This window comes from Rhopalosiphum maidis, chromosome 2 (genome assembly GCF_003676215.2).
Source record: "Rhopalosiphum maidis isolate BTI-1 chromosome 2, ASM367621v3, whole genome shotgun sequence".
NCBI lineage: Eukaryota > Metazoa > Arthropoda > Insecta > Hemiptera > Aphididae > Rhopalosiphum > Rhopalosiphum maidis.
In genome coordinates, this window is record NC_040878.1 from 59,268,606 (window position 1) to 59,556,963 (window position 288,358).

At 26.1% G+C, this 288,358-nt stretch overlaps 11 protein-coding genes and 1 non-coding gene across 23 annotated transcripts in view; 7 read left to right on the top strand and 5 right to left on the bottom strand.

Moving 5' to 3' along the window:
• Window positions 1–659: 659 nt before the first annotated feature.
• Window positions 660–169,057, top strand: LOC113551596 (octopamine receptor beta-3R-like). The gene is made up of 5 exons (XM_026953928.1): window positions 660–905; window positions 51,582–52,662; window positions 75,591–75,736; window positions 155,829–155,943; window positions 168,559–169,057. The coding sequence occupies exons 2-5, from the start codon at window positions 51,749–51,751 to the stop codon at window positions 168,782–168,784; spliced, it is 1,401 nt and encodes a 466-aa protein (XP_026809729.1). The 5' UTR covers window positions 660–905; window positions 51,582–51,748; the 3' UTR covers window positions 168,785–169,057.
• On the top strand, window positions 81,049–81,187 carry LOC113555333. The gene has a single exon (XR_003405357.1). It is a non-coding gene; the product is annotated as a U4 spliceosomal RNA (small nuclear RNA).
• Window positions 169,058–178,408: 9,351 nt separating the features above from the next.
• LOC113552365 lies at window positions 178,409–181,035 on the bottom strand. 2 transcript variants are annotated; one of them, XM_026955232.1, is made up of 6 exons: window positions 180,889–181,017; window positions 180,200–180,793; window positions 179,986–180,115; window positions 179,797–179,891; window positions 179,496–179,732; window positions 178,409–179,436 (listed from the first exon to the last, which is right to left on the bottom strand). In XM_026955232.1, exons 2-6 carry the CDS (start codon window positions 180,404–180,406, stop codon window positions 179,338–179,340), a joined length of 768 nt encoding a protein of 255 aa, XP_026811033.1. In that variant the 5' UTR covers window positions 180,407–180,793; window positions 180,889–181,017; the 3' UTR covers window positions 178,409–179,337. The 2 variants fall into 2 exon arrangements, with proteins under 2 accessions (XP_026811033.1, XP_026811032.1); XM_026955231.1 differs by having other exon boundaries at window positions 180,200–181,035.
• Window positions 181,036–182,562: 1,527 nt separating this feature from the next.
• Window positions 182,563–184,276, top strand: LOC113551248 (CXXC motif containing zinc binding protein). 2 transcript variants are annotated; one of them, XM_026953377.1, is made up of 5 exons: window positions 182,563–183,019; window positions 183,259–183,332; window positions 183,614–183,670; window positions 183,728–183,809; window positions 183,879–184,276. In XM_026953377.1, the coding sequence occupies exons 2-5, from the start codon at window positions 183,330–183,332 to the stop codon at window positions 184,133–184,135; spliced, it is 399 nt and encodes a 132-aa protein (XP_026809178.1). In that variant the 5' UTR covers window positions 182,563–183,019; window positions 183,259–183,329; the 3' UTR covers window positions 184,136–184,276. The 2 variants fall into 2 exon arrangements, with proteins under 2 accessions (XP_026809178.1, XP_026809177.1); XM_026953376.1 differs by having other exon boundaries at window positions 182,578–183,019; window positions 183,259–183,342; window positions 183,879–184,272.
• LOC113551247 (metaxin-1) lies at window positions 184,186–185,760 on the bottom strand. Its single transcript, XM_026953374.1, has 6 exons — window positions 185,524–185,760; window positions 185,282–185,428; window positions 185,113–185,216; window positions 184,854–185,019; window positions 184,391–184,780; window positions 184,186–184,327 (listed from the first exon to the last, which is right to left on the bottom strand). Exons 1-6 carry the CDS (start codon window positions 185,608–185,610, stop codon window positions 184,292–184,294), a joined length of 930 nt encoding a protein of 309 aa, XP_026809175.1. The 5' UTR covers window positions 185,611–185,760; the 3' UTR covers window positions 184,186–184,291.
• Window positions 185,761–185,914: 154 nt separating this feature from the next.
• LOC113551249 (40S ribosomal protein S15) lies at window positions 185,915–187,262 on the top strand. Its single transcript, XM_026953378.1, has 4 exons — window positions 185,915–186,071; window positions 186,611–186,696; window positions 186,756–186,993; window positions 187,103–187,262. Exons 1-4 carry the CDS (start codon window positions 186,057–186,059, stop codon window positions 187,214–187,216), a joined length of 453 nt encoding a protein of 150 aa, XP_026809179.1. The 5' UTR covers window positions 185,915–186,056; the 3' UTR covers window positions 187,217–187,262.
• Window positions 187,263–209,554: 22,292 nt separating this feature from the next.
• LOC113554960 (activated Cdc42 kinase-like) lies at window positions 209,555–226,302 on the top strand. 7 transcript variants are annotated; one of them, XM_026959127.1, is made up of 21 exons: window positions 209,555–209,578; window positions 216,501–216,613; window positions 216,682–216,819; window positions 216,895–217,101; window positions 217,167–217,316; window positions 217,397–217,545; window positions 217,601–217,741; window positions 217,826–217,985; window positions 218,048–218,164; window positions 218,241–218,341; window positions 218,421–218,551; window positions 218,614–218,756; window positions 218,842–218,986; window positions 219,046–219,155; window positions 219,336–219,542; window positions 219,646–219,894; window positions 222,178–222,335; window positions 222,889–222,941; window positions 223,019–223,226; window positions 225,474–225,735; window positions 225,829–226,302. In XM_026959127.1, exons 2-21 carry the CDS (start codon window positions 216,530–216,532, stop codon window positions 226,057–226,059), a joined length of 3,144 nt encoding a protein of 1,047 aa, XP_026814928.1. In that variant the 5' UTR covers window positions 209,555–209,578; window positions 216,501–216,529; the 3' UTR covers window positions 226,060–226,302. The 7 variants fall into 7 exon arrangements, with proteins under 7 accessions (XP_026814928.1, XP_026814926.1, XP_026814930.1 ...); XM_026959125.1 differs by lacking the exon at window positions 209,555–209,578 and adding an exon at window positions 209,848–209,868; XM_026959122.1 differs by lacking the exon at window positions 209,555–209,578 and adding an exon at window positions 215,540–216,041.
• Window positions 226,303–226,389: 87 nt separating this feature from the next.
• LOC113554961 (protein-S-isoprenylcysteine O-methyltransferase) lies at window positions 226,390–229,298 on the bottom strand. Of its 2 annotated transcripts, none has more exons than XM_026959131.1 (5): window positions 229,113–229,298; window positions 228,651–228,742; window positions 227,413–227,582; window positions 226,962–227,179; window positions 226,390–226,886 (listed from the first exon to the last, which is right to left on the bottom strand). In XM_026959131.1, the coding sequence occupies exons 1-5, from the start codon at window positions 229,161–229,163 to the stop codon at window positions 226,695–226,697; spliced, it is 723 nt and encodes a 240-aa protein (XP_026814932.1). In that variant the 5' UTR covers window positions 229,164–229,298; the 3' UTR covers window positions 226,390–226,694. The 2 variants fall into 2 exon arrangements, with proteins under 2 accessions (XP_026814932.1, XP_026814931.1); XM_026959130.1 differs by having other exon boundaries at window positions 228,840–229,268.
• Window positions 229,299–229,379: 81 nt separating this feature from the next.
• LOC113554962 (cysteine-rich DPF motif domain-containing protein 1) lies at window positions 229,380–231,341 on the top strand. Of its 2 annotated transcripts, none has more exons than XM_026959132.1 (3): window positions 229,380–229,536; window positions 230,390–230,535; window positions 230,982–231,338. In XM_026959132.1, the coding sequence occupies exons 2-3, from the start codon at window positions 230,399–230,401 to the stop codon at window positions 231,313–231,315; spliced, it is 471 nt and encodes a 156-aa protein (XP_026814933.1). In that variant the 5' UTR covers window positions 229,380–229,536; window positions 230,390–230,398; the 3' UTR covers window positions 231,316–231,338. The 2 variants fall into 2 exon arrangements, with proteins under 2 accessions (XP_026814933.1, XP_026814934.1); XM_026959133.1 differs by lacking the exon at window positions 229,380–229,536 and adding an exon at window positions 229,554–229,867 and having other exon boundaries at window positions 230,982–231,341.
• Window positions 231,342–237,704: 6,363 nt separating this feature from the next.
• Window positions 237,705–239,666, top strand: LOC113553197 (TAR DNA-binding protein 43-like). The gene is made up of 2 exons (XM_026956393.1): window positions 237,705–238,030; window positions 238,123–239,666. The coding sequence occupies exon 2, from the start codon at window positions 238,125–238,127 to the stop codon at window positions 239,220–239,222; it is 1,098 nt and encodes a 365-aa protein (XP_026812194.1). The 5' UTR covers window positions 237,705–238,030; window positions 238,123–238,124; the 3' UTR covers window positions 239,223–239,666.
• A 1,987-nt stretch (window positions 239,667–241,653) lies between these two features.
• Window positions 241,654–265,834, bottom strand: LOC113551254 (liprin-alpha-1). Of its 2 annotated transcripts, none has more exons than XM_026953385.1 (23): window positions 265,510–265,834; window positions 264,458–264,781; window positions 252,028–252,129; window positions 251,788–251,964; window positions 251,581–251,655; window positions 251,391–251,498; window positions 249,437–249,544; window positions 249,190–249,351; window positions 249,006–249,125; window positions 248,820–248,945; window positions 246,953–247,109; window positions 246,768–246,889; window positions 246,592–246,704; window positions 246,400–246,535; window positions 245,699–246,091; window positions 244,605–244,744; window positions 244,458–244,523; window positions 243,833–244,079; window positions 243,590–243,744; window positions 243,064–243,525; window positions 242,822–242,978; window positions 242,625–242,741; window positions 241,654–242,542 (listed from the first exon to the last, which is right to left on the bottom strand). In XM_026953385.1, the coding sequence occupies exons 2-23, from the start codon at window positions 264,704–264,706 to the stop codon at window positions 242,447–242,449; spliced, it is 3,588 nt and encodes a 1,195-aa protein (XP_026809186.1). In that variant the 5' UTR covers window positions 264,707–264,781; window positions 265,510–265,834; the 3' UTR covers window positions 241,654–242,446. The 2 variants fall into 2 exon arrangements, with proteins under 2 accessions (XP_026809186.1, XP_026809185.1); XM_026953384.1 differs by having other exon boundaries at window positions 248,808–248,945.
• An 8,364-nt stretch (window positions 265,835–274,198) lies between these two features.
• Window positions 274,199–288,358, bottom strand: part of LOC113552006 (IDLSRF-like peptide) — a 19,370-nt gene continuing 5,210 nt past the window's right edge. The window contains exons 2-4 of the mRNA XM_026954645.1: window positions 282,609–282,740; window positions 280,546–280,698; window positions 274,199–275,773 (exon numbers count right to left, since the gene is read on the bottom strand). Coding sequence (XP_026810446.1) covers window positions 275,580–275,773; window positions 280,546–280,698; window positions 282,609–282,740 — 479 coding nt within the window. The 3' untranslated portion in view covers window positions 274,199–275,579. The remainder of the gene's footprint in view (window positions 275,774–280,545; window positions 280,699–282,608; window positions 282,741–288,358) is intronic.

Here is a 288,358-nt window from a genome sequence, read left to right on the forward strand (position 1 = left end):
AATTCGACGCGGGCGCGTGCTTTTAAAGTAATATTATATTATTGGGGTAGGTGTAATCCCGGAAAAAAAGTATTCGCTGATACGTCACCGTCCGTGTACAACGTGTGAATGGTGTAAAGTCACGGCGCTTGTGATTCACTTAAAACCCGTCTGTTCCCAACTTCGCGGTCGCTGGAAAGTGTCTGAAGTATATCTCCTCCTAACCCTCCCCTCGATCATCGAGCAATATAACTTTTTCACCCCGTGACGAAAACGACAACGGCGAAGAGAGGTCGTCATTGTTTTCAACGCGGACCGCGTCGACCGATTTCATTCATCATCAAGTCTACTCAGCGAGTAGCAAACCTACGACAATACTGGTAGAGGTGTATAATATATTATACTTAGTACTCGCCGCAAGCATAATAGGTGTTTGCACTTAAAAACCGGCAAAAAAGATTGAAAGACGAAAAGGATAGGGAAAAAAAAACCTCAAGGAATAATAATAAAAGCTTACTGTCCGACCGAATGAAGAACAAAAATAAAATACACAACACACACACACACGTATATATATATGACCGAAAATCTCACGTTTTCAACAGATGGCGCGGGAATCCACCGACAAAGTGCTCACGCGTCGTTTCGACCTAGGATACGGTCGCTCAGTAACGTTCGGATAACGGTAAATGCCGCAACGGTCGTCGGACGACTACGTTCAATCGTGCGCTAGTACGTGGCTTTCGGTCATATATATATTTCCGTAGGTACGCCGTTTTCGTATTTTTAATTTTATTTCGTTTCGTCAACCATTTGACACTGTACAACTAAACTTTACGCCAAGCATTATTCCGGTCAATCGGCTCTGCAGTCACCGCATCGTTGCAACTCGCACAATCACATCGTCTCTCTCTATTGCTCCACACGTAAGTTACTCGAAATAAAATATTATTATAATATCGTACTATGTTGTACTATATGTGTTTTATTAATTATATATTGCGCGTAAATCGTAAAGGAATATAATAATAATACCAGTTGCAACACTTGTGATGACCGCCGTTGAAGTGGTTTTGGATGTTAATCCTTTCTTACTACAGACAGATCTGCGTTTAAAAAAATAAATTATTTTTTTGGAAATGAGTAAATTAAATAATAAAATCATTTATTTCACGATGACCACGGTCGTGTAAATAATACAATAATATCGCTTGCTATAACGGTTTCGATAATTTCAGAATTGTATGATATTGTGTGCTGGGAAACGGGACAATGCAGCTTAGCATTACTAAAACATTACTAAGTACTACGCCGAATGAATGGTGTACATTTTTAGAGGTCCAACTTCCTCTTTAGCATTAAATTGTATATAATAATAAATTCAAGTGACTCACTGGAGACAACCACATCGTTTGGCAAGAATAAAACAATAATAAATAATTATGATAACGATGAAAATAGGAATACTAATTATTATATATTAATACATGTATATAGGTGTATTATAATCATGGAGCGTCATGCACACCCTTAATAAGATGACATTTCCAAAATATGGTCATCATGGTTATTAATTATTATAATTATTTTCCCTCATACAGAAATGTAATTGTTTTACTCGAATATTTAATATATTTTTTATTATTTAATTCACATATTACTCATGGTTAGTTAGGTAATAAAACACCAATACCGATAGAAGTCAAAACGTTACTGTAGCTATCAGTTTTAACGACATATTGTAAAATGTATATTATAAAAATATATTAAGCCATGAAAATGTTAAATTATTTCAAAATATTGTGATGATCTGCATAGGTATTTATTATTGTTTTAAAAAATGAAAGAAAATATTTATTGTTTATTTGAATATTAGGTACTTCTGATTGAGATATTTAAATTGCACATACTATAAAGCAATTTTCATACAGAATATTACAAAATTCGAAATGCGGGTAAATAGGGAAATAATTCTTTGTGTTTTGTACACTATGTATAAAACTCAGTCGGTTCGTTGATTAACGAATAAGATACTAAAAACACTGTTTTAACATAGGTAAAAATAAAAATGAGAACTCATACACAGCAATTGTTTTAGAAAATAAGTAATTTAAAGTTAGTAAAATAGAATGCATAATATTTAGTATTTATAAAACTACAAAAAAAAAAAAAATATTTTATGTATTATTTATCAGCAATACAGTTACACATAAATATTATATTTGGTTTTGTGTTAAACTATAGTTATTTTCTATTTTAATGTTAAAGTTAGATTAATTTTAATATTTTTGTACGGTAACACGGCCATTTTATGTCAAATACGCTAAAATAATTCTATTAAAAATATAATAAAATATCATGGAAATTCCCAATGACAACAATTTATTAGCCTGTAATTTTATAAAAATTTAACTTGTATTAAAAAAACAAATTTAATCGTGTATATTGTATATCAAATATATATATATATATATATATATATATAAATGCACAATTTAGATAAATACTATTTGTTTTTATAATATATACCTATAATTTTCAAATAGTATGATTACTATTTACATCCATATGTTAATTGATTTTAATGTAATAGACTCATAAGTTCTTACAAACCTAAACTAGTAAGAATTATAATACTTGAAGACATTTTTTCTTTTATAAATTGTCGCAAAACTTAAAAATATAAATTTCTGAATTACAAATTTTTATAATTTATAATTAATATGAATTTTAAATTTACGGAAATACGTAGTTTGAAATAAAAGTGCTTGATATATTTATTGAATTAATAATAAAAATTATTAAAATTGTCTGCATACTAGCTTATGTTTAAATTTAAATAAAAAACAGTTAATTTAATAAAAATGTATAATTTAAACACTGGTTTTTATACACATATTGATATTTAAAAATTATATGGTAACTATATTTATTTTATAGTGCCGAATTTTCAAAATCTTGAGATACTAATCAAAAACCATTCAATATTATTTTAACTTATGTATTATATAATATATATATATATATATATTATGATATTATGATATAATATGTAAAAACAGTTTAAATTATTATTATTCATATTTAATTGAAAATATTTTGGAATGGTGGAAAACAAAATTATTTATTCACAACTAAAATGAAGTGTGATTTTCGTCCAAACATAATTGTTAAAAATGTACAGTATTTACACAATTTCGTGAAAATGTATTATTCTCTTTTTAAACAATTTGCACGAATTACAATTCAAGTAATACCAATGCATAAAATATACGAACTAAATATACGTACACGAAACGTTATTGTTATTATATTTTCTAAAATATCAAGTATAATTATTACAACTCAACAACACAACTGATCTTCAAATAACATTTTCTCTCCAGATCTAGATATTTATATTGTTTATTAAATATCACAATATTGATACTTTAAAATTTAAATAGTTTGCATTTCATAGATAGCAGACTCTGTTTGATTATTTACAATTATTAAACATAAAATCGTTTAATAAGATTTTAAACCCAATAATTTTGAAAAATATTTATAATATTGTTTATTATATGGTCATGAAAACGAACATTGTATAAAATATTAAAAAATAAATTACCTTTTTAGATATTGATGTAAAATATATCGAAAACACACTGTTAATTAAAAAAAAATACATTAAAATTAATACATAGATGAAGCCAATGAATTTGTATCGAATATTTTATATTTTTCTTTTTACGTTTTATTTTAATAACCGCATACAGTAAAATTGATAAGTCTTAGTATACGTCATTAAAATAATATTTTTCGTTTCCATCTTGTTATTTTTGGTACGTAGTTAATATTGAAAGCCATATAAATTGCACATAAAATAAATCTAATATATGACCGATTCCAGTAATTCATAATATGCTGATACGTATCATGTGTGTTTGTGTCTTAAGAATTTTTGCGAGCGCAATGCAGAGTAATGATTATATTAAGAAGCTATTTAGACGGAGTGTACTAAAGGCGATTTTGACGGAGTTTTACATAATATTATCATATTGAAAATATCATGATATACATTACCTATTCACTTATAAAATGATGAAAAAAAGAAGTCAATATAATTATACCGGAAATTATTGAAAAAAAAGTTTTAAGAGATGAATGATTGTCAAAATAGAATTACCTGTACGTGAAACCAAGTTATACGATTAATTTCCGTTATAAGATTTCATACTTTTGAACTTTTCTTTTTGTTTAATCGGATGCTCCCAAGGCTCAAATACAGCAATAATGTATAGATACCTATCAAATTTATAATTTTGTATGTGCATTATATGAAAAAGAAATTGTTTTGAATTTTTTTTTCATTTTTTACACCTACCTTTAAAAGAGAGTTTTTAAATTCAAGATAAATAGTATATAAACTAATGATAATGATTTTATGAACTTAATAATAATAATGTTTTCTAAGTATAAATTGTTTAAACATTTCTTCATTAGAACTGAAAAGTTAAACTTTCGTAATAATTCTTATAAATACCATTTTTATTTTCCTTATTTAATTCTGAGAGATTTGAGAAACATAATGTTTTATTGAATTATGAATTATTGTTAAATTGATATAAGGTTAATTAATATGATGAACATATGGTTTACAATAATGTATATGTGTTTTTGTTTTTTATCGATCATCACGTTTTTTAAATGAAATTTGCAACTAATTTGTTTACATTTTACAATTAGAAAAAAATATGGTGAAGAAATCTGACAAGTTTCGGTTTAACCAAATTACTCTGGTTATAATATTTTTTTAACAAATCTAATGAATCGTAATTGATTTAAAATTAATAATATTACACCACCATTCTGTGCCGAGATAAGCCGCTATGTTTTGCTTTGTCTCGTTTTAGATGACTAGATACTCAATACCTAGCTGCTACATTATGAAAAACCGTATTCCCGTTTTTATAATTTACTTAAATTTTCTTTTCAAACATAATAATATTATTATATAATTATTATAAAATAATAAATTAGAAATATTTATTTTATTTTTATAGAAAAAAAAAAATCCATAAGAAGTGTTGAGTAAGATTTATAGTCTTAATAATTGTATTTCAATACACTGTTATTCCAATCCAAGTATTATATATTCTTTGTTTATATTTTGATTCTAAACAGAACGATATTTACATTCATTTTGTAAAATACACGTCAATACGTACATGGTTAGTAGTAAAAAAAAAGAATCTTTAATAATAAACTTTGAGAGCAGTTTCTGGTATCATAATATCGAATCTAGTCGGTACTTAAAGTGATAACCAAAGTGAACAATTTTTAATATAACTAAATAACTTTATTTAGTTTTAGTAATAATTTCAAATCTAATTTTATATGTAAACGTATTTTAAAATATAATTTTTTTCGCAAAACTATTCATCATTATTGCATACGAATTAACAATGTGTTAATAGATGACCAGAAGTAAGTTAAATCACATTGTTGATTTCTTTAATTCACAAATATATAATTATATTTATCATGTATCTACGATTGAAAATGTATTAGAATAAGATTCAAATTCAAATAAATTGATCATTTATATATATATATATATTATTTTATCTATGTATACAAATTACTCGTGTATTGTGAAAAAGGTTTGATCCCATTATTAAAACTGTTTATTTTTTATGCCTAAATAATTTTTATATAATATCCTTCTAAAATAAATTATTGTTTATTTCTTAGTTTCTGCGAAGAATTTATTTTTTTTATAAACATAAGTAAAAAAAATTGCTTAAAAATAGAATGAATCACTGGTATTTTTTCTCCGAAGTATTTCCACCTCAAATATAAATGTTCATCAAACACGTAAAAATATGTAAATAAAATCCCTTTTTAAATATTATGATTTTTGTTTTTTTAATAACTAATAACAAAAATATTAGTTTAAAGATGTATTATGAGGTAATTAGATTCATTTTGTTAACAAATAATTGTATTTTATCAAGTTTAATTATTATGAACTGTTATTTTATAACTTATTTTTTTACAATACATATTATTTATTCAATAATATTTCAAAATGTCATAAACATAAAATAAACAAGTTATCACAAAAAAAAAAACACACTTTATTACGAAATCAATATGTCTTTAGCTACGCTCGGAATCTAAAAAATCCCAAACAAATAACGCATAATATCCTCTAAATAATAGTATATAAAGTTGTGGTTTAAGATAATGTCGCATCATATTTCTAGTATTCACATAAAATTTTTTCTCAAACATACGAATATTTTGTTCAAAAATGTTGAATATTAGTCCAAAAATTTACGTTAAATATTTCATAAATATTAATGATATACAATACATCAATTTTCAATATATAAGCTTTAGAAATCCTACTAAAATACATTCCTAAAAGCGCATTAATCAATCATAACTACTATACGTAAAATTTGTAAATATTATTGCACTTCACAAATAATGGTTTATCCAGAATATCGATTTAAATTGGGTTAGCATAAATGGTAATATAAAAACAATTTATTCTGGGATTATTACTACTATGAAATGCATCATAGATAATTTATTAAAATCAATACTTTTTATGCGTTTAAGCAGATATAGAACTTCTCTAAGAAGTTACGTGTAATTGAATAATTATTTATATATGTACAAGGAATCAAATTATCAAAGATTAAGTTTTCAAAAGTTTACTGTAAAATAATAATATCATCATAAGCTTTTACCTTCATTCCACAAATCGTAAAAGTATATACAATTTCTATTGAAATTTGAGAACACGACTTGTGGAGAAACATATTTTGTTCTACTTACAATTATTCAAGATGTATGGTTTTTTTCACTTAATTTTCCATCAAAATTTATAAATTTAAAAAACTTAAAAAAATTATCAATTCAATTTTTATTTATTGTATATACATCATAACTGTACAACAATTGATACTATGATATTATTTTGAATAGAAATATCAAATGCTACCATGTATGGGAATTATATTGCTTCTGGCAATAACTCCCAAAAAAAACTGTGAATCTACCCTATTCTATAGTATATTTTGAGTATATCTCAGCATGGAGTAGTTCCCCGAAACGATGAGTGTCATAGATATATTACATTTAAGTACAACAATAAATTATTATTTACAAAAAATAATTCAAAGTAGTGACATTGTATCAGCTTCTATTTCTAAGAATATTTTATAATTTTTCTTTTAGTAATTTATTTTTTTATTATTAATATATTAGGAACTTCAAAAATGCTTGTAGTCTTAAATATTGGAATTTTATCAAGCTTTAAGTGTACCTAAAATAAAGCTTTGTCAGTGAATTAGCAATATAGCAGAAAAACTACTACAGTTAAACAGTATAATAGTAAAAAATACGAGTACTTTATTCGACCTTACTCGAAATATACATGAGTTAAGTGAAGTACCTGATTACTATTGTAAAAGCATAATTGTGACCATACCAAAATATGCATAAACAGAAACGTTTGAGTAGCTTAAAACTGAGTTGATATACATGTGATTCAAAAGTCCTTACGCAAATTATCAACTAGCGGATAAAATGGATAGTGGAAAATTATTTAATAAATAGGTAACAGCTAATGTAAAGATAAAAAAAAGAGTCCAAAAAGGGTAATTTAAACTTAATAATCTAATCTCTAGTGAATAAATAATAAAAAATAATAAATTATAAATAATAAAACATTTATTGAAATAAAAATTAGGGAATACATACCGTTAAACAGAAAAAGATAACCGCAAAAATATTAGTATGTTCCAACATCACAAAAAAAAAAAATAAAAAAAAAATAGATAATGTATATTAAAGTTACGAGATAAACTAGATATAGTTGTTGAATAATTTTAATATTTATGGAGCAAGGTTACGTCAGATGATAAAGACGTCTAATATATCAAATAACGCATTGAATTGTAATATCTGCTATCAAAAAAAAAAGTCATACTATTAACGTTAAGGAAATTAAACCCTATATCAAAAAAAACTCATCAAACTTACATTTGAGAAGCATACAATAAACTTTGGTTATAAACGAAACTCAAAAAAAATTTTCAATTTTCTTAAAATCATAACATATAAAGTAATTGAGCGTCGTGTAAAATATAAACTAGTAGACAAACGCCCAAAAAAGATGTACTAAAAATAGTCTGTGAAATATATCCTTTGATGGACTCTATTATTAAACTCTATTAAGATGAGAATAAAGAAGATATACTTATCAAACGTAAGAAGGTATAATAGAAAGGAAATCGTCACCAAGAAGGTTAACCTCACAATCATGTATTGAACAAATCAAGTACAATTTGACAGTCAGAAAATAAAACAATAATTAATAATCGTTTAAAATGAAAAAGAGATGTAAGCCAATCCAAGGGTTGAAAATGGTTTGTATGAACTAATTGGTTGCATAATATTATTATAGTTCTATCACTAGAATACCATATTATGTATTATAGTTATTATTATAAACATAATAAACTAAATTATATACATATATTACATTTTTATACGATTTTTCAGAAATATTATTATTTTTAATTTAATTATAATACAGTTTTATTAAATTTTAAGACTAAAAATCAATATAACTATAATAAGTTATCCATCATTATTTCATTGAACAAAAGTGTCCAAACTCTACTCGTCTAAACAAATATTGTGTGCAGTATAAATAAAAAAGTTCTGTTAGATTAGAATAGGTACATAAAAGACAAAATGTATTACTATGACTAATAACATCTATATTAATACATTAAAAAGTACCAGACTGACTAATTCAATCATATTTAAAATAGTAATTTTAGATTTTGTATGGTATTTTTCCAAGTCCTTTCAAAAAAATAAAATAAAAATTAAGAAAAAGAAGAATTATATTAGCAAAACGTCAGTTTTTGATAAGTGGATCTGGTTGGTACTTTGGGTGATCAAAAGTGGAAAATTCCCATTAATTTGTAAACAAATCGGTTAAAAACGGGTGTTTGACATCTGTTTCTGATCAAAAAAATATTTTTTGAAATAAAAAAAGTAAAAAATAATGATATACTCAGTATTTATATACTTAAAATATTAATTATATATATTTTATATATTATAGTTTTCTAGACATTATTTAATTTTAAAAATTGTTTGCGTTCTTTTGTAGTATTTATAAACATTTAAAACTTCTTAATTTTTATTTTATTTTATTATTATTATTATTCATTAATGCTGAAGACATTTTTTTCTCCATTAAAAAGCTTGAAATTGCAGATTCTTCATCTTTTTCTTACAAAACGTTTAAAAATATTGAAAATAAATAGCTCCGACGTATAATTATAAATATTTTAAATTCAGATTACTATGAAACTATGCAATCCAACCTAAAAGAACGGTTTATCCTCAAACTATTTTCTTTATGTTATTGTAAATAAAAAATATGTTAATCGTATAAACTTTAAACTTTTAATATTTTGTTGTCATATTATTATTTGAATACACAAAGAAATTTCCAAAATATTTTGACTAGTTTTAAGTTATATTTTATGTTATACGAATATATATTTAATTCGTTCTACCGTACATCAATATTAACTTTAATCGTTTTTATCATTAACTTACTTTAATTTTTAAGTTTACAAAAATAATATTATATTATATTTTAACTATTAATCATATAATAAATTCGATATTATTTTTCAAAAAAAAAAAAAAAAATCAATTTACAGTAGTATTATCTATAGAAACCCCAATAGCTATAAATTAAATAAGACAGATAATAGATATATACCATTTGTTTCGTTAAGTGAAGGCTGAAATTCGTTTCTGTGTGAAATTTTTATCATCGAATTAAAGTTTAACACGCCTAATAACCTACCAATTTAATAATAAGGTTAAAACGAAAGCATTTATACAGCAGAGCGATATCCTCTGTCTTGATATCTATGATATGTACATACATAATAAATTGATAGAAATGTGTACTTAATAAAAGTATTATTTTGATTATTAACTTTAAAAATTACAATAATTTTAGGGTATTATATCATTTTAGATTTATAATTAAAAAAATCTACTAAACTATATTACTTTGTACTACTATTCACTCATTTTAAATTGAAAACAAAAAAGATTGAAGTAGAGATATTTATCAATATGATTTACTTAGTGAAACATTTTACAGAAGAACAACATTTTATATCATCTAGTTATCTGTTTATAACTAATATTGTTCGTTTCATATGTCATACATAAGACGATAGTATTAATTCGAATGATGAGTACAAGATTTTTTTATTAACTATGCCATTCTGATGAATTTAATAAAGATTGAAAAATCGCATTGAATAATAATTGTGAATGAAAAGGGTATTTTTTATTTAAGCTTGTTATAGGGTGAATTTGGAATTACATGGTTACATATTACTGTTGGTTCTTTAAAACGAATTTAGTATAAATATAAATCGATGAACTTAAAGACAATATTAAATAATATGACATTATTTTAGTATAGCCTCTTTAGGGTATAGTCATGGCTTATAATATTATTAGTACCTATTTCAAAAATATTTATACATGTAAAACTTGAATTCAAAATACTAATAGACTTTTTGATACATTTTCAATTCATATTTTAATTTGTTTAGTTAAAATAAATTAGTTTTTTAATTTAATAATTAATTTAAGCAATTAATAGAAAAGTACCTATACCATCAAACGCAAAATAGGTATTCATTCGATGTTTTTAGTATATTTTAATTTTTTAAGGTTTAGTTAATTTTTTTTATTTATTAATTTAAATATAATTGCTTTTATTATTTGTTAATTAATACTTTATTTTAATAAATAATCATCAATATAAAAAATCAATATGCTAAAAATGTATTTAATATTTATATTATATTTATTTTATAGAACATAATATTCTAAATATGTTGTGTAATTCTGAATAATTCGTAAAATATATAAGTTAATATATTTTTAATTTGTTTATTTTTTTTTTCGTAATAATAGTATGTCCATAAAAAATTATAGACTGTATATTAATTGTTTAATTTGAAATCTGTATTATTGTAGAGAAGGACGCTGTTTCTGGTTTAAAAGTTTACTTTCTTAGTTCATAAATATTAATGTAACCCGTAAGAATTATTGTTCACACACGTTTAATTTAAAAACACAGTAAGTAATTTATTATATGTCAGCAACATCTTATAAGATTAAACGTGCTGTTTTATAACACATATTACACTGAGATTGTATTAAGCTAATCAACTTATTATTTTCTTTAACTTAGTATAATATATAATAGAAATATTTATTTTTTTATAATTTTTTTCACCAATGTAATTAAATTAATTGAAATCATTAATTTGTGAAAACAAGGATTAAAGTGAGATGGTAAGTGAAATCTTCCAAATCAAATCAAAAAATGAGGTTAAAGCGATTCCTTATAGTATATTCATGAATTCTATAAACAAATTTTGAAGTTAAGATTGAAGTAAAGACATGATATTTTAATATTGGGCGCCTGAGAGATTGCATATATTTATTTAGTTTGTCTGATAATTCTTAAATAGCTATTTATTTATCCATAAAAAGTAAATTTCTATATTTATTTCTGAGAATATAAGATAAATTTAATTTTTATTATGACATAATAAGTTAGTATATTAAAACATAAACGGTGAAGGCAATAATATAAATATATGGCTATAAGAAACGTACATTATGATAATGAAGATATAATTAAAAAAGCTTCGATTTTGTTGTTAGTTTGTGATTATTAGAAAAATAAATATTTAACTCAAGGGAGGTAAAATAAGAATCAAAATAAATGATGAAAAATAACTTTATTGATAAAAATAAGGAATGAGTTATAGATAAAATCTAGAAAAATACTTTTGAAATTAACGGGAGATGAAAATTTAAAAAATTTGTGTAGAAACTTAATACTAATTGCATGTTAAATATTGTTTACTCAAGGTAGATACATTGTTATTAATTGACATAATGTAGATGGCGTTACTTTTACGCCGACCATTATTAATTAATATAAAATTGAAAAATTAATACGAATATTTCATCAATAACTTGTCTTTATTTTGTTATTATTGTATCAGGCCATGAATGACCTAACAAGAAGCAATGATTTTGATGCTACTTATAACAAATAATTCTAATTCAAACTCATCATCCATATTACTGGATAGTTATAATGGCTCCGATATTATAATTTCTGTTGATAATAAAGTAAAAATAAAACAAATATTCAATCGAAACTATAGTAATATGTATTTATATTTAATCAGAATTTTTGTCACTTGAAATACCAATTATTACAATAAACAACCCTAAATGTCGAGAGAAGATACTTTTTTTCAAATCATACCTACAGACACAAATAAATATAGTAAAATATGAAAAAAATAAAATGTACAACTTGATCAAGACTTTGACACGTATAATTACATGTTTAGTATTATTTATGTATTCACAGAAATAATTAAATCGTTTGCTATTATTTTAACTCATTTTATTAATCATTAGTACTTTTTTACTAACTTAATTGATTTCATTTACTTTTATCAGTCACTAATCAATTATAACTTATAAATTAAAAACTATTTGTTATAATAACATTTTAATTTATAAACAAAAGTTATTTTAAAATATATTTTCTTATTTTTCGAATTCTCGTGTAAAAACTCACAAATAATAATTTGTTAATCTGTATATGTGTGTATCTAGTTACACAAATAAAGCAAAATATTGTCAACTTAAGTATAGTACATTTTAAGGAGTTTAAATATAAAAAAAATTATGATTTATTTTATACTTTTATTTTATATCTATGTTTATAATTAAACAAATTACAGTGTAATAAACTTCTACAATAAAGTATAAAAGTACAATTTTTTTCTGATTAAAGTTTTAATCTCTCGGCAAAAATGTTTAATTTTAGTTATAATATGTAACTATAAATTATAATTATAATTATTAATTTTATGATTCTATGGATACATATAATTTTAACTATTGTTTTATCAAATAACTATGTTTGCAATATTGAAAATGAACAGTCTAGAATATAGATAGCTATCATTCATTGTATAATATTATGTCACTTTTTTTTAACTATTGGCAACGAACTTAAGTACATTTTGTTTTTCCTCGTTGCATTTAAAAATATTGAATAGTTAATTATATAAGGTTGCAAAGTAATCCTATTTCTCCTGCTGTAGTTATTAATATTACAATGATATACAAATAAAACATCAAAGATTACATTTTACTAAGAAAAACGATTTAAAAAAATCACTCTAAAATTTATAAAATGTGAAATTTTGTAAATAGTATATAATATTATATTTTCTACATTCTGAGCTTAATCGTGCGTTCATGCATATCTAGATTTCATTTAATAAACAAATGAAAATGATTATTTCAGATAAAACAATTAGAACGCTGCCTGTGTAAATACGTGACATTTAAATTAAATTTACAAGTTACGGAATATTTGTCGTAGTGAATTGAATACCTAGCAGTTAAATTATTGTTGTTGTACACTTGTAATATTTCATTATTACGTTATTCCCTATGTTATTTTGATCAAATAAAATAAATATGTAATGTCTCACTCTCTGTACGAAACATAGATATCTAATTTATTAAAGCATGCAGCATGGTGACATAATATGATACTCGTTGATGTGATATAATATTGTATGGTACCCTGTATGCTGTACCGATATAATTGGATCACATAAAAGTTAGGTTTCGCCCCTATCATATTTCATAATAATTGTAATGCATTCATAATAACACAATGCTTTAGTTAACCTTGTACAAATATTTTAACTTTCTGTTGTTATTATTATTATAATAGCAGCGTGTGGTGTCATCTTTATGGTAAAAATGAACTGTCAATAAACTTACTTAAAATAATGACTAAAAAATGAAAATAAGTTTGTACACCTTATATGTGTATATTATGATATAGTAATAACAATGCGTTTATGTTTGCACAACTTAAGAATACGACCACTACGCGCAATGTTTCACGATTTATTGTATTATCGTCTTATTAACCGATAGGCATAAAACACATAATATCAAATTTAATTATTTAATAATTCTATTTTTACTAAATGCAATTTAAATAAAGTCTGAATTAAAATTCATCTATAATATATATATATATATTTTAAATTCTTATAATTAATCTCGTTTGTCTTAATTTTTTTATTTTATTGTTATGTATTCAAAGTTATACAGATTTATAGATTTGGAGCATTTTAACTATTCTAAAACATGATAACAGACAAAAAAAGCATATACACGTTAATTTAAAATTAAAACACTCATTGATCCTTCAGAAATTAAACAATTCATAAAATATATTTTTATAGTTAATAAAACATTGGATAGCTTCATTCAATAGTTACATAAATTGAAATAAAACCAAAAAAACTTGGAAATTAAAAACTGTTATTTTTTTTAACTGCTGATAACAATATTATTTGTATACACATCAAAATAATATAATTTATTGCAATACTTTGACATTTTACTTAGAGAAATAAATTCAATTACTTTATTATATAATTTATAACAACTACCTACAAGTTTAATGGTAAGTAAAACTTATCATTTGACAAAATTATTTATGTTTTTTTTTACTTTTATATTTTCAGTTTATTTAAATTAACGTTGACATGATTTCATTTTAAGTCAACCAAAAAAGTACAGATATAAATATTAAATTTTTTCTCAATGAAAAAAAAGATAAACGTAAATAAATTTATTCCCAATTTATCATCCATATATTTTGTGTAGCTATATTTTATAATTTATAGAACCACAAACAATTTTGACAAATTGTTGTATGATATATAGTTTGTTATGAAAAATTATAGTAAATAATAGTAGTTAAACAAAACAATAATAAAACAAATTAACAATAATAAATTACAAATCATTTATCACGAAGGTTAACTAATCAAGTAAGATTATGAGTTAAATATTTTACTCCAAAATTAACAAATATAATAAAACATTTTAGGAAATAATTAAATAATAACGAATAAAATTATAAGTATATTAGTATGTAAAAATGCAATAATTATAGTCATTGATACCTATAATTTTGTATCATCTGTAATCAGTAAGGTTTGAAAACGGTTAATGCGTCTCATTGAAGTCACTAATAATATTATCGAATTTGAGACTCTACTGAATCAATCGCTGAACTCACTATTTTAATTCAATGCAGTTAATATGACCTGATAAAAATGTCTATATATTGACCTGGTTACGGCGAAAAAATATACTGAACACTGAACACTTTTAATTAAATTATGTTACAAAAAAAAAAAAATAAACTTACCCTTTACTGTACAAAAAATAAATAAATAAATAATGATAGTGAACAACTTACACAGGAATGATGTTTAACAAAACATTCAAATTAATGTGTACAGTCTTAGGTACATTATGTAATATAAATTACGTCCAATCTGTCAAATCCGGAGATGCATAAAAATTTAGAATCTAGTATTCGTAATATTATTATTATCGTTATTATTTATAACATCAGTTATTCAATTCAATCGACATAACTTTGGCAGCGGGAATAAAGCTATTTCAATAGTGAATGTTTATGGCAATACATTAAACACGACACTCGTCTGTATCCTATACATATTATTATTATTTATCATTATTATTATAATGAACCGTTTGAATAAAATCCACATTAAACCATTAACGGTTTTACTATCGTGTTTTACATTCGCCAATCAATCAAGAAGCCATAGAATATATGGAAATATAACACATGAATAGTATCTAGAAATATCATCCATTACAGCGTTCTAGCATCTATATATTGCTATATACATAAAATTTGAATTGAATTGATTAAACACACGGCGATGGATTTAAGGAAAAGGAACAGTTATGAAACAATACAAAAGGCCAAATAAAATAATTACTTGGAGTAAGGGCATAATATCTTTTTTAATAAATATTTTTATCTTAATTATCCAATACAGATTATCTACAAAATTCACAGTCAACATTTTAACCAAGTTTTTTTTTATTTTAAATAAAAGAGAACTAACTATTAAAAATCAATATTTAAAATGAATAAAATAAATTGATTAATAATAACATTGATTATAAATAATATTTATAATCAATGATTCTACTAATGGTCGTACATTTTGTAATGCTGTTACATTCTCGTTGTAAATTATCATATGTTGTAATATTTACTATAATAAACGTAATTTACAATACAAATTGATATATACATCAAGATAGTTAATATGTAGGAACGTGCTTGAAATATAGGTATGTTATTATTAATAATCGTCCTTTTCATTTTTAATAATATAGTTGAAATAAAATTGAAAATTATGAAGGGCTGAGTCCGGGGACAGGCGATAGCTCAGTCAGCGAGCATCCATGTTTAGTCCATTAAACCTGCCACCATAAGCACGAAGTACCTATTTTATGGTCGAGCATAATGCAGCATAAAATTGATCCAATATCAAGTTCAAGTACAATAGTACATTATAATGTAGTTTAAATCTGCCAGGGCAATATTCAATTTGTATTTTATTGTAAAAACACGGCAGTCATTGAAAGGTACTAAACATGCACCAAAAAACATATAGATACCAGTTATTTACCAGTAAATAATAATAATAATTTAAAGTATAATTAATTTTTAATTTAACCCTACGTTTTTTTTATGCGTTATCGCGTTGATTCTAAGTATTAAAATTGATTTAAAGTTAACCAACGATAGCGTACATTTCGAAGGAGGGAAGCGAACACTTCAAAAGTAGATAAATTTGAAAAATCATCGATTTTATGAAATAAAATTATCTTCGGTGGTTGGGTCCAACCGTTCTAATATGTAAAAATGATCGTGAACGCGAACATATTCTATAAACCATCCTATCTTTTGATCCGGATAATTCAGCACGACACGATGGCTACGTTTGCGTAAACTCAAACGCGGAAATGTGTATCGCATCTTAAAATAGTTTTTATAGAAAACTAGGTCGTCTTATCTTTGTTTTGTTCGTTTGACGCAATATAATTCTAGTCGACATTTCCACTTCTGATTCGGTACTGTGTATACAGTATACGCCTTGAAATCCTATCCTCGACTTCCGTCTTATTTTTTTTTTTTTTTTGCTATCATTTTTATTATTATTATTGCACCATCGAGTCAAAGAAACGATTTACATCGATATGAAATGACTGGTACAAAAGGCGATACTTTTATTCAGTAAATGCAGCTACATTGTGTATTATTGTACAAAAAGATAATTTTTTATACGCTTATAAACTAAATGTATAGAATTTGAGTTGTTAAGACCAATTTACCCGTAAATTATAGGGTTTAGATTGCAATAGTCGACCAGTAGATATTATATAGCAGATACCTATACGCGTTTCTCATTATTCCTGTTATTGTCATAAACTATTTCAATTTCTTCGTCGTAGATAATGGATAACCAATGATTCGACACGAATATAATACGAATAATTAATTAATTACGAACAATATGTTCACGCCGGTACATAATTTCGGTGACGGATTTCAAATAAGTATTGTCACGGCTATTGCTCAATAGTTGTCTAGGTACAATATCATATATTTTGAGTTGGTATATGTTCTCACTAAGTAAAAGCTATGTGCTTTAAGCATTCCCATTTATACGATTCCGTGACTAGGTTTAAGTTGAAATGGACAGATATAATATATATACTAAAAAACAAAAAATACGTCTTTACTGGGGTTTATGGCTTGAAAGATACTGGACCAATCCATTGACATTGACAGGCGTTGTATCTTATCTCTTCTTCAGACCTTCAATTGACGGAAAATCATCTTTCTCGAATTTCTATAGGATTTCAGAATGACGTATACAATATAACACTGTAACACTGTACACGCACACTTCTGTTTTTGAAAAATTTATCTTGAACGTAATACGTCATGTTTATAAAATATAACAGTGCAAACGATTAAAAAAAAATAAGCATAATTCGATTTACTCAATTTCTATATGTTTTTTATTTAGTCATACACCCATAGGTATACATAAATCGAATAAAATTCATAAATTCGACTATGATAAGGTAACCCATTTCACTAAACTGAATGTAAAATTTTAATCTCTGATAATATTGTTACGATATTGGTTATTTGTTTGTTTTTCTCCGTGTATCTACGTCTCTAATGAAATTTGTCCACAAATTTATGTTAGTTGATATTTATTTTGTAAGATAGTAGTTAGTCTCATCTGTTTAACCTGTAAATAAAAATTCAAATTTAAAATATATTCCGTTGTTATGAAAATACAATGAATTATTTTATTTATCGATTAACTAATAGTAGCACACATTAGCCATACTTACCAAATGAGCACTACAGTTTTAAAGTAATCGGATAATCAAATAATTTTGGCTGTCAAAACTTCAGGTGGTTTTCAACAAAAGTACCCTCCCAGCTGCCATAGTGCATCAACACATTAAACTGTTCAACCGTTCCTGCCCGCACAGTACGCTCGGCTGACGTCTACAAATATATAGATACTTAATTATAATACATGTTACATTGATGATTAACGTCGTGCCGTTATTTTATTTTTCGTTTCGAATTTGTTTTAGAGCTATTTGAGAACGCTCGGCCATACAAATCTCTAAAACAATAATGATTAACAAACAAACAAACAACAACAACAACAACAACAACAATAATAATATTATTATATAACTATATAATATTTACTCGCTTTATTTAGATTTATAAACACCGGTAATGACGACCCTTTTGCTCGCCGTGACTCGTAGCGTGTATATATGATCAATAAATGTAGGTACGTTTCCTCCAAATGCAAATATACGTACAACCCTTTTAAATTAATATACAAACTAATTATATATTCGTATAAAAATCGGGACAATGCGTTTCGCGTATTACGATCTCAATCGCATTATTATATGATTAATCGTATTGAACGACTTGAATTAATTTTATGATAAACCAAAATTCTTAATGAGTTGATGAGTTTTGAAAATGCTGCACGGAATCTGTACAAATAGCAATTAGATATTTATAAGTACTATATTATTAGATTGTTAAAACCTATGTGATTACGTATCCTAAATATTTTAGTTTGATTTATTTTATTTAAATTTAATTTGAGTGTAGTGTCTATGAAGATATTTATCAAGTCTTATAAATTATTGCAAATACGAAAAAAATATATTGAATTAGGGTATATTCAATTTTAATTTATTTTTATTTTTGTGGAGACTAGTAAAAATAATGTATACGATTTGTACTCACCGCAAGGAACAAACTACTTTAGTAAAACTAATATAAGATAATTGATAAGTGCATGATGTCAGCAACGCAATCATACTATATTGATATTATATATATTATATATCACGTATATTTAACATAAAGATTTTCGGTTCTCAATTTTTTTAAATCATCATATAATTACATTTTTATTTGTTTGTCTAATTACACATTTAACACAAAACTCCAGCATTCTATGGCACATAAGATAGTTTTCATTTATAGAACCCTAATGGTGTTACAATTGTTAGATAGATAATAGATAATTCTGATTTCGTAAAAAAAAAAAAAACATCATTAGCAGTTACATACAGTTTTTTACTAAATCGTTTATTGATATTTGTTTCCTTATATTGAGAGTTCAAAAAAAAAAAAATGAATTATATTTTGTTTTTATTATATTATATTAGTTTAATTTAAACGAATAGATGTGTCGTTTATTATTTATTTTACCATGATTAAATTTTAGGAAATGTCAATTGAAAATCAAAAAACTTAATAATTCTTAATTTTTGAGGTTAAAAAACATTTTATATTTCATAATTTATCGTGAACATTCATTATTTTACATATTTATCTTTTTATTCTATTCATCTTAATAAATTACAATTGCAGTTTATATGTGACATTATAGTTACATTTTTTTACAAATTTTTCTTAAGAAATTGATTGGTGTTACTAAAGTTAACGGTATTATGTTGTCTTATATTTATGTTATAGTCAAATAAACTGTAGGTAATTTGATAAAACAACAAAAAATATTAATTTACCACGTAATAACCATGTTTTCATTATTATATTCATACTATTAGTTATACACGCATATGGTCGCGAGTTCATGCAAAAATCCCATCATAAAAAGCACTTAGTTTTTCCTACATTTTTCATTTTACAATTTTCTTTCCGTAAAAACCTTATTTAAAAAAAATGAGCTCAATCGGTTCATCCATTATATATATATACAGAAAGAGAGAGAGAGAGAGTACATTATATTTAAATTTTGGTAATTTAATATATCCTTAATTGTATTTTATATTAACAAACAAAAAACTTTAATTATTGCAAGATGCTAACTGATAAATAAGTTTTTAATATCGGTGCATCCGAACTGCGTGCCAAGAAAATAAACATAAATTGGAATGTCCTAATTGCATGCCGTTTCTTAGAGAGGTCTGTCCGAATTGCATGTCCATCTCTTAGAGAAATCCGTCCGAATTGCATGCCGTGTACCTATTACCACCTACAAGTTTATCTTTATTTATCATGCACTTACGTGCACAACTTAAACTTGATTTTTCTATTTTTTTTAAAAAAAAATTTATTATAAAATTTGGTGAACTTTTTTTGACAATATACAATATACTGCAAGTATATATATAACTAGCTGTCCCGTGCACTTTGTTGCCCGTACAAAATTTATCCATGTTAATTTTGGTTGCCTTATGCTAACATTGAGCGTGAGGATAAACACTATTTTTGGTTTTCTGATTTGGTGTATAGATAATATTTCCGACATATCAACTTTATATCAAATATGCACTTAAAAATGTCTGTTTTTTTTATTGATATTTTTAGTATCCTAGCAACAAAAAATCTTTAATAATAAATATGCCAAATTTGCAAGTAAATATTTCTATGTTATTTTTTTATTCCTATAACCTAACCTACGGCCACCTTCAAGTGAAATGCGGCAGCCGAAGCAGACAAACGGGAGCCTATACGGATACTTCGTGCGTAGCTCTAATACATTTTTTATCTTAATAATATTTCATATTAATATAATAATGTTTAAAAAATATTTCATTCTAGAAACTAATTAGTTATAACAACCATATCATAAAGTGTTTCTATTCATGATTTAAAAAAAAAAAAAAATAGAAAAATCAAAAATAAAGTTTAAGTTGTGCACGTAAGTGCATGATGAATAAAGATAAACCTGTAGGTGGTAATAGGTAGGTACACGGCATGCAATTCGGACAAACCTCTCTAAGAGATGACGTGCAACTAAGACATTTTTTTTTTTTTTTGGCATGCAATTCGGATGCAGCCTTTAATATCAGGCCTTTAAATTCGTGAATCATTATATAGATAAAATAAATCCTATATTAACCTATAAAAACCATAAGTCAGTAAGAAGATCAATACGATAGTAATACATAATTGTAAGAGTATAGCAACCTGTAACTTGTACTTATACAAATTAGGTTAGAATTGATATTTATAAAAGAAAGTCTTTCCTTTCTTACTCTACGTAACCGAACAATAAAGTCTATTATACATATCAACACACAAACACGAAGCTTTATAACACAAATTATTACCTATCATGATATAATGGTGTTTTTCATAAATTGATAAATTATAATGACCATAGTAATATTATTAAAATATATTTATAAAAACATTTCATTAACAATTTTTTTTCAATTGGGTACCTTATATTTTTAGCTTATCTAAATATTGATCTTACATTTCATTTTCAAAAATAAAATGCATTTAAACGATTAAAAACAATTCCGTTTACAACGAGCATGTCGTTCTCAATAAAAACTAATACCTTTATTTTATTGTCAAAGTTACACATACATATATATATATATATATATATATACACACACTTTATAGGTTTGCATAATTATATAACACACGATAATAATATACTCATTTACATATTTTATAACTTATTGCATTCTGTCGCCGTATAATATCGTTCGATTACAAACATTAAAAATGGAAATTGGTGTAGGTATGCATATTTTAACAAAAAATATGTATTTTGTTTAAAACTGTCTGTCGTAGAGTTCAATAGTTATTTTTATACATACTAGAGTTGCATCAACTCCATAAATCGTTAACTTATGCTATGATATTTAATATTGGCCCACTTTTTATTTATTTAAAAAATAATCATCATAATATTATACTTAGACGGTTTCAAAGGTTCAAATATTTGATTTTCTTCTCAACTTTAGTTACACTAATATGAATATAATTTTAATTAATAGTATATAATAATTATTAAGTAACTATTGCCAATATCTTTTAATTTATTTCAATTCTGCTATATTATGTAAGTATTATAATGCAGTAACATTCATAAACAGAAAAAAAAAATAATATTTTGTAAAAACATGATATTTAAAAATAATATACATTTACTAGGTACGTAATAAAAATGTATATAGGTACAACCTTTGCAACTTTTTCAATAAAATTATAAAAATTGTATGCACTTTTTTTGACTAATGGTAAGTTGGCAAATACTTTAAAACAACTAAATTCTGTCCAACAAAACAGCTTTAAAAAAAAAAAAAACTTATAGTCTGAATAAGTTTGAAAGAAATTTCGAATTACCTACATTATAGTACTAAAGTGTGTGTAATAACAATTTTAAAACATATTGTTTATGGTAATTCAGTAATTCTATATGTTATTACAATTTCTATACTCTACATTGATGAAAACCGCTACAAGCTTTGAACACATATTCTTCAATTATGTAAAACATCATCGATAACCATGATGCGTATGCAAATAAAAGTAAGAGGGAGGTAGATTGGCTTGACAGATTCGTTGGTAATCGACAAAATAATATATTATTATTAAATAAGTACATCAAATTATGTGAATCTCGATTTTGTACGTCTATCAAGAAGATACTGCAATGTGATTTCTTGTCAATATCTGTTAAACTTCTTGTTTTTTAAAGCGTACATCCTAATAATAATAAATACAGGTTTTATCACTGATTAGTAATATTAAAACATTGTTATATTATGATTTTTATAAGTAAACTTCAATGTTTATATTCTTATAATATAATCTTATCGACATGTTTCAGAACTTTTATACATTTTATTTTTACCTGTCTGTGTATTTTTTCATAAATTTGATCATTAAAATAATAATATGTATACATAAACAAGTAATTAAAAATTAATATATATATATATATATATGTATATGTAATACTATAATGAAAAACGTCAAGTATACTATAAATGATTAAATATTAAAATATAAATTATTACATTATTCCTACTAAAATTCAGGAAATCTCAACTCATTAATGTTTTATAGTCCTAAGCATCTTAAGTGAAATGTATTTTCTTTTAAATAAACATAAAACAATTTCAAATTCATTGTTTGAAAAACAGTTATTATTCTTATAATTTAAAATGTATAAAAGTTTCTATTTTAAATTTCTTATTAACCAGAACGGTTAAAAATGTTGTGTATAATTATTGTAATGAATGTTTGAATTAAAAAAAAAAATATAAGATTATTCATTATAAGTACAAAATATGTTTAAATCTATCCTCTACAAATAATTTTAATATATATTTATTTATTTATATTATTATGTATATTTCAATATAGATACTAGATTATGTGTATATTGTATTTTTTTTTTTATAATAATTTCTATCAAATTAATATTTATTTAAAACTAGTATACTTTTCTTTCGTTGTCTACATCTAATAAAAAATTATATAATGATATATTTTGTTCATTAACAATATTTATAGATTAACAATTTAATTTCGTTAATCTAGTTTTTTAATTGTCAATAAATAACCGCACAATTAGAAACAAAATGATATTATTTCCCCAATCATAGCGCTCTGCTATTTTATAAATATACATAAAAAAAATACGAGTAATGATTTTCTCAATACTTTAAAAAATTAGATTTTATTTGGTAAAACCTACACTAAATCAATTTTTAATCAGTTTCTCAAAATTAGGTATGCAAATATAATATACTAATATTTGTATATTTTTTTTTTTAAACTACGATGTTGAAAAGGGGTGGTTAAGGACATTGTAAAACACGTACGTTTCTATCACAGCTGACCATTAACTAGTAGGAATACCCGAAGCCCTGACACTTTACTGGGACCTGACCACACTTCCACTCGTCAACCCAGACGTGTACCAAAGTGACACAATCACGTTCGGAATATGTCCCAGAACAATGGGAATAGAGTTATATAGATATACCTTAAGAATACAAAAAAAAAGTGGATTAAATGGGATTGTTTTTATATAAAACATATATTATGGTACTATATATTCGTATATACGTACGCTATATATTATAGGGAATTTCATAAGATTAATTATTAGTAATACATAGTATAATACTTATACTTATTTATTTGCGTGGTAGATATTTTCTACTTATATACAATATATAGGTATATATTACTAGATGACTTAGTTGACCATTTTTTATAAAATTAAAAGATAAAACCGTCTAAAACAATATTTATTTGCTTTTTAATGATAACGAAACGTAATATTATTATCGTATTGAAATATTAAAACAGGATTTAAACAAGACACTTTTTATTTATAATCAATTGCATAATAATTATTAAATTTTATTTTATTCTTAATTAACAATTAGTTACATATAATATTGATTTTTAGAATAAAATCAATTATTTTTTTAAAAGAACATCATTATGCATACGCATGTGTGCATAAAATGGTATAAAATAATCTTATAAATAACTTATAATAAACATATATTTGAATGCTATGAATTTTTTATGAAATCGTCTATTTTTTTTAAATATTACTTAAAGAAGATTATAATATGTAGGTATTTACACGAAAAAAGTTTATTTTTTTAGTTTACAAACATAAATAACTAAATTTTTAGTAAAAAACAAAATATCTTAGATCAGTTTTACTACTATCGTATTTTATTTTTAATTTATATATTTTTCATATTCAATATTGTTGTGTTTTATAAATATAAACAAAAAATAAAAAAAAACCATTCATCATATTGTAATGTACGTGCATTTCAAAAATGTTTTTTTTAAATAAATCAATACATTTTTTTATTATTTTAATGTTATTTACTTTAAACATGTTTATTCAACATTTTTTTAAATTTAAATTTCATAAATAAAATGTATAATTTAATAGTCTGATAAAACAAAATGTATTTTGTTGAAGAAAAATGTTATTATTGGCATTATTGATTTAGTCATTAGTATTAATATCTTATTAAATCATTTATGTGCATAAAATAATTTTTTAATAGAAAAATTGATTAATTTTAACTTTTATTTTTTTTTGTGATATATTTTTTTTTAATTAATATAAATTATCAATATTATCAGTTTTATTTTATTCTATTTCATAAACATCGATATTAAATGTATCAAATGTATATTTCACTGAATAATCTATATCTGCAGCCTGTTTTAATATATTAATATTATATAATAGTTTTAGAAAATATTGTTGATTGAGAAATGCCCTAATTAGAAAAACTCGTTGTTTATTCCTGCATAAAACATTCACTTAACTAAAAAGTATAATTCTAACTGTTTGCATGTACTGTGTGAAACTACATTAATACATTTAATACTTATACGATCAAAAATCAACTTTCTTTTCTAATTATCGTTCGGTAAAATTATCCAATTATGTGATTTTTGAAGATAAATTTCATATAAATTAAATATTTAATCATTATTTTATAGTAACATATTATTGAAAAATGTTATAAGTATAAACAATAAAATATGTTTCATGACGTCCATCGAATGTACAGTGCGTTTTCCGAGTTCTCCGATTATTTCGTATTATAACCGTGAGTAGAAATTTCACACTAACCTTTTAAAACTTCCATAAGAATCTACTGTAACTAATAAATGGTTGGTTGGAGTAGATGGTGGTTTTTTTCAGTGCAAAATAAATTGCGATGAGTATAGCATTAAGAAAAAACAATACTGTATCCCTTGTACTGTAGTAATTACAGGCAATAAATTTCAGTCGAAAATGAGGAGTGGCACAGTTAAGCGGAAAACTCTTAACAAATTAGCAAAATACATGGGAAAGAAACTGTTGTAAAGATGGCGACTACAAACTAGACTGAAACGTCAGTTTTCAAAAACATGGCACGATTGAAAGTTTATACAGTAGTAAATCAATGCCCTCACGAAAACTCTTGAATTTTAACTATACTCAATTATTTAAAAAAGTGTTTATATAATATTATGTGTGCCGTTATAATCAGTTAAATATACTTTAACTGTTTTAAGCCATTGACTAACATTTCAATATTTTAAGACTTAATAACTAATTAATGATGATTATATTGACATTTAGATGGTTATAAACTATTTGGGACAGTACCAATGATTTATGATATATATTTATAAAGGAATTCATTTTCTTAAAAAATATCACGTGCGTTTTAATTATCTCCAATAAAATAAAATAAGTTCATATTTTAAAAATATTTGTTTATGCTTTCAGATTCATTTAGTTGATTTGTAACACGCTTTAAGCTTAACGACGGAAAGTGATGTTATAAAATATGCGTTGGTAATATAATTTTAAGTATGAGTTTCTACCGACTAAACTTCATAAACACCTAGATTAAATTGTTTAAACTCCCATAAATATCACCCGGATAACTACAAAAAATAAGTGTCTTAGACTTTTTAATTTATTGCACATAAACTATAATGTTTGTATTTAATTTAATTAAACTTAAGTAATTCCAATATAGTCATGTCCTCGAAATAATTAATACGATAACTTATTTAAAGATGTATAATGTATAAAGACTGTATAATGTAATTATTATTAAATAAAATAATAAAGATCATGTGTGTTAAATAAATTATATTAATTGTATGTGTAATAGTTATTTCCTTGATTTAATGTACAAAACTATTGTTGATTTAATTCCCAATTTAAAATAATTAATAATCATACTAAATGTATATTAATATATTTAATACGGTTTTTAAATATAATATTTGGAAAGTCTATAAATTTATCTTTTCAATTTTTACTTTCAATCTACAAATTACAATTCGTTTATTCAAAAATTAAAATTTAAAAATTATGCTCTGATAAATATAATAATAGTTATTTTATTTAACTTTTTTTAGTAAAATTATGAATTACAAAACTATTTCAATCTTTTTTTCTGAAATTCCATTTTATTAATCCATTTTAGAATAAATAAAAATTATATACAATTACAAATTTAGGAATAAACTAAAACTTAAATTATGTTTCGACTTTTGTAGGTAAATCGCGTCACTCGTAGTTTGATGAGTCATTGTATAATAGGTGTATTTAAAATTTTAATTCAATGATAGACGTATCACTATTATTGAATTTTTAAAAAAAAATCAATGTACTCTGTTTCTACGGATATTTTATGATACATTATATATGTATATTTTTGATGTATTTTTTTTTTAAATATAGTATATATTTAACTATTTTTTTTTCCAAAAACCATTTTATATTCTTATTTATTGTATTTTATTGCTATTACTTTAAAAAAAAGTACAACGTACAGTAGAATGATGGGAATAGGTTCGTGGCCTAATTTATTTTAAGTTTAAATTATTTTTGAACTTTAACTCTATAAAGAAATTAATAACAGTATAATGAATAGCAAAAAGTTTCATGTCACAACCGTAATCACGAAACATACTCGAAATCTACTACAAAGCAAGATCCCCATTTTTTAAAAAAGTTAATTGGGTTAAAGTTATTCATAACTTAGCTACTTTTGCAATTTACATATAATTATATTTAGATTTGTTTTAGCTACAAATTAAATAAGTATTGTATAAAGAACTACATTTTATTAATATAATAGTTTCAATGAAGCTATGCATAATATTTTGTTGTTATACCTAATCTGTAAACTATATTAACTACATTCTATACAAGAGAAGTTAACACAATAATATGTTCATAATAACAATAGATTTAATTCTTAAAAATCAGTTTTTATATCACATTATCACATGAATATATCCAATTTCATCAACAGATTGATTAGATGTTGTATAGTGTGATTTATTTATGTCTGTTGTTATCGATTGGAGGAATAAAAATACTTTAAACTTCAAATTTGACTGTGGATTCTCGTAAATAATCGATTCTAGTCGGTATTTTAAGGAGAAAAGTAGAAAACTTGTATAAGTTGGAAGTATACCTTCTTTTTAAAATAATCACCAAAAACAAAAAAATTAAAATGCGTTTTACATTTTTTTTAATAAAACCACTTTCTGGAGCATTAAATAAACTTATAAAGTTTTAACCTAAGTTGGAAATTGAACATACATTGTACTTTTAATAAGTTATTGTTTTCTGATCATAGTATTCTCTATAAACATGAAGAATATAAGAAAACAAAGAAAGTATGGTAAATAAATTTATGAACACACCAACTTTTTAGTAAATCTTGCTCCATTCAAATGGTTTTGTACCTATTTCAATTGTTTTTATTTTCAAATTAAAATTAATTTAACACAATGTAACTATCTTAAAAAAATATGTGCTATCTGTTTGTATAATTTGAATTTTTAACTTATATTGTAAAAAACTTACTTAAAATTAAATTAAATACTAATATAAAGTATAATAGATTGATGTTTTGTATAGAACCATAATATAATATGTTATATTGTATAAATATATCGTTGTTAAATCATCAATAAATCTTCTAGGACATATTTTAAATAACATTATTGAAATTCTTCATAATATTATATTATTATGTAATTAAATACTTGTGCATAATATATGGTCTATAGTTTAAAGTGAATTTTGACTTAGTACACTATATTTTCTGTATTAATATACATTATACCTCACGTTTATGTCCGTGATCCATTGTGATATTCACACAAAATCCTTGTTTATCAAAAACTATAACGCATAGTATGGTACATTATAATTATCAAAACTATATTTTAATACTATACTCAGTTACAAATTAAATTAAGGGGGAAAAAATGTTCAACAATTATTAAATAAAAATAGAATTGTAATAACATCACTCATAAAGTTAACATATATTATTGTGATAAAATATCGTTTAGTGTTATCGCCATCAATTCATCTTTAACAAAATAAAATATACAAAGCTCACACTTTTGTGTACAGCTATGTAAGTGCAGATAGGTGAAAGATAATGTACCGAAAAGTTAACTGCAAATAATTTTATTCAAGTTAAATCCCTTCAGATATAGGTAACTACACTGTTCACTAGAAAGTTGTATTGACTTTATTTCCAGCGTTGTGGCTTATGCATAACAACGCATTATAATGCGTACAACTATGTTTAGGTAGCAATAAATGATTTTAAAGATATATTTACTCGTATATATATATATATATATATATATATAATATATATATGTATTTATTCACCAACGTTATTATAATATAAATTGCATTGAAAAGCCATTAAGGTCTGATCCTTTTAATTGGACAAAACTCATTACATGCTATTTTTTTTTTGGATTATACGCAATATTAAAATTCTTTTACACAGGAATAATTATAAAGTCACACAATTAGAACAATAATACTACTCATAAAAATACTCACATTAATAGTTATTCACACCATAAGGATAAAAAGAAAAATGTTATACATCGGACGAGATAAAATATGGAGGTTTATTGATCGTCATCGTCGTCGTATTTTTAAATTATCGGGGTTTCAACTTTTTTAACTCGATAGGGGTTTCACTCGAATCACTGATCGTTAAAACTAAAATGTAGCAATAAGTCTTAAGTTATGACTCATAACTTATCTATTATTATATTGATGAATACATTATTGCTTTTAAAATGAAGTATGTTATTTTATTATTTGTGTGTGTGTGTGTTTAAGTGTACACTTTTATGATAGTAGAAAAAAAATATGTAGAAAATTGAATATAGTTGTTAAGGGAAACAAAAAACATCTTCTGATTATCTTTTTTCAAATACTAAGATTTTAAGCAATTTGTTCTATATTTATACGAACTATGATATTATTTAATAATATTATATTAATAAATATAAATGTTGGTATAATAAAAAAAAATATAAAAAGAAGAAAAATGGAAATTTTACACTAAACTAATTTTCAACAAAATTGAAATTGTTTATTTGTTGTGATTCAAGAATCCAGAACATTAAAGACTTTAAATATTCATCAAATATTTATTAATTTCATTAATTAGATATTTCGATATTAGATATTATAGTTTTTTAAATATATGTTATTATGTATACTGTATAGGTATTTGAAAATTTCACTTTTTTAATTTAAAACTCATAAAAAATATGTATGTATTATATACAACAATTTTTCATGTTAAACATTTTTATTAAAACCAAAAAAAATAGTTTTATAGATATATATTATGTATAGGGAACGGATTTAAATACAAATTGCATTTTTTTCTGAATGTTCGAAAACATTGCATTTCAAGGACAACGTTTATTAATTCATCAAGGAATTATAAAATTTAACTTTTTTTTACATTTTTTTTATATCTTTAGTGCATTTTTATGTTTTCAAGTCATTTTTATATAGGATTGATAAGAATTAAGCAGCACCTGATTATACAGTGATATTATGAAACACAAAATAAAAGTATAACAAATGTGTCTATCTAAATTGTATATTTATCTTTTGGAAATAATATTCAGAGCAAAAGTACAAAAGAGACTAAAGAATGAAGAAAATGATACGAATAATTAATACCTAAAAATGAAAATCTATATAATTAAACACATTTTTTTTAATGTTATAAATAATTTTAAGAACATTTTTTTAATGCATTTTTGAAAAAAATTCTGTTATAAGTGCATTAAATCATATTTTTTTAAGGCATTATTTTTATTTTTTAGAGCATTTAAATCCGTTCTTTAATTGTATATGTATACGTTATAAAAATAATAACTAAAAGCAGAACAAAATTACACGATTTTTTATGTTAATAGGTATTTTGAAATCAAATTTAATTAAAATTGGATAACGTGAAGTTTTCACACTATAAATATCTTATTATTTGCTTTACACTACTTTTTGGAAGAGTTATTAATTTTCAAAATTTTTTTTTTAGTAATTTTACATAATATCATATGTATAAAACACATGCATAATAAATTAAAACTTTCTAGCATTAATCTTAGTTCAAAAATACTAATTATACACTAAATACGGGTAATTTATTAAGTTCTTAGTATATTATTATATCCTTATCAATTGTATACAAAAACTGTGTAGGTATATGAATAATAATACACATATGATTATTGGAGGTGGAACATCACACATATTCTAATCGTTTTTTTTCAAAATATGTATAATTATTATAATATAAAAGCAGAAAACAAAACATATTACAGTAAAACTTCCATACAACGAAGTCGAATAAGAAACAAAAAAAAATTCGTAATATGGAGGAATTTGTTAAATACAATTACGTATTCATTAACAATGAAGGTAATAGTTCTTAAAAATATTTCGTTAAATAAAAAAATTCGTAAAATGGAAAATTCATTATATGAGAGTTTCACTGTATTATAAATTTTGTTTTTTATTTTAGTAGATTTTTATTTTTCTCTATTTTTGTTGTTGACTTTTATTTAACGTAATACAAAACATATGACTTTTATTCTGTTATAAGTGAGCTGCTGTAGACAATAATTTTGAATTAAATAAAAACATATAAACACAATTATAATAAGCTGGTTAAAAATCAAAATCAATTGTAGTACCACAACCGAAAATGCATGCACGAAGAATAAAATATTACATTTTATTGCTGAATGAAATTTAAACCAATACAAGCTTCATAAAATATACAAATAAGCCACCTTAAATCCATATAACAACTATAAAGGAATGGTAAGATTTAGAAAAAAAGAAGATGCAACTTATAAAAAAGATAATATACCTAATATATCTGTTGCTCTACAAATGTCAACAACACCATCAGCAATTATATTATATGATATAATTAGAATAGAAAAACATTAATGTACAAATTATTTAAAGCATAAGTATAAGATGGTTTAAATTACTGAAATTTGTAAGAAATAATTGAAATACTATGAGACAAAGTTGACAGAAAATAAAAGTTTATTCAAGCATTATTTAACACAATAATAGACACTCTGTTACTTACGAGCACTTTGAAAAGAATTGGAACGATAATACATGCTGTTCTAGTATCACATATTTACAGCTTAGACGACTTAATTATATAATTTACTTAGTGAAATAAGTTACTGAATCGATTCAACAATTGTTGGGATATTGATGACAGAGAAATGGCTGGATCGTGTATGGCGTATGTTGAGAATTAGGTAGTAAATGTAATGGTGCGTTTGATATTATTTTAAAATATTATAAATAAAAACATAAATATAAAATCCAATCAATCAAACATTAATTTAAATTATGAAAGATAAATAAGAGAAGAGAGTTATATAATTATTTGACTAAAATGATAAAAAAAAGTCGTTATTCCATTTGAATTAAACTGAAGTCGATCGAAGACGTGAGATATTCGCGGATTTAATAATTTTGCATTGATTAAATAACAATATTACAGTAATTAAATTATAATATGATATATTATTATATATAAATAATTGTCTTAATGAAGAAGTATTATGCACTCATTTTTTTACATATAATACATAAACATTTAAAATATAATAATATCCCTTTTATTAAATATGTGATATTAATTTATTAATATAAATCGAATTAGACTATTAGTCATCAGTCAATAATGTGTTGTGATAAAAGCAATCACAATAAAAGTGTAAAAACATATATTATACACAATATACATTAAAATAAACCACATATACCACGAGGGACATCTAACACGTATCAACTTATACACGATTCCGAGAATTACCTACTGAAAATGTTCTGAGGATTCTAAAATCTACTTGCCTTATAACCGAAGAATACTATAATCCTGTAGGGAGCAGTTTCGGGTGTGAATCTACTGAGCTTGTAAGAGGACTTTCTTTCTCTAGTTTATACTCTATACCTAATAAAATTAATTATTTGCACTTAGAATAATTTGATTATTTTATTTTAATGAAGACACGGCATTCTATTTGAGTTTTTTAATTGAAATTATTTGAATTTTAATAATGAACTACGTCCATGTAGATGGAAATGGAAATGGCACACATAACTATATGGTTATTATTATTATTATTATAGTCCTCTGATATAGTTCGTTTGTCGAATGATGCAAGGTTACACTAAAAAACCGAGCTCGTCCAAAATACGTCTACAAGTATATGCAAATACGGATTTACTCGTTCGATGGTAAAAGGGTTCGTGAGCAGTGTGGGAGGTCACTAAATGCTAATAGTATTTCATATGCAAATTCGAGGCTCTAATGATCGTTCCCATAAGCATATATAGATTAGTTCACTGTCTGTGTTCATGTTTATACCATATATTTTTTTCTTTAATTATTGCCACGGTAGTTCACTTATTTTTTCGAGAGTGCTATGTGAATATCATTATTAGTAAAGAAGATATTATTCAGAAACGTTTATCGGCGATAAATTTTTTTCCAGTTACACCACAAATCGACGTGGTTTTATTTTGTTCTATGATAAATTAATAATATATAATAATATGGTTATTTTTTTGATCATAACGTTTTGGTGTTCATCGTATCACCGTTTTATAAGATTCAACGTATGTGTATACTATACTTACACCGATATCCTATTCGACTGCCCGAAAAAGAAATAATATAACCAGATACGAAGACGTAGTTTTCACTAAGACTCGCGTGACACATTCCTGTTTAATACACCGATACATCATAACCAAAGAAAACTCTCTATACGCGAATAATGTGTCAATCAGCTGACTATCAAACGTTTTACACTAAAATGTCCAAAGTACACCTACTTTAGACACATTTTCAACATGCACTTGAAGAGGAAAATATCAAAAATATTTTTTTTTTTTTTTTTTTTTTTTTTTAAAAAAAAACATAATCTTTACAAAATCAATTTTATATATACTGTGTAACTCCCATAACTGTTCAACATAATGTATTCTCATATCAATAAGATTAATATATATATATAACTTGCAGACTAATAAAATCATTTTATATTTTAAAGCCTATATTCGCAATAAAATAATATATGTGTATAGAGTGAGTACACGTTTTGAGTGTTTACAAGATGTAAATTTTTAAACCTTTAATCATATTATTTTATATATATACTACATATTACATATATATAATATATTTTTAAATAGATATTTACAATCTGTTTACTTCACTTAAACAATAAGTACATTTTTGCATGCGGTAGACGAAAAGATTCACATAAATGGTTAGGGGAGGAAGCAGTAAAAAAATTCAACATATTTTTAACGTTCAAATGTACGCAAATATTAATATACAATTTTAACGATAAGTAGGTGGTGAAAATAACTCAAAATTCTTTTACAGAATTCAAAGTAATTAGCTCAACGTGATTTATATTATAATTTATAAATAATTGATTCGTAATAAACATAAGTATTATTACCTAGTAACATTCTCTTATTACCATAATATATCAATAGACATAGGTAACTATACAATACACATATTATACCTAAACCTAATTACATTATAAACTATAAAGTAATGCATCTTAAAATAATTCTATAGAATATTAATTGATTTAAAAATAAATACATTTAATCTTCTTATTAAAATCATTGATTTTGATTATATAACTAAATTATCGTAATCATTATGATTAATAATTTGGGTGTATGATTTCGTTCAATAAAATTATTGAAAATAAAATAAATGTCTTAAAAAAAAACCAATTGTAATTATGCTTTGCATAAGTATACACAAAAAAATAGTTGATTCTTTAAAATTGACTTGAAAGTTTTTAAGCTATGTCAAGTTTTTGTATACCTTCTTTAATTCTTTATTTCTTTATGATATGATATAAAATTATAATATTTTATATATTAATATAATAATAATAAAATAATAATAATAAATACTATTATTTAATGACAGTACCTACTTATTATATTGTTTATAGATACTTGATATTTTGAAAATTTTTTTTATTTTAAGTATTGATATAAATGTTACGTTACAATATAATATATTAAAAAACTTGAAAATTGAATACAAGGTCTCTCATTATTTTTCTTATCAAGAATAATAAATATTTATATATCAAAAATATAATATAATTTACACAATTTTTTCTTATAAAATTTTCAACTATAGAACAAACAAGTTCACAAAAAAGAGTTATCAGATAAGAGATTCTAAATAAAATGTAAAAGTTACGTATTAAAAGCCCTAATGTTTGAAGAGGCTTCTCTATAAAGTATAAGCCGTATATGTATATGCAATTTTAAGGATAGATAAGTAACTTGTTAAAATAATAATACCAAATCCTTCTTTTACTTAGGTAGTTAAAAATTAATAACAGTACATACTAGAAATGAAAATTAAAGATTCTTAAGGTGCGTGAAATAAATTCGAAAACATTTTTAAGCGTTATTTATAGCATAGAATAATCTAAACTGTATTAATCTACACTTCTGTTTTAACTATTTTAAGTTCCCGACTTTATATTTATAATATAATATAATATATATATATATATATATATATTATTATTATTGTATAATTATTAATTTTAATCAAGGAATATAATTTAAGAATATCAGTAAATAAAAAATATTATTAAAAGCGAAAAATATTTCTTGTATCATTATTATTGAATATTAACTATTTTTTTCGCATGGTTACTTCTTATTTTCTTGTTAGGAATAAGTCAAAACAAAAAATTTAATTTTCATATTTTTTATTTCAAATACACTTTATTAAGGATTGAATTCCGCGAAAAAAAAGTAACTTATGATATTCCACGAGTCCCAATTACTCTATTGATTTAACTCTTATTGAAATTATTGCACACTTCTAAAGAATATACAAGCATACATACAAAAATGTATTTATAATATATTAAATAAACTAAGAATAAATTCAAAAATCTAAAAAACATTAAAAAACCAATTATAAAAATAATTTTTTGTTTATGGTTGAAAAATTATTACAAGCTGAACGTCATTAAATCATTCACATTTAAATTATTGTGCTTATTATTTATTGCATAGTAATTAGCATTTTTATAGAACAAAACAACAACGAGTATAATATGTATTATATTTTAGCTTTCGAATTACGTTTAGTTTGATTCTACTGCATTTATTCAAGTTGAAGGAATTCGTTGTTTAACTTTTTTTCTGCTACTGACTACTGGGGTAGCTTGGAATACACCCGGTTATCTTTAGTAATTACTTGTTCCACAATAAACACTTTCGAGGAAAATTCAATTATTTTCTTTTCCGAATTAAAAACAATTATATAATCTCTATATAGTAATATAATTATAATCTATAGATTATTAGATAGATACATTATATTTATTTTGTGCAAAATATTTTTTTTTTTTTAAATATTTTTTTAAATATATTTATATATATTACGATAAAACATGTTTCTATGTTTGTCCTCTATATACTTGAAAACTATACTAGATCGTTTCCAATAACAGTTATATGACAAATGTCAAAGAATATTTTGTAGGGAGTCACCATGAGATAACTGAAATCGGCTATAGATCCAAGATTATATCTATCAAAATAAATAAAAAAAAATAAATGAATGATTAATGATAAGCATAATAATAAATGATTATTGTATATCCCAAGCGGCCGCTATTAATTGAAATTTAAATGTTGGTGGGGATGCCCCTTGATGTACGATGTCATAATATTTTTTAAATACTACAATTCCACTATATCCACATGAGTTTAGTTTCAACTGACATAATTTTTAGTTTTTTTTTATCAATGATTAAAATTGGTTACAGAGTATAATATAAGTAAAAATATGTACATAACCAAGTTAACAAATATATATCAAACAATTTTTTTTTTAAATACTTTATTTTACTTAATTCTGAATATATTTTTTATGTTATTATATAAAGACGAATCTGTAAGCTTGAAGATATTGGATTTAACTATTTTAATCAGATTTTAAGAATCATTTCAATTTTCATCCAGTTTTTTTCTATTTACATTACAACTACTCCCAAAATTAAAAAGTGGAAAATCAAAAAATTAATCACTTTAATTGTGTTTGTTTTATAATTTTAACTGAAGTCAAATATAAAACGACAAAAAGATAGAGTAATTTTGACCTACGTAAAGTCGAGTAATAGATAACGTGACCATACATTCCGCTTTGGACAGGACAGTCCCACTTTCCAGTAAGTTTCTCATTATACTTAAACAATGGAAAAATATCTCGTTTTGAAAAAAAAGTTGGGAATCTGTATTGCATTCTATTAAAAAAGAGCACGCATTTAATTATCACCACAAACACTGGTATATACTATAACACATTTACACTATTTCCAATTATTATTACTAAACATTATTTCACTTATTTAAAATAATTTGTCTTATTCTATTCGATGTTTTACTGCAATTATTATACTGTTGTAAATTGACACAAAAAGTTATAAAAAATCATGTTTCCTGTTAAAATGTATGGGTATCACACTCTAAGAGAAAACAATATAGTCATGTCACTAATACAGCTAGTCTTAAAAATAAATAAATTTAACCATGTCTGCAATATTATTTTTAATAACTTTTCTAACGTTATCTGAATTCTTAGATAGTGAATGAATTGTGTTCATTTCGCTGTTGTACATAAAACCATTTTATTTTTTTTTTGTTAAAATTAATATTTTGTTCTTGCGAAGATAATGTTTTCGTACAGGTATGATTTGAAAGTAAAAATTCCTATGTCATATTTAATTGGATTAAACTATCTCTCCATCATTAATAACACCCATCATTTTCCAGGAACTTGATTTTGATCTTTTAAACCCATTGGAATTGTTAGTTGTGCATACTCAACCAAGTGTCTCATTTGGTGATAACGATAGTTTACGAAAATGGCTCGAGGGCGAGTGTAGTGAAAGATGTTCCTTAGGCATTCAATTTTTATCAACTGGGATTCTATACTATCGTTTAAAAAAACAAAGGATCATTCTTATTCAAAACCATTTTGCAGTTAATGTATACCAATCTAAAATAAATTCTAGAATTAATAAAATTCGTGTTTGGGGGTTCTTTATTTAATAAATTAAATTTGATACCCTGGTTCAAAATATATAGAAAGGCATATTTTCCAAAAATGTGGTCTTAGGCTTAATTAATTACTAGTTGAAAACTATAAATCTCTTCCCCAATAAAATAAACATATCAGTCTACATCATTATCCACTAATTTATTTTTTTTTATTTGCAGTATGCTTTTAAATAAAAGTAATACAATTTGAGATAGATATAAAGTTTGATGAAATATTCAAGTACGTTGAAGGTGGAAAAATCACTGTAACAACAAAAATTAAATATAAGTATAAAACACTATTAAACTTTTAGTTATTTTTAGGTTTTAAATGAAGCAATGAATTTTATATAGATTTAAAAATAATATTATATGCTTACCCAAATGGAAGGAAATCATAATAGAATTATCAACAAAAAGTTAAGATAAGTTTCATTTGTGTGTAGTATTATTTCGGGTGTAAGAATGTTGTAGAAAGTTAAGGGATTTATGTGCTTCCTTGTGATAACATGCAGTAATATGATGAATAATCGATATTTCGTTCGCATATCACACGGCTAGGTGTATTATTTTTATCTGCACTTTAAAATAAAACCGTTGAGATGTGTTTTAATCGATTGGTGAATGAACTAAACATCGTAATAAATTTGTAGCGATTTGAGGTAAAAAAAAAAAGAAACAAAATAATAAATAATAAAATCAATTTGTATTTTCAATGAAGCTGCAGTTTTTTTACGTTTTACACTATGTTTTAGTGTGCGCCTACTTTCTGCCTATTCGAGTCTTGGATTCAAAATAATTAATTTAGTCAATTGTTATTTGAAAATATTGTGTTTGTTTAAATAACAGGTTAGTTTTATAAAGTGTGCATAAGGTGTGAGGCATGAAGGTGCCTTGGACTCAACGGCTCTGGTACACCTGATTATTCTGTGCTGAGTGCTTCCTTATATGTGGATATGCACTGGCCCTCTTTTCCTTTATCTGAGGTCTATAAGTTATAACTCAACCATGGTTTCGCCTTCGCAGTTACATCCTTCCAAAGTCGTTATTGCCTATCCAGCGCAAATTGTCATAGTTTGCACACATGCCATTATAGTTGAGGCTACTATTATATATGTCTATTGAACTAAGCCGGTTTACACTATATGTTGTACTTCATATTATTTGTGATACAACTTTTGGCAAGACCTTGGTCCGATCCTTGGGTGTCATATTTATTATAAAATATATCTAACGAGTTTCTAGAATTGTGAGCTCGTTAAAATATCTATGAAAACGTACCATTCCTTTAGCGTACATAGATTTATTTCATAATAGGTAGAGTGAACATTGTGTTTTAAGAACATGATCCATTTTTATAAAAACAAAACTTGTTGTTCGGAGGTTTATTAGTTTTTTAAACGTCATAATTGTTTTGAGTATTTTATAATAATGCGAAAATTCAACAATGTAATGTGTGTGGGACGATATAAACGTGTTTTAATTATTATAAAATTTCATATTACAAATAATTGATTTTATTGATAAATAATGAATGAATAAAAAAAAAGATATATTTTATCATATTAAGATACTAATACTGACAATACACGTATTAATTTTTCTATATTTTGTATACATATTTAGATACATTTCATAAAATATTTTAAAATCTAATGTTAAAAATGTACATAAATCAAATAAATATACAATCGAAGTATAGTTTTATAAGAACTACCTAACTAAAAGAACATATTTACTTATAACTAGGACTGGGATTTCTATGTAAATTCATATTTTTAGTAAAACATGATGAATTAAGTATTGCAAATGATAAATTCATTTCACATGATTTGCAATAAAATAAAACATATTTTATTTTACATGTTTTTACATATTTTGTCATAAATACATAGTTTAACATTATTTGTAAAATGTCTGCATTTTTTTTTTTTTAAATATTTCGTTAATTTTGACAATTTTGGTGGTTTAGTAGTATTATACATTTATACTTCGATAATAGTACTCGTAAAAATTGTAAGTGCATAATACATATAGGAAATAAGCATATGAAAGTATTAGTTAAATATTAATAACTTGTTTCTAGTTTATCTGAATAGTATTTCTGTTCGATAACTATACGTTAACGATCTTAGATTATACTTTATATTCAACAATTATTAGACAAAATATATTTACGAATTTCCAACAGTATCAATACTTGCGTTCGCGTAGTTGTAAAAATATCTTTATATATACTTTATAATTTTTAAATTAAATTGATTAGATATTAGAAACAATTAATTGTATATTATTCAGTTATAAGTTATAACTAAGGCTCGGATTTATGTGTAAATACATATTTTTACTGTGAATTGAAAAATTAATTTACGGGAGTGATAAATTCGTTACAAGGATTTAACAACGAAATTAATTATATTTTATTTTACATATTTTGCCATAAGTACATGTTATTACATATTTCTCAATAATTCCATTTTTTCCTACATATATTGAAAATTTGTTTATTTACGATTTTTTAATAATTGTTAATTATGTACGATTGTATTTTTCAATACAAACAATTTCCCTTATTTCCAAAAGTACAAAATAGTAACAAAATAATACCAATTATTGAACTTAATCTACGGTAAATATAACTTACTCCTTCAGACATAGTCAAAATGCAATACTGTCCATTAACATCAGTGGAAACCGAAAAATCATTTAGTCGGTATAATGCAATTTTACGACCAAATCGAAGAGCTTTTGCATTTCAAAATTTCAAAATGGCTGTTATTATAAATTGTAATCAAGATAATTAAATTTTTTATTTTTTTTTAGCTTTTTTATTTATAATTTATAACTTGTAACACATTTTTTTAATAATTGTACTATTTAAAATATAATTTGTTTCATTAGAAACTCATATGGATATATTATATAATTAAATATTAATAAATAAATCATATTAGTAAATTACATATTTTAATTTATTTGGCACATATTTATGTACATATTTTGCTAACGTAAATATATATTTTGGTTTCATAAATACATATAAATCCGAGGCCTAGTTATAACTATAGGAAATGGTTTTTACAATAAATAATATGTATAACGGAATGAGATATTTTTAATCCGATAAATGTGTATGATTTAGATTATTCTAACTTAAATAAACCCATTTTTTTTTTTGCATACTTGAGTGTAAATAAATACTTTGTAAATATTTTATTTATTTTTCGATTTTTTCATCATATTATATGTATTATTATTACCTATTTAAATTCCATTCATGTACAAATATACTAATATGAAATTTTACAACTCCATTACATCGTCGATGAGGGACGTTCATTCAGTTAGTATAAAAACATGATGTGAACAAATCGTTACCACTTAAGAGAACCCCCTTTTTACTATAATTATTTAGTGGATAGTTTTATTGAACATTTCGATGTACGTGTATATATTTTAAAATACAAATGAATGGTTTTTCAGTTACTTAAATTTTTAGTTAAACTATGATTAATATAGTTCTTAGAAATGATATTGCAATATTAACTAATATATTATATAGTATTTAATCTAGTAAATACTTTACTTTGACCATTTTTATGTATAAAAAACATTGATAGATTAAAATTTATCATTAATATTTTCAAGAACAATTGTTTCAAAACAATTTTATCTCAAAAATGTGAAAATATTATGGTCCTTAGAGTATTTTTTAAATTTATAAAACCAAACTTTGAATACATTAAATATATGTTTAAATGAAAAATATGGGCGATTAATGAGGAATGAGTATTTTTGGTGAAATTACACTGTATATAAGCGCGAAAATGTAATTAATTTCTTAGTCTTTTAATAAAATATAATTGTACATAGTCGATATTATGTATTGTTTGTAAGCTATTAGTAAGTATAACTTATTGCAATAATTATTATCTAATGCACCTACGATTCCACGTATAACTGTTTTGTTCACAGTTCAAATCACACAAGTTTAATCGCAAAATACACGTAATGCCATTGTTCTTATTATTATAAGGTATTATAATATTCACACGACAAAATAATGCATTTGCGGTGGATTGTTTCTTTCGTACCGAGAAGTGCGAAAGTCCTAGTGCTAAAGTTATACCACCGAGCACACAATATTGTATTCATATTGCATCCTACACTCGACAGTTATACACTAAATTATTACTTGCTCACACGCGAGGTCTGTTGTTCATTCGGATATCTGAATAATCTAAAGTGATATATATATATATATATATATATATACATAGTTATATATTATATACTTAGTATATAATATGTGTGGATGTTGTGTATACAGTTATACGAATGTGGTGTCTATACGTATTATACATTATTACAGCGTGCCACAGTCATACCTATACATCTATACCGAATAAAATAACCTACATAACCACGTCGGTGTAATTTACGTAAATTCCCTCAAGAGACGCGTAATATGTTACATTAATAAGTGCCAAAACAAATACCTACTTGCTGCACTGCTGCAATGACTCGTGGAAAACTTTAATCGGCTACCGACACGCTGTCATGAAGTGGTTTCTATCGTAAATCAAACACACGTATACATGCGCGCGTGCAACAAATTAATATTCAAAAAAGTAATATTATACCCGACAAGGTAGCAAGTGTCAACAATATTATAATAAATAATATGTATAATAATATGTATCTATAGTGTACGTAAAATATTATTATTGTGGATAGACATATTCATCACGTTGTAATTTTTTTTTTTTGTCGTAAAAATGACTTAATGATCGATCAAACGTCATTTCGAATAAAGGACGAATCGTTATGATATGAAAATCCAATTGAAATGAATTATTATTGCCTTCTGTTATCAATCAGACATCACGGGTACTTGATTTGTAATAAAATTAAAACTTGAAAAAACGATTTATGTTATATATTAATTAAAAAATTAATTATATACGGAAATATTGTTATTTGCAACATTAAAAAAAATGTTACATGTCACAGGAATGTTTTTACGGACAATTTTCGATCAGGATAACTATTCATACGTGTATTACGAGTTTTCTGTCACTATAACTGATTTGTTGTGAAAATTTTCGAATTTTTGTTGTTTGATTGAAAAAGTTACAACGTTTCACGTTAGGATTAACTTTTGTTAACTATTCAATACGTATATTACATATTACATATAATATTTCACACACACACACACACACACGCATACAACGATTGCGTGAAACACTTAGATGCAAAATATATACGGTCTGCGATAAATGATAGGAACATCCGAACATAAATATATAAATAGAATAAATGTATAATTAATAAACGTAATAATATGTAGAAAGTCATGGTTAATGTGTCACGGTACTTTATATAGACTCCCTGGTTTCTAGTCCCTACCAAACTGTATGCGATTTTGGCAATGGAAACCAACGAAGAATTTGTCGCGAAGTATTACGGCTGAATAATTTCAATTCACACCAACGTGGTATGTGTCAGCAATAAATTATGTACGCGCTGCCGCTGTGGCTTTTATTATTTGCACGTCCAGACTGTGTCACGGCATCGGCCGAATGCACACCAAGAACGATAAATTATTATTTATTATCCGCCGTCCACTGTACTATAATGATCACTAATTATTATTATAACGTACATTATCGTATATTATATAAATGCGAAAAATGTAATTCATAATAATATTGTATAAAGATTAATTTTAACGTCGTGTTATACTATAAACATTATTATTATTATTATTATTATTATGTACACAAGTATACAGAATAATGTAACGGAAACGAAATCGACAAAATTGTTTTTGAATTCGTTGATGATCGTCAAAATCGATATCGTCGTATATGCTTCGAAACTGTAGATGATTATTATAATAATATATTAATATGATATTTGTGTGATCAGTAAAGCTGACTTTACCCTAGAGCTACCGTAAACGTTTTATAATTATTAATTAATATCATTATATTGTCATACTATATTAAAATAAATTGACTAAAAAAAATTTCTGTTGCTCAAATTTGTTATTTATTTTATCATATATACCTGTAATATTATGAAAAGTACAAGGAAAATGTGGCCAAAGAACTTGGTAAAAACGATAATACCATATCATATTGAAATCAAAATATGATAGCTAACCGAAAACCGACAATGGAAATAACTCAAAAGTATAAGTATAACACGAGTATAAGTAATATTATGTCCACTCGATGGTAGTGACCTTTTTAATTATAATAAAATAACTATAATTTGAGGAAAAATGAATATTATAGGTATTAATATCCATTTTTTTTAATATTTGATCTTCAAACTCTTATAAAAAAAAAAAAAAAAAGTTGAATGTAAATTCTACATGTCTTAACTTCTATTAGAACAACTTAAAAATAACCTAATAATATAAATATTAAACTTGAAAGATTTTTGACTAAAAACAAAAAAAAACTACATAAAAATTACATTACAAAATCTACATAATTTAAAAAAATAAAATCAAAATTGACAATTTCAAACGTTCATAATTAGTTCGAAATGAGCCAAACTATTTTTAAAATAATATTGTTTACAAAAAAAAAAATACTAATTTGAAAATTTTTTTAATGTTTCGTTTTTCTACGATCGTTTTTTTTTGTTAAAAACTTCTATTATAGTTTTTACCATTTGCTTAGAAAAGTGCTCGCTACTTTTTATTGTTGACCATACAAATAGGTTCAATTTTAATCACACACATACATTATATTTTTATTTATTTTTAACCTACTTAATAAAATTTCATTTATAGCTTAACCCATAATTAATTCTTATTTTATCCATATTTTATTCTGAGTAAGACAAGTAATGTTTATAGGTCTTACAAAGAGGCGTTTTCGGGTTTTTAGTTTGATGATGTATTTTACAGCAGTCAAAATGCTTCAATATCCAATTTGAATGTTTTTTCTGGCAACAAATCTTTATTTAATGATTACTTTGTGATGGATGTGGTGGGAGGCCGTCAAAATCAAGTAATTCTAATTATTACTATAAATAATTCATTTTTCTATAAGCATTCAGTAATACAGTTGGTTGAATAAATATTTTCAACAAAAACATCGCATTCGTATACGAATTAAATGATTAAAAACTATATAATTTATCATTGTTATTAATTTATAATTCAATACTAACTTACCGAAGAATTGCTTGAATAGGTTCGAGGAATAAATAGATTAAGATTAGTACAAACATTTTTAACATTTCACCGTACATACAAAAATAAGTGTAATATTAAAAATGGTGAAAAGTTTTAAGTGTTTACGATTCATATTTTTGAAACTGAAGCCTAATAATTAAAATTGTTAATTATTTAATTTTGTCGAAATTTAATTTGAATACTTGAAATATTTTTTTTTTTGCATTTTCTGTATTTTTGATTTATTTCAATAACTATAAAAACGTCTAATTAGGAACCTTTTATTAAACTCCTAAACTTGGGTATTATAATTGAAAGTTTTTATAAATTATTACTATAAAATTATTTCTCAATTTTTATGATTTAGATGAATTTTGTCAAAAATAGAACTTAAAATGTTAAAAAAAATACATTTCTTTTTAATATTCTTAAATTGCAATAAAAACAACTATTGCGAAAATTGTAAATAATTTTAAATTTTTTTTTACCAAACATTGGCTTGACAATTTAAATGCTTATAAATTGCTTAAAATTGATTTAATACCACACAAATTGTATCTAAAGTATATTATATAAATAAAATTATAATTTAAATTGATAGAGCACTGGGATATTTCAAAATGTTATTTAAATAACTAAAACTTATAAGGTAAAAAATCGTTTTATTCATATACATATCCAATGACCTACATACAAATTTGATTTTCTAATTCATAAAAATTTAAAAGGTTTGACTCTACATTTATTTTTAACTGTTCTTAGAAATACTAAAATTTTACCTTTCAAAAACAAAGAATACATATATATTTTAAACTAAAAACAAATTTTAAAATATTCATTATATATATATATGGTGTAACAAGTCTATTTGATAAACTGCCATTACAAATATTACTATATTTGTTAAATAGTCCTGTTACACTCTGTATATATATATTTATGTATATTTAATTTAATCTCTTCAAATTTGAAATTTTAAACGTTGATAATATTATGTATAAAAAAAATTGTGACTACCTGTTTTCGATATATTTTAAATATTGCGAGAAATTTTATTTAAGTTTTATTATCAGTAATTTATTATCAATATAAAATAATAATAAAAAAATAAAGATCTCAAAGTTCTCAAAAATTTATGTAAAAATCTCAACAAGTAAATTATACTTAGAAAATTACGTCACGTATAGAAAAGAGTAATTTAAACATATTTGATGAACATTTCAAGTCTGCGGTTATCAAATTTGAATTGGATCAAAAAAACAACACAACATTTTTTAAGTGCTTCAAACATTTTTTAAGAATTTAAAAATATTATAAAGTTTACCTAATATTTAAATTTTCCAAAAATTAGAATTATATTTAATTCAACGAGCTAAATAAAATATAAGATAATTGAAAAATCTATCAACTGAATAAGTTTTTTTGACAAAAGAATTGCACGAATATTATATATTTTGTATAGAACCTACGCTTTCGAAAAATAAAACCATAACCCTAAAACTTGCAAAATTTAAATTTTTAGGTAAAAATAAGACATTATTTATTACATATTATAAACTTCTAAAAAAAAAAACGAATAATGTTATTGGAAATTCAATACGCATACGTTCTGAATATGATAATATATAAATTATTAATTGACATTTTTTTATTAATATAACTGAATTTGAAATATTAAACGAATTGTATCTGTTTATTTTCCAGTGATACTAAAAAAAAAGTATATTTTAGTGATCGTTATAATATTAAAACTGAATATGGTATTATACTAAGTAATAATAAAAAAGATATCAAGTATTCATTCAAGTTTCACAGGATTAAGTGTAAGCGATATTGTATTTATTTTGAGGTTTTCAACATTCAAATATAAAATTTTGAATTACATAAAATGTTTTTAAAATGATTATAATAAATTGTTAATAGGACTAACTATATGACTATACTTGTATAATCGTAATAAATTTACAAACTAAAACTTATTTCTCTTGGTAATACAACTTTGAGTGTATTGCAGTTGTGTCGATGAAGTACGTCGAAAAAATATCACAAAGAAATATTGTTGCTAGTAAGATATCGTATTGACAAAATGCATATTTCAAAAAAAAAAAAATACGTCATCATTCACATTATATGATTTATATAATATATAAATTGCTCCGCTAGCTTTTGTACTACCTTCAGATGACTTGAGATAACATGCAGTAATATGATGAATAATCGATATTTCGTTCACATATCAATTTGTATTTTCAATGAAGCTGCAGTTTTTTTACGTTTTACACTATGTTTTAGTTTGCGCCTACTTTCTGCCTATTAGAGTATTGGATTCGAAATAACTGATTAGTCAATTGTTATTTGAAAATATTTTGTTTGTTTAAATAACACAGGTTAGTTTTATAAAGTGTGCATAAGGTGTGAGGCATCAAAGTACCTCACACCATTATTTCACACGTCATTATTCACATTATATGATTTATACATATAATATATAAGTTGATCCGCTAGCTTTTGTACTACCTTCAAATGTTAGTGAAGTTATGAACAAATATTGAAATTATATTATTTTTTTTTGACCAAAATATTCAGATTCTCTCACCCTTCCTAAACTATTCGGAAGAGATATGAACAGAAACTAAAAAACGAATTAAACACTTTATATGTACTGTTTTTTTTTTTATATTTCATATGAAAAAAATTACAGTAGTATACAATCAAGTATAAGAAATATTTGACAAATCTAATATGTTTTTCTGATTAATATTATTATTATTTTTATGTATATATATAATAAAAAAACCATAGTTATCGTGAATTTATAGTAAGTATCTAAATTATTATTTTCTTTATTTGATAAGAATACAAGTTATCAGTAGTGTTAGTTGATAATATTGGTAAATTATTATTGTCACACACTGTACGAAGAAAGCAAATTGATTGTGGTTTATTTATTTATATATATATATATTTTTTGTATCAGATATTATTCTCTTTTAATTTAATTTTAAACTTTAAAGTAATTTGTATTACATTTTAATTCTCTAGTGACTAATGATTAGTTTTTCAATTCCATTTAATTTATGTATTTTTAGTAGTGTTATATTATTATTCATATTTTTTTTTTCATTATTTTTATTTGTATTATTATTGGATACAACCGATTTGTTTTTGATTCATCAATCATAAAATCTATTCAACGATCGTTTGATATATGATATTGTACATAATACATTCTATCAGATAGATACCTCTTTAGTTGATGACCTGTCAACGTCGAATAAAAATAAATCAGAATTTATATTATAAACTTAAATGTACAACATATAATCATCCTTTACTCTTTAGTTCGTCTAATGTATATTTCTTTAGTAAGTTTAATATAATCGAAAATATAGATTAGATTTTAAATTTATAACACTTGCTTTGTACTAAAATATAACTATTGAATTTATGATAAAGTCATTATATTTTATTAATTTACCAAATGGTTCCTTTAATTAAAACTAATGGCAAGACGACACTAATATATAGTCTCGTGTATACATGATAAAAATCCTTATAGTTTTTGAAAAATATCTGTTTGCTCAACCTTTTAGATCTAACCACCCATATTCCTGTACCTTAATAAATTCATCTTTAAAAGATAAAACTTTTGGTTTATTTATTTTTGTAACACACTTTTTAAAACAACATAGGAGCTAAAAGAAATGGCAAAAGCCAAGATTTCATCTAAAGATCTAACAAACATCTTCGTAGTTTAGACACAAATAAATCTTTTTTCAAATATATCTGATTCCAGTTTATTTAGGAATGTTTTCCGTTGATACTTATAAAGGCATAATAGCTCTACAATGCATATAGCATTCAAGTTTATAATAATAATAATTCACTGACCATGACAATTGTATCAAAACAATATCGTGCAGTGCACTACAGTATAATTTAGAGATCATTGGATAGATAATGACAGCTTTTAATCATTCCATAACATTGTAGTTATTTTGTTTGATCAATTTTTCTTCTGATGTTGAAAACAACAATTTAAAACTAACACACTACCTACTCAGGAATCACGGAACCACAATTTGCCACGACAATAATCACAAGACAACTCCGTAATTCTCTCTTGTACCAATTAGCAGTCAAGTTATAATTGTGAACTCAGAACAGCTGCCGCCACACTACATGTCCGACACAAGTCAGTCCGTATCCAACAAATTTAATTTTACTTAAATGCCTGCGTGGTGAAATAGAGTCACTGACATATTATTAAACATTTAGTAAGGGACATCATGTGGGTTATACCTACGTCATGTATATAATTAAAGTCGTATAGTTATAACTTCTAATAAATTACACAAAGTGCGTCCGATTTTATTTCTATTTTAATCTTAATCCAAGAGAACATATTAACTAAAGTACAAATGAAGTTGTTAGGACACGTCATACAATAAATATTATATGATACATAACGATCACTTTCTATAGCCTTAGAGTCGTAAAAACATATAATAACAAAATAGATATATGTGGTTCAAATATACAATAAAACAACTTGTCTTTGTGGTACCACCGACATACATAGCTATTTTCGTATGTTTTTATCTTATATTGATATAATTGAATTAGGTACGTGTTTCACGGACATTTTTATTGGTAGCAATCGTAAATCCATTATGATTTACGAGGAAGTATAAAGAAAACTTAAATAAATTTGATTCTGTATCGAAGATCTTAGGCAGACCATTAATTATGTCTCTCCTGAACTTAATGGCGTTCCTTAAAGTATGTCGAAATCTTCGATATGAATTATTTTAATATTAAAAGTGTACAACTAAAATACTCATATTGATAGAATTTTGGTAGAATACTGAAAATACTGAAAATCAAATAAGAACTTATTTTATTTTTGAAATAGCCAATGACTAACCTACACTGTATATAACTGAGACATTTCTGTGATTACATCTATTTATGTATAACATTCATTATATAAAACGGAAGACAATATTATTGCTTTGAGTAAAAATAAAAAAACAAATGATAGACTTATAGACTTAGTGGTGCGCTGAAGGCTATTTTTTGAGGCATGTTCCTAACCAAAACCAACCAAAACCGGTAAGTAGGTCGGATTCGTAAGACTGTAGATCGGTGAATTTGAGATAATCAACTAATAAAAATGTATTACATTTAAAAAATACCGTACAATCTATATTTGTTATAATGTACTATGTACAACTAGATATTTTACGCCACTGCCCATAATGTAATTAAAAATGGTGAGTTATATTATGCTGCCAAGTTCTAGCCTGTGAATCTTATACCTGTATTTAGTATCTACTAACAATATATAATTTGTTTAGTTTACGTTTGACACGTTCTATGGTTTAACATGTTTAGAAGCATGACAATATTGACGTTGTTATAATGTTTAAGTCTTATGCAATTTCTATGTTAATGCGACCGATTGAATGGTGCAACGGAGTATTAAAACAAATTATGAAAAATAATAACTGTATTATTACTTTACTAGCTACAACTATAAGGGCATTTATTCAGACTATTCAATTGTTTGTACATATAAATATATATCGTATAATATATCAATTGCTGTGAGTAGAAAAAAGACTAAAATAAGTAGGTATTATCATTTAAACATAAGGAAAGGATGGTAGTAGGTTTAGAAAATGTCTGACCCTCCTCACTCAAAACAAATGTTTTACGCCCCACTGCTTACAGTGAGCGGAGAAGGACGGTTGACTATCGATTCTGATAGTTGATGTCATTATGTTATCGGTTTACGGTAAATCGTATAGTGCACTCGACGAAAACACAAGTTTAAAAAAAAAAAAAAAAACACTGTAATAGTATTATCGTTGAGCGGTAACATTCGATCTGTTCGGCGATAAGGTGTTGTCGTTGACACGACAATATTATTATACATTTTCGTTTATACTAAAACGTTGCGTTTTGCGTTTCAGGAGCAAACGGGCGCCACCCGCGAGCAGCGTTCGCCGCCCCGTACGCGGAACAGCACCACCCACACCACCCGCAGCACCGGCGACAACACGACCGGCCGGAATAGCAGCCGCCGACGGGATAACCACCAAGCGCGATGTGACCGCCGTTCAGTGGGTGGACGGCCACCATGGACCCGCAGATGTGGTGGTACGACACGGGACTTGTACCGGGAGGTGTGCAGTTAGCTGCAGTTGTCGGTAACGGCACGGGCGGCGGAGGCATCGGCGGCGGTGTCGGTGTCGACGGAGACGGCGGCGGCGGCGGCGGCGGCGGCGGAGGCGGTGGGTGCAACAATAATAGCAGCGGCGGCGGCGTCGGCGCAGTAGCGGCCGGTGCAGTCGGTTGCGCAATCGGACCGGACAACAAAACGACGCACACGGTGGCCGGAAACGGCGGGACGGCCGCTATCGGCGGCGGCGACGTCATAGACGCCGGTGCGACGGCGGGCGACGTCGTGGCCGGTGCCGTGGGCCCGGTGCTCATCATCAAGACGGTGGCCATGTGCTCGATAATACTGTGCGCGGTGCTGGGCAACGCGCTAGTGGTGATCAGCGTGGTGCGGCACCGGAAGCTCCGCATACTCACCAACTACTACGTCGTGTCGCTGGCGTTCGCCGACTTCCTGGTCGCGCTGTGCGCCATGTCGTTCAACGCCAGCGTCGAGATTACCGGCAAGTGGATGTTCGGGTACGTCATGTGCGACGTGTGGAACAGCCTGGACGTGTACTTCTCCACCGCGTCCATACTGCACCTGTGCTGCATAAGCGTGGACCGGTACTACGCCATCGTCAGCCCGCTGCAGTACCCGATCACCATGACGCAGCGCACCGTACTGTACATGCTGCTCAACGTGTGGACACTACCGGCGCTTATATCGTTCTTGCCGATATTCTTTGGTTGGTACACGACCGCCGAGCACCAGGCGTTCCGCCGCAAAAACCCGATGTCGTGCGTTTTCGTCGTCAACCGGTACTACGCAATCATATCGTCGTCCGTATCGTTTTGGATACCCGGCGTCGTCATGATCGTCATGTACTACAGGTACGTGATTGTTGTTGTGGGGTGAACGGGTTCGAGTACAATCGGTACCGGCAATACGGAAGAAAGTGTTTTTCGAGGACGACATCGGAAATAAGTTGACCTATGTGTTTTTGTGTGACGGTATATGACACAGTTGAGAGGCCAAATCAGAATATTGGCAGTGTGCCAGTGATGACAAAGCTATTGATTAGGTTACTCTGTGAGGGGCGACTAGAGTAGATAGAACAAAGAATTAAGAAAAATAAGATAATTCGTTGGTTCGGTAATATTGTGAGGAGAGGAGACTCGGGGTAGGTGTGTGGCTATGAATAAATCTAAATCTAGGAAATAGAATAAATAATGACACAAAAATAGTTGATGTGTGTGAATGTGAAGTGGTGAAGTAGGTTGAAGGTGTAAAACAAGGATGACCGACAGCAGAATAACTATAAAATGTTCACTGGTTATACCTATATATTTTTTTTCTATTCAACGTATAAAAACTCTTTTTGTACAACGAACATCAAATAGGTTTACTATTGTTCCATTGCTAATGTAAGGTGTTACATAATGAATAAACACAATTATTTAGAACAGCGGTATAGATATACGAGGGAAAAGAACGTAAGTGTACAAGCGGCCACTTGAATACAAGAGCTTACCGCTGTCCAAGCTTAAATCTGGCTAGATAGCTACACACATATTAGCGAAATGAGCAATGGGTACATATTTTGATTAGGTAATAAATCGTATTTAAGAAGAAAATCATTAGTTTATACAAGCATTGGCAAAGGAAACACAAATACAAAGGAAAGTATGCCATCAGAAAGTGTAGAACAAAGGCGTAATAACAACGTCGAAGCATAAAAAGAAGATGAATAAATAAAAATCTTGGCTAAAAATTATTACACAAAAGGAATTAGTAACAATAAAATAAAAAAATGGCAACTAAAAAGAAATTAAGCAATTTAAAGATTTATGAAAGTATATACAATTGAACATATTTCAATGAAAATTAAATCGAACCGTTTCTTATGTGTACACCAGTCTTTATTTATAATGTATAAAATGTATAAGGTGTATGCTCAAGAGTGTAGTCTAAGTTTATTCAAGTAACCTATATATACCTATATCTGTTTTCTAAGCTTTTATTTCATTATTTTTGTTTACATAATTATTATTTGTAGGTACCTAGAATAGAACAATAATAGTGATATTATTAAATTTTAAAATTATGTTTTATTTTTTCCTGGTACATAAAACGAGTCTTATGCGTTATATATTTACAGTAGAAAAATACCTTTGAAATATAACTTTCTATTTGTTCAAAGAAAATCCTAAAAACTAATACAACGAATAAATTTGATTCAACTAAATAATATAGTTAGAAAAAAAAAGTTGACCGGAAATCCGAATGGATTAGTCATCCATGCGATGTGGGTATGTTGTTAAATAAATAAATGATTTGAACATAATGTGACTCAAAAATTTGGATATTAGTAAATTGTTTAATGTATATATTATAATATACATAATACAAGTCATGTTATAAATAAAAATTAGAGGTATTTTTAAATTATTATTTTAAAATATATTAAACTGAGATCTAGATCGGAATTTTCTTTATATAATTACAAAATAAAGGATCTAAAATAATTAACAACAATGAATTCTAGTTTGGTGGTATAAAACTAGAACTTCCACACTACAATCGTTTTATAATGTTAGTTTGTAAATTATATACACCCAAAACGTGAATTTATTTAAAAAAGTATGAATTAATATTTTTCAAATAATTTATGTTAACTTTGCATGGCTATCAACAACACATTTCATGATTTCAATTTAGATATTTTTTTTTATAGTTTAGTTTGGATTTTAAGCTACCAATTTGGGAAATATGGTTAAATATTTTTATTTTAATCTTAAAGTTCAAACAATAACTACTACCACTAATTTTTTATATTATGTAGAACAAATAAAAAACGAGCCTATAGTCTGAAAATATATAACACTTTAATAACAGTAACATATTTTAAGTACCTATAGTGTTTCGGTCAACGTAATAGCAATATACATTGACCAGCCTCTTTGGGACTCGAATATTTTGTTTGCTTAAAAATGTATTATAATTATAAGCTAAACAATTTATAATTTGTATTATAATACACTTGTATTACAATATCAGTTAAAATTTCAGGTATTGAAATAATCCCTGTAATAGGATATTACAATAAAATACAATTTTTTAATGAATACTGAGATATTTACAAGACAAATCCATAGGTCAATAATATATCGACGACATAATATTATGCACCATTATGCATGTTGAAAATAATTTATTTTATTATTTATGTATTCATGTGTATCTATTATATTTGTACAAACTGTTATTTACATTTTTACGATTACTTATAATATATTAGTATCATGTTTCTGTGAATTGTATTCAAAGACTGGTATCAAACTCAACTTCCGCTATCGATCCTTAAAAAATACAAATAACAATATGTTTATAAACATCGCTTGCGTAAAATGCACTCAATATACCTATTCAAAGTTCCATTCTACTATTTATGTATAGAGCACCATCTTATATAGTATTCAGGATAATATAATAAATCATTAATGGTTTGCATTAATGGAAATAACTTAAACGGGATTGTCTATTTTTGTATTTTTATAATCTCCCGTTCTAATTGGCAGTACATCCTTCAGTGTGAATTGAAAGTTAAACGTAGCTTAGCATAATATTGACATAGCATATTATTTAGTAGAACATTTCCTATTGAACTGCGGTTTTGAATAAAATGTTTTCAATATAACATTTTCGGTAAAATAAAGTGGCTTTACGGACGCACTAAACCTCGTACAAATAATAATAACATGTCATCCCGTAATCGTACTGCAAACATAACGACCAAGCTCACGTGAGCTGTTTAATCGTAAACTATTTTATAATCAACTATTGAAACAATTCGGATAATTAAATGTGTGCACGTAATGGCTATAATATATTATAAGTTTTAGCATATACATATTCGTGAATAATAATATAATATATTATGTGGAAGGAATTGTACCGTAATTAACAAATAATTTCTACTATTGGATTGTATTTGTTACTTGTTCCGTTTTCGCCAGAAAGTTTTTTTCAATACACCAATTATCTAATGCAGCGGTTCCAAACCTTTTTTGTTGTGCGGATCACCAATTTTGTAGAAAATATTTTGAGTCCCGCTTACTTAATAAACATGCAAAGAAACAGTTATATCAAATTGTCGAACGCTTGGCTTAGGCCATAGACCAACTTCTGCGGCACAGTGCCAATTTGCTCTCGGCCCGGTCCATTAGTTGGGAACCGCTTATTTAATGTATCATCGAGTATGAAGTAACTATTGGTTAAGAGAAATCATGGTATGTAGATTTTGTGGTGGGCTTCTGGAAAACCTAAAAGTGACGTGATATTGGAGAAATTTTATCAAACTAATGCACCTTAAATAGTGTCTACTATACAATGTAAATACACTGTATAAAAGAAAAATTGTCATCAGGCTCGTAGCGTCTTCTGTGGATTTAGTACTGATCCAATCCAATACAGTATCGAAAACGAAAATTTTAAAATGATTTAAACTAACTTACTAATGTTTAAAACAATCAATCATTATTATACTTTCGTTGTCTGTGGACTGGACATAATAAATACCTCCAATTTTATTACATAGTCTTACGCGATAAGAGTTGTTTTGCTCGATCTTAACGCACCATTTAACCGTAATTTAACAATTGAACTACTAATATCGAATTCAGCGAAGCAGCTGGTGAAAAACTTGAAATTGTAGTTCTTTTCTGGGTCCCAGCAGACTCGTTTGTTGTCGATCTCTTACTTTGTAACATTATGGCACTTATGAGTGCCAAAGGACACCAGTGTAATTGGGTTTTTGCATGAAAGAAAATGTCATAGAAAATGTTGAATTTAGTAGACGGATGGCTATTCAAGAATACATTTACAAAGCATGTTATACATGGCACAGAGGTAAACTGAAAGAAGTATACAGTATACGTTTATAACATAATATAGATTAATTATTATGATGTGAATCAAATGCTAAATTTGAAGAATAAAATACTTTTTGTTATACATTTTATTTTAAAAAGGTCTTCAATATCAGCTGTATGTAGTGTATTGTATTTCAATAAATTATACTAGTGCTCCCAGTATTAATCGATACCTCCGAGAATGAGTCCAGAGAACTCTATTTTGTTCGAATAAAAAATATTGGCTCACCGTTAATTGCCATACACTTTGTTGTGGAAATAAAAATATTTTTTAAACATCACCATAGTTAGGAATAAAATTACATGATTAATAACTGAATTATTTTTTAATTGATTTAAAAAAAATAGGTAACTTTAGCTTAAGTTAGCTGAAATATTTTTTCAATTGATTAAAAAAACAAATTTAAGATATCTCTTGACTATATAGTAGTTTTCAATTATACCTCATTATATGAATTAGCCACTGAACGCATGTATTAAATTTAAATTGAACAATAAATTGTTAAATTCTGGAAACAGTCCTGAGAAGATACATTTAATTTAAATTGTCAACTTTATAATATTTTGTAATTAATTAATTTTCTTTAGTGATACGGTACATCAGTTTTTTTTTTTCAAGACATCGAATATTTATAATATTATACATTATTATTTATTGATTTATAAATAAAATACAAATACTGGCGTATCATAGATTATTGTTTACTAAAATAACTTAAAATTTGTCCAAATATTTAAAAAATATATCATGTATAAATAATGACAATATACGTAATGTAAAAGGTTTCAAGTGCCAACAGTTAATATATATATATATATATATTTTAATACAACAAAATAACTAAAATAAATATAAAAACATAATACATATATATAGATAGAAATTTGTTTTTAACAATTTATAAAAGAAATAGTTAACTACGTACTGCCTGATTCAAATTATAATTAGTAAGTAAATAATAAGTGATTTGGACTACTTTACAGATTTAACATTTTTGATTATGTTATATTATAGTATTATATTATAACCTTTTTACTGCTAAGTCTAAAAATAACATATGTATAATATATTATCGGACAACTAATCATTGATAACTTATAAATAATATTCGAATTCTGAATACGAAGTATTAAATTATTATTTCTTATTCAAAAATACTAAAAATATATTTATAAACAGTATTATTTAGACATAATACTTATATTATACATAATAGGTATTGTTTACTAGAACAGTATTTAATTTTTTGTTCAATATAATTTTATTCCACTCTAAACTTAATCTTAATCTTTAATCTTAATTAGAAAAATTTAATTTTTTAAATATGATTTTATTTTTAAAAATGTTAATAGTTTTTGATTAATGTATTTTTCTGTAAAAGAATCAGCTACTATTTTTTTTTTTTACTCAGATTTTAAGTAGGGTGGAATAATTATTTATTATTTTATTTAAACTATTTAACATTAAATTAATGTTTTTGTTTCATTTAAATCTGCCACTGTTAAGCCTAAGTATATAATGTACATGCAACAATAAACTTTAGATTAATAGAAACATTTATAAGGGGTAAAAATATTCATGACAACCTTGTAAATTAATTATAATGTAGGTGTCCTATTTTAATTTTCAACAATGTTTAAATTTATAAATCTTCGTGATTTTGATGGATGTTATTACAATTTTAAATTCAAGCATTCATAAAAAAAAATTGTGACCCTAGATGTCTTTACTCGTATTTTCTTTCATAGCCATTAGCCATCACACAAACATCATATTATATCCATGGTAACTGGTTTTTAAATAAAACATTTTATCTAAAAATAAAACAAACCTATAAATTATAAAATAGTTTTTATTAACTCGCACTATTAATTATTATTGTGCTTTATATAAAACTTTTCTTGATATATTCTCAATGTATCTAATTAAAAGTTGCCTGTTATATTCATCAATTAATTTTATGTAACAATATATAATATTTACTATTATATTGTATTGTTAAAGTACATCGTAATTTAACAGGTCATTTTTTATTTCAGATAAGTAATAGTTGGTACAATATCACGTTTAATACGATTTAATATTTTTTCTAAATTTAAAACAGGGCATATAAATTTTAAATAAAATAGTACCTATAGTAGCTATCTCTACACAATCATTACGACATTCAAATAAATAATAATGGCTTAAAGCACGATTGGCATACTCGTCACATGTGCCTAACCTAGATTATATATTAGTATTATCAGTTTATGATTAATATTAACAATATTAAAGGTGACTAGCGAGTACGTGCTGTTATGACAATTGAAGGCGGATGTGATAAAAATAAACAAGTGGTTTGGTGTTCGTATTTGTTGAGCGATATTAATATTAGAATAAAGGGTTAAATTTATTGGACCATTATTTCGTCAAAATAATATTATGGAAAAAACAGGAAATAAATTCGAGATTCGGCTATGGCGACGACGGACGGACAATCGTGATGATGACAGTTCCAACCACAGCACTATGTGTTAGCTGTTGTGGTTGAGATGTTTGAAGTTGAAGTGTACCCATTTCCTTTTAACATTTTTTTTTTATAGTAGCCTACGGTATAGAGTACCGCCATTGCTGTCATCGTTTAAAAACATTACCCCACTACGTGCAAAGGTTTGATATAGGTAAAAATGTCACAAGTTTTAATTACACTGTTGACCAATATTCAAACTAGATTGGCGTCTACATTCAATAAAATATAAAATATCCTTTATATATAATTTTATAAACGTAAAATTCGTTTTTTATATGACATTAAATATTGTTGATACATCACAAGTAGAAATGTTATATAATATACTAAAATATAAAAATCATCATTTCAGATTCTCCTGATAAATAATTTATCACTATTTTGCTCTTTTTTATAGTTTATTCGCACAATTAACAAACTATAAAACTTTAGATCACGTCTTGTATATAGACATATTACCCCAGTATTTCAAACTGTTATTGAGTTTTTTTTATTGAATTCAGCTATATATACTTATTATTCGTAAAAAAAAGCTGAAAGACATAAAAACAAAAACGACAACGATGATTAAGTTGGAGAACGTTGATGATCATTTTACTCATAAAAATAAAAAAATAACTGTTCAATATGTGTTTATTTTCACTATTTTTTTTATATAATAATATTTAGTATACGAACTTGCCTGTTTCATACATAAAAAAATACATTTTCAAAGTGATTTTTCAACATAAAATAATTTGTCACCATATTTAGTTATTTTATTCAAAGTAATAAAAATAAAAGACTTATGATATTTTTTCAGTATAAAATATAATCAATTCGAATAAAAAGTTTATTTTTTTAATGTAAAATAACATATATTAAAAATATATTTTTTATAAAATAGTGAAAAATGAATTCATTATTTTCTTACTCGTGGGTATTCCAATTTCATGGAAACCTTTACTGTAACTTGCAAATTGCTATTATAACCGGTAAAATTCAAAAATTAAATTTATGTGTTTTAATAAACAAATTTAAACATTAAGTAACCATTTTAAACTTCATATAACATTTGCTTAATTAACTGATAATTGAAGATGTTAATACAATTATATATTAGCAATAATATATTCAGAATTTTAAAATTCAACAAAAAAATTTAAATTACTCACACAGACCACAGTCTTCTTATATTATATTAAAAAAAAAAAACTGAATTATTCAATTGTATTCAGTATCCATGCACAGTAGGTACTTGTATTTTTAAACATAGTGGTCACCATAAAACTGAAACTTACTCGTGACCCCCAAAAATAAGTATGTAAATGTGAATTCTTCCCTGCTACTGCGAAAAGCAGTAACTTCAAAAATATCAAAAACGAGGTTTTGATGTCTTATTGTTAATGAGATTATTCTGCGTATAATTTTATTAAGGTTGAATACACGAAAATTGACATCTAGTGGCTTAAAATGCAACTAAAAAAAGTCGTAACTAAATACATTTACAAAAATCGTACATTTCCTAGAGTAAAACGCAGTAATTAACAATGCCCACAATTAAAAACAGTATGTGCATTACTGCGTTTACCGTTAGGATTAAAATATTAAATGTTTTTACTGCGTTTTCTTCTAATAATACAACAACTTTATTATCATCATTTGCCGCGCAACTATCGTAACTTGTTTTGTCTATCTAATGATAACTTGGCATAATATTACGAAAGTAAAAGTATTAAAATTAATATGATTCAGAAGTATCTTTTTTATTTCTGTAAATTGATTATTGTTGTAGTTACTGGCTTACTGTATTTTCTATTAGCAGTGTTTTATAATATTGATAATACTGCGTTTCATACAATGCACCAATATATGATATAATGTGAGTAATGCTAAAGAGAAACGCAGTACCTGTAATATTATGTGAAAATTTTCAAAAATAATTTCTTAATCACAAAACTAATAGCATTTTTGAATTTTTAGCATAAACTTCTATCTATTTCAGTATAAAAATGTACTTAAAGTTTTCAATTAATTAAAAAAATTACGAAAACACAAAAGTTTAATTTCCCATAAATTTGATTTTTGTAGTTACTGCTTTTCGAAGTAGCAAAATTGATAATACTAAGCGACAGTATTAATATTGCACATCAGTTTCAAAATTTACAAATTATCAATATTTTATATGAAAATTTGACTATAAGTTATACATAATAATAAAATAAATATCGCATATGACTTATTATATATACTACACATATTCCATATCTATTATGTCACACATTTTTCTTCGATTATTTCCCTTTGTTTATATTGAGCTAAAATGAAAAATTGTAGGCGAAAATAACAGAAGATATTAAATCATGATTAATGCAAAAATAATTAAATATCATAAAAATATTACAATACAAATGTTAAATTGTATATATATTTTAAAATATTTTAAGCTGAAAAGAGGAAACTAGAACGAAAATGCAGCACTTTAAAACGTGTCTTTGATTTATCGGGTGTCATTGAAAAATGAGATTAAGCTCAAAAATATTTGCGCTCAAGTAGAATTTATAATGAAACTCTTGATAATATTCATGAAGTGTAAGATTATGTTATTGAAAAATACGTTACCAATTTTTCAATTTCCCGAAAATACTCTACTCTGTATTTAAATTTAACGCACGAAACATGAATCACAACGAACCGCCCAGAGTTATCTTAGGATATGTCATTCATCTCGTTTGATAATCCTATGGAACGTATACGTTAAATAATATAATACAAATACACGACACTGCTTATAAACCTATATTCCAATAATACATGTATTATATATTTTATATTTTTATCAAAAATTAGTTATGATTTATTTTATTTCCGATATGTATTGAATAATATCAGAAGTGTTAAATAAACTATAAAACTATTACAAAAACAAATGAACAGTTAGTAGTACCAACTACTAATACCATCAATTTTCTATTATACACTCAAATCAGACGTTTAAAGATTATCAAAAAATCTTATTGAAATATAAACGAAACGAATTTTTGAGCAAAAATAGAAAAAAAAATTGTTTTTATAGATAACACAATAATATACGTCGTACAAATAACATTTGCACTTGTTTAACACTACAAATTATTTTAGATTTGGAGCCAGGCGAAGAATATTGATTTTCAATTTATTTGATAATACATATTGTGTTTTATTTTTTATTATTAATAATATTTGTATAATATGTCATCATATTTTTCTATTCGAAAAGTAATAATTCAAAAATTTATTTTGATGATGGTTTATAAAGCGAATTAGATCAAGTTAATACTTTGAGAGTGAAAAGTAGAAAATTTCCAGTACTTTTTAAAATAATCAGGGAAAATGGAAATATTTACGCAACACTAGTTTTCAACAAAATCAATTTTGTTTCATATAACGATTTTTCATCCAACGATTTGAGTTATTATGTAGTACTTTAAAGAATATTAATCATAATAGGAAAATGAAACTTTTCACTGTTACATTAAAGCAGTATTAATATTTTCTATACACAATACAATTTTCAAAATATCTAAACTAATCTTAAGCTGTTTATCATGTACAGCATTAGACAGCACACCAGTATTGACTAGTAACTTTTCAGCTTATAACAATAATATACTGCATATTGATTACTAAATAATATAATAAAATATATTTTGTTGTGATTTGATCGTAAAAACATAAGACATTTTACTTATTACTATTTTTTATACGTATAATCAAAACAACTATCATAGAAATACTTTTATTATAAGATTGTTCTACTAGATCTTTGTGTAAAAAATATTGTTATTGAATTATTATAAACAAAAAACTCGTGATAGTAATAAATAATCTTTATATAATACACCTTGCTTAATTCTCTTGATAAAAAAAAAATATATAATAAAATCTTTAATTAAGTAACAATTAAAGCTTTTGGACATAAACTAATTCATCTGTAATTTAATGAATCTTTAGATTATGGTCAATGAACACGAATGATTACTTTTTTTAGTTTATATTTGAATTTTTACAATGCGAATTATGAGTGTACTTTGAGCTAATATCATAAATATTTTATTTTTAAAGACGTATTCTGAATAATATTTAAGATTAAAATATATGGAATTGGAAAATGAAAAAGTAGTACCTATTCTTTAGAAGTCTGGATATCTCTCATGGAATTTCTGATGTTATATCTTTTTATACTTCTCATGTCAGTTTTTACATGCATAAAACAGTGTTCCTTTTTTATAATAATATATTGTATTGTTGCTATTCAAATAATAAAACGAAACTTAACACCCCTAAAGATATATCTTGTGTTTTGTTGAGTTTTTGAACAACAATATTATGTAAAGAAAAAACGTTATTAATCATTTTATAATTTCTTTTTATATTTGAAAGATGAGTTGGAATTTTTTAACTTCACTATATAAATACATTTCAACTAGGACTTTGATCAAATAATTGATTAATTAATTTTATGTATACCATATGAATAAATGAATAATAAATCAGTTTCACTTACCGATCAGTTATACATTATTTTTTATTATATATTCTGACATTATAAAAGAATATGATAAACGTATTAGAAGATCAATATTAAATATTATATAGCGTTATACAAAGATTTTAATACGCCTATTAATCAATGTCGAATATACCGTATAGTGATACCTACATAGTAGACTGTAGTTGTGATGACATATTTTATACCGAGGTGACCACCATCCATATAGTTTACATAACTTATTACCTGCTAGTGAGTTACTATCATATTTCCGTTGGCCGGTCTTAGGAAAAATGTGACCACTCACCAATTAATCCACGTCCATCATTACATTCGAATCCTCCGAACGACCGTGTGAATTAAATAGTGATAAACAGTGTGACAACATTTTGGAGAATTGTTTACGTATTTTTCTAAACCCATCAATCCCAGTTAGGTTGGAATCGTCTATTTTCCGAGGATTATTAGTGGAGTGTGTCAAATTAAACCGGATATCACTCATCTAAGTATATTATTTACGGATTCGTTTTATTAGAACGCCTCTGCCACCATTATTTAGAATTTATATTGTAGTTGCACACAATGTTCTGTTATAAAATTAAAATAAAAACTACAAAGTAATCAAAGTAAATAACAAAGTAATCGTTAAATCTTTGAATTCTTTACAAAATAATATTTTTTAAATTGGTCTCTAGATAATTAACTAATATATTGTACATATATTATATATATATATATATATATATATATATACTTATTTTAGATAATAAAGAAAGAGCGTTTGACCTGGTAGACATTTTTTTGTATGGGAATATTTGTTTTTATAATTTTTAGTAACAAAATATATTTTTATCTTGTTGAGAAACTTTTTTTAATTTAATTTATGTATGTCTCAGTATGTTGAATGTATGTATACTATATAGGTACACATATTGAATTACAATTGCTAGTAAAACATAGGAATTTGAAAAAGAAACTGACCTAAACTTATTTTGTTATAATCGGAGAGGAGATTGTGCGAATGTTTATAACAAAATAAAAGAATACTTTTGTACTATCCATCACATGTACGCTCCACCAACATTCAGTTCGTTGCTATATAAAATGATTACGTGCGTAAAGTTTGTATAAGCCAAATTTTAATATATTTTTCCGTCTAGAAATTGGTCAATTTTATTAAACTAAATCCCGTTTAAAAAATATAATATACATAAAGTATAGACACAATGGATAGATAAAGAAGGTTCATTTTTGTGGAGATATTTCAATAAACATAATATTATATGATCTTTGTACTCCAATATTTTATATTTTTCATTTAACTATTAACCTAATATTTTGTAGACGTTTCTAATGTACGTAGGAACAAGTGTCGTTAATACCTAAATTAATTGTAATTTTTAAATAGAATATATTATATTAGTTCTCATCGATTTTTCTATAATGGGCAAAACCACATAATAGGTATACAAGTTATTAATAAAGGTAATAATTTAGCAGTTTTAAAATATATTGATATTTTTTAAGTATAGCAGACTATAGCTATATAACCAGACTTCGCTTGAGAAAAAAATGTATAAATATAAAATACAGCGCTATACATAAAATTGTAGCATTTTGGTTTTAATGTATTACCTCAGGTGACAAAAAAATTGGCGTCGATGTACCAAGTTATGTATTAACTGTGACCGATATGGACAATCCGTCTGCCGAATACTATATTTTAATTTCTTATCTGTTGTTATCATTTGACAATTAATGGCAGTCGCGGCATTCAGATACCCAATGTACCTGGTTAGGTACACTATACACCACCAGTGTATGGTTTTAGTTCTCGTCCAGATCGATTGGTAATAATAATATTATATTATTTTTAATGTAGTTTTTGAATAGAACGTTCCGTTAAAAAGTCACATATTTTTATCTCGTCTCATCCTCTTATAATTATTTCATTAAAATGAAATAGTCAAATTATAAAAATGATGCTTAGCATTACCTAAGTTTTGATTTCCAATAAAATTAACGTTACTGCGAGAATTTTACACAAAAATATAGCATGCGTCATTTAAAATTATTTTTTTTATATACACGAATAAACATAATTATTTTATTCATTGTTTACATTGTTGAAATTATTTAGATTTTAAATTTTTGAAAAAATTTTATTTATTATTCACTTTAACTAAACACGTGGTAGTTTGTTAATACACTATCTTTCTTTTGTGGTGTAATATATTCTATTTTATTAATTCGGTGTGTCCTAACTTGGTCGGAAAAACAGATATTTTAATTTTCAGCTGGCCATATGGCTTGAGAACTACACACTTAAAGCACCTCCTCGGTAATATGTATATGGTAATATATTTTACATTTTATTTTTGAAAAAACAATACGCACAAACATTTTTAATAAAAATAAAATTTATCTTTAATGTATAGGTTTAACAGGTTTATACGATTATGCATAGTCGTATTCACGACACTTTACTTTCTAATATTTCAACGTGAGCTTAAAGGCACCATATTTTGCGCCCACCTAAACGGAAAACTGGTACGGTATTTATAAATGCGGAATAATACTGGTACAATGTTCAACAATAAAAGTTTTCTAAACAATAAAAATAAAATAAACTCATACTATGTAAAACCAGACCAACCTTATATAGTATAAAAATGAAAAAGAATAAAATATCTATTTTTATAATATTTTAATTTTTTACCGGCAACCGATGGGAAACGACGAGTGACTTGATGAGTGAACATAATCGCTATAATTTATGATCAAACACCTCCCAATATGAAATTTTGATACGATAAGATTGCGATAAGTATCTTTTAATCAAAAAAAGTCATAAACTTTCTTTTTTTCCTCATTGACCTACAGCAGAGAATACTGTGAACAATGCTAATCCTTTGCTGCTATCGTTTATTAAATATACAAATTCTGTACAAATATAATACATGAAATATACATAATACATAATACGAACAAGTAATAACACATCAGGCGATTGGAGGTTGTGCTGCATCACATTACAAAACAAAAAATAATAAAATACAGTAAAATTCTATGGACCGTACCAATTTTCCGACAATCATTTACGCAATGGCTTCTCCGCGTCTATTAAACAATCGAACGATTCACGTGGTCCATGTTTTTTTTTTCATGAAAAATGTATGTATAAAAATAAGTACTTATTACTTTCTATAATTGAAATTAATTTAATACCAACAAATTGTAAAAAGTTTTGGTCGTTTCAATATTGGATTCGATTTCCACGTAACGTTTCATTTTATCGATAACCAATAATCGTTAAACTCCGTCCGTCTATTTATCGGAACCACATGTAATATTAATCGTCGAGACGAAATTTTTATATTCGTGTAACTGAAATTGGAATAAAATGCATATATTAATTTTTAGTTTCCTATATTATCAGCCAATACAATGTCAAAATATATATTTTGTTAAATAACATAAATCTCTAGACTGTTGTTTTTCTCTACCGAGTTCGCTAATTTTTATACCATAATGATTGTATTTTCAAAATTCAAACGCAATATACAAATACGGTATCCAATCATAATATTACAAAACAATTACCTTTTGTATATATTTATAATATAGTGTCTTCAATTTTTTTTCTAAAATATTGTTTTTACTTCATCGCGATAAACTGTTCCGCAAATATCCTCCCCTTAAACATACAAATAACACACATTAGTCTAAAGTATATCACATAATATTATACTACTTTTGTGTTTTATTCAAGCCAATAATATAATACTATACAGTATTTATAATGTATTCTTATTCACATCTGCAATATCATCATTATCCGAAATATACTTCCGTAAAATACATTAAGACGGAACAATCTAGTTCCAAGATAATTTCACTTTATTACAATAACATCAGTAAAAAAACATAAGATAAAGACATATTTTCAATACTTAATTTTTACGATATTGATTCGATAACTGTTGAACGAAAAATGAAAGAAAATACGTTTATTTATAAGCAAAACAAACACATTTCAATATGATATATTTTCAAATATTGCGTACAGATACGTATACTTGTTTTTTATTCAAATCAGAAAACAAAACAAAAATGATTTTTTTATTTATGAAATATCTTATAAGTTATAATTCTCACAAAGAATAAATTATAATAATATAAATAATTATATAATAACATGTTTATTGAGTTGCACAAGTAAAATAATCAGTTACTATTGAATATTTATTCCACATTAATCATTAATAGTATTTACTATTTACTATTTTGATCTTATTTTACAGTTATTATTCATTTATACATATATTAATGCATAACTATAAGTACTTAAAAATATGTGTTCATAATAATTTTTTTATTATTTACTATGTGCATTATAACTTAAATTTATCCGTGAAAAATGAAATGCGGTGAAATCTTGGTTTTAGTTTACCTATCAGTTCACTTGCAAATTGGCGTCGGTGTACTTCGCTTTGTGAACTAATTCAACCGAGGTGAGCAATCTGCCTGTGGCGGATTGCATATAGCACTTAGTATATTTCGAACGTAGTTTAAACTACTCTCTAAACTTCCCTGATATCTCTAAAAACAATTTAAATTTTCGTAAAAATCTATCGAGTAGATTTAAAGTATATAAATAACAAACATACATTCATTTATAATATATACATTGTATTATAGAGAAGGATTGTATAAAAGCCACTTTTATTTCTGTAACTATGTATAATCCAGTAAATCAATAATAAAATATTCAATTTTTGATGGCAGCTAGAGGAGTTAAAAAAATGAAGCTATGTATCATTTCCCGAATTTCAAAGAATATTGTGTACAAAATATAATGCCAGTTGGTTTAGTAGTTTTCTAGTAATCAAAACTATAAACCCCCTACAAATATAATATATTCATTTTTAATTATTATAATCTTTACAAATCTATTATAGCTGATCTTCCACAACATATTGTTCCCTTCTTAAACACTATTAAATGTAAAATGTATAAATTGTTAATACAATTATTTTGTCTGTATTTACCAAATATAAAATAAAGGTAAAACATTATATCCATTATCCATTATATCACATCATAATAATTATTTTATTTTCTATAACAAGTAGCAAAAATATAAAAATGTAAAAAAATGGAAGTTATTTTGCTATTTATTAGTGATGCACAACGATGTCGTATTTCGATATCGATATCGGACTAATTTTACGATATAGATATGACAAATTGATATCGTTTCAATATGAAATTTCTATTTTTTATTTATATAAGTTTTGACAGTGAACCAACAATCAAATCTATTGACGATTAACACTAACAATAAGCAATACGATAAGGTTCCTACAATAAACATAATACGTATATAGCTGTGACTGAAGTTAATACTAAATAATGTACCTGTAATTTTAATTTAATTTTTAATTTTTGTTTATAATAAATAATAATATAATATGGAACCTGTTTTTAATGTAAGAAATATATATTCCAAAATTCCAAAAAAAAAAAAAAAACGATATCAATATATCGACAAACGATATCGATATAGTGATATGATATGATATCCATTAACTGATATCGATAACTGAAAATATACCGTTGTACATCACTACTATATTTATGGATTGAATATCAAAAATACGTAATAAAAGTAGCTCAATTTTATAAAAATCAGTCGAATCTATCTTTAAAATTTAAATTGTTTTGAATCCTTTCTTATGTCACCTCAACACCATTAGAGATATATACACTAAAATAACAAGTCTCTAGTTCCAGTGATTTAGTCTGGGAATTTATAAGTGAAGGAATATATTGAACATCGAACATATTTATTTAAACATCCTTATACGTAAAAATGTGTTATACGACGGGTATTTCCGCGGAGCGCTCCGAAACTACTCAAGTGATTTTAATTAAATCATGATCAATGTGTGTGATTTGATCGAGGAATCGTAAGTTCCTACACGATAGTAGCGGATAAAAAAGTACATACGTTGATTCCTACATATGTGATGTTGATGTGTAACTTTCTACATGATATAAAAAAAGGTACGTATGTATAGTCCCTACTCAGCGAAAGACAGATACGTATGTAAAAAAATAAAAATATCATAATACAATTCATTTTCATACATTTTAGTATTATATTTCAATAGTAGTTATTGAAATTCTCAAATTATTTCAAGTAAGTACATACATAAAAATAAAAACTACAGATAGTCACACAAACACAAGAATCAGCCGAAAAAGAAAATTTTATAAACGAAAAAATTGTAGATCAACTACTCAACAAACAAAATTAATCAATACAATTATGGTTTAAGTTAACAAAATACACCACAGTAAATAAAAATTTTTTATTTTTATTATTAGGGCTCGGATTTATATGTAAATAAATATTTTTACTGTGACTTGATAAATTAATTTAAGTGAGTGATAAATTCGTTTCAAGGGATTTCCAATGAAATTAACTATATTTTATTTTACATATTTTTACATATTTTGTCATAAGTACATGTTTTTACATATTTCTCAATAATTCCATTTTTTCTTACATATTTTGACAATTTGTTCATTTACGACTTTTTCAATAATTTTTAATTATGCACGATTGTATTTTTCAATACAAACAATTTCCCAAATTTCCAAAAGTACAACATAGTAATAAAATAATACCAATTATTGAACTTAATCTACGGTAGATATAACAATCCTTCAGACATAGTCAAAATGCAATACAATCCAATAACATCAGTGGAAACCGAAAGATCATTTAATCAGTATAAGGCAATTTTACGACCAAATCGAAGATCTTTTGAAATCAAGATAATTAAAATTTTTATTTTTATTTTATAATTTGTAACACCTTTTTTTAAATAATTTTACTTTTTAAAATATAATTTGTTTCATTAGAAACTCTCAAACTCATATGGATATATTATATAATTAAATATTAATAAATAAATCATATTAGTAAAATACATATTTTGATTTTTTTAGCACATATTTTGCTAACGTAACTACATATAAATCCGAGCCCTAATTATTATTATATTAAAAATGTATAACAGTATCACCAGATTGGTAACTTATAAATTATAACAGTATATAAAATACAGTAATTTTACAATTATTGAATAATTATATAATATAATAATATATGTAATGTAGGAACTTACATTCGTACCTTTTTTTAACGTGTAGGAACTTACATAATATTATGTACCTTATTCTATCGTGTAGGAGGTCACATGTAAACTCCGCCACGATTACCTTTTTTTACTAGTATGAACTCCGCCAAAAAAAAAGATAAAATTGAGTTCATGTAAACTCCGTCAAAAATAAAATCAGGTCACAGTATAAAATTTTAAATTAGTACCTATAATATATTATTATTAAAAATAAAATGTATAATTTTTATAATAATAATTGTTTACATTACATAATAATGAAGAACGCATAATATGCTAAAAAGTAAACAAAACTTAAAAATGAAAATAATTATTGTCTGAACAAATGAATGAAACATATTATATTATAATGTATTTTAATGTGTATATTAATCATAATAAATAATCGTAATAATCATTAAATGTGTAACATAATATTATTCTTACGCTAAATGTTAACATTAGGCAATCAAATTTAACACAAATAACATTTTATACGGGGAACGAAGTGCACAGGGTTTAGCTGGTATATAATAATACATAAAATAAAGTATAGGTATGATGTATATTGTATATATATATATATAAACACTGTAGTAGAATTTTATATAAGACTAAAAAAATTAAAAATCTAAGACATATTATACTGAATAATAAAATTCTATCATATACTTGTATTATATGGTTTTAGTAACAATATACAAATAAAAGGCAGCGGGAATATAACTTTAGTGTGTTAATTTTTAATTCGCTGTTACTTGATTATGTATCATTTGTTATTTATTTAAATAATTTAATGTTTTGTTTTTTTACAATTTTTGACACGTGATTTTTACACAACTAATTTTTATTGGATTTTTATTAAAACTACATAAAATGTTGGTTATGTTAAAAAATGTATGTGTAACCTGGAATTTTGGGACAAATTATCTAGATAATTATTTAATTATGTTACTTCATCCAAGAGTACAAAACGTAAAAATAACAAATCGTATTGTGCCTTATGGCTTTATCCAAAATCAAAATGAACGTATTTTATTAGACCGTAATAAATAATGTTTAACGTTAGGTATATACTGTCTTCTAGACTGAGTATTTTATTTTTTTCTCACAATTATTAAATTTAGTTTTTTTTTTATTTTGTTCAACGATCCATCAAATTTTGTTACTCGATTATTATGTTTTTTTTTTATATAAACGATAATTTTTATAGTCACTATTCATCCTTTGTCATAACACTAATGGCACTGGTATCAGAGTAGTAGGGGAATATTTATTATATACTAAAACCAACAATAATATAAAATTAATTATTTTTGTTTATTTCACTATTCAAATTGGGATTCTTTACATGTTATCTATGGTACATAGATTCTAGACGTATTTATTTTCCTCACGTAATACATAATAAACTGCAAAAAACATTGATTTTTTTATAATCGATAGATGAAATTTAAATTTATTGCGTTTACAAACACCAACTAATGTGATGTATTAATGAACTATACTTATACTGGTGCGTTGTAATTACCCCGACTTATGAGTCCCTTTGGCTTTTTCTCCCGTTAAGGTCCTAATTATGAGGCAGAATTGCAAAGCTATTGGATTTTACGTTAGTACACAATTTTTTTTTCTTATTATTTTTTTGTCCTATTGAAAGCACTTTTAGCACGTTATTAATGTGTTTGCCCGATTCTTTCATTTATATCCCATACGTGTATAAAAGCAGTCAATCGGAAATTACGCGTAGATTGGACGCGTATTATTAGAATTCCGAATTCCCCATTATTTCTCAAGAAGATCATTAGAGACTACAACGAAAGCATTCTGAATCAATGATAGGAAAAAAATATACGAATACAAGGTCCTATATACATTTAATAAAATCTGACAAAACAGGTGTAAATTGAAGAAAATAAATATTTCCGACATTCATTGTATGACGGTTAAAATAATATCTTTATTAACCAATCAAGAAATAATATACACAACTAATTATGCATATTATATTTATTTAATTTTATATACATATAAATTGAATTACTAAAAATCCTATATTGTGATTCAGAATATTATAATATTATATATCCATTATGTTTGTATGATGAAATGTTGTTATACGTAATTCGAGTATAAAAATTATTTGTACTATTGAATAAAATTATTACAAACATAATAATATAATGTAGTAAGTAAATTATAATCAAAACATCAAAAACCATTTTTAATTGTTAATTAATTATTATTCACTTAATTGTTCTTACACATTAATGTTATAAAATGAAAAGTCTATTATAAAATTGTTTTTCTTCAAACATTAATTCATTAGTCATTATTTACTCATTACTCATGATCATAATTGAATCATGGTGCTGAAAGTACTCCATTTTCAGAGTGAGTTATTGAAATGTTATTATTTTGATCGCCTTTAAAACTTGAATTTGCTGGTTCTGATTAATATTTATAACAATTAATTAATTGTTTATGATTTAACTTAATGCAACATCTATTTTTCCAAACAGTGTTTCCTATCTCACAAGTTTAGGTAATAATAAATACAGTTGTATCTTGCGTAGCACATAGTATACAATATACTAATAAAATAAAAATAAAAGTAAGCAACTAAATAAAAACAATTAACTCAACTGAAGTTAAGTTTAGTGGATACAAGATCGTAACTAGTTAAGTAAAACAGTAAAAAAAATAAATTTTTAAGTACTTTATGGCCCACCTTTGGTTTAAATTTATCCTAATTAAATGTGTATTCCCCATAAATATATAATCTAAATTCAACTTGTCTTTCTAGTTTCTAATGAATCTATCTAATCTAGCAGTTTCTTTGTATTTTTAATTAAAATGTTGATGCTATTCAGATCATTTAATTTCTATTAAGTTCAATTATTAAATACATTTTATAAATAGATAGTTTTGCCAAGCATGATCACCCCCGCCACTACTCTTGATGTGTTTATTTAATCTAATCAATAATATGTAAATATCCGCAAATACCATTATTCTTAAATACTTTATAAGTTAATACTTAGTAAATTATTGTAACAGTATATTGCAATATAATGTGTATATACAAAAAAAAAATCGTTTTAATTTTAAATTTTTAACAATTTTTAAACTTGTTTAAAATACTTAAAAATAATATGCCAGATCCTACATCAGTAGTTCTTACGTACAATAATTCAAAATAAATAATACATATAGGTACAATTTTTTTAACCGTCTGTAATCACAAAAAAAATTGAAAATTATTTTTAAGATAAAAATGTATACCATTTTTAATTTTATTAGCTACAGAAATCTAAAAAATCTCAACATTTTATATTATGCTTGGATTTTTTTATATAAACATTTTAAGTTAAAATCTCGATAAAATGAGATATTTGAATGAAAAATAACGTCAAAAAAAATATTATTCGTAGGTATTTGAAACTTCTCGCTACATAATATTAATATACATATGTTATACATGATGCAATTTTCAAAATATTTTAGCTATTTTTACTATGCATGTATTTACACCATTCTATAGTAAGTCGGTATTGACTTAAAAGTTAATTACAAGTACTAATAGTATAACATGATATAATATTACAATAATTACTAATCATTATTCAATACATTGTTTTTGACAAAAATCTATTATTTTACTAATAAAAAAATTAATATGTTATTGGCTGACACACCAATAATATTTTGTTTCCAAGATTATCATTTATCCATAAAAAGATTTTAGTTGGAAAATGTGTAATGAATATGGACGTGAGAGCGGTGGACAGCGCAGCATATCTGCAATTAGTGCTACGGTGTGGCGTGACTAAAGAAAATGGTGGTGAAATGATGCTGGTAGAACTGATGGTTAGATATCTGATAACCAAAATACTGAGACAAAATTATATAACATAGCAGTTGTGATAATAACAAAAATAATATTAATTATATTATAAAAAGTGGGGATATTTAAGTTAAAAAGTGTTTTCATGTTATTGTGAGGGAAAGTAATAAAAGTTTCAAATTATAAGAGATATCGAAATTCTATGACGTACTAAGTTACTCACCCCCTTTTTTCTCCAATAATGTAATCATTCAAAAATTTCAATTTTTAAAACAATATTTTTAAATTTTTTAAGAATTTTTTAATACTTAATGTTTCTTGTGGAGATCCAAAGTTTTGTTTTCAAATAAGTTCCCGAGTTTTCTCCCTTTTTATATTATAAATTATTTAACAAATATTTTTTCTGAAAAATTTAATGTATCAAAATTCGACCGGGTAGTTATTACGTTACAGGTATATTACATTATAATATGATAGGTTTAACAATAAATATCAATATATCGTTTAGAAAGTTTAAACGTTTGTTTAAGTATAATAAAATCTTTATTTATATTTTAAATACTTCAGCATAAATATTTTAATAACTAAGAAACTTCGTACACAGAACAATACATTATGAAACACATACACTGCTATATACTTATAATAGTGTTAAATATTTATTTTGTTATTAAAATGTTATAATTGATTTGCAATTATCCTACTTAAATTTTTATTTATACAACAACTTAAGACCCATTATCAATAAATGCCAAAATCATTTTAATTTCACTTTAAAATTGTTATCGTTGTTATAGTCAATAACTAATTTACGAATTATTTTTTAGGATCTATAAAGAAGCCGTTCGACAACGACAAGCCCTGTCCCGAACGTCCAGTAATATAATTTTGAACAGCATACATCAACACAGGATTCAACATTATAGTCATAGATTACGACCTCCAGATAGCGAAAACACATCAAATGGAAATGGTTAGTTCATTTTATTTATGGATTTTTTTTCGAAATAATATAATAATAATAGCACGTTGATTCAAATAATTATTTTATGGTACTTTAAATTTCAAAAATACATCCTTTTATGATATAAAAGTGAAATAAAACTAATTATTATTAACCTTCCAGAATATTTTTAATACATTGTTAAAATAATAAAACAAATTCGAATGATAGATACTACCTATGAGAAAAATGTTTGATATTTTAGCTAGGTAACTGTATAACATAATATAATATACAGCGCAAGCGTGCCATATAGACAGATCGATTAAATGCTAACCAAAATAAAATATATCTGTTTGATTTTATACATAGTGAGAGCTGTATTGGAAAGGGGACCAAGGGGGTGCCTACTCGCAGGTGCAAGTTTAATAAAAGTGCGTAAATTTATACAGCATTACAAATAATATATTTTAATGTTTATACTATTACAAATAACTTATATTATTCAAAAATATTAGTTTTGTACCTAAAATATATTTTATTAGCAATATTATTGCGTATATCTATAAAGTTGTATTACTATAAAATAATCTAAGAATTTAGAAATAATTATATTGTTTTTAAAATTAATATTTTATAATCTGCTGTCGTAGAACATTACATTTACAACATTATTTTGAAAAGAAATTTAGTTCATTCGCCATCAGAACCTATTAGTATTTATACTTATATTATTGTGTGTATCTATTGAATATAAATAATCATAATCATTTATATTTTAAAGCGGAAAAATACCTACCATAAGTTGAAAAAATGTCTGAATCCGATCTTATATTCAAGAGTATTGCACAGTTAAAATTACAATGTTTATTATCAAGCATCAGCTGCTGTTCCGTATAATATAGTATATATCCTATCATATAATATTATGAAATATATTAATAACATTCACCCTTGTAATTTTCAATTAATAAATACAAGTTTTTAATAATTTACGTATATTTTAATGTGGCTTACTTTTAAAATACAATATTAAGATTTATAAAAATTGGCATTTAAATATTTTTCGAAAACACAGCTTTCCAAAATGCGTACATCCAATTTATTACGGTCGTGATCCGATTAATACGACATTTTAACATGTATGTTTTTCCATCACATCACTGCAAATCTGTGTTGACATTGGCTAGTAGCTTTTATGAAATTTCAAAATCCTACAATTTTATATCCGATGAGTAGCGATTAACAGTGTATTATTGACAAACAAAGACGGTAGTACTATATTTAGTGTTAACAGTTTTATTGGTATATACTTCACTTTGGACAAAATAATTTATAAGCCACACGTGTATTGATTGTTCTTAAACACGATATTGTCCAGGTCAATTCATACTCATATAATATATATATATACAATATACATAGTATGACTTATACATCTAATATATCGTACCCAAAGGAATAATCAATTAAATATTAACGTTTGTCATGCGCACACATACACACTATAGACGCGTATAATAATTAGTCTGACAGTCAGTAAGACTAGTATGTACAATTATATATTTATGTCGTGGAAACGCGTGCAGTCAAATAAAATATGATTATTTGTGATCCGGAAAAAATTAAGTTATCTTAGTGAAACTATAAAACGGTGTTTGGCCTTATTCCCGCTGTTCTATAAACATAATGCATATTATTATTATAAGCCATGCGTGTGACATAGGCGCGATTTGAGTTTTAAATTTGGGAGGCTATTATAATTTGCATGTATATACTGGATATATGCTCCTTGAGATATATAAAGGTAGAAAGGGATATATACAAACCATTTTGAGGGCTATGATTGATTTTGAAGGGGCTTAGCCCTCCTAATACCCCCTTAAATTGCGCTTATAGCGTGTGACAAATATACCACGACGCGCGACGGGTAAACATAACAAATTTCGCATTTATTGGGTCTGTATTGTTCACATCTGATCCTGCGTATAGCTATTATTTATCGGTGAAAACTCTACTAGGGCGAGTTATTCTATTATTCTATTCTTCGAATATTATACAGAGTGGTTCACCGAGCATGCTCCACCTAATTTTTTTTTTTTTTTTAAATAATGGTTTATTCAAATTTTGATTTTTGGAGTATTTAAATATATTTTAAGGCTTTATTTTGTACATATTGTATATATTTACTTAAAAAATATCTAATGGTGGTACAAATTTATTATTTTCTAATAAAAATACACTTGTTTATTGTATACTATTAAGTAGATAATTATTTTGAAAATTTTAATGTACCCTAATAGTCTTTAAAAATGATTTTATAAAAATACAAAATAGATGTAATATTGGATTTAGTAAGTACTTATTTATTATACTTGAACAATTTTTAAAAATTATAAACGTTGTTAGAATAATATCAATAGCCCTATATCATTTTAACCCATTATAGAAGACCTGTGGATATTAGGTATAATTAGTAGGTATGCAAAGTTAAATAACTCAAAAACTACTCGTTCAAATTTTGACATTAATACGTCGACATTTTCAAAAAAAAAATCTTATACCTCCACAGAACACGTCTTATTAAGTAACACAAAAAAATCTCAATAATTTTAAAATAATATGGTTTTAAGTATGTATAAAAATATTAAATATCAGATTTTGAATAGTTGTAGATTGGTGAACTACCCTGTATATTACGAATCCCTTATAAATGTATATAATATAATATTATCATAAATAATAACAATTATATGCAGACCGAGCCTATTGTACGCTGATAAAAACCTGCGTCGCGCGTTATCATCATAATATAATATCGACCGTTGTCGTTCACTTAATCTATCTTCGTTTGTCGTTTAATGAACTATTTTACAATGGAACGTTGTGCAGCCGGTTATCGTAATCGCATTGTTGTTATAGTGTTCGAGTATGCCAAGAATATATATATACGCACGTACTTGCAACTACCCGTCGAATCTCACGTCGTCCACAAAGCCCCTTTTCGTGTACTTACTAAAACACACGCATTGCGCGTATGGCGTTACAATCGTATTGTCTTCCACAGTCCTATCGAATTAAATACACCAAGAGCGGATCGAAGGTATAGTAGACTACAGGTCCAGGCAGATTAGACGTAGGTAGACAAATACGGTAATATTAGTTTTTTATGATAGAGTGAGAAGAGCGATTTTATTAATTAAGTGTTTTTACTTTATACATTAACCACGGTAGTGTTAAAATCATTAATACTAGATCGTGAATCCAGCAGTAGAAATACTTAATAATAAATAATTTAAAAAAATATATATACCTATATTATTATATAAAATATATGAAATTTATAATTTTATTAATATGCGTTATTAATTGTTTTTTTATAATGGAGTCTTTAAAAAACTATATTTTAAGGTACATTAATTTATTTAAAAAAAAAAATAACACGTTTTAAGACATTCAGTAAAAAAAAACATCGACATAGACCTTTCTGATGGGACAAGAAGCGCGATCTGGTGTCAGTACAGCTGTAGCAATAATTTTATTCAAGTTAGTGTACATATTCTCTACACCTGCGGTTCACAATCTTTTTATATCCGAGTACCACATACGCATTTCGAAAAAATTTACGTTCCACTTGACCTAATTTTATTTTTTGCTAAGCTATCAAAAAATATATACTTTTTTTCTACAAAGTGAGATCTATACGCAAGTTTAAAAACGCTGTTCTTTACGTATCCAGAATGATGAGACCTTATCATGCAGGGACGTATGCAGAAAAAAATGTTTTTTTGGGGGATGGGGTGTTTTTGAAAATCAGTTATTGAAAAGTAAAATTTGTTTTTAATAAACATACGAAATTTTTTTATGAAAATTAACTATACTTACAATACTTTTCTTTAAATATAAACATTGATGTAACAAAATTAACATTAAAATTGAATAAGTAAATAACTATAAAAAAACCAAATACTTCAGTGGGTGTTTGAACACCTATAACACCCCTCTGTGTACATGCCTGTTATCATGACGTATTGATACATCTTGATATTTACACGAAACGAAATGGCTAAATGTCTATTTACGTCACACTGTAAAAAAACACAGTAAATCGTCATCAAATGTATACGTACTACGTAGGTAATATTTTTGTTATTATTATAATTATTATTCAATTATTGTTTAATAACAATATAAGGTACCTACATATATTATAATGGTAATAATAATGAGATGTACTAATATGGCCCAAATGAACAAGTCGTTGACTCATAGGATTTGAATAAAGCCAAACAAATGGTTAAGTATTTGAAATTTTATTATCAAAAATATTCTAAATCCAAATGACCGAATACATTGTAGCAGCGAATACGATTTAAGTTCAAACTATACAAACGCATATACTACGTTTTCTATGTATTATATGTTATTATTATTTAAATAATATAATATAGTAATATATTAATATTACAATACTTACACGGTGGAACCGATTCTATTTAACGAAATTCTTTATGTGAATTTTTATGGAATCATGAAATTGTCATTCAAAAACGTTACTATTTAAAAAAAAATTAAAAATATCACCCCCCCCCCCCCCCATCAACAACTTCAAAATTAAAATGAATGAACAATGTGTATACGATAGTGATAAAAAAAAAAATGGCATTATCGTCAAATTATTCTTAAACGGCTTTTACAAAAGTATCAGACAGTTTCTCGACAACAAAGAATAGACATAATATTATGTTATTTTATTATTACAAAATTTTTATTTAACAGAATGTTTTCAAAAAAACCATTAAGTATGTTATACATAGAGGTTCCATTGTTTAAATAGATACATAAATGTATATCATAAAAATATTTAGAATACCACAGTGCTTTACAATAAGCAACAACAACAATTATCATAACAAATTAATAATGGAATAATTGTTGTGAGTGAATGTGAAAACTGATCGTTTCGGCGGACGGTTGCGGTAACGAGCGCAGTCGACCGTGGTGTCGACGGTGGCGGTGGCGGTGGTGACGACAACTACGACGACGGCCGTCCCGAACGATTTCGCGCCGAATTATGCCGCTAGATGTCGTGGCCGGGCAACTTGTTTTTGGACATCGAGCGGAACGCGCGAAACGCTGACCTCCGGCCGCCCACGAACGCCGCCCGACGACACGGGCCGCCGACTCGCCAACTGGGCGACCGGTTTCCGGTGTGCTGTTCGCCTGGCGGCCGAGAGGGTCTCAAGCCGCGCTACGATTTTTGTGTCCGGACGACCGGACGTCCGCAATCCGCACTCGGGTCCCGCACCACAGATATATGCGTTGCAGTGTCGGGAATCGTTAGCTTTGCGCAGTGGCGATATCGTAACCAATGAGGTTCATCCGAGGTGCGATTATTGCTAGTTGAAAACTTTACCAATACCCCGCCATGTGGACATGAAACACTGTCCGCGTAGGCAATTTTTGGAGGCCCTAACGGGCACATTTCGGCATCAGCCTTTGATCATTAATTATATCCCACTGTTATTCTCCCAGGTAAGTCGAATTACTTGTTATTTCGTCGTATTGCCTACTGGAGTCCTAATCGTATTCTCTACGTTTTCTTCATCTCATACCCAAGAAATTATGACTACAATGAACTGTTCTCCAAAGAAAATCCATTCAATTCTCACGATTAAGTAATCCTCGTACGTGCAATGGTTAAATATTATTTAACCGCGATTTATCATTATAAATTATTACATGGATAAACATTTTAAATACTACGAAACACGGTATAAAATGCACTGTTTGCGTGTATATCTAAATATATATCACGTGTAATATATTTTTAATCAAATTCGTATTGTATTATGTTTAAGATTATATTGTTAATTGAGTAAGACGTGTAGAAAATTTAATATAATTCATAAACTATATTTTTCGCATTTAATTAAAATGATGAATTTTCTACAAATTTACAGCTCTTATTACTATTAGAGCACTACATAGATACTCGATCAATAGTTCTCAGTTTTGGCTATTTTATTGAATCATTAATATAGTAGGCATTATTTATTTGTATTTACCACCCAGTACTGATTCTAAGAGTAGATATGCATGGACTAAGTTCGGTTTTCTGGTTGTCTTGTCGCTTTTTGCAAAAGTAAATAAACGGTGTTGTTTATTTTAATAGAAAGGCTAGGTATCTATTTAAAATGTCAAAATATAATCATTTTTATTTCTGATAACGAAAAAAAAATTATTTATTTTACTCATATTATTGACGAAACGATAAAATCACCAGTGCAACTTTGAAAAAATGTACATCAATTTACAATTAATAATCGGCTACGTAGCGAAATCCTTGTAGGTAAGTCAATTTTATCAAACCGTGGTCTGTTTAATATTAATTGTCAACAAGACATTTTTTCACTTTGTTTTTTTTATACTTATTATCTCTTATAGGGATGTGGATTATTATTATCTAACCTTATGGTGATAAATTATCATAAAAAATACAAAAATTTAACATTAGTATTTTAATTTTAGTCTTTTAGACTTACGAGGTCTTAATTTTGCGATAGTATAAATACCAGCATTTTTGTATTTACGCAATATTTTATAAAAATACCGGTAAATATTATATCTAAATGTACACAAAAATACAATAAAATATAAAAATAAAAGCAAAAACAAGATTGGAAATACCGATTAAGAGATTTTGCTTTTGCTACGTTTAGCCAATAAATAAAATGTATAGTTTTGGTACAAATGTTACAGATTTACCTTTTAAACAAATTTTAACAAAATAAAACTAGGACAATAATAATATTTATTAATTATTATTATACAGCTATAAAATGTCAAATACCATTTTGGCTAATAGGACTGCTCACCTGCCCATAAAAAGTCATATAGTGGACGATCGGATTGATAAAAAGTTCCTCTCATGCGATATTATCCAAGTTTTAAGTTATTCTGTATAATTATTAACTATCGTTACTTGTGTGATATTATCTCTATTTTTTCTTAGTCAGTGCCAAATACTGGATTTATTTAACCGGTGAATTTAAAAGTTTTAACCGAAAACTTTTTGAAATTTTCATTTTTGAATTTTGAGATTGAACAATATTGTTTTTCTCACCAAAAGGTATAGATATTCCTAATAAATCTACATCAATCATGTTTCGTTCACCGGAGAAGTCGTTGGAAGGCGAACATGACGTATGAAGACTATTGTGTCTACGTTGATGTTGAACATTTATGTTTTGTGCAAGCAAGACTGATGGATAATACACCTAATAAGGAAAACGTCTAAGCACGTCAAGTAAAAAAAAAGCAAAAACACAGTATAGTGATTTTATACTTTTAGTCTACGGGTCGTACAAAAATATCTACAATACATTTACTGTTGTTAGGTACTAAAAATATAGCATATATTGTCAACATGGTGATTTGAAACGATTTTGACTTTATTCTTAGTTTTCTGAGTTAAAAATGAGCTTTAAAAATCTACAAAAATGTATTAGGTATATTCATTGTTTCTAAAATGGGTCCTCCCATTATTTTTAATTAAAACTGTTCAAATAGTCAGATTGATATAATGAATTGTAAGTAACAATAATAATAAAATTTCATTGTTATTCACCTCGATTTTTTGTATAGTTTGAAACAACGTTTGATCAAACAAACTAATCTTTGTTAAACATCGTGCCCTTAATGAGTCATTTCTATATAATAATAATATACTAATATAATCCATATATCAATACTCTAACAATATAATTTTACATTTAAAAATATTTTATGCGTTATTTTTTAATATTATTACAATTAGAACACGGAAAATAAATGATAATATATCGTAATAGTATATTATATTGTACTTACGTTTTTTAATTTTTTTTACATTTTATAGCACCTGTTTATTATAAAGGAAAAATCAAGTGTTATTAAAATATTCCAATCTAAAAAATTATCATTTAAGTTTAGAGAAAATGTTTTACTTATTGAAACGTTTGATGTATTATTTTTGGAAGACGTGCTAAGATCGATGAACGTAAGAATGGTACATGCGATATTTTGTAATCTATGCTTTATTATAACACCATTCTCCGTACGTAAGCAGACAGAGAATTGGCTGCCTCCACCAAAACAGCAAAGGCAGATGACAAATTATCTTCATTTCCTAGGGCTTAAAGATATCCCTTTTGATTTTGGAATGTTTCCAGCCTAAGATAAAACGACTAACTGGTCTACAAACGTGTGGATGTTACTGTCAATATTTGATAGAACGTATTTAAATGGCATTTTAATAAAAACGATCAGTTACAAGTTCGTATAGTTCTTTATTTTTAGAACGACCGCATAATATTAGTTTGTCAAGTATTAAACCCGTTTCGGTTAGGTGGTTTTGTTAACTATACCAAACTATAAAAACTTATTACACAAAGTGTAAGATAATTTTTTTTTAGATTTTGCGTTTAAAAAAAGTTTTAATGCTTAGCATTTAATGCATAAATAATCTATCTTTTAACGTTTAAATATTTAATACGTAAAAACGAAATAATTATATACTTAAATAAAAGCACTTTTCTAATAAAATAATCGTAAGGAATATTAAAATGTGTGATGTGTTTTATATATGTATACTATACGAGTATACGAGTATGTATACATACCGTGTTTTAGTAAACGGCGATTATTGTTGTTGTTGTTGTGATTATTATTATTATAAAAATAATCATTTTTCTATAAATTATATTTTTCTTGATCTGAGTTTTATGCATTTCGGCTTTTTAATTTAATTATTCAATCTATTCCAATGAATTAATTCCAATAATTAGGTTGTATTTTTTCTTTCTTTTTCTTATACATTTCGCATAAAAAACAAATTCACGATATTCCTTCTCTATGAGGCTTCGATTAGTTATTGGTGACCCGATTCGAAAAGTATGATCAACTATTAATCGTCGAGAAATTCAATACATTGTGAAGCATCTAACACCGTTTAAACACGAAATAATACGCTGTAATGTTGTTTGACGTTGAGAAAAATCCGAACGCACGCTAACATTATAGTCACGACAGTAGGTAATATTATATGCATTTTCGAAATTACGAATTGAGCTAATAACGCGATATTTTTGCGAAAAATAGCATAAACCATATTTGAATATATGATAAAGCGTTTACATGCATAAGTCTATGTTTTTTGAACTGAAACGTACACGATCATATATGTGCTAACATACGCACTCAGCCGTATCGTCGTATAAATTGCCCATAAATATTAAAGTATATCACTCGGGAATTCGTCTTTTACGAGTCACGTTTGTATGGCTTTGGAGGTTTTTCGTGGCCATAAATTCGCATAGGACTTGAAGTGGATTGGATCCAACGAATTTTCACGGAAATATACTCTATAATCTATGTATATATATAGCACGAACACCTTAGTTCTGATTTTTGTCCATTGGCACCCTGAAGCTAATTCTGCCTGCATCTGTTACAGAAAATGTCACTATTAGTCACGTATAGTGCCTCGTATAATATAATATATACACTTATACACTTATTCACAATATGTGTCCACAGTATGATATTTATGTGCCTATAGTACATTATGTAACGTATAGGTACATAAATTATTATAATATACGTATATTATACGTAGTATATGCCGCCCACGTGTTAATATTATAATATTTCCGTATACAACCATATTATTATGTGAGAAACAAATATTGCAGTTTGCGTGGCCAGAAACTTGAACGATAACAAAAGCAATTTGTTGATGAAATAATGTTATGAAATATCAATTTCGGCAGCGTATTAAAAAAATCTTAAGACGTATATAAACACCGTTATACATACTCATGTTAAACAATTATTATATTTTTATATTTTTATTATATAATATATATTATTAAATATTACAAACATTTTTATAAGTGTATGCGTTTAGTGTTTACGAGTATTTTGATGATGTAAGTACGCATGGCCTATTAGTGAGTCGTGACTCCCGATCCCTGCTTCAGCTGCATTCCACTCACTCCGGAAACGCTCAAAAATATTATCGTTTCAAACGCTACCGCCACAGTAATTAGTTTACGCAGCCGCAACATTACTCCACGACATTGATTACAAGTTTAAACCACGACAAAGAGTGGTATAATATGCTAATACCGCCGTTGTACGCGCGTCTAGGATTCTCATAATATATTATCATCGAGTATAGTGTTCAATATTATTTAGTAATAAGTATGGAGAAACCCGAGAAATCGCATCTATAAACTGAGACCTTAATACGAATACGTGTCAAAATTATCTTCTTGAAAATCATGTGATTGGATTGTGTTTAGCTTGTCATTTGGTCGTTAAATAATTCACTGTTATAGATTTATTAAATTTGAATTTAATGATAAATCGTTGCATGAAAAAAAAAAAACGATTCGGAGTAAAGGAGAATAGGTTTTTATCTTAAATAAACGTTTGTTCACTCTTCTCGTTAAGTTTTTTTTATTTTGTTTCTCTTTTATTCTTTTTCCTCGTCTTCAAAATAATAATAAAAAAAAAAAAACTGTAGACTATAACTACCGTCCAGATTTGAATAGACATAGTTTCTTAAGTATCTATACATTAACGCTCATTTGTGGTCATCGAAGTCGACAAACGACAATATTGTAAAGGACAACCCGGGTGGTCACGCGTACTAATGGGATATTGAAAATTAGTATCCAAGTTTCACAATGTGCGTTGCGATTCGCGATTATATAACGCAGTAGTGCCGAATTACAAAAAAATCATTATAAAAAATACTAAATTTTACTAATCTTCGACACTATTACGGCTTGTATCCGCGTAATCGGTGTATAACAATTGTTGTGTTTTTATGTTCAATACTTTCATATTTTTTAATATTTACATATGGGTTATGGGTACCAAACTGTGTGACACCCACCCATTCATCCACCACATAATTCACTATAACAGCCACAATAATCGGGTATAGGGAGCAGCGTCATTCACATGACGCAGCTAACTGTGGATCGGGAAAAAAATATATTTAATTTCAAACTATTTGGCTGTAAATGGAAACGTTCGTTTATAACTCAATTTTTATTGAAGACATAAGTTACGTTGAGGTGTGGACGCTCGAATGCACGAGGAAATATGATAATTATAATATAGATATTTTAATAATTATGATTATTATTTTCATATATCAATATGACACTGTGCGCGCTTTGTTGACAGTTACGGTAAATTACTAAACTATAATTAATAATGTATCATGATATTAATATTATGAACACATTAGCAAGTTGATCTGTCTATAAATCTATCTATATATACTCAATGATATCGGGTACTTATATAATAATATATATTATATTATACGCCGCCAGTGTAATTTATTAATTCTATAGACTACCAATAACCACATCATAATTTTCATTCATTGGCTTATTCGAAATACATGTGTATTATTCGTATGTAAAATGTATAATATTAACATGTATATAATATAGGTATATATCGCATGCTGTTCCTACACGGATATATTATAAACCTTTACGTCTCTCTGCCACGCCAAAAACATAATATGACTAAGTAATACACCATAATAATGTGTAACGCTCGCCATTCCGGTAAGTCATCGGGTTTTATATTACGTAAAATCCTTCAAAATTCCGTAATTTCAATAATGTTCAATGTTCATTATCATATTAGCTATGGGTTAAATATTGTAGAATATTGATTACTGCACGTTAGTTATGATAATTAAGCGCGCGTGGATTATACTATGTATAATTATAATAATAGGTATTATATTATTCAGGTCGTTGATAAATATACAAGCGCGGGGTGTTTTTCACTGTCTTCTTTGGATAATATTGTGACGTGTCAATAATTCTGATTTTTGCATAATATTTATAAGGTACCCAATTATTATAGAAAAGTGCCAATTATTTTGATTTTTAAATAACAACCAAAATTGTATTATTATTATTAAAAAATAATAATAATGCTACTACAAATAGTTGCTGATATTTTAATTTTGTATGCGACAATCTTTCTTTAACCTTTTTTTTTCGTTGAATTTACATTTGTATACGAAGTTGTACACTTGTATTGTTATCAAAATAAATACCAAACATGGACTTTTGAATTCGCACAGCACAATTAACATTAATGCAAAAATCAGAATACAAAAATATTCATAAGCTTTTTGGTCGGATACCAGTCAGCCATTCCCATATTTATTGAGCACTCTGTATAAATAATTCCATTATAATACGCACACATTCAAATAGAATTAAACCCGAGGGATAAAGGTTAGATGTCCTGTTTTAATAAATCGTTTGTGTTTAACGCATAAATATTTTTATGGTGCTTTTAAATTAATACAATTTTCTGTTTTTTTCTTTTTTTTTACCTAAATATACTTTTTTGCATAATGTATTTCTGATTGCGCCAGCACATTGTACTCGAACAATAACAGTGTTTTACATATTTTTCCAAATGATTTCATAATAATATATATTTTAAGCCTTTAACCATTTTTTCATCTTTACGTCTCTGTTTTAGCCAATCGTTTGTAATTGTTTTGTGTTGCTCTAGAACAATTTATGATACAAGACACTCTGGAGAATAGAAAACAATAGAATATTTTAAGTTTTGAAACTTTGACTAACTCATTGAAAAACCTTATCAAACTGTCATAGATTAAATACAACTCGAAAAACTAAGTGATCATATTGTTGAAAGTTTTAGAAGTACTCTAAAGTATTCTTTTTCATTACTGAGACCATGAAATTTCAAAACATACTCGTTCTCGATGATCTTAAATCAATGTATGAATTATAATAATATAATAATAAGTATACTGTATTATATATTTTAGCATAGTTGATTTTCAAGTGTTTTTTAATGGACTCATTTTAAAGTACATATTGAAGTTAAAATCACAATGTTATCTTATTCCAAGTTCGAAGTGTTCTTCACAAAAATCTGTTGTACTTTTCATATCCCATACCTAAGAAAAACTGACCATTTAGAAAAGGATATTTTTAGACGAAAATGTTTTATTTATGACTTTTCTATTTTGGTTGTCAGCATGATAAATTGATTATACGAGATCTTTTCTTAAGAGTTATAAAATAGTAATACAAAGATATTTGTACAATTCATGCGGTCATTTTAGAAAATCGCCTTTAAATTTAAATCACTATCAGAAATTATAGAATATATATATACAACATAATATTATATACATATATTTACAACAACAAAATGTTAAATAAATAAATAATAATGCTAAATCTAAAAAACTCTGTTAAGATTCGAAATAAGATAACATCACGTACATTTTTTTTTTTCATTATCCGCATAATATTATTTTTATTAAACTGTTATATTTTTCATATTTCATGTATCTATAAATACTAACGTCAGGCTCGTGTAAAGGCGAAGGACTAGCTATTATGATTCTTTCGAAAATTTTTAATTAGTAAACTAACGATTACAAAGAACCAACTGGAGTACTTTTTTAAACAATTACATTGTTACATGTACTTATTGTACTTATTATTTTTACTATAGTCTAACGCTTACTATAGTCTTAGTTTTTACTAACGCTCAGAATTAAATTGTAAACATTAAAAGTATTGCAATTTGTTTGGTATTCACATGTGGACTTTCATATTATAAAACTCAATTACAATGCGATCGACAGCGTTTCCAATAAAGTAACTCTTTTTGCACCGCGATAATATTGCTAATGAACGAATCACAACGAGGCTATGTATATGGCTGGGTTGCGTCCTACAATATTCATAATATATACAACAACCTATTCTATATAATGCGAATGACGTTGGCAAACATTCAGTGGGTATATAAAGTCCAAGTAGAAAATCGATTTCACACGAACTTTTGTAACGCAAAAAGTGTAATTACGCGCTTGCTATAGGACCTGTGCTATAAGTTGAACTTTGCAGAAATACCTCTCGTTTTTTATAAAAAAAATTTTCACCTTTTTCTACACCTCTCTGCACCCGCGCGAAAGAAGAAAACGAGTACGTGGCAATAATGGTATATATTAATATATTATAATATATATTATACTTTGTACATACGTCGTTTATTCATATATTCATATGATATATATAATTTGTGTGTATTTACATTTTCAATAAACAGTTATATTATATAAAATTTTTCACACACGAAATTATTAGTTACACAAAGCAAAATTCTTATGTTCCTGTACATAAATCAACAGATTTTTACCTACATTCTACATCATTAAATTATAATATTAAAAATACCATTTTATTTCTGCCAAATTATTTGAAGTGTAATGGAAATTATCGTTTAATGATTAATTATTGATTTTTCGTACATTTCAGTATTTAGTATAAACAAGATCATACAGGACATAGGTAAACTATTTAATTTAAAACGATATTCCATGTAAATTTATCGGAATAACGATACTATTAAGTACCTGTATACTGAATAGAGTACCTTACTACGCTTCATAATGTAAAATGGAAAAATAAATTCCCTAAAATAAATTTATGTATAGAAAATATAATAAGAAATTATTAAAAGGATTAATTTTTAATTAGAAATAAATAGCTATTTACAAAGTTATTATTCAATAATATCTTTATTAAAATCAGCCACTTTTTAACATTTAAATATAAAACTACCTAGATAACTATGAACCTTAACCGGTCTTGTAACCGAGAGGAGGTAGATTGTCACCTTCCTCTTTTTGTAAACCTTGGCTATGCCACTCAAATTATCTATTTCTTTTTGGATGATGTACTATAATTACTATTATTGATAGTACACATAAAACAAAACTAGACATCTGTATAAGGCTATGTCAAAATGTTTTAAAATTAATATCCTCACTCGTTAATTATTAGCAACTCAAATGTGTATAATTTTTTATAGAAGAATTGACTTATATTTATATATTCTTAGTATTTTTTTTTTTATATTTAAGTCATAATACCACAATATATTCAAGCCCACATTGAATTACACGAAAATATACCAAAAGGCAATGATAGTCTATTTTCGCTGAGGATAACATGTCATGCAACGAAAATATAGCCTGTCGACATTGACCACCACCGCTCTTCTTATTACTTTTTTGTATAATTATACTTACCTATATTAGACAAAAAAATATTTTACGAATTATTTCACAATCGAATAAAATACAATAATATATTGAAATAAATATAAAAACTTAATTAAATCGAAACAAAAATACCTAAAAATAATTTATATCAGTGTATTTTATTGCACACATTATAGTATCAAATTAGATATTATTCTTAATTTAATATTAAAAAGATGTAAATACATTTTAATGTAACGTTAAAAGGGTTATCTTGATATACTTTCTGCCACAACGATTGCATATTATTTTAATGCACGGAAAGAGATAACACTAAACCATTATTTTATATAAAAATGTATAATTTGAGAAATAAATCGATAATGAAACAATTATGTGAACATAATATCATACTAATTTATATCAACTGCCGTCTTTGTTTCATCATTATTATAATAACGCTCGACCGATATTGTGATTATTCGCATTCGTGGATTCGTGGTTAAAATGTAAAACACAAACACGGATTAACTATAACAAGACCGAGAAAGCTGCTATGCTGTATAGTAGGTTTCAAGTGTATCTCGTCATCGTGATTGTCCATTATGTAATGGATGTATTCAATCTAAATTCATTAATAAATTATTGCATAAGAGAAATGATTCTGGACGATAACCGAGTAACATCTCTCAATTTTTATTTATAAGGATGTTTTATAATTTATTTATAATATTATTAGTCATTTATTTAAAAAAAAAAAACCTTTCTCCAACTAGATTTTAAATTTCCAATTACTCAATTATATAATATTTAGAAGCAAAAGTTTTTTGTGGAGACAAATGTTCTATGTTTTCTTAATCAACGTAAAGATATATCGGTCACAATCATAAAATATTCGTGAAATTCTACGAGTTAAATGATTCATTTTACATTATCGTGTTAAAATATGCACAACTAAGGACACACTTAGGCAATCAAACAGTATTTATATTTTATGGAGTTGTAACCAATACTAAAACGTCTGGAAAACAATTGTCATAATTGTGTTATTACGGTACGCCACGCATAAAATCACATTATCACTGAATTAGCAAATTTATGCTTCGTAGTAGCTCGTGAATGGTATTTATGAATGATGAATGTGATGCTACCTATACGTTTTATCGGATAACAAATAAGCCAAAATAATAAAGTAGTAAGTACACACATAGTTGTAGTTGTTTGTATTTTAATCTAATCAAAAACTCATTAAACAAACATTAGTAAATTATAAATAACTGATTTTGTTTGTGTGGTTTTGAATAGGAAATCGTACGAACGACACATAAAAGTAAAATAATATATTACAGAGACTATTTTTTATCATTGGATGTTAGTTTAATACTTTTTAATTGTTTTGTGTATTATTATTCATTTGAAATAATTACAAAAGCCAACTGTTGATTTATAATATATATATATATATATATATATAAGTAGCACATACAAATAAAATAAACAATACATCAATTATTTTTTAAATTATATTATTATTATACGTTATTGGTGATAAAATAACCATATTGTATAATAGTGATCCCCTAATGGGTTCGTCAAATATATTTACATAATATCAAAGTTTACGCAGTCAAAATTACTACGACAAAACGAATAAACGCCATATATTAGTAATATTTTATACGGAAATATACCTACATTAAAACCATGACATTTCAAAAAATTGAATGTGTTACTAAATAATGTATAATGTATAATACACACTATTCTTTTAAGATATTTTTTGCGGTTAGGATAGTCTAGTGTATTTTCCGTGCATCAATTTTTTAAATCCATTCGATATAATAACGAACTATACATTTTAAATAAATCATTCACATAAAATAAAAGCTTTAATTAGTCTCTAATTAGAGTTTAATAAAAAAAATTAAATATTTATTACTACATGAGGAGACATTTTCACCCCACTCTTTAACTTATTATTATATTTTATAAACTACTATTTCAAAATTAAAAACATGAATAAATATAATGTAAACATATGTACATTATTTGAAAGATACAAATTAATATCTACTTAACATTAAGTTTTTGTGATAAGGATAACGGAAATATTATCATACGAATATACAATTATAAAATCGTTTGTATAATGTAATTATAAGATCCAAATTTGGTTTACGTATGTTTGACTGTATGTTAACAATAACCATATTAAAAACTGCATCTGTCTTATGACGACGGATATGATAGAGAGAAATGGAGAGGTTTTGTGATGGCAACAATAATACTTAATGGGTCGACAAGCTGATGAAAAAGAGAAGATCTGTTTTTGTGTAATAGCCACATGTATAAAGTGTGAATATTTTAAGTTAGGTTCATATTAAAATCCAACTATTAACATTTATCTTCCCTAATTAAATTAAAGATAGGTATCCCATGTATTATGCCTTATGCGTCTACAAACAATTATGTAAAATACGTATTGTTCAGAATATTTTATGTGCTTATATATATATATATAGTTTGTAAAATACGTAACAATTAAGACGCATTATAAGGGTGAGTAAACACATCCATTACAGTGACCTATCTACTCAATAACAGGGCACACTTGAAACCTACTTATAGCAAGGTGGCTTTCTCGGCTTTTTATTAGGTTAAATAGGAATTTTTTAAACGGCATAAATACATATCATAACGCCATATTTCATTATTAGAACAGCCACGCATATGTAATAGAGAGTAATAAATGTCCGACAATACGCCGAATGATTTTACAGCACGAGTTTTAAAACAATTTCCAATACAATTCATGTCCAAAGTTCACTAATTTAATTATTCGTTATTAATTACTATTATAATACGTTTAATATATTATTTATAGTTTAAATTGATGGTGAAACGTATTTTGGTTGCTTTAATGTTTACGAAATAGTGTTGTAATTTTATTACGTATAAGTGAAAATAACTTGGAACAATTTTGATATTTTTTGAGACGATAATTGGTTGTGTACGCTGTTAAATCATATTAAACATTTTATGAGCCGAAAAATACTAGTGAATTTTAATTTAATATACTAATTGAAGAACAGTTATAGTCGAGTTTAAACACAGATTGTTATCGAGTCTATTGCGTTAAGTATTATCATATGTTAATTATATAAAATTTAAATTTCATAGATAGTACATAAATTATTTATTTCGTGATTCACTTTGTAATTTTTTTTTTTAAATAAATACTTCAGTAAATAATATATCATTCGTTCATAGATAGATATACACAATATCGATTAGTATAACGCATTACTTTTCGTTTTGCTTTTTGTATTCCCGTCCGTTCTAGTGACACATAATCGCATTAATAACAATGTCTATTAACTTATTGACATTTTGTTCGATGGAAAAATGTATTCCGTGCGAGTTATGCCTACTTATATCACGGAGCGCGGCTGAATAAACCATCACAGCTGATGATCACGTAATGGTTATTTCACGGCACTGCTTTTTTTCGAACAAAAAAATATAATAATAACATGAATGTATCTACCTACGATACAATCTTATAGCGAACATCAGACAAAGAGCTACAGGGATTATTCTAAAGTCAATGGAAAATGCACTATAAGCTTAAATATTCGGAATATCTCCAGTGGCAGCATAATTTTTAACGTCTACTAGGTGTTAAAAATATTCGATCCACGCGCACGTAGGCATTCATTTTATCATATGACATGAAGTATTCATTAACAAAAATCTTTTTACAGTTTCTAATTTTCTATAGTCATATTTAGGGGTGATATTTACCGGTCTTACTATATGTGTATAGAACACATATACATATATTAAGTACCTATGTAGTTAACTGCGAGCATTAAACATATTATGTTTTTTTAGCTTATTCACAAAAATATGCTTGTAATTAATTACCTTTTATCTTAAACTATTATAATCTTAGAAAATTAGATAGTCGCTTTTTATACATATAATTCAATTGTATTGAACATAAAATATTTTTAGAAATTCCTTAAACATTTTTAATTATTGTTTTCTGGCTAGAATAATAGTTATAATAATTTAATAAGTAATTCTATAATAAAATGATAAAATTAAGATAATGACCGTTATATAATATAATTATAATAAAATGATGTGTTCTCGGGAAAAGTATCAAGACGTATACCATAAGGACAAAAAATGTAAAGACTTAAAAAACAAATATTAAATGAAATTTCTTAAAGTATTAGTTAGATTAAATTATGATTATTAAAAAGTTACTATAATACTGTTTGAAACTTGCACAACAGTTTGAAATTTTCTTTGATTGGCTATATAATAGGTATTAAACTTTTTCCAGCAACTTTTTATTTTTACACAATATATTATATTGTGTCAAATATTTCGTAATTTATATTGTACTCCGAAAAGAATTTGTCGCTAGGGAGCAGTATTAATTTTCGTAACGCGCTATATAATTTAGTTACGTTCTACAATGCTAAAATGTTACTATTTTAAACGACATACGTCGGTGGAAGTATAAATAAATTGTTATTATTATTACATTTTTGAACTACCGTTGGTGACAAAAGATGATAATATTATAGTTTGTAACACTTTGACGTATCCACACTGGATCCATCCACTCTTCTTGCTCTAATGCATACGACCAGCTGCAACGTCCTAATTTTGTGGTTATCTCTATTTTTCTTTTTATCTTTACCGTCGACGTTTCCAAGAACAAAATTTTAGATGCTGTAGGTATAAAGCAATAATATAACAAACTAGAAACTAAAACAATAAGTGTCTGTGGCGGTTCAACAAGATTATTATGAACGACGGTACCTACAACAGTTTTTTTTTTTGTTTCAAAACGCGACCCGTATATCATATTGCACAGTACACAACATAAACGAGTCTATTCCTAAACGGGCGGGGTGGCAAGTAAACGAAAACATGTTTGATATATCAGTTTTTGGAAAGCCTAATACCCGTATATGATGAACACTATAAACAACTAAACAAGTCTGCAATAAAACCAAAAAGACAATTTATGGCAGTCAAGTGTCAAAAATATAATATTAATTATAGATAAACACGGGGAAATAATATATATTTTAAATTATATAACAAAAATACAATATCCTGTACATGGCAAAAGTTTAAAAAAAATAATATAACACGTGTCACCTCTGAAACTAAAAATTAAATAATAATTATTATTAGTATTGTTTGCATGAATTTCTAACTAATTTCAAACATTGTAGATTTATACACTCAAATTTATTTTTGTATCGAAATCAGATTATTGTATTAAAAACACTAGGGTATTATAAGTTAAACGATAAATTAGTTAAAATTATGAATAAAAAACTATAATAATGCAAAAAAATACCGTGGATATGTTAGTATAGAATAATTGTAATAAAATAATAAACACGAAAAAAATCTCCCTTTATAATACACATTTCATTTTTTTATCCAACGCATCTTATCACGGCTTATAAATTATAACCCACGAATACGTCACTATTATAATGTACCTTTTGCGTTTGATCTAATAAATTCTGGGCCAGTTCTTCAAACAAACCAAATACCAACAACTATATGAGTATTTAGAATAGTTGATGAGCTTGCTATGTGTCTATATTATAATATCATCAGTTCAGTTCGATTGTCCATTAAGCATAGCATATTCTATTTAAACTACCTACATAATTACATTATTGCAATAGTACTCTATAAGTATAATACTAGGATATATATATAATTATTAATACATATTTATATTAAGAATATTTGATTTTCGAGCTAGATTTGGGAGGCATGAGTTAGTTTAAAAATCTAACCAACACGAGCTGATTTAAAACACATTATTATACGATAATAATAATAAAAATATATATAAATTTTAATTTCTATATTTTTGATTACAACTTACATAATATTTACTGAAAATGAATATATTTATAGAGGTTAATACTAACTATAAATTAATAGGATTATATGGATTATAAAATAATTACATATTATATATTCTGGTATTTATTACAAGCGTAAGCCACATCAAATAAATATGAGTGTAATATATAAGTTAATAATCGCATCGGTATTTTTATACTTACACATGCAATTGTTGTAAGTACCTACAAGTAAACAAAATTATAAAATAATATTGAATAATTGAAATCTTACACCATTTACACCTATTGTAATAGTTTCAACCGGGTAAAGTGTCCAAGATTATGTAAAATATTATATTATTCAACATAACCGATCCAAAACAATTTCGCGAATGTTACCATTCTGACCAACTAATATTTCTAGATAATAATATAATAATTAATAATATTAATATTATGAAACATTATAGATAAAAACAAATTAAATCAAAAACTTTTGTGTTGCTAATTAATATTCCTGACTATAAAAATAAATGTCACATTGCAAAAGTTAATGATATTATTATGTTATTCACTTAATTTAATATCGAGTAGGTATAGCTACAGTCACTGATAATGACTCTGAGTCTCTAACTATCATGCATATGCATATTTCTCAGGAAAGTGCAAATTAATAATAATTAGATTCTGTTCAAATTTCAAATGCGTATTATCATCACTACTCACTAGAACTAAATACTTTTAGACAGTATTTATGTATTCAATGCGTCAGTTTTATGCACCTGAAAAGTATTATACACAATTTATTATAAACAGTAACATTAAAATATTAAGCACAGTATTTTTTCAAAAAATTCAAAAAAGTGTTTTTAGTTTATTTTATTTAAAAGTAATATTACAATAATATTTATCGATTATATATATTATTGCATAATATAGGTTAGATAATTAAACTCTATTCCACAATATTGAATTCTTATATTATTTTAATTGAAAAATAACTCATTTTTACATGGTTATTTAGACATTTAATTTAATATTAATGCATAATTTAAATTCAAAGAACTTTAATAACGATTATTCTATAATATTATGTAAGTTGATATTTTCAAAATTATTAACGCAGTTTTAGTTATTGTTATTCAGCGAATATATAAATAAGTTATTAATTTATTATACAGACTAAAGGTTTATTCACCAATCATACTCTAGAACTCTACCATCTATCCTGTCTTTTTTTAAATAAATTTATTTATAGTTTTTGATATTTTTAAGTTTACTTTAACACTATTTTTCAAATATAATACTTATATTTTTATATCATTAAGAATTTTCCTGTGTTGATGCAAACTTATATTTTTTAAACGAGAGCTACCTTTTTTCTACTGTAATTTGTTAAGCAGATTATATATTTTTTTAAACGTTGATATATACAATTCGTAATTCAAACTTTTGTCGTGAAATGTATAACAAACTTTGACGTTTTTATTGATTATACTAATTAATGATTTTTCTTAATATTTGCAATCAGGGACTAAAATTGTATTTAGTATACGACACACTTTGTGTAGTACGAAATGCTAAGTGTCTAACACGAAATTAAAAAGTGTTTAATCATCTTACTGTTTTTCATAGTTTTTTTTTTCATTTTATTTTCCTGAGTACTGTGGATAGTTTACGTTTTGTCCGTGTCTAACTGTTGACTAAATATTCATCGATTAATAACGTACTATATATTATTCGTATAGAGATTTTGACTAATTAATATTTATGTATATAATTTAAATACATTTTAGGTGATATAGGGACCTACGGTAATGTAAAATATAATATAAATTGTGTAATACAAAAAAATATATGATTAAGTCTCTATTTGCAATATAATATTATTTAAAACATAGACACACGGAAATAAAACATATTATAGCATGTTGCAGTGATAAATAAACGATCACGCGTCTGATCGTGCAGTATTTTATATATATACACGTTCTGGTTACTGGTAGCAAGAATATTAAGAAGTAAGTATGTTAGTGATGTTAATTTGATTTATTTTTTCTGGAATCCGCGTGTTTGTGTATCTCGACCGTTACCGCCATCGTTATAAATAATATTTTTTCAGGTTCGGTCAAGCGTGAGCGTTTGATGACATAGCTCGTCTAACGTATCCTTGTTTCCGTCGTAATTATTGTGTTCTCTTCTTAGAACAAAAGTACTTGTATAATTTGTGCTTATAAAAATACCGTACAGGCATAATATAACGACTGATATTGCGTCAAGTTTATTTAATACAGTCGTATATTTTTTAATAAGTGATTAGCAAAATTTCAATAACAGTATTTTCTTAAAATAAATCAAAAATGCTTGTTGGACATATATTTGTTCAATTATGTTCTATATATTCGACTTTAACTGTGAACACATAATATAAATCAAGACAGAAAAACCTTTGAATAGGTACATAATTCAAGTTAAACAAACCCAGTTTAATATCTATTCTTTTTTTTTTTCGTTAAGCAGAGCTTGGTTTAGACAACATTTTGATGATACACATCATTTTTTTTTTTTTGTGAACTTTTTCCAATCAACTTTATAAAACCGAAAGTAATAATAATATGCTATAAGTAATATCTGTAATATCTGCGTTTAATTTTCTATTTGTATTTAGCTTTATCAATTATTTTGAAAAGAAGAAGGAACAAACTAGATCCAATTTGTTACAAGATACCATTCTCAAAAAAAGAAAATCTAAGAAATTTTACTACCTACTTTAAAAGACAGTGGGTGATGACAGAAATAAAAATAAAAAATAAAAAGACCACATCATTGTAAAATCAATACATTCCTCGTTCCACTCGTCACCTAGAAAGAAAGAAAACACAGTCTAATTGTGGTCCCGGTTGTAAATAACTATAAACGCCTGCGCAATGGCCATGAGCTTATGACTTATGCGTTATAACTACATATACAACCTAAAACTGCAGAGATATCAGAAAATATACATCAAATATAAAATATCATACTTATTCGCAATCCGAGTTTACGCGTCTCGTTAGTATAGTTTCATGTCTGCGGTGAATCCGAGAAATGGCATCTAATACCATAAGCCTACGTGACGAAGAGGACCCAAACAGATTAAGACGCGATTGCTGAAGCTCTATGTTTTCCCAACCATAAAGCTACCATCAGCACCACCAGGACAATACGCGACAATTAAAAATCTATATAGTATAAAACTATATAAACATACATTCAAAAATTTTAGTAACAGGGTGATTATTTATGTTTACATTTTTTAACTACCATAATATGAACCATTTACGAGAAATCTTGTATACATTTCTAAGTGTATAGACCTAACTTAACCTATCCTAACGATTTTGAAAACAAATATTTTTAATGTGTTTTTTGTTTTTAATAGATAAACATTATTTAAAAAAATTGTCAGTAGGGAATCATTTTTTATTACACTCTAAATACTGAATAAATTATTAGAATTAATATTCCATTGAAGAAACCCTAGAGTACCAAAAGTTTTTACGTTTTAAATCACACATCCCCTCACGTGATTTTAATCTTTAAAGGAACGTATAAATAGATTTAAATTCTATGTATATTAATTTTAATCATATATTCATATTATACGTTTGATCATTGATTATAATTTGTTTGATTGGAAGAAATTACCAATCAGATTATCAGCATTTTGAATTTAAATGATGAAATATAATATTACCAAGCCTATGAACACCTTAAGAGTCTTAAAATATTATTTTTTTTACTAATTACATTAATGTTAAATTTAATTTAAAAATATGATGTCAACATTCAACACTTTAATGAGTTAGTTTACTAGTACAATACTAAGTAACATGTATTGATAAATGCTTTTATAATAATTAATTTTACTTAAAACACAAATATTATAAGTAAAAATATTATAAACATACGAATTCTATAAATTAATAACAATTTTAATGCCATACATGTTTATGGTTAACAGCGTTAGTAACGTACTATTATTATAAAGTGCCTAATATATCCCATACTATACGAAAGGGTTCATAATAATAATTTAAATTAGTAGGTACCCAACTTCCTGACTATACCTTACGATACACAGGATGAGAACTTAAACACTTTACACGCCCTTATAAGTTATAATGCATCTTAATTGTTACGTCTTTTACAAGCTATATATATATTATATATAATATTCTGAACAATATGTATTTTACATTACTTTCGATAGGCGTATAAACATATAATATTACCAAATTAATTAGGTAAAATATATTTAATAATAAATTTAAATTGATCGTTTGATTTTAACGCGAACTTTGCATAAAATATTCACACTACGCGTACTGCGCAAAACTGGATTTAATCTTATTCAAAAAAATATTTTTTTTAAATACTTAATAAATTATAACTATAAAACATGCTAAAAAATATCTTTATTTTTTCAAAAACGTTAATACTTCTCAAAAAAAAAAAGTGTTTACCAATCAGATAATTGCATTGTAAAATAAACTCACCAATATCTATTTTATGTTGACAATTTTTGGGCGCCTGTTTTAAAAATCACCTTGCTGGTGACACATAATATGATGCTCGACTTACCCGTATATAATATATTATATATTAAACACAAATATATTATAATTCTTCCGAACGGTTCTACCATACATGGGTTATTTTATTTATATATATAATACTAAATGTGCGTATAAATTATATATATAGTTAGATTTGTATTACATATATATATTTGTATATAATATGTTTAGTGTTTACGACAACGAGCGCAATGCGACGTATGCGAAACGTGAATGCGGAAAATATACGTTTTATTCTACACCATTGTAAAACATATGTTAAAAATATTAATTCCTCGGAAACTCTTTTATTATGCGCATGAAATGATAGGGTAATATTATGATATTTTGAGAGAAAAACGAGAATAATACACTTTTCACATATTATTGTACATGTTGCACCTACCAATTCAATATCGCAATTTTGAGGATAATTTGAATAACTCAATATAGGTATCTCTTTTTTATGGGTTATCCGTGTTTCATTATTTATTTTATTACGAGAAATTGTTCAAAAGACCGTTTATTATTTTCTTTCATACTTACCATTTTCTCAATACATACGTACATATATAATAAAACGTATACATAAACATTTTTAGGTTCTTTCCAATATAAATATATATATAAATCATGTTTTATCTACGTGTTTACCCTCACGTATTTGAATCTATAATATTATTTAAATAACACATGTATATATAATATCCTTTAAAAAATTCGAAAACAACAAACAATACTTTACAAATCAATAAACCCCAAACCCCAAGTGAATTCTCTACAAAAAGTGTATACCACCTAACAATACAATACTAACTAATAGTAAGATACTATTTCACATATTGTATCTTTGCAATATTTGACACTAGTTTCCTAACCAAACCTGACTTGTTTTTTGCTAATGATCAATAAAATGTAATATATGGCATGATGACTAAAAAAACAACTGTGCACAAAATTGTAAAGAGCGTTTCTTTTATTTTTTTTGATCTTAAAACTTATTGACGTAACAATAAAATACATACACATTTTCTTATAATATAAATTTAAATTTTACATAGTTTAGTGTCAATATTTTAATACAATCTCCAAAATACTATATTACAAAAAAAGGTATTTATTATGACGCCGTTTTTATAAAAACAATAATAATTCTTTATGTAAGGTTAACAATATAAATACCCGAAAGTTAGCGTCATGATATACCTCACACATATACACATACACCCCAGCTGTTTTTAACATTAATAATAATACTCTTTTATGTAGCTGGTTAACTACTTTGTTTACAATGACGTAAAAAATGGGTTTACCTGTACTTGTCCCTGGCTTACCTTTACTAGCTAGGTATAAAACACCTGTACTTTAATACCTTTATACATTTTATATACATATAATATTAAGTTTGAAAGTCAAATATGAAAGTCTATAGAAAACTTTACTATTTTAACTACCACCATAAAAATACAGGTACCAACAAATTCATCAAAACAATCCCTACAACAGTACAAGACTTACGATAAACTGTTAGTATAAATTCACTTTGAAAGAGTATTTGTGTTGTTAAAAGTTTTTAGTGAAAAATAAATGGCGAGCAGGTGACTAGACAACAACGACGACATTGTCAAGTTCAAATATTGTTGAACATAATATGTTGCATATGTTGAATGCGATATATATATCGAATATATACGAAAAAACTTAAAAGTATATTATATAATGTAATATTGTAAAGTAAATAGAGGTAGCTTTACAATCTTAAAAAAATTATACACATTATTAAAAGTAGTATACCTACCATGTTTACGTATAAACAATTTTAAAACGTTAAGTACTAACCAAAAATATACAACAAATTTAATAATCATTTATAATTTATTTAATTTTTTATAGTACAATATTATACACGACTTCATCAAATTGATTTAGCTTGTTTTTAAATATTAAGTCTCCTCAAATAAAGTTTCTAGTCATACTTCTAATCGTTTTCCTAGCCGATAAAAATCAATATAAACAAAGTTAATCAAAACTTATTGATTAGCTATTTAGACAATTAATAACTATTACTGCAATTGGTGAAATAAATAAGTCAACGCACGCGCTAACTGGATGATCATTGAACGAATTTACATTTTATTACTTAATAGTTAAATATTTGTACATAATAATAATATAATATATTATATCGATTAGCCAACTTTGCAGTCATCGTCAAAATGGGTCACTTGGCGTAAAACAAACAAAACTGCGGCACGAAAATTTCACCCTTCTACGATAAACTATATATTATACTCTGGTACAGCAGTATCTAATAAAATATCCTAATAACCTATATATATGTATATATATTATATGGTATATTATAGTACTCAGAAAATGTCGAACACATTTCAGGCACGTTGTCTTTTCATCCCCTCGCCACCCATAGCATTGGTAAATACATTGAATTATAGAACCATCGATTTCTTCCCGTGTTTTACCCTATATACATAATATATACAACTGCTACAAAATATAACGTACATTCAAACAGCCATCTACTCTCAAATCGAAAGATAAAAGGAATTTCTCCGAAGTAAATAATGCGTTTAATAAGCTAATAATTTGCAATCTCATCATACTACAAGATTATACAAGGCCGGAAGTTCAAATTCAGCATTAATGGAGGAAACGAAAATGCGTATAGTCTCTTTAAAGATTTAACATCCACAAATATTGACACGATTTAAAGTAGTGTTTTGATTATATTCCGTTTTTAAACATTTATTTTACATACCTTTGTTAGTTATTTTCCTGGAAATATTTCATCACGCCTCGGCGTAATCTATGAGTAACTGAAAATATTTCAGTGTAAGCACACAGAACATTTCCACGGTTCAAGAGTGTCCTTTTTGTCTCTACGCTCTGATATTATCAGTAATGTACATTATATTATTTTTTGTTTACCATAATGCCATTCATTATAGGTACCTACTCGAACTTATTACCATACATTTTTTTTTTTTTTTTTTTTTTTTAATAATTCATATAAAAGCATACCTTTACTTAGAATATTTTAAATAGTAGTTTTGCACATAATAAAACAATTCACTGAAAAATATCAAACAATGATTGAAGAGCAAACACAGTTTGTTCTTAAAAGATAATATAAATACAATTTTACGAATATTTAAAAAAAAAAAACAGAAAAATCAATATGAAGACATGTAAACAGGCAGTATTAAGATTTCCGATAAAACGTCAATTACATTAGTTATACAATAATATTATTCTTTTTATATATGATAATAAAATAAGAAACAAACTTCGTTTAAAAATAGCAGTAGTCAATAGTCATTCACATAAATAAGCGATATTAGGTGCATACGTCGATATAGTAAAACAAATATAATATACTAAATACATTTCCTGATTAAATTATTCTTAACAATTTTAATTTACTTATGAGATTCGGACGAATTGTAGGTTTATAGCCATTTAAAATTAACATAGTTTACAATAAAATACATAACTATAAAGTATTATCTATGTAGAAAATTATTATAATACGTAATTCATCATCACTCTGGTGAACCATTCACAATATTAACCATTCAACCATATAAACACAATTATATAGATACGCGTTAACACGCATTTTAATGTTAAATTTTAGATGTCTATGTTTGAGAGTAGTAAAGCTGAAAAGGTCACATCGATATAACGACTCTTATTTATATTAGATAAATATAACGTAACTACGTAACCATTTTTTGTATATAGATATTTCATAAATCTAAAAGAGTGAAATTATTTTAATGTCTTAATTAGGTATGATACTACGCTGTTAAAAAATCTCACGATGTAATCAATTTATAAGAGAACTCCTTACTTTTCATATTTTAAAACAGTAGCTTTCAACCTACTTTTACTTAACATTTCTATTTTGACTATAGTCGGATGATTATACCGCTCTCACAGTTAAAACATTTTTAACTTAAAAAAAATATATTTAATAATAAGAATTTAAATAAATAAACATTTAGGTAATTATTCAATGATATACGAGTTTATTAAAAATGTACATAATGTTAAAACCAAGAATCTAATGGTTATATTATTATATAATTATAATACAATATAATATTGAATATGTTTAAACAGTTAGCTATTATTGAATATAAAAATAAAAATTTTGTTTTTAATGATTTTATCTGCTAAATTTAAATTGACGGGAAAAACTAAATACATAATAGTGGGGAAACCATCAAACCCAAAAATTATCGGATACCAGTTTTCAAAAAAATTAATTTTCATACAAATATTTCTAACATAAATTTCTTTAGTTTCTTTATTTTATTATGTATAAGAACATCATGAGATCATTAGCATATTCTGGACTTGATATCATTTTTTAAATGTTCGTCTCATTTCAAAATGTTTATAAATATTTTGTATTTTTAACTTTTTTTTTCTATTTATGTAATATAAAATATTTGTTTTCAAGTCAACAAATTTATTCACAGTTTTTTTGTTTTTGTTTTTGTTATCGTTTGAAGTTAAAATATTTGCAAAATTGGATATTCAAATGTAAAATAACGATTTTTTGTCAAACGATTTTAAAGCTTTTTTTGTAATTAAAAAAAAAGTAGTACTTGAAACGTTTCATTGTTTTTCTTTTTACTATCATTTTCTATAAATAATGAATTTTTTTTTAAATATTTAGCCAAATTTTAAGTTATTTTTCGTATCATTCTACTATACATCGGTATCTACTTTTAATGTAATATTATGTAATGTTTTTACAATATCCAACTACTGCTTAATAGAAAAATAAATAACTTTTGGTTATATTTATATAATTATATTATAAAATATTCTTAGAAAGAAATCTGACACTTACAACCAGTCTTCAAAAATAATCGTTTTCATATTCTACAATAATTATCATTGAATTTGAATTTATTCCGTTCTATACTTTGGCTAAATACAGGTACACTCAAAATATACTACACATCAAAGTGAGTTACACGGTTTTGTTTTTATATTACGTATTTGAACCAAAGTGAACAGTATAATGTATCTTGTGGTTTTAACAAAAATCCACGTATCTAACCATGGCTATTTTCAAATAATAAATATTTTATTTTCAAACACTCAATCAATTATTGATAATCACTTGAAACAGATTCATAGGTGTGCATAAAAATATTAAATAAACATATAAGCGGTGTTAGTTCACTATGGACAAAATAACGTAACGCAACGCATTTATTATATAGCTACTAGACATCAATAATATTCATACATTTGTACATTATTTGAAGTCTGTTTATTTATTAAACCAGACATACATTTTTTTTTGTTTTTAGTATGATGTAGAAACGATTTGAAAAAAATACATTTATACACAATACAAATTAGTTAATTTCCAATTATTCTGAATGCTAATAGTGTGTGTATATGATACAAGTATATGACACAAGTCATCATAATATATAAGTTATGCTTATATCTATAGTACTGTTGCTAAAACGAAACATAGGTAACTGAACGCACATATCTTAAAACATTTTTCAACGGTATCAATGTTATGTTAACTATAGGCGTACAATAAGTTTATTTAAAATATAGAAAATTCAAAACTGTAAATTTAAAATTCAAAAGCAAAATCATTGGTCAGTTATTATAAAATTAATAAAAATTGAATTAAATCTAGTAATAATGTCTATATTTTCTTAAAACAACTCTCGAGTTGTCTACGTGTTATCAGGTCAGAAAATCACGTATACCCTATACTTAAATATCACTATTGACTTTAATCGAACAAAAATGTTGTAAACACTTACTGTCTGTACTTAATATTTAATGATTCCCTTAGGAATTTTATTATTCCTTTTCATATTAGTGGTTCCTGTCATGTGCGCATAATATCACTTATGTGCCATGCCGTTCAAACACAAACGACGATTTTTTATCGACGTGATATTTTTATCTTGTACCAATAAATTATTTAACAATCAAGAATCACATGACATCAAGTACGCACGTATCATTGGAATCCGAATAATCTATAATTTTATTTCGAACATTTAAAAAATTGGATATTATTCTTTTTTCTTAACATTCCCAATGTAATTTATTTCACACAAACCTAAAATAAATCAGGTGTTTAATTGTGTAGACTGTGAAGATATTTTTTTATAATTTTGAAAATCCTCAACTTATGAGGTTAGATATTAGCGGGAGTGGTAAACTGAGTCCCAAATAATTGGGTAGATGTTGAGGCTAGGTAAATTGAGTCCGGAAATCTTTAACGTGCTTGGTAAACTGAGTCCCGAGTAATGATATTTTTCGAAAGAATAATTTATAAATAACGACGATGTGCCTACTTAAAAATAAAAAGGCTCTACATTCAATGAGTACTGTATAGTGACTAGTCACCAATTATTGATTATCAATTTGCTTACTTAAATATTATATTCAAATAGATACATATATATATATCGTATTTTATATATATATATATATATAAAATACGTAGCAAAGAGGTAATTAAAATGAAAAAAAAAACAATAGAAAAATTTGTTTTTGAGACAAGAAATGTTGAAATATGTTAATAAAAATATTTTAAGATTTGAATTTGTTAAGAACATATCAAATACATTTTTACCATGTATATTATAACAATAAATTGTAATAAATAAAAAAAAATTGACTTGAATTTGTATATTATATATTTAATTAATTGTGATTTTTATGTACAACCTAGTGAATTATATTAGATATTAAAAACAAAAAAGCACATTTTTAACCATGCCAGTTGTGTTAACATAACAGATAGTACTGATCATGTAAAAATGAGAAAGAAAATGTTCTGTTTTGGAAACTAAACCTATTATAACCAGGGACCCAGTTTACTTTATACCTTTTCAAATCCGGGACTCAGTTTAACACAAAAACGATATTTCGGACTCAAATTACCTAGCCTCGATATTAGGTTTCTCCTCAACGTATACAAAATTATTGAAGCATATTGGTATAAAGTTAAAATCAAAATTGATTTAAAAATAAACATTAAGCTCTTAAAAATATAAACAAAATTTTAAATTAATTGATTAAAAAAAAATTAATTTAATTATTTTTTGAACAAATGACTCGTATTTAATATTTTGCATTTTAATCAAACAAACAAATTTATTTAAATTTATTCGGACTGTGGTGGTTTTTCCAACGTTAAAATAGTATGTTATTAAACAAATTTTACAATTATTATATTACTTTAACAAAATTACTATTTTCTAGACAATTTGAAAACCATAGTTGTGTATTAGAAAATCAGTATATTATTCTGAGATTCACTATATTTTAATATTTATTGTTTATTAAAAAACATTAAAAAATAATATAAAGTAATTTTTTAAAAATTTTAATTTAGTTCATAAACGTATTCAAGAATCCACAAAAGCCTTGAATGATATAAACAAATTTAATTACCATCATAAAGTACAAATTATTCTGTAGCATTTTCTAATGTATACATAATTAAAATTAACAACAGACCTCCATATTACAAAAATATTTAAAGAGGAAAGCTATTTTCAAAATCTAAATGTTATAAATTATAATGAATTAAAATAACTTATCTAATTTACTCAGACAGTTAGCTACAAGGCAGTCGGTAATATATTTTATAATTCTTAATGTCAATAAAATTTATAATAGCACCAATTTAAGTATAATATATTTTAGTATAATAAATTTATAATTATTTATTATGTACTCATGTATACAAATTATATTGTATTACTTTACATTGGTTTAATCATCGTATTATTTTACAAATTGTTTATACATTTATTATCATTATTTTTTATCATTTATTACATTTTTAGTTATTACTTAATAAATTAAATGATTGTTATAAGATAGTATAAATATATATAAATATTTTTTTGACCATAATTTATTGGTATAATACATTTATACTAAAGAATTATAAATTTTAATATATTATATTATTATTTTGATGGTAAATGTGATTAATTATGCCAATCACAGTCATCACTACTACCGCTTGAAATGGTGTAAAACTAAAACACCAATTCTGAAAATAAACAAGAAGATAAATTTTAAAATGTCTGATTGAGAAAGGTGAAGATAATTCCCAAGAAGTGAAGGTTTTTTTTTATTTCTAATAAAAAACAAAATTAAGTTTACGTCTTAATTAATTATATAAGTCAGATTTTGAATTTTTATTGTTTACGAAGAAGTGGTCTAAATCATGCTAATTTCGTGGTATACTACAAAGATGTTCAACTAGGTATAAGTTCACGATATATTTACATTTATTTAAAATATATTTGCTTATACGTGCAAAGTATACAGAAGCTATCGTAGTATACATAGTGTTTAACTTGAATTCATATTTATATTTTTTATAGTTATATATTATACTATATAGATTTATAATCTATGTCCGATGAAAAACGATTTTAGGAACTTCATTCAGAGTAAATCATTAAAGTTCATATAAATAAAATAGTTCACTGGCTTAAACTAATTTATCATTGCACGATCGATAATATAAATATCGTTCAATTAAACCAATTTATTTCCTTAAAAATTTTAATTCGTCACGGCAAACATATCATTATTCCTATGTAATACAGACTATAGAGTATAAGATACTTTTATAATCGTTGAAATTTGAACAACAAATTGTTGGCACAATCATGTTTTTTTTCTTTGACGTGCCACTTAATTTCTTTTCATAACTCCATTATTGTGCTAAATTCATTTGACTATATTTGATTTGTATCATTCAACATTTTAAAATATCAAAAAAAACTTTCACCTAAGTTCCAAACGATAACTCAGTTATACCAGAACTGGTTAGCCGCCTAGAGAAATAACTTTTAGACTTCACATCACACGTTTCCCTTCAACCAAATCTTAATATAATATTTATTGACAATTTCATAAATATACTTTATGTGTTCGTATAACAAGATCAAGAAAATACATTAAGAATAACCTATTTTGTATCTGTTCTCTACATTTTGATAAAAATAATCACGTTTGATGGAAATTTGTTGAAAATATACAGTATAAAAACGATTTTTTTTTAAGTAAAACGATTTCAGCTTTTAGAGGAATAACAATTTCTGAAAAATATAAACTCAAATGACGGCGACACTTCAAAAAAAAAAAAAAAAAACATCAATCAGTCATTTTCCATGATTAGTTGGAACGTAAAGCCACTTAACTTTACTAATGATTGAAAAATCAGAGTCAAATCAGTCGTAACGATATATTTTTATCAAAAATAAAAACCGACATAAAATAATGTAAATACGTTTTATAACATTATTAGAAAGAATAAAATGTTTCAATTTTTTGTTTTAATTTAATCAACTATTATACGAGTATAGCGAAAAAATATAACAAAACATGTATTTTGAAACAAAAGCCAACAAAAAAGTTATTTTTCAATAGAAGCTAGATTATACCTAGTATATTATTCGATAATTTCTATAATATCGTAGTAAACGCCGTAAATATTATAACACTATAACAGCCGTTGAAACTTTTCCCTGTTTTTTGGTATTTGGGTAATTACTAAAGTTTTTCCGTTGTCTCTAAACGTCTACAATTTTTCTATCATCAGTTATGTACTTTTATACTTTCGAAAGTTTAATACAAGATTTATGATATTTTTTTCTCATATACAGTTTAATAATAACTTCATAATTAACTACTTATATTTTAAACTAATCCCCCTTATAGTTTTTTTTTTTTTTTTTAGAAAAATGAATACTATTTAAAAACTTGATTATACGTCAAAGATAAGGTACTCGATTTGATTTTTATATTGTTACTTTACATAGATACAAGATAATACCTACTGCAAATAGTAGATAAAGTATTTTTTTAACATTTATGATTGAATAAATTCATTAGTGTTTTTATCATAATTATATTTTCAAAGAATGTGGAATGTGAAAAATTTAAAAGGTAGGTAGACATATTTTTGTAAATATTTAACTACAGTTCAAATATTTTTTTTATGTATATATTAAAATAATATAAAAATAAATAAAAAAAAACCCTGGCTATCTGCATCTTTGAAAAATGTCGAAAAAAGTATATTATAATTTAGTACGGTAAGCTTTGGTTGCCGTGGTCATAAAATAACTAATACATAATATATAATATTAATTGCTAAGCAAAATTACTTGACACAAATTATAATATTTATGATTATTATTTTTATAATGTTATCTACAATTACAGTATTACGATTTTTTAATTTTTATAACAATAATCAATAAGTAAATAAAGTGACGCGATGAGTTTTCGAGTTTTAACATATGATTTTTACGCACAAATTTATAATAAACATAATACGTTGGGAATTGATCATGCACATTTACTAATCAGCATGACGTCAGATACATATGATTTCCTATGCAATCTCAAGCACGTCATTTACCATATCGCTTTTCATTCAGTGACTAGTGTCTACGCTGCCCCTAATATCAACCTCTTGTACTATGATCGCCTACTTTAAAGCAATAAAGCATTCTCATAAAACTAATAACCTTTAATCTGTAGTGTAATATGGTTCGTATTATGTTAAAAAGATTGAATAATAATGATCGTATAAAAAAATATTGATACCATAATTTTGCAGCCTTGTCCACGTCTCGTTCGTCACGTCGCGTAGCTCAAATACATTCAAATAGAAATTTAATAAATAGACGTTATTAATTTTATTGTTTTTTTCAAACATTACAATTTTCACAGCATACTAACCACTTTGAATGGTTATATTTGCATTTTGCGTCGATCCCTCCACACAATATATAATAATATTCTCTTGAAAAATCAATACGTCTGGCGAGTAAAGTGGGATTGGTTCACCGAGACTATAAATAGTATAAATATAATATAATTCCTTACAATATTCTATTCTATGTTAGTGTAGTATTAGCATGCATACACGAGCGCTCGGACTATCTTAATTGTTCATTTATCAGGCGATTCATCCCGTCCGGTCGAAACGATCATTTTCCCGTCAACATGATGGACGTCAGACCGTCGTTTGCGGTCTTCGTTACCTTGCACGTGAAAAAATAAAATATCTACTTTCCTTTCACGGCCACTTAATTTCGTCAGCTAGTGAAACGAAACATAGGTAGTCATGACCCTAGAAGGATAAAAAAACCGTGATATTCTCGTACATGGACGTAATAATAAAATATAATGCATAGGTATCATAAATAAATATCCATGGGTTACTACATGATATGCTTGATCTATTTATTCTAAGACTAACTTCAAATGAAATATAACCAGTAAAATTACGTAGATAAAATGGTTTTTTATTATTATCACGAAGGATGTATTTTCCACAAGTTTATTATAAGTTAGTGAATTTTGTTAAATATTAATTATCACTTATACGTGTTTACTATAATAGTTTAATCGTCGAATCCTCGTGTTAATCACCTCTACGATTACCGTGATTTTTTATTCGTAATAATCTTGTAGACTTGCTGTGTGCCCAATTATCTGTCTGAATTTTGACCGGTTCAATAAATATCAGTGAATTAAGAATGATTTTCTCCGTCGCGTTGATTCGAGTTTTTGTTTCTTTTGCATCCACACTGAATTTAATAACGACTAACGAACCCATCATTCAAGTCTGTATACATTCTGCCAAATAATTACTAGGCCAAACACAGAAGCGAGAATAATTTACATTTGCCTCGCTGATAGTACTATTGCCAAGTCCCCTTGAAAGTATTTGAAAATCCGTGTTTCCAATATAAACATATATTATAGTAAAGCACGTGGATATTGATTTCCCGTATAATACCGATTACTTTGTCCGCCGGATACAACGAGACCGAGTCCTTTACTGACAGCGAGACCATTAAGCCCACCCAACTGCACTCACACCGCCGTCAATCTTTCTTTTTCATTTGCTATAATCGTCAATAAATGGTATTTTCGAGATTATTTGTCCTGAGAATTAAAACTGCGATTTTTTCGTTTTCTAAATTACCAGCGAGACTGTTTGAACAAAATAAAAAACTAATTTACTTTCTTATAGAATTACACGTTCTGTACTAGATAAGGTTACATTTATTTACCGAATACTAAAAAGTAAATAATCATCTCTATTTCCTATTTCTATAAGAAGCGAAATCCGTACGAAAAAATCATATCATTCCAATGGCTTAAATTTACTTGATCCGACTCCATCAAACATTATGATTTCTTAAAAGTATTGGCAGGTGTAAGCTATACACATAGATATAATGTTATTAAATTAATAATTTTTCTTCTTGATTTATATTTTCTTCGTAAACAAAACGAGTTTGACAGGGTGTAAAGCAATTCTAGTTACTGATCTAGCGATAACTAAATGGTTTTTTATGGCTGTATAACATATTTTTGTTGTAAAAATTATTAGTTTCAATGTAACACCAAATTAAAATCACATTAGTGCAATATACAAAATGTTAGTCTAAACTCACTTCAAAAAAATGTATAACTATATAAAAAACTAGCTTAAAATATTTGAATATAATTCATAAATATATTGTAGAAATATAAAATTAAAATCTAGAAAATAATTCTAATAATTAATAATAATAATTAGGCCTTGAAATACCACAGGTGTGTCTACATTCCATTCTACAATCACTTAAAACTGTCGCTTTTAATAATAAATTATTGTGCGAGAAACCAATTACATTAAGTGGACTCAACACTAAGCACAATATAATGATTTGCTATTTGACTATTTTATTGCTGCTAAACTGTATTAATATTTTAACTGAATTTATTAATTAAATATATCAAATTATTGTGCTTTATTTATTGCTAGTCATCTTACCGGTTTTACTTTTTAACCATTTGCCATTATTTTAATTTTCCTTATAAACATAGAAAACCAAATAGATTTTAAATCATTAAAAATATTTGATATAAGTTTTATTGTTTTCGAAATTATTTATACCATAGTATGTATTGACAAAAATTCATTTTTTATCAACCAAAAAATATTCTAAAAAAAATATGATGCGTTATTTGGAAACATTTTATATACACATATTTTTTACTGCACAATTCATTCGTATTTAGCTAAAAACTTTATTATTCAGTTTTATAAAAAAAAAAGTATCTCCCATTACTACATATTATAATATTATATTATATCCGAGAAGTATCATTTCAATTTTATTTATCGATTTTAGAATAATTTATTAATCTGATAATTTATGACGGGAGCTTTCACCGCGTGTTCTTTATCTCACAACAATCAGGCTCGAGAGGGACAGCTTGTTTATCGGATTGTTATGGAGCTATCGGTTTCCACAATCGTTTCCAATACGCTTATTGGAGGCTAACATTGCTGCGTTTGACTGCCAACAATAGCTAACGGAATTTTAACCTAAAATTTACTGCCCAGTTATTTAGAAACAGCAGATACCTATCTGCTCGTCCCTGATGATAATTAATCGATGTATACGGTTAAATTATTATATTACTATCTACACAACATTACTCTTTATTCGATGGTGATGAATTATTGCATCCATCCAATGATACGGAAATCAAGGCGTTTAAACAATCAACAATGAACAAACGTATAGTCCGTGATTTGGGTGACAATAATGATAATAACTTAAATACTAATGTAATATTATCTATCACGATGTTTATTTTACGATTATTTTATTTTCGATAAATGAAAAACTGAACCCGTTTACTACAACGAACTGTACGTGCTGCTTTTATTTGTAAGTGTACATTTGCAGTTTTATTCTATTATTTTGCTTATAGATAATAATTCAATACTTTTTACAAAAAATATTCCTTTCATTATTGTTGTTTGTAATCTATTTTAATTTGATTTACGTGGAAGACAAGGACGTCTATTATTGACCAACGTTGCGGCAATACGGCGCATTGTATAGTCAATTTAGGTACAAATATAAATTGTATCATCGAAAATACATGTCATGCACATATTATTTTATACTAATTGATCACGTCATTCCATTTAAATATTTGATAATATTGATGTAGTGTACTATCGTTTCCAAAAATCATGACTAACTATTGTTTACTGAATGATAATAATAATCAGTTTACCAATATCATTATATATTTATTTTATTTTAAAGTAATTGAATTTATTTTAAAATTACTAAATACTCAATATACTTACATTAAGTACATAATTACATTAAATATTTTATTATAAAATTATAATTTGTGTTCAGTGTACACCAATAACAATATGTTTAAATATTTATAAATGTATAATACTTCAGTTCCTTTATTTAAATAATTTTCCATTTAAAACATGAGTCGATATAAATGTACCAAAATGCGAAATGAACTCATTAATAATTTGTTCATACAGATTTAATGGCATGTTTGAGAGGTTTATTTACACAGTAAATAAATAATATTATTTTTAATGTTTACTTTTCTTGTAAAATAATAAGCGTTATATATTTGTTTAGAAAAAATAACGAAATAATATTTGGGTATTTGTTTAATAATAGGTATACGTGTCACTATGGTTTTTTAAGTCATTAAGTTGTCAGAAATATTATTAAAATATCTTAATATCTAAAATGAAAAATGTGAATTTTTACAACAAAAATACAGTATTATTGAAATAGGATAGGATTTTACTTTATTTCTATATTTGTATATTAATAAGATGTATTTTACACTTTATTGACAAATATAAAAAAATTAAAACTGAAATTGAAAATACAATTAGTAATTTTCCTAAAATAGCATGAAGATATTTTTATATAATGTTTATTATGAAATATATACTGTATTAATTAATAAATTCAACATTTTAAGGAAATTATAAGTTCTATTAATTGTTCAAGTATTAATTTAATTTTTTTTTTTTTGTTCAGTATTGCATTACCTGTATTTATTTTTAATTAATTATTAAAAGTTAAACTGAATTCAAGATAATTTCTACTAAAAGTTATTAGTCTGATTAAAAGTCAATTCACGTTTGATAGCACACTCATCATGTGCAAAAAATAAAATGGATATGGATCTCGCAAATGTATAAAATCATAAAAGATTATAAATGTTTACATAATAGGAGCATCTAAGTATAGGAACAGCACCTAAAATTAGTAATTTTTTTCTACTATAATTATGTTAAGATTTTATTAATATAAATCACGATAATACTATGATTAACGAACTCAATCATGGACAATACAATTTATAAATCAAACCATTCGTCTAATCAAAATTGAACCATTTAAATTAATAATAATAATAACAAATAATCGATTTAATTCTTACTCTTCTTAAATTTTAGTAATAATAGTGGAAAAAAAATTACGCACATGAGCAGTAAGGTGCATTCCTGTGTTTAGGCGCTCTTAACATTATTAGTTCTTACAATAGTATTATCTACTAGAGCTTATCGTTTATTTTGGATACTATTATACTGTTTATTTATACTAGGTAAGCACTAAAGTACAATTTATACTGTTAAAAGCGAAGTATATCGATGAAAACAATCTCATAGTTACCACGTTTAACCAAATTGCTTTTCTTATTTTTAACTGTAGTAACTAAAGTATAAATTTATTTTCATTTTAGAATCAAAAATTAATAAACATAAAATTAAGGGAATATAATTTACTTATAACTATACGGTTATATACGTATGTGATCTTTAATATATTGCAAATATTTTTCAAATCTAACCTTATATAATATATGCTCTTTATTTTCAGAGTATTAATTATGTTCAAACAATTCTGTAGTTTAAAATACATTGCAGAATAAATATACATTGGATATATTTTCTTAATACCTACGTATTATTTTAAAATATCTAAATAGCGAATAAATTATAAAATTATACATGTGCATATCTTATTAAGTTAGTTTTTAAAAAATACATGTTTAAAAAATTTTACAAAAATTGATCGTTGTTTTACGATACATTGAACAATCGAACTATAGAAAACTATGTTTAATTAATAGTAAATACCTCACGTTAAAAATATACAACACAATCTTAAAAAAAAACCTGCTATATAATGTAAACAAACATACAATTATATGATAAGGCGTTGCATACAAAATCGTTTTAAAGCAAAAATAGTATACCAGCCTTTACTTATAAAGATTTTTTAGTAAAATAGTATTATAAAAATTACTATATAATTATAACATAGCCAAATTATTATTATAGACTAAAATGTCACACCGATGTATCATTGTACATTTTACAATGTATATAATAAGATCAAAATATAAGTTAAGTAAAAAGTATCAAGTCCCAACAACTAATATTTTTTTATTTTCCACACAATAACTAACATAATTGTTATTAATTCATCGGAATATTTAATTTCGTCAAATCATTAACATTAAATTGAAATAATTTTAAATAAATTGTTATAGATTTTCACATACAATTTTTATATAGGTACGTATTTAGTTTTCTTATGAAGAATTTTGTATTTAATTTTCAAGACTACGCTAAAAAATTGAAAAGAAAATTAATTTAAATCGTCATGTTACAACTAAAATATCTTTTTTTTTTAAAAAAATTGAATATGTGTTACTATATTGTTTTAATTTTTGTATAAATAGATTTTGAGAATCTGTATTAAATTTTAATACTTTTTTACTTACATATAAAAATGTATCAACTGAAAAAAAATCAGCATTTTTTAATGTCTATTTTGAAGATGTTATCATTTAAGATCCTTAACAAAGCGATAAATTTATTAATTTTACAATGATTTATGTTTTTCATTGACTTTTGGATCAGTAAAAAATTTCCTGGAACTTTTTTTGATTATCAGAAAATTAAAAATTAAAAAATTAAAATTTATGATTCATATACGACCAAAATAACATAACTAAATGATAAATAACAATGTTCATTATTTTGTAATAATTTAAAAACATTATATTTTATAAGGAACTTAAACTTTTACGGACATATTAATTTTACTTTACGAAATCACATTTCCAAAACATGTAAATTAATTTTAAGATATTACCTATTTACTCCATAAACAAATTTACATAATTTTACGGCAAGGTAATATTGCTTTAAAATTTAAGAATAATAATATGATATGGTTTATTTTATTTTTATTTTATTAATACTATAATTATTAATGAATGCAATTCATGCAACAAAAAAATTAAACCAACCTACTAAACCAACCTAATACTAATATTAAAATAAAAAGAAACATATCATAAACGCAGGTACTCAACGATATTAACTAAAGTAGGCCTCTCAGAATCCTTTTTCGTATGCAATAATATATCATTAAATTCAAACTTAAAAAATCCATTACAGTTACGCATTTGACAACTACTAATATATAGCATAGTGATACCCACTTTCCCAACTTTTTATAAATTAATATTGAAATATTTATTGAAATTTTCAAGTTTCTGGGGTCATTTTTAAATAATTAACATAAAATCAAAATTGATTTTATCATTAACATGCATTGTATAAATATTACTGTTTTTTCTGTAATTTTAAATGTAGTGGGAATTTTTATTCTTGATACAAGAAATTACTCTTAAGTATTTATACATTTTTACTACTCCTAAAAATACACGTCACATAGTCAATTTGTTCACTCCAAATCTAAAATATAATATTTCTTTTTGAAGATTATTTATTATGTATTTTATTAAGAAAATTATATTTACAATCTGTATAAAACAAATACAATAAGTAATAAGTATAAAATATTACATAATAATGAAGGGGCGCGTCCTGTGACATAACTTCAACATTTTATTTTTAAAGTTAAAAAATGAATTAATTTTAAATAAATCCCATAAGCTTTAAATTATTATTTCAAAAGAAATAGATACGGTTAATAAATTCTAGTCACGTGACGAACCCAAAAGATTCGATTTGCAAATTATTATAAAAACCATTTCTCTACCTTTTTACTAGTATAATTTATTTTAAAGTTCGAAAGTTTTACCTTTTTTTTCATCATAATTTATTTTTATTTAACAGTAAAGTTCTTAAATAACTACAGAATTTTTTTTTGGTAAATATCACAACACGTGTGTGGTATAAATGATTTTCAAAAAAAAGTATAGTAAAATAGGTATTGGTTTTTGTTTAAAACATTTCAAACTAATGTACCAGCGCTTTACTATGTTATCGTTAACCTAATGACATTTTAACAATGATTGTAACCGCTTTAAATGGGTTAGTTGTTAATAGTGGCTCAATTGGTAGTATTTAAGTTAACTCATTTAATCACAACGTTTACTCCTATTTTTTAAACGATTGGATAAGACATTATCATTTCAAATAGCCCTACCATGTCGATCGATGATAAAGTCAAAAAATTATATAAGTAATTAAATAAGTTAAAATCGGCTTCAAAAAATGGTGGTTTTGTAAAAGAAATCCAATAATGAGTTTGATAATGTATAAAACTAACTTCAAGATTAATTACATTAAGATCGAAAGAAAAAAATAATAATGAAGGGTGGATATAGAATGAAAACCGAACAATTTATAGTGAATACTTTTAAAGGACAAAATGTTTAGACATAATATCATTAATCTTGTAAATCGATACTTTTTTTTGTTTTGGAGACAATAAAAAGGAATTTATATACTCGTACGGCATTATATTGACGATGGACAAAGTACTTTTAAACTTTTATCACGTTTTCGTCGTACATGCATTCTATACAAACTTAAAAGCATATCTGTCAGTGAATATTAAATTTTTGAACACATTCAAAATGGAACAATCAAATTGACTCCCGATATTAGGGAAATTCAAAATCAACCATCAAATTGGCTTTTTTTAAACACGATTTCACAATTCTGTGCAACTTTTTTCTCCCTAAAGCTTAGTACTTTACATATTCTATCTGTTTAATCCATTTTAATAAAATTTAATCAAGATTATTAAAAAAATATTTTGTACATATTAATTAATCATTAAGTTAATTAATATTATTTATTATTATTTATCATAATTTTACTCTAGTAATCAATTTGTGATTTATTGTAATTTTTTCTGTTCAACTCGGTTTCTTACAAATTTCAAACACCTATTTTATCCATCTAATGGTTCTAATAATATTATTGTAAGAACATTTTAATGTAATAAGACCACACAAAAAAAAAAAAAATTGAAATGAAATAAAATTTTTAGAAATCCAAGCTCGAGGTTACAATATAATATACGTATAAATGATAGCCAATAAAAATATGCTACAAAGAATGATTTAATTAATTTTATTTTCATAATTTAGTATTATTTGATTTTATTATTATTTATTTCACTATATCCATTTTATACTTTATTTGATTTTATAATATTACTAGCTTCATAACTCGACTTTGCCTATGGAAGAAGAACAAAGATAAAATATTGTACTTTATCGGTGTATCGCGATTCTAATGAATCTTAGTTTACGAAAAACTGGACATCAGTACACCTCACTTTGTGAACTAATTCGTCCGAAATGGGCAATCCGCCTGTGGTAGATCGGAAAAAGCTTTTGGTATGTTTTTGAACGTAGTTCAAGCTACTCTCTAAACTTTTCTGATAACTCTAAAAACAATCTTTGAAAGTTTCGTTAAAATCTGACCAGTAGTTTTTTAATCTAAATGCTACTAACATGAGAACATTTCACTATGTTGTACAATTTAATAGAAAATAATACATTTTTTATTATTTTCTTTTATTTAAAATAATCTCATACTGACGCATAATGGGTCGACTAATTTACAAAAATTTTTATTTTGTTTAATTTTATCGCTGTAACCATTAGCAATTCTATCTCTGTATGTATATGAACAAAAAAAAAATTATTTAATTTTCGTTAACCAAACTGAAATTTACCTGTAATCTACTCTATACTAACCTATAGAACTTGAAAAAATATAACATATTAAAAGATTCTCCCGGTTTCGAGGAATCTATTGATATTAATTGTATTTAGAAGTCTTTACCTAGAAGTTACTGAAATTAGCGTATCTAAACATACATTCTCTTCAGTTTCATAATATTAAAATTAAACTAACAGTGCTCTAATGACGTGCAACGCGTTCACATTTTTCACGATTTACACCAAGATTATATTATAATAAGATATTTAGGTTGTACATACAGAGCAATTCTTTTATCGGACAACGCTCATTTAAAAAAAATGTATTAATGTGTTTGAAAATATATTTTTTACATTTTAAATTCTAGTTAAAATAAAACAATATTTTTTATTGTTAAAATTTTTTAAGTGACCTTTTTGAATGACAATATATAGTTTTATTTTCATATACTGAAGCAGAATATTTTCCAGAGTATTTTGATACATAAAAATCGAAATACAGACGAATATTTTATGAGTTACAAGTATTCAGAGCTTTAGTAAGTGGTATAATGTGCGGTGGGTAATACCTCACAAAATGTTGAAATGTTAAAATGTTGGTATACTACTCCGCTTACCTAAATCTAAAATACTCATTACCCATAAACTACTCATCCAAACTACGATTTTTATGTATTAAAATAATCAGAAATATATTTTGCTTCAGAAAAAGAAATTAAAAATATATGTCTTCATTCAAAAAAGTAAAACTAAATAATCATAACAATAAAAATAAATTATGTATTATTTTTTAAATGTTTTATTTTAACTGGAAATCGTATAACACATTTTTTTTCAATAACATTGGTACGTTATATTAATAATAATGTTTTATTTAATAAACCAATCATCCAGTACGATATCTCGTATAATACAGAAATGATATATTTAACATCTACTTGAGATTTTACATTTAAAAGGTTGCTCTATGTACCAAAACATAAATATATTTAATATCATTTTAGTAACCCATATATTTATTAGAAACCAATTAGTTAGTAAAAAATTAGAACCCCTTTTTAAGTGAAAAGTATCTATTACCTATATCCTTATTGTAATGATATATTATCCTTGATAAGTATGTGTTATGTGTTTAAAAGTCATGAGAGACATTTTTTTCTCAATTCGTTGTGTAAATATCGATAGAAAAACTATAGTCTGATAATTGATAGCTCGTCTTTTTACCAATTTGGTGAGAAAATGTAATTGCAAGTACTCTTTAAATAACTGTGTATAAACCAATAATATTATTTGCTTTAAACGGGATGAAATAAATTCACAACTTAACACGCGATTTGCATAAAACGATAGATCTTACGCCACTAGATGTCAATTTGACACCTGAGTGTGTACCTATATATATACACACATAAACAGTTTTCAAACCATCGAACGAACAAGTCGTACAGTTATTTACTGAAACTAAATGTATAAAAGTATATAATATACTTTACTTTAAGTAATATATCATTGTGTATTGATGTCGACTTAAATCCCCATCGCTTTACTGGTAAGAAAATGTGAAAATATTGAACACGCCTCGTCTTTATACCATAATATTAAATAGTTTGTATTCCTAAGCTCCAGTTTTATTTCTATCATGCCGAGTATATGATGATTGATGTTATGAAATAAAAAATAGTAAAATTGGTGTTGTAGTAATTTGTTGTTGAATTTAACAGACAGGTCAGTGAATCCAATATTCCTACACGTGGTCATTTTTTGGTGTTTATGAGATAATTAAAAAATTCGATAAACGCCATAAACTTAAATATATTTTTTTCGACCCAGCAATGGTGATTAATAAAAAGTTTCACAAATTAAAAAATCCCAACCATGAATGTACAGTTTTCAAGTAACCAAAGTTTTTTTTTCTATATTAAAAATATGATTCATAAAATAAAATCATGTCCTTTGAACACGTTAATGATAGTCAATAGAAACTTCATAATACATTTTTGAAAAATAAAAACCTTCACTGTATATATTCATATTCTATCTGACTCAATTTACATCAAAAGAAAGAAAATTAATTTTTTATTTAAAATAACTAATATTAAAGAGTTTTAAGTACAATCTGATTTATTTTAAATTATATATTAATAATTGCATAGTCAATTATGTACCAACCTAAAAATTAAAGATACGCACTACACCATTTTTTGATATTTAAGTTTCTTTAAATTTGTAGAAACGCGCAATAAATAAAATCAAAACATAATAGGTACATGCAATATGTTACAAGACTTATCTCACACACATTAATTGAAATATCAAATGATTAACAACAATATTAAATTATAAAAATTAATATCGTCTAAATAAAATAAAATTATATTATAAAAACACGCGCATGTATGGTATATATATATGTATGAACACTAAAGTCTATTATAAAATTCTGTGGACATAAAAGCTCCTCAAATTATACAGAGTCTTTTATGAGTTAGAAATTAAACTCAGATTGTAACTCACTTACCTTATATTTAATTGAATACAAAAACGGCTTATCAAATTGTATAACAATATCCATAACACATTTACGATATTTTAGTTGATTTATATTAATAAATTATATTAGTTTGTTATATACTTAGATACTACATCGATTGCCTCAACATTTATTTTTAAACTTGCATTCGCGGTCCTTAACCTATGGACTTATAACGGTGAACTCCTTATTATAAATGAGAAAGGTTAGACAGGAGTGACATAAAAATACGTAGCATATAGACTATATAGTATGTACGTCAAAGTTAAATTGATATATTATTATATAGTAAATGTACATTATATTCGATCAACGGTGTTATGTTGAACTTGAGTTCATTGATTCTAAACTAGGATAACAGTTTTACCAGTAGTCGTTATTATGATATTATTTTAATGAGATGATATAATATTTATTACTACGCCCCTCCAAATAAGCACATACAAAAAATTATTATCTGAGTAAAATGCTTTATTTTATTTTTTATTAGTTATTTGTTTAAATTTTTTTTTTTTTTTTATCAAAATATTCATTGAAATATCTACTTAATAGATCACATATTTTTTATCATTCTACGTCAAAATTGTGTTTTTAATAACAACTTAATGTACAGCTGTTTAAAATAGATTAATTTTGAACAGTAACAACACGTCGACGGTTTATTGTCAACAGCTATGTAGCATATCATTCGGAAGCCATCTCCGAGTCATTGTACTAAATTTTTATCATACTCCACGCTGACCAACGAATATAAAATATATATAATTTTAAAATATTCTCAGAACATACAGAGCATGAAATCGTTAATGCTTTCTAGATCGCACTGTCTTCGGATTTAAAATCAAAATAAAACCGTAGCCGATGTACCGAGATTATAATATGACGATGGCAGTTACAATGACTTCAGACATCGAGTAAAAAACGTGATTCGTAGTAAGTACTATGTGCATATTTTGCCGTTCGGGCAGAGGCCCGAAAAAAACCATTGTAATCCAAATCTGTGCACGGTAATATTATTGCGAGCAAAGGTCGACGTCGTCCAATCGATAATCATCGTAACTCGTGACCGAAACGTCTACAGTGTGCACATTATTTCTATTTTCTCCGTTCGAACTGCTGTAGGTATACTATAACAATAATAATAATAATATGGCGTGCATTATACTTAGCCCTTAGGACGTTACCCGTTCTCGTGCGCGTTGTACAGCGTCAACATCGAATGAACGGAGTTCGATAACGCGTAGCGCCGTCGAGCTCGTGCGATACACACCCCGTACAGTGGTGCACCGGTGGAAACCGCAGGAAAACATTCAATCGTAAAAAACCGCCCTGCACGCCACACTGCCGCTCCCACGCACAATGATATATCATTTCCGGGGACGGTTGTGTTTATAATCCGAAAACCTTTGTCGCCGCCACCGTTATTTTATAATATATCTACGCGAGACGCGCAAAATGATAATGCTACGCGGCTGTGGGCAGGGTAGCGGCCCGGTAGAAGAAGCGGAATGAACGTGTCTGCTTTGTCGAGACGAGGAACTGAATTCGAAAATGTAAAATATGAATGGGAAAAACACACAGGGACGCGCGATACAACAATAATAATGTATCGAGGTACCGCGTCGCATTTATTTCGCACTCTGAATCACAAGTCATATTATCGTTTTATACACTATAATATTTCATAAAAACTGTACTCTCATTTAACAATAATCAATGCAAAGTGTATTGCACCGGTGAAACCGGTGAACTTACACAATAGATTTTATTTAATGAACGATAATAATGTTTTACTATTGGTAAACTATTGCAGTAGTTACATGCGTGTTTTATAACAGATATAGTACGTAAACATCCGGAGGTTACAAAACAAATTCTTTTTTCGTTTTCAATCACAGAAATGTTGAACGCACGTATTTTTTTTTTAGATTAAACTGTACGTCTTCGTGTAGGAACCACCGTTAAAAAGAAATCGACCTCGTAGAGAACTTAAAAATCGTCAACCACCGTTAAATTGCTTATTGTTCATAATACCGTAATGCCAAACGAACACATACGATCTGTTATGTCGAACAGCTGCCATAAGTTCTAAACATAGTTTCGTTCTAATAAATCAAGTAAACATTTTGTTTCCGCGTGAAAATTCTTTTTTCTTCTAACTACCTAATTTTCCTCTAACGACTGTTAATTTTTTTTTATTTTTATTAAAGACTTGTTATATATTATACTACATTCAAACTATATATATTTATGCATGCAAAAATATAACACAGTTAATTCTCACAACATATAATATAATATTATTCGTATAAAATCTAAATTAAAACCTAATAATACTGTGGTAGAAACTATTTCTACAAAATCGATGAATATAAAAATATCTTTATCTTGTGGCTGCAGAATGTTATTATTATAATATTATCTCATCGCACACTTCAAAAACATTTTTCAATCTATCATTAGGTTTTATTTATTCCACGCAAAATGCAGTCCAATCTACCGACCATCGTTAACGACAAAATTAATGAACGTGGTTTGGAGCGAAGTAAAAGAGCTTTTGGTTTAAAAATACGATGTGTTTTTTTTTTCGGTTGGTGAAAAAATCTGAAAAACTTTCACGTAGTATTTTTTTTAGAGTGAGAATTAAATACGAATATTACCTGAGATGCAATATTTCTTATTTTTTAGTAGTTTTAAAAAAACCAAGAAAAACTACATTGTTATTAGAACATTATTGAACAATTGTTTTCAGACAAATCTTGGCCATATTTAAGTAAGCTCAACTCTACTTTGAACTTTTTTTTAAATGCAATCATTTTATTATTGCTTTCAAATTTAAGGATAAAACTCTTCAATGGCCTAACAACAACTGTTCTAACTTTTTTTTTTTTACTATTTTTCTTGGATTTTTACCAACGAAAAACGACGGATATTTTCACTTATAAATAATACATAGAACATTTTTCAAAGTTTAATGGTATGATAAAAATTTTCACAGTCAGTATGATTTGATTCTTATTAATAAGTCTTATCGTTACATATTTTAAAGGTATTTAAAATTGCTTTGCATGCATCCATAAGCATCTTATTGAGTACTGTGGAAATTATATTATAAAATATCATCTTTTGAATAAAAATAAACTCATTGATATTTATATACGTAAAAAATATAAAATATAATATAATATAATTTAAACAATGTCTCAACAATAAACAATAAATTTACATTATTTTAGAGATTAATAATAGCGATGTTTAAAATTTTAACTTTTTTGGATTTAAACCCCGGTATAAATATTATATTCTGCCCTGAAATATGTTTCAAAAGATTAATATCAAGATATTTTTTTAAATTATTAAATTATTGATTTAATATCGGTACCTATCAACTTTATAATATATTTTACAATAGAACGTCATGATGGAATAGAATTAAAGATAAATAATTATAAAAAATGTGATAAATTAAATGTGCAAACGTGGCGATTGCAAATTGTAATACACAGTTTATGTGAAACATTACCAAAAGGACATGCAGATGATCCTCCGCGCCAAATCGGTGCTTAAAATTATACGACCATTCGTTTAACGTCTATAAAAAAAAAATACTTACGGTCAATAAACCCTTTATAGTTTAACGATGCGTCGAACAAAATACATTTTATGATCGTGTTTATCGCGCGTTCTCGGTGTTGGATTGTTATAGATGTGAATACTGACCCCAACAATTAATGGCTCCTAGTAAAATATAGGTGGCTTAGAAAGAGTCCGAGTCTTCTTCTGTTTTCGGTACGGCGTGTATAATAATAACATATAACCGTATCACAATTTCTGCAGTTTACAATTACCGGTTATAGATTGTGGGTATGGAACGAACACGTAGATGTAGACTTACGAGCGAGTGGAATCTACATATTATTATTATTATTACTATTATTATTATTATTGTGGTAGGTAGTTTATATAGACACGCCAAGTGTTTACCGAAAACCCTTTGAACAAATCGCTATATGCATATATACTTGACGCGCGTTCGTGATAAATAGACCGCAAAACGCGAGAAAGCACTTGCTATGGTCACGTGGCTGTCATACACATACGGAACCGATTAAAGTGATTTGCAAACGGTCATTGTTAATATTATTTGCGCACGTGATAACTTGATTTAGGTATAGTGTCCTCTACAGTTCTCCCAGTGCCACCATACACTCGTTCTAGACCATGGGTATACGTCATACGTATTTGTTTGCAAGCGATATTATCGAGAGAATGGCGATTGAAAACTCACGAAAATGTTCCTACAAAAAATAATAGGAAGCCTGCTGGTTTTGGATTTTATTTTTTTCATTCTTGCGACCGATAACCATATCTACGAATTACGTTTAATAAACATATGAATTTACAAATATTGTGAAAAAATAAGTTTGGATTCCACATAAAGTGTAAAACGTGAATTTCTAACCAGAAATTATGGTTGATTCAGGGTGACATAACAACGTTGATAATTTTTGCACAGAACTATAACTTATTATTCAAGACCTTTTTCTTAAACTTAATATTTCAACAAACGCAGTTCATTAAAACGTATTCTTAAACGGCATTTGTGGATTAAACCAGTTAATTATAATGAGGAAAATTATAGATAACTCAACTTACTTTCGAATTGTTATACCTCAAAGTTCTCAAACCATAAATGTGTGGGTATGCGTAATACGTTTTATATGTAAAAATTTTACAAAATAACTATTCTACGCAAAGTTAGTGAAGTTCTTAAAACTTATATAATTTCCAGCTATATACATGTAAATATAATGCAGGTCCATTCATATCTATTCAAACTCTTGTATTGTATTAATTAAATATTATTATTCTACTTTAGCAAATCATAAAACTAATAAGATAAAATATGATAATCCTTGGCAACTAGCAATTGGTCTTTAAATCACAAACGAAATTTTAACATGATTAAGGTATTAAGTTATTTACAATACACTCATTGTACGCTTAAATCTTCTTCTAATAACTTAGAATAAGTCAGATTTTCTTTTTTTTAAGTATTAATGAGTCGGTGTTACAATGTTTGAAGGAGAAGATATTTAAGACGTAGTGTCCTCGGTCTTTCCTTATATTCTGTACGCATCGAGTCCACATGTTTACTACGTACATATTGATCTATTATAATATTCACTATGCTGAAAAAATTTAAATTTTAAAAGCCATATTTTTAAAAATTTAAAACATTGCTGTATGATTTGTACGTACGTATATTATAAATAATACTTTTGGATACACTGGTGAAAAATGAATAGGTTAACAGTGATACTGACCAAGTTATTGTGCATTTAGTAAGAAGATACATGACACCAAAAATGATGCCTGTTGGTGTCATTCAGAATAACATGTGAACCATGTTAAATTACGTCAATTGACGTTATATACTGCAGCAAACGTATTAAGAAATGTTTGACTTTATATATATACATAAACATGGTTGTAATACTAAGCTTTATAAAAGAATTGTTATGATGTCTGAAAATAAATATTATGAACAAATATACAAATTAAACACATTAGATGTTAATTAAATTATATACGGTTATGTACAAATAAACCAATAACAACACTACGTAACATTTTTTAAATAATCTATGTATTAAAAATACTTGGTTTCCAATAATAATTCTAACTAGACATCAATAAAATCCCGTAAAAATATTTAAAACATTCGTTTTGTTTTTTTGATTTGAGCTGAGAATCAATTTCATTTTAATGGAAGAATGGCCCAATAATAGTTTTTTTTAGCGAAAACCAAAATAATCTTAAAAGTTTGAATGAATATCTAAGATAAACAAATACTTCAAAGACGGGAAAATATATGTATATTAAGAAAAATAACAAATAAAAATCTAAGATTATTTATATTTCTTCAATCAATTTTAATATAAACAAAAATCAGTAAATATAAAGAGATTTTTATATAAATTTATACTACGATTCAAGTAATTATTTATAAAATATTTACATATCGATTGAGTGATGAAGTTGAAATGTGATTTTTTTCAAACAAAAAATTATAAATTACAACTGATCTCTCGTTGAATATTGCTATTTTTCACGATAAATACATACAAAGACGTCGGATTTTCTTTTAAGACAAAAACATTTAACACTTTATAATAATAAAAAAATACCCTTTTATAATTATTTTACGTCTTTGTTAACCAAAAATACATTATATTTAATTTATATAATTTTTTTACTTATAAAATTGTAAACGGTTTTTCATATTTTCTTCGTAACTCAATATTATCAACTTTCGAGATGGTTATTATATATATACGAGTATAAATTCATTACTTTAAAATTATAATGATTATAATGTATACTGTGGTATTCAAGAAGGCGCATGTTTGAAATACAACGCTATAGGTCTTTTTACCTAGCTATTGTGTGCGGTTGTGTGAAGAACTGTCAAAAGAGGCTCTTGAAGAAAAATAATTGGCCCATCCTAAATTCTCTATGCTTTTGAAATTTATTTAAAAACATCAATTGACATCAAATCGTACAATAAAATCCACGGTGGTTATTACACGTTTACATAGTCACTTACCGTAAAATTAATGTATACTATGTACAAATGTCATGTTTATCTTAAACTAAAACATACACTTGTACTTACATTATTGTAATAGAATTTTACAAGTTTCATCAGGCTTCTTACATTTTCAATTTATAGTGTTAATTTATGAAATTTATTTTCAGTTTGTTAATTAATCCTAATTAAGTTTTCAAGTAGTTTTAGAAAGTACATACTTTGTTTGCGGATGAGACACTCTGAATAATATATGTTGAATAATACTCATCACCTCATCTACCAGTAAACGATTTCTGCACGCATTATAATGATGATACATAAAAAGACATCATTATAATACAATGGGGTCCGATTTGTATACGCAATAATGTAGCGCCATATGATGCGTGATTATTATGTTTCTGAAAATGTTGTTCGTTTTTACGTCGACCCAAGATGGCGAATTTTTAGAATCTATATAATATAATATCAAATTATCCGCACAAAAATATCGTGTTATCACATCCGTACAATGATAAAGTCATCTGCAGTAACAGCGTGCGTAAATGGGTATTCCGTGAAGGATGACTGGGAGATCACAACAAGAGGGTTGGGTCGATTTTGGTTATCAAGAAGGTATCTATAGGAGTTTTATGTTTAAATTCTAAACGGAACGTAAAAGCCACAGGCTTTACATTTGCCTCTCATTTTTTTTTTCTGTTTACATTTTTTCGAGTAGTCAAACATAGCCTGAACCTTTTTAGATTGCAAATTGAACACGACGGATGTTCTGTATACAAGACATTTGACAATGCCTCTGCAATCTTTTCTAAAGATTTTATAATAATATATTAATTAAATGAGTGTGGCATATAATATACGAATAACAATTATTTGAAATATAATTTTGATAAATTACAGAAAATCATAATATTTAATGAACTATATAATATAATACACACAATACATAAACTTTTGAAGTTTTTAAATATTTAAATATAATTTATTTTATTACTTGTATAATAAATAATATAACCACAAAAAAACAAAATCAATAGTTAATTATTCCATTTAAGTATCTATTGTTGCTATACAAAAAACTGTACACAATTTAAATTTTGTAGAAAGAATAAAATAAATTAGCATGATTTTCAAATAAATAAATATGTAATTATATTATATTACATTTTTGACATACAGGAAATTAATGTATTGATTATGAATTGTAATGATGAAGTATGTTTTTTATCCATAATCACCTTTTAGATTAAAGACACTTCATTCTTCAACTTTTAAGGTGGTTTTTGGAAGAAAATTATATTGTGTCGATATTTTGGGGATCTATATTAAAAATTCTGATATTTGAAGCGATAAATTTTCGATTTACCATTAAATCCAAATTTAACACATACATTACATGCATTGGTTTATTTCTCGATAACGAGATACACTTGACACCTACTATACATCAGAGTAGTTGCTTGTCTTTATACTCATTTAAATTATAATTTTTTGAGTATTGACCTGTGTATATTTTGACCAATTAAATTGCATTCATTATAAAACTTTGAAATTTAGATCAGTGGAATAGGTTTACATCACTAAGCTTTCAATAGTATTTTATATAATGCGCCTGCGCACATTTATGCGCACAAAGTTAGTTAAGTCAGTATTATGATTATTTATTGAACTGTAAGGTAACCCAATATAGTGCTGCTCTTTGATTGTGTTCATACCAAAGAGTAATAATATTGACATAAGGACTTGTTCCATTCCATTCTAAGGCCAGGAAATTAATCATACAGAGAGAATTGACAGTGAAATGACTGAAATGTCAACATAAATTTTACTTAAACGTTTTTTGTACTAGAACTATACTTAATAAAATATTATTTATTTTAGCAAACATATTATCTACCATTCAAGAAAAATGCAATAAAAATCATTGTCAATTTTATTTTATTATAAATTACCTACAGTCGTTTAAAAGTTGGTTTTAGAAAAGAAATTTCATAAATTAAAATATAATTTAAAACCATTATAAATACAGCGTAGCGTATATTATATACATCTATAAAATATTTAAACTATAATCACCATCATTCCCAGTCGGGTAACATTGCCGAGTGTTTGTCCATTAACGTTAATTTTTCATCTTATCGTTATATATATATAGAGAGAGAGATATGAGTACCGTAGTTTAAAATCCATAATTTTATACTAAAATCATTGCATAGAACTTTGTGGTATGACTAGCTTAAAATTAGTCTAATTATTTTTTAAAAATATATATTGTGTATATAAAATTATAATAAACTTAATGGTGAAAAGTATCAAGTCCTTGCGGTTAATCAATTTCCGATTTAAAAATACAATATTATAACTAAAAATCTTTTAAATATCCGATAACATAAAAAATGTATGAATACTCGTAAGAAATGAACGTAACATTAATTGATTTTAAGACATAATACAAAACACTACTCACTGCCTTGCATATTTTTTTGTATACACATAAGAATGTTAATATTGTTTCATTATAATATGTATTAAACATCTGAAGTAACGAGCGTGCTAAAGAAATGATGGATAGGCTTACTAGACCTAAAAGTTATATTTTACTTTACTTCACCATTATGTGTCTCTAACGTTGTGTCACGGATTTCGCTCATGTTTAAAAGATTAGCTTTAAACTAACTTTAACCGGCTATACTTCGATGGACTAAAGCGAGCATCGGATAAGTATTGGTGGGTCACTCGCAAACCAACTTGTCACAATCGAACGTCCAACAAATTAATTATGCAAATATTTCAAACTTACTATAAATATGTGACCATCCATTTCATAATATTAAAATATAAAAAAAAACTAAATTCTAAATAAATTTTGTATTGTGGCGCATCGATTTTCAATTTGAGTAGTCTTTCGTTTAAATATCCAATATCATCAAAAAATGAATTTCAAATGCATAACAAAAAAATATGTGTACCTATATTATATTTTTGATATTTTAAATTTTTTTAATTAAAAATTATGAGAAACCTTGTATTCATTTTTAATCTTTTAACTAAGCAAAAAGTGTACTTTTAAATAAACAAATTCGAAAATTATAAATGTCTATAAAAAATTTAAGTACCTATACATTTTTTTGAACAAATTCATTATCTATGTTTGAAATATTCTAATATAGATATTTAGTGAATATTTTAAGTCCCTAAATTCACTATGATTTTTTTCCTTTGAAAATTACAAAAAAAATTCGATTACAAACTGGTGTTGTATAAATATTCTCGTTTTTCTATTATTTCATTAGTTTTTCAATTGATTTTAAAAGTAATGATTTCTATACTTGATAATAGATATAAAACACACACACGCATATCAATGTATAACCAACACATTCAACACTTAACTTGGAATAATACAATAAAATTATATAATTTTTAAATTTAAAATAAATATTTTTTAAATAATTTTTACAAAATATAATAGTATATAATAAAAAAAAAGTGATCTGACTTTTTCAAAACTTAAATAAACAAAGCCAATTTCTAATTATGAGAATGTTAATGTATCTCAACATCAACTATTTCATTTAAAACGTTAAAAAAGGTTACAAATATTATAGATTTTTAGTGACCTACAAAATTTGTTTAACCTAAAAAGTGTTCTATAAATTTAAAATTCTAAAGACTCTATTATATACTATAGCAGGAAACTATATACTTATAAATTGACACAAAAGCTGCATCCTTAAACACTACTTTATATTACTTATGAGCAGAAATAAATAGACAAAAATAAATTCTGCAGTCGCTATAACATTAATAAATAGGATTCAAGAGCTATCTAAAAACGTAACAGATATTTATTTTCAGCTGATACTGTGATATATTTTAAAATTTATAATATACAAATTAACAAATTATAGCACTGATTGAAATAAATTCTTATTATAATTCGTTAATGCTTTTAATGTTATATAATTTTATTGGGTCTCGAAAATTATATGAGAGTGAAATTAAAAAAATAACAAGAGAAGTGGCTTAGCTTTAGGTTTCGAGTGTATATCGTCATTGAGTAGATCACTATTATGAATGAGTTAAATTTGAATTTAATGATAAATCATTTAATATGAAAACAATTTTAAATTCCTCTATTGTGAATTAATATTTTGTAATTCACTAATATTACAGTAAGATATGTATTTTATTTTAGTAATACAATAAATTCAACATTTTTTTACCATTATCAAATCAATTGGAAAAAAAAATAGGGAATTATAATATTATTTTATAAATTGAAATTCTTAACTTACTTTTTAACTAAATATTTACAACATTCGTATTTTCAAAGTTGTAGTCGAGGAAATGGAATCTCTAAATTCCAATGAATAAGTTAACTTTGAGTATATAAAATATATATAATTTAACCATAAATATTTATTTATACGTTTTGTATCCTAAGTTATTGAAACCTATCAAATGAGATATTAAATTAAATGGCTTCAAATGGTTTGGGAATACGAGTCAGTAAGAACGACCGCCATACAGATGCTACGACGTTTATGCGTGCATTTGGCATCAAGGGGGCGTACACATGAGATGTGCTTTTGCTAACTGTGCTATTTATTATCAGGTAGCTCCAACTTGTGTTAAATCCGTTTGCTTATTTATGACACTCGATCATAAGAAGCTTTTAAATAAGTAATAATATCTGAATTTATTTTAAATAATTCACTAGGTTGTCAAAATGTATTGAATATAATTTTAAAAAAAAATCATTACCTAAGTGAAAACTTGTAGTTAAAACTAAATTATATAATTTATACAAATAAAGTTTAGTATATTATATCATTTAGTCATAATATTATAAAATATAAATTAATATTTAAACGCATTACATACATTCACAATGTTTTTGATTTTAGCAAAGTCATTAATTTATTATTGATCCCCACGATTGAAACTTTATACTTTATAGCTTAATATATTATCTAATAATTCGAATTCAACAGGTAAAAAATACTATACAAACGGGTTTCAGTATATACTTCTTTCTTATTTAAACTTATATTTAAATATATTTATAATATAATATTTAATAGTATTGCTACTGTGTATTGTCTTAAAAGCAGTCATTCTGAAAAATTTTTCTAATGTACTTTTTATTAATAACTTGTAAAAACTATATTCAATATTAATTTTTTCACAGCATTTCTGTATGAAATTTAAAATAATCTGAAGTCAAATAGTTTCTATGAAATATTAAAATAATATTTAATTGTAATTTTAAAAATGCATGTTAAGATTTATCGAACAAACGTAGTGCAATAGAATAAGATTTTAAACAAAACTGTTCTAATAAAAATAAACCATGACGGTAGTGAATGAGGTTCATCAATCAGGAAAGATAAATTGGAAAATCAGTGTAATTTTATTATTCTTTCATTAAACTATAAAATACAAGATTGAGTGTTTTGCTTGATGAAGCACCGAGCTAATTACATTACATTAATTAATTTCATAAAATAGCACAACAAATCACAAATTATTTTCATACCATCCTATTTAATACAAATTCAATAAAGTTAATCAATTACTCGTAATATTGCAATTGAACGCTTGTGGTGTTGTTTATATGAATGTATCATTTGATACATTTTCACAAAAAAATAACCTGTGTAGTGTATGTTATGTTTGTACGTCTGATTATACAAAGCATTATTACTTTACTTTTTTCTGGTAAACCGAACCGGAAATATAAAATTAATCATCAGACACGCTAAAATTAGACAAGAGTGAAAAAACTATAGTACATAATATTAAGTTTAAATACGATCATTATTAATCTCGTAATTAACGATTTAACACTCTAATTTCATATTTTTAATGTTACGTTTGTCCAGAAGTAGTTCAAAAATTAATTAATAACTCAATTTATACGCAATGGCTGCAGTTTCGTATGTACCTATTAATGAAGTAAGTCGATTATATCACTCAAGATAACGCGACTAATTACATAGACCGATTCAATTATTGTAAACAACAAATTTTTATTTTGAAATAATATTGTTTTTGAACTATTTATACACTTAAAAAACATCTGTTAACACTATAATACTTTATCGTCGCTATAAACTACATTTTTCTAATATAAACGATCGTAATAACACTGAATATAAAATATGTTGCAACAATATGTGACACAACCTCACCTATTATAATGTAAAATATTGTGCAGTATACACACATTGTACCCAAACGTGTAGAGAATGTCTGCTATAATATTCTCCATTATTATAAATTCGTTATGATATAACATTATGTTGTCCCCGTAGGTAATAGAAAAGACGACCAACAATTTATTTCGTATCTAAATTTCATCGTCAGACGATGTTTTTACTTAAACCTGAATATTTATTTATTCATACAAATTATCTTATTTCTCCATTGTCTTTACTTAAATGTTTATAACAAACATTAACATTAATAATTAAAACTGACAGACGACGAGACAAAGCCATTTAAAAATAAAAAAATAAAAACATTAATGAAAGTAATTATATTTTAGTTTTTTTTTTTCGTGAAACGCAATTTAGAAAACTCACATAATATTATATATTAGTGTTAACGAGAAAAAAAAATGAATATAAAATGTTGTTTAATTCTATAATAACAATATACAAAACCAATGGCCGTTGCTTCCAAGTTGTTATGAAGATCGAAAAAAAAAAAACAATATACATAAAAAAAAAACCCTTATTTTAGAGTAACATTATCGTAAAAATATTAATCAATCAACTTTGACTATTGTCACGAAAATGCACTGTATTTCATATGAATAGGATCATGAGATTTCTAGTACTTATAGTTGTTCCATACGAATATGTCTTATGTTAAACACTACGAAAAACATGTGTGTTGGCAATATCAAAATATAATTATTTCTTCCATAATATACATAACGATAAAGGTTTTTCGTGTATCTCATAAATAACCGATTACTGTTTACGAGTATTTATGTATTTTTCCGGCCAACACACATCAGTAAGTTTAATAGCAATCGAATGGTTGTCGAGAAGATGAGTGAAAATGGTGTGTACGAGCGTTGCGAAAATTCCCGAGAGATTGCAATCGTTCGAAATCCACCAACGTCAAGCACGATTAAAATTCGACACGACGCTTCACTAAAAGATTCACTGCGTTCGTCAGCTTCCGAATATTTGAGCACATTTTACTTAATTGATTCTGAACTGAAACGTGTTATGCATTGTGGTGCACATAATTCATACCGATACGGGTCGAATAGAGTGAACTTTTGAACGGTTAAAAATACATTTAATCCGTATTTTTGAAACAGGAATACAAAACATTATGACTACAACCCTCCCCCCACATACACACACACACACACACACACTTATGAGTCATATCTCCTCGTATAATATAGATAATTCATTTTCATGAAAATCCGTTAATGCTATTAAGTTTAAATTTAACCCATTGTTAATTATTATTATAAAATGTTGGTTATTTAATAGATTCGAGTTGTTCCTGCAGTATATTATAATTATTGTAAAATATTTATCTAAATAAAAACTGTTTAGATTTTTGAGTTAAATATCTTTGATATCTCGGATGGTAAAACAAAATGATCGATTAGAAGCAGACTCGTTTGTCTATAAATCAAATTATTGTATTTATAATTTTCATAGAGATCTCAATGGAAATACCTATCTATGGAAAACAATCAAAAATAACTATTTTTCAGGTTCCTTCGAATTCGTTAAAATATAAAATGTTGATTAACGAATTATTTCTATTACATTTAAATATTTTATAAATTAGGTAATTCTTACCTATGCACTTTATGTAATTATAGCTCGGACCATTATTGTCCATAAACCGGTGAAATCGAGTACTTTTCTATTTATTTATTTCCATTCACTTTTTTTCATTTAACCACTGACTTGTTTATATTGACATCAAATAAACGCATTCAAAAACCTAACGTAAATCTAAAACGAAACACTGAAGTGATGGGCTTTACGCCATCTGTCTTCCAGGCGAATTAAAGGACAAAGCATCCCGAGTTCTTTCCGGGAAAGTCCAAGTGTAATGGCTTAGAGGTTTTAAAACAGTTTCATTGCACTCTATTTCCTTCGAACCTATCGTATAATTTGGTCCGACGGTTACACGCATTACTCTTTTCACTTAAAAGTTTTATGTCCACGTTTATTTTTTATTCAACAGCAGCGTACATAGTGATGATTGTGCAGCTTTCGTGTTCCATACAACCCGTAGTAGGAGGTATATATGTAAGTGCCTATTTTCGAACAAAAGAAAAATATTTCCATTATATGATGTATTGATGTGGAAATTTCCGATTTATAATTTAATACCAATACCACTGTTTGTAGTTAGATGTATTATAATTTACTATAAAAAGAATAATTTTTATACATTTTATTTTTAATTAAATATCTGTGTATACAATTTATTAGGTTTAACGTATTTCAATGTTTAAATGAAAGTTAATATTTTAGAGTTTAATTTATTAATCAAGCATTTCTTAGAACAGTTATATTTTATTCAAATATATGAACAGGGTATAAATATAGTGCAAACTAATTTCTATAATAATTAAGACTTTTTCTTCAAAAATAATTTTACATAAATTAACATAATATTAACTTGATATTTAAACTGTTCTCTCTAAACATAATTAATTGATAACATTGGTTTTCAAAAGTTTTTTTTCCAAAAACGTTATGGGTACCTACATTTAAAACTATTTTCAAAATTATTTTAAATAACTGACCTTTTTTAAACATTTTGTATTTTTATATTATTCTCGTTAATATTATTTACTTTGTTTTAATATTAAAAAACACAAAATATTTTTATTCAAATGTAAACTTTGCTGACTGAATGACCCATGTTTTCCCTAGAAATTCAACAAGTCAAATAGTTATAACACATATACATTACTTTCTGTAAATTATATATGCATTTGCATATACAATACAATACTATTTAGATATTTAATATACAATTATAAATTATAATATTAAATTTAAATGATCAGTTTGTATTAATTTACTATAAAAATGCATGTATTGACTAAATTACGATCACAATTTTAATAGCACACCATAACTATTGCATAATATATTTTATTGTATATTGGCACATGTACATTTTGTAATTAATGTTTTTACTACCTGTGTCTACAGTTGAATAATATAACAACTTAATATTTGTAAATTTTCTAAAATTGTCTTCCAGACATTTTTTTTTTTTATTGTAAGACAAAAATATACTTATATGTATTATGTATAATATGTGCTTGAATATTCCTCTTACGTCAGACGTACACAATCCATTTGATATTGGATTTATTTTTGTTTGATGTTTCATACAAACAAGCATCAATCTATATTATAGTTGTCTTTTTAGATTTTGTAGTAAAATTTAATTTTTTTGAAATTAGATATCTACAGACTTATGGTTGGCCACTGAAGCAATTGTCTTTTTTTACTTCAAAACAATAATACATATTTTAATTTATAAAAGATTCTAAGCTTTACTTAACAATGCTCGAGATTTAGTTCAAGGTCGTGTTCATCTTTTTTTTACTGTTCTTTTAAATTAAATTGTCTTACAAAATACTTAATTATTTGAAAAATGAATCAACAAAAAATATGCTTATTAATATTAAAAACGCAATTAAAAATAATTCTAAGTTTAAAACGATCATAAATGTATTTTTTTAAATTCCTTTCTTTCTTCAGTCATTAAGTTTTACGAGAAATTAACATAAATACGTCAATACATAGCCTAATATAGAGTATAACAATATACAATTAGACAATATTGTTTATTACCGTAATATCTTACTATACCATCATAATTTTTTTCTTTATTTATTTAAAATAAACATTTACAGGATTTATTTTGATTAAAGCAAAATTCTTCACAAAAAAAAAAATGCAAATCGAGCATAACAGTTATTTTAGTCATCTCATTCTCAAACGTAACGATGTCTAAATAATAAATTATATTTTTATATTTGTCTATGACAGTGGTTTTCAAAATGAGTGCCGAGAGTATCCACTAAGTGTGCCGCGGTTTTTCCATAAATTACCAATTGCATTGAATTGTGATATAAGAAATTGCGGGTATATGTCAACTATTCGTCCATAAATTAAAAATATTTGTTAGCCCATCAATCACACATTTCTTACTAAATGTAAATATAATTATAATTAATTCAAAACAATTTCATTCATCTAAAAAAAAAGGTCAGTGTGCCGTGAAATTTTTTTTGAAGTGTACGGTGTGCCATGTATAAAAAAAAGTTTGAAAACCACTGGTCTATGGCATAGCAACGTTTTTTTTTTTAAGCGATAAACGTATTGCAATTTGTCCACAAATATGGTGATAATGTGAATAATCACTTTTACGTCGTGTTTACAAATAAATTGTAGTCCCTGCACATCAGATAAATCAACGATTTACATAATTTGTTTGGCATTACAATGTTGTGACCCGATCAAAACTAACGACTTCGTTTTAGCATAAATTAGTTTTTATTTTGGCGTGATTGTCGTATTCGTTTACCCAATGTCAAAAATATTCTATGTTTTGTTTACAATAAAAATAAAAATGTTGGGCACTTTCTCGTGGATAGGGTGTGTTTTGTTGATGGGTGTTTGACGTTTCCAAATACAACGAGATTACATTTTTCATTTTAACCCTTGTAGATATTTTTGTCATTTCATGAAACACTTTCCGGCGGTAACGGTAATAGATGAAAAATGACAACTCTGATCGGCCACATCAATGTCATTTCCCACAGTTGCGTTTTTGAATATTTTATGTAAATACATTAACAATTTATTCTATGACTTATTTTCTATTACACCATTTTTGGTATGCACTGTTCCTTAAAACTGCATATTAGATAAGTACCTATTAAATATTGCACGTCGATGTTATGCTCTAAATTGTTTGTTTTTGTTGTATTAATATTTTTTCAACATTCACGTCTAAAAGATAATTGAAAATACATAAATATATAATATGCAAACATTGGATAAGCGGAACAGTCAGTACCCATAAAAGTGCATATTTTAAAAATTCAAACGATTTTTGCTATTAGTTAAATTATTTAACAAAAATGTCCGTACGTTAACTATTTGTGTCAACGTAATTATAATTATTATAAGTTTATAATGAAAATGAGTGTCTATAAATTCTTATTTAATATAAATAAAAACTTTTAATTTAATGCAGTTTTAATATTGTAATGTAATTTTAAATAATAAACAAATCAAATTATAGAACTCTGTATACCACCATATGCAAATTTATGGATTATAGATATGGTTAATAACATGCGAGTTAATTTTTAACTAATTACATTTTATTTATTTTTAGTTTTCAATATCTTTTGATAATATCAAAATAATTTATTTTAATTTGTATATTTTAACGACATAAAAACTAAAATAACCAGCATTATTTGGATAGTTTTTACGTATTAATTATTTAAGTTTATAACGTGTAAAGGTTACTCTGTAGTTTAAGATATTCATTTTTCGATGGTACTAAAAATATAAAATTTATTGATTAAAATATAATCGATTCACCAAACGTTATTCACTAGCAATTCATTACTTAAAGCTTGTAATACTCTGTTCACTATTGGATTCCCAAAAATGTAAATCTGAGTATCGTATGGAATTTTCCAAAAACTTTACGGATTAAACATTCGGTCTGACCTAGTATACGCAAAGAAATTGTGCTCGTATATAAAATCAATGTTGGTTTACAGTGGCAGCAGCCTTATTGTTTTTCAACTTCAATACACATTTTCTACGAGATTCGAACGGGAATATTGTCTTCTATATCTGTCAGCCATTATTCGGGACAATAATCTACAGTATAAACTTGTTATTCGCGGATGACATAATAAAACGATATAAAATAAATATGACATTATTGTTGCGACATTTAATTCAATAAAACCCTTAAAGATATTATATATATATATATATATATACATTTCAATTATACGTGTATACATATATGAATAATACGACGCTATTCGTTCTTTTCAAAGTGTTTGTATATATTTTGTTTGAGTCCTGATAAAAATGACGATTAAATTAAAAATATTTATACTTTACTTTATTTTATACTTATTATACTTTAACAGAGTACGTATCAACATGAATTGCATATTGTACGGAACTCCGACGGTGCACCATCATTAGCGCACTAGTATAGGCAATTTGATAAAACATAATAGTACATTTGTACATAATACACATACACCATAAATATTACATATATTATAAGTACCCGGTATATAATATTATTAATAAACATAATAATTTATATTATTAAATTGTATTCTAAGCATATATAAACGAGGACCTCACAATATTTAATTTATCATAAACACGTTTCGAATTAACCATTGTTCAGTATGTTCAAATTGTTCAAATGAATATTTATTTTCAAAATTATATTGTTTTAAATGGTTGAAAATATTTACTTATTATTGTTATTCTTTTACGTTGGTTTCGTGTCCACTTTTGATTTGAATACATCCATTAATATACAGTTACAAATCAAATATATAAACTAATCATAAATTATGTTTTTAAAAACAGTAATAGTTGAAAATTGTAAATATTATTCGTTCAAGGCATTAAAAATTACCAGTCAAACTACTTTTTTCTTAAGAAAGACATTGTACATTTGTTTTACCTAGTGTAGAAGTTAAAGTATAATAAGTTTTTGTTATTCAGCAATTTATGTCTACAGTAATAGTATAAATAGAGTTGGGTTGGGTCGAATTTAAATCTCACTTAATTTTATTCGCCTACATCTCAAATAAAAGCGACCATGATTATTTTTTTATAAATAAACCTTCCTTGCCATCGAAAAGACCAATTTATATCTGCAGAATGGTATAAAACGATACTCATAAATAAAAAGATTATTGTGAAAATAAAATAATGTTTAGTATTTAAAACAATAAAGAATGTACTTACAGTTCTAGATAAAAAACAATTTTTATTTTAAATTTTATTAAAACCTGATATAATGTTATACTGTTATTATACTTGTATAATGAATCATCGCTTAATATTTTTTTTAACTCTCATAAAAATGGTTTCAATATATTTTATTTTACCACGAACTGGAACTAAATCTAGTGTTAAATGAATTCAGATTCAGTTTCTGTATACCTACTCGTAGGTAATTATCAGACCAAAAGGATTAATGTTTCAATAATTTGAGTTTGGCAGAAGCGATGACAGTATATTACAAATGCAATAACATTGTTAATATTCATAATAATATTGTCACTTGACATGTGTTTTAATTTATATAAAGAGAAACGGTTATACTTATATATACCTCAGAATTTTTCAACTTTTAAATTAATTCCATAAAAACGAATAAAATGGTTTAAAATAACATTTTATTTTATTTTTGATAATGACCTACTTTAAACTTAATGTATGGATTAACTTTAAATAACCAACTCAGTATAAAAAATACATACAATTATTTAATATCTATCTTTGGGTACTTACGAATAATTTTATTTTAATAACTAAATAAAATCTGTATTCTTTCTTAAAAAACATTATATTGTATAAGTTTATAATTATTACAGTTTTGATGTATTATTTTATTGTATAGGTACTATATTTGTATTATCCGTAAAAGCCTAGATTTTTTTTTTTTTTTTGCAATAAATAAGAATTAAAATATTAAAATTAAAAAGTATTGCTTTTATGCATAAATAGCCATAAAAAATAATACAATAACCAACGATTTTCTTTTCAAAAAAAATTTAAAAAGTTATTAACTAATTATATTTGTTTACTCATCCAATGGTAGTTTCAATCTGTGATTGAGAGTTTATCGCGAAATTGTATTTTAATTCCATATGCATAAAAGTTTTACTTAATTTAAAGTACCCATTTATAACTTTTTTTTTTTTTAACGCCGAATTAAATTTCGATTATTTATGAAAAAAAGTTTTTACATAATTTAGTTTTTATGAGATAACCATCATATTACTAATAAACTTTATTTAATGTTTTTAAATAGCTCTAACAATACATAATATTATAATGTGAACATTTGTATATACTATATATTATATTTATGTATAAAACCAAAACTAGAAATTTCAAAATATAGAAGCCATTAAACTATATACTTTTACAACAATCGTTCAGCGTTATAATACGTACTCGTAATTGAATGGTTGGTATGTTCCAATATTCAGTTAGAACTTATATAGTTGTTAAAAAGTAGCCATGTTAGATTTAATATTCTCAGGTTTTCGGAAATGCTGCTAAGTTTTAATATATTTCAAAATGTACGGAATTTAGAAACAAATTTGTGAACGTTTATTTTAAAAATATTAACATAATATTTGAATATTTAGGATATATTTTATGATTTTAATGACCTTTTTCAACTATTTCAATAATTTTATCTTTTTTAAAAAATTCGTAATATTTTATAAAGGCGGTGAAAATGATTGATAAATTACTAGTTGTTCAATGCGAAGTTAATTTGGTAAACAATAACAAATATTTATTATTTATCTTAAAATTCCAACAATAACTTTTTTTATGATTAATAAAATAACATAATATTTAAAGTAATATTTTCAAAATTAATTTTATTAAACATAACCATAATGTTTAATTTTTTTAAGAGTTTTGATGTATTTAATTTAGCTTTATATATCGCTAGTTATATTAATGAACATGTTTTTTTCAGTAGCTAACTAACCATACATATTCTGAATGATTGATGATTATTACCATATAGAACGACGTTCATTTTTGATATTTTCTACTCCTATGTATTTTATTAACTTTAAAACTGGATAATGTAATAAACTTAATGGTTAGTATTTTTCTTATATTTCTTTACATTTTTATAGGTCAAAACTTGGTTTTATACTTTTATTATACAATTATAACTTCCAAGTACATATTATTTAGTATATATATATATATTTGAACTAGTAAAAAGAAAGTTATAATTTAATTCTTTTTAAAGTTGTTGCTAAAAATTCTTTTATAAAATGCAAAATCTTATACATAAATCTAAAACACTAAAAATTATACAAAAAACTACAATATAATATATAACCATTCCATTTTCTTGTCATATTCGTGATCTTAAGCTTGTAAATTTATCCATTTCAAGTCCTCTCATTAGTCTAAAATGTATTGTTTAATAGATTGAATCGCATTTTAGAAAAAATATACACTCTCGATTTAGATAAATAAGTATTTTTATTGGTAACTGTAACATCATTAATATAAAAAGCCAAATAGTGCCAATAATATAAAATTTATATTATAATTTTTAGTTAGTACACCAAACAAATTAAATATGTATGGATGGCATTAATGTAATAGTAATGTATTAAATTGTATGTGGACATATCCGTAAAACGAATTTAAGCTTAAGACCTCGCTATAATAATAAATCGGTGTGACAGTATTTGATGCGAATACCAAATTATGTGTTGTTTTTTTTAGAAACACGTTTTGTATGCAAGTATCATATTCAATTTAAAAAATCCTTGTGATAATACCATTTTTCGAATACAATCCTCAACGTATAGACCGAAGTTCGAATTTCCACTCGGTTACAACTCAGAACAATTACTTTAAATATAAAATTATTATCATTGAATTGGGTAAAAAATAAAAATCCTCGGGGCTATGTCTATTATCAGCAACGATATATTTTCGTTAACTTCAACCTTTAAAACGGTTCAATGTTTTTTCTCATCCAATTTCTTCAGTACATCGTTATGCAAATAAAATGGAGTTGACTATCGATATATATATTTATTATCGCTAACATTAAAACCCATGTCAATGCACATGGGTTTTAATCATGAATAACTATTTTCTTGTTGTGGCACTCAGATAATAATACGAAAAATATTAACCCGTATTAAATATTACATATGTTTGCTCTAATTTTATTTCGTAATACCCGTTTTTCTAAAAACACTTAATGGTCAACAATTGAAACTTAGATAATTTACTATAACAGTATAACAGTACCTACTATTGTCATAAAAAATCGCCGAATACCCAGAATTTTTCGAATTTTTTCAAACAAAATGTCTCTATACATAATTACCGTAAAAATATATAATTAATATAATATTATTATAAGTTTATTTTATTTTATTTATTTATTTATATGTATATATTTGAGTACGAGTGACCTTTATAGCTACGCAAGACACATAATAAATAAAAATATACATATACTTACCTTGTTAATATAATTTATTATAAGTATATAATATTTAATGAATAATTTTTAAATATCAAACTGCTATTAAATAAAGAAAGATCTATGCTGACGTCAAAATCCATTTATATTGACATCAAATACTTCATATTTTTATTAAACACATCTAGTTGGAGACAGATTGTGGATAATAAAAAGACTAATTTACTGAATAAAATACCTTAAAATATAATAACGTCACATATTAATATATGTATGTTTTATACAGGTATTTTAAGAGACTTCGCTAATTATACTATGTATGTACTGAATAAGAACAATTTTACTATTTCATATTCGTTGATCTCGAATATTCATTTGCTCATTGTTGTTGTTGAATAATTATTTTGTCACATATTTTTTGTTTTTTATTTATTATGAACAAATAAAACATTACTTAACGTTTCTCATTTACAAATAAATATATACTCGTATTGTTTAAATGAAAAAAAGAATACATTTTTATCCTCTATACACACCCACATTAAAACAAGAAGTGGTGGGAATATCTCCATACCACATTAATTGTGACTAGACAATTTTAACTTAAGTTTTCTTTGCTTTTATTTTTTGTTTTTTTAGTGCTTGACACTTTGAATTAATTTTATAATTACAGAATAAGAGAAGATAATTCCTCGAAACAACAACACTAGTACACAGTGTTTTCAAAATAAAAATAAATACTATAGACTATTAAAGTAAACATTCGATTTTATTTGGCTTTTACTTTTTTAGAGGCAACTTTTAAAAATAATTATATTATTTTATCAGAAAATGTATTGACGTCGAACAAATTTATACACCATTCAATAATGTTTGTTCTCTTGTATACCTGTTATTCTTTTTAATTCATATTGTCGTTACAATTTCAGAAACACAAAGGAGTTAGTCATACTAACGTGTTCAAATCCAAATGATTTACGTTACTTTGTGGGAAATTACCTATACTATGGCTTTTCGATGCAAAATTTTCTATCAGACTCAAAGAGCATTGAGATATAGTTTGTTTAGCGGACATAACCGTGTTATTGTATTTGTGATACGTGTCAGTTCAAAAATATAAATATATTTGAAACTAGGGTTCTAAATTTGAAATATATTAGTTGAAATGTTTTAATTGAAATATTTCATAATTGAAAATTTCACTCTTTTTAAAATATTTTTTCTTTTTTTAAATGTGTTCGGTTACAGTTAATTAGAAATAATATACTGATTATGTATAGAAAATATTGATAGTAAATATGCAAAAATATTTACTATACATTTTTGATATTTATCACTTTTATTATTAATTATAAGCTGATTTTAAACTGTGATTATAAACTTTAAGATATAATAATTTATATTTTATTTTTCATTGCAATGAAATATTTCAAGAAAATAAATTTCATGAAATTTTAAAACCCTATTTTAAACCAATAGTCTGCAAGAGAATCTAAAACCGTATTTAAATTTATTTAAATTTATATACATGATACGAAAGTTAGGTTGTCAAGAGATGCATATGTGTTTATCAATTTTTGTATAGACTTAAATATATTTCAACTATTCTATACATACGTAATGGTATGTGACAAAATACATACTTTTTTCACCCGTCATCGTCACAATTATTTTCCATTTTTTTGACAAGTAGGTAAGTACCTAGTACCTATATTTTATTATTATTATTAACTATATATATATATATAGTTTATTTTTCAATACCTATGAAAAATGAATTTATATTTCATCCCTTATCTCCGTATTGCATAGCGTAATATTACATAATTAGTAAAACTATGGAGAACGGTTTATTTATTTGATTATAATACACACATACAATAATTATATAAAATTTTTAAATTAAAAAATTAATTAAAATCTAATTAGGTCAAGTGATTACTTTACATTAATCTGGTGAATATTAATTTCATTTCATTTCTTAAGTCATAAGAGTCATTAATATACATAATATTTTTATAATATTATCATGTAATTATACACGTAGAAGCTAAACTATTGGTTTTTAAATTTCATATTAATTAATTCTACTTTGTAAAATCTTTAGAGTCTAGAACTTGATTATATTATCAATAATTCTTTTAAATTTAAATTTTTAGAATATCTGAAGTTATTATAGAAAATTATAGGCAAAAAAATATTAGTTTGAACTTTGAGACGTGAGCTGGATAATAATTGGATTCAAAAAAAGTATTGAATTTTTTCATGCCCTTTTAATTATCATAAATAATTGAAATCCTCGCCAATTATTTTAGATTTGAATTAAATTTCAAACTATACCGTTAGTTTTCAGGCTTAAAATTATAATTTTACAACGATATTATACTTGTTTGTATTTGCATTTTTTAATATTGTAATGTGTATAAAAGCTTGAAACTGTAGTACCTACAGGGTTTATTTCGACTGTGTTTTCGATTTTATTATCTATGCACCGCTAAATATATATAACTAACATTTATAGTAACAGTTTAAATTTTAATTTTATTATGTCAACAATCATTTATTTTATTTAACGTCTAGGACAGTTTACTTTAAGATATAGGCACCTATATATTTGTATAAGGTAATATTTTTAAAATTAAAACTATAGTTTTGAGTACTTTAAGTTATAATATTTTAAATACTTATATAAGGGTACTTAGATCAATTTCATAGAAATAATTTTTATATTAAATGCATTTTTTTCATTTATAAGATTTTAAAACTATAAGAAATAAAACCGGCTTATACAAACGTAATAAAAGTAAATCTTAGGTCATACTTATTTTGAAATGTAATGAATTATTAACGTATTTAAGATTATAATAATAATAATATAACATTCTTCTCAATTAGGCTCAGATGTGTGAATCAAAACGATGATCTCTGATATTGGATTGAGCCCTATCTATGTATTAAATTAAAACAAAGTCAATAGTTAAAGGTTTTTCCATTATGAGCATTGAACATTTTAAGTAATAAATTTTTATGCAGAATTTAAACGTCTGTTATTTATTATAATTTTTATTTCCTTTAGCAATTTTCAAAATAAAACGATTATGAATATAAAAAAATACTTTAAACTTGAAAAACCTAATACAGGCTTTATTTACTGGAAATAACCTTTTTTCATAGATATAACATACTTTTATTGAAACTTTGTGTTTTATGATAATATATTAACAGTATTAAAGCTCACCCTTATTTTTTGGTTTTAGTTTAATTTTTTGCATCACAAAACACAAAACATCAAGTTTTGAAATAATGATTTATCGTTTTCTATAGGTTCAAAATATCTGTGGTATTAATCTTAAAAGTATCTAGAAAATAGTACAATTTAATTTTAATTTTAATCAACTTCTAAAAATATTTATTTATGTTTTCCCAATTCCGTTACGTAGACATTTTGTTTAAGTATAATAATGTTTACTAGCAAACGGACTAATGTAAATGTTCTTATAGTAGTATAAGTTTTCAGCTTAATACTTAGACCTCAGAGAATAAAAACTAATATAATCTTAAGCCCAAACTCGGAGAATGAAAATAATATACTATTCAGTTTTTAAAAAAAATCTAAATCAAAATAGTTGATTAACTATAGATAACAATATATTATTATTTATTACTAAAAATCAATATTATTGTCTTATTGCTATTATTATTAGAGATATACAAATAATCAATTTTATCTTAAATATGTATTTATACTCTAATTTAAAATCAGATTTATTGATTCCATTTCTTATTACTCGAGCACAAATTATCATTAATATCTCTTTAGTTTTTAATTTAAAAAATATATATTTATTTACGTAATGCTAATGGTCTAAATATCAAAGCCAAAATTTCTCATGATCAATAAAAAAACAAATATAAAATAAATAGATAAATTTAACATTTATTTTAAAAATGTCTATTATAAAATAATATGATATTAATATAATAATATGTTTTTATTATTTATGACTGTGTGTTATAAATAAATCTAGCTATGATAATCAAGGTAGTTAAAGAAATTGTCTTTCCATTGTAAAGAACATTTTATTCTTTTTAACAATGCATAAATATCTTAACTTATAGAATTTAGATAATTTAATATGATAACAATGCATTACTTAGGCATACTTATTATTAAGTTTATATCTATTTAATATATAATATATTTTCAATATATCTCAATTTTGTATGAATACATATTACCCAATAAAAATCATATATCTGTGTTTATACTATGTTCTTATATTACGTAATGTAGGTTCTTCTAACTTCTTAAGTATTTAGTATTTAGTTTTTGAAGTTTTTTTTTTTTGATATTATCACATTTAACGTTTAATATTTAATTATCCAATTTCAAATTTTCAATCTAATATAATAATAAATTAAACGCTGTATGACACTTTAGAAATTTGACTTTATTTACACGTATAAAAAAATTAAGAAATTGAATAGTAAGTTTTAATCGAATGTCCCTCACCATGATATACCTCTGGTAATGTATGTGTTAAACTTGAACTCAATGATAAATCATTTATTGCAAAAAACTATACTGCGTAGAATTAATGACGTGTAAGTGTCTATTAATATTGAATTTTATAAATTATACCTTAAAAATAATTTTTTTTTAAATAACAACAAAATAACTAAAATCTTTAAAATAAAAATAGTTATTTTTCGTTTTAATTTCCAATTTTGTTAAAATCTTAAACGCTTAAAAAAATTATAACTATTCAGTATTTTTATAGTAGTTGTTGATAATTCATTGAGATACATGTATTACTTTTTCAAGCTTTTTACTAAGAAAAAATGTTAACAATATAAATTTAAAAAACCAAAAAAAAGTTGAAAATTGTATATATTTATAAATAGATTAATAACAACCAAAATATTTTCGATACAATAATATAAATATTTTTTTCAAAATTTATATTTTAAAAAAGTATTTTGATTATTTATTTTTAAATAGCGACAAAAAAATTATCAATTTTTTTAGATTATATAAGTACTCGTATATATGCGTTACAAAAATATTAAAAATTATCCATAATCAAATGCTTTGTTCAGAATTTAATATTAAATAAAAAATAATTAGTTTTATATCTATTAAGCTTATTCATTTCATAAGAATAGATATAACTACCCAGAGCAATTTGCAGTGACTAAAGTCTCACACATAATCTGATCATGATAAATAAATGAACAACAATATGACTGGACTATTCTATAAAGAATAATTGTATTTGAAAATAAATATAATGGATAGTATTTCTATGAAGACTGTGTTTATCTCTTACGATTCAATATAATTGTGCCTCTACAATTATATATGCTTACAATAAAATTTATAGTCAACATTGATATCCTGTATAATAGTCAATTATAAAAACCATACTTTACTAATTATGAAGTTATACCATTATTACCACCAAAAAGATAATTATTATACGAAATTAATCAATTTGAACTTGTAAAATGTTATGTGGATTCAAATATTGATCGATTACGTTGGCGATTAGTGTTTGATGTAATATAACGTCATGCCACGGTGTTACACGATAAACGACTAATCGCATTAGTTGTCGATTAATATGTATAGTTTTTGCATAATAATTAATAACACTAGTGATGATAACAGTTTAAATTCATATCAACAACACGTATAATACACAACACATAACTATCTACTTTATCGGTCTGCAGAACTGATTCTCAGATCCATTGAGTTTCAATAATATCCTTAATTTTAATCTGAACGCTTCGTTGTGGCATCTGCATCGATCCCGAGAGAGAATACGTAGTATACATTAAATGGGTGGGTCGGAATTTTGAATGCACCACAGTACAACTACGATCGGTCGTAGTCTACCCAGAATTTGACCTACAAATATATATATATATATATGTTTACGTATATATAATTATACACTTAAATTATAACATTGGATTTCGTGTAAGAACCCACATTAAAATGAAAATGGGTAGTTGTCCGAGAGAGAACGAGGAAGGAGGAAATCATTTGAAAAATTTATTAAAATGCACCGCTACAACCAGTACCTACGCAATTAAGCAACTCGGCGGGATTTATAGCAAAAGGCAGAATATAATCTAAATAAAAGCGGAACACCGTCATTATCATTACACCAAATTAAATGCTATTCTACTGAGACTGAAATACGAGTATTTATCGCTTTTAGATAGGCCAATGTTGTGTGATTAAATTGAATCTAGTATTATAAGTTTATAAATTACAATACATCGATAGTACTCGTTGACTTTTATTGATTTTATCTCCAATCGCAATAGTTAAAATGTTTTACTTATATACAATGAACAGTGCCCGCTGATCAGGTTTCGACCTTATTTTTGGTCGTCAATGTCAAAATCTGCGCTAATAACAAAAAAAATATCAAGTACCTTCTCAATATCTGTTTAAAGTATAAAGACTTATAATAAACTCTACATTAGTACTACAAATAATCAAATGAGGCTATTTATCCTCTTCCATTTATATTTTAACAGTACCCTTACCAATAATATTTCTTCAAAAATAACTAATTGCATTGAATTATAATTAATACATCAAGATTATAGACTATGAATTGTTGATCAAATAATAATTAAAATATATTACTACGCATATTATTATGCAATTGATAAAAATATTTATTAAACCTTGAAATAGTTTCAGGATAATTACTAATATAGAAATGTCTATATTCGATCAATTTTATCTACAGGATTTTAAATTACATTTTTTGATTTATCGACATGCATACGAAAATTTCAAACTACTTTAATTTTATATTTGAATAAGCAATAATAACAGAATAGCAACGACATCGTTATACATGCAAATTTATTTAAAAAAATCTATATAATTCAAAAATAAAAATATTAACGTGAATTAAATTTAAATAATTGTATAACTATTTAAATTGGCATATATATGCAATACAGCAAAAGATAAAAATTAATAATGTATTTTTATTTTTTTATGATAAAAGTTGTACGCATGATAGCGTCTTTCTTTAATGCTTCCATTTACTATACCAAACACTAAATAAAATATTAAAACTGTGTCTATTTTGTGTTGACAAAAACCACGATAGTTTCTAAAAGAGTAAAACAATATGTAATCTTTTTCAGTGTTCTAATTTTGTATCTAAATAATAATAATAAAATTAAGTATAAACTAATATAAACCATTAATAAATGTATTTGAAGACATTCAAAATAAATCTAAAAACTTTGGTTAAAAAATAAGGCCAACATATTATACATAGTCAACTATGAGAAGTTTGTTTATATATTATTAAATATTTAAATCGCACTCTAGTTGTATTATGTATTATTTGTTTTGGCGTTTTCAATATAAGTTGTAGTGACATTTGGACAGTATGGTAAAGAATATATTTTTGAGCGCTCTATAATTTTGACATCGGTGGGTTTCACTTGTTATGTTGTCTTTCGACCGAATCAAATAATTGTTAATTTATAATTGGAAGATTTACATACATCATCTTTGTGACACATTTGGGTGCGCCCGTCAAAAATAATATACAACGCGCGATGTTTCAAACCACGCGAGAAATGTAAATAAACTATTGAACTCATCATGATTTCAATCGTGACTGGCACACACACACAGTCACACCACTCGTTACATCGAAATATTATATTATTATGTTTCACAATATAGTAAAACAGCGTAATCCCGTAAACGGAAGACCGGCTAAAATTTTAGCAGAGCTTTGTACTTCCACCACAGACGAATTACTCATGAGACTAGTAAATTTTAATTAAATCACAAAATTAATTTAAACGTGAATTAGAAAAGGGTTTTTTAGGTTTATCTTTAGTACAGCGAGTTGTTTAAAGGACGCAGCTGCGTTTATTTACATTCTTTATTTTTTAATGAAAATCGTAACGGACTTTTAGAATAGATTTACCGAATGTTTTCTTGCTAACTACTTTGGGCATGGATTTAGTAAATTAAAAGAAAAGTGGCTGAATAGGTTAAATTCATAAACTCTGTTCGAAACAAAACTTGTATCACGCCGTGTATCAATGTCAGTGCCCAAACTGTGCTTCCTGCTGATGCCAACTTCTAAAAAACATGGAAACGTTTCGATGGTATGACAAAATGTTTTTTTTAGTTCATTTTTAGTAGGCTCATCTCTGTAATTGATACAACAGCTGGCCTTAAGACATATTTTTAAGTAACTGATTCTATAATTAAATCGAAATAAAACTGAATAACGGTAATACGGTGCTGTTCATGAAAATTGAAATTTAAGATTAAGTGCCCCCTCTGAAAAAATATACGATTACCAAAAAAAGAGAACAAAACAAATGCTGACAAGTCGATCAACTTGGTTTAATCAATGCCTATTTTTTTTATTTATACAATTTCAAAACTGTTGTGACATAGGTTAAAAATAATTGATTTATCTAAAACATTTTTCGTATAGTTTTTTTCTAGTTATCAAACCTTTCTTAAAAAAAAGGTTAATAATTGTATTCATATATTTTACTAGATATATTGAAATTAAAATATTGATATACGACTTCGGTAGTTACCGTTGAACATTATCCACTGTCAGTGCAGTGGAATAAAATGCACACGAAACTTTATTGATATTTCAATATTTGATATATTATATTTTACTATCAGGATGCTGGACTAATTAACTGCTGCTACCGTTGTGATTTACGCGGTACACCATTAATTATCAAATACCCTCTCCCCCGGGATAACTTTAATTATAGTTTCCTTAACTTCTACGTGAGCTGATTTTGACATCTCGATGTACCCGTAAATACAAACTCGCACTAACGCCCTGCTTACACACACACACACACACACACACACACATGAGATCCGCGATTTAAAAACTATAATATCTCATATTCTGTATCAAACACTTAGAATAAATTTCAAAACGACCACGACGGTTCGGAATATATAATAATATTAATTTGTATAGTTTACACGTGTAAGAACAGTATTTAATTAACTGATAAAATACATTTCGGTTTTCTGACGATATTTGGCGTATGAAAGTTCATATCATTCACTCACTGCGTATTATTTCATCTGAGATTAAAAAACTATTTTTACGATATTTTATTTTTCAGTTCCAACGGCGACAAAGACCACTAGCACAAGTTGGAGGACCGAACACAAAGCTGCTCGCACGCTGGGGATTATCATGGGCGTATTCCTGTTGTGCTGGTTGCCATTTTTTCTTTGGTAAAAATTTTATAATATTATACGCGTTACACAATACACATTATACTATTGCGACACACTTTTTTTTACTCACTTTAGCTTTTAACTAGATATTGAAATAGTGTAGATACACTGTATACTGCCTATATACTCTGCAGCAAACGAATAATGTTGTGGATGCGTACTCAATGAAACATTTAAAGAAAACATATTATTCGCGATACAGTATTGAGTATGTATGTAATTAATATAGCGTGTATAACTATTAATAACACAATATTATAAATTTGACACTCGAAATGAATAAATCTGGTTATATTTTTGAATCTGTTCGGTTCATCATATACGACGGATGTGTACCTTATTTCTAAAAAAAAAACACAAGTACCTCACTGTTTAGTAGGTTTTGAGTGTACTTCGTCATTGAGTAGGTCGCTATAATGGGTGTATCAAATATAAATTTATTGAGATCTTATTCTGGCCGAAATGTCCTTTGTTCTTAAGGGTACTTTATAATATATTTACATTAATATCCGTAATACAGTAGGTTAAACTAATAAATTAAAATTTTTTAACCACAACAAAATAATTAAAATCAATAGTCTTTTTGTGTAAAATATCTAATTTTCTCAAAATTATAATTTCAAACAGCAATAAAAAAAAAAAAATAGTACGTTTTTTCATTCAGTCAAAATTCTTTAATAAAATATATAAATCGTAAAACAACTAAAAGAAGTTCAAAATGTTAAATGCCCAGATATTGCTTAAATTGTTTTGATAATTTTATCACCTATAATGATTGCTATTATAATATTTAATTGAAATTCAATCTCTAACGTTTATAATTATTGAATTAGGTACTACAATGAAAAAAAAATGGTTTTATCAGAAACCAGTGCTGTGTAAATATTCCCGCTTTATTCGTATTTTTTTAGTTTTCCGAACAACCTTTTTATGCTACACCCTCTTAAACCCTTTAAAAAATACTAAATATATCTAATTCCTTACCAGAGACCTCCCTAAAATTAATTTTTTTTTAAACATACATCATCATAAAACTAATACATTCAGAATCTAAAAAGATATATTTAATATACGATCAATAATCTCGTCCGATTATTAAGCTTTAGATCCTCTTGCAAACTGAATATAGCTCAATAATAAATAAGTACCTACTGCTTTGCTTTTTAATACGTGCGTACGATTATAATTTAAAATTATCAATTAATTTGTCTTATTCATTTCTAGATGTTTAAAACCTAAAAAAAATTCAATACCTCTGGGTGTTATTCCAATTTAGCTACAGCTACGATAATCTATATATAGCCATTGAGGTACATATTGTAAAAGCGTTTATATATATATACCGTAACGGTTTAATGCGTGGACTTTATCATCATTAATTTTAATGGAGTCACATAATAACACACTACGAATGGTTTCTCTTGGTTCTTTATACCGTACTCTTTTATACCTAAGTAGTTTTATTATTATTTTAAAATTGAAAAAAAATCACACAACGCCCCTTTAATATAGTAGTATAGGCGAGTTTTTATAGTAGAACAGTATCTGTGAAGACGACGCGCATGTTATAGGGTTGCCACTTTTGAAATTTATGTACAATAATGAAAAATAGTGGCACAATATTTTTTTGTGGTGATATAAATCTTAAAGGTCACGACATTATTAAAATTGGACTCTCAGTGCAGCGCTCACTGCGTACTCTGGGGAGTAAAGTTAACGCTATTGTTCCGTGAATTTCTTTATTGACTATGTTATCGGTTGCCTTACACGCTGATAGCATTATTTATTGCTGACAAACTTAATACTGAACGTCTTTGAACTTTTAAAACTTTATCAGTGACACGTATCGTCGATAAACGCGCACATCAGGACGCTCGCCAATACCGACGACAGTACAAAACACGCTTTGGAAAGTGTAAATATACGCATTAGCCGCCTTATCTTCCGTCCATTTGGATACTTGAACGTTCTATAATTTGGGGTCTCTCCAAATCCTGTACGGTTATTAAACATGGCCAAAAACTGTTATAAAAACCGTGTCATCGTTTTTAGTATTGCTTGAAATATGCGTGATACCATTCTATTGAAATATTTATAATAAATCAAAATTTAAAATTGCATTCTGTTCGTAAAATTTTTTCAAACAACAATATGTTTTTCATTATTTAAATTTATTTTGAATCCTGTACTTCAATTATTTGACAAAATTTTTCATAGACCACACGTGTTTGTACGTTCAATGAGAACAAATTTATACATAGTGTTTTTGTAATCAGTCTTGTAATGATTTATGATTTCTGGCGGCACTGATTTAATACATATGGGTCGCCAATTTAAGACCTGGAAAATACCCAAGTTATGAAAGTCATAGTCTATAAGATTTTTGTAAAAAATTATACCAAAATAAAATAAATGAATAAAGGATTAACTTCAGGGTAATTGGAATATTTATTCATTTCATGTTGAGAAAGTCAACTGGCGTACAACTTAACAGAAATGAATTTTAACTTTATGTAAAACGGGTCGACAAGAACTTAAATCGACCCGTAGTGTATATAGTATGTCTGAAAACTCCTGAATCACCCTTAGAATCTCCGTGGTAAATTAATACATTTAAAATTTCAATTGAATGACATAAGTTTCAAAATTTGTTTTTTGAAAATCTTAATAACAAATAATGATAAGCAATTTAATTTTTTTTTCCAAGATCACCATTATGTTTTCATATTATTTTAAAATTTTAAAATTAAATGAAATTCGATCAAATTAAAGCTAATTAAGTTTTGGTTTTTATAAGAATATTAGTTATTATTTAAAGTAGATACGTCAGTAAAAATTTATTTATTTTCAATTACTGGATTCTGGCCTATTCTATGAATAATGTCTAATCACAAAATGGTAAGTTCTTTTCTTTATCACCTATACTGGCTATACTTGGAACTGTTAAACAAATCGAATTTTCTATTGCTTTATTTTATTTCTTATAATATTCTGCGGATGAACGATTTTCTTACTTCAACCTCCATCCATCTATAACGTATGAATAGTTTTGGAGATTCAACTACTTTTCTAAGAGCGTTTATGGTGTAGCTAACATAGCTATAACACGATTTAAGCGAGACAACATTAGTTGCGCTCTCTGATTTACCTGATCTATTTTCTTCATTTACATAACATAATAATTAAATTGAAGTTTAAAATAAAATTAGAAAACCAATAAAATAACTCAACACTACGTTACAGTTAAATTATACGCTATCCAATATCAATGCAATTTGATCAATTTTCATTAAATTTTAAGATTTTTTTATTTAACTGTTTAAAAAATATGATGTAAAAATGACTAAATGTCTTGAATTGTAAAAAAAAAAATTGAAACCTATTTCATTTTATCGGAATTATCTCACTAATTGCTGTAAAAACATTTTTAAATATATTGATTTGCGACGTAGATATTTATGGTGATAAGGAACTTAAGGGGCACACTATATATTAGAACTTAATAACTTATAAAAGAACGTCAAACTGTAAAATCTATCGGATAACTATACAAAAGTTGATACACGTATATAGTACTAATGATAGCCAATAGGGCAATAGGTAAATATATAAATTCTAAAACAAACATCTTACTTGACGTGCACATGCGTAAGAATTGTATCTGCACCATGTGCCTTGGCCGTTTCAGGCGAAACTCACACTAACGTAATTATATCCCAGTTCAGTACTACTCAATTTAAGCTAGAATATACGTACAAAAGTAAAATAAAGGTACACGATCGTATGATCATGGGAAACTGTGAAAAAAAATTAAACAGTACTTACTTTTGTAGATTAATAGTATTTATTTAAATACAATTTTCACTGAAAACGTAAGGCCCTAAGATGGTGGATATCAAACACAACGTGTAACGGGTTAGTCAACAACAATATCAGAACGAAGTATCAGAATAAATAAAAAATGCACACAGTTCCTTGCCGTCTGTCCACGAGTCTGTGACCGAATTTTAGACGTAATTTAATAAAACTACAAAACAAATAATCGCAGCGATATAATAAATTCATACCATTCTTATATCTCTCAGTCTTTATCAACTAAGTTTTACAGTATTTTCTCAGTTAATTCATGTTCTTTCATATTTCGCAATTCAAAGTAATTAGGGATATTCGTGGAGAATGAGCCTATGAGGTGCATATTAAATTTATCCCTAATTTAGACTCTTCAATATTTTCTCATATTGTTACAACTATTTGGAAATTGTATAGTCTTGTTAAAAATTTGTTAATATAATTAATATCACTATTATTATTCTAATCTAATTTTTATATGCAACTGTTTTTCATAGGTGTCTACCCAAAAATCATAAATAAACAAATACGATTTCATGAATGAAGAAGGTAGTACGTAGGGAATTGTGTTGTAGAACAAACGTTTTATTTTTTTCCTAAATGTAAATAATAAGAGGTAAACGATTTCAATCTAGTTATTATTATTTGTATTACAATTATATGAGCTTGTGCCGATGAATTGAAATAACAACAATTGGTGTAGTGCATATAATTATGGCCTCTTTTTTTCAGCACGAATGGCAAATAATATCGTTAAGATAAAAATAAAGATGAAAATAAGAATACAAAATACACTAAAATAAATCGATGTAAACGATGATAGACGGGTATCATATTATAGTTATTTTCGCATTTCTGTATAGTGTTTTCAGATGATAATATTAATAACAATAATAATAATAATATTACAAATCCCGCGCGTACTTCCTCGCGGCGCTTAGGCAGTGATCCAAGAAACATTCGTTTCTGTGGGAGATTTTCGCATCATCCGATAATAATAATAATAATAATAAGATGAGATGCATTTCAGAAAATTATAATAATAATATCGAGTACGAACAACTGTACAATATCCACCAGAAGCTTTAGTCGGTATTAATTCAATTTATTTATGGATCAGTGGAATTAAGAACTCCGCTGATGCGACGTCGAACGAGAGGCTCACATAAAAATTAACTGGCAAAATTCGTCCGTTTGTTATAAATCATCGTTGTTGACGGCTCTTTTGTTTCAGTATTATACAATCGCACTGTAATCAGCAATAAATGATAAAGAACGATAGTTATTTTTATATATTACGATAAAATAGTCTTTTGAGTTCAATATTGTATTACTTACTTTTTGATTCTGAGCGGAGCGATGAATATATTGATTTTATCATGATGTGGTTTTTTTTATATGAGTACATGGCAAATGTCGATAAAATTCTTCGAAAATGAGGGTGGTCATAAAATTGAATTTAGTTTGTACTTTTAAAAGGTTGAACTTAAAAATTACCAGTACTTATTTATATAGTTAGGAAAAACAAACAAAATATTAAGAAAAAACCATTATTTTTACGCAAATCCAATTTTCAAAAAAATCGATTTGTTTTTTGAAACAAATAACCGTAGTTACTTGATATTTTCATCAAATATTTATATTATCATTTTCTATTCAAAATAAAATTTCAAAATATTTTGACTATTTTTAAGCTATTTATTTAAATTTTTGCTTATAAATGTCGATTAAAAACTATTCACTAAGTAAAAACAGTTGAAATTTTATTACAAAACATCTCATAATTTTTTTAATTCTCAGTTAATTTATAAGCATTAAAATTTAAAATTTTGATAAAATTAATAACAATTATGCAAAATATTAGTAAATTATTTTTTAATTATAAATTTAGAACATTCTTGTTATTATACTTCAAATTTAAAAAATTTAATAAAAAATTCTTTATTAGTTTATCAATATGTGGAAAAAAAATTCTACCGGAAAGCCAAATTAATTTTTTATGAGCATTTCCAGTTCAAATATTTACGAAATTCGACATTCACCCGTAAAATAATTATAATATCTCCTCAAACAATTTTTGATATTTTTCAGTATTTTAAAAAAAAATAACAAAAGACTTAAAATGTCACCTAATATAATATTATTATTTTCATTATATGGTAAAATATTTTTATTTTTTTACTCTTTTTGAGCTATAATAAGCATAAAACATTTTTAATTTTTTTCTTATAAATGTTGATTTAAAATTATTTGCTGACTAGAAATGTTTGAACATTTATAAATATTTATTATATCTGTATAAAAATACTAAAAATGCATACTCAAAATATTTTTTTTTTTATGCATTTGGAGTTAGAATTTTAACAAAATTTGTCGAAATTGAAAAATTACAAACCATTTTATGTTTCAAAATTCACAAAAAATTTTTTTTGTATCCAAGTTTTGAAAACTTAGTATGCGATTCCTCATAAATAGTCCATATTGTAAGCCATAAACTATAAAATCTAAAAAATATATAAAGACATTATTTTTTTATAAACATTTTAATATGGACAAAATTACTTATTTAAACGATACATAACGATATATTTTTTTTTTTATAATTTAAAACAGTATTCATGGATCTTAAACTTTTACGTATTTTATATTATTGTGAGAATTATTATACACACAAATAGTTTTGATTTTTTTTTAAAATATTATCTATTTATATCATCTTAACAAAATTTATAAATAAGAGTATAAGAGTACTGAATATGAGCACCACTAAGTTGTTTAATCTACTAAGTTATACCAAGACTATGAAAAGCCCCAAACAGCTTATTTATAGTTTTGATAACAAATTTAATTTTTTAAATGTTATTGAAATCGATCAACATAAATTACAATATTGTATTTATATTGTTTTAGGTCATTTATACAGTTTACGTTCTTAATGATTTTTCAGTGTTTAAAATAAATTACTATATTAAACTTAAATGTTTTTATTCACAATACTTAATATTATGTGCACAATTTACACTTAAAATATATTTACATCAAATGTGAATACTTAACAACCACTCATTTCGTTTCAATACAAATCGAAAACATTAAATTAAGTTTTTACGCAAATGATTATAATAGTTAAATGTTTGACAGTATTTGAACCTTTCAATATCTTTTATTCAATTCAATAGTATGGAAAATTGTATAAGTCATTAAGTTAATAACGTTCTTAATATACTATAACTTCTATGCGTTATTATAAAAAAAATATCTAAGTAGTTCCTTAATTGTACAAATTTATTAATAGACTGTTAATTTTATTAAATATTATAAATAACATAACTAGCTAGGTAAGTATTTAAAGTAATTACTATTTTTAATCAGTAATAATCTTAATGGTTAACTATTTTATGACATTTGTAGTCAATTTAAAATAATTTGGTATACTTCCAATAGAAATTGTACCAGCTTATAAAAAATAACAGTTTAGACTAAAATTTATAAGAGTAAGTAATCTCTGTAATTCGTTACCATATTACCATATTCAATATCGATCAAATCAAAACGATCATATGAATTTTCTTTACCATAAGTTTGATAATTGATCAAGTCACCAACACAAAATTGTTTTTTGTCGAACACGAATTTTCTATGTAGTAAATAAGTACATTAGACAGAGAAACAATTATCATGTGAATGAGACGTTCTAGTGGATTTCTCAGTACATAAAAAAACAAGTTATAAGTGTTATGGCAATATGGGCACTAAACCCCTATAGTTTTGTAATAAACAAACATCAATAATAAGGGCAATATTCTGATACAAGGCCTAGGGGCATCACATCTCTTGATCTAGCACTAGTATTATATATAAGTTAATATAAATGTATAATATTAATTTCCAGCTAAATTGTCATTTTACGACTTTTCGGCTGCTGCTATGGTTACATTAGACAGAATGCGTCCCAATCATTAAATCAACTGAACTCGTAGAAAATGTTGATCTACGCGAATTACTCGTTTAAAATGGCTTTTCGCCAGTTTCGCAAGAGTTTAATATATCAGAATGCGTTTCGCTAAATTCGTATTGTCATTATACGTCTCTTACTGGAGACGATTTTTTATTATTATTATTATCATCACGCGAAACGCCCAGCTAAAGATAATCGAATCATAACGATGTAAATATAATCACCATTAGAATTATTTTTTTTTCTTCTGTTAAATCGGATAGTTTTCTCTCGAATATGTGTAAAATTCCCAACATTATTATAATAATATGCATATTACACTACAAAACTGGTACTTCACGGCGTAAATAAATAGAATATTTTTCAAATGTAAAAAATATATGCTATGGATTTTTATTTTTTGTTGTATATTTGTTTTTAAATATCGGAGATGCCAACAACATTTGGTTACCAACAGTTATCCAGATAATTTTTTTTTTTTTAAAAAGCACGTACACATTATATTATACCTTTTTACCAGCGAAAATGAAACATATTATCAAATATATTAACATATTATTAAACGAATATTGCTATAGGTGGTATAAAACATTTTTATTATAATTATTTCAATTAAAATGTAATTTATAAAACGTAAAAATATTATAATATGTTGCAATCACACAAAACAAAAAGATAACATAACCAAATGAACCCAAAATTTACTTTCTTAGCATTAGGTAAGAAATTGTCAAAGAATCCACGTTCATATTTTAAAAGTAAGTCTACCCTACAATCATGCCTCACGCATTAATTATTTTTTACCGTTTTTCCCCATGCTGCATAAAATATTATTAAATGCATTATATGCTAACAAAGTTATAAAGATTACAATCACATAATATTAAAAACGATATCTATTACCTATCTAAATAAATATAGTAACAATCATTAGGTGTTTTGAGAGAAAATGTTTATTTTTTATCTGTTCTAATAATTACACACGTTCACAGCGTACCTGTTATATCATATTACTTTAGACAAATAGATATGCCGATATTGATAATCAAATATCGACTATTGAAAAGCCAAAAAAAAAATACAATAATTCATATTGTATTGTTTCATACAGGTGGAAACCAATTATAAATATAAAGGAGGGGCTAAAATTTAGGTGTTCCAAAATACCTGCCAAAAATGCTTTCTTTTCATTCTGGGCGGATTTAAAAATCTTTTGTTTTTTCGTAATGATATGATTTTATGTCTGTAATCACGTTTTTTAAGTAGAGGATTTTTTCTAATCATCAACATTGAGTTTAGTTTTTGGATTAATTGTTACGAATACTGCTCGAGTTAATGGTTAATTTTAATTCTTGAAAAAAAAAATATTCTGTGGGCTGTGAGATAATTACAGTTTTTGCGCAACAGATCGTGAGAATTAAACCACCCCGTCGCACCAACCTTTTTAATAATATAATATATTTACAATGATAGTAGAATTTAAATGTTTACCATGTGTATAAAATCCCCACTCTGCAGTGAATAAATCCGAAACGTACCCCCGCTAACGCGTTGTAGTACATACATATATACTATATGAATGTATATAAAACTATTGGTTGTGTATATATATACACAAAGTGATTCGCCAAGATCCTCACCCCCATTTTTTCATTTATAATAAATTCATTCAAATTCTGATTTTTGAAATATTTAAATATAGTTCAAGACCACATTTTAAAATTCTTGAGATTTTCTGTACTACTTAAAAAGTATCATACGGTGATAAAAACTTCTGTTTTTGAAATGAAAATAGGTATCTTCTTTTTACTATAAATTATTTAGTAGATAAATTTTTAAAATTTAGATGTACCTAATTCAAAAGTCTAACGAGGAATTTCTCATAAATTAACAGTAAATTATTTTTATTAAGAATAATACTCATTAAAAATAATTTTACCAAATCATTAAATATATGTAAAATTTAATTGGATCTAGTTTTTCACATACTTAATACATTTTTAAAAGTTATAAACTTTAATACTGATTAGTATTTATTGCTAAAATTTTAAAATAAATAACTCAAAACTGCTCGTTTAAATCTTAATTTTGATACGCCAACATTTTCAAAAAATTAACAACTAAATAATTTAAAATATAAAAGGGGGTTCTCAACTGAAAAACAAAAGTTTGTATCTCCAACAAAATACTTCCTTTACAGTATGAAAAAAATATTATAAATTTAAAAATATAGTCTATAAGTGTATATAAAAATTGCAAAAACCAAAGATTTTGAATAATTACATTATTCAAGGAAAGAGGAGTGAGCATGTAAAGTGAATCATCATGTATATATATTTTTAATATAGCCATCGGGAAAACCAAAACGAATATAGGTACATCATCGTGCTTTTATTCGAGACTGTTGGCCAAAAAACCTTTATAATACGTATTATTTTTATTCAACGCATTTCGTTACGAAAACACAATAATAATATATGTATAGAATATATTATTATTATATTACATTCACAAAAGTTTTAAGAGGATATAATATAATATAATATTATACTCAAGTCGAAAATTGTTAAAGTTCTGTTCCGTTTTTGCGGCCATTGCCTAAATGTCACACGCCAGAGCTAAACACTTCGGCAGAATGTCGACGCCGCTTCCAGGTCCGCTGAGATTCGGTGCACATAAACACCTCGAGACAGGGAAAGGTTCAGTGTACTACAGCTGAAGTTGGCAGTGAATGGTGAGCAGTGATGGGCCGGCGGTTACGCCTCGTGTAAGAAATTTGAAAGCTTACGCCCGCCGCGCCACAATGCCACTTCGTTCCGTGGTTTGCACGAGGGGTCGGCAAAAGCCTATAATAATTTAATTAATAATTATTATTATTATTGTGATAGTGAGTAAATAATAAACACACACAGCAAACGATGAATGTACCTATAAATACACCTACATTTTTTCTTATTTTATCTACGTATAATTTAACACAATCGATGGCCAATCGATCTTAGTATCTATAAATATCAACTAAAAAAATTGTTTTACAATAACCTAGTTTAAAGTTACAAAAATAAATATTATGTAAGAAAATCATAGAGACAATACAGGGAGATTCGGCGGGTATACTTTCACCCCCATTTTTTAATAATGAATATACTTAAAATCTGATTTTTTAAATTTCGAAGTTTACTTATATACATATGGACCATATTTTCAAATACATAAGTATTTAAATTATCTTATACTATCTTTTTAATGTGTATTTTATATTTTAATCAATTTTTAATTTCAAAGACTATCGCCTTTTTTTATGTTAATTGTGAAACAGTTGACTTTTTATAAAAATGTTGTAGGTTTAAGTATCTAATCCGAAATTAAAACATGTAGTTTTGAGTACTTAAACCTGTTGTATTAAGGATAAATAATTTAAAATAAATGGGGCTATGATGATTTGAAAATAAAAATAATTAATATTAATCTATCAACATTTTATAATTTGTAAAAATAGTCCTAATACAATAAATACTATTTTTTTTAATTTGTATCAAAAAAATATAAAATGTATGTCCTAGGGCACAATAATAATATGTAATACAAGAAAAATTGGTAGGAAGAAGCCATACAGCGATAGCACTACCTTTTATTGATAAATCAATATATATATATATATATGTTTTTCTCTTTCTGCTGTTGTTGTTGGTTATTATCACTAATCATTAAAAAGATCTCTACACCAATTTCTTTTCTAACGTCGAGTTGGATTTCCAGGGATTGTGCGAGAAGCTAAATCAAATAGCAAAAGGTTGGAATGGGAGGGAAGTCTGTTAAAAAAATCGTTTATAATAAGTATAGTTTCTTCGTGAATAGTTTTAATTTTTAGATCTTAGTGTAAAGCGAAATTGGAATTATAAGGATATGCAATGGTAATTTAGCGTAAAACTTTGTTTTGAAATATTTGAATTTTCTTCAAATTAGATATTTTGATATTACCCCAGAGTTGGAGGCTTTATATGTTCACATTATCATTACTGCTTAATGATGAATTTGTAAATGAAGAGTTTGGTGTTTATTTTAGTATGTTTATTACATATTAATGTTTTAAACAACCGGAGACATGCATTCAAGACGATTGTTTACCTTTTTATGGTGTCCAAGTGAGACACCGGTCAAGGGGTATAATGAATACTAAATTTAATAGTACATAAAATAATCTCTTATTTTACTAAAATTAAATTTAAAAACTATTGTTCTTAAATATAAATTTTAATAACTCAAAAATTACTCGTACAAATTTTGATTTAAATACATAAGCATTTTTCAAAACACTTATCTGCTTGACATTTTACAGTAAAAAAATTTGTAGCACCACAAGAAATTCTTTATAATAACAATCGAGGTTCTATCAGTCATATTATACATGATGCATTAATATACTATAAAATTAAATAAGCATATATATAAACTATAAACCTTCAGAACATATCATGTCAAAATGTTAGCTCTAAACTCACATTCCTATCTGTACGCCTGGTCTCATAGACTTGTTTTTACTAAATATTCAACTCTGCAAGATAAAGTATCAAATTATCTTTTTTTTTTTTTAATTCACTCAACTTAATTGGTACCGACAAAACCTGTATTTCATTCAAATTTTGTTGAAGATCTTTCTCTAATAATATAGGTATTTTATAATTTAAGTTTTATTTGAAATATTTTATGTAGGTACAATAAACAAACACCTAATCTTTAACTTTCAATACCTACATATCTATGTACAGATAATTCAATAAAATATTTGTTTATTTGATTTTTAGGTATGTGATATCGACTTTATGCGGAGATCCTTGTAGCTTCCCGGAAACACTTGTGACTGTGCTGTTTTGGATCGGTTATTTCAATTCATCACTGAACCCACTGATATATGCCTACTTCAATAGAGACTTCAGGGAAGCATTCAAAAACACGCTGCAGTGTGTGTTCCCGTGTTGTCAGTCATGTTGTCCAAAAGAAAGCGATACAACAGCCATGAGCTATGTTTAACCTGTCGGCAATAATAATAAATAATAATAATTATTAATATTATTATTATTACTACTATTATAATTATAATAATATATTATATAAAAGTTATAACAATATTATTACATTAAGTATTTTTGTTTCAATGGAGTTACTCTATATAAGTCGAACATTCTTAGATATGAAAACTATTTGCGTTGTACATTTGTTATTGTTCAATGGTAGGCTAATGACTTAGCCGTTAATATAAATCATTATAATGTTGTACTAAAAATAAATAAATATTAATTGATATGATATGCATTAAAAAAAGTCACCGTGAAAATAATAACGTGTCACAATATTGTATTGCAATATATTGACACTGCGGATACCTAACTACCATCTAGATTACTGTTGTATAAATAAATTATACGTACCTAACATACTGTTTATACTAAACACGATACAAAACAATACTTAATCTTAAAGTTTTTTTTTTTTTATCTTTATGTGGTTTTTTTTTTTAAAGCAAAATAATTTCGATGAATATTGTAATGAATAATTTCAATGAGTAGACTATATATTATGCGATTATATCAAGTATAAAATGTACATTTATAAACCACACGTCATTATATATTTATAATAATATATTATACATATACATATTTTATCGTTGTATTACTAATATATATATATATATATATATTTTTTTTACCCCGTCTATCCATACATCTTACACTTCTAATTATTATTATATCGTGGTTTTCAGTTTCACGTATAGGTTTTGTAGATTAACTCGAAAATAATACGGCCATTCATCTAAATAACAGGCGTGTGGTCAACGCAGCAACCCAAATTGTACATGTGTGGTATAAACCGCCACGCGGACGGTAACATATTGGACAATCAGCCCGTTCCGAATCCAATCTACGTACCCAAGGTATGCATTTTCATTTGATGGCTATTCTGGGTCACTAAACACGCGTACGTTATTTTTCCCCTCCGATCATGACGTGTACGTGATATGGGATTTGAGGCGAAAATCCTTAAGCGAAGATTTAAATTTAAGTTAAATAAATTTTTAAATTTCCGAATCCGGTGCAGACCATTTTTCTTACACCGGTGTAATGACTAATGAGTGAACAGAACGATATAATGCACGCCTTTTAATAAAAAAATTAAAATGCATCATCTTATTAAGTACCGCAGTACATATTATTCATAGATTCAACATCATTACTTAAATATTCAACATTATCCCGGTATTTTGGATGTAGTTTAACATTATTTAATAGCTTGTCAGAATGTACACATGCCAAAAAAATTGTAAATATTATTACAATGAGTATTCTCAAAGGAAGCTGTTGCCCGTGTATACTGTATAGGTATTTGACCCGTAATAATTCAAGACTAAATAGTCTAATATTTATTCTGGCACCAAATTTTGTTTTTCTAATAATTTTGACAGTTAAATCATAGAGTTTACAATTTCACTATTATCCTGACATTTTAAGGTATAATCAGAAAAATAAACAATGGTTTTTATTAAAATTGTTACTAACTGTAACTAGTCCAAACGTTTATTTCCCCATTGTTGAAATCAAAACCAGAAATTCCGAAAACAACCACTTAAAATGTATTTATAAAACGTATAGACACAACGAAAAACTTTATTCGCGCGTACTGGATTTATATACAGAGACACAGGGACCAGTACATTTGTTATTATTATATCTATATCTATATATTTTAGACCATTTTTATTACTATAAATAGTATAAACGTTGCATTTAATTACTATTGTAATAAACATAAACCATTTTAAAGCCTTAATTTGTGTCATAAACAGAGATATTATACTGCACTACTGGACTACTGCAGTCTACAGCATGTACCGCCATGAAGAAAAAACGGTTCATAATGCCTCTTCACGTCTCCATCATATTTTAATGTTACTCACGTTCTTTTTAATTGGAAGTAGGTACCTATTTATGAACAAGGCTAGTGAACAAAGTTATGGTTTAATTTTTATAAATTAAAAATGTTAAACAACTAATAAAATTTGTTAACAATGCTGTTGCCAAAGTGTATCTTTCATAGTAGACATCTGTCATGGACATCAATATATTTTTTTTAGCGTTTAATGATGTGTGCGTACAGTGCTGGTGTGCGGTGCTGCGGTGGTCTATAATCTATACATCGAATTTTAACTGATATCATGTATTATATTTATATAATAAATTACAGTTAATTTATCCGTGATTTTAAATAAATTATCAACAATTATTATTGGATAGCACATAGACACTATTAGAGAAGTGGTACGATACTACGATATAGTATTCTAGCATCTAGCATCACAATTTTAAAATACAGTACTACAACATATAAATTATGCATTATTTTCAGAACTGAATTGTTTCAATCTATGCATTGAAAAACTGTTAATTAAGGATGCATTTATTATGCACAATAAATCGACAAAATATTCAAGAACAAGCAATTTAAAAAGAAAAGGGCAAAATAAATTCAAATTGTTCATGAATAATAAATATGTAATAATAAAAAATTCTCCGAATATATCTTTATTTATACAGGAAATGTAATATATTTATAATAGACAAAATCATAGGTAACTGAAATAAACCATGAAATTTTGAACATTTCATATTTAAGATGTATTTCAAGTTATACATGTATGAATATAGTGTAATACTTAATTAAATAAATATTAGCAACTATTCCAAGGTTATTATTTTTAACAGCTAAATATTCAAAATTTATTTTATTTCTTTAAAACGGGTAAGTTGTAGATTATAATATTAAATAATTATTTTGTAATTTTACGGACATTTTAAAGGAAATTGAACTCATTATATTATCCTTCTTACAAACGTATCTATTTGCGTACTACGAAAACTTTTAAACAAATCATAAAAATACAATTTTTTTATTTAAAATAATAATGACAATATGATAATATTTTCAAACTGCATTCTCATCGCGTGCACATAATCACTTAACTATGGTCTGATTTTATTTTTTATGGAATCTACCTGCGTAACTCTCTGTATGATAAAACATTATCTTATCGTTCCCAATACGTTTTAAGTAAAAAAAAAAATCAGTAAATCGTTATACTTCTGACATTTTGTAAAAAAATTATAATACCTAAAAAAAAATACTATTTATTCACTCATCTATACGCATTATTACACTACTCCCTATTGTTCATAAATCAAATAATAAAAACGTAATTTTATTACAAAATAAATATATTTTGTACACGCGTTCCTATACATTATACATCGTGTATATTTAATTATTTTTTATCAAAATCAACAATGACTTACTTTACAAGTATGTTATGCCATCTACGCCTTGAACTGAAATTCATTGAATACTTAGATTTATTTTGTTTGCTTCTGCGAAAATTAATTTTAGATTTCCTCGCTGCGGGAGAACTATAATTTCCATCCATAGGCGGAGATTTGATTGATTTTAGGGGGAGCTTAAATCTTTCTTTACAAAATAAGCCATGGGGTCTTTGCCCCACACCCCCTCATTAATATCAATATATACAAGGGACGCCGTTTATAAGACTCACAGATACAAGGTTCAGTCGCTTATTAGACTCAAAATCGTCTGGAACGATCCGGACGTATCCAAATACATTATAAAAAATTCGGTCATAAGACTCGCCACTTCGTTTATAACACTCAAATTTCGTAAAAAAATAAAAATTTTTGGTTAAAATTTAGAAATAAATTGAATTTTAAAAATTATATATTTTTTGGGTTATTTCTGGTTTCAATTCATGATTTTTAATGTGTGTATTTACAACAAATTTTATCTCATTTCACATTTTTTGCAATTATCGTTATTGTAATATGAGTACGAGAAATATATTTTCGAAATATTAATACTCAAAACAAACCAAAATTACAAATATTTTTTATAAATAATAAATACATCATACATCTTTTATAATTTTTTTTAATATATAATAATTTTTATAATATATATAATATGTATAATAATTTTAATTTTTTTATCAAAATTTTTAAATTTATTAAATAATAGATATGTAATATGTAGTATTATATGTATTAAAGTAAATTAAAATTAAAGTAATAAAAAGTAAAATAAAATTCATAAATATGTAATTCAATTTTTTTTTCCACTTCGCCTACTTGTATATGATTCATTCGTTTATAAGACTCACTTTGTGCTGGTCCCAAAGTGAGTCTTATAAGCGGCGTCCACTGTATTACCTCCAATACGAGTTAACTACTAAATAACAAACTAATAATTACCAACTAAAAAGAAAAGCTACTAAATACGCATTACTAACTATATATGTACTTTAAAACCATTTATTTATAATTCAATAAATATTTTATTATTTTAGTACAATAAACCTATTTTGATTAGCAAATTTATTAATAACGTTCTAATACCTACTGATATTGATATCTTTTTCAATGTATATAATATTGAAGAGTTATTAAATTTTTTAATCCGTCGTGACTATAGTAGGTATATATTGTAATAATTATTATATTGATTAAATTTCGGGAAAAAATATATTTTGTAAAGTTCCAAGATTTTGGCAATTTCCAATTGTTGTAAAATAAGTCCGACGTCCGGCTGTCCACATATAACTTTTAATATTGTTGTTTAATTTTTTTAAATGTTCAATAATTTTGAAAGGGCTTTCGATCTTTTTGGGGGCTTAGCCCCCCAAGCACCCTCCAATCTCCGCCTATGTTTCCATCTTCTACAGATATTCATATATGATAGGAAAAAAAACTTAGCCTGCAGGTAGCCATTATATTGTCTTAGTGCGATGATTAATATCAAGACTTTTTCAAGACTTGGAAATTTTGTGTAGACACTAAACCCGTGCGCATATAGTTTTCGATTGAATAAAAGCTAATTAAAACTAAAAAACATCTTTAAACACTGTATCGATTAATATGATCGAAGAGATACTGCTTATTTGTGTTCCAGGGTAAATATAATAATATATATATACTTATATCAAGTATTCAGGTCACGCTTACTTAAAAAAAAATATTGCAATTTTATTTTTTAAATTAATTATAATTCGTCAGTATGATTATATAAAAGGGGTTTTATAAAATTGTATAAAAGAGTGGTGTACGTCTAATGATAGTCGATAGATACCCTATAAACTTTATTTTTAAGATATTTATAAAATAATGTTGTTTAAAAAAAACATTAAAAATATAATATTGTTGTTCATATTATTTAGGCATTTGGATTTAATAATAATATTATAAGGTTTTACTTTTTTTCACTCTGAATATTTAATTTAAATCCTATTAACTTTTTCATTTGTAATTGATTTATTGTTAATAGCATTTAAAGCGTACTAAGTTCACAATATAGCACCTTAAGGCTTAATAAGTAGTACCAGCGTACAATGTAGAAATCACGCGAAATGTAAAGGATGAACAAATGGAGTTAATAGTTTGAATTTATTGCAACATAACAACACCGTGCTGTGTTTTATCGGTGAGTGGTTGCGTGACGTTGTAAAGCCCAGTTCATGGATAAAGTACTCTGGAGTGTAAAATAGGTACGTTACAAATTTAATGGAAAAATATTACAAGTGACCATAGATATTTGGGTAAATATGGACACAGAATATTTAAGAATATTTAAAGAAAGTCCAAGGGACTGGCCCAAGTGGCCAAGCAACTAATGTAAATGAATTTTATATTAGAGAAGATGACTGTCGGAAATTTAATTGATACACAAATGGAGTTTCATATCATTGACAAAAATTAAGAGTTTGGCACGATAGAACACCCAGCTTATCAATAAATAGTTAGCAGAGTAAAAATAAAAAAAAAAATAAAATATATTATCCAAATATATAATATAGTACAACTATACTATTTAGGTATTATTTTATTATTATTACTAATCATAATTCATCATAATTTACAATACCTATTTACAATTTTATGATTATCAATTTCTTTTGAGCAGAGTTTGAATTAGAGATAATATAGGTACATTATTATCAAATAAAAATATATAAAAGAGAAGAGAGAAAAATTAAAAATACAGAACTAATAAAATCCAATATGCTAAATGATAAAATTTTAAATAGATAGACAAAACAAGTTCCTATTTGTATACAATTAATATTTAATTAATTTCTAATTCAAAGAATAACTAATTATAAACATTTTTTTTAAGATTACTTTAATGAAAATGAATATTTTTTAACACCATATGGCATTAAATTTAAATACGCAGGAATGGTATCTATAGTTTATTTTACACATAATATTACAGAAAATACATCTATTTTCCAATCCCATCATTACTTGATAAGACAGGTCCATAATCCTCAGAAATATACGATGATAGGTAGTAAAACACGATACTTTCAATCGTGAAAACTGTTATAATGATAGTATTACCCACATAATATCATGTAAGTAAAGTATTATTACTATTATATAGAAAATAACCACTTAAACATTAGGCCTTTGGATATGTCATACGGAGAACCTGAATCTCACCTTAAATTATTTTTATTACCGAATAATTTTAAATCAACTCATTTAGCTCAATAATGTGAAATAATAAGTTTATACGTCACACAAATAAAAACAGCAAATTACGTTATGTATTTATTACAAAAAGTTTAAATAATAAAACGTATCACTAATACCTATAATTACAACTTACATAGTTACATTAACCCTGAAAACGTTAGAAATTCTACAAGATACATACACTCGTACACTAACGTTATTACCGAGGACGACTACGAGTTGGTTCCCAGGTTGTCTACAGCCCTAAAGGTAACATACGAGTTGATTCCCCGGTATCTATACATGGTGGTAACATACGAATTGGTTCCCGCAAGCTTTCATGATAATACAATCTTGTTAAATTAAATTTTCAAATTATTATGATATATTCAATCAACAACAACTTCCTTCCCATTTTATACAGACTTATAGGACTGTATAGAATTATTATAGATGTATAAAATATTTCATATACTTCAAACAGCTCTATAGAGCTAAATCACATTATGTACACATTTTATTCTCAAAATCTGATGATATGTTTGCGGTATGGTAACATTATAACGTGTATACTTTAAAAGACACCATACATATACCAAAAAAGTGGATCACGGACAGTCCAAAACCAAAACTATAGGTTTGGTACATTTTATACAAACCTTTATCCCTAACAAATGAAAATGTATACATACATATTACGTGTAATATTATTACAATAACAACGTTATATACCACAGTGCAGTGTAGTGACTGGCGGGTGGATACCTACACACAACGCAGTATATTGTCGTCGTCGTCGATTTTATTAAAAATATTTCATAATATACTATTTTTTTCCTTATTCAAAAAAATCAAAAGTATATATACCTATTACCTATATATATATATAGTATGTGTTTGTGTGTGTGTGTGTGTGTGTTTGTATTGTCCAGACTATCCGTTTGATTTCCTCCGTAATTCCCCTAGGGACGCGGAAATGTTTAACAATATTCCTGCCGCGTATGCAGCGCGCACAACACATACCTATAAGCTCCATAATATGGTCCATATACCTACACTATTTCAACTAGTCTACTATCTATGCAAAATGTACATCAGTATATCATAGCCGCTCATAGCCCGTATATGTATACAACAAAGTATATTATCTAATATCTATGCTCGTTTTGGAGTGTAATGTTATCATTACTCATTAGGCAAGTCTGTGAATATTTTGTTGATAAATGCATTTTTTAAAAAAAAAAGCTTTCTCAACACAAACTTTGAAGTATGACGTATTAATGAATTCAATTTTAAGATTTGAATTTTACACATTTTATCAAGTTTTGAATTATTGGGTCATTGTTTAACTATTGTACATGTAACTTTTCTTTTTCTTTTTTATTAAATTTTACGGTATTTTTAAATATTTTTCGTTAATTATCAAAATTGTACACACATTTTATTAGTAGTACTTTTTTTAATTTTACAAAGGCTATTACATTTTGTAAATAATAAAACATAAATCAAAATATAATGTATATGTGTTACTATGTTATGTTTTAGACTAAGTTGATTTTGTTTTAGGTAGGTTCCGTATAGACATCGTATTACTCGTATTAGGCAAGACAAACATCTAGGTATCCTCTAAATAAATATTTTAAATAAACTTATTTAAAATACCAAAATCGTGATGAACATTAACTCGTCAAACCAAGTGAAACTACTATAACTATATACTACGAGTTGTTATAAGAAACAAAAATAAATATGTTTTTAGTAAGCTAAATAAAAGAAAATATGGTACATATATAATATAAAGTATCTACTTTAAAGTTAAAATATGTGTTAGAAGTATAAATGTAATAGAAACACATTCAAATACATTTAATGAGGATACAATATCCAGATTAAAAAATATACCTGAGAAAATGTTCCACTACACCAAAAATTATCCATTTTCCAAATATACTCTAAATAAAATAAGGCCTCATTTTTCAGTGTTTTTTTTTCCACAAACAAAAGACCAAATTAATAAGTTCAAATTATTTATAAACTATAAATTTCACAAGTTAATATCGTTATAATTTTTTACTCAATACTTGTATTTAATTTTAAAACTTAATAATTAACACTAAAATTAACATAGGCATCAGTGGCGGTAATCGGTCAAAATATCCAAATGTATCCGTTTTTCCGAAAATAAGTACATTACACTTTACTTTCTAATAAAATTATCTCTTTAATACTCAAATAATATAAAACAATGTATAAAATGTATAGTTAAAATGTAAATAATTTTCAAGAATTTTGACAAAACAAATAAAATTTGATAAGTTGTGCTTTTATATATGTTCATATATAAGAAAGGGCTAGGTAAGCCACTGATAGGTATAAATTTAAATAAGGTGGATCTTAATTGAAAAATATAAAAAAAAACCACTATACTATAGTTCTAGTTGTCAAATTTACATCATCATTGGAGGATAAATCTGTAATATATGTTAAATTTAAATTCAAAATTAAAACAATTTTTACTACCACAAATGGTGATGACAAACGGGAAAAACAACAGCACATCATTTTGAAATTAATACATTAATTAGAATCTAGAATACAAGTATTGTTAACACAATTCAATTATTAAGACAATTGCATTTTTACAACTATTAATTTATTAAACCATGTTAACAATGCATTTACATTTTATTTACTAATGCACAAAAATACAATGTTCACAAATATTTATTTATTTTAGTTTATGATAAAAACTATATTCTCCTTATTATTATAAAGTTCTAATAAAATGTATAAAAATTAATTTGGGATTCACAAAACAAATTTACAGTTTACATATGGTATCATTTAATTTAATATAATCTACTACCAATTAATAAAATATATTATACTGAGAAAAATAATTTGGTTTGCATTCATACTAAAACTAAAATGTAATAAAATATAAACTATTAGTGACTGATAAATGTCACTATAAAAATAAGGTAAAATTTTGGTAAAGAGTATTAACTAGATATGTGCAATAAAAATATATTATATATAAATATAGAAACTTTTACTCTTAAAAATTTATTAATATTATAGGTTAAACATAATATAGAGTATAATTATTAAATAGTAATATTTAATTACAAAATACTATTCGATTTTAAATATTAAATTTGACTCTCTTTTATTTGAGTTGCATAAAAGTTTCATCAATAATAAATTCAGATCAAGATTGTTAAGTTTAAAATATGAGTGTTGTCAATTGATATATTATGGTGGGTCATGTCAGGCAATAAAGACAAAACAAAACAGTGATTATCTTTCAGTGAAATGTTAACAAAAAAATATTTTGAGAGAAGTGGTCTCTTTACAAAGAAAAATAGTTTATAAGCCCCTTGCCTACTACAATACATTTTGATAACTAATATTCTGAAAAACAAGAAATGTTCATTTTACTAACAGTATCATGGTATTTACGTTTTTTATAAATTTTAAAAAATATATATAGACACGATAAATTATCTGATGAGGTAGAAACCTCATTACCCAATACCCACACATAAATATGGCACTGTGTTTTAAAAGAAAATTATTTAAAATAGGAAAGTTATATTTTGTTTTGTTGTTGTATAATTTTACTATTGTACTATGTATAAGCCAGACATTTTTTGTCAATATACAATGTGTTTAACCCATATAAAAATAACAATAAAAATAATGATATAAAAAGTATTCAAGTATAAAAATGAAATATAATACTTATGAATAAAAAAAATACTGATTAATTGTCAACAATTTAAAACATTTGAACACAAAATGGACGGATAAGGTTACATTGTGTCAAGCGCATTGTCATAAGTCTACTTAATAATACCTATATTATAGTGAAGTTTCGCTATTCCAGACCAAGCTACTCCAGATATCCAAATCAAGTTTGGATTAGCAACTCTACTATAGCTTAAAAATAAAAATAAATACTATATGCCTGGACGCCTGGTTAATTTATCAATAAAATATTATATCATGTTATACTGGAACGGTGGAAACTGTACTGTGAGGTGTAGTCGGACGAGATCCAGCTAAAGAATGGGTTGTAGATGCATTCAGCGAGGCCATAGTTCCAATCTAAAATAAAATATTAAATTAGTAAATACACAAACAAGAAAAAATGATAAAATACATACTCTCAAATGTGCTAAATCTTCAAGCTTAGTCAAATCAAACAGTTCCAAGTACAAAGAGTACACAAGTATCCAACCGTAAACATTGATGACATTGAACAATGCACCCAGCAAAATCATAGTAAAATTATATCCAAAAATAGGGTCATTGGCTATTGAAGAAAACAACCAGGCAATAAATCGAAATATTGTAAATGCAGCAAACGAAAATAACCAAGGCACAATCCGTTTCTCGTGCTCCTGAAAATTTTAAAAATTATTGTTAGCATTTAAAAATTAATTATGAAAATAAATCTTATTTTACCTTGCGTAATGCAGATATCAGAATCAAACTTGTTACAAAAATAATAGCTGCCACGATAAATGAAAACAACGAGAATAAGACCAATAAATTTCTGACTGAAATATAGAAATGATTCATATGGTAATAAAGAAATAAATAATTTTTGTGTTTATATATTAAAACATAAAATATAATATAATTTATATTTACCCCAAGAGCTTCCAACATATACAAATTGATAGCTCATGACATAGTAACCATAATGTGTAGATCCAGGAACAGCCATAGCCAGACAATATGTATCAAACGCAGACGTTACCAACGTAAAAATGCTTAGAAACTAGTGGACATTAAAATCATATTATAAAAATATATAAATATAAATTTAAAATAGCAATGTACAAATGAATTACTGAAATCTTACCAGTGAATAGAAGGCAATGACGAGTGCACCTCTCTGCGTATCAAGGAAGTAAGCGTCTTTCAATATAGGACGTTGGTACCACGGCACACGCAAAGACTTCATGGAACGTGTCGACCGCAGATTAGAAGATCGGATAGTCAAATGACTAGCGTGTATCGAGTACACGGACGGCGTTCCCATACTGGGAGTTTTACTTCGGGCGTACATTTCGACGGAATCAAAAAATATATGAATATAATGTATAATAAAAATAAAAAAAAACGAAAAACTAAATTATCAACTGAGAAAATCTACAAAAAACATTAAATTGTAGGAGTTGTGGTTACTTATTTTTAATTGTCAGATGGTCACATCGAATAGTCACGGTTATTGAAATTAATATTGAAAGTCTAAACTGTTTTCTAAAAAGTGTAAAATAAAATACGCATACACCCGAACTCGGAATGCAAACTCAATTGATAGTATTCAAAATAATTTTATGTTTGGTAAAATGGTAAACAGTAAACATAACTTACTCACAAGTCAATAAACACGCCCAGCCGCCCAGGTTGATAGCTGAGAGCTACAAGTGGTGATAAGTGATAACCATGCGATCTGCGATAATTGTTTAAAACACGAATAATGTCATCAATGCATCACAAAGACCATGGCTAATTAATATTTTTAACCAGGGCAAAGACAATGTATACCACTATATTAAGATTCTTCAGAGATGAGAATATTATCCATCTATTCAATCTCGATATATGAGGGTGAAATGACATAAATCCACGATTGATAATTAATGGTAGCATTGGTAACAGCTAATAAATAAATGAGTAATAACCATGAAGTCATGAAGACTAAAAGAAACAAGGAAACCTACTTAAACAGCCACAGGGACGCTGGCGCGCTGCTCATCGATCAATTAACAACAGAAAATAACACAAACAAAATATGATCGCGAGCAACAGGTTGCGGTTGCATTAATTTTAAAATAATTAAAACCTTTTATGAACATTGAACAATATTATTTTAATTAATTACTTAAATACCCTAGGTGGCTAGGTGATAAAAAAAGTATAATACAATTATTAATTAATTCTCAGCTTTATCAGAAGAAATTTTTCAAACTGACTTCCCAAAATACCTGTCTATACTTTATTACCTACTTTACAACTTCCATATATTATAGATCACTCTTGAAATACGGAGCTATTGTTAGGTCTTCTTCTACAATAAGTAATATGCAAATACGGATAAAGTTCAAAACCGCTTTTAAGTTTTGCAAGGTATTGCACTATTGCTTCAATATTGCGCTTCCTCATAATTCCATATCATTAACGAATAATTCAATTTCAAAACACAATCTGAAAGTCGTATTACTTTTGGTTGTTGTTTTATTCGGAGATTAGTCGATGAAAACATCGATGCACATCGTTTATTGAAACGACAGCATTCACATTCCGACTATTAAAACTCAAAATAATTTGTCTTACCTACCGCTACCGTAACAATTTCACATTAAATGTAACCATCAAACAACTTAGTACTTACTAACAAGAATGATTTCAATATTAAACAATTATCCATGATTTCATACTTGGATATACTTATCACTCAAATCGTGTAACTTTTTTACACAAAGTTATTAAATCCTTAATATTGTTTTTCTATTTCTTTATATGTATACTTACTTTTGTCAATACAAGCATAAAACTATAAAAGCCGACTGGCATTACTTAACCATATAAAAATAAATAAATAAAATAAAAATATTATTTATAATTAAATAATACAATTGTCTATTTTTTTTATTCGTACATAAACACATCATTGGTATATTTAATATATTAATCAATATATTATATTGACATAATTATAATTACCTATATCCATGTAGATATTATTGTTATTACTTATTTTTAAACATATTATATAAATTATACTTAATTATTTTAATTTGTAACTAATAAGACAATATATAATTAATAAATGCTCAACAATAATATAAAAACTTTATAAAGTGAACATAATAATACATTAATTAATAATTTGTATGAACATGTCATGTGTAATTTCAAAAGATACCTATAACCATTAATTAAATTTAAATATGTTTAATCAATGCTATAACATTTATAATAGATTTTATTTTAAATTTGTAAAAAACCGCAATAGAACATCGTAAAAATCTGTTGCCTATGTTAGACAATGAGCGGCACAATAAAAATATGTTAAATACATATCTGTAACTAGTAGGAACTCTAAAAAGTATTATTTTAAAAATAATATTTTTTTATGACTAATACTTTTAAATTTTATATGGAAAAAGTGGTACGGTCCCTTTTTATGTAACCACGACTATAGAATATATATATTATCGTGTATGTGACTACAGCGCAGCCTGTGGCCATTAATCGTACGATTCTCATTAGGCATTATAGTACGTTTTTCTTATCTTGCGTTTACTATCTAAATTATCTTTATTCGCCTACTCAGTTCATTCTATTCATTGAGTTTAATTCGGTATTCCACACACTAGACAATTGTCACAATTTGAGATTCCTGATCCACTATTCCAGTAAATTTCAATATTTCTTGTGTTTTGCCGGTTCGACTGTCGTGTATACTACAGTCTTTTATAATATTTCTTCAGTCCGTGATTAATGATAATATATAGTTTATATTTATTATCATTTTTCTTTAAAGTTAAGAATTAAATCGTGGCAGACACTAAATATTCAACTCATTATTACCTAATTCACTGATTGTTTTGTTAATATTGTATATATAATATATATAAATACCAAGTATTAGTCAATATCCAAAACAATGGTTGTAAGTTGTTTTTATTACTCAAATTCTGTGTTTAATTTTGATATAATATTTATAAATATAAGTAAACGTTAAACAAAGTAAACATGCTAACATATTATGTATAATTAATAAAGAAATTACGTGTAAAAGGGCTTTACATTATTTTATTCACTATATAATGATAGCTATAGCTGAGGATTTAATTTTAATATTTAGATACATTTTATATAGTAATTTTTGTTTTTTTTTTTAATTTCTAGAAAATTGCATTACAAATTAAAGCAAATTTAGAAAATGTAACCGAACTTACACCCGATGGCGAAGACTTTCGATGGTATTTAAAAGTATGATATAAACAATATAAATTATATCAATATCTCTAAAGATAAGTTAGGTTGTCATTCATCTCTTAGTTCAAAATGTTTTACTTTTATTTGAATTTATATTATTACAATAAGCCAGTTTGTATGAACAATCACTAAACATTTAATAAATCAATAGTGAACTGTTAATTATCCTTAAACACAATTTGCTGGCCAATTCAATTTTATGTAATCATTAAATTAATCCATTTTTTCTGAAATGATTATTAATGTTTTAAAAATATGTTAACAGTTTCGATGTACAAATTGTGGTGAAGAATCGGACAAATGGATATACTTATCTCAAGATGTTAGTAATTCTAGTTATATTTATTTTAGCTGATAATTTAAATGAAAAAAGTTTTAGGTAACAGTTCCAATGAAAGGGAGTAGAGGTCAAGCAAATTTAGTCACCAAATGCAAAATGTGTTCAAGAGACAGTTCATTAGGTAAGTTTTTTAGATACAAAATATGGAAATAATATTTGTTGAACAACTATAAAACAATTTTATTTTTAGATATTTTACCAGACTCTATTTCAAAGTATACAATAGAAGATTCAAATAAATTTAAAAGTATCGTCACATTTGATTGTCGTGGTATATCAATTATTGACTTTTCGCCTAGAAATGGGTTTAAGTGTATTGGAATTGAAACCAATACTAAATTTGAAGATATTAATTTAGAAGAAAAAGAATGGGTTGATTATGACGAAAGACAGAATCAGCCTGTTGGGATTTATGATGTCCAACATCAATTTGTAACCACTAAATAAATGTATTGTTGACATAAATCATAATTTAGATACAAATGCAACATTAATACTATTGTGTGAAAAACTAAGTAATTTGATCCATTTATTTAATGTCTAATAAAAAGGAACATAAAAATAATATTAAAAAAATGACTAATTAAAAAAGTTTATGAATAATCAATCTTCATCTTCCTCATCACTTGTATCGCTTACCTACAAAATGTAGACTCAAATTACAAAATCTGTTAATCTTATTTTATAATTATTAGAACTCACACTAATGAGACCAATTTTAAATGAATATACAACCATTGTGACGAGTGTAATTATTCCAATTAAAACGTTTTTTGCCTCATCTTTCTTATACCAAGGTATAACATTCATTTGTTGCTTAGACTCTTCTAGTTTCTTTTTTTCATTGCATTTGTGCGCTTGCCAGTCTATTTTGAAGTATTCTCTCGTTATCCTGTCTATCCAAATGCATAAATTTTTACAAGTCTTTAAATGTGTTTGCAATTTGTTGTCAGTAAGGGGTGCTTTTAATAATGGCCCCAAATAACTGTAAGCAACGGCATCTAATAATGTAGGATGTGACCCGAAAAAATAGAAATTGTTGCCCAAACGACTTTCCAGACCATTCATACACTTAATGGCTTCTGTGTAAATCTTTATACATAAGTACATAACATAAGTTACTAGTAATAACACATTATTTTAAACTGCATTTTAAATAATTTACCTCTGTCATTATGTCATTGTCAGAATCAAGGTGATTGTACAATGTATAGATTTTGTGCTTGGCTTCCCTCTCATATGCATTTGGGTAATACCAATTAAATGGAAATTTTAAAGCATTTCTATACCATGGTTTAGTAAAATTAAGGCAGTTACTCTCGTCCATCCACCTGTATAATAATAATATGGTATTGAATAAATAAATATATTATCATAACAGGAAAACAAAAATTAATTTGTATTATTTTTCTAAATTGAATTACCAAGCAAACAATAATGCTGGTTCAAGTTGAGCATCAATCATACTAATAGCTGCATGTTCCTCAGCCAATTGAAGACTAGTCAATCCAAAATCTGGTGTGAGATTCTTGAAACACAAACAAATATTAGAAGAGCACTCAGTTAAGTTTTGTATGATGTAGATTAATTTACCTGTTTGTCAAGACAATCAATTAAACTGTTCCGATTCATTAATAATCGTTTATTATAACTCACAACAGGCAAATGGCCAGTAATAGACTTGAACGGATTGTTTGAATTGTACACAATAATTGGCGCGTTTGTAAACCTAGCAAAAGCCTAAAAACAAAACATTTTCCATCACAACAATTTTAGTGTTCTTTCTTCTATACACAAATATTAGATCAATATTACTGGAAAAAATATTAATGTACCAAAACTTCGAGGCATTTATAATCAATAGACGGCAAACCCCAATCGCCTTTCCAGCTTTCTACTTCCAACAAGTGAGGTTTAAACATTTTGATTTTGAATGTCGGCTTACACAAATTATTCCCGCGGCGGGGCGGTATTAAGTATTAACTTCTGATCAAAACAATAATTAATTAAACAAATTTTTATGGTAAAATATTGTTTTATAATTTTTATTGTTGTTATTTATTCAGTAATCATGAAATTAAATTTTATCAATTAACCAATTTAGTGATAAGAAATAAGATAAGGTAAGAAATTTTAATTCCAAAGATATGTTATAGGACCATGGTTCAATCCGCAACTCGTTCCCACATTCAGTGCTGTTGGTAACACTGTAAAGTCGTCTTGCCGACTTGTTTCACATTACCATTACCACATTTATACACAATATATATCTTTTCATTATTTCCACGATTTTGATTTCGTTCGGGAAGAAGACACGTTTTTCTAAAAAATCGTTCTTGGACTTTTCCAAACATAAATCCACGTCAAAATGGCTGAAAACACCGTAAGTTTGTTTTATAATAATTTCAATCCGATAGCCATTCAAAACGAATGTTTAAACGTTCGTAAAAATTCTTTCGTGCATTTAGTCATTTTAACCTATAATTTGAGACTATTAGCCACAGCGTTCCCTTGTAAATTTACTTTTGATTTAATTTCTCAGCCACAACATTCAGATTCGTATTAGACGCGCAATCTCAATTACTGCTTTTAATTTCTGTATCTGCTTTGTTCAGCGATTTCAGATCGTCAAGAACTTGTCCCACTATGTTACTATGGTTAGGGCTCAACATTTTACAAACTGTGGTTTGGAAAGAGGCAAACGTCTCTACTTGGTCAATTCCTTTTAGTATGTAAATATTAAAGATTTAAAATACAACAAGAGTAATTACAGATCTGAATGAATAGTCTTCAAGATGTATTCAATTTTTTTGTCCAATTGTGTCTTAGTTTTACATTGTATATAATTTAATGATTTTATTATCTTTGTTTTACTTATTATGTGTATTTGTTTTAATGAAAATTTAAATTGCTATGTTTCAGGCAGAAGTTGAGCACAAGGCTAAAAGGCCTTTCCGTAAATTCACATATCGTGGCGTTGACTTGGACCAGCTTTTGGACATCCAAGGGTAATTTATTTTTTATTGTCATTCATAACACATTTTTATTTTAAAATTATGTTCTTTAGAGAACAGTTGATCGAGCTGTTGCACTCACGTGCTCGCAGGCGTTTTTCACGTGGTGGTCTTAAGCGCAAAGAGTCAGCATTGGTGAAGAAATTGCGTCGAGCAAAGAAAGAAGCTCCCCCTATGGAAAAACCTGAAGCTGTGAAAACTCATCTCCGCAACATGATCATTGTTCCTGAAATGGTTGGCAGTATTATTGGTGTCTACAATGGAAAAGTTTTCAATCAAATTGAAATCAAGGTTAGTAAACTTACGTTTTTTGTGGTACTCAACTTGTTTCTAAAAATATAAGTTATTTGCTTAATATTTTTTAACACTAATATATAATCCTTTATAATTTATTTTTCAGCCTGAAATGATTGGTCATTATTTGGGTGAATTCAGTGTAACATACAAACCAGTTAAGCACGGAAGGCCTGGTATTGGTGCCACTCACAGCTCTAGGTTTATTCCATTGAAATAAATTATATTTTTTTTTTCACAATAAAATAACTCATGTGATTCTAATATTGGATTGGATTTGTTTATCAATTATCCTTTTTCCTACTTTTTGTATTTGAAATAATTTTTCATTTTTATTAAACGACATGGCTATTACAAAAGTTGTAACAAATTATTAAGTGAATGAATAAATTAATTAGTGATAACAACATGACTAGTTTAAGTATGGAAAACAAAAATTAAGCAATGATAATAAAAATCTATAAGATTAGATAAATTACAATGTCCCAACCTAAAGTAGTTTCAACTTCACACTTTTTACAACAAATATTGAACAATTTATGAAAATGTCACTAAAAAAACTAATTAAAATAATATTGTTCTATATTATAATATGTACTTTACTTTATTATTTACAAATATAATTCTTGTAATGGGCATCAATATTCAATATCATTTAAAAAGTATTTATCAATGAATATTGAACATAAGTATCATGTTATGAACCATAATGAACTGATAGTTGATAATTGACAACTATGCTCCGTATTATGTAAAATTCTTAAGAACAAATATAAGCCTAAATAAATACATACTTAGTAGTTTAAAATAAAATACTTAAAAAGCATAACAAAGATTTTGCATTAATACAATTGAAAAAAATATTAAAAATTCATATATGGACACATTTGATGTTTAAATTTTGAGAAAATTGTCAAAATCATAATTTCTAAAAAATATTTTAATACAATGTTTCTCATAAAAATTCATACAAATATACGGAAACAAAAACATAATTATTATTTGTTGAGAAAACTATTTACTGCTAATTGTTGAAACCGTTTGGTATTTACCATTGGATCTTAATCACTATTATTATTATATTTATTCTGACTGTTCTTGGTTAGGTATCCAATTTAACAATTTTACTTGTATACAGTCAGTGGCGTATTTTCGGAGAGATAGGGAGATCCTCTCTTCAATAAATCCTAACACTGCTTGTGTATTGTGTCATTCTCGAGTTTTTACGAATGCGGACTATAAAATTATTTCACTACTATGACACCTTCCCCCCACAAAAAATAAATAAATTTATAAATACGCCATTGTTGTATATAGTTTAGGGCAGAGGTCTGCTGACTACAATAAGTGGCCAGTGGAGGACTAGGGAGATAAGCCCCACAACTTTAATTTTAGCCCTTCTGTCATATTTCTTTTAATATTGCCTTTAAAACTTTAAGTCTTGGATTTCACCTATGTTTAAAAAAAGTTAAACTCGAATTGTATCTAAAATAGATAATAATATTTGAATAATTTAATTAATTAACACAGTATTACCTTTTTATTATTTATTTAAAACAAATTGTTTTATACACACAACAAAATATGTCACACACTCACACACGCTATAATAATTAAACAGCATTATAATTTTAACGATTTATTTAACAGCATGAATGGGAACGACAGAGCCCTAAAAGCCCCCCCCCCACTTTTTACTTATTTTGTAAATGCTAAATCTGAAGCCCCTGACTTTAAAGTCTAGTTAATTACGTCCATGTAAATAGATAATATTTCGATTTTTTAATGCTGGTTTTCTGCACATAATAGATATTTGATTTATTTCTATGATGTATTAAGAAATACGATGGCGTTCATCATTTATCGCTGCTTATAGTAATAGATAACACGATGAACATGAACATTGTACCTAGGTACTGCTAGCAGTGCTAACAATTAGTAATTATTAATTATTCACTATTCAGTTAGTAGTATATAACTTAGTATAACTATATAACTAAAGCAACTATTATATTATTATTATTGCTTAAAAGTTTTAACTTTATTCATATTCTCACCCCCAGTCTCAGAGGTTAATCGTAAGTCCAGTGGCGCCGATCTATATTTCATGTTTATGAAAAAAAGCTGGTGGTTAGACCCACCCACTAGAAAAGTGTTTAGTTAGTTACGTTCGAATGGTACAATATTTATTTTTAACTATATACATACAAGATACTGCATAACAAACTATTTTTGATTATCACCCACCCACCCATAAATATTTCTGGGGAATTTTCCCCAGTTCATACCCGTGTTCGACGCTACTGTTAGTACATATATCAAATTTTAATATTGACAAAACTGGATATTTTAACGAAAAATAACGATTATAGATATAGTTTTCTATTTTAAGTTATTACAAAAATATTATTTAAAAACACCAATTCGTGTATTATTATTTAACACAAACAGAGAAGTATTCAAAATATTATGTAGATTAATTTTAAGCTGTTTATGCCATAAACTTATTAACACCTGCAGTGGCGGCTCGTCAGGGGTCTTTGAGACGGCTCACGATTCACCATAAATAAAAAGTAGTTAAGCAATAAAAAAGTTTGAAGAAAATTGTAGTATAATTTAATATTTTTATCTATTTTGAAAATAATTATGATGGTTTTCGATATTAATATTGATTATTGATAATATTGTAATACTTTGTATTATACTTTTACATTAAAAATGAGAAGACGGGTGTCATTCAATAATACGGGCGAAAAATATCGATAACAACAACTAATTACTAATTTATACGATGCCAATGGCAGAAACTTTGAATGAGTCTAGTCTCAAACAACATAAACAACATACAAAAACTAACAACATCTATACAATCTACCCCGGCCTCTGCTTTGTCGTGCATATAAGATTTGTATAAGTACACAATTGAATCTCTCGAACGGCAGACTCCCAAATAAATTTAAATGTTTGGCTAATAATAATATTACAATATAATAATACAGTTTATAATCTATGGATATGGATCTATCATATTAATCTATCATCTATGGCAATCATCAATCTTCGCTATTCGTCGGAGACGATTGACAGTTGTAATAATTTTAACGGAGAAAAAAAATAGACGTACAAATCGTTAAACCGTACTTTAATATATATAATATTTTACACGCATTAAGCCGTTCTGTTCAGCTTATTTTTATGAAATATCTCAATATCTTCAATTCGAAACGCGGTAAAGACGGACTAGTTAAATATAACACAACTAAGTTTCACCAAAAAAAAAATCGATGTTTACGTGAGTTTGATTTTCTATACTATTGGAGCTTTAATTTACTTTTTTAGACATAAAATAAATATATACTTATTGCACCGGACAATTTGCTACCCGCCGGCTGACATTTACATATGCATATTTTATTCCCGAACGCACGATGCATAAAATATGTGAGACCGAAAATTCATAATCGTCATATTAGTATATTACCAGACTCATTTTATATAATAATTTATATTTATATTAATTGTATAAATAGCATTTTTCATTTTTAACCTGACTAATATAAGTTTTTTTTTTATCCCTAACAAAAATAAAAAGTTTTCCGAAAAGACACATTAATATTTTATAATTATCTGAATTTTGAATTTTTAAGACATTAGATATTCATTTCATATTTCTATGATAACTATTTCTTCACAACCGATTTTTGTTTTTTTGTAGTAATTTAAAAACGAATAACTGTAGTTATTTGAAAATTGTACCATATGTTAATGTTTGCATTTCTTATACATATTATAATATTCAAAATATTTTAACCAATACACTTATAGGATAAAATAACAATAGCATAATACTATAAATAGATGCATTTATTATATATATATTAATATCGCAAATTATCTGAGCATATTAACATTAGAACCTATTGATTCTTTTAAAATCAGTAAAAAATAGTATGACTAGGTATGTATTATTCCTAAACAAGACGGTACCGAAACGGGAATGATATAGTCACAGTGTGTATAGAACGAGTCGAATATGAATAACTGCTTGTATTTAGAAATTCATTTTATTGATTTTGTAAGTCCTTCTTTATTATACGTAGATCATAATCTATTAGCTATATAGTATGTAATATTAATTGAATGATTAAACTTTTAAATATTTTTAAAATTATTAATCATTTAGTTAAGCCAAACCGTAAACTGCTGTATAGCTACTATAGTAGGTGACTACAATACTACATGTAGACTAGGTTAAGTATGTCACTATAAATAATTTGTACAATTTGAATTCAATTTTCAATGTATAATGCATTAATGCATTGTGTACAATGTACAATTATGCTGGTCGAAGATGGTCTTATTTTTTGGTGAGAAATTTAACCAAACAACTATTGAAATAATAAAATTATAATTTAAAAAAAAATTCAGGATATACAATTATTATGATTTTACGTATGAAATTAATTAGATACCAAAAGTTTCGTATGCAAGACAGCTGAAATATAAAATAAATCCTATAATATCACAAAGAATTCTATAAAAAAACATTATTATAATATTTATCATCCATGGCAAACGACAATCGTCGTCATTTGTAGGAGACGATTAACCATTCTAATAATTTTATTGAACAGTCGTCAAACAACAGCCTTCAGTACATGACATGTGCTCTCATTTTCATAAAATTTTTCAATAATTCCATTCCGGAGCGTAAAGAAGACGAATGAAGAAATAAACTAGCTGTTTCTTCGGTGACGGTGCACTTTGAACTTTAATATGGCACAGCCCGATTTCGCCGAAAAGCGTCGAAGGATACTTACGTAGGTTAATTGTCCTATAATTTTGCGGTAGTAATACATTAACTATTTATACATAAAATAAATGTTTATTGACTTCTACAAGCTGTTACCCCGATTGCCCGATGACAGCCTATATTTTATTTCCGATCATCCAGTCCAATGAAGTGGTCGGCAACCGGCGGGTTATTGTGCATACGACCCGTTTTAAATTCTAAAACACTGACATTTTTTTTTATTTATATTTTATTATTTTAAAGTTCTAGATAATATTTTTTTTTCATAGTAAATAATTTAAGAATATAAAATTTTTATTTTTGTCTGGTCTGCAAACTGCTATTAATTTGTGAATATAGCAGAGAGTTCTAAAAGGTTTAAGTTAAAAAATTGCCAAGAATAAAATAAATTCGTCAATTATACCTTGGATCCTGGACGTAGCAATGAATGTATATTGATTTTAAAATTATTTAGTTTTTTTTTTAGCTGTTAAGAATTCTTGTATCAAATATGATATATTTAGTACTTTGGGTGGTTAGTAGACAGTAGTAAAATAAAATAAAAAAGTTCAGCTCTTGTCATAATATCGGAAAAAATGGAATCATTACGACGCTATATACTTGTATAATTTCGACAAAATTAATTCATTTACTAAGTTTTAATTCAAAAATAATAATCATAGGATGTTGAAAATATTACCAACTTTCTGCATTATGATTTCATATACATTGTATAATTATAAAAACATTTTAACAATTTTAAATAATTAAAATTTTTATATTTTTTTAAGCCGATAAAAATTATTGATAGCAAATATGATTTAAAATTAATACAGTGTTCCTTATCAGTCACTAAATTACTGTAATAAAAAATGTATAGTCACGATATATTTTTATAAACGTTTAAAATCAAAATGTTGACAAATTTTGTCTAAATCTATACAATTTTCAAATTATTTTTTCATATAATATTGTAATTTTACATACAAATTGAATACAGTAATTCTCATTCGTTTTTTTTAAATATAATAAATATAAAAGGTTTACTGGAAAGTCATATTATTTTTTATGACTAAAATTCAATATTTTTTTACTCATTGAGTATTAATTTTTCATTCCAAAAATAAACGAATTCTTGTAAAACAATTTTTATATTGTGTTATACACTATATACTACATAGTTTAAAACCAAATAATCTTAAACACCGATAACTTAAAGTATTAACTAATTTTTTATAAGAGTATTTCTTATTCATGTTATTATTTTAAAAATATTTCAAACTATATACATACAATGTTCTTTATATTTTTATTGTTACAAATTTTTAAAATGTTCACATTATTTTTTTCATTAGTGTTTATATAAATATTTTCTTGTTATATCTACAATTTTAAAATGTTCTATAGGAATTCTCATTAGTTTTTTTAATGCAAAAACAAAAATAAAATGCTCACCTGAAACTTATATTATGACGATTTGAAGTTCAGTATTTTATAATTTATATATCAATTAATAAAATATGCGTCTACATCGATTACATCATCTGGGTATTTTAAGTTTAAAAAGTAAATTGATTCCCCAAAGCATTGACTAATGACTAGGTACTATTTGTTACAAGAAACTACAATAAACGAAATGTATGGATTTTTTTCTATTATGATAGGTGTCTTCAGACACAATAATAATAACTTAAAACATAACGATATTAATCATAATTTTTTTTTTAAATACTTAATAATATAATTATTTTTATTTAGTTCACTATTTTCATAGATTAAATTAAATAATTTGTAATCATCTTCATTAGAATAAAATATTAATACTTTGCAATATCTATAAAGATTTGGTCTACTTTATACGTTTCAATTTTACGTATGTCAAACAGCTAAAATAGAAAAATAGATAGTATAATATCACAAAGAGGTTCTATTTAGATTTATTATATTATAATATTCGTCATCCGTGGCATACGATAATCGACGACATTCGTCGGAGACGATTGACAATTCTATAATAGTCTTAATGAACAATACTGAAGTACATGACAAGTACTCTCATTTTCATTTCGTGCTGTTAATTTTCATAAAATGTATTTTTATTCTCATTTAGAATCACGATGAAGATCGATATGAAGAAAATTTGCAGTTTCTTCGGCAGCGGTGCACCACTACGTATAGACTGAAGATTGACACAACTCGGATTCCCGGGAACAGTCGACGATTACGTAAGTTTTTTTCTTATTCTTTTTTAGGATTAAATTTATATTTTAAACTTAAAATAAAGTATATTCATTTATATGAACAATCGGCTACTCGGACGATGTAATCGACCTAAGCACATATTTTATTCTACTATTTACGCCGGGTGACGTATACGTATGCATATTTTATTCCCCAACGCGCAATGCATAAAATACATAATCGTCATATTACCATATTCATTTTTTGTAATAATTTATATTTATATCAATTGTATAAATAGCATTTTTCATTTTTAACTGGCCGAGTACCCGACTAATCTAAGTTTTTTTTATACCTAACAAATATAAAAAGTTTTCCGAAAAGACATTAATATTTTATAGTTGTCTGAATTTTGAATTTTTATGACATTATTAGATATTCATTTAACTATTTCTCCTCAACCGATTTTTGTTTTTTGTAGTAATTTAAAAATAAATTACTATAGTTATTTGATAATTTTAACAACTGTTAAAGTTTGCATTTCTTTTATATATTATAATTTTCAAAATATTTTGACTATACACTTAATATAGGATAAAATAAATATAGCATAATACCATAAATAAATAGATTTATTAAATATATATATATTAATATCGCAAATTATCTGAGCATATTAATTAGAACTTATCGATTAATTTTAAAATTAGTAAAAATAGTATTAGTATGTATTATTCCTAAACAGGACGGTACCGAATCAGAAATGATATGTGACTATATGTGTATAATGAGTTGAATGTGAATAATTAATTTTATTAACTTTGTAAGTCCTTTATAATATGTAATAGATCATAATCTATTAACTATTTAGTATGTAATATCAGTTTTATGATTAGACTTTTTAATATATTTAAAATTATTAATCATTTACTTCAGCCAAACCGTATAAAACCGTTAATAAATTATATAAAATTTTAATTTAAAAAAAAATTCAGAATAATATACAATTATTATGATTTTACGTATGAAATTAATTAGATACCAAAAGTTTCGTATGCAAGACATCAGCTGAAACGTAATAATAAATCCTATAAAATCACATAGAGTTCTATAAAAAAAACATTATTATAATATTTATCATCCATGGCAAACGACAATCGTCGTCATTTATAGGAGACGATTAACTATTCTAATAATTTTATTGAACAGTCGTCAAACAACAGCCTTCAGTACATGACATGTGCTCTCATTTTCATAAAATTTTTCAATAATTCCATTCCGAAGCGTAAAGAAAACGAATGAAGAAATAAACTAGCTGTTTCTTCGGTGACGGTGCACGTTTGAACTTTAATATGGCACAGCCCGATTTCGCCGAAAAGCGTCGAAGGATACTTACGTAGGTTAATTGTCCTATAATTTTGTGGTAGTAATACATTAACTATTTATACATAAAATAAATGTTTATTGACTTCTACAAGCTGTTACCCCGATTGCCCGATGACAGCCTATATTTTATTTCCGATCATCCAGTCCAATGAAGTGGTCGGCAACCGGCGGGTTATTGTGCATACGACCCGTTTTAAATTCTAAAACACTGACATTTTTTTTTATTTATATTTTATTATTTTAAAGTTCTAGATAATATTTTTTTTTCATAGTAAATAATTTAAGAATATAAAATTTTTATTTTTGTCTGGTCTGCAAACTGCTATTAATTTGTGAATGTGGCCTGAGAGTTCAAAAAGGTTACCGACCACGCATTAATGATGAAATTGCCAAGAATAAAATAAGTCGTTAAGTACACCTTAGATCCTGGACGTAGCGAAAAATGTATAATGATTTTACAATTATGTAGTTTATTTTCTGTTTGTCATGAATTCTTGTAGCAAATATGATCTATTTGGTACTTTGAGTGGTAAATAGTAAAATAAAACAAAAAATTTCAGATCTTGCCATAATATCGGAAAAACAAAAAAACTGAAATAATTACGCTATATCCTTATATAATTTCAACCCAGAGGACGATTGGCAGCATCAATAAGAAGATCATCTGAATAACAAGTGTCGCAAGGCTGTGTTTGTTTAATACTATAATTTTTTGAACAGTAGTACAGTATATTATGAATATTTACTTAAATTATATTTAACTTTTATGATTTTTTTTCAGATAATATACTGTACTACGGTTTTAGGTGTTCTTTTTATTTCAATAATACGTTGATAAATTACCAATTTTTTTCTTATTACATAGCTAGTTCATCTTTGTGTATGTTTAAATTTATATTTTTTATAGTTATTGTGTTGTTTAACTTTCTTATAAAAGAGAGCGAGGAATTTAAAAGGTGGCCACCGAACAGAAAGTTAAACTGCAATAAACTATAATCTTCTTAATTCTTTTTTACATTTTTAACTGATAAATTATGAATATAAAATTTAAAATTAATTTAAATTCAAAATTAAAAGAACACCAACACATATTTCTGAAATATTAAAATTGTTTTTTCTATTGCATTTAATCTGCACATTAGTTTGTAGTTTTATAGGAACCAAACATTTAGCTGGATCATGGACTACTCACCGACGATGAATTTGTCATTGAACTGATGGAAAATGTGTCGGCATTGGGCTTCGTTTCAACACGGAGAACGCTTGGCAGCGGCAAAAAGAAATTCAACTGATAATCAACTGTCGAAAGGAATTGTTTGTATTATTTAATATTTTTTAGAATAGGTACAGTATACTGTATATAAATATATAATATTTATATTTATTAGTGAAGAAGAATTTGTCACCAAGCTGATGGGAAATGTGTCGGCACTCTGTTTCGTTTCAACCCGGAGGAAGATTGGCAGCAAAGTTGATTGTTGTATTTCAACACGGAGGACGTTTGGCAGCAGCAAATAGAAATTCAGCTGATAATCAACTGTCGAAAGGATTTGTTTGTATTATACTATTATATAATATTTTTTAGAATAGGTACAGTATGCTATATATAAATATATAATATTTATATTTATTAGTGAAGAAGAATTTGTCACCAAGCTGATGGGAAATGTGTTGGCACTCTGCTTCGTTTCAACCCGGAGGAAGATCGGCAGCTCATCTTGATATCAAGTGTTGCCAGGATGTGTTTGTATTATAGTATAGGTTAAGTTAGGTTATTATATTATTATATTATAATAATTTTTATTTAGTTGTCCCCTTACGCGTCAGCGCTCATCTCTCATCCATTCATCCAACACATTGACTATCGCCGGCCGGCAACACACATATCATACACATTACCCGTTTTCGTAGCATGTACAATAGCGAAAATCATATTTTTATTCCTAGGTTTCCTTATAGTATTATTGATATCTACATAGTTTAAGTTATTGTATATTTTTTTTTATTATTTGAATGCATTCATATGATCAGTGGCGTATTTAGGAATTTTAGAATAAGGGCAAGACATATTTTGCCGCCTCTCCCCTAGAAAAAAAAAAAACTAAAAACTTCTACACCGCGCAATGGTGAAATTTTTAATACCATAGAACATCGTGTTATATAAATACTATAGTATTCTATAACTCTATGGCACACATTTGTTGTGACGGTACCCAAAGCCCCTACCTAAATACGCCCCTGCATGTGATGCATTCTCACTTACGATGTGGATTAGGCCTACTGGGGACACCACAATAAAAAAAACGCGCCTCGTGTAATACCTCATAAAGTTATTAAACAATACGGACAATGTTATTGTGCGTCGTTTAATAATAAAGGTGGTGTGGAAAATTACAAATTTCTTATCTTATAGTTACCTTGCACACATTTTTTTTTTATTAAATACCAATTAAATAGTTATTTATATCAAGAAACGAGAAATATTAACGTTTTATTGAGTATTACAATAAAACAGTTTTGAAAAAAAAAATATTCTCTGACTTGTTACAAAAAGACTCCAAGTAATTATTATATTAGTTCTTATTTTACAAAGACACTAACAAAAGCAGGTCAAGTTATAATATTACCAGAAATATTGTATGTATCTATTAGTTTACTTAAAACATTGAATTTACACATATTTTTATTTACTAATTATTGTGTATTTTATTAATGATTTTATTTTTATTTCATGTAAATTTTAAACTTCATATTTTACTAATTTACTGACGCATTGGTTACGTAGATATTTGTGTCTTATAATAAAATACAAATGTTTGCATGTGAATATGTGATTGTACACATTTGGATTTTATTAACCATAGGCTACAATTCCTCTAGAATCATTATGTTCTTAATCTTTTACACTAATCAGTTTTCAACAAAAGTGATTTTTTATTTTCTTAAAATTCAAAAACGAATAGCCGTAAAATTAAGAATGTTTACTAAGTATTTATTTTATTATTTTTTCTATAAATGGTATAGTTTTCAAATAATTGTAATTCATTTTGAGCTCTTTATAGACGATTATATTTGCGTGCTTTATTAGTGTTTTTAAATAGCAACAATTGATAAATGGATAGTTCTATCGTTAGCAATGTTCGTTTTTTCGTGTTTATAAAATATCTATATGAAATGCGAGATTATTTTATTATCTACTATGGGCCTACGGTTTACTCTGATGTATTATAGGCATAGGCGGAAATCTATTGAAAAAGTTGAGGGGGCTACGATTTCAGAACTTTATATTTTATAATTAATTCACTACAGAGCTTTTAAAAATAAATTAAAACACATTTTATTGGGAGTTTTTTTTATGTTTTTCAGTTTTATACCTTTGTAGTGAGTTAACGATTGAAGATAAAGTTCTGAAAATTTTTACAGCACTTCTCCTGGACTAAGTGAATCTAACAAGACCCCAAATAATAAAACCCGTTCTCCATTTTCGGTAATCTACCACTCTAAATGAAAATTTAGCAAAAAATAACAATTTTTTTAACTGTGAAAAATTATTATACACAGTGATTTTTTTTATCATAAAACACTCATTATTTCAAAAAGTTCTTTTAAAATTATAAATAAATTCTACATTAACATAATCGATAATTCATATATCGTGTATATTAGAATATAATGAAACATTACTATACTTATTTAAAACATCGAATCTAATATCATAATTAATGGAATTAGAGATTTTACTAACGCCATGTAACTTACTTACATTTCATAATATTTTTAAAATTTAAATTGTTATTTAAGTATTTTTTTAGATAAGTTTTTAAAATTACCGCCAATATCTGGGTATCCATGGATTCAGTTGATGTACGTGGATCTACTTGATGCGGGATCTAGGTGGTACGTAACCATGAATAACACCATAGATAGCACGAAAAGTGATTTCATCGAATAAATTACTACAAATTACGAATATCAGTTACTCCGAATGTGTGAATGTGATTTGAATATTGAAAAAACTGGATATTTTAACGAAAAATAACGATTATAGGTATAGTTATCTATTTTGTTTTAAGTTATTACAAAAATATTATTTAAAGACACCAATTCGTGTATTATTATTTAACACTAACAGAGAAGTATTCAAAATATTATGTAGATTAGTTTTAAACTGTTCATGCCATAAACTTATTAACACCTACAGTGGCGGCTGGTCGGGTGTCTTTGAGACGACAACTCACCATAAAAAAAAAGTAGTAAAGCAATAAAAAAGTTTGAAGAAAATTGTAATATAATTTAATATCTTTATCTACTTTGAAAATAATTATGATGGTTTTCGATATTAATATTGATTATTGATAATATTATAATATTTTGTATTATATTTTTACATTAATAATGAGAAGACGGGTGTCATTCAATAATAATACGGGCGAAAAATATCGATAACGACAACTAATTACTAATTACTAATTTATGCGATGCCAATGACAGAAACTTTGAATCAGTCTAGTCTCGATGTACTGAACAACGTCTATACAATCTACCCCACCCTCCGCCGTGTCATGCATTTAAAATTTGTATAAGTACACAATTGAGTCTCTCGAACGGTAGACTCCCGAATAAATTTAAATGTCAATTGTCTGGCTAATAATAATAATACAGTATATAATCTATGGATATGGATCTGTCATATTAATCTATCATCTATGGCAATCATCAATCTTCGCTATTCGTCGGAGACGATTGACGGTTGTAATAATCTTAACGAAGAAAAAAAATAGACGTACAAATCGTTAAACCGTACTTTAATGTATATAATATTCAACACGCATATGCCGTTCTGTTCAACTTATTTTTATGAAATATCTTCAATTCGAAACGCGTTAAAGACGGACGAGGAAAGGTGTTCCTGGGTCGGCGATGTGGTTACTGAACGTGTGGACATTAAATATGACATAACTAAGTTTCACAAAAAAAAAAATCGATATTTACGTGAGTTTGATTTTCTATACTTTTGGAGCTTTAATTTACTTTTTTAGACATAAAAATAGATAAAATGCTCACTGGAAACTTATATTATGACTGTTTGAAGTTCAGTATTATATAATTTATATAATGTAAATTAATAAAATATGCGTCTACATCGATTACATCATCCGGGTAGCGGATTTTTCATAAAAATGAATATATTTTATTTTAAGTTTAAAAAGTAAATTGATTCCCCAAAGCATTGATTAGTGACTAGGTACTATTTGTTACAAGAAACCGCAATGAACGAAATGAATGCATTTTTTTCTATTATGATAGGTGTCTTCAGACACAATATCTACAGAGGTAGGTAATTGCATCTAATGTAATAGGTATGTAAGATTAAGTTATAACACTGCGCGTGATTAGAATCAAAATAATGCAGAAATAATAACTTAGAAACAGAACGATATTAATCATAATTATTTTTTTTAAATATTTAATAATATAATTATTTTTATTTAGTTCACTATTTTCATAGATTAAATTAAATAATTTGTAATCATCTTCATTAGAATAAAATATTAATACTTTGCAATATCTATAAAGATTTGGTATAATTTATATGTTTCAATTTTACCTATGTCAAACAGCTAAAATAGAAAAATAGATCGTATAATATCACAAAGAGTTCTATATAGATTTATCATATTATAATATTCGTCATCCGTGGCATACGACAATCGACGACATTCGTCAGAGACGATTAACAATTCTATAATAGTCTTAATGAACAGTACTGAAAGTACATGACAAGTACTCTCATTTTCGTTTCGTGCTGTTTATTTTCATAAAAATGTATTTTTATTCTCATTTAGAATCACGATGAAGATCGATATGAAGAAAATTTGCAGTTTTTTCGGCGGCGGTGCTACACTATACGTATAGACTGAAGATTGACACAACTCGGATTCCTGGGAACAGTCGACGATTATGTAAGTTTTTTTCTTATTCTTTTTTAGGATTAAATTTACATTTTAAATTTAAAATAAAAAATATTCATTTATATGAACAATCGGCTACCCGGACGATGTAATCGACCTAAGCACATATTTTATTCTACTATTTACGCCGGGTGTCGTATACGTATACATATTTTATTCCTCCACACGCGCAATGCATAAAATACGTGAGACCGAAAATACATAACCGTCATATTACCAGACCTATTTTATAGACTGATCATTTATATTTATATTAATTGTATAAATAGCATTTTTCATCTATAACCCGACTAATATAATTTTTTTTTTTATCCCTAACAAAAATAAAAAGTTTTCCGAAAAGACACATTGATATTTTATAATTGTCTGAATTTTGAATTTTTATGATTCATTTCATATTTCTGTGATAACTAGTTTTCCTCAACCGATTTGTCTTTTGTAGTAATTCAAAAACGAATTACTATAGCTATTTGATAATTTTAACAAATGTTAATGTTTGCATTTCTTATAAATTTAATATTTATAATTATAATTTTCAAAATATTTTGACTATATTACACTTATAGGATAAAATAAACATAGCATAATACCATAAATAGATGCATTTATTATTATATACATATTAATTCGCAAATTATCTGAGCATATTAGTTAGAATTTATCGATTAATTTTAAAATCAGTAAAAATAATATGAGTATGTATTATTCTAAACAGGACAATACCGAAACGGAAATGATATGTGACTATATGTGTATAACGAGTTGAATGTGAATAACTGCTTGTATTTAGAAATTAATTTTATTAATTTTGTAAGTCCTTCTTTATTATATGTAATAGATCATAATCTATTAACAACTATTTAGTATGTAATATCAGTTTAATGATTAAACTTTTAAATATTTTTAAAATTATTAATCATTTAGTTCAGTCAAACCGTATAAAACTGTTAATAACCGTTATAAAATTATAATTTAAAAAAAAAATTAGGATAATATACAATTATTATGATTTTACGTATGAAATGAATTAGATACCAAAAGTTTCGTATGCAGGACAGCTGAAACATAATAATAAATCCTATAAAATCACAAAGAGTTCTAAAAAAAAAAACATTATTATAATATTTATCATCCATGGCAAACGACAACCGTTGTCATTTGCAGGAGACGATGAACAATTCTAATAATTTTATTGAACAGTCGTCAAACAACAGCCTTCAGTACATGACAAGTACTCTCATTTTCATAAAATATTTCAATAATTCCATTCTGAAGCGTAAAGAAGACGAATGAAGAAACAAACTAACCGTTTCTTCGGTGACGGTCTACGTTTGAACTTTAATATGGCACAGCTTGATTTCGCCGAAAAGCGTCGAAGGATACTTACGTAGGTTAATTGTCCTATAATTTTGCGGTAGTAATAAATTTACTTTTTATACATAAAATAAATGTTTATTGACTTCTACAAGCTGTTACCCCGATGACAGACCTATATTTTATTTCCGATCGTCCAGTCCAACGAAGTGGTCGGCAACCGGCGGGTTATTGTACACGATCCGTTTTAAATTCTTTAACGATGAAATCTTTTTTTTAATTATATTTTATTAAATAATTTTAATTATATTTTTTTTCATAGTAAATAATTTAAGAACATAAAATTTTTATTTTTGTCTGGTCCGCAAAGTGTTTGCAAACATGAGAGTTCTAAAAGGTCAAAGTTAAAAAAAACCAAGAATAAAATTAATTCGTCTATTATACCTTGGATCCTGGACGTAGCAATAAATGCGTATTGATTTTAAAATTATTTAGTTTTTTATTTCTTTCTGTTATGAATTCTTGTAACAAATATGATATATTTAGTACTTTGGGTGGTTAATAGTAAAATAAAATAAAAAAGTTCAGATCTTGTCATGATATCGGAAAAACTGGAATCATTACGCTATATACTTGTATAATTTCAACAAAATTAATTCGTTTACTAAGTTATAATTCAAAAATGCTAATCATAGAATGTTGAAAATTTTACCAACTGTCTACATTATGATTTCCTATACATTGTATAATTATAAAAGTATTTTAACAATTTTAAATAATTAAAAATTTTTTTTTTAAGCCGATAAAAATTATTGATAGCAAATATGATTTAAAATTTAATTCAGTGTTCCCATCAGTCACTAAATTATTATAATAAAAAATGTATAGTCGCGATAAATTTTTATAAACGTTTAAAATCAAAATGTTGACAAATTTTGTCTAAATCTATACAATTTTCAAATTATTTTTTCATCAGATATTCATTTAATATTGTCTTTTTATATACAAATTTAATATAGTAATTCTCATTAGTTTTTTTAAATAAAACAAATATAAAAGGTTTCCTAGAAAGTCACATTATTTTTTATGACTGAAGTTCAATATTTTATGACTTATTGAGTATCAAATTGAGTTCTATAAAAAAACATTATTATAATATTTATCATCCATGGCAAACGACAATCGTTGTCATTTGTAGGAGACGATTAACACTTCTAATAATTTTATTGAACAGTCGTCAAACAGCCTTCAGTACATGACAAGTACTCTCGTTTTCATAAAAAATTTCAATGATTTCATTCCGAAGCGCAAAGAAGACGAATGAAGAAATAAACTAACCGTTTCTTCGGTAACGGTGCACGTTTGAATTTTAATATGGCTCAGCCTGATTTCGCTGAAAAGCGTCGAAGGATACTTACGTAGGTTAATTTTCCTATAATTTTGTGGTAGTAATAAATTTACTATTTATATATAAAATAAATATTTAATGACTTCTACAAGCTGTTACCCCGATGACAGACCTATATTTTATTTCCGATCGTCCAGTCCAATGAAGTGGTCGGCAACCGGCGGGTTATTGCATATACAACCCATTTAAATTCTAAAACACTGATATATTTTTTTTATTTATATTTTATAATTTTAAAGTTCTAGACAATATTTTTTTTCATAGTAAATAATTTAAGAATATAAAATTTTTATTTTTATCTGGTCCGCAAACTGTTTTTAATTTGTGAATGTGGCCCGAGAGTTAAAAAAGGTTACCGACTATGCATTAATGATGAAATTGCCAAGAATAAAATAAAGTCGTTAAGTACACCTTAGATCCTGAACGTAGCGAAAAATGTAAAATTATTTTACAATTATGTAGTTTATTTTTTGTTTGTCATGAATTCTTGTAGCAAATATGATCTATTTGGTACTTTGAGTGGTAAATAGTAAAATAAAACAAAAAATTTCAGATCTTGCCATAATATCGGAAAAACAAAAAAACTGAAATAATTACGCTATATCCTTATATAATTTCAACCCGGAGGACGATTGGCAGCATCAATAAGAAGATCATCTGAATAACAAGTGTCGCAAGGCTGTGTTTGTTTAATACTATAATTTTTTGAACAGTAGTACAGTATATTATGAATATTTACTTAAATTATATTTAACTTTTATGATTTTTTTTCAGATAATATACTGTACTACGGTTTTAGGTGTTCTTTTTATTTCAATAATACGTTGATAAATTACCAATTTTTTTCTTATTACATAGCTAGTTCATCTTTGTGTATGTTTAAATTTATATTTTTTATAGTTATTGTGTTGTTTAACTTTCTTATAAAAGAGAGCGAGGAATTTAAAAGGTGGCCACCGAACAGAAAGTTAAACTGCAATAAACTATAATCTTCTTAGTTCTTTTTTACATTTTTAACTGATAAATTATGAATATAAAATTTAAAATTAATTTAAATTCAAAAATAAAAGAACACCAACACATATTTCTGAAATATTATAATTGTTTTTTCTATTGCATTTAATCTGCACATTAGTTTGTAGTTTTATAGGAACCAAACATTTAGCTGGATCATGGACCACTCACCGACGATGAATTGTCATTGAGCTTATGGAAAATGTGTCGGCACTCGGCTTCGTTTCAACCCGGAGGAAGACTGGCAGCATCAATAAGAAGCTCATCTTAATATCAACCGTCGAAAGGATTTGTTTGTATTAAATTATAATTTTTAGAATCGTAGTAGGTACAGTATACTATATAGAATATTTATTAGTAAAGAAGAATTTGTCACAAAGTTGATGGAAAATGTGTCGGCTGTATTTCAACATTGAGAACGTTTGGCAGCAGCAAAAATAAATTCAATTGATAATCAACCATCGAAAGGATTTGTTTGTATTATACTATTATATAATAATTTTTAGAATCGTAGTAGGTACAGTATAGTATAAATAAATATATAATATTTATATTTATTAGTGAAGAAGAATTTGTCACCAAGCTGATGGGAAATGTGTTGGCACTCTGCTTCGTTTCAACCCGGAGGAAGATCGGCAGCTCATCTTGATATCAAGTGTTGCCAGGATGTGTTTGTATTACAGTATAGGTTAAGTTAGGTTATTATATTATTATATTATAATAATTTTTATTTAGTTGTCCCCTTACGCGTCAGCGCTCATCTCTCATCCATTCATCCAACACATAGACTATGCCGGCCGGCAACACACATATTATACACATTACCCGTTTTTGTAGCATGTACAATAGCGAAAATCATATTTTTATTCCTAGGTTTCCTTATAGTATTATTGATATCTACATAGTTTAAGTTATTGTATATTTTTTTTATTATTTGAATGCATTCATATGATCAGTGGCGTATTTAGGAATTTTAGAATAAGAGCAACACATATTTTGCCGCCTCCCCCCTACTAAAAAAAACTAAAAAACTTCTACGCCGCATAATGGTGAAACTGGTAATACCATAGAACACCATGTTATGTAAATACTATAGTATTTTATGCTTCTATGGCACACATTTGTTGTAACGGTACCCTACCTAAATACGCCTCTGCATATGATGCGTTCTCGCTTACGATGTGGATTAGGCCTACTGGGGACACCACAATAAAAAAAACGCGCCTCGTGTAATACCTCATAAAGTTATTAAACAATACGGACAATGTTATTGTACGTCGTTTAATAATAAAGGTGGTGTGGAAAATTACCTAACACTGTTATTCTTATCTTATAGTTTATCTTATTTTTTTTATTAAATACCAATTAAATAATTATTTATATCAAAAAATGAGAAATATTAACGTTTTATAAAGTATTACAATAAAATAGTTTTAAAAAAAAAATATTTTTTGACTTGTTATAAAAAGACTCCAAGTAATTATATTATTCTTATTTTACAAAGACGCTAACAAAAGCGAGTCAATTTTAATATTGCCAGAAATATTGTATGTATCTATTACTTTACTTAAAACATTGAATTTACACATATTTTTATTTACTAATTATTGCGTATTTTATTTTTATTTCATGTAAATTTGAAACTTCATATTTTACTAATTTACTGACGCATTGGTTACGTAGGTATTTGTCAATTTGTGTCTTATAATAAAATACAAATGTTTGCATGTGAATATGTGATTTTACATATTTGGATTTTATTAACCATAGTCTACAATTCCTCTAAAATCATTATGTTCTTAATCTTTTATGCTAACCAGTTTTCAACAAAATGAAAAATGTTTACTAAGTATTTATATTATCATTTTTTCTATAAATTGTATAATCTTCAAATAATTGTAATTCATTTTGAGCTTTTTATAGACAATTATACTTGCGTGCTTTATTAGTGTTTTTAATAGCATAAATTGATAAATGGGTCAAAATCCTTGAAAATTGAATTAATAATTTCTTAATAAGATGTTAATTTACTCATTAAAAATATAAAAAATGTATATTCACAATATTTTTATAAATGTATACAGTTGGCGTAGCTAGGAATTTTAGTTGGGGGGGGGCAAAATTTCAAAATTGTTCAACTTCATAATAATTATAGATTATATAACGTCAAATACACAAGTATATAGCCATATAGGTAGTAATTAGTAATTAATTTCAGTAAATGAAAATAATAAAATAATACAATATATTATAATATAATGATACAATATAGAACAATACTATGCAACTTCTTGTACAACTTTAGTATACAGTTTTTTTTTAAATTACCAAATTTTGTTTTAAAGTTATTTTCAAGGAAGGTTGGAGGAGAAAGCACCCCTTTTGCGCCCCCCCTGTAACTACGCTACTGAACATATGTAATATGCCGTCTCCGCTTAGAATAGTTTTCTGTTTAAAATAAATTATATTTTTAAAATGAGATTTAAATTCAAATTCAACACACCTATAAAAGTGACCTACTCGTCACCAAATGTATAGGCGTATAGCAGAGCACTACCACTTTATACCTTTTTATTATAATTATTTATTAGGACATCTGTTTTATAGCTGAACAAAAAAAAATTTTAATTAAATTAATATTATTTTAAATAAAATACCTATACAAATATATCGACTTATATTACTAAATATATATAAACTAGTTGTCAATGAAGCTGGCAGTTTTTTTTCTGAACTCAGATGAGATTTAATTACTAATTAATCAACATATAATATATATATATATATTATAAATAAATGTATGGTAGTCCAATTATGAGTAATCGTAAATTATAAAAAATATTAAATACCTACAAATTATATGCAGGGACGGACTTACCATTTTTCCGCCCCAAGGCATTACAACACTAATTTTTTATATTATATAAATAAAAGTAGAAATATAGGTAGTGAATTATTGCGGCGCCTCGAAAGATGTTGCACCCTAGGCGCATGCCTAGGTTGCCTATGTGTAAATCCGTCCTTTATTATATGTGTATTGTGTATAATAACTATCATAGTATAATACTATAATATTATATAGGCAATTTATTGCCTAAAAATGAGTTCATTTTTTTTTTATAAAAACTTTGATCAGTTGAAAACTGAATTTGTGTATCTAGGTCGAAGCTCCAGAGGTTCAAAACTGTAATGAATGCAAGCAATAAATGATAGAAATGCATAATACAAAATACATTGCGCCCATTTAAAATAAACAATCAAGGATAAACGCACTGCATCGTTATACTACCTTATCATGATGGATTGATGGTGACATGGTGTACATTTGGATATGATTTTGCCAATTTCGCGTTTCAGACGTCGGGCATTACGGCAGAACAGTATGATCAGAATAGATATTGCACCGACTCACCGGGCGCTGCATTCACGTAGGTTACGCGCGGCGCCGGTCTTCTAAGTAGGTAGATGTAATATTAATATATTATTATCCTGTGGTAGAATTGCAGAAATTATTCATAGCACTCAACCAAATATAATATCCTGGTGTTTTCAATAAAAAGTTTAAATTGATTTAAAAATAATATGTATTTTAATATTACCTGTGTCAATAAAATATTTATTGATTTAGAAGTTCATCATTTGTTAATTTAACTAATAATATTATAAAATGTTTTATTGATTCTACAATATATTTATCAATGCTATTTAGGCGAAATTATGTATTAATTATTGATCGAAAATGTATTATAGTCTTATAGATAGTCCGTGTAATTTCACGAATACATATAATGTATTATAAGCATTATATATGATAATATATTATTTATTTATTTTATTTAATAAACGCCATATACAGTTTTTGATAGAATAAATAAATGTAACACAACAATAAGTAAATAATATAAACAGTAATTAAATTACACAAGTTAATGAACTAATAGTAAACTATTCAGTAGGTACCTATAAAATAAAAATAGTTAAGTAATAAATAAAAAAATTATACCCAAATTCCATCATATAATACCATAGTAATAGTTAGCGTATTTAAAATTTTAAAGAGAAATATATTAAGTAAATAAGTAGTTCAAACAAAGTAAATTTACAACAGTTTATGTGATATTGCAAGTGCAACAATACATACACATTATATAACCTACAGTGGGAACACTACGAACGACACGTACGTTGTTAGTTAGTAGGTGTAGTATAGGTATATATAATATTATATTATAAATTGTCTGGAGTGACAGATTTGGTCATCGTTGAGTAGACTGTGGAGAGGGAAATTTCGCATGTAAAACACATCTTGCGTCATTTTATTTAGTATTAGATAGGTAGTGTTGAATTAAACTAGCATATTCTAGTATTTTACATGCTAATTAATAATTATTATGATGTCAGTGATTAGTGTTTTTTTTTTTTTTTACTAAAGTCTATCAACGAAACTTATAAGACCGATTATACAAGGAAAACTATATTCTATACTCACATTTAACTTAATATAATTTTAAATAGGTAGGTATATATATTATTTTTAATCTGTAATAATATTGGTCGATAACTTAAATTGTCCACTGTCTGTTTATGCAGATTGAACAGCTCTCGAAATTCGTTTATTTTTTAAATTTAGTAATCAAATTCTGCTGATTTGGTTTATGTTTAACGAAATGATTAGGTACTTACCTACTATATAATATTATAATATTGTCTTACTCGGCTGATGTCTTTAATATTATAATTGTGTTTATAGGTTTCTACAACAGAAATATGTTATAGCACCATTATATTCATACACTATATAGTAGGTAAGTCCTAAATTTTAGTCTAATTTACATATATTTGTAAAGAATATACACAAAAATATTATACTAGGTAGATATATTTTAATCAAATATAGGTACGTGGAAAATAAATAAATTACGATAAAGTTTATCTGAATTTTTTTTAAAGAATGTGTGACAAGTAACATATTTTTGTAATGTACCTACATACGATTGCTACAGCCACACCTATTTGCATAAACAAAAGAAAACCTAGTTTATATTTACTACAAAATACATACAATTTACGAATTTACCTATAGGTATTATTTAATTATAATTTATGAATTTATAATATATCTACTACTACTTATTGGTAAAGGTAACTGCAAGTACCTATATTAACAGTAATTATAATGGATATTGGATCTATGTAATATATATCCATGTGTGCATGCATCAGCCATCAGATACCTATATGAAATAGTTTTTAAATTATATATGTCTACCTATATACAATACTATAAATAGATAGGATTATATATACCTATAAATAGATGCATTTGTATCTGTTGTCGTATTTAACTCGACTGAAATTTAAAAATTACACTAGTCTTGATAATTCGACACACATGGAACCATAATAAGTATAGGTACTACCGGATTTACGAAAAAACTACATATTTAAACAGAAATCGGGTAAAAATTAAAATTTATTTATTTTCATTGTACTTTTATTTAATTTTGTGAGTAGATATAATTATTACCATTAACAACTTTATAATTTTTGTTAAAATTCTAACAATATTATTGGAATAGGTATTCAATTACATTGAATTATTAAAGTGATAATCTAAAAATGTATATAACATTTTATATATAGGTAGCTGAATGTGATAAAAATATACCGAATTACTGAGAGTACCGAAATGCCGGATTATCATGACTAAACTGATGTTTAATTAGTTAATAATATAATATTATAGATGTTATAGGTACTATAACATTAATTAGATTGTAGAGCATTCTTCAGCCCCGCCGTCCAATTAAAATGGATATTTTTATTCAAAATAAAAAGATTAATTAAGTAAATATTTTAATTACAATACTGTCAATACTTTAGATGGTCTATAATGCTAAAAAAAATCCATTAGGTATTATACATTTAAAAAAGTTCATCACCGACCTATTTTCGGTTTTTGCCTAAATTCATGGTAATGTATCTATATATGTTTTGCGCAAACGTGGGAATGGACTATTCAACACGTCTTGTACCTCTTCTCTTCTCTCCTTCATTGAATGATTCAGATTTCAGATGAATGACGCACATTACTTGTTACAGATGCCAAAATATAATCATAATATTCATGATTTGTTTATAATAATAGTTATTAGTTGTTTATAGGTAACATCCATATGAGAAAATGCAATATATTTCTGATTTCAAATAAATTGGATTTTTGAGTTATTAATGAATATTTGAGAAAAACTCGAATTTTTTACATAGTTCAAAATTGAAATATAAATTTATAGAGAGCGAGAGTACGAAGTACAAGGATATTCTCAGACATTTTCACTGAAAGAATACAATGCTTGTATAGGGTATATGTATACCCTATACAAGCATTGGCCAAAAACAGCGAGCGACCGAGATTTCGACTATTTCCTGTTAATAAAATTCTAGTGTACCAGTTTTGACCTAATATATTTAGCGAAGCGAAGAATATATTAACTTCAGCCTTTAAGAATGTGTGTTTTTGGTTTTATTGATTTTAAACTTTGAGACTTTGAGAGAGTGGCTTTGTATAGAAAATTGGCTCTTGTTTGTACTTTAAAGAGATCAAAATATATAATTTATTTTACTTTTACTACTACGGTATTTTAATATTATTTTTTCCGAAAATATTGCATTTATTATATTATTATTTATTATTATTTAATTATTATAGTAATTTTTATTTATACCATATTATATTAACTTTTGTAGATAAGTAACTCAAAATTAAATAATATCTTTCTGTAAATTCCATTAAATTGATTTTTAGCATAAAAAGATAATATGTTACAATAAATCAAAAATGTTATTGAGTATAATAAAATTAATTACAATATAAGAAAAAGTTTTAAGTTCCCAAAAATAATGTTTTTAAATTATAACAAAATAATTTACATCGTTAGTATAAGTATTATTTATAAAAGCAATTACGTTCAAATTTAATCTTAAATGTACCTATATAAAAAATAATTGTCTATACATATTTTTTAGATTTGATAGTTTTAGTATGAACTACTCATATGGGATCTTGTATTAAATGTTCAAGAATTTTAACCCATTAAATAATTTTTTATCGACATTTATAGAAAAAAAAACAACTAAAAAAACAGGTCAAATTAGTTTCCACCTTAAAATATTCGGTTTTAAATCTTTATTCTTTAGGTACTTGTCATCACTCATCCTACTCCTATTTCGTTTTTTTTCAGTATTTAATCATTTAAACAATATGTTATCCTTAAATATATTATTTCTAATTTTAATATTTTACATATAATTTATAATTTATAAATAATTTAATAAAATATAATTAATATGCAATATTATCAAATTAAAGTAATTCGACTATATCATTATTTAAATGACTAAGGCATAATTATCAATAGAATTTGTCATGTATAAAAAATATATAATTATCTTTATACTTTAATAGTTCATTAGAAATAAATATTTAAAACAAACTGTCTTTGATTTATTATAATGATCAATGCATCACCAATAGGCAATAGTAATATTAATTTATCGTTTATTTTTTGTTTGAAGAATCTTACTTAAATTTGTGATAATTATTATTATTAGCATAAATTATAGTTTATAAAAATATAGATGCTATTTTACTATCAATATGCTATTAGGTATAACATATAATATTTATTTAAAAAAGATAATACACATAGTTCACAGATCATAAAATGTCATTTATTATAATGTTTTTGTTAGCGACTTATGGTATAAATGGATAATGAATTAATGAATAATAATCTAAAATCTTGTCAAATTCTTAAACAAATAAATTTAAAAGCGTAGAACGTGTATAGATAAATAATGTAATATTGTCAATTCTTGTAACTAAATTTCAATATGTTTTAAACGTATAAACAGAGTAATCTTTAGTGTACAAGGGCAAGATATTAGTTTGATCATTGATTTTATTGAAAATTATATCAAAATTTAGAAAATAATAATAGTATTTATAATATACTTACCTATAGAGGTGATACAGTATTATAAAAATACATATATTATAAAAAGATAATATGTCGGAGGATTACAAAAGGAAAATTTTAAATTGTCTGATCATTTTGTTATCGATTATAGTAATTTAGGTTCATTTTAGTTTATTTATTTATCACTATATTCTATAAATTTAAAGCGAAATTTTCTGTAATAAATTTAGATACATTTTATAATTACATATTAGAATGGTAAATTATAAATACATCGTATCATATGCATGTATACATTTCAATAACATATGTATTATATTTTATTATAAAGTTATAACAATTATATAACCATTGCCAAAGAAATGGGAAGTTTAGGGGGTTGTGACTTGTGAGACGACTGTCGACTCCTCGCTTATTGAAACACATCTTATAGTGTGGTATATTCAATCTCATATATTCATATTATTGATTAATGATTTTAGACGAAATAATAATTTATTATAATTGAAATTTATGGTTGAATAATGTAATATTATAAGCCTGATGGTAGCATATAACTTGCTAATGATAATATTTAAAATTATAGCTAACGAGTAATGTTAACAATAAGTAATAACTGGATAATACCTATAAAACATTTGGTAGGGGGGGTCAAAGCTCATAAATATTCTTAGGACGATATAGGTATCCTTAAGTATAAGATTAACTATAAAAACTATTTATCATGATTCACGACAGTGTCATACCATATCATATTTAATGGTTAATTGCCATAATAGTATTCATGCATAATATATTACTTTAGTGTAATAAATTATACAAAATTAACTCTATTTTATTAAATATATATTTTACTTAATACTTATCAAAATAATAATAATGTATACAAAATTACCTACACAAACAAAGAAAATATTATTAAGAATAAGCAAAGATATTTATTAATATTTATTTTTACGCTTCCATAGTAATTTAAATTGCATAAAACATCGGAAGACTCACACTGATTAATACTAGACTCTCCTTTACAAGAACACGTTTTGTTATTTTATAATCTTGAACGCATTATTTGACATAATATTATGGCTTGCAATTTTTCTCAACATTTTGAAATCGTTTGACATCTCATTCGGAGCTATATATTATAATTTATAACGACAATAGACAATCACCAAACTGGTTATGATTTTGCAAAGTACCTACCATGTTTATTACTGTTGAGTAGAATAGGTTATTGAGAATAAGAGCAAGAAAATGTTTCTAGTACAAAATGCATTATAATATTAAATTTAAGAACTTGTATATAGACAACGGGTCGCATAACTCGACCGACTGTCTATATTCATAATTGTGTAATATGTATAGGTATCATAAATCTACTACTAGTTCCATAGTAAAATAAATTTGCATAATAAGCACTTATAACTAAATATATATATTATGTGATTATACTTAATTATAGTGTGTGCTATCTTACATATACTAATTTATACAGGATGTCTTATTTAATTTCAACAATAATTACCAATAGTGTATAGAATTATGTTCATCTTCAATTGAAATTACAGCAAAAATATTATATTTCTCAAGTTCACTCAGCTTCTGTCATCTGTTGTCATTTTCATGCGTCTCTAACATTCGCTGGTTCTGGTAGACATTTATGGATAAGGTTTTAAGTTTAAATTTTAAAGTAATTATTATTTTATAACATTATATTGTACATTCTTACTAATGTAATTATAAGATAATTGATAGTGTTACCGATAATGACAATAGTGTAAATTAGATATTATTTTTATAATAATAACGTTTGGAATTTAAAAATTTAACATTATCCATGATACACTTATTTCAACATTATCCAATTATTAACAGCTTCCATAACATAAATAATATATTCATTTATTTTTCCACATTAACTTTGACACCCATTTTCAATTTTGTTTAATGGTTGAATTTCTAAAAATAGTTTCGAAGAACTTACAACTTGCCTACATAAACCATATAAACCTTAATTATAAATAAATTATAAATTTCTCAACTTTTAGATACTTTTTAGTCGTTGTTAATTATTATGTTATACGATCGTTATAGGTTACTTACACCGAGTTATGATTAATTTTCTCTCCAAAATCTAATAGCTAACAAATAATTTTCTAATGACAATGAATGAATTATTAACAAATAAATTGTTAATAACCAATATACTGACATATTGTCTTGTATTAAAAAAAAAAATGTTTATTTATTTAGTTTTGTATTAAAAACGTACAACAGAATTGCCTAACTAAAACCCCTTATATTTCGAGTATATCAATACACCTATACTACGACGTCTTGTGGTGAACGATGAACGTCATTATCAGACTCGAAGTGTAGTGTTGGTATTACTTCTGATAAGTTTTTGGTTTTTATTTCCTTGATATTATTATTATTTTCATTATTATTGTTATTATTATTATTATTGTAGTGTCTTGATTGCCGATGCGCCGACTCCGAGCGCCGAGTTCTTCAAAGCAGTAAACACTAAACAGTGAGCCTTACTGCCGACTGCTGTAGTGTTTAGAAGCCAGTAGTCTGTAGTCATTAGTGTAATAGTGTGCACTACTGGCTATTAAAGTCGTAGTCGATAGGTGCGCGTAGTCGTTAGATGCTTTCATAGTATATTGTCCAATAATTTGGGTATTTATTTATAATATTTTTTTTAAAAAAAATTTAAAGTTTAAGAATAGAGAATAGAGAGGTCTACAGTAATCGACTGTAACAATCGAAGAATGGCTGACTGACGTAAAATTGTTATCAACGAAAAATGCTTTTTCTTGAGATATAATTACCGAATCATTTTTTAATAATATTTCAAATATTCTCATCGGATCCGGACACTGTTGCACGATGACTAGATCGTCGTAACATCTACTACCCTTCCAGCTGACTTAATCCATTTGTTGGCATTGTCTTTGGACCATATTCTACGATTTCTCCAAATATCTCACATTTGGGTAGGTACTTGGGGTACAGCAAATTAAGTAAGAGGCTTAGCCAAATTTTAAGCTGAGACTAATAAAAAAAAAAGTTTTGCAAGACATAGGAACTAAAAGTATGTTAAAATATAATTTATTGAATCCTTAATATTTTAGACTGAACAAGGTATGTCTTATTTTATATATTATATGTATTACATTTACTAATTTATTAATTCCTTAACTCAGGTCCTTTAACGTATTAAATATTTTCAATTAATACTCGCCATTCTTATACATGTCACTAGGCACCACTAACTTACTTTGTTCATATAATTTTTATTAAAAATCTATAGATTTGGCACCTATAAAAAACTATAGGTATAGAAACAACTAGGTAGTAGTTGGAAAATAACCATCCATCACTTCAGGAGGACTTGCTACTTGTGTTTGGTTGGTATACTTTTCTAAAATAAGTGTTTTATTGACTTGATTCAGGTGTTTTGGGTTCAGCAGTGGCAAATACAATGTCAAAAGTCATCGATCTGTATGAGTTCCTGCTGGAAGCAGAACTCCATCAGTACTATTCAGAGATCAAAAACGACTTGAAGGCAAGTTTAGACAACTGCAGTACTAGTTGAAAAATAGTTATTAATGATAGCATGTCATTTGTTTTTAGGTGATGACTGTACCTCAAGTAAAGTTTGTCACCGAGGACGACCTGTATCAGATAGGCATGACAAAGCCAGAGATTAGACGCTTAAAAAAGTATTTCCAAAAGTATTATCCACAAAATTATTTTTCCAAGTTCAAAAAAGTAAACAATCAATTACTATGATTTTGTTTTGTGATTGTTTTATACAAATTGTTAATACGTACGTCTAAATTTTAGTTAATTTCTTCAAAAGATAATAAAGAACAGTGGAGCGATAGTTCTGGTTCACAAGATACACTGAAACCTATTTATGAAAAACGACCGCCAGCTCGTGTTCCTAATAAACATATTATTCCAGCTGATTCCATAACTATTAACAAGGAGTTAGGTGTAGGCGAATTTGGTGTAGTCCAGCAAGGTGTTTGGACCAATGAAGGAGACAGGGTTAGTTTTAAATGCATAATATATTTTTTTTTTCATAAATATTAATTTTGAAGATTTTTTATTAGATTCAAGTTGCCATAAAATGTTTGAGCCGAGAACGTATGCAAAATAATCCTATAGAGTTTTTAAAAGAGGCAGCCATTATGCATAGCATTGATAATGAACATATTGTACGGTTGTACGGAGTAGTTTTGGACACTGAGGCCTTAATGCTAGTAATGACATGTCTTTTTTTATAAACTGTTTAAGAAACAGATAATTAATTAGTATTAAAATGATGTGATTTAAATTTTAGGTGACAGAGTTAGCACCTTTAAGATCTCTTTTAGAGTGTTTAAAAGAACCATCACTTCGTGCAAGTTTTCCTGTGATGTCATTATGTGATTTTGCCATACAAATATGTAATGGAATGCATTATTTGGAAACCAAAAGATTAATACACAGGTATTTTATTCTAAAGTTGGGTGTTTCAATCAAATAACTTTTGTTACTTTTTTAGAGATTTAGCTGCTAGAAATATATTAGTGTTTACAAAAAACAAGGTGAAAATATCAGATTTTGGATTATCACGGGCACTTGGTGTTGGTAAAGACTATTATCAAACAAACTTTAATGTGAATCTGAAATTACCAATTGCCTGGTAATAATATTTTGAATTTTCTCAACTCAATTTACATTATTTGAATTAGTTCTTGAGCATATTTAATATTTATGATTGATATAGGTGTGCACCCGAGTGTATAAGTTATTTACGTTTTACTTCATCTTCTGATGTATGGGCATATGGTGTTACTTTATGGGAAATGTTCAGTTATGGCTTTCAGCCTTGGGCAGCGCTCACAGGACAACAGATACTTGAGGCTATTGATGAACCTAATTTTCAGGTAGTTTTAGCTGTAAACACTAACATTTTTATTTTATCAAATTATACGTTTTTATATTTCAGAGATTAGAACAGCCTGATTGCTGCCCAAAAGAATATTTCAATGTCATGACTAAATGTTGGCAACATGATCCTGCTAAAAGACCTAAATTTTCTGATTTGGTATCAATTTTACTTGATGTAAGTACTATTGGCTATTAATGTTAAATAGTATTTTTTATCACCAGTCATTTTTATGAAATATTTATTACATTAGTGTAAACCTGAGCAAGTGCAAACTGTTGTTAACTTTGAAGATAAAAAAAGAGATATGATCCAGTATACTATTGGAGAAGTTATAACAGTACTCGATAAATCGTAAATATATTACAAATTCAAATAAATAATGAATAAAAATGATATATCGATATCAATAATATAATTTTTTTTAATGTAGACCTGGTGTTCCGACCTTATGGAAAGGTGTATTGTGCAATGGAAAAACTGGTTTTTTCAATCCTTCTAATACTGTGGCTTATTTAGGTTTAAATTTACCATCTAACAGAAATTCAGAATTCACTAGAAATGGTAACTAATAAATTACAAGTTTACATTTACATTTGTTTATATTTATTTAAATTATATTACAGACTCAAAGTATACATCCCGACGTAGTCGTCTAAGGATTGATATGATATCTTGTCCTCAAGGTGATGTTAAACATATGGGACATGTAGGTTTAGATGGTGCATATTTCGGAGATATTGAATTCATGAGTACAAATGCGCCAAAAGTAATTAATAGTTAATACTAACAAAACAATAATGTTTCTGTTTGTAATTTATAGTTATTCATGTGTTATTTCATACCTCATTTAGTATAATCATTTACCACATCAAGTTGTTGCTCCATATAAACCACAAGAAGATTGTGCTAGTGTTAGTGATTCACCAACTTCAATTAAGGCCTGTTCAGATCGTGCTCCTTTACTTAATGGTGATAAATCAGAAAGCAAAAAAAATGGTATTTATTAATAATTGTAATAATATTTGCAGTATAATAGTTATTATTTTTACTATTAGCAGATTTAACAACCTGGTTAGATAAAAACAAGTTGTCAAAAATTTTAACTGACCACGAATACCATGAAATTAGTGATGAAGATACTGTTGCTGAAAGTCCTAGGTTTGAAGTAAGTCTTTTGAAAAGTTCTGAAGTTTAATTTGATAAATCTTATTTATCTAATTATAAAAGATAAATTTGTGTTAAAATGTGTAATATTAATAATTTTAGTTACCTAAGATTTAAATTTTAATTCAAATTTTTCATCAGTAATTATTATTTTAAAATAATAAACCTTTTTTTATTTTAGAAAACTTTTGACTTTGGACCAAGTCTTGTTGAAGAAATGGAAACTATGTTTAGAACTATAAGTACTAATGGAGTCAGTAACTATGCTGTATCTCCACCAAGGTCTCCACTTGATCCTCTGGATACAAATCACAGAAATGAATTACGAGAAATTGCAGCTACTATTGCTGCTGCTGTGAATTCAAAATCAAAAAAGAAACAAGCTACGGTAAAACGCAAGATAAAATAATTTAAAGTTATATCTAGTATTCCAGTTTTAATAAATTAATTAAGGTTTTGTAATTTGCTATAATATACAAATATTTCTCAAGGTCAAACCGATATCTGCTTCTGACGAAAAGAGTCTCGATTCTGCTATTGCAATGGCCAATGAGATGGCCAATCGCTCTATGGGATCCGATATAGAACAGCCACATCACCAGATACCTGAATCTCCATCTTCGCCAAGCAAACGTAAATTCATGTTCAAATTTCCTCCTGCAATTGGATCTCTTACGAAAACCCCAAAACACGAAACAAAGACGTTCACTGACGAAGCTGCTTCCATTCCGGACATTCAGGTAAATAATTATTGTAACTATTTGTATTATATGTGCTCCTAACTGCTGTTACAATACTAATCTATAAAATATATCTCCCCTGTTTTATTCCTTCCGATACATTTATATTCATCGCTTGTAGTCTTGTAGTAGTTTACATTCATTTTCGTCATTTATCAGCGCCGAATCTTTATTGGATACTGCACCGTTTCGTCTGCCCTTGTGGGATAAGGCATCCACAGAATTCTATTTTGCGCGCTCTAGAGAGTTATTAACAAAGGCCTCTCCCAGTATAGGTTCACTTGATTACATATCTTGTAATTCATTGAAGACTATTGAACGATCCAACGTCGATTCTACAGAAACGTTAGTTGGTGAACAGTATTCATGTCCCAATTCACCTAAACTAAGAAATAAAACCAAAAATGTCGAGACGTTTCGAGCAAATACGCTCCCCAATAGCAAAAAATGTGATAAATTGAGACGGAGTTTGTCGGATTCTGAGAGTAGCGTATTATATATTTCCAACGATGTCTTAAACAAAGTTCCTATAAATGTTTGTATGATCGATGACGAAACCGCTGAACTCTAAGTAGTAGTATTTGTAATTGCTTATAATATTTTGTAATAGGTTAGAGGTAGTAGTTGTTATATATTAATGGTATCTAATAACAAGTAGTAGTATAGTTTCTGTGCAGTTAGTTGAATTTTAGTGATTTTATCGTGAGATTATTGTTTTATTGCAATAACTAATAAGTAATAAGTAATAACTTATGATTTTTCTGTTAAAAAAGATTTTCCTCTTACTATTTTTATTTATTTTTCTTTGATTAATTGCATATTTTATAGAAATATGTACAAAATACATCGATATTTTATAAAAGTTAAAATAAAACAATTTTTTATCTTTACTCCCGATATTATTAAGTGGTCGGTATTACAATAATAAAAAATAATAAGTATTCGTATATTAACACATTATGTATTCGCTGTATACGGTTTATTAATACTAAACCAGCTGTAACCTGTAAATCATAATAATATTTTGATATGCATTGCTGGACCTGTTGATAATGATAAGTTATTTCTCTGCTTTATAGCATTTGCCGCTGCGCCTTTCTCTGGTAAATAACTGAAATTGTTTAACGAAATGCACACATGGGCTCAAATACACTTTGTTTATATAATAATTTAAATTAATATGATACTTGTTGCATACTGTACAGTATACACAGATGGTGGAGTAATAATGTTTTGTATTTTACCAGAAATGTTGTACCTACTTGTATAGTGAAACTATGCTTACTCGTGTACTCCATTTGTGTTTATATATATATATATATATGGGTTTTAAGTACAAAATCTCTAGCTGGTGATTTGTATTTAAAAGTCATGGATAATATTGTGTATTATACATATATTATAAATTTTAATCAAAACTAATAAGTTCTTAGTTTATGGTCTAAATTTTTTTTTTACATTAAGGTGAAATATAATTAATTAATGTAATTGCTTGCAGTAGTATGATTGTTAAATATTAAAAATAAACCAACGTGTAAATTTAAAACAAATTGCCAAATTTAATAATTTTCTATTAAAAGTTTATTTTGGACGTATTAAACTCACATGAACAATATAATATGCCGTAAGGGCGTAAAGCATATAAGCATTACTAATTTGTAGTTGATTTAATCCATTGACTGGTTTGTTGTAACATTTAATTAAAAAATAAACCATATTAAAATATTTTGTTTTAATATTACGGATATATGAAAAATAAGTAATAACTGCCCAATTTTATTCAATATACATACGCATGTGCGTGTAAACAAACTAGCACTAAATGGTTAAAATAGAATATATTCTTTCCAATCGTAACTCTTAAATTTATAAGTAGTACAAATACTAAAAATCTCAACCTAATCTATAAAGATAGCATGTGATTTGTAATTTTGAAAATGTATATAAATATATAATATTATATAGTGCCTTTATACAACGAAACTTTTTATAACCTGAAACTGTAATTTTGCTGTTGGCTTGTTTACCAATAACTATTATTATAATTTTTCATATAATGCTTAAATTTATTTTATAATTTTATACATATTAAATACATTTTATTTGGTAAAAATAGTTTCGTTAGTAGTATTTTTTTAAATTAGATATATTTTTTTTAATGTAGTTTTTTAGTTTTTAGTTTATTTTTTATTTTTTTTTGTGTTTTATTTATTTTATTTTTTTTTGCTTCCCATTTATCCTTCTATCACCATCCATCGGTTTCCTACACTCGCGCTTGCATAGGGATGTTTAACTGAAGAAGCTAAACAGGCATATAATGGTCTTATCGAAAAACCTACCACCGCCATAGATGGCGGCGTTACCAATTCGTTGAGAATACTCAAAAAATCCACAACCCCAGTGGCTAAACCGAAGTTCAGGCTAAACAAGAATGACAATGGGTAAATATAATCAGTTTATTGTAGTAATATAATAATGTAAGCTCCGTAAATATACGTAAAGACAAGAAAAATTCGGTCACAGAACGATATCAATCGGGTCATATTTTTTTTTTGGTATACAAAATCTTATCTACCACTCAAAAAACATTTAAATATATTCGATTCGGGTACAAGAATGAAGATTTTGAATGAGATTAAGGAGGGCGTATTATAAACTTTAGTTTTAGGTATCTAAGAAGTAGGAAAAATAGTTTTTGGGTAGATAGGCGTTTCAGACTTCTGCAGGATAAGTTATTTGAACTTGAATTTATAAGTTATAAAAGAGTTTTATTTTTTACTTTGTTTCAACGGGTTGTAAAAGTTATCGCTTTTCCACGCTTAGGATATTTTTATTACTATTAACTGGAATTGGACTGTTTACGTTCACTATTAATTATTACTGTTTATTAATAAATTTTAGTTAGTTTATTCTCACTATTTAATATTTATTAACAGAAATATATTATAAATTATAATACATATAAATATATAATAACGTTATTTCATCATACAGAACTTTGCAGTCCGGCAGCACGGTACCATCAGAAGACGTCGAAAATGATTCGAGTAAGTCCTGGTGATATTTCTGCGCACCAAAATTTCAGATTCTTTTTCACTTCATATTTATTAATTTTAATTTATAGACTGTAACATCATACCGTTACCACCCAAAGATCCGAGAGCCGTACAGCAAATGACAGCGTTGAAACCAAGACACCAAAGGAAGTATCCATTGGTCATGCCAAACACCAGTGGAAGTGGTTCGACGTGCCAAGCGGCTTGCACGATGATGGTTTCAGATTTGGAAAATAAAAATGACGTTGTAGAAAAGAATCATTTCCAAGATCAGATGTAAGTGTTTACACCTCTATCGTTATTTGCTCGATTGCTTCGATGCGCATTGTATACATTGTCCGATCGAAACGATTTAAAAGTTCTATGCACTGCTTCTTTATGGCTTGTAAGATTGCAGTCTGTATTAATCTGGAAAATCTACCAATTAAAAATGTAGGTAAAATATATTGTGCTTTAAAGTTTTAAAGAGGTAATATTATCTCGTTGTCAGTAGTAGTTCAAAAATACAAGTTGAAAAATGTATGTATAAACTCTCAATTTATAGCACATCCGTATTTTTAAATTTAATTATTTGTGATCTAATACTATGCTGTATTGGGTGATGATTTTTCTTTTTTAAAACTGAATAATATAATGGTAACTATAGTAAGATTTTTAGCATTAGAAAAATTAAAAATAAATGCAAATAGTTAGATGGTTTAATTATATCAGTTTTTAATATTTTTTTTTGTTTTTTATTCAGTTGCATTCAACTTGAACTTATTTACCTAATTAAAATGTTGAAAGATTTATTGGAATATTTTTGTTTAAACTAATATAAATAGATACAGTTTTTGAATCTTTTAAGTTTTATTTAGATTTTGAGAACATCAATTCGTATTTTTTTAACAAAAACAATACATTTTTAAGGTTGTTTTTTAGGTTTGGATTATAGAATTAACATTTATTTTACTGTTTATTTTGTAATCATCAAGAAGATTGTACTTAACTTTTTCAAATTTAATATTAAGTCTTAAATTATTTTCTTAATTATTAATATTTAGATCTTATGAAACGTATTTAACTTGCGCAACTTCGTCAAAGGAAAACTAACTCGTTTTAGATCATTCTCATTTATTTTGCTCGTTTCGTGTATATCATTAAGTTCCTCTGACATTAGCAGTTCTTTTAATAAAGTACGTTAAGTATGAAGAATACAAAATTTTGAGTGATAGTAATTTGTTAATTTATTTCACATTAAGTTTAATTTATTTTTATTATTAAAAACTAACCATTCAATTACTTATTAAAAAAAAAATTATTTAAAATAATAATTTCATCAATAAATGTCGAGTTATTTTAAGTATTTGAGCCGCCATTTTCCATAGTTGGTCTAATGCAATTCGTCACTTTTGATGTGATTTCTATAAAGATGAATTGTCAGCATTATAGATGCGGTGATTTCCTTGTCTATGCAAACGGTTATTTTATATTAATTTTGCCTACTACCTCAAGTCTTAGACCTTATTCGATTGGCAGCCGGAAGCAAAATCGCATTACGTGTCGTACATTCGTCTATTATGTTGTCATCCATTTTTTGTTAATCGGCTTCTAATTTCTATTTTTTAAATTAATAATATTGTTATTAAAAATGTATGCGAATGGCTATTGTTGTTATGAAACTGAGATTAATCGTGGTATTTAGTTACCTATATTGACAGTTGTAACCTGAAGGTTTATTAACAGGTTAGATGTAAGAAAAATTATTGTTAAATATTGAGATCTATGTCTTGTTAGAATTCCGAATTCAAAATTAAACCACTAAAGTAAGCAGGGAAGTTAGAATAAATTGATTAATATTATTTTTGAAATTGCTTGAGAATATAAGTGTGAAATAGATGAAAAGTTGGCTATGTACAACAGTGCCGTACCCAGGATTTGTTTGCCGGGGGGGGGGGGCTTAAACATTCATACTTAACTTTATAGGAAAATAAGAAATAATTTAAAAACATATACATATATTTAAAATAAAAGATTTCGGGGTTCTTAAGCCCAAAAGCCTCCCCCCCATTGGATACGACATTGATGTACAATCATGATAAGATCTAAACGATTAAGTTGGGAAATTAAATTTAATGACATTTGAGTTTGAGACGGTTGGAGTACTGTTATAATACGGTTAGGTTAGAATAATCGCTAAAATCACCAATGTCACTATCGTCGTCTCATCTCATTAAACGTGAAATCCAGATTTTAAAAGAACGTACGGCACATGGTTTTTTTTTACTTGTTTTGTTTTTAGACACGTATGCGAGTGTATGTGTCTCGTGTATGTTTATAACAGTTGTGGGCAAAATATAATTTATAATGATAAGTTAGATGTGTTAGATTAGGTCAATTGATATTTTAGTATTACCACTATTACCTACTACAACGTAGAATGAATAAATTGTTTAATGATAGCCACGGGAACTGGGCAAGAGCCATTGAGACTAATATAGTTTGATATACACATGATTGTATTGATTTTTATGTCGTTTTTAGTGCTCCTGAAGTGAGTTTTGACGAGAGAATCGCCCTAGAACTAGACGCTCTGGACCAATTGGGCGCCGTAGAATCACCGGTCGCCGAACGGCAAGTGCACACTTTCCCGGTGATGCATGAACCCGGCTGCGATGAAGAGGAAAACTGTGAGCAGCGAAAAACGTTCGACAGCAGAGGTGCCGATGTCGAGAGTCGACCGGAACACGGCCGAGGTCTGGACTGCGACGAAGTCAGAATAATGATCAAAGTTCTCGGGACCAAAGTACGTATTTATTTCGTTCATAAATAATAAGTAATAACCAACGATATCGTCGTATTGTTGATTTCCGCGATATTAATTTTTTTCTTATCGCAGGTGTCCGGTGAACAGTGTTTAGACAAGTTAAGAGCTACTGGTTGGGATGTACACCATGCGATAAAATTGGCCAAATTAGAAGCAGCTCTGGAGACAGCGGGCTATGTCAATATCAAGCACAACGTGTGCTTGAACGCTTTGGAAAATACCAATTGGGATATAGTCAAAGCGGCCAGTGGTATTATCGATAACATGATGGCAACCATAAATAAAAGTAGTATCTTAGTGTAACGTCAGCAATATTAATATACAATGTGCCAAACTACTTATCCCAACGCGATATTTAAAATATATTTCGAATAACGTTTTTTTTTCGGGAAATGTATTATTTATTAAGCTTTATAAGTTATAAAATATTTTTTATTTAACATGGGATATAAAATACTTGCCAATTATGTATATTGTAAGACTTCATTTATTTCCTGACCAATATTTTAAATTTCTTATTGTTTTTTTTTTTTTCATTAATAATGAAAAGGCATACCCTGTATAAGTTCCTGTTTCTACTCGACTCTTACTTTATATGAATGAAAATCAAATTATAAAATAAGATTAAACATTAATTATTATTTTTATTATTATTAATATCAAAATACATGTTATAAAAATATATATATACATACATAAGTATAAATATAAATGCTATTTTTAATCACTTATTTTACACAAAAGTAATTTAACAATAGACTTTTGTATTACTTTATATTTTTATACTTTAAATATATTATATACATATTTGTATGCACTTGGTTAATTTATTATGTGCGAAACAAAATATAAACAACTTTACATGGTTGTTTAATATGTTTTTTGATGTTTAATTCCAATCAGTTAATACAAATTGGATAAGAGTTTACATTTGTTACTTATTCATTGTCACGGGTCACCACAAATCCCTTAATGAATGGTAAGCCAATCCCGACTTTTTCCTGATATGATATGTAATCTTCTCCAAAGAAATTCAAGAGCGTGATTTCCTCGTAGTAGATTCGATCCTTGAAGAATTTCCAGCTGGCCAGAGCATATGCCACCACGCACACAGGATTGATCATAACGATCTAAAAATATGTAATAAAATATTTAGTCTACATGTTTTATTATTGACCATGATCATTGTTTTTTGTATACATTACCTGTGTGCCTATTGACCAGTAAAACCATCCAACATAACTAGGATGTCTGAACCATGAGTATACACCATGTGTGACCAGTATATGTGTCTGTGCTTTTTCTTGTTGCACTAAATGCGTGAAATTGTCTCTAGCAGTCCATATGGCACTTTTTCTCAACATTTCTCCAAAAGCGCATAGCACAAGACCAAAGTAACTAATTTCATGAATAGCTTTCATATCTGAGAAAAATAAAAACAACTATTGTTATTTATTTAGATTTATAGTATAATATAATATCTATATCTAGCTGAATTTTAGCCTGAACTATAACTTGTTTTAATTTGCAATAATTTCAAGATTATTATTGTTGTATAGTATAGATAACTAAATAAATAAAAATATATCTTACTCTTAAATTTATTAAAAACATAAATGATGAAAATATTCTAATGTACTTTCAAGACTTCATTACCAGGTAAGAAGTAATGCCACAGTAAATATTCCAGCCAACTGGTTGTGGCAGCTACACCATACGCAATACTGTGATTCAACATGAACGATGAAGACGTTAGAGTTTTAGGATTACACACGGCTATGCTGAGGAACTCTGAGTAATGAAATATGGCCATCACACATATGTACCTATATGCAAAATAAATTAAACAAACTTAGTTAAAAAGAAGCATACAATATTTTGATTTATTTATTAGATACAAGACAATTAAAAACAAACGTTGGAACTTAAGTTTCTACATGTTTTTGTAATAATCATATAGATACCGGAATTTATTATTATAAAATAGTTGGCTATAATGATAACTAAAAATATTTCTATAAATCAAATAATATGGTAGATAAAAAACCATACATTTTCTCATTCATACCTAACTATCAATATTTTTAATGAAGACAATTTTTAATATGTTATATAGTACTGTAGTAGAAGTTACGTACAACATTTTATCAAAATCCAAGTCGGATACAGTTCAGTATGTTTCTTACATGTTTAACTTCATTCCGAACTGATATGTATCAATACATACTAATTTCTTCCTGGAAAATGTTGTTTTATATAAATCTGAATATAACTACTACACATTGAAACACAACACATTTTTCTTTTTTAAACTGGCTAATATTTATCATGTTAAAATTTTAAAGTGAGTTATGAATATGTAATTTAAACTAAACTTAAATTTAAAAATGATCATACATCACAAAAAAAATAAATATTGTAAATAAGTCAACATAATAATATAGATATTGATTTTAATTTTAATAATATGTCACTTTACTTTAATATTAAAGCTAAGAACTTGAGACTGATTATATTAAATTTACACTGAATATATTATGTATTTATAAAACAGACAATATATAGAAATGAGGCTTTCTCTTAATTATTTGTCTTACACAAGATACACCAACTTAACTTTTAAAAGTCATTCTGTAGTTAAATTATTTAGTAAGCAATAACATTTTGAGTTAATGTAATTTTTCTAATGTGTCTCACAGTTCTATTTCATTATTTTTCAACTTTTGTCTCAGTTTCAAACAATAATCAATTATGTAATAGTAAATTCCCTTGCTATTTCAAATGTATTGTTTGAAGTGTGTACAAAATTTTTAAAACTGAATATAATATATCATTATAAATACAAATGTGTTTATTGCAAACTAATGGGTTAATTTAAAATTGACATTAATTACCATCCAAAAGGCTTCCATGAGGCTGGTGCTTGGATCGAGATCAACAATCCTGCAGCCATAGCCAAACCCAAGAATAAAGCCTGGGCACAAACCTGAAAAAATTGCAGACAAGAACATGTTAGAATAGGTACATTTTTAATTACATACTGTTGGAGACACAGCAGCCCATACAGTTCTCGCAACACTCACTTTATAAGTGATACCTCTGTTTATAACGCGTACCAAGACATTGGAAATAGCTGCATACACAATAAACAAATGCAACGGGTTCACAATAGTAAGGTCCGTGTAGATATCCAGCAAGATGTTATTTTGGATTAACAACAACACGAACAAGACAGACAAGCCCAACAGAAAACCGTAAACACTAACGATACCATTTTTTGAAATCATTTTCCAAATATTTAGTCAAAAGATGGTGATAGATCCAAGGCTTTACGCTTTACATTTTATCATTCTCACAAATAGGGTAGTATAGTCAATACTCAGTAGTTGGTGACCTCTGAACATCATAAACAATTAAATTAATAAACAGCATTGATGTATTGGCGTTTCTGGAATCTTGCCGGTATTTAATATTCACTATTATTCTATAAGTTATTCTGTGTCTACTACTTCACTAATTCTATTATGATTTACGTTTTTTGATAAGATTATAGACCTTATCTTTTGCCTTCCAAACATTGGGATTTGATATTATATCAATACAATAATAATAAATAATAACATTCAATACTATCAAAGTATTAAAGTAAGTCGAAATACTTAAAACCACACATTTAGATATAATATGCTAGTCTGTGCTTGAAACAGATGAAACAGACTAAACAGTAAACGGAGTTTCAAATCACTAATCAGTACGACAAATTCAACAGAATAATACTTTGTAAGTTAATATGTTAATATATCTACTCATTTTGTTATCACAATTTTCACTTTACTTGTGAACTGTGGCACAAAATTCTGTGACTGTGATTCCAATTTTTAATCATGTCGAGGATATAATTTAAATGTTGCTCCTATCTTGTGCTATGTGTGATGTGTGGCGACTTTTAATATGCAATCAACAGCAACTATCCAGAGTTGAAAAAATATCAATTTTTTATTACTAATTATAAATAAAAATCTATCTAATAAGTAATAATTGAGGTTTCATACCATTGTCTTGGAAGATTCTAAGGTCTTCTAAGACCGTGTTTCATACCATTCATATAAATGTATGTAATAATATGTATTTTTATTATAATAGTAGTTTTTTTATACATTCTATGCACACATAGATTCTAATTCTGCTATATGTCGAGTTTTCAATTATGAACAATTTTTGGTATACTTAACATATAATTTTTCGTGTAAGAAATTACATTTTTAAAGAAATATTTTGTGTCTTAATCAAGGCCGGATTTAGGTATGTAGTGGCCCCTGAGCGGAATGCATTATGGGGGCCCCTTATAAATACACAAGGAAATACATTTTTTTACTTATTAAATAACATTTATTATCATATTTAGTAGTAATAACAATTAACTACTTATTTAATAATAATCATAAAAACAATCAAATTGAGTATAACTAGTATAAGTAATATCATCATAATATTTTTCCTGTATCCTAATTTAAATATAAAATTGTGGGGGGCCCTGGGCTGCAGCTCACTCAGCCCTCCCCTAAATCTGGCCTTGGTCTTAATATTAATTATTGCTGTTGATATGGAATAAGATAATTAATTATATTTATAGAAATTCAAAATGTTTGTCAAACAAGAACATCCTTTAAATGTAAACCCAGAAGCAAAACTAAATAATGAGAATAGTAAAAATGAAGATTCTGATGAAACTGAAACTCCCGATAATAAACCCGAAGAAACTAAAATAGTTAATACTGAGTAGGTAAATATTATCTAATAAAATATACTTTTTACTGCTTAATTGATTTTTTAGCAATAACACGCTGAATAAGTTTGTGTAATTTATGTAAAATTTTGTCATCAAATTTATTGTTTAATAGTTAGTTATATTGTTATAAATAATAATAAATTAATATAACTATAATATGAAAATATAAAGATAGAAGCGAGTAAAAATCTATAGCACTACTAATTATAAAATACTATTTCAGTAGGTATTATGAATAAATAATTTGAATACTTAAACTTTTAGTATAGAATCAACAGTCAACCTTCTTTATCTTAACACTTATCTTTGAATATTTATAATTTCTATCAAGTACATCAATTATATTTTTTTAGTGTAATTTTATAAAAAATATTTTTATTTTTAAATCTCATAAATTAAATGAGTCATATTTTTATCAATTATTTTTTAATTTTAGAACAGAACCAGTAGTTGAAGAGAGGCCGATTTTTGTGTGCAAAAACTGCAATCTAATAGAACGATATGATTGTTTTAATGATCACGTATCATTTAATCGCAAGGTTGGAACAAAAGTGGACTATTATTTAGCAAGAGATCCATTTTCTCCACGCAGCAAAAGGCAATTCTTAATTTTAGGATCGGTATGTTCTATGTGTGACAAAGACGTTTGTATAAAGCCTGAATGCAGTATATTTTATTCAAAGTTTTTCTGTTCTTCTTGTGCAAGAAAATATATTTCAAATTTCCCTTCTAGTGTTCAAGAAAAAATTAAAACAACAAAAAGAATTTAGAAAATTAAACAATTATGAATCAATTATTGTAATACATTTAATTTAAATATTATTGAAAATTATTTGTTTTGTATTGTATTTTATAATTATAAAATTGAACATGTGTAAATGTATCAACTATTTAAACTGAAATTGTTCATACAACATTATTGTGAATATACTTATTATATTGATTGAAACTATATAGGTTTTTGTAGAAATTATTATTTTGTCTAATACCTAAAAAGATCTCATAAACTAAATAAAATATTTCAATGTTTGTTCATTTTTATAATTAATTTTTAGTATTTATAAAAGGAAGAAATTACAAATGTGAACAATAAATAATGATAAACGATAAATTTGTTATAATTTAAAAACATTTGTGGGAATTTAAAACTTTTACGCATGCTATATTATTATGAATTTTAGTATACGTAATGAATTTTTTTATTTATTTTTTTTGCTGTTTTACGGTATTTACAGAAATATGTTATTACATTTTGAGTTATATAAGTTGATATAATACGGTATAAATACATATTATATAATATGTAATTGTAATAATAGAATAGATGCAATATTTTTGGTAAAAATTATGTCAATTTACCATATTATTAAAAGTAATTTATAGAACTATAAAATTTCATAAGATAGATGTCGCCGCCGTTCGTAGGCAGCAGCACCTTACGAATAAAAAATTAAATTCGATAACAAAAAACATTTTTACGAAAAATGGCCAAAACAAAGGTTTTAAGTGATTTTAGAGAAAAACGCCAAATTTTCAAAAATAAAGATTACAATATTATCTAATATGTCAATATTATGACATATCCATTTTTTGATTAAACAGCTGAAACGGTAGTTATTTATGATTAAAAAGTTGCAATTTTCGACAACTTAAAATAATCGTATTTTCGTTAAAAACTAATAAAAAGCTAAATGGATATGTCATTCCTTAGATAATGTTGTTACCTTTAATTTTTATAATAGGTTGTGTAACGCTAAGTCTAATCGTTTTGGAATAAAACCTATTTTTCGAAAGCATGTTACTACGAACTACGAAGAAAAATAGCTGCGCTAACATCCTCTCATTAAGAGATAAGTTTGACACTCTGTTAAACCGTTTTCACTAGGAATCGTTATTCATGTATAAAAATGTATCATTGAATTCAAATTTAACATACCCATAGGCCATAACATTGACCCACTCGACGTCTAATGTACAGCAGAACTGCAGAGCGTTACCCACTTGCCTATCTTTTTAATAATTTACTTGATAGTTGATAGCTTTAACTTGAAAGTATTTTTAATTTATTTATGTACAATGAAACAAATATAAGTTCAAACATTATATTTTATTACTTAAAAAAAATATACAATTAAGTTTATTCATTAATCAATATAGTCTAATGAGTAATTAGTTTAAATTTTGATAAAAAAATTATTATAGTATTTCCGATTTTCAAAAAAAATAGAATAATAGTACCAATTAACCAATTTCTCTAATTTATTTTCAATCAACAACCAAAGTAATTTGGAAATAATATATAATTTGATGGAGACACATGGACTATGGTTTAAAACTACTATCCACAGTTACTAAGTGATTTAACTCTTAGACTACTCAAATCATAAAAGTAAATGTCGTCACATATTGTGCGACTTGCAACACTATAGTTTATATTTATTTTATAAGTGTGGAAGTGATATGAATTTATACGTAAAGAGAAGGGTACCTAAAGAAATGAATTTTACGTATGCATTTTTGTCTTTTGAAAGATATGGCGAAAGTTACAAACTACTACCTAACTAGTAATCACAAAATGGTAAATTCGTTTATAAAAGATCTTGATAAGTGGTTAAATGAAGAGAGTTTTCTAACTTGTTTAAAGAAGAAAAAATATGTGAAATACTTTCAGAACACGAAAGTATCGAAAAGAATAGAAAATATATTGAAACCAAGTTGGATACTAGTTAAGAAAGCGATAAAAACTATGGTTGATATTCAATATTTTTAACTTGTATTTTTTAAACTACGAGTAAACATTAAATATTCTTATTTCAATATATTGAAATTTCAATTACAATAGCTCATTAATAATATAGTTTTTAAATTTTAATATATTTCTAAACCATTTTATTTTAAACTTATTGCACAAGAATTAAGCAGTTTTATATTTATTTCATGTGTTAAATGTATATTGTTCATTCGCGATTCGCTTACGTAGGTTATATTAATATATTATTATATATCAACATTTATTTTATATTATTAAAATGTACGTAAGATGATCCTATGCTGCAATTATCATTATATATAATTATTCAATAATTGTAAAAATGCTATATTTTATATAATACCATATTATATAATTTATCAATCTGATGATATTATTATATATTTTAATAAAATAAAAAAATAATATATTTTATGTGATCCATTTCGGAAATTTCTAAAAGGAAAATCGTTTTTTCTTAATAATTTCATCATATACACAATGCATAGATGGCTTGTGCATCTATACCCTGATTAATAGCATGGCCGCATGGGCAGCATCCCACAACATTTTCTAAAAAGCACAAAAAATACTCAGGTGCTTTGTCGTACACCCGGTCAATATCCTGCACTGTTCATAAATCATACATTATTAGTTCGTTAAATTAAGATATTGTTCATAATTCATTTTTGTATTTCATTGATTCATAATTCATTCAAAATTCGAGAAGATCATTTCAAATAACAAGTTTCGAAAGAATTAAGGTAATATATCTATATTCAACATAATATAATGTATACTAGAGAGCCTAGATAATAATTATTATCTAGGCTCTTTGATGTATACTATACGCATAGTCTTATTATACACACATTTTTTACATAAAACTATAAAAGGAAAACTTTCTTATTACTCACGCCCCGAATTAAGATTACATAATAATAAATATGTAAAGTAATGAGCTAAGAATATCAATATTTAAATATTTTATTATATTATATTATATTAATTTGTATATACCTATACTAATATTAAATTAGAAAATTATACCTTATTTTTTAACTCATTACAATTTGTTCTCTTCTTTCAAATCGTCTACAAATAGGACTTTGTCTGAACATGTTAAGCTGTTAAGCATATAATGTATAGTTGTTCCATTCTGTCCTGGTCTAGACAGTGAACATGAAGACAGTCACAGTGAATGAACAGGAACATTACATCAGACAGCACATTTTTTGTTTATTTTATTGAAGTTGGTAGAAATATATTTCCAATAAAATTATCAAATTTTTTTCATAACTTGCTTTTACTGATGTCTTTTGTACGTCATTTAATTTTGATAAATTTAAAGTATTTAAACATTTTTCAATTGAATCATATTTTATAATGGATAGTTAATTATCTTTACTGAAATAGTTTTCTTTTTTCAACATATATTACTTATTGCCAAAATGTACAGAATCCATAGTATTTGTGCATTTTTGTAGACAATTTTTATTTAATACATCCGGACCCAATCAGGACGAAATATTTTATTCACGCAAACATAATTTATACAAAATTTAAAACTAATATAATTTTAAAATCATATATATAATTATGGACATATTATGGTTAAAACATATTTTTATAAGAATGAACAAAAAAAATAAAATTATATTTTATATTTTTCGGTGAGATGTACAACGCTATTTTTTGTAATTGTGTTGTTTATAAAAAAAAGTACTTACATTACTAAGCCAAATATTGGGGGGAGGAGAGGAGGTTTTTTTTACTCATAAAAAATTGTACAATAAAAGTATGTAATACTGTAATGCAGCGTTTCTTAAACTGTGTTCCGCGAAGCTTAAGTAATATATGTAATAATAAAAAGCAATTTCACGCATCTCATTAAGTAATTATTATTAAAGTAATAATATAAACAATTATTATTATATTTATTACTTTTTTTAACATATTTTTTAATTAAATACCTTTAACACAATATTAGTATATGAAATAATTATATATTTTTTTTGCAAATAAGCTTAAAAGCTAAAAAACAAAGTAGGGATTCCACGGATAAAAAAGTTTAAGAAACGCTGCTGTAAGGATTTGATATTAAAATTTAAAAGTGGCATGTGCTCATAGTGCTGGCAATAGGACATCTACGAAATGAGAGTATACTATACCAGCGGTTTCCAACCCATGGGCCGTGACTATACCATTTATTAATCATTAATGTGTGAAACGTTCTTTGATTATTTAAAGACTCGGCAAAGAACAGAGCACCTACAAATGCGTTTCCGGCGCCCCTGGAGACCGCCCGGTTCGTCCGTGCCTTAGGCCGCCACTGACACGTACCAAAGAACTCGTCCCTTCGAGTGGTTTTTACTTACTAGACACGCTACTAGTTACTACGCTAGTATAATATATAACAATATTAGTACCTATATACAAACCTATGATAATAAAATTGTTGAAATAACATGGCACGGAAAGTATTTTACTTCTCGGAAAAATTATTCATATCTACCCGCCGATAAAACACACACAAAAGAAAAAAGGTCAGGTTACAGGTAGCTGGAAACCCGCGGGCCTACATAATAATATATATAGGTATACAATTTATACGTTTATTTTAATTAATAATAACTATTTATTAACTTTATCGGACTAAATTTATGCCTATATCCTTCTCTGTGATGTCCTCTTTAATTTTAAAAAAACTGCACAATTGAATAAGTATTTTCGTAGTTTATCCCGAACATACAAACACTATAATTTTATATTTTTGTATATTAGTATGGTAAGATGACACAAAACTAAGATATTATGTTTCTACATATACTCGCCTAAAATATTATGAAATTAAATGCATATAATTATACTAAATTTCCGTTCACCAGTTTCAATAGTGTGCTGTAAGTTTTAATATTAGAGTGATTTTAAAATTTAAAATTAAGATTTCTATTTAGGGCCTCACATAGCCTTTTAATTTTTATTGATATTATTTTTAAGTAAGTTATGATCATTTTAAAATGAAGAGTTTCAAAAAGTTCATAACCTATGATTAATACTAACTACTAAGTCATGTTACTAAAATTACATAAATTATGCAAATGCAATGTCAATAGTATAATGGTTCTTTGCAGTGATTGAATTTAAGAGTGGACGGAGAATTGGTATTCTCGTGTATTTTTTATTCAGATTTTTACTTTCTTGATTTTTAATCAAGTAAGTATGGTAATTGAAATGAAAAATGTGAACTTTTAAAACTTTAAGAATTTTTGTTAAATAGGAAAACGATAAAAATGTAACTTAGTTGTAATGAGTAGCCAGTAGGTGGATAATTAAGCTAGCATTAGCATAAATATTAATGAGACTATGACAGAGATCCGATATCACACCCGAGGCGGTATAACGATTTGAATCCACAAAAACGTCGGGGTGAACAGTCCCAACATTTTTATTTTATAACTTTTCTCCAAAACTATTATAGCTAAAAAGTTGGTTGATAGCTCATTAAAATAAAAATACAAAAGATACAAAATGTGAGATTAAATATTTTCAAAAAAAATTATTTAATTTTTCATAATTAAAAAAATAGTTATTTTTTGCTAGATTTTCATTTAGCGTGGTAGATTACCGAAACTGGAGAACGGATTTTGTTATTTGGGGTCTCGTTAGAGTTAGATTCACATTGGCTAGGAGAAGTGCTGTGAAGATTTTCAGACTTTATCTTCAATCAACAACTCACTAATAAAGCTGAAAAATAGGAAAAACGCCCAATAAAATATGTTATATTTTTTTTTTTTTTTGAAGCTCTGTAGTGAATTAACTATAAAAGATAAAGTTCTGAAAATCTTCATTGCATTTCTCCTAGTCAATGTGGATCTAACAAGACCCCAAACAACAAAATTCGCTCTTCAGTTTCAGAGATCTATCTCACTAAATGAAAATGAAAATAAAATACATTATACATACGTCATATTGCATACAATTATTAAATTTCTAAAAATTGAAAATCAAGAAAGTTTAGATGCCGATTTCTAGCTTGGCAAGCGTTTTTAATTGAGTATCGACCCACCCACAACCACCCCGGATGTTCCGTTTATTATAGTATAAGATCTATGAATATATCCACCTTGTGTCCTTGTCTATATCCATTTGATAACCTATGACAAGTATGAACTACGAATTACGATGCACATCGTGGTATGAACACTATGAACCAAATATGAAATCAAATGGGTCACGCCATCACGGACTACTACGTTTACCATTTACGAAAAAATAGAGACAGTCAATGTGGCCGTTTAGGCGACGCGAAAGATGCCACCGTTATCGTATTTTGTTGCCGCCATCGTATTGCATATGGCGCCGGCTTTCGTGATAACGTAAAACCACAATTATTATTATTATCTTCATTCGTACGAGAAAATAAATGTCGGCCGCATAACTACTGCGTAAGGTTTTCACTATAGTTTTCAGTCTCTGAACCATATCAATTCCTAATATTGTTGTTTTTCAACTTGTAATTTTGTCACTGTCGTCAACTAAGACTAACGAATAATAACAATCCATCTTTGATATTTCAATAATTATACATTTTACATTTTTTTTTTTTAAATTTCATAAATAGTAGTTGATCGTTGGTTATTGTTTGGGTTGAAAACACACTGTTTACTTAGATAACTGTACTGTATTTTACGCTTTAGATCCATTACAATCATAATATATTTGCACATATTTTGGTAAGTGATTCAAAATACTTATTTTATCTATTTATTGATTTAATGATAGAAAACATCCCAACTAAAATGATTTAATTTATTTTTTGACTTAGACATGTATGTGCAAGTATCAGCAAGTGAAAACAGTGATCCCATTGATATGCCTACAGAAGATGACAACAGTCTTCTATTATCTACTTTAGAAGCACAATATCCTGGGATAATTGGTTTGAAGTATCGTGTTAATAATAGGTTACGTATAGTACGTCTCAATGAAGGTAAATTGTACCCTCCTGAAGATGGCTGGTTAGATCGTATGTATTTGTGTAATTTTCGTAATACACCTACAGAAAAACGTAAGCACAGTGAAATTGATGATTGTAATAAGGCAGAAGATGATAACAGTGTTTCTGATATGGATTTGGTTGTACTGGGTTTACCATGGAAGGTAACTGAAGAGGATTTGAAAAAATATTTCACCAAATTTGGTCAAGTAGAATATACTCAAATTAAGACTGATCTTAATGGTAAATCAAAAGGGTATGGATTTGTCAGGTTTAAGCACAAGAAGTCTCAAGTCCGTGTTATGCTTGAACGACACAACATTGAAGGTCGGTGGTGTGATGTACGTATACCAAATAGTAAAGACAAACATGTAAATAAAGTTCCGCGTAAGGTATTTATAGGTCAAGTGTCTGAAGAAGTGGATGAAGAAGCATTAAAAAATTATTTTATCAAATTTGGAGAAATATCAGATTTATTTTTACCCAGGCCACATAGAGGTTTTGCATTTGTGACGTTTACTGACCCTCTATCAGCTCAAAAAGTTATTGGTAAAGATCATAAAGTTGGCGATTGCAGTGTAGTATGTACAGAAGCTATACCAAAAAAAGAAATGGCTCCCAAATGGAATGATTATGATAGTAGAGACAGAGTTAAGGATAGGAGAAGAGACCGATCTCCCAATCAGCCACAAGCCTGGTCCCAAGATAACATATGGGACTATGATCAGGAATACTATGACCGGCTATATAGCCGAGGAAGTGGGCATCAATCAGTCAATAATAGTTATACAAATGATAAGAATATAAATTCAGACATGGTAGCAGCTGCAGTAAACAAAGCAGTAATGGGAGTAATTGGAAATTTGAAAGGACAGGGTAATCAAGGTGATAAATTACCGGGAACTGATGATTGGTGGATGAGGAGATGAATAAGTTATTGAAATCAAATATTATCTTTGAGACATTTATAAATAAATATCTCTCAAGCTAGTATTGATATTTTAGAATTGATTTTGATTACCCAAAAAGAATGGGGTAAATATTGATAATTACAGATAATTAATTAAAAGTTAATACACCAGTCATTGACTATCACATGTAAGTTCCTCGATATTTTTCTTACTATAGGTACAAAACAAACTGTATTGAAATTAAATTTCTTTTTAATATGTTTTATAGATAATTTGTGTATCTATTTAAATTGTTGACAATTTTATATCTGTATTGTCACAATTTTTTTTTTATTAATATCTTTAAACAAAATCTAAGTTTACATTACATCACAAATTATCCACATTTAATTTATTAAGAAAAAAAGAAAGAAGAAGTATAATTGTTATATTTTATCTATTGTAATTTTTGTCTTTTTTAAATGAATTTTAATCAATTATCGGTATGTAAAAATAAAACAAACAAATCTAATTATATTTTTACAAAATTATGGTTTTTTATTTGTTTTATTATTATTTCACATTTCTTGAATAATTTTTTTTCTTATCAATGTAGATAGATTTACATTATTATAGAATCTGTGTAATTTAACATTTATGAAATATTTTATTTTTGTTTCTTCTTTTTGCATATTCATATTTATTTTCCTATTACCATATATGTGTCTTTAAATTAAATTATATTTTCATAAACATCACAATAAAGTACATACACTCTGTTTTTAAATTTAAGGGTAAGTATAATATGTGTTTCACACAATACTTAAAATTAATGCAAATAAAAATAATTTATTATTATGTAATATTCAAAAAAAAAGATTCTTTGTCAATTTTTTTCCAATATATATATATATATATGACCTATATAATTCATAAAATATATTATACTATATATTTTTTAAAGGAAATACTTATATTATTTGTATGTAATTTGTACTTGTAATAAAACATTTGTTTCTAATTCCAGTTTCTAATTGCATTGAGAGAATGTCGCACCTGCATGTGTTGTCTGTCTTACTAATGTAAATCATGGCAAATTTGCGTTCAACAGAACACATTTTATTATGTTAGCTTTAATATTAGACGTATTAGAGTAAATTTACTTATTATCAAAATTAAAGGTAAGAACATAGTCTAGAAAATGTCATATACTTTTATTGATATTATTTTAAAGCGAGTTATGAATATTTTAAAGTTGTAATATCTTACAAAGCTATTACTCACTTTAAAATTTGATAATAGGTAAATTTACTCTAATACGTCTAATATTAAAGCTAACACAAAATGTGTTCTGCCGAATGCAAATTTGCTATGATTTACATTAGTAAGACAGACACAACATATGCAGGTATAACGTCATCTTAACTTGATAAAATTTAAATTTTTTAAATCTCAGCACATCTTGCCCTCCAAAATATTGTCATATTTTAATTTTATAATAGATATATATACTCTAGAAACAAAATTGAGCGAGTTCTATTCGGACTGCGCGAGTGTGTTTTGTCTGTTATACGTGTGTAAGACAGAGAGAACACAATGTCATCCTCTTAAAAGGATGCCATATGCCATATCTGCATTATAATTGGTAAAATCAATAAACATAAATAGTCATGATACAAAAAAATAAAATCTATACCTATATTGCCTGTTATACATTTTTATTTTTACTTTTTTGTACTGTGTTAAAATAGTTGGCCCATCCTTAACCAATCTAATATCTATGAGATATACAAATTAAATATTTAACTGAAATTTCTATAGCTTCATGTAGTATGTCCATCATATTAATTAGAATATCAGCTATATGTCACAATACCAATTATGATAAGTCATTCTCAAACCCACTTTGTGAGATATAATTCATTTTATGTTACTTTTATGAAATACTGTTGTATTAAATTTTTTTTTATATATATAATATTTTAATTAAAGATAATTCAAATATTTGAACAATAATTAGTTCAGTTTATTTAAATGTGCTGAGTACATACCAAATTTTAAATAACTATAAACAGCATTTAAGAAATCCAATGGAAATTATTTATAAGATAAAATACTGAATAAAATTTGGAAATTATTTATCAGCTTCATTTAATCAACAAAAATATTGATTTGAATTACTATAAAGAACACTAGGTTAAAAATGCAATAACTTTTATTTAGTTCAGACAATTTGGCCTAAATGTTAGTACCAATATACAATAACAAATTGGTGATCTATAGGAATAAATTATTATATACTGATAAACTTATTATTTATTATAAACAGTTCTTACAGTGTATAATTATGTATACCATTATAATATATATCTTATGTATATTTTATATAAATAGTAGGTACATATATATAATATAATTTATATAATAAATATATATACAATAATATTATATATTTAAAACATTACTTACTACAACAGGATAGGATAATAATTTAAAACACATGAACAACACTGGCCACTAACAAAAAAAGAAAAAAAGGAAAATAATAATATGTATAAAAAATTTAAACTGTAAACTTATATGATTTACTTTAGGTATTTCAGTTTTAAAACAAACTGAACAAAAACAGCGAAGGAAGAGATAAATACATTTACGTTGTGCATTGCAGTTACATGTATAAGGTTTTGTTAGAACAATTTTTTACATAATTTAATTCCACTAATTAGTACATCATGGTTATGTAAATACTTCTTAACGCTAATAGTATACACATGGTACTTTAAAACAATACTTTGGTACGTAATCTCACGGAAATTGTGCACATTCGGTCATTATTATATCCTTCTCATCTAGGGGAACTATTACGGACAACTAATTTAGATACATTTTTTAAATTTATAAATAAATTTATATATATAACAGACGTTATAAAAAACGTATTAAATGAAAAAAAATGTTAGAACGAAAGATGATAAATTAATGAATAAGTTAAATGGTAATTTTTCCCATGAGTCATTAACAATATTTTCAACTTAACAATCAGAAAAAAAAACAATTATTTCAAAAATTATTTTTGAACTTAAAAACGCCATTTAAAATATTAAAAGGATAAAAAAAAAAAATAAAACAAAATGTTGCTTTTTAAAAATGCAATAACTATCCATGCCGCTTTGACAACTTGAAGGAGTGCTGATGCGGCACAGTTTAAACAGTCAATACCACCTGCACCTCTCATTTTAATCTTGAGAGGCGGATGGGTAATATCAGGAGGCTCCAAGATCACTACAACTACTGTCTAATCTCCGTTCTGTCGATATGGTCAATAGTTTATTGAACTCTGTGTCTAATACTTGACGAGCCTATTAATAATATTTAAATTTGAATAAAAATTAAATAATCAAAACTATTATATTATTATTATCCATTAAATTGTCAACGTACTTGTGCGTTTTGTGGAGGTATTTGAAGTGCCATAGCAAGTGTATTAGAATCAAAATTCTTGTCAAGTGCAATTATTGCACCATGTACACCGGATTCAATTAGATTGTTAGCATATTCCTAAATTTTTAATTGTCAGTTATACACATGATAAATCGTTTTATTTTTTAAAGTTTTTTAATTGCTGTCAGTATACAAACCTTCAAACCAATACTAGTAATCCATTTAATTACTCTTTCATTGGACCATACTAAAATGTCTACAGTTTCATGTTCAGCAATGCGGCGTCTATCTTCTAGTTGACTTCGATCAAAATTAACCCGTTTTAAGCATGTTATACCAAATTGTAAGCTTGTTCTAAATAATATTATGTTAAATTAAAAAAATATATATTAATAAATTAAAAGTACATTATACTAATGAAAATATTATTTAAAGTTACCGATGGAAACCATCCAGCATTTTCAACTGTGATCTAAAATCACGTTTTGTCAGATGATCAAGCATTCTAGCATCTACAAGACATTCCATAAATGTGGATCGATATTGTGGTAATCCCAATGATGGTAACCAATAGTTTCCAACCCATTCGTGATTCATATCACCGAAAGCTAATGTTGAACGAAGCGATTTTGCTGGAGCTGAAGGGCTTGTTAAAGACACCATCTCCTGAATGGCTAATCTAAGCTTTAAACGGTGCAATGGATTGCTAATTCCAATCTCTCTTTGTATTTCAGTATCCGATAAAGCACTCATTATAGCTCCAGATTTAACATTAGCTCTGCAAGCTGCCACATACCATGCTGGCATTCCAACCCATAATTCTAACCAAGCCACAATAGTTGGTCCATTCCATAAAGCAAACGGAGTTCCAGCTTTCATTGCTTCTTCAAGTAATTCATGTCTACAAAATAGAAGTATTAGACAAGTAATTAATCATTAAATTTGATTAATTTAGAAATACTTACTTTTTCTTTTTTCTTCTGTCAAAATCACCTTTCTGTCCTAAACTTGCACTACATAAACTGGAAGTATCATCTCCAGCATAGGAACTAGCCAGTGACATATCAGAAGAAGACATATGACTCAACATACCACTCATGCCCTCTTTGCCCTTTCCCTGCTATAAATATACAAATAAAAGAAATATGTAATTATATATACATAAGTATAAATTTGATTACAATAATTACAATAATTAGGTACAATACCTTTTCTTTTTTACTAAAGAATCGTCCTAAAGATGACTTAATTCCTTTTTTTTTTTGCGCTGCTACAGATGCAGATGACGGCAATGTATGGTGGTATGATTGCATTTGAGAGACACTGAATGCACTTGATATACTTGACAGACTAGTGCCAGTTTGACCCATCAATGTTGGACCATGATGCAAAGAATCTTGACTGCTGTGACGAGAGGACAACGGTGATGGAGGCGTAGAAAACCCACTGGCACCCCTATATTACAAACCCAAACCAACGGCTACTACAAATAACTAAAAAGCACTAAGGAGGGCATTTACAACTAACATTTAATGATTTTATTGTATATACAAGGAAATGAATTATCTATTTATTATAAGAATATCGCATTAATTAATTTATTAAAATCATGATAAAAAGATTTAATCTCAAAATATAAATACTGTGTTTTTGTTTGGCTTGCGTGCCTGTACATTAAATAAAAATATATCTTTTATAAAATAATGAAATATGGATTGTAAATATATGTACAATATGTGATACATATGAAATAATATGTTTAGTACTACATGGTTTTAAACCATATTAAAATGTCTAATCAAATAAGTAAATTTAAATTACTGCAATATTTACCTTAATGATGAAGAGTTATAGTTTATCATATTTAATGTTGATGGAACAGTATTGATGCCAGCACGCCTATAACAAAAGAAAAACAAATTATAAATCTAGTAAATCATTTATTATTTCTTTTAACTATTTAAGAATTACTATACTAACCTGCGCAGTTCTTCTTGACTATGAGCTAAGGCTTGAGCCACTCGCTCTAATCTCATTGAACGTGCTGTTAATGGACTTGCTGCTCCATTATTATCTTGTGTTGATGAAATACCCATGTCATCTTCTTCATTAAGCTGAAGCTAAAAAATAATGTAACATTTGTTGTTTTATTAATAAATTCAAGCAAAGCCATGAAGTACGACAAACAATTTAAGTTTACAATATATATTATATGATTAATTTAAAATTAATCAAAATACAATAAAAAATTAAAAGTATAATCTGCTTTGGCACTTTCCATCACCAGTCTTAAAAGGAAATATAATTTATTGATGATAGCACGCAGAACATAAACAAACTGTATAATGTATACCAAGAACTTATTGAAATTTTAAAAGTTAAGATATGTCAACAATAAAAGTGCAGACAATCCAATTTTTTCATTCAAAAGCCGCACAAAAAACTTAATACTTCGTATACCTAAATATGAACAATATTTAAAAAATCATTGATATTCTTGTACCTTTTAAAGAGTATCACATAACAAAACTAATTATTTTTTTTTGTAAATAATTAACTAGATGCCTTTTAAAAAAAATGTATGTAACTACTTTTAAATTTGAATGGGTAGTTTTTAAGTTATTTAACTTTGTAAACCAAGGATGATAAAAAGAATGGAGTTATGATGGTTTTAAAATTTAATCAATAAATCTATCAACATTTTATCATTTGTAAACATGTCCAAATAGAATTAGTACAAGATCTTATATATGTTTAATAATTTTGTAAAACCATTTAACCATTATCTTTTAGTAACATATTAATAACTTTTCAACAAGATACTCTTTAAATGGAATAACAATTTAAATAATTTAATATGGTCCTTAATAAACTTAACAAATAAAAAAAGTTTGAATTTGAATAAATTGATTACTAAGGAAAATCGATTTTTGACAAAAAGTTAACAGAAAAATATAATAGTAAAATCAACCAATACTATTAAATTTCTGCATCACTCAGAATTAAAGCAGTATAAACATATATGAATTGATTATTTGTATTTTATTTATATTGTACAAGATTATTTTACTTACAGAATGATATTTATGTAAATATTCTCTCTGAGGAGTAGACCGGCCACTAGCAGGAGGCGACTGCCGATCATAATTACGATTTCTAGATAATAGATTAACATGTTCCATGCTACCAACTCTGGATTCAAGTTCTTCTGCTCGGGCTTCTGTATTTTGCTTTTCAGCTTGAATTAGTCTTATCTCTGTATTGATTGCATCTAATTGTTCTTGTAACATCAGAGCTAATGTCTGAGCATCTGCTGCCGAAGGAGACAGTGGTTCGCCTGTATCACAATACATGCCTGGCTCATCATCAAGATCATCATCACCACCATCCATATCTACATCGCTAGAAGCATCAAATGCTTGCTGTACATTAGCTAAGACATGGGCTTGTTGTAATTTTTCCCATTCCTAAAAAAGGCATATATTAAAATATCTATATTGGTAGACTATATAAAAAATAATATTATAATATTCTATCAAAAATACACAATAGAAAAAAGTGAAATCTCCCCAAACAAGAGAATATAATATAAACTTTTATAAGTGGCACTTCTATATAGTGAATACAATTTAAATTTCAGCGATCGAGATAGTCTAATATTTAGAGGTATCACTGTATCGAATATATAGATATGATAAGTTTATAGTTTGACATTTTTTGAATAACTTTTAATACAAAAAAAAAAAAAAAATACAAAAATAATATACTTAAGTACCTTGGCATGGTTTGATTCCATTGGAGACATTCTGGCTTTCATTGATCTACGTGATAATGAATGAGTATCAAAGTTTGAATGTTGACTAGAACTTTGAACAAAACTCCCTTGATCAGGACCACCAGGAGACAAACTCCTACAAATTAAGTTTGTTATAAATACTAAACAAAAAAAATGTAATTATCTACTAACCTTGTTAATGCATCAGTCTGTTGTATATTAAAAGCGATCTCCTGTTGGAGCATTTGTCTTTTAATGTTATCGATTTCCATACGCGCTTTTCCAAGTTCTTTTAATAATTCAGTCTAAAATCAATTTAAAATATTTAAAATTAATGTTTATGATAACAACATATTTAACAGACAAACCTTTTCTGTTTGAATTTCTTCGACTAGTTTACGACACTTTTCTAGTTCTTGTGTCAGCATGTTTTTCTCTTCTAAAGCATGCATGCGTTCCTTCAAATGTACTTGAAGTCGTTCATTAGATTCTAAAACATTTACAAAAATATATAATTAAAAAAATAAAAATAAATAATATTGTTTATAATAACCTGATAATAATTTGTCAACAGTAGCTGAAAGTCTTGTATTATGTTCTTCATTCATTTTAAGTCTTTGATTGACTCTCATTACTTCAGCATTTTTCTCTTCTACTTGTGATTCTAACCTCTGAATACGATCTTCAGCTGTACCATGTCTTTCTTGAGCCTAAAATAATTTTGCATTAATTGTATTTGTTTATTTCACTATGTATTATCTAACGTATAGAGCGAGCATAATAATAAAAGTGAATAAATAATATTCATACATTCAATTATTTAATTTTTTTTTCAAACCAATATTATCAAGAAGTTATAATGTAAATAATTTAGAATTTGATGACAACTGAAATAAATAAGTCTTCTTTTTATTTATATTTGAACTAAGCTTAAAAAATTATTTAAATTATTTATTTACTCTATACTCTTATGGATATATTTGATATTAAGATTTTATGTATATATTTTTAAGGTGTTAAAAGTAGGTAATGAGATTTCAAATCTTTTATTTTAAACAGAAATAATGTGAGAGTGGTTGTGACATATTTTGGTTACTGTATATTAATGACTATTTCTTGGCAAAAGTGTATAGAAGAATAAATATTTGATTGTATAAACAAAATAGAAAACATATTGTTTACAGATAATCTGATTTAAACAATAATTTCAATTTATAATTCAAAATAAATAAATAGAATAGTAGAAAATTACAATTAAAAGCTTTTATATACATATTTACATTCTGAAACTGGATGAATCAGAATCTAATTTTGGATTAGTTAAGTTATAATTAGGGCTAGAATTTTAAGATTCTTGATCCTAAAAAATGACCCAAAAATAATTTTAAAAGATTTAGGAGAAAAATTCCAAAACATTAAGTCGCATATGAATCGATTGCGATTTGTTTTGGCATATAGTAAAAAAATATGTCAATGCACACACTCAAAGTAAAAATACTACTAAATAGGAATTTACTGACACTATACATAAATTACCACCATAATATATGTACTCACCACATCACTATAATTTAATTTAACAATTAAGATAACTCACAATATTGAAGATTATTGTTGCATATATCAGTGATATAATTATTTGTTATGTATTTTTAACTACTATTGAAAACAGAGCATAAATAAAAATAAATAAAAAATGCTAAAAAGTACGAAAAAACTATATATTTGAATTCATAGACGACCAAATTACATTTTGTGCTTGAAAATTATATTATTCTGTATATCATAAAAGAAATCCTATACTATCCTGGCCCTAGTTATAACAATTAATATTATTATTTATTGGAACGACATAGAAACTATGTAGTTTGGAACAAATGTACAGGTAGTATAATTCTACTTTTAAATAACTTTAAAAAACTTTTAACCTGAAGCTTTAAATATAAATATGGGTCTTTCTATTAAAACAATTTTAAATAGTTAAATTCTTACAAAATAAAAATCATACAATTATTAATATATTTTGAAATATTAGCATAATATATCTAAAAATTGCCCTACTTATATATGAAAATATATCCAAAGGGTGTTTTCTTTGTTATCATATGTAAATAAACAATAAAACACAGTAAACCATCCTGCATATGTACACTATAGTTTATATTTTTAAATATGCATTAAGTAAAAAATATATTTAGTTGTAAAAGTAGCAGGAAAATCGTGCTTAAAGCATAAATAGAAGTAATAAGGTATTCAAGACTCAATAAAAATTGAATATTAAAAGTACAATACTATGAATAATAAAACTAATAAACTAATAAATAATACGAGTTCGACAACAGGTTGGGTGTGAAAAACAAAAAGAATAAAATTGAGAAAAAGTTTGATCTGTTGAACGAATCTCGTACCTGAGCCCTTACCTGGGTAAGGGCTTCCATTCGCTGTTTAAGTTCTTGTTCTATCTCTGGCAGAGTTGCAAATTGTGCCAATTTCTGTTCACATAATTCTAATTTCTCATGAGTTGCACGTGTCTTTTCTTCTTGCAACTGAAAAAATGTATTTGCAAAATTAAAAGTTATATATATTAATAGGAACATCACACATACTTTTAACTGAGCTTCTTTATGCCTAAGTTCTTGTTCTAATTTATCATTTAAATCATGCAATGAGGTAGATTCACGTTGTAAATTCATGTATTTTTTTTCCAAGGAACTAATCCGTTCTTCCTATAGAGTATAAAATGTATAATTAACATTAAATATTACTAAATGGAAAATAATCCAAATGTACCTGTTCTTCTTTGATAGAAATATTTTCTCTCAGTTCATGATGTAAATTATTGCTATTTTCTTGAGACTTATGAAGTTCTCGCTGTGTTTTTGAAAGTGAATCCTCTAATTCAGAAACTCGACTAGACAATTCATTCATTTTCCAAGTGCCATACTCAGAATTCTAAATTAAACATTTAATTTATTTTTAAAAAGTTCATTTTTTAATTTGTACATTAAGCAATGCAATTTTTTTTATTTTGACAAACCTCTTGATCAATACTATTATTAACACAATTGTCCACATGTGTGTTGACTAGTTTTTCGTCTTGTGCATACTTAGTAGTTTCATCAATGTGACCATTCAGTGTTCTATTCTGACATGCAAATCAATCACTTTACACAAAATGCTTAAAAATACTCATGCTAGCATCTTATTAAATTAAATAAACTAATTTACCACAGTAAAAATATAACACATATCCAATTAATATATTTATAGAAAAAAAATGTTAAAATTAATTAAAATAAAATTTAACATTAAAGTGTTTGATATGTATTTTATTCTGAGGTAAGAGGACATATTTATATAGTCACTTTGAAGTAAATAAGTAAATAAAAAAAATAACACAATTCGTTCTGCTATATTTTAGGTTTTAAGTATACCCTGTCAACAAGTGTGTTATAGAATAGATTGTTTTTTTTTAAATTTAATTTTAAAGATAAACAATAGCAATATTTTTTATTACAATAAGTAACTATATAATATAATATGTACACACAAAGGAAAGAAAATTAAATAAAAAAAAGTAAAATACAGCTAACACAATAAAAAATATTATAATTTATGATAGCTAATAATCTAACCTAACCAACTGGTAATGATCAACTTACCAGTTCTAAAATTGTGCTGTTCAGATATCATAACATATTTTACCAAGATCTGGTATTATTGAAATGGGCTTGTAATTTAAAACATTTAATAGGTGCCCTGATTCTGATATCAGAGTTAAATAATTTATTTTCATATACTAAAGAAAATATTTACATCTAATAAGTTTATAAAAGTAGATAAGTTGAAATTGGATTACAGAATGACAATTATACAAATACTGAAAGGATATGTTATCTAAACCACTGAACTGTTTGAATACTTGTTAAGGTATTAAAAGTACATAAACATCATTCAGTAAAAAAACTACATCAGATGGAAGGTCAAACGGCAACTAACCAAATGAACCAACATTATTCGATGGAAATGAAGAGTTTTTAAGGTATTTTTAACTGTAATAAGTTATGAGGAATTTTGTACTCAATGTTTTAAATGAAGAAACAATTATGTTATAACATAAATTGAAAAATATAAATTTCATGTCTATAAATAGTTGAATCTCTATTTAATGTTATTCTTTTCATAATAACTACAAAAATACAAAATCAATTTTGATGAAAACTGGTGTTCTGTAAAGAATTCTATTTTTACTACGTATTTTACAATTATTAAGTTAAGTAATATAAATTTCCTACTTATAATTTTCAAAAGTACTAACTAGATACAATTTTCTATTTTAGAATGTGATTATATACAAAAAATTAAATTAAATCAGTGTAGAAAATGTCTTACTCTGTTCAGAATCATAAAATGTATTATTCTTCTAAAATATATATCATATGATTGATTGTAGGCATAGATTAACCATAACACAATAATTTTTATTGTAGGTGACTTATATTATAATCATGCTTTAAATTAACTGAATTATATATAAAAATATATGGGTTGGCGTTCATAATATGATAATTATACATCAATAGTTATTTAATAATAAAACTGATTTATAAACTAATTATCTATAATTAACACACAGAAATGTCTTTTAAAAAATTATAATAACTACTTTTGAATTTAATAAAAATAATATCCATGCCTTTAAAGTTTACCCATATGCAAAAAATATATATTGTATACCTTATACAAATGAACTGCTATATTCATTTAATACTACCCTTTTTTAATATTATATACCTACCAAATTTTATCTAAAACTGACTAATTTAATAAAACATCTAAGTACTAATTATGGTCATGTGATTATATACAAAAATTATTCACATAAAAAAGTGCATATCTATAATCTACAATTTTATTTTATAAAAATAAATGTAAAATAATAATTTGTCAACTATAAGATATATGTCAATTAATAATAAAACGAAAATTACTTTTATAGTATGTGGTAGAGAGCAAGTACCATCCACATTATCAGAACCTCCATTTTCTTGGATAATAGAATCATCTTCTGTTTTACCACCAGATTTTAACACATCAAGCTATTAAAAATATCATTATAAAACTTGTTAAGTATAAAATAAAATATAGTTCAAATAAAATTGATAATTTAATTATTAATACCTCTTGCATAGTGCTTTCTAGTTTCTCTTCAAGTTTAGCATTGGCTTCTAGAGCGTACCTTAATCTATCCCTTACCTGTTTATAAAAATAAATTATATCGATAAATAATTAACACATAAACTTAAAATACAATTTAAATAGATTTTAATAATCAATAATACATTGTGTAATACACTAATACAAAAATAACTTTTTTTTTATACTTACTTTTTCATCAAGAGCTTTATGATGCTCAAAAAGACTTTTAAGTGCTTTCAGAACTTCTACTTCACTGGAAACACCAGAATAGGCTTGTGGATTTTGATTTGTCTGCCTTTTAATGACAGTTGATCGTATTGACCTTTCATGTCTTGATACTAAACTTTCCAAATGTTCTAATAGCAACTAAAATTAAAAAAGTTAAAATATGTTTAACATAAAAAATGATAATAAAAATAAAATATATACTCTTGTATTGCTTCTTTCAGCTTTTAATTCGGCAATTTCTTCATCTCTTGCGGCTAATTGGTCACGTGTTTGACTTAGTTCTTTTCTTAATGCAGCAATTTCCTAAATGATAAAATAAAGTATCAACTATTACTAATATATAATCATAATTTGATACAGATTAGTGATTACCAACCTAGAATTTTATATTTTTAGTTTGAAAACAGCATTGTAATATAATATATAATATATCACATTTAAGTATACAACTATATTATAAATTAGTAATCACTAAATCTGTGGTTTAAAATTAGTAATGATACATGACTATTGGGTAATTGTCATGTATAATTAAAAAACAAAAACCAATGAAATATGTTTACCTGAAGTAAGACTAAGTGTAACATACAAGAACATGTGTTAACATTGTTATTAATATTTGCTATACGGTTTAATTTATACTGTGAATTATCGAAAGTTTCATGGACTGTAGTTGCAGCATCATTTAATAACGATGAAAGTGTATCAGAGAATTTTGAACGATATAGTATGTTTATATTGTTCATAGTTAATTGTTATACAAAACAATAACAGAAATAATAATTAAATATAATACAATACATTATACAAAAAAATATAGAATGAAATAGAAATTCCATGGAATACAGAATTCATACCTAACTCAAAGGCTATGCAATTCATACTAAGAGGGAAAATGCATACTCCATTGAAACACCCTATTGAAATGGAAAGTAAAAAAGGAAAGGGATATTTATCTCAAGCAAACATATTGCTACTGGTAGTAAAAGCTTATATTTTATTATGAATACTCCCCTAATAATCACAGAGCAACACATATTATATCCGCTTTTTTAGACAAAATTTGATATCCAAAGGGCTTATTACTCAAATATTCCATATAATTCATTTTATGGAGAAAAAACATTTTCTGATTCCAAGTAGACAGTAATTCAAGAGAAAAATGAAAAATAGCAAAACATAAAAATGGTAAAATGAACAACATATGAATATTATAAAAATAAAATAAAATTATTGTGGAATAATTTATTCAGAAATATTTATCCAGTTATCACAAATTTATGAATAAATTAATTGTCAATAAATTTTTCTTTTTAGGGGAAATGTAGGTATGTAATACAGATATATTATTTTGAATAATTAATAAAATTGTCAATTTATACTTATTGAAGACTTCAAAATTTGATATGATTACTAGCTATTTTTATTTTAAGTATGAAGTTTAAACATATCATTTGACATAATGATTATTTTGAAAACAAGACTGTGTTTTTCTTTTGGTATATTTTTATAAAAGTGTAATTTTAAGTTATAAATTGTAATACTTTGAGTTATATCAAACATAATATATGTTTCAATTATATTTAAAATACAGCAAAATCTTTTGAATTAGTTTATAAGTTTTAAATAGAAGGGAATTTAATATCTTATCAATATAAATGCAACATATACATATATATATCAATTAAATGAAGAGGATATCATATGCTTAGAGGTTAAAATATTGTAAAAAATTAAGACAAAGATGTAAGATAATAGTTAATTTTTAAGTTCAATAATAGGTCAATTCACTCCAATGTTTAAGGTAACATTACATAATGGAAAATTCTAAACCTAAATACTGTTATGTTATGCATTATTTAAACAGAGACAACACATGTGAGTATGAAATTCGTCTTAAATCTTTTTGAAAACACATCGGAATAAAACAAATTAAAGCTTTTAAAATTCAATTCAATTCATACACTAAATCGAATATTAATTTGTTTCAATCAAATTACAATAAGGTGGATTACGACTATAAACAATTAGTTAAATATTGGTATTAGTAGAACTCGGAATTTATGGGAGTTACATTTTATTCTATATTATACTCTTGATCTATAGCAGACCAAGTTAAACTAACAAACTATACAATAGTTAGTTTAAAATTCGAAAATTTAAAATGCTTTTTTTGAGTATTTTTTTAATTTAAAAAGATATTTTTTTGTTAGAATTTTGAATTATTCTTTTTACATATTTAACATTTTTTCGTGCATATTTTATCTGTTTTAGTTTCTATAACTTTCGAGCCCTGGTAATTATTAATTGATTAACTGTAAGACAATTATAACTAATGAATAGTAAAAGATATCAAAAATTGAAACTGAATTTCATATTATACGCCATATACAGTGTATCTATTAATCCTTTTATTTGCTGTTGAGATAATAATGTATAATGGAGAGTCGGAGAATATTATAATGCACTAAACAGCAAATATGTACAATTGTGAATTTAGCGATCGTGATTAGCCGGTTTTTTTTTTTATTACAATAAACATTATATTTTTCCGAAGGGAATAAGAGACAAAGATTAATTACTTTTAGATTGTTGTAGTAAATAGTGCTAAAAAATGCCCATGAATAAAAATACCAACACAAATATTACGTGGGAACTGATTACGCGTGTTATTTATACTTAAAAATAATAAATCATATAGAAAGAAAAAGAAAGTATAATACAATAAAAGCAATACTTAAAACCAAAAACTAAACTGTCTATATTTTTTTTTATTAGGTTTCTAGGTTCTTCGAGAATTTTTATCAAAATAAGTGGCACAATAAATAATTTATAAAATTTATAATAACATTTAAGATTTAAAATCATCTAAAATTCATAGAATACTTTCAAATTTAAAATATTATCATTCATTAATAGTAGTTTAATCTTTGAGGTACTTGTAATGGTTAGGCCCAACTATTACTAATGAGTAATGATCTTTCTTTATAACAGGAGCGGATCCAGAAATTTATCAATGGGGGGGGGGGGTAATTAAAATATATCCATCAGATACTATTCATACCTATTAATAACATACTTATTAATATAAACATAATTAATTACTTATTATTTAATTATTAATATTCACATTTACAATTAATTCTTCGAAACTGGTATCTATGACAACATTTTCATACGTTTATAAATTTATAAAATTTAAATATAATAAGCTCAAGGAGGGGGGGTATTTACCCTTTTACTCCTCCCTTAGATCCGCCACTGCTTTATAAAATATTTATATACTTTAGTAAAGCAATTTTCATAGAATATTTCATGAATAAACATTTTATTTTTAGATAAAGTCGATATTTATTTTATTGAGGTGTAAATGATACTTGTATTTTATATGATGAATGGCAAAAAATTCTAAGGAAAAATACGAGAAAAAAATACGGGAATATAGGTAGTCTTAAGAAAAAAAAATATTGTTCTTATTATATATATTACTAGCTGAATTACCCGGCTTCGCCCGTGTGTATTTTTTGTTTTCTCTAAATGAAAGTCTTAAATCAACAAACATTGGTGTGTTTAAAAAAAAAAATGTATTTTATTTGGTTTTATAAAGTGCTAAATAGTAGTAGTAGCTGAATTATAAAAAAAAATTATAAAAAATTGGGCAACGTAGTGACACTCAGGAACGTATTTGGAAAAAAGTTAAAGTGTCGTCACAAAATTAGTACATAAAAAGGCCTGTTCTTTCATAAATAAATAAATTAAGGATTATTATTTAATTATGCATTTACCATTATACCATTATTATAAAATTATTATCCATAAAACATTATTTAAAAAAACATTTAATTATTCATTTTTGTTGGATAAGTTTTAATAATCGCTTTGCATACTTTAAATCAACTTACTAGTATTATACATACATAACTTTATGTCAATTTGTGGTATTGCCATGTACGTGTTTTCTGTAAGACCTACATTTTTTTTACAGTATTGTCATAAAAGTAAAAAAAAAAAAATGTAACCGTTATTTAATGTTTACTCTAAAGAAGAGTACTTACAAAGAAGTGGTTAGTATTTTACACGAAAAATGTGCTGAATAGAATTATTTTCCAGATTTAAAAGTAGGTATTACACGTTGACTTTGAACAAGGAACTATCACTATGCAGGCTACTCGTGAAATAATTGGATTTGAATTAAAATAAAAGGATATTTTTATCACCATATCTTAAATTTCAAAATATATAATTTAGATTTTCTAATTTTGTATACAAAAAACGACAATTATTTAATAGTTTTTATAAACTATATTTTTTATTGAAATTTAAATGAAAATGGTAAATGTATAATTAATAATAATAATATATGATAAATAAAAAAAAATTTCGCTGATTTACGAATAATGTTTATTTACCAACAAATTAAAAGACAATCATAAATATAAGCATAGATCTCCAAAATTAGTTATACTACTGAAATAATTTTATAGTGATTTAAAAGCAAGATGATTTAAACATTTTAAGATTAAAAACGCATCATCAAAACATTGGTAATAAGCCAATGTACTATAATTTTAACTTTGACCCTACTGATTTTATTCAACGAAAGGTAAAGTATCTATATTAGTGTATGCAGAATAGCAGAGATAATAAATTGACATATGTCAGTAAAGTATTAACTTTAATACATTTTGATAAATTATGATGGCTAATTTAGTTAATAACATATATTTTTTGACATTTTATTTTATGTATAGTAAGTACCATAATAATGGCGAGTCAAATTATAAGTGAAAACTGGACGAGTATATGGGATGATGAGACATACGTGCATAATATATTAATTTATAGTCATTCACAAACGGGTTCACAATATTTCAAACAAACTTTAAAATTAAAAATTACATAACCAAAACAGTTTGTATAGCATATAAATTTTAATGTTATCAATATAAAATATTATTAATTTATATTATATAAATACATTTTTACAATGAGTTTGATTATTTTTTTAAAAGCTATAAACAAACTCTAGTATACAATATTACAATCTATACCCTATTTGGCCTTCACGTTAAGAAGGAACCTCGACGGAATTTTCCATTGAGTTTACTTATCATATGCCAGCTGTGTAGCGAACTAACTCAAGCTTCTGTGCATAAGTCAGCCGCCTAAGTTCGTTCTTAAGAAAAATGGAGTTCAGGCACCTAATTTAATCAGTAATTGCTTAATTTTAAATTATTATTAGAATGATACACCAAATTTAATTTAAATAATTATACGTCTTGTCAATTTGTAAAATAAGTATTGTAGTACTTATTTTAAAGAACTAAAATTGTAAATAAAGATAAATTATAGAGTAAATTTTTTAATGGCTATAGAAACATGATTTAATTTTATTATAAATAATTTATATACATAGGTAAAATTTTACATGAAAATCAGCTATATTAAGAACTAAGAAAGTTAAATAAATGAAGATTACTGAATTACTTAATTTAATGACATAATGTGTACCATACATAAAAAAATACACCAATAAAATATTATCATAGTTGTAAAAGGTTTACTTCTAAGTACATTAAAAAACAATATTTAGTGTAGGTACATCGTTTCAGACTTTTGTCTGAAGTACTTTTAGATTGAGATTACACCTAAAATAGGTATCTAATTTTAATTACCTAGTTAATAGTCACCATTAGTGTTGCGTGTAATTGAGTTTGAGTGAACCTCACCATACAGTACTGTAATGTAGTTTTTTTTTTTAAATATAATATAACATATTATGGATATTACTAAAAAAAAAATGTAAAATTGAAAGTTAATTTGAGTGTTATATCGAATACGTGAATACACCCTATGTAGTTATTAAATATGTGACTTATACAGTTATACGAGTATAAAAAAATAATTTATGTATAAAATATATAGTATAGGTTTAGTGTGATTTAGATGCATTGATTAAATCACTTTTAAGTGAGTTATAATACATATATATTATACAATCAACCTTTAAATGGCGAGAAAAACGCGGATATAAGTATATAATGTACTGCGATAAAGGTCACAGTCACTGGTCCAATATTACAAGTATTATAAATTATAGCAAGACGCGAGTAAAAAAAATGATCGCAGATGTTCGACGAATCATAAAATAAAATAATAAAAAGTATCGAGAAACTCGATTTGCTGTAGCTGGATTTCAAGTGTACCTATCTAATCATTGATCCAAAAAACGATTCTGAACAGATACGACGGTCACCGTGTCCTATTTTCAATGATATTTTATAAAATATTTATATTTACATTATAATATTATATTTTAATTCATAGTTTATTACTAAGCCAATACCGATGAGGCGACATATTATAGAATGGTATAAATAGGTTGTGGTGATGTAGCATAAATAACTTGAGTTATTCTAAAATTTTAAATATTAAAATATTATAATGTATAGAAATTAGAGATGTTCTGAGTACCCGGCAATTACTTGATGTACTCGATATCATATTTAAGACTTGGCTCTTACCCGGTATCTGTCGTAATACTAAATTTTTACCCAGTCCTTACTCGGTACCGGCGTAATACCTACATTTCTACCCGGCTCTTACTCGGTAGACTCGGTAAAAAGATTCGCTCACACGACAGTGCGACACAACTAATTTTCGCAATACAATATTTTTCCTTATCGGAATATCCAAGTGGCTGTTTATTGATAAATCTATTTTTAATTATTTCCTTATGAGGTACTATGAATTTAGGGGAAATACAACTGCGAGCAAACTACGTACATGTCAGAAATAACGGGTTAATAAATTATGAGATAATAATCTAGCCTCAGAATGCCGAACAGCTTTTATTTGTTCACCATAATATTTTTTAAATATATATTTTATTGTATTATAGTAATATTATTAATTACTGACGGGGTACCTAATAATACCTATTATAATTTTATTTTTTATATTTTATGTTAATACTCAATAGTGTTTTTTTCTGTGTTTGGCACTTTGGGTAAGTAGTATATTATAATTGCTTAACTAATAATTATTAACTATTATTTATTAAATACCCAATAGTCAATACTGTGTTTAAAAAAAATATTCTACTCGGTCAGTATTCGGTACTCGGTTAGTATTAAAAATTTTACTCAGCCAGTACTCGATACTCGGTTAGTATTAAAAACTTTACTTGGCCAGTACTAGGTACTCGGTTTATAACAAACTATCTAGTATCTACTAGGAACATCTCTAATAGAAATATTAATAACATACATAAAAGAAAAAAATTTTAAATCCCTAAAATGTATATATATATATATTTTTTGTTAATACAGTAAAATAAGTAAATTCGTTTGAAAAAAAAACACGTTATTTTTTAAGAAATATCAAATAAGTACTTCAAATTAAACATATATATATTTAATCATGAATAATTTTTTTGATAATTGTTAGAAAAACTGAAACAAATTCTATTTAGTGGGTATTTTTTGATTTTGTTATTTTTAAAACATATGTATTTTACTGAGATTATATAAGAATAATGGTGTGGAAATCATTAGTTTTAAAATTATAGCTTTCTAAAGCTTATGATTTTCAGTTTTTTACTCATGAGTGCAAAGTGCAACACTCTAGTTTACCGTGCTTTAATGAACTTTTTTTTCTGAAACTCGCGTATTTTATTAAGTTAAAAATGAATTATTGTAAGATTTCCAGTAAAAATAATACAAGTAGTCGCTCCCTACACTCATCAACTTCAGTCACCAAATTCGAGAACCTTCGGACTTTTCATTGGATGGAGATTCAGCATATCCAAAGGGTGGAAATAGTACACTGGAGGGAGAGGTATGCATAACCTATCATTAGGGTAGACAGGCAATCTAACAAGTGCATATCTATCTTTCATATAGACTTAACTACTTAAGTATGACAAGTAGCCGCTATCTCCGACCTTAAAATTTAAAGTCCTACGAACCTCTCGTAACATTGCTAGTAAAGTAATACAATTAATCATTCCCAATGCCTACCTAGAGCAGAATTAAAGACCAGACAAGGGAGGATCCAGCATGTATTTACGGTCAGGGTACTTTATTGGAAAAATTATATAATATAGATATAGCCCCCCACCAAAAAAAAACAATATAATAAAAATGTATGTTTTTTAATATTATTTTTTCCGACGGGAGTGGCAATTGCCCCCTGAATCCGCCCTTGGGACCAGAGCTATCCTAGAGAGAAATATAAATTTGGTACCCATTATCAATAAATAGCTATTAGAACAACATATATTTCACATATAATACTATATGAATATGAAAGATGCAATCCTGAAGCAAAATCTCCTTTTATATCTATATTATCTGGCTTAGGCTTCAGTTACCGACAAAATTCGGGTCTCAAGATTGCAGTAATAAAAATAAATATAAAATTAATTACTTTACATAAAATTGACTTTGGGATTTTAATCTTAATTAATTCTAATACCTATGACATGTCTTAAAACATACGTAAAAAATTTTTCAAAATCTTTTTAAGGTATAACCTCTAAAAAACTTTTTGCTGGTCAACGTGTTAATAGTGAAAACAATTATATATTAAAATAAAACATTAAGATTAGATAGAATTCAAATATAAAATTACAGGAGCGGATCCAGACCAAGATAACAAGGGGGGGATTTTTAAAGGGCACACATTAATTTTGATAAAGTATTTATTTAGGTACATACATATGTTACTTTCCACGGTCTCGTACAGAACAAAAAAAATATTTTGTAAAGTAGATAAAAGTAATAAAAAAATATATCACTATAATTTTGTTACCCTATGGTGAAAAGCATATTTAGTTGTAACTATTTTCAGTGCGTCATTAAAGAGCGGGCGAATTTTTGAAATTTATCATCAACTATTACTGCACCTTAAAAACACATGGATTAAAGATATCTTAGTTGTATTTTTTTTATTACTTACCTGTCCTATTTATCTGGAACATTATAAATTTTAAAATATTTAGTTTATAAAACGGAAATATTTCTTTTTCGACAGTTATTTTACATTTTGTATACTATATTATTTTATTATTTATTGCATGTATTAGTGATTATTTTTTACGAAATTAATGTTAATTTTTAAAGAATTATTCATTATTTAATATAGTAGTAGGTAAATATTAAATATAATAAACATTTAATGTTATTTGATTTAATGAATTTAGGAAAATCCAAAAGTTCTATATTTATAAAATACAATCGATAATATTAGTTTTAAGTGCAGAATAAATATTAATGGTAACATAACTCCAATCATTGATAACTACAACTCGAAAATCCTAAAAATGAAGTAAAAGGAGTGTTGAATAAACCAGAAGTAGGGCACCAGGTCAACTACCAGGCCTATCGATCCAATAAGGGTGCGTTCTACAATAGAGTGGAAAAAGGGCAATGGATGATGCACTAGACTTTCAAGACGTCAAAGAAATAATGTACCACGTGTGTTATAACATAATTAAACTTTAATAAAATAATACGACATTTTTAAATATTTTTTTTTTTTTTATAGAATAAAATTAAATATATTTTTAAACTTGCAATGTAGGTGTAAATAAAATTGTATTGACACAGAGAAAAGCTATTATGAAATGTACAGTGTACTTGACTTAAATATTAAATTAAATAAATAATATATGAAATATTCGCGTATTTGATTTAATATTAATTTTTAACCAAAAAAAAAATGAGATAATTTTAAAGACTATAAAAATACATAAAAAAATTTAAAACGTGTTTAAATATTATCATTTATCAGTTTGATAGTAAATAGTACCTCAGTTTAAATACAGGGGTATTAGTTAGGTATTAATTAGGTATTAAATACATTTTAGGATGGGTTTTTTTAAAAATTTTTATTAAAGTAATTACTTTTACTACCTGTAAGTATTACTATAGATTGATTACATAACAAAAAAAAACAACAAACCAACTGTCAAAAACTGATTTCCCATTTTTCTTAATTTTTTTCTGATTATATAAAAAAATATTTATAGTTTATAATTTTGATCTGTTCAAAGTACAAACTAGAGTCTATTAGCCATCCAAAACCAAGATCAAAGCATTTTGTTGATTATGTATCCTGCATATACACACACAAAACAGACATCATAGTAAAATCCATATATTTATCACTTAGCTCAGAATTAAAATCAGTAAAATAATATATAGTAAATTCCCGTTACAACGAATACCAATACAAGAAAAATCCCGTTATAACGTAAGTCCATAGAAGTCCCCTGCCGAAAATCAGGGCTTATAAAGAGCTTATTCGAATTTTTGTTACAATGAAACTTCCGTTATAACAAAAAAAAAATTCGGTCCCCCGGAGTTCGTTGTAATGGGATTTTTTTGTATTATGTTTAATGTTGTAAATTTTATTCATATGAAACAAATTTAAAACTTTAACTTAAAACTTAGAACTTGTTACTTATTTGTATACACAGTAATACATAGAGTAAGTCTTTTATTTTATGATACCTATGATATTAGTTACTTAAAACTTACTGTAATATATTATACTAAAATAAGTAAGTACCTAAATTTCAGTTGACACAGTATATAGTATGGTATTGGACATTTGTTTTGCTTTGCTTACTTCAGAGCACGATAGGGATTAATTATTATTTTAAATTTAAATGCCATAATAATCACTTAAAAACAATTTTGACGTATCAACAAAAAAAGAAAAAATATGAATGGTCTTGTTTACATTTGTTTAAACACTCTTTAATAGAAATGTTTCGATAAGTTGTAAAACAAAATATAAGAAAAGTACTGATCAGTATTGCTCTGTTCAAGAAATCCAAATACATAACAAATTATTCACTAATTTTTATGATTTTCAACTTTTGATTCCATAGATTTACCCTATGTTTTTTTTAATTTTTACTTGCATAGTTTACAACAGTTAAGTCAAAATTCAATTTCATAAAATTATGAAGATACTTTAAAACATTTATTAAAGAATTTATAAATAATAAAATAGATAAATATTTAATAATGCAAGTTCATTTAAAAGTAACTATTTACAGTTTGTCACTTCAAGTTTAAAATAAATATTAATTAATTATCTATTAGATTTTTCATTAGGTATTTATTAGTAATAACTGTTGCACTTAGGAATAAGATAAATATTGATTATACCTTATGATCTAATTGTATGTGAAAGAATCTGTTTATTAAAGTAATGAAAGCTTTTACCTAACCTAACTGAATACAAATCATTCCGAATATTCTGGTTGAGCAAATCAAATAGGCTGTTAGATTATATATTATAGTTTTTCTATTTGTTACAAAGTCAGCTATATTTAAATGCAAGGCTAATTCATACTACTTATAGGTATTATTATCAAACTGAAAGGGATTTATAAGACATATCTATACCTAATTCATTAAGTGAAGGGTATTCATTTAACCATTACCACAAACATAGAACTATATTATATAATACAGATACCACTGGTAAATGGTAATATATTACAGAGTACAAACTACTAACAATATTAATTATTGTGGATAAAAAATTTCTTGAAATCATATTATAATATTAAATAAAACATATATTTATAAGTAATGATACATAACACTAATATTGCAACCAATTAACACAATATTAAGACAAGGGGAATTAAGTATGCTAAGGATGAAGGTAATTTTTATTTTAATCACTAGTATAATTCAATGAAGTAACTACATGATAGGTAGCACACAACATGATTAAGTTTTGATGAATAAAATTTATATTATTTTGATTTTTTTTGCAATTTGTACTTATATTACAATTTAAATTAATTAATGAATGAAATTATTAGGGAAATATGTATTGAAGCATAAGTTTCATTTAAACCATATCCGGGATCATACCTAAGATAAAGTTATCTAATTTAATTTATAATAGATACTTTATGTTGATTAAGAATGGACTTTATTATATACCCAAATTGTGGCACTGAACACTCTTGAATCCTTAAACTATTATCTAGGACTAAGAGATCTGTCATAGGTTGCAATCGTCAATGACTATTATGCAAACTGTAATATTTTAGTAAACCTACACTAATTTTTGTAGTGGTTGCTATTTAATAGTGGGATGTGACCTATTTTTATCAGCCGAGTGTTTCTCTTAAAAAAAAAAGAATGTAGACATATAGAGTATCTTTCAACATAGATAATTTAGGTAAACATAATACAATATTATATTTTAATAAGGAAGTATTTCATTAATTACTTACTGTACAATAGATGATTTAGAAGTATGTTAAGGAAAAAATACCCTAATGTACTTATAACCAGAGTACAATTATTCACATTGACTACCGTACTAACATTATTCATTGAAAATTAGGTCATAAAAAAATTATTTTTAGGAAATTTATGATTACCTACTCCAATAATTTCTTAAAAATCCTTTAAAACCATAACATAACATTTCAGAAATAACATTGTTGTGTATTAAGTTATATTTTAGTAAGTCATTATAAATAAAAATAGGTAGAATATAAATCTGATTAAATTCACCGAGTGCCACAAACTATTATATTGATAAATTCAGTAATTTATGGATATCTACCCATGTTTAAATTTAATTTTACCTTTGGAAATGTGGCATCAATTTGTCTTTGTAGAGCATTTCTTTCACTTTCTACTTCGGCCAATTGTTTTTCAGTCTCGTCAAGCCTAATTTGACTCTTGCTTAATGTATCCAAAAGTTTGTTGCGTTCCTCTACCACAGTGTCCATAAACTCATTGATGCGAACATCTTCGCCGGAAAACTGATGCCGCTGACCACCAATATTGTCTTCAGTGATGGTCGGCATAACGTCACACATCATGTTCCACATTTTGTCGGTATTTTAATTCACTGTCACGTTATATCAACTATACGTTGAATGACATTTCATCGAATCTCCGTTATTCTGAAATGAAAATCAATTACGTCAAGATCGTCGACGGCGGACACTAGTGTTAGGCAGTTGTAGATACGGCACGACACTGTCAATGCAAATTCCTATGATCAGTTTACTTTAACTACTGATATCGAACCAAACAATGACGTAAATAACGCGGAATCGACATTTATGGTAAAAAACCATTGGACGATCACACACGGTTTCAAAGGGGATCGGCGTTCTATTCGAACACAGCACGGACGCGATCGATTTTCGAAGCTCGAGAAATCGCGACGTTACGTATTATCAATCGAAACAGTTTTATCACGGTTGGCTCGAGAGAGCATGGCGTATAAAAGCGATAATATTTTAATAACGACAACGAAAATGACCGTAATGTTCAGTGGTGGTATATCTTATAATTTTATATTCTGTATTTCTGTCTCTGTCTGCGATGGGCGTTGTTGTTGGGTGATATGAGGGCAAGTCAACGACGATGTGCCGAGACGTACATAGAAGAGTATATATATATATATATTATGTGTATCGATGAGATCCCATAACGTGCAACGTTCGGGGCATCCCCCTCCCACCAATGAGAATTCCGAAAGATAGCACAGAATCGACACACTAGAAAAGAATAAAGATTAAAACAGCCTTATCATCATCATAGAAAATGGGATGCGGCGGCAAAAACGAGTTATTCCGTTTTTTGATCCTCGACTTCTTCTTATCTATAAAACATGATTACTTACTTGGGTAAAAGGAATGTTGAACGTAAAACGAACGTTTGATGAATCGGCGGTGGTGGGGACACTCGCGCGGTATTTGTTTTTAGGAATTTACGCGGGCGAACGACACGGGCATGACGATGGGGCGGCGGCGTCGGACAAGTTCAACGGGCAACTCCAAGAAATGACTGTGGGCATAGCGCGTGCACTCTACAGCACCGGCTGACGAGAAACGAAACGAACCGGAACGGATTGTGAAAACACGACTATTTCCCTTCTGATGTGTAGTTACGATATTCTGAGAGCGAACATTTTGACCTGGTGAAAGTTTCGGCCATGTTTGCGGTTCGATTGGGGGTGCGTTTCGGCAGAGTTCATGGAAGAAATACGTTGCGGGCGCGGCTGTTTCCATGACGCTCTCGGGTTGACACTGCGCCCTAGCATGGGGACAGGCGCGCGCGACTGCGGTGGCCTTGTCACGGCGCCCGACCGTCTGACAGACTACGGTTTACATTTCAATTTAAGACGCGCGCTATACGAATTCCATGCTGTCTGTAGTTATTATATAAAGACGTAACTTGTGAGCAGATAAGTAGATTTGTACCAAGTTTTAGAGAAGGATGGCCAAATAAATTGGAAGTGCTTTTTAGGGCTCTGATTGCTGAAATCCCCACAGTTTTTAAGTGGCAAATTCAAATACAATATAATGAAAAATAAAATGTATTTTTTGGCTAAAAATTATAAAAGTGGAATTTTTACTTTGTTAGAAATTTGATAAAATTTCTACCAAAGGGGTCATGTATAAAGGCTGTGTGATTTAAGTAGGTATATTTTTGTTGGACTAAATCGTTCCCAAAAAGATAGGTACTATATTATAGTAGTAGTATGTTGGTTTTTTTTATTTATATTAGATAGAAACTTGAATAATAATAAAATATATGCCATTTGAAAAATCATTGAGAGCTGAAATGAACAGCGCAAGGACTTAGTAAAAATGCTCATATTGAGACTTATTCGTCGGTTTTTCAATGCAATACTGAATACTGTACAATAATATATCGTATAAACACTATAAACGATACTACGACTAAAGATTCGTGGAATAAATCAAATAATGTGATTACATTTTTAAAATACAAAGAGGACTTACTTATTTATTCTGATAAATGAAAATATGTGCTTAATATAAAATATAAATGTCATTGTCTATACAAAATTTAAAATGGACATTTTATGACTTTAAATCGTTATCTATTTCAGCTTTATTAACTTGCACGTTTGATCATCAAAATCCTATTAAAAACTAATTAAATTAATCATATAATGGAAAAATATATATTCTATAGGTTTAAGGGTGCTGCTCGGATATGTGGTCTACATAAGTATGAGACCAGTATGAGAAGTACGAGTATGTTGACTGTATGGCATAATGAAAAATATTCAAAATAATAATATTATAATTAAGTAGTAAGTATTCTGTAAAAAACTAAAAACTATTTACAAAATATTCAAAATAATATAAAAACCTTATAAGAGGTTAGAGGATTCCACACCTGGGGATGTGTTGTTTCATGTAATTTTACAAAAAAAGTGATAGGTAAATGAAAAAAATAAGTTATTAGCTTAGAATGCTTAGATACAATTGTACTTATACTCTATAATTATATTTCATTTTGCAATTCCAAAATATTCGGAAATTGTATAGTTGCATGTCTGCATGATAAGTTTATAATCAATGAATCGAGTGTGATTGATTTAAATATTTATTGTTGACTATAGTCTGTAAATAGATATGATTAGAACCCTTATTATCTCCACAACAAGCCTAGCTTCTGGAAGACATGTGTAAAAGTATCAGTGCTATATTTTTATAGTATAAATATTTGTATTAATCTATACATAGTATAAATGCATCATGTATAGACGTATAGTGTACTATTTAATTTTTCAATGTCATGAATAAATAATAAAATAATAATAAAAAATAAAAATTGTCCTATTATCAAATAAAAAATCAGGTAAAAACATTATCTGTGTTATAATTTTTAAGTGAATAATAAAATATTAATATCTGTATAAAAATGCTCATAATTCACTTAAAAAACTAAAGTATCATAAAAACCGACGAGAGAACACAGATAATGTTCTTACGTCTAACCACTCTAACCTAACATTTAAGTTAAATTACAGGACATTATACTTTAATATTTAAGCTAAACAAAATTGGTTTTACTGAATAAAAATTTGCCATATTACAAGTTTGTAAGACAAATATACATGTGGGTGTTTCGATTAACTGCATTAATGTTCTTCAAAGTTGAAATATGCAACAAATGAGTCAAGTTCTTCTTTTCTTCAATAATGGTCGAGGTTCAGTTAAAGCAATTAGGTATCTTTTGTATCTTTCATCGTTTTTATAATTTTTATCTTTGCATGTATCCATGATCTTTCTATGCTTTGAGTGTGGCTAGTGTGAGCATTTGTCAAAGTATTAACGTAAATTTGTTAATGTTTAACTATTTGATGAGCATATTGCAAATGTATATCCATAACTATTCAAAGATCTATAAGTCACTAACTTATTTGAGTAAATAACAGAAAGTTTCATACTCTTGCTAAATATTTGAAAATGATGTGTTTTTTTGTCTTCAAAGTACATACAAATATTGAGTCAAAACCATTTTTAAGCAAAAAACACAAAGTCCAACCGTACTTCATCTCTGGTTTCTACCGTTAAGTAATTAATTATCAATTTCGACTTCATCGCTCGACAAAAAATATAATTTATATCAATAATAAATATTAATCATTAATAATATTTTATTTATAGGTATTTCAAAATTGACAATTATCTATTATATTTATATACATATAAAATGATGGAAATCTATATTTTTGATTTTCTAATAGCTTTTGCAAATGCTTATACTATAGTACGCAAGAACAAGAAGGTACTAACAATAAAAATGAACTTACAATGTTATAGGTAGGTAATAAAAAATCTTTGACACTCTGTTACTCTATCATAATGTGATAATATCATGATTCATGGTCCATAAACTAAGTAGGATTAGAAGGAATTAATGAAGGAATGGACTGGCAACGATGGAACCTTTTTAATCCACGCAAGTAACGAATGTGTCATCAATGAAAACGAAAAGATACTCGAGATCAGTACAACACAATCAAGGCCAGCCATGGGCCATGACTAAAATATAAACGTAACAACTAACAATTAGGTACTATTTTTCGTGTATAGATCATAAATCGCTGCCGAGTACCATTCTAAATTGGAATAGAGTATAGATAGTACTCGAAACAGTCGAAATCTTGTGCTTTTGGTAAGCTGTGCGAAGTAGTGGGGAAGAAACATGACAAAAAACATGTATTTTGTTATGGGAAGAAACATATTTTAGTGATCATCATCACCACTCGACCAACCCATTCGTTATCAGTTCATTCTTTCTTAGTTAGAGGTGTCCATGAAGGCCTGAACTAAGATCATGAATTAAGATATAGGTTAATTCAATATTCATGACTAAGATATATCACACAATCTTATATAATACCGAGATATATCAAATAAATTTGTGATACATAATTGATTAGTGAGCGGCAATGATAAGAGTTAGATTTAATCTCCTGAAAAATAAAAGATGATAATATCGTAGGGCCGAGTAAAAAAACGCAGATCTACCAACTTCGAAATATAAAAAATCCCATTTCAATTTTGTTAATTTTATTTTTGGAATTTTCAAATTAAAATATTATTGTATAATTATTGTAAAATTTAAATATTATTGTATGGTTAAAAATTTAAAAAAATCTGTGTATAAAATAACTTACCAATGTGGTATTGTAATGTTTGTGTTATTCTTATTTATTTAGCTATTATTATTTTAACACCTTAGAAAACAAAACATTTAAAATATAAATATTAGTATACCATATGAAATATATTTAGATATAATTATTAGTTAACCCATATGGCCATATGAAACTAAACTCCTAAGTAATAAAAAACAGTTACTATACCTTGTTGATTAAAATTTAAAAAAAACGAATTTTACATAAATTAGATTGTTTTTAAAAACGTATAATTACATAGCTTAATATAAGTAAGAATCGATGTAAAATAGTAACCAATCAACATTATTCATAGTACCTATAGTCTCAATACGTAGTTTATGTCAATATAATATAGTCGACATACTTGTGCACATGAGTGATGGGTCATTACGTATAATCTATCGGTAATTGTATAATTTATTATTTTCTATTATGTATTGAAGAAAATAAAAACAAAACACAAAATCATTAACATACATACATTTTAATATTATTAATTAGTAAAAAAATTAACATTGCTACATAATGAAACAGTCAAAATTAATAAAACTCTGGCAATAAATCCACAACTGATTACAACTTTAGAAGACATAGTAATGAAATACTATGTTTTTAATGTATCTCGTATGTTGTCCCAGAATTATCATTATCATTAGGTAACATGTTGTAGTAATTTTAACACTACAAAACTTTCACGATTCGTGTAGGTAATGAAGGTTTGAATGTGATTGTTGTAGAGAGTAGTTTATTTTTAGTAGAAATAAAAGTTAAGCTTTGTTTTATCAATGATCTTACTTTTTCTTCGATACATTAATGTAAAATATTGTGACTAAAAATAATAACGATTCTATAAAATAAAATCCACGTAATAGTTGGTTATTACTAATAACTAAAGACTGGATTTAGTGGATTTATATGCATTTAAAATTTTCAAATATGCAAAATAATTTTCGACTATTACAGCTATTTATTTATTGTAAAGTTATAAAATCAAAACATTAATGATGGAAAAAATTAAACTACAATATTATACATGATATATTTTATGATTGTAATGAAAGAATATACAATTAATTCGTTATAGGAAAAACAATGAGTAACAATAATATATTCCATATTGATTTCAATTAAATTATAACGGTGGTTTGTGACAATATTATGTTAGTACGCAGAAAGCAGAAAAACATCGTTTCACATCAACGTTTGTTATGGGTGCATATCTTTAAAAACATTTTCAATTTTTGTGTTGTGGAACAAATTTATATGGATAATTGTAAATGAAATTATTAAATAAAATTAAAATATTTAAATGTATACGTAATATCCAAAACATGCGTTTTTGTGGCACTTGTACCCAAAATGTATGAAATAAAAATGTGTAATATTATTTATTTAGGTATGATAGATGAAAATCAATTTACTGCATGCAATTATCTATAAAAATATGAACATACATTATATACAAAATCCGATATTTAATAATAACACTAATAATTACTTACGTATGTGTGGTTTACAAGAACTATAGCTAAGGTTAGAAATTAGCTAAATATCAATTGGCATATATTATGTTAATGATTTTTTTTATTTTTGTTTTTTAAACATCAGTGCGCAAATATAAAATATTGCAATCGTTGGTTCAAAATTTGTCTCCCTACTCCGTATCATTGAAGTAAAATATTGCCATTGATGGTGCAACCGAGTTTCATCGTTTCGTGCGGATGACTGACGCACGTCTGACACATTTCGCTATTTTGGTTTGAATCATAAGACAAACCTTGGTAGAAATTACCTGCTTAGAATTTCTCATGAATTTTTTTATGATACGAAATAATAATATTAATCCATCACGTGACAATAGACAAACCACGCATAATATTATATTCTATATAACATTGTTCTATACGTTTGGTCAGCTGTGAACTTTCGCATGCGTGCGTGCGTGCGTCACACATATATAGATATCTATAATATAAGTGAGTAGTTTAGTATGAATTAAGAAATACGTATAGATATAAAGAGTATATCTTACTTCGCGGTGTAGTCGAGTAAACTACTAAAATATAAATTGTATTAGGTATTCATAGAGTAATATTATTACTCTAATGCGGTAGTATTACTATTTTAGAATAGTACACGTGGTTGTAGACAATAATAATAATAATAATAATACTATTATGGCCAAATATATATTTAACCATGAATATAATATATCGTGCAATATCTTATATTCTTGTAAATTAAGAGCGTTTTTTCTAATGTATCGAGAGTAAACGGTTTATTAAAAATTGTTTTGGCGATAATTGTCTGTCAAAACTGTTCAATAATTTTTTTAATGTTTGCTTTTATCTCTAACTGGATTATTCTACGGTTCAGTGTTTTGTTTTTCGTTTTTTACTCAAGGCTGTAATTTTATTGTGTTTTATTTTATTCTATTAGATTTACATCCTCCGGCATGGGCATGTTGGGATTAAATCCATCGCTCAACATTCTATATACTATGTCTAACTAATGTATATATTAGTATGGTATAGTATAGCTGACGGGCCCATTAGGTATTTATATCTAAACTTTAAAAATAATAATAATAAAACATTTTTATTATAAATGACAACTGAAAAATCTTTAGTTACGTAATATCGAAAGTTAATTGTGATTTAAAAGATAAGTTGTAATCAAAAAACTTTAAAACATTATTATGAAATAAATTATTCTTAGTTAACTTTAAATATTACATTCAATTAATTAAAAAATAGGTACACTTCACCTTAGTTATTTCTCTATTCTTAAAAAAATACCATGATTTCAAGTGTAAAGTTAAAATATTCTTGTTTTATTCGTGTATCTTATATAATAATTCCTAAGAGTATAAGGTTTATCGTTTATGGATTTATACATTATTTTATTAACAACTTTGTGTAAAACGCGATACTGTATTTCAATAGGTACCTAAACCTGAAGCAGCAGTTCAGTCATATTATATTACATTTATGTTATTATAACTTATATTAAATAAAATTGTGTTATTATCTATGTCAAATATCTAAATTATATTCAAGATTTAATTTCAATTTTCAATTTGGAAAGTACCCACTCCATTATTATTATCAGGTAGAATTAAACTACGTAAATACTTTAGCTTTGTACATTGTATTCAGGCTAATGCTATAGCCAGTATATGGATAACGTAGTTTAGAAATTTGATAACCAAAGGCTACTACACCGAACGAGTGATAACTTTGTATCAAATTAATTTCTTATAGCTTATTAATGTAATATACTATTGCACTTGTACAGTCAATAGAAAAAAATCGAGTTGATGGTATATTTGTATCTCCGAGTAATAAATACCTAACGGTAAGTATTTTATTTTAATCTACAATAATTGATGATAAATAGTAAGTCTCTAACCAGTCTAACCTACCATCCGGAAAATCAAATAGTTTGGTGATGGAGATGACAACATAATATGTGAATATATTATATTTGTATACAAGTAGTAATAAAAAAATAATTACACACATTAGAAAAAACACAAGAAACAAAGATACATATGTAAGTATATATAGATTTAAACACTCAACAGATTATGTTCATGATGATGTATAAATAGAAAAATCACTTTAGACCATTTACCATTGCGTGGAATATTATATGTAGTTTAATATGTTCTGACCTGGGAAAACAAAAAAAAAGAACTTGGTTAGTAGAGGTGGCTCAATTTTAGTGGTGATGAGGTATTTTGTAAACATTCTTTATATGTATGATCCTATAAGTAAAACTACTAAGCTATATAGACTTAGCTCTCACCTTCAACTATTGTATTTATTGAATATATTATAATAATGACATGTACGTATTAGAATAACTCATAAGTGCCTATATAGTATCATCATATTATATTATATGAACAGTTATAAATTAGTCATTTTTTAATTAAGCAAAATTGATGTAAAAATTGGAATTTTTAAATTTTTCTTGATTATTTTATACACAAAATTGTTCACATCCTCTAAATAAGGAGATACTAAATTAATCCAAAGCTTCTATGAATCACCTCCAAAGCTCTTTCAATATTCCTTTTAAGGTGATACATGATAAAAAACAAAAACAAAACCCACAATACATTCATAACTTCGTTCAGTATAAATAATAATGATACCTAATAAGTAATACCTAAATATTATTTTATTTTATCTTATAATTTTCATTAAATTACCTTGGTATGAAGCCCAATTAAAATTAACATACCTACCTGTAATATTTATTGCCTATGTTTCGTTTCAACTGTATAGTAATGTTATAGTACGAGTTTTAATTATTGTTTTAACAAGAATGGTCTATAAACATCCGTAGATCTACTCAACTTCTATGTCAATAGGTAATTCAAATATTTATGATTCTATATTATATTTTTTGTTTGAAAAATAACTTATACAACCCTATGCATATCATACATACAAAACGTGCACTACCTGAAAAATAAAAGAATATAACTTGAAAATGTATAACAGTAACATCAATTAAAAAATAATAACACAATGTACATAATAATTTAATTTTTAATGGATTATATAATAATATAATAGATTCCTTATGCGGTAATTATATTTTATAAATACCGTTTTGTATCGGATATAAACAAAAGTTATAATATTTTATAGAATAAATAGTATAAATCGTATAGAAAAAAAGAAGAAGAAAAATAAATAATTATGATTTTTATTGAGTCGGTAAAAAATATATTATATTCAAATGATATGTGTGTCGTGTCAATTTAAGGTCGTTATCGTTGTTTTATACATGAAAATATACATTTTTTACCTCACTCAATAAATTATCCTATAATTATTACATTTAGATGGTGAATGTATCAAAGTTCATCACGATTATAAATAATTTATAACACTATGGTTTTTTTTTTTTTTTTGGTGTTCTACTGAAAATGATGTGCCAAATGAGCATTACAAAAAGAAATTACATTAAAAAAAGTAGTGTTATAGACGATAAAAGTACCTATATAGGACATTGTGGTACATTGGAATCGTTTACAGCGTGTTTCAGAAGTTATATTTGTTTGTAGTATGAAAGCCAATTGGTTTTTTTTATCGCAAATATTTCATTGGTATAATCCCTTGACAAAAATCTAATCTTATGTCAAAAACATTCATGTATTTAGAGAAGAAAAATAATTACTGCATATTGTCGATAAAATATCATACTAAGTTCTTGTCTATAATTTAAAACTATATTTTTAGTTTTTTCTCTCTTCTTTGTGATACTGAGCGAATTATCAAACACATTAATAATATTTTTCTAATGTACATGCAAAATTCACACTTTTATTACATTATATAGCTGAAACACCCTGTGAATTATATACCAGTTATGATAAGTTATGAAACGGGATATAAAAATTTAATTATTACTACTCCGATGTACCTTAAACAATGTATAAGAATGAATATTAAAAATTTTATAATAATAAAATTTTAAAGAAAACACTGATACCTATGATATAAACAATGTAAAGTACAGGCGCTTTAGGCGCTGTAAAATACTCGGCGTGTCGGTTATTATCAATACATCACGTATTTACGTTGGACAGGTATTATAAATATGTTTTTATCCGTAATTGAATTTTGGAGTCTGGCCGTAAAACGTTATTTAGAAGTTAAGATTAAAATGTAATAGTAATTATTATGAAAAAAGTTGTACGATAATAAACAAGCAAAACCGGGTATAAAATAGCGTTATTAAAAAAAAACTAAATGTAACAAACATGTATAATGGCTCATCGGGCACGCGTTGTTAAGACAAATGATATATTCAACACAATTTATAATGATATATTTTTAATGTAATACATTTTGTATAACTAGATAATATTAATAGTAATGATAATAATAAACGTTTGATATTAAAAAGATATGTTTAAAGTTGTACATTATATGATATGTATAGTGTTAGCTTTATGTTTGATATGTATTGTGATTCAAAATCGAATGTATACGATTAAAATAGTATATTATTATAGTTCATTTTAATTGACCGAAAATAATTAGAGAAGTTATGTCTGGGATACGGAGTTCGTGACGATGGGATTAGACGAAATAATAATTGTTTTTTTTTTTTTTTTAATCTTGGATGGATATTCGTACCTATAAAGGTAATTATATAAATAGGAATAGAAAATTACAGAGGATATTATAATTGTATACAAATCCGATATTTTTTTTAATAAATTAATCTAGAAAGCCGGTGTTGACTAGCTTTTCGAGGAAAAACTTCACATCGCCTAGTTCGGAGTCTTTGATGCCCAGGCTCTTTAACATGCCGATGTCGCCGTTCTCGACGGCGATGAACACCGAACGCAAATGCTCCAAGTCAGATCTCATTAGATGGAGAGCAGCACCGAAGTCCTCGATTGTTTGTGATTCTATAAACATATTGTATATTTATGTATAAATTAAATATTACCGTTTTGTTTAATTAAAATGTTTTTATTTCGATTGGAAAAAAAATCGTTCAATCTAAGTATATTATAGTCATATTATTATACCGAAATAGTATTACACAGATTCATTATGTACCTATAAAGTATAATCCAGAATATCACTCGCACAGTCTCTAGATATAAAAGTATAATCTGCTGTCAAATAAACAGAGTACCTTTTTGGCCAAACGATTTAGAATACATGCAATTTACAAAGAACCCACAGCTTATACCGAAAAAAAAGGTATACAATTGAGAACGAATTTATGTGCAACGATTCCATATAACTTATAATTAGCTGTCGAACCATCCAGAGTACATTGAATTTATTTAAACTATAACAATTTAAGTGTAACGAATAATAATAGTAATACATATTGTTAAAATAAATCATAATACATTTATACACTATATTTATAAGGAAAAAATTGTGCCATAAAAATATTCAGTCATAGGTAGTTACAAATTAAAATCTTATGAAAAATAAGTCGTAATAAGTTACTTATATAATATGTTAATTCATTAGCCAACCTATTTTAAATATTTTAATAAATTTACTTTAGTAATTTGTCTATTTATTTTTTTGATAGTACCTTTTTTTTACTACTGAAGTTCATTAATTCAAAAACACATCTTCGACTTCTTTATGGTAAAAACGTTTAAGTTACTTTCCTTGGTTCAAAAACTTTTTATATGATGTATTTCAAAATGAACTATCACTATTTATCTGGACCAGTACTAAATGCCGTAAATAATTGTTCAATAAAAATGATCGAATATGGCAGTGTTGAAAAAAATTATTTAAATTGAGTGTTCTCAATCGAATTATTTAATTTCCGTTCTAAATCGTATTTTACCTGCACGGTAATCTACACGGGCACGCATCTAGGGTTAATTATTTTTCAGACCCTTAGTACTCGTTAAGTCGAGTAGGTACATTATACAACTGTTATAGTATAATGTATGGTACGTTTATCGATATGTAATTAGAACAATGAATTTTGAAATTTTAAAAATCGATTCAACTTCAGATTTACCGTGAGTGAAGTCGTTAAAAAGCCAACTTCACTGAACTTCTAAATACTATATAGGAAAACATTTTCAACTCTTTTACAAGCAACAATATTATTAAACATCTCTTTTTTTTTTAATGAGAAATTTAAAGTCTAAAAAAAAGATTAATTGAGTATTGGTGGAATGGTGAAGTTAGAACTGTATAAATTACACTACTATAAATATGAGATAAACTGTCAAAAACTTTTGCATTTTTTGAAAAAAAAAATGATTAAAATGTTCAACAAAATCATCAAGTATAATTTTTAAAATAAAAAATAAACCTAAACAAATTAATAAATTAGGTACTTAATCATTAGATCTGATATGTATCAAAGATGGCAGCTCTAGATATAGCTGAGAATCTCTAAGTTTTGAATTTCTACACGATATACGAATATTTCAATATATTTATTAAATTTTCTATTTATTTTTAGTTTACAAATAGATAATTTGGATCATCTTGCAGTAAAAATAATTTAATTTTACAACAATTAAACCATAGAATAGGTTAAGTTATTATGACTGAATATAATAGTATAATCTTGTTCGTTTAATTATTGTCATTCGAAGTTTCAAACACAATATTAATAGTGATTCAATAAGTAGTTAAACTTATAATTAAATAATAATTAAGTTTGTTAAAGACAGACAATGTTTGGCTATCTTTAGTGTAGTACATATGTTACAATTATAGTATTTTAACATTTTTTTTTAATAGATAAAAGTAAAAAAGAAAATAATACACCCATGTTATTATTAATATTAATAATATACCTATATTTTATTTAGAATGTGCACAAAGTAGTTTTACCATAAATTATTATAAATTATAGGGAACTTTTAGGCTATTCAAGATAGACTATTATTCAATTATATACAAATAATAGGTACAAATTTAGTATACAAATATTAAAAAAATCTTACGATATAAAATATGTATCATGACGTAGCTATAATATGATACAAAGTAATAGTAAGTATACGTTTTAAAAATTGATTTATATTATTATTAATAGATATAAGATGCATATTAAAGTTAAAAATAGGTTTCGAAATTAAATTTCCGTCAATATATTCATGTTTAATAGTAGTATATTTTATTAATCAATATTTATATTATACAAGTTCATAAAAGGAAGTTCTAAAAGAAATTCTACGGTGAGTTGTTTATTATTGTTAGTTGTAACTATATACATTTAAATGGATTTAAATGTATCGATATAAGTTGTATTCTAGGTTTTAATAAAATAGAAGAATGAAAATATCTAGAGCGTCTTTAAGAAGTTGCTATTACCATTTAATGGTTTTTAATTTATCAATAAAATTAAAATTAAAATGATGTAAAAACATTAGTTTGTCGATATATTTAAAAATCAATAATTGAAAACAATTTGAATTAACATTTGAACATCTATGTGTTCTACATCTACTGTTTGGTTAACTCTACTGTCTGTACAAAAGGCCAGTTTTTTTGTTTATTAGTTTTTTAACATAATATATTACTTATTCTTCAATTTTTGTAAACGAATAAAGTATTATTAAAAAAGTCAAAAGAAACAAATGGAAAGTATATATGAAAGTTATTGCTGACCTTTAAATTTCTAAATCCAAAACATAGATAACTACATCCAATAATGTTTGCTAAAAATATCAGACTAGAGTACAATAAACTGATTAGGTTACTGGTGTACTTACATCAGTATTTTATTATTTTATTTTTAAATTCTAACCTCAACTCTTCGCATAATTACAAATTCTCCGTTCTATGTTTCAAACCACACCCTTCACACGGACTTAAGAATTAATATAGTAGAGGAAACTGCAAAACTATTTTATTAACGATTTCGTTCACGACTAACTAATCACCCAAATCCTCTAATATCAGCACTAAAGTCTGACTCCATTTCTGGAAATCCTACTCGCAGACTAAAAAGAAGATGGTGTCGCGATCTCAACCATAATTAAAAAAAAAAAAAAATTTATAAATTAAACAATATTCTTCTGTAAAGTGTCGCTTCTTTTTTCACGTGTCGCATGCAAAATCGTTATATATATCAGCATACATGCTTATTGTAAATTTAATTACAGATTGTTTGTTTTAAAATAAAGTTAAAAAAAAAAAAAATTTTAACCTAATATAATCGTTAAAAAAGTTATCATTAATTGATAAGTGATAACATTTAATTGGTTCAGTGGGCACTTACATATTTATACTAATGAAATCTTCGTGTAAAAATTGGAGTGGGTTAAGCTGAGTTACAAACATTTCATCCAAAAAACAATTGTGAACAACATTTAATTTATTCAAAATAGTTAAAATAAATAAGTAAAAACAATATTATTGACTATTGGTTATATTTTTTCAGAATTGTGAGTTGACCAAAAATCTCTAAGGTGTTCAAATCACGAGTTTAACTGGAATAAAGTTTTCTTTGTACATTATACAATATTACCTTGTACAAAGTACCTACCTAACCATCTGTGTTCAATGTATCATTGATAGAACTATAGAAGTGATTGCTATTTGTTGAGCTATTCTATTATTAAAAAAACTATGACCGTTTTGATTTTTATATTGCAGTCGTCAGTCGATCATACCTTCATAGGCTTGTATTTTTATACATTATTCAGTACAATAGAATGAGCAGTATTACAATAGGTTTTACTATTGGTCAACACTTTTGCAGGTAGTGAAATTATTATTGATTACATATCGACCTATAGATAATTGATCGCAGGTAGAATAAATTATTCTATAAATAATTCCTTATAAATATTTTATCAACATGTGAAAAACTTAATTAGGATTCATGACCTTATACAGGACGAGGATGCCCGGATAAATTCTAGACTGACGGTACAAAACACTTTTTGAACAATTTATATATCAAAAATCAAAAAATATAAAAGTCTTAACAGTTTTCTTTTATAAGTTTATATTATATTTTTAATGGTTTCTCATTGTCTTCAAATATATATTAATAAAATAATAATTAATAGTAAGTATTCCGTAGTTACGTTAATATGAGCAAAGCGATACGAGTACCTGGCATCAAGTATTTGTATCTGTTATCTACCCATGCTTTTGATGTTATAAGCAAATTCATTATTTAAGAGTATCGATTATAAACTTTTATTTATACTATTTTAGATTCACGGTGACGTATAAACTGTATGTAAGCATTGGTACTGGCAAGTATTTCGATATACAAATTAAATTTTTTAATTAGGCACCAAATTATTTTAATTATATCTATTACTGTTTGTATTTAACCTGTTGAGTATTGGCATTGTGAATGAAATAGTTTCATAAGGAATACGAATAATAATTCGATTAATATTAATCATTATTTAATTTTTAATAAAAATACATATAAGTACGGAATTACGAAAGAAAAACGTATTGATTGTCAATGTTACAAAAATATCAGAGTATCATAGAATGCCACATACATTTCTTAGATAATAATTCTCAATATACAATATTAAGTATAAAAATTAGCATTGTACCCTGAGGTTTTAAAAATATTTCCCCGCACTAATTAGCCATAAATATAAAATCTAATGTATTTTTTTATTTATTCATAATTTAAACATTTGAATAAACTAAATCGACTCTTCGTTGTATTGAATCGACTTTAGATTATATTTTTACGTACCAGAAAGAGTAATTGCAACTTTTTCGACGCCTCCTAATGGCTCCAATGCGTCCCTGGCTTTGCTGCCAAATAATTTTTCCAAGTAGTTTGGTCCATGACTAGCTAAAAGTGACTGTAAAAAACTTGCTGTTTCTTCAACCGGTGGTCGCTTAGCTGAAAGTCATATATAATCATATTATCACGATATCCAAGTAATATAAAATAATTAAATTCGTTTAGATCATATTTAGTTAACCAACTAAAATGTGTATTACTTTATATTATGTTTAAATAATTCTAATTTTTAAATTTAATCATGTAAAAATATTGATGTAGATCAATAATGATTTTGTTTCATCTAGCTAAATAAATAATATTAGAAATTTGTAAACTGTAAATTCATATTTTGAATTACCTATACAAGTTGTTTACAAGTGTATTGTGTTAATGTTTTTTTTTTATATTACTGTCAATTGTAACATAATTATACTTATTGCGACTAAAAGATTATTTGATCTAAATTATCAATTCTATTATGAAACTGTTATCCAATAATATTACTGACTTAATTATCACTAAGAGTATAAGGTGAAGTTATACAATGTTGTATGAAATCATTAATTATATAAAAATAAGTACCGAATTATGTAAATTTATATTTGTCACTAAATGTATATAATAATAATAAAATGTATTTAAAAAATAATTCTAAGTATATGTAATTTTACGGAATGATTTTCAAGATATTGTTGAAAGTTTTTGGAATTTATTTGAAATTGTTTCTTTATTATTTTCTAAAAATCTTATAAAAATTATGCTTATCATATTTTATTGCTTTATTAGTGTTATTTCTATGGATATTAAAGTTTTCTTAAATATTCATTAAGCTTATAGTATTAACTAATTTATGTTAACACTTGCTAAGTCATACATACTTTAATAATACATCTTTAAGTATAATTTACATCTAATAAACTTTTTAAACTTTATGGTTACAGAGAATATCTTTCTAGTTTCAATAATTGCAATTTATAATAAAAATAGTTTTTTTTTCAAATAGTCATGATTTCAGAATCTAAAATGAAGTTGGTTCAAAGTGAAATTTATAATTATACCAGGGTTGGTTATCGATTCAACCCAAAAAGTAGTGAACATGCCTCATTTGCTATGGACCTAAAATTTTATGATAATAATTTTTTTATTTTTTTTTGAATTTTTAATATTTCAATGGACTAGTTGAAAATTCGTTTGTCTGGTGGACTAAGAAATATTATTTCTTAATATTATTGTATTAAAATTGTATTTATATGTACCATATGAGGTACATTTAACACTTTTAGGCAAAGACTTCCGTGTACCTATAATGGTACACAAAAGCTAATTCGTAAAACAACAAGTGTACCAAAAATGGTACCCACGTGGCGCTTTTAGCAATCACTGAAAAATGACGTGGCGCTTAATCTGTTAAGTTTGCCTATTCAAATAATAGTATTAAGTAGTAAATTAAGTATATAACTGTTAACTGTGTAATAACTGCTGGGTACTTATTTAGTAAGTAATAGACATATCAGTTGAGATTGAGCATAATACAGATACTCATGCACTTAATTATAACATAGCTTTTATTGACCTCATTAAAATAGAAATTAATTTTGCTTGCATTAATCAAAAAATAAAATTAGTTTCAAGTTAGATAATGTATAATTACTGTATTTGAGTTCATTCTAAAATTAGGTGTAAAATGAAATTAAAGTGTATTTATGTACCATAAACTATTTTGTCATGTTAATACTTGCGGAAATTGTTAAGCATATTATAGGAGATTATATAATTAAGTAAATTGCTATCCATTAAAGGATTAAGAAACTTTGTAGTTATTGTTTATTATTCTGTGAAATACGTTAGTATATCGTATTAATTCCTGTTAATTCATCGTATTCATGTTTCAACAAATATTATATACGTATAAAAAATAATTCAATATATTTAATAGATAGAGGATCAATGACTTAAAAATAAAATTTGAATATCAGAATTTAGCTGTTAAAAATATAATATAAGTAAATATTATATAATAGTTATACCCGCAGTGCAGAGTCTGGCATCTTCATCATAACCATCTGGACAATCGGGTGCTCCGTCACATAAATATTGAATAGAAATACAAGCGCCGTTTCCAGGACATTTGAATGGTTCATATGGGTGGCATGGTTCTCCTAAAATGAATTTCAACATTTGCTATTAATAAACACGAGTATGATATTACATAATTAAATATTTGGAATTTATTTTTAAATGTTTGAAATAATAAGTAATACCTAATAAAAATCTTCTTATTTAGTGGTTTCTATCGATTAGTTTTTATGCATTCGATTTAATTTTTTTTATTCGTATAAGTAAGTATAATTTGATAATTTTTTGTTTTTTCATAAATTCTAACTGCCCTTTGAAGATATTATGTTCATACAAAATGCATTACATATAGAGATAAACGTAAATTAATTTATGCTTTAATTTGATTTCTAAATAGATACTCGTACCCATAAAGTGATTAAAATATTTTCACCTAATTTGTTTTTCTTAAAAAAATATATTTTTTTGACATTGGTTATATATTTATTTATGTGCAGTATTCATTTTTTTCACTTGTTTATCAGGTATAATACGTATGCTGTGTATCTATTTCGAGTGTCGATATAGATCACTTTATAGTAACAATTTCAGATTATCTTAAAAAAACTAAAAATTTAAAGACTCAAATCCGTCACTCGTTGTCATTGGTTTCGTTGGACGCTTACGGTGCGATATCCAATTCTCGAATGACAATATAATAATGTATACGAGTTACATCTACGGACAGCATTCACTTGATATTATTTTGTCTAACAACATGTCAAGTTAAAATCAACATTTTGCTTGAATCCGTTAATATAGCTTATATCATAATACCATATAATAAACCAACGAACACTAAAATGATTGCGTACGGTTATTTTAAAATAATTACTTGTTACTGATAAAACAACATTATTTTGTAAATTCCATACCCTTACTCAATAATTTATTATTAGTGCGTCTAGTTTATTGGTCCGTTATAACTTTTTGAGGTTACACATAAAGAGGTTTACGCACACCAACATTTAGCGTAAAATACTTGAGTAACCAAAAGGTTTTTCGTTCGAAACCATACGGAATAATGCAATACTCGATAAGATTGATGAAGCGACATGTTATTTCGAATTTATTCCGACGAAACTTAATAATTTATAGAAATACATATTTTTTCCACCTTGCTAGAAACTATAGAATTTATTTTAGTATTTCGTCATCTTGCTATTCGAGTTATAAATATTTAAAGGTGACGATACCGCTATCATATTAAATATTAACCATAATCCACAACTTGATGTGCTACATTCTAATTTCATATAAATTATTAATTTCAAATTTTAGAAGATACTAGAGAACTATTTGATATGGAAAAAATAAAACGCCCTTTAAATCAATTGTAGTGACACTAATCTTATACTGCGGCAGCTATGAATTAATTTCCATTTTAATACGAAATTGTTGGAATCAGTGTACATCAATACTATAATATAATTACAGTGTCATATTCGTAATCTTGGTTTTGCGGTAATACATAATAACGTTTGTTGTTTTAGGTGTATGATGCTATGTTGTAATTCGATAACGGGTATTAACTAGAAACGAGGATTCAATGACGGTGTTGGTGGCGGCTTTTGTATTAATTAATCGCCACAACTATGCAATTTTAACTCGAGCGTCGCTGACCTGTAGTGAAAAATAAACGGATAGAGTGCAGACGTAGGTACAGGGATATTATGAACTTGGGTAATACTGGTTTGCCACATCTCTCAATGTTTGTTATAAATAATTAATAGTTGTTGAGGTTCTAGACTGGTCTTGCAAACCACTTTATAATTAGGTAGTTACACCTAATTAATTTAATCGACTAATTAATTAATCATTGTACAACAGAAAATTAATATTTTCATACACAATACCCACTTGATATATCCGGTCATACCAAAATACTAGCTTTGTAATTAATATTAAAACCGATTATTGTATAGTTCATAGTTTGGGAGATTTGTTAAAATACATTTTAAATTCTGAAAGTAAGCCAAATAATTATAAATTAGTGTTCTGTTGACATTTTTATAGTTTTGTTTCCGTAACCATGTCAAAATCTTTTGATCAGTTCTCAACAATATAGAATATAAAATATCGTTTTTCCGCAACTTAACTTAACGTTTCTATATGATAAAGAATTAATTTAAATTATTTTTATTAAATTTAGAATATTTTTATACATTTTTATTTTATATGGTTGTAAAACTATCAAACTAATATGTGTATTACCGAACTCTCGAACATTCCAAAACTACAAACTAAGTAAACGATGCAAATCCTTTGTGTTAATTACTAAAAATTAGAGTAATACTTTTAGATTTCTGTAATTTACCATATTATTTATTTGAACTATTTCAGTTAATTATTTTAGTTATCGTTTATTAAATATTTAATAATTGTTAAATTATCGAATTGACCGGATATTGTATACACATATTTTTCGTAATTTAATAAATATTAAAGTTGGTACAAAAATAAATTTCAAGTATTCGAATAACTTTGACTCTATGGTAGCTGAATGTTTGAAAAAGGATCACGGAAATATTTTACAAAATAACAATTTATTCCTTGTCACTAAAGATAATAACACGTATTATTTATGATCAAATAAGACACTTTATCTTTCTCAAATAATTTATTAATATATATATAAACGTTTTATACATCGCTATATCATCGTATAATTAAAACGATGAAAACATTAGTTCATTATTAAGTTTCTGTAAATCGTGTTATTTATATACCTAGTATACGGTTATACCTATAAACTTATTAAATAAACAATATACATACATATTTATTACTCGTATACCAATACTTTAATACCGTAGCTTTATAAGGTATAATATAAAATATGAAGCCAGAAGCTCCCATCTTCCTAGTATAATAAAAGATATAAGTCCTTTTGTTGAATTTAATCTTGTTAACAAATACTCAGTAATATCAAATATAAATACATAAATATTATTAAAATATGGTCTGCAGTATAGTTATACAACTAAAACCGAAATAAAATCGTTCATTAAAAATAAAATAATAGGTAGCTGCTACCTATATTTAAAAAAATATATTCGAATATATTTTAAGTTGTTATTAATGTTCAGTATGTTGTATTTATGTTTATATTCATAATTACGTATCGCGTAGACATGAAAAAATAATAATTTGCTTTTATGTATACATTGTACAACCATGTTAAAATTTCATCAAAAGCTTAAACTTAAAATCATAAGTACGTAGTGCGTACTATTCCATTTTTATAATACACTAATATTAAAAACATAATTAAAAGTTCAATGTGAATCTAAATAAATTTTATTTCTTTAAAACAGTATCTGAAATTTATTCCAATAAAATACTTTATTATTCAAGTTTATAGTGGTTTTAAAAAAAGCTTTTCTACTGGCCATTTAAATTAAAATATAAATACAAGTGTAAAGAATAGTTTGATAATTGTTTTTTGTTCAAATGCTTAAATATACAGCTTTGCAATATCTCTATAAGAGTAGGCGTAATAACTAACAATATTTACTCAAATGATTATTTTTGGGAAAAGTTCTTAAACATTTTAATATTTTTATAATTGAAATAGGTCTGTTAACATTAAGCATTTAAGGTACAATAAAACGTATGATAAAGATATTTCAATCACTTATTAGTTATTAATATAAATTATTATTTATACTATTAATTAAAATACTAATTATTGTATAATATATTTTAAGCATAAATATATTAAATATAAAATGATATATATTTATTAAACACTTATTGATAAAATTATAAATTATTTATCCTATATTGACGTATACGTATAAGAATCTAAACTAATATTTAATAATGAATTTATTTTCATGTTTATATTTATCTCCTACATTGTTAACGGTATAATGCATTTTAATAATAATAATAATTAAAAATAACTATAAAACTATTTTATTGTGAATATATTATTATCTTAACTTTTGACAAACATCATATTAAGAGTTATATAGCTGCTGAAAATTACACTCGAATGAAAATTACAACTTAAAGCACAAACACAGTTTTTTGACAAACTTTTACCATAAAAATAAGTGTATACTCATGTAAATGTATAAGTACATGTTACTTAAATTGTTAAATGTAATTTTTGTTTTTAAAGAAATTAGGAAAAAAACACAAAAAGAAAATAAATAATTTCAAGTGAATTGAATTTGATAAATAATTATTAATTTTGATTAAATAATATTCAATCCATTACATAGTATATCATATAAAGTATTAGAACACTTTTCACTTTTGACCTTTTCCACCCCACCTAAATAGAGTTGTCAAAATAAAAACTTTTTTTTATTGAAATCAATATATTATACGTCACCATATTTTGCTAAAGTATAATAAATAGGTATTCTGTTTTTGTAATATCTGAGTTGACAATAGTGACGTGCCAATTATAGTAAGATTATTATAAGCCACCCAAAATATAGCTAAAATATTTATTCGTTGAAGATTATATTTAATAGAAATTCACACTTTCGGAAGTTTAAAGAAACAAAAATTATCTCCAAAATAGTTAAAAACAAAAACGACTTTTTTGATACATATTATAATATACTACCATGAATTAAAATAGTTGAATTATTACGAACTTTTGTTGATCTGAGTTTAAAAATAAATCTAAAGTAGCAATTTCAAATTGATTTAATTCTCATATCATATTTTATGACCTGAAATATAATATAATATTATTATTTTTCTGTAATTTTGATATGATCAAATAAGTAATAACCGTGGTAAATAATAATTAAGAATACTATACATATTTAATAAAATCCAAAACAAAAACGATTGCATAATATGAAAAATGTAATAACATTTGTGGAGTTTGAACTATAAATTACTATTTTCCACGGTAAATATTGATATTTTGGTTTGTATATGCAATTATACGACGAATGAGACAAACAAATGTGTTTTTATTTTTTATATTCTCCAACGTCGAAGTGAATAATAAGTAACCGTAAAAATAAGATATACACTGGAACTGTTTGAATTCTGTTTTTATTTTATTAAATCGAATTTAAGTTTGTTTTTGTTGAAAAAGAGTTCCGCGTATGTTTTAGGTGGTTGTTTTTTTGACATCGGTGTCAAATTCCCATCACACTGTCGATAATAATAATAATAATAATAATAATAATAACAAATAACAAATAAAAAATATATTTGCAATATTGCGATCGTGTGCACGTACATGCTATGACGCACGCATATGTCATATTTTCTTTTAATCTAAAACGTGAAATCATCTCAAGAATATAAATTCCCAGTCGTCATCACGATGGTAATATGCTTTTCGAGTGTCAATACGTATATCGCCGCGAACCGATACAATATAAACACACGGCGAGTATACACAATAATAATAATAATAATAATGAAAGTATGTTTCATTTTTTTTTATTTAAAATAAAACGTATTTATCTACCTGCACAATTATGATGTGCTCAAAGATCCGGAGACATTCGTATTTGGCGCACACAAATGCTTCTGTATTTCCGCCTATGTGTTTTTGTGTCCCACGGCAATAGTCTCAACGCGAGACGGCCATAGCCAAAATCACTATTCCACGTGTTCACCCGAAAACCCATTTTCCATTTTATGCTTGTATATAATATTATTATGGTATAATACAGTA

Bases quoted from the DNA above. Each gene is read 5' to 3' on its own strand.
- LOC113551596 (XM_026953928.1), top strand. From the start codon at position 51,749: ATGGACCCGCAGATGTGGTGGTACGACACGGGACTTGTACCGGGAGGT. The intron at 75,737-155,828 runs GTTAGTTCATTT...TTTATTTTTCAG, and splicing joins AAACACATCAAATGGAAATG to TTCCAACGGCGACAAAGACC. The intron at 155,944-168,558 runs GTAAAAATTTTA...TTTGATTTTTAG, and splicing joins TGGTTGCCATTTTTTCTTTG to GTATGTGATATCGACTTTAT.
- LOC113552365 (XM_026955231.1), bottom strand. From the start codon at position 180,406: ATGTACGCCCGAAGTAAAACTCCCAGTATGGGAACGCCGTCCGTGTAC. The intron at 179,892-179,985 runs GTAAATATAAAT...TCTATATTTCAG, and splicing joins ATATGTTGGAAGCTCTTGGG to TCAGAAATTTATTGGTCTTA. The intron at 179,733-179,796 runs GTAAAATAAGAT...TAAAATTTTCAG, and splicing joins TGATATCTGCATTACGCAAG to GAGCACGAGAAACGGATTGT.
- LOC113551248 (XM_026953376.1), top strand. The intron at 183,343-183,613 runs GTATGATATAAA...ATATGTTAACAG, and splicing joins ACTTTCGATGGTATTTAAAA to TTTCGATGTACAAATTGTGG. The intron at 183,671-183,727 runs GTTAGTAATTCT...AAAAAGTTTTAG, and splicing joins GGATATACTTATCTCAAGAT to GTAACAGTTCCAATGAAAGG.
- LOC113551247 (XM_026953374.1), bottom strand. From the start codon at position 185,610: ATGTTTAAACCTCACTTGTTGGAAGTAGAAAGCTGGAAAGGCGATTGG. The intron at 185,429-185,523 runs GTACATTAATAT...TTTTGTTTTTAG, and splicing joins ATAAATGCCTCGAAGTTTTG to GCTTTTGCTAGGTTTACAAA. The intron at 185,217-185,281 runs GTAAATTAATCT...TTGTGTTTCAAG, and splicing joins TTGATTGTCTTGACAAACAG to AATCTCACACCAGATTTTGG.
- LOC113551249 (XM_026953378.1), top strand. The intron at 186,697-186,755 runs GTAATTTATTTT...TATGTTCTTTAG, and splicing joins CAGCTTTTGGACATCCAAGG to AGAACAGTTGATCGAGCTGT. The intron at 186,994-187,102 runs GTTAGTAAACTT...TTTATTTTTCAG, and splicing joins TCAATCAAATTGAAATCAAG to CCTGAAATGATTGGTCATTA.
- LOC113554960 (XM_026959127.1), top strand. From the start codon at position 216,530: ATGTCAAAAGTCATCGATCTGTATGAGTTCCTGCTGGAAGCAGAACTC. The intron at 217,546-217,600 runs GTATTTTATTCT...TTACTTTTTTAG, and splicing joins ACCAAAAGATTAATACACAG to AGATTTAGCTGCTAGAAATA. The intron at 219,156-219,335 runs GTAAGTCTTTTG...TTTTTATTTTAG, and splicing joins CTGAAAGTCCTAGGTTTGAA to AAAACTTTTGACTTTGGACC.
- LOC113554961 (XM_026959130.1), bottom strand. From the start codon at position 229,043: ATGATTTCAAAAAATGGTATCGTTAGTGTTTACGGTTTTCTGTTGGGC. The intron at 227,583-228,650 runs GTAATTAATGTC...TTTTGCATATAG, and splicing joins TCATGGAAGCCTTTTGGATG to GTACATATGTGTGATGGCCA. The intron at 226,887-226,961 runs GTAATGTATACA...ACATATTTTTAG, and splicing joins ACTGGTCAATAGGCACACAG to ATCGTTATGATCAATCCTGT.
- LOC113554962 (XM_026959132.1), top strand. From the start codon at position 230,399: ATGTTTGTCAAACAAGAACATCCTTTAAATGTAAACCCAGAAGCAAAA. The intron at 230,536-230,981 runs GTAGGTAAATAT...TTTTAATTTTAG, and splicing joins ACTAAAATAGTTAATACTGA to AACAGAACCAGTAGTTGAAG.
- LOC113553197 (XM_026956393.1), top strand. From the start codon at position 238,125: ATGTATGTGCAAGTATCAGCAAGTGAAAACAGTGATCCCATTGATATG.
- LOC113551254 (XM_026953384.1), bottom strand. From the start codon at position 264,706: ATGTGGAACATGATGTGTGACGTTATGCCGACCATCACTGAAGACAAT. The intron at 243,526-243,589 runs GTAAGTATTTCT...TCTATTTTGTAG, and splicing joins GACAGAAGAAAAAAGAAAAA to ACATGAATTACTTGAAGAAG. The intron at 242,543-242,624 runs GTACGTTGACAA...TATTATTAATAG, and splicing joins TACCTCCACAAAACGCACAA to GCTCGTCAAGTATTAGACAC.